Source organism: Rhineura floridana, chromosome 5 (assembly GCF_030035675.1).
Source record: "Rhineura floridana isolate rRhiFlo1 chromosome 5, rRhiFlo1.hap2, whole genome shotgun sequence".
NCBI classification, from domain to species: domain Eukaryota; kingdom Metazoa; phylum Chordata; class Lepidosauria; order Squamata; family Rhineuridae; genus Rhineura; species Rhineura floridana.
In genome coordinates, this window is record NC_084484.1 from 125492364 (window position 1) to 125780721 (window position 288358).

General features: G+C 41.2%; 2 protein-coding genes and 3 pseudogenes across 7 annotated transcripts; 3 read left to right on the forward strand and 2 right to left on the reverse strand.

The window, feature by feature from the left end:
* Positions 1 to 12933: 12933 nt before the first annotated feature.
* LOC133385924 (immunoglobulin superfamily member 2-like) lies at positions 12934 to 42258 on the reverse strand. 2 transcript variants are annotated; one of them, XM_061629508.1, is made up of 8 exons: positions 42171 to 42258; positions 39103 to 39480; positions 37744 to 38160; positions 29404 to 29784; positions 28011 to 28427; positions 20728 to 21141; positions 17561 to 17956; positions 12934 to 13447 (listed from the first exon to the last, which is right to left on the reverse strand). In XM_061629508.1, exons 1-8 carry the CDS (start codon positions 42214 to 42216, stop codon positions 13170 to 13172), a joined length of 2727 nt encoding a protein of 908 aa, XP_061485492.1. In that variant the 5' UTR covers positions 42217 to 42258; the 3' UTR covers positions 12934 to 13169. The 2 variants fall into 2 exon arrangements, with proteins under 2 accessions (XP_061485492.1, XP_061485494.1); XM_061629510.1 differs by lacking the exon at positions 39103 to 39480 and having other exon boundaries at positions 42171 to 42238.
* A 43118-nt stretch (positions 42259 to 85376) lies between these two features.
* PTGFRN (prostaglandin F2 receptor inhibitor) lies at positions 85377 to 219453 on the reverse strand. Of its 5 annotated transcripts, none has more exons than XR_009762847.1 (10): positions 219069 to 219452; positions 156419 to 156796; positions 155385 to 155804; positions 153694 to 154077; positions 146900 to 147325; positions 108109 to 108528; positions 93926 to 94033; positions 89167 to 89472; positions 87807 to 88399; positions 85377 to 85609 (listed from the first exon to the last, which is right to left on the reverse strand). XR_009762847.1 is itself a non-coding variant. In XM_061628008.1 (9 exons), exons 1-9 carry the CDS (start codon positions 219121 to 219123, stop codon positions 88233 to 88235), a joined length of 2664 nt encoding a protein of 887 aa, XP_061483992.1. In that variant the 5' UTR covers positions 219124 to 219452; the 3' UTR covers positions 85377 to 88232. The 5 variants fall into 5 exon arrangements, 3 of the variants coding, with proteins under 3 accessions (XP_061483992.1, XP_061483994.1, XP_061483993.1); XR_009762846.1 differs by having other exon boundaries at positions 87633 to 88399; XM_061628008.1 differs by having other exon boundaries at positions 85377 to 88399.
* A 5177-nt stretch (positions 219454 to 224630) lies between these two features.
* On the forward strand, positions 224631 to 225758 carry LOC133386095 (NADH-ubiquinone oxidoreductase chain 2-like; annotated as a pseudogene).
* Positions 225759 to 226043: 285 nt separating this feature from the next.
* On the forward strand, positions 226044 to 227665 carry LOC133386096 (cytochrome c oxidase subunit 1-like; annotated as a pseudogene).
* A 50-nt stretch (positions 227666 to 227715) lies between these two features.
* Positions 227716 to 228375, forward strand: LOC133386097 (cytochrome c oxidase subunit 2-like; annotated as a pseudogene).
* The last annotated feature ends 59983 nt before the right edge of the window (positions 228376 to 288358 follow it).

The following is a 288358-nucleotide window of genomic DNA, read 5'->3' on the forward strand; positions in this document are numbered from 1 at the left end:
ATGGTTAACGAGCAAAGTCAAGGAAGCTCTTAGAGGCAAAAAGTCTTCCTTCAGAAAATGGAAGTCTTGTCCGATTGAAGAAAATAAAAAAGAACACAAACTCTGGCAAAAGAAATGCAAGAAGACAATAAGGGATGCTAAAAAAGAATTTGAGGAGCACATTGCTAAGAACATAAAAACCAACAACAAAAAATTCTATAAATACATTCAAAGCAGGAGACCATCTAGGGAGACAATTGGACCCTTGGATGACAAGGGAGTCAAAGGTGTACTAAAGAACGATAAGGAGATTGCAGAGAAGCTAAATGAATTCTTTGCATCTGTCTTCACAGTGGAAGATATAGGGCAGATCCCTGAACCTGAACTAACATTTGCAGGAAGGGATTCTGAGGAACTAAGACAAATAGTGGTAACGAAAGAGGAAGTTCTAAGCTTAATGGACAATATAAAAACTGACAAATCACCGGGCCTGGATGGCATCCACCCGAGAGTTCTCAAAGAACTCAAAGGTGAAATTGCTGATCTGCTAACTAAAATATGTAACTTGTCCCTCGGGTCCTTCTCCGTGCCTGAGGACTGGAAAGTGGCAAATGTAACGCCAATCTTCAAAAAGGGATCCAGAGGGGATCCCGGAAATTACAGGCCAGTTAGCTTAACTTCTGTCCCTGGAAAAGTGGTAGAAAGTATTATTAAAGCTAGATTAACCAAGCACATAGAAGAACAAGCCTTGCTGAAGCAGAGCCAGCATGGCTTCTGCAAGGGAAAGTCCTGTCTCAGTAACCTATTAGAATTCTTTGAGAGTGTCAACAAGCATATAGATAGAGGTGATCCAGTGGACATAGTGTACTTAGACTTTCAAAAAGTGTTTGACAAGGTACCTCACCAAAGGCTTCTGAGGAAGCTTAGCAGTCATGGAATAAGAGGAGAGGTCCTCTTGTGGATAAGGAATTGGTTAAGAAGCAGAAAGCAGAGAGTAGGAATAAACGGACAGTTCTCCCAATGGAGGGCTGTAGAAAGTGGTCCCTCAAGGATCGGTATTGGGACCTGTACTTTTCAACTTGTTCATTAATGACCTAGAATTAGGAGTGAGCAGTGAAGTGGCCAAGTTTGCTGATGACACTAAATTGTTCAGGGTTGTTAAAACAAAAAGGGATTGCGAAGAGCTCCAAAAAGACCTCTCCAAACTGAGTGAATGGGCGGAAAAATGGCAAATGCAATTCAATATAAACAAGTGTAAAATTATGCATATTGGAGCAAAAAATCTGAATTTCACATATACGCTCATGGGGTCTGAACTGGCGGTGACCGACCAGGAGAGAGACCTCGGGGTTGTAGTGGACAGCACGATGAAAATGTCGACCCAGTGTGCGGCAGCTGTGAAAAAGGCAAATTCCATGCTAGCAATAATTAGGAAAGGTATTGAAAATAAAACAGCCGATATCATAATGCCATTGTATAAATCTATGGTGCGGCCGCATTTGGAATACTGTGTACAGTTCTGGTCGCCTCATCTCAAAAAGGATATTATAGAGTTGGAAAAGGTTCAGAAGAGGGCAACCAGAATGATCAAGGGGATGGAGCGACTCCCTTACGAGGAAAGGTTGCAGCATTTGGGGCTTTTTAGTTTAGAGAAAAGGCGGGTCAGAGGAGACATGATAGAAGTGTATAAAATTATGCATGGCATTGAGAAAGTGGATAGAGAAAAGTTCTTCTCCCTCTCTCATAATACTAGAACTCGTGGACATTCAAAGAAGCTGAATGTTGGAAGATTCAGGACAGACAAAAGGAAGTACTTCTTTACTCAGCGCATAGTTAAACTATGGAATTTGCTCCCACAAGATGCAGTAATGGCCACCAGCTTGGATGGCTTTAAAAGAAGATTAGACAAATTCATGGAGGACAGGGCTATCAATGGCTACTAGCCATGATGGCTGTGCTCTGCCACCCTAGTCAGAGGCAGCATGCTTCTGAAAACCAGTTGCCGGAAGCCTCAGGAGGGGAGAGTGTTCTTGCACTCGGGTCCTGCTTGCAGGCTTCCCCCAGGCACCTGGTTGGCCACTGTGAGAACAGGATGCTGGACTAGATGGGCCACTGGCCTGATCCAGCAGGCTCTTCTTATGTTCTTATGTTCTTAAGTGTGTATGTGTGTGTAAGAATGATGATGACTTAATACTCATGTAAAATGCTCATTTCACTTACTTATTAGATATCAGTGAGAAGAGTTCTAGCATTTCTTATTCCAAAAATGTTAGATTTGCACATGAAATGACTGAATCTTTTGGGAATTTCATTCACATAATTCTTCACCTGTGGTTAGGAACAGTTTTACTACCTTGTCTGCTATTGCATAAAATAGGCCTCATAGCCATGTGTGGATGCTAAAGTACAGTGGATTCTGGCACAGTAGGATGTCTCACTGCCCTCCACAGGAATCCACCACTTGGCCAATATTCAGCTGTATTCAACCAGCATGGCCCTCAAAGGCCCCACTAATATCTTCATCTGCCATGTAGATCAGCAGAGGAATGGCATGGGTTAAACTGAGGATGCCATTTATGGAATTTGTAAGGATATTAGATATGCTGTATGGGTGTACTTTGCCTCTCTCCATAACACTTTGTTTTTTTTTTTTTTCAATAATTTTTATTCAGATTTTCATAAAACATACAAGACAAAATCATAGAACATTCAAAGACAAAAAACAAAATCAAAAATAGTTAAACAAAAAGAAAAAAAGAAAAAAAAAAAACAAAAATAAAAAATAAAGAGTAAAATATTGACTTCCCATTTGTCAAAGATCAAATCAGTTATAAGTCTATAATATATAACAATCCTGTCTCTTAAGTCATATTATAAAATCACTTTCCTCCAGTAGTTATCTTACTTAATCATCAAATCTCATAAACATTACTTTATTCTTTCCACAAAAAGTCAAAGAGAGGTTTCAATTCTTTAAGAAATATATCTATCAATTTTTTTTTCCAGATAAGCATATCGATTAATCCATCTCATTACTAATTATGATAATCTTATTGTCATAACCATAGTCAAAATAAACATTTCAATTAATCCATCACATCAGAATCTGTTAGGTTCAGTAATTTCAGTAGCCATTGTTCTATTATCCCTATTAGTTCCATTTTCCATCTTCCATCTTCAGTAGTCTTGTTAAGTCCAGTAATTTCAGTATCCAATCTTCCATTATCAGTATTCCATAATAATCTTGCTGTCAAAGCCATAGTCATATAGTAAGAGTCTGATAGGAATTACCTCTATCCCAAATATTTTCTTGCCATCCATTCTGAATAGGTTGCTGAAATACTGCTGTAAAATCATATCTCTGTTCTTTTTTTCAAAATACACTGGGTCATCTCTTGAAAGTTTTTCCATTGTCACATGGCTGCAGTTAATTCCATAGATTTTCTCTATATTGGGCTCCATCACATCATTCCAGTCCAGAAGATTATCCATGCCATTGATAACTTTATCTCTAGAATCTTCATTAATTTCTTCAGAGATAACATTGAGTTCCAAACAATAGATTTTATTTCTAAAGTCCATAGACTCCAAATCTTGTTCCTGTTCCACGTTTGTTCCAATCTCCGGGATCTCCTCTCTCACAGGGACCCCTGTTCCAGTCTCCAGGGTCTCCTCTCTCACAGGGACCCCTGTTCCAGTCTCCAGGGTCTCCTCTCTCACAAGGACCCCTATGTCTTTAATCTCCTGTGTCTCCAAACAATAGATTTTGTTTCTAAAGTCCATAGACTCCAAATCTTTTTCCTGTTCCACGTTTGTTCCAATCTCCGGGGTCTCCTCTCTCACAGGGACCCCTTCCAGGGTCACCTCTCTCACAGGGACCCCTATATCTTTAATCTCCTGCTTCATTTTACTCAATTCAATTTTCAGCTCCTTACAACCCTGTCGCAGGTTTTGTTTCGTTATCTCAATCTCATCCATTATTTTCTGAAACATAGTTATTTCCAGCTTCTCAGCCACTTTCTTAATTGCCATTTTAAAAGAAAAATATAGGAAAACCACTTCTTATTTCAGCAACAATTGGGTTAATACTCCAAACTTGGTGACATCACAGTATAAACAGAGCAGACAGCCTTATCTCTCCATGCTTAAGTAAACAAAATGCAGTTCCCAGGATCGAAACAATTAATGGCGGTCGTCAGGAAACAGATTCGTCAAAATAAAATAGACCAAAAAGAGAGTAGTCTCAGACAATATAATATTCTTCAAAATAAAAATCTGGAATAGAAATCCCTCTTCTGTGTATATCTTTAGAATGCAAATCCAGGACAGCTTTTTGCAACAAAAACAGAGATAAGCTATTAATTAGTGAGTAGCAGAGAGAAGTTATGGCTCCCCAGTGAGATGTCAAAAACCGATCAATCTGGCAAATCTCTTTTAAACAGCAACAATTTAAGTCAAGTAAAAGAAAAATATAGAAAGAAGGGTGCTTGCCTGTTAGTGCGTTCTCTCTTAGAAGATAAGATGAACGTTCGCTTTATCAGATAGAGCTTGTTGTTGAAAATCCGTCCCACCTTCGTCGGCTGGACCTCGTCCCATAAATTAATGAGATCTGGTCGTCCCAACAAAAATAGGCTTTGAGGTTAATCTCTTCGTTTCTCCCTACCCGGGAGAAGTTTAATCAGTCAAAAAAAAAAAAAATCTGACTGATATATCTGAATAAGCTTCTTTTGAGGCAGGAGCCCGTCTCAAAAGCAGGCACAGGCTAAGTCACCCTTCCCGGAAGTCCTCTCCATAACACTTTGTGTAGATGCACCCAAGGTAACCCACTGCCTTTCCCTCAACTATATGATTCACTTATTTTGCTTCATAAGTGCAGCTGTTTCGGGCAACAAATTGGCTTGCCCCAGCCGTGATACAACAGCTAAAATAAGTAAACGTAAAGCTCTGGCTCAAATTTAATAACCTGTACAGATATTTCAGCTGAGTGTGAACAGTCCAACTGAGAATCATTTTTTAAAAAACACCAACATAAAACAGGCATAAACAGATCCAACAAAAGCAATTATTTACAGGCTCAGAGACACAGTAAAACCAATTAGGAGGACAGATATTAAAAACTGATTCCATCTTTAAAATGTTGGTGGGCCATAAAGAGATGAAGGCGCAAGGAAGCCTTTAGAAGCTAACCTTGTATCTTAAGCTATCAATTCTCCAGTTAATTATCTGATAATCACCACTGCATTCATCTGCAAAATAAATACCCCATGTAAATTTAAATCTGCATGTAAACAGAGTCAGAGTTAATTAACACAACAATATACCCAGCCATCTGAGTATTCCGGCAACTGCCCTGGTCATTAATGAGAAGAGTCTATTACCATTTGGTACTCTCTGATTGAAATATCCTAGTCTAATGCATTCATACCAAAGGAGAAATTATCACTGCCATGATCCAAGGAGCAAGTCGGTCAATGATCAAGTAACTCAAGCAAATGTAGGTCTTTCCTTAATGAGGTGTGAGTGTACCCTTAACCACCCAAGCACTTATACTCTTGGTTAATTTTAAACCTGTGCTTACGTCTACATTTACTTCAATGTGATTTAATGATATCCTTAAATATGTTGATATAATTCTCTGTGCTAAGGCAAAGGGGAGTTTCCCTGTGCCTTTGACACTCTTAGAATAAGACTAAGACGTTCTAATATAAGGATTAGTAACTAGGGCTCTCATGGCCAGATATGGCCCCCTGAAGAGCACCAGTTGGCCTCCCAATTGCCAACCCAAAGGCAAGAGAGATCAGTAGATAACGTAGAGGCAGCTGAGGCAGTGGGACTCCCTGGTAGTTTAGGGTCTGGTATTAGAAGTCTGGTCTGCTCTCTCCACCCCGCATCTCCTTTGGAAAGTGACTCTCCATAGAACTCATTGCTGACAAAAGGCTTTAAGGCTGGAGCAGCCAGTTGTGTGTCCCCCCCCCCAAGGATTTGCATCACAAAAAAGGCACCAATTTGCATATGGTAAGTTATATGTACAGATGCAAATTTGGAAACAATTACTATAATTTAAATAGAAATACATTACATTTCACTGTAGTGAAAGATCAGTTTTTTGTGTGCACGATAAGGAAAGTGATGGAAAAAACACAGTGTGGGCCAATACTTGCTTTAACTCAACGTCATCTAACCTGCTGGCAAAGAAATCAGAATCAATGCTCATCATCTGCGTAGCCAACGTCATCTAATCTCCCTGCAAACAAATGAGAATGAATGCTCAACAAACAGGTCATCTGGAACCTTGGGTGTTGGGGCAGCACCTTGCTAACATCAGTCCCTCTGAGAACTATCCTGTAAGGTCCTCAGCTTTGCCCAGGCATCGAACACACACCTTATTCCTGGATAATCCTGCCTCTGAATTCCTGCCTCTCAGAACTTTATCTGACTCATTAAGCCCCTAAACCAGTGGCTGAACGGTATCTGACTTGTATCCGTTTGCAATTTAAAATAGACACTTGCTTTAGATCAAAGCAGCAGCAGCAACAGCGGGAAGAGAAATTAGAATCTCACGGCATTTCCCTTCCATTTCATTGCCACTGTGCCTCTCACTCATTAGCAAGAGAATGAAATCAGCTACAGTTCAGGCTGTCGCTGCCTTTTATCCTGCGGCCTCCGCCTGACATATTATTGCCACATTTAACACCGATTGGTCATGGCTCTTCTCTTCCAAATTGGACAGTGCTCTACACACTGATCTTAAAGCCCCATCAGATGAACACAAAGCAGGGTTGCCATGGCCCCCACTCCCCTTGGGTGTCTTTCCCTCCTTCCCTTGTTATTACCAGTTCATTTTCACATGCTTCCTCCCCCCCCCCAAAGTAAAATAAGGGAACGCTTTCACCCTGACTGTGATGTTTTATGCTGGATTGACAGCCCCAGAGACTACAGCTCTGTTTTTTTCCTTTTTTCTCTTCATCTGCACAAATGCATAGCTTTTTTTTGCTGTTCTGCCTTGCCACTGACTTGCAGGAATCCCCATTGACTGCAAACAATTCTGGATCTCTCTCTCAGTGATCCATTTAGTCCAGGATCTTTCAGGTAATACAGTGCTGATAAAGAAGATCATCCAAGATCTTGGAATAATACTTCTGAAACAAACTGCTGTCCATCAGAAGCAGAATGCCCATACTGGATTCTGCTCTCATATAGTAGAATAAGTAAGGCCTGCAACAAAATGTTGCAGTGAATCATCACTTCCTAACAGCCAGCCTAAGCTGTTAGGAGCTCAAAGAGGACATTACTTATACACACACACTTTTTTCTTTTCCAACTGATAATCATAGTTTTATTTATATTTATTTTAGCGTAATATTTATAAAGCATCAACTCATGGTGATGTATAATACAAATATTTAAAACTTCATAAAATTATTAAGTTGCAAAATACACAACAAATGATCAACACTAAGTCAAATTAATTCTCCAGAAACTCTTGGCAAAACACACATTTTCAGCAGGGGATGAAATATCAGAATTGTAGGCACCTGCCTGATTTCAATAGGATCAATGTTCCAAAGTACTGACACCACTGTGCTAAAAGCCTTGATTCGCATAAAAACTAAGCCATAGGTACTGAGCATGCTTGTTCTCATCGGACTACTTGAGGATTCTTTTTTGCCCACGGTATTTACTGCTGCAAACCTCGGTACTGGAGCATGTTGATGCCTCCCCTCTTGTTCTCAGTGGCCCTATTTTGGCTTCCTTTCTGTCAGCAGCACTCACTACTGCCTGAGTTTGGTTTTAAGAGCAGGAGTGGGAAAGTATTGGCCCTCCAGATGATGCTGAACTACAACTCCCATCAGCCCTAAGCAAACATGGTGAATGGCCAGGACAGAGTTGTCATTTAGCAACATCTGGAGGATCAAAGGTTCCTCACACCTGTGTTAGAAAGAGTGATTCCTACTTGGAAGAAGAGTGCTGAATCCTATGGCAGATAGAGGAATTGTCATCTTAAAATGGCATTTAAAAAGACAGAGACCTATGACACAAACTCGCATAAAATTTGAATATCCTAATATATAGAGATGGGAATTTAGGTCGCTGATAGGGTTGCTGGGTCATAAGCATCCCAAACCCTGAGATTTCAGGGGTGGGCCCTACTGATGTCATGGGGGTGAGCCCTGATGATGTCATGGGGACAGCCCCAGTGATTTCATTAAGCATGATACATTAAGCATCACCACAGTTGCTTGGAGCATACCACTCAAAAAGAATTTCTCTGATTGGAAATTAAGATAGAAATCTTAACTAAACGTGTTCCAAGGTCCAGCTAAAGCAAACCCCAATGTATTCAATGGGGCGTACTCAAACAGGGAAGCGTGCACAGAACTGCAGCCTCAAGTGTTAAGGAACTTCATTGACCCAACCCAAAATTCAGAATCATGCTACTTTAAACTGTTTTGCAACTTTTAAATACTTGTTTAATGGCTATTGGATTTTAAATGGATTTATTTCTAGTTGTGAGCTGCCTTGGTTTCCAGTTGGCAACCCTACCTCACAGTGTTATTGGAAAGACACACACTGGAAATATAAAAATACATATACTCCATATAGTAGTTTATTGTTAAAACCAATTGGTCATTGCAGAACATTTTTAAAAAATCAGTATTAGTTTCCTACAAAATAAAAGCAGTGACACCTAGGTAAGCCCTGCCTAATTGCTTTAAAAATAGGATTGGAGAGGGAGAGAAAAATTTAGAACACAAACACAATCCTTTGCTATGTTCACTCAGAAGTCCCATTGATTTACAGCACAATCCTAACCATGCCTACTAAAAGTAAGTCCTATTGAATTCAGTGGGGTTTACCCCACTATGTGGGATTAGCATTGCAGCTTTACTGCCAGAAAAGTGAGCATAGGATTAAAGTTTCATATTGGGAAGATTTTCAAAACAGCCTATGAATTAGACAAATAAACTGCCCTCTTCAACAGCCCAAAAATTTAAACTTGTTTGACTCCTCATAATTATAAAAGTATAACACACTGTAATGGCGTCATAAGCTGCATGTACACTTTTTAAATGTCTGTTCAAAACTTATTTGAAAGATGAAATGTATAATATGATATTCTTGCAAGTAATTTAAAAAACCTTGCATGTACATTTTTATTATAATCATAACTGAAATTATTTACAGTAAACAATTGCCTGCCAAGATCCTGCTGTGATTTTTTGTTCCTACTGCACACACAGAGAAAGGGATTTTTGCTACTGATGAAAGCTATAAACTTTTTCAATTTATGAGATTTTCAGACAAGCAGGAAAAGACAATAGTTTTCTGAACTTGCAAGTGGTTCTAGCTATTGCGTGGAGGTCAACACATCCCTTGTCCATCACAACCCTGACTTACTTATTGGATACAAACCTGAAAGGGTCGGGTTAGAGTAGCCAGCTACGAGCTCATTTAACAGAAGTTGGGGGCCTGACTTTTGGTGGCAACCCTGGTCTCTGATGAAATTAAGATGATGGGTGGTCGGGGTCTCACCAGCTCTCTGCTTTGCAGATAATGAGCAGTCCTGTGAACAAAATAAAATAAATATTAACTTTTTTTTAAAAAAATGGGGAGAATGGGCTAGAAATCTGGGGGTCATTGAAAACCACCTAGGCCTTGGACCCTCAGGGCCTTCCCCTAACAATGCCCCTCCCTGCTACTATGCATGTTTTTTGTATTCTCTGACATTGATTTGTTGATTGTCCTTGGGACTAGTCTCAAGGTTGTGTTCCCTCCTGCAAAGTGGGCAAATGTCTTCTAAATGCTCCATTCTTTAGTAATATGTCTCGTGTGCATGAAAGAGATTAAGAAGGAGTATTTGTGTCTCTCTGCTAAGCCTTGTTTAAAAAGCCACAGTGAACCACCTTAAATCTGAACTTCATAGAATTGTGAAGGTTCAGCAGAGAATGGAATTAAAAATTGGAGAAAAAGGCAGCAGGAATGTAAATGCTAAATGTCTTTAAATTTAATGTTGAAATACACTAATCATATTATTGCTTTATTATGTATTTTTATGAAAGGTTAAAAGTGCCTCTTTGCATGGCTAAAACGTAGCTTTTGGAGTTCATTCCTCACCAGTGAAAATCCCATTAAAAGAATCACTGCGGCAAGAGATCGTTATGTAAGCTACCAGAGAGGGCAAGAGAGTTCACATCACACTATTTGTAAGCATGTTCTAGAATGTTGAATGAAGTCTCTTGCTGCTAATTTGCAAAATCCAAAAGTGTCCGAAGAAGAAAAAGCTGAAAACAAAAACAGCAAAGAGAACAGTGATAGCCTCCAGTACCAATATCCTCTACTCATTTTGATAATGGCTGGAAATTGGACTCAACTGCGAGTTTCTAGATTTAATATGTGCCCATCTGGAAGCAGAGAAATGGCCTGAAGAATAAAGGCTGCATAATTCCAGATCAGCATTGGGCAAAAAGGCTGATATCCACAGAGTCTGGAATGCTAGTGACAACGTACCTGCAAGAGAAAAAAGAAACCTGTTTGAAACAATGTTCAGAGCTTGGAAGATTACTTTTAAAAAGTAATAAATTACAGTTACAGTTACATGGCCAAACAAAGTAGTAATTACTGTTACAATTACAATTGTTCTGAAAGTAACTGAATACTTTACTTTTCCTCCGAAGTAATCACTACAATTACATTTCAGTTACTTTTGAAAAAAGCCTACAAGGTGCTGGCCTTGGCTGCTGCACATGTAAGTAGCCTAAAACAACATTAAAAATAAACATACACATACAGAGGTAGTAGAATAATTATTTTTATTCATAAGATAGCAATGGTGGTCTCTCTGCTGGTAAGAGTGGTGGGAAGGGAGGCTGAGGCCACTACTCAGATCTTTGCACGCCAAACCAAGTGCAACCCCCCCCACTCAGCCAGCCAGCATAATCTCTCTCACTTAACCACCTCCCAGACCCTGCCCTGTCACCAACTAAGGAACACTCACTCAAGCAAACATTTTCCCCTGAGATGCGAAAAAGTTAAAATACTGCAAATGCAGCACAGTAGCCAGAGAGGGTGGTGGAGGCCACTTTGTGTGCCAAGTGCAAACACAGTATTCTCTCTCTCTCTCTCTCTCTCTCTCTCTCTCTCTCTCTCTCACACACACACACACACACACACACACACACACACACACACACACACACACACACACACACACACACACACACACACACACACACTATCATCTTTCACCTCCACAGTTCTTTATCTCCATTCTGCTGCTGCCTCCTCCTCCTTTATCCATGTTCTTGACCTCCAGATCCTTTTTCCCTCCACTCCATTCTTCACCACCACTATCCATTTTGTAAAATAATTGTTTTCTCCACTCCACCCCGTCTCACTCTCCGCCGCCTCCTGCATCGCCTCCTACTCATCCACAGAGCATGAGGAAAGAGCAATACTGCACAGAAGCCCAATTTGAGACACATGATTTTCATCCACAAATCAGAGGGGCAGAAGACTTCCCCTGCCCCCCCTCAAGTAATGCCCAAAAGTAATTCTGGAAACGTTACAATTACTCCACAAAAGTAGTAAAATTACTCTTAGTTCTATTACAATCAAAATGTAAAGGAATTACCCACTCGTTACTCGAAAAAGTAATGAATTACAAGTAATTCGTTACTTCTAACTAGTTACTTCCAAGCTCTGACAATGTTTGACGTATGTTTCTATGCCCAGAAAAATGTCACTGTACAGCATAAAGCTTTTTATGAAATATGGCAAAAGACAACAGAATGACTCCATAATATGCTATGGCTAATAGCAAAAACATGGTATATGCCTTTACCATTGTGATATTCTTCATTATTTTATTTATTTATTTGTTAGATTTATATCCCGCCCTTCCTCCTAGTAGGAGCCCAGGGTGGCAAGATGATATGATGAAGGTTCCAATTCAAGAAAGATCCAGGAGAAATTTCACAACCATGCTGGCTAGGGTTGTAGTCCAAAACATCTGGAGAGTATCAGGTTGACAAAGGCTGCCCCAGAGAAACCCTAATGGCCAGAGCATATAAAATGGTCCTACCACAAAAGAAAATATTTCAGAACAAAACCCACCATGTGCCTGAGGTTAAAAAACAAGAGGCAAATCACAGACATATAGCAAAGCAGAATAGCAGAACACTACTCCTGTGGACAGGGCTGGCGCTAGAGGGTGGCCAGGTTGGGTACTGGCCAAGGGCCCTTGAAGGGCCCCTCCTTAGGGTGGGTGGGTACCGCTTCCTTCCGTGATTGGGTAGGTGGGGGGGCATGCGCCGGGGCCCAGCTGGTGCGCAAGGGCCTTGGCATGCCTGGTGCTGGCCCTGCCTATGGAAAGGATTTTTTAAAAATAAACCTGTAGAAGATGTGTTAAGAAGCATGGCAAAGTTGAGGGATGCTCAGCAATTTGAGAAAGAAATAATTTTGCACAAATATGCACTGCTGAGAGAAAATAACCTGAGAAAATTTCATAAAATGCAGGAAAAAGGGAAAATAAGCTAGGGAAAACTTGTGCCATCACTCACAAGGCTCTAAACGTCTGCACCGTCTTTTTTTTTTAAACAACTTCTGCCTGAGACATTCAACCAGTCAGGGACCATCTTGATGAAACTGCATCACCAGTCAAATTTGGCTTCATGATACTACAAAGCAAACCTGAGATGACTATGTTATGATGTCACAAAGTTAAACCAGAATGAGCCAGCACTTCATGTCCTGCCTTTGAATGAGTGGACATTTTGCAGTTATTCATCCAGGCAATTGCTATAGTGGGCAGTGTAAATTTTGCAGGGGACAATGTTTTTTATGAAAATGCCCCCCCTTTGTGTTGGCTCAGCTCTACATATTATTGACTAAATTACTGATTATTCATAATAAATCAGAGTGCAAAATCCAATAAAAAGCATTCTTTTTTATTCTTGTGAGTTAAGATTTAAATGCCTATTTTTGCAAAGAAATGGAATTCAAGAGTTATGTAGTTTGTTGGATTCACAGGGGTGGGATAAGACAGAAGTGACAATTTGGGAGGACCTCAAATGGATGCTACAGAGAACAGAAAAGCAATCCATAACCATGGCTACTTTAACTGCCTGAAGAAAAGAGTCATTTGCATTCCACGTGACATCAAATGGCTCTATCCACTCTTCAGGGAACAGTCAGTCCTCTTCATTAGCCTTGAGACGATGGATTACTTCCTCTGCAGCATTGCTACTACTTTTGTCACTGAATTTGAAGTGGGCTGGTGCCACCACCTCAAGCTCTTCACCAGATGTCTTGCTTTCTCCCAGATTCAGTTTTTTCTTCTGAACATGTTTCTTTTTAAAGTGCAAGAAGAGGAAAATAGCCATCAGGATAAGGAACAGAACCAGAGGGTAGAATAAAATGAAATGGAAAAGTGATGGAGAAGAACAGATCTGGGAAGAATTGGTTGATGCTGAAAAAAAAGAAAAAGAAAAAAACCATGACTGCTTATCTTTAATTTTCTACATCTGTTCAGGCTGCAAAAAGGTTGAATACATTTAAAAAATACACAGTCTTCATTAGCACCCATTCTAATAGATATTCAAGCAAGGCATCTGTGACTGAATATTTATATTCAGATCATGTGCATAATAGGTGGGACAGGTTGCCACCTTTTCATTCTTGGAATGTGTCTGCACTGCAGTTTTAACACCATTTTATAATTTGCCATTACAGTAGGCCCCCGCTTTTTGGCATTCCGCTTTTCGGTGTTCCGCTAATATGGCGGCTTTCAATTAGAGTAAGGCCCCACTCATATGGTGCTTGTTCCGCTTTTATGGCATTTTTTGGGCATTGGGCACCATTTTATTGACAGAGTTCTGCTTTTTAGTGGTTTTCGCTTTTCGACGGGGGTCTGGAACATAACCCGCCATATGAGTGGGGCCCTACTGTATCTGCCAACATGCCCTTATGCCATTTTTATAAGCCTGGTAAAAACCTATGCAAGATCATAAATGGACACATAAACCACTATCAGAGCATTTCAGCCTCCCAAGACACTACATACCAGATCTTAAAGTCACCATGTTACAATAAAAATCTGAACTGGAATTCATTAACAAATTTGATACCATGGTACTTGGACTCAGTAGAAACTGCAAGTAGCTAGAGAAAATAATTATCCCTCTTTACTTATACTATTCATTTTGATATGTCTATTCATCATCAGTGGATGTTAGCTGGCAGTGAGTGGTTCTTAACACTAATTGGATCATGCTGTCATAATTTGACACACCTATTGCTATATCTTGCATTGCTTGTTCTTATGGCCTCACTTTATAACAGCAGCAGAAAAAAAAATTCTAGCTCTGTTAGTGGCAGCTGGTGCCTATTGGGACTGGTGGGACGGAAGACAGGGCACCCCACAGTGGGTGGAGCCAGAGCCAATCATAGGCAGAGGCAGAGCCAATCACAGGCAGGCAGAGTAAATCAATTCTAGTTTTGCCCATATTGACCTTCTTGCTAAATTCTACAAGGATAGCAGTGCTAAAACAAAGGAAGAGGAAACTGGCAGTCAGTGCCATCCCCTAGACCAGTTGCAAGTAAGAAAGCAAGTGGGAGGGGGCTGGCAGAGGACAGACTAAGGTTAGTGGGGCAGCACCCTATTTGCCCTAATGGACCAGCCACCACTGCTTTCTGTACTTAGGATTTACACACCTATTGCCTACTCACTAAGATGACCACTTACAGGGGTTACTAATGTGGTGCCAGGAGGCACTAATGCACCCTCAGATGCCTTCTGTGGTGCCCAGAGGATCTCTTCCCCCCAAAAAACAAAATTAGGCTTAAAAGAAGCATTCAGTGGTGATCACTTGTGACCGATACCACATTCACACTACATATTTATTCCACTATTATTCCACTTTAAACAGCTCTGGTTTCCCCCAAAGAATCCTGGGAAGTGTAGTTTGTGAAGGAAGCTGAGAGCAATTAGGAGACTCCTGTTCTCCTGACAGAGCTCCAGCGGCCAGAGTGCTTTAACAGTCACACTTTCTTCCCACAGAATTCTGGGAATTGGAGCTCTCCTAACGGTCTCCTAACAACTCAACACCCTTCACAAACTACAATTCCCATGATTCTTTGAGGGAAGCCATGACTGTTTAAAGTGGAATAATAGTGGAATAAATGTATAGTGTGAATGTGGTCCAAGTAAGATTGTCTCCAAAATATTGGAAGACGCCTGTGTGTGAATTTGTTTTATGTGGGAAGATCAGTGCACAACGATCAATACACCATCTTGACAGAAAAAGCCTTTGATCGAATGGCATGGATACCACGATGATTGGAAGTCTTTTATCTGCTGCAGCCTTCATCCACCTTCACAGCCGTTGTAACATACACATTGTTATCCTCCACCTGGTCTGCCATTGAGGACATTCTTGGATCGTTCTTTGTCTGGTTCCTCTCCCTTGACCTTACCACCATGGGTAACCCTGCTGGGAGTACATGACTCCTGATGGCATTTCTTACAGGGTTTATTAGAAAACACAAGCCCACTCACCACTACAAGGTGATGATCCAGGTTGTGGTGTTTACATGTCTGTGATATGTTTGTGTGATACCTGCAACGGTTTCTCTGGTTTGCAAATGTTCCCATGGACCCCCTTGACTTAACATATGTTAGAAAGTGGGTTCTGGCAAACAAACATTATGCCACAATATATTTGTTGTTCTTTACCATGCCACAAGTCTGTTTGTTATTTGTGCTGCAACAGACTACCGTGCCTATTGCTTCCCCTACCACGCCTAAGATTTCTGTTTTAACTGTTTGATTGCCAGTGGAATAATTTGTTATGGATTTTTATTCTGTTTTGTAAATATGAGCTCACAGAAGCAATGAAATGTGGAAGCTATCACTGCATCTTCTCAGAGAAGATGCAGTGATAGCTTCCAGAATCAGGGATTTCCACATTCTTAGTGTATCCTGCTCACAGAAGCTGTACTGATGTCTCCCATGAGTACTCTTCTTTCACATATTATGCCTCTCATATTAGTAGATCATTCATGCGAGCTGTTATTTGAATGAACTGACATTGGTTATAATATTAATCAATTCATGTTTTTTCCAGAGAGGATGGTTGGAGTTAAACCAATGATTATGTTCTACCTACGCTGTCAGAGGCAGTATGCTTTTGAATACAAGTTACTGGAAACTGCAGGAGAGGAGAGTGGTATTGTACTCAGGTCTTGGTTGCGGGCTTCCCATAGACATCTGGTTGTCCACTGTAAGAACAAAATGCTGGACTGATAGGCCATTTGCCTGATCCAGCAGGCTCTTCTTATGTTCTAACCCAGTGGTTCCCAACCTGGGGGCCATGACCCCCAGGGGGGGCACGAAGTAATCAGAGGGGCCACGAATAGTAAAGAAATGAATTTATTTTTGTTTAGTCTTCACTCCCTGGACACTTTCTGCTTCCCACTGCGGCTGCAGATGACACCTCCCCCTTGCTCCAAACAAAAGGGGAGGATTTTTGCTGAAGTGCCAGAGTGTCTTTCAGGCACACCAAGGGCAGGCATCTGCCTATAGAACACATGGCAGATGCCAAAGGAGGCTGAGGGTGAAGCTACCAGGAAGAAGAGGGGAATACTATCACTGACTCCCATCTCCTTGCACTGCCACTGCTGACAACACCCTTGCTCAGAATGAGAGGAGAGGGCTTTTTTTGTGAAGCAAAAAGAAGGAAGGCTGCAAGGAAAGGCTGCTTTCCCCCTTCCTTCCTGGCAGCCAGCCTGCCTCCCTGAGGGGAGGGGGTCACAAAAAGTTTTAAGCTTATAAAGGGGGTCCTGTACTCATAAAGGTTGGGAACCACTGTTCTAACCTATAAGTACTAATCCTCTTCCTATTGATTTGCCTTGTCTTAACTCTGCAATCAAGCCCTGCTGTTCCTTCCTTCCCCTCTAGTGTTGTGTTTATTTGACGTTTGCCTAAGAATAAAATCTTTTTAGATGGTGAGTTGTTTTAACCTCTTTATCCCTGTCACAGTTCTTCTAATCACTAAGGTCACAACCCTTTCTAACCCCCCTGACTAGCTTTTGCTTCTGGGCCCCCTTTACTTCTGTATCTGTTACAGAAACTGCTGGGAACTGTAGTACTTCAGGAGTGTCTAGAAAGAGACTACATTACTCATCAGTAGAACTAAAAAGGAAAAGCCAAAGTAGCAAGGTAAAGCCAGAAAGAGAGAGTCCATCGGAAGCTCTTTCCCAGGAATCTGCTTCAGTTTACCTTGCTGTAAGGTCAGCTTTGGCCCAAAAGTGAATTCTCCAACTATCCCCCTTCGAACGGCAAACAAGTGAACCCTAAACTCAAACTGCTCAGTCTGGACCTTCACCAGTGCTCCCTTACTGCATTATACAGCTCAGTTGTTCTAATTTAAGAAGAGTCCTGCTGGATCAGACCAAAGGCCCATCTAGTCTGTTCCCTGTACTTACAAGTGGCCAACCAGATGCCTATGGGAAGCCTGCAGGTATAAGGCTGGAGAGTTCAGCATTGAAAGTGATGTACATACAGAAGTCGGATCATCATTACCTGAAGGGAGCACAACAAGCTGGCTGTATCCCGATTGACCCAATGCATGTTGGACTCGTGTAGCATTACAGTTGATTGCCTGCAGTTCTTCCACCTGGCAGTAGAACAGCCCAGCATCTGCCATTTCTGCATTCTGCAGGACCAGACGAAAATCACCAACAGACGGGCAGTGGGGCTGCAACCTCCTTGTCATCTTCCCATCGCCATACTCAAGGATACCATTATTTTTCATTTTCACTAGCGTTTCAGTACTGGAATATTCTGACACTTTAAACCAACTGATGGAGAAGTGGGATGTGGGCTGTATTGGGTTTTGCAGGGTACAATTCAAGATCACATCCTCATTTTCGGTGACAGTAATGCTGTAGTTTGTTCTTTCAATGAACGGTTTATTTTCTGGTGGTAAACAAGGGGGAAAAGCTTTATTGGGCATAACATTTCACACAGTAGTATAGCAGCAAATTTAGAAGTGCTGGGTCCCTTCATGAGTCATGTTGTGCCCTCTCACAGCCACACCCCCTCACAGCCTCTTCTCTCTCACACACACACTACTTGAGCAACCCTCCTTCCAACCCCCCTGTGGTCAGAATTAAGTGGATTTTTCACCCACCCCAGCTTGCAGCCTGTCTCTTGCCCTGTGGTGTGGTGCTTCCTGTTCCTGTACCTCTTCCTCCTCTGCAGTCTGGCCTTGCTAGGGAGGCTGATGCTGAAGCCTCTGCTCTATCATTGCACCCAAGGGGTCCACCTCTCCTGCCCTCTCCTCCGTGTTGGTGGAGGTTGAGGATTGGAGGGGACTGGGAGGGGGACTGCCTGCAAAAAACATAGGGACAGAGCCCCAAAGCGTCCTGACAGCACTACACACCTGATTTCACATCTCAAAGCACTCTAATAACTGTTTGTTGGCACTAGGTATTCCCTACCCTCAGGAAATGTTCCAGGACATACCAGAAACAGCTGGTCCAAGCCATGTTTTATGTAACTTGGTGGAGTCACTGATATTGAGTATTCTCATCTGGATTTTTTAAGAATCAGTGCCTTCTTAAAGAATTACTAACTTGTCTAGACAAACATTGTGAGGAAAATATGCCTGCAAGCTTCTGCTTCAGACAGTAGTCTGGAGTTTACTTATGAGTAAATCTGTTTATGTGTTCATGTTGGAGCTGCTGTTTATAAGAACAAATTATTAAACCTGGGAGATCTATAATTTCAAACAGCAGGCTGATGTGCTTATCTGAAAGGAGACCAACCTGGAAGCAGGCATCTCAGTCACGTAGAACAAAAAATAAATCATTCTCTTGTGTTGGATCTGAAAGTATCCTCCCCCCGCCTATTATGAACCAAAAATATGTGGTAGATGTGAAAGGTTATCATATTATGACAACAGTCACATGCACACTCATCACGATATCATACAGGGATACCAAGGCTACCAGATCTAAAAGTGTATGTATTCATTGAAAGCACTAACTTGGGGAATTAGCAATGCTCTTGGAATCTTTTCCGGATACAGTTATGCATGCACAGAAAGGATTGCATTGGCTATGAATATCTGTCTTACTTTTTTTGGGTGGTGGTGGTTAGAACTGACCAATAAGAAACCAATATTAGTATGCCTTCTCCTGAGAGCTAGTGATATCCACATTGGTGTTGTGATTGTAATATTAGTTAATAAAAGGATAAAGGTTGAATAACAGGCCAATATAAGATGATTTAGAAGCAACAAACATGGCTTTGTGGCTTGAAAAGCCAGTACAAGAAACATACAGAGTGGAAAGGATTCATAATGCATTACACAGGCTAATCTGGTCACACATTGCTTGGACCATATGCTTAGTTACTATTGTGGAGACAGAGGAGACAGGAGGTAGAACAACCTCTAATGTCTCCATTCACCATGGGTTAATATCTAGGGTACAATTTTTACTGAAAACTTACTTAATCTTGTAGTTTAGTACAGGGAATATCATTCCATTACATTCTAGGCATGGCCACAGCTATCCATGCTGTAGTAACATCCCACATGGATTTCTGTGATGTGTTGTACACGGGGCTGCCTTTGAAGACTATTTGGTACAAGTGCTGGTACTGACCTATAAAACCTTAAACAGCTTAAGACCTGGATCTCTGAGGGACCCCTTCTTCCCAAGTGCTTATGTATTGAGCTCTGTCCCAGATCCCACTGCCATCAAGATGAGGTAGATGTGTCCTTTTCTCAGGATCAGGCCTATCATGAACCACACTGAGCCAATGTGGCTCTGGTGGCAAACTGGGAAGGGTGGCAGATTGTGCAGCCCCCATCTATTGCCTGCAGGTCTACCCATTACTACCACTGCCAATGGTTGCTATGGCTATAACTGGCCACCTGGCCACTACTGCAAGCTCCCTACTAATGCCTGCTTGCTTACTTATGCCCACCAGCAAAGTGGCGATGGTGCAGTTACTCTGTGAAGTGCCTCCCCATACCTTGCTCCAAGGAAGAGCAGGGAAGTGACGTCACCCTAGAGAACGTCTGTGCTGTGCCACCAGCTACTTTTTAAAATCACTTTAAAAGTTTAAAGAATCTTTAAAATTTGCTATCATGACAGGCACTTTCCAATGTGACCTCACTCACAATGCCTCATTCTCTTTCTCAGAGTGTAGCATTGAGATCTCCAGCGCTACCACCAAAAGGGTAAGCTAGGGGGAGCAGAGTCAACAGCAGTGGTGCGTGGTCTAACTTCCTCATGCAGCACTATGTCTTGCACCAGCCCTCCCATTTCTGTAATGGTACCCCAGCCGAGCTGAATCAGGAGAATTGCAGATGCAGTCTGTTGTCATTTCAGGGTCAGATGATTTTTTCCCTTCTAACCCCAGGCATTTTTAATGTTTCAAATTTGATATTTATTTGGTTAGACGATTATAGTATTGTTATGGCTGATCTATTTTAATGTAGTTATTTAGATTTTATTTATTTTGATTCAAAGCTGCTCTGAGAACTTTTGTTGTGAAAGGGTATTAACTACCTAAAACAGGGGTACCCAACATGGTGCACTCCATTTGCTGTAGACAGCAACTCTCATCATCTCTGACCATTGGCTGTGGCTGATGGGAAATGTCCACAACATCTAGAGGGTACCACATTGGCTCCCTCTGGTCTAAAAGATCCAGAAATAAAAAAATGTGGTTACCTGAAAGCGTAAAATGCACTGTGGTTTTTCCAGACTCCATCTTTCCAAGTTTGTACCAGCCACCATCTGTTGACCAGATCCATTCATCTACTATGCAGTAATATTTACCATGGGCATCATAATCCCCTGACAGAATAAGCAGTTGGTACAGGTATTTGGAGACCTTTTCACTATGGAACCTGGATTTCTGATGTGGAGAACTGAATGCTTCCCCATATTCTAATACGTTACTATAATTAGTTTTTATAATCAGCAGTGGAACTGCATCCACAGGAGAAAATGGGACAAAATACCAGGTAACTCCTAACTGAGAATCCTCATTGGTCAATGACAGGATTCTGCAGTCAATTTCTATATCTTCCTTGCTAGAGATTTCCAGAAACTTCGCATCCATGTTGACTCTTAGCTTGATTTCTAGATTAAGAAGAAAAAAGAGAATAATTAGCTAATATTGACATCATTATTAAAACACCACTCAAAAATAATGTTCAGAGGGGTAGCTGTGTTGGTCTGTTGCAGCAAAAACAAAGCCTTGTGGCGCCTGAAAGACTCAGATTTGTTGCACCATAAACTTTCCTGGACTAGAGTGGGCTGCACCAGATGAAGTAGACTAGCCTACAAAAGTTTATATATCACAATAAAGTTGTTTGTCTTTAAGGTGCCACAAAACTACCTTGCTGTTTTACTCAAAATTATATATTCTAACAAGACAGAATTTGGGGGGGAGGGAAAGAGGAAGCTTTGAAGAATAAAAAGGCAGGCAAGAATGGAGAATATTAGCAAATACATTTCTCTGTTCAAGGATCATTTGAAGATTTCAGATCTGAACTGTTATTGTGCTAACTGAACATTCCGTATAAGAATTGTATTTTAATATCAATATACTATACCAAGTGCACCATCTGAGAATTATCTCCAGTTACCATGGGGTTACCATGTTTTGTTTTACTTGTGCTCTAATTTACGAGTTCCAAATAGTGCTAGAGACAAAACTGAATAACTGCTGGCTTCAATATTTTTAAAAGGAGAGCATCCATTGCTTCTTCGTCTTCTCTTCTGTCTATATTGTTGATGGTTGTAGCAAATATGATAAAATCCCCAACATATTTCCACCATTGACTTTTATTTGATTACATTTATTTTACCCCATTCTTAAGCTGAATAGTCTCCCACAGCACTGTATAAAGATTAGTAGTAAAACAGTTCCTGCCCTCAGACTTACAACCTAAAAGATGTGGCAAACAAAGAAAAGGGAAGGAGTAGGGAGGAGAGAAAAAGCAAGTTCAGGAACCAATTATTAAAACTACAGTTTTGTTTAGCATCAAGGAAGAGTCCCTTGAAATCTAGCTCACTACTTTCCGATTTTTAATTATCTGAATGAGACCAAAAAAAGGTCATCCCTTTGGGGTTGCTGCTTTGGTGTCCTCACAGTGTTGCTGCTGCCTTTTTTATTGGTTGTTCTTGGGGCATTAGTGTCCTTTAAGGGTATAATGGCACAGGGGCAGCACCCTATGGCATCACAAAGGGAGACTGTTTTTATCTGATTGACTGGGCTGCTTCCTATGAGATAGTGAAGATGAGATGGTGCGAGTCTGTTGGTGGGGAAGAACTTAATCTCCAATGGTCAGAAGAGGGTGTTTATATTGCTCCAGGTGAAAGATGAGGCAGAAAAAAGTAGGGGTTTTTCTGCTGCTATTGTTCTTATTCAGGGGACAATTTTTTGGTACTATGATTACTGGTTAGTTGAATGTTGAGAATTGGGTGGCTGGAGTGATGTGGTGGGTGAAGTGTGATAAGTGACTGGGTATGTGGGAGTCTGTGTTCAGATTAGTTTTGTGTAGTGTGATTGTGTATGTGAATGATTTTGGTAATTGTAATATGGGATTTTTTGATAATATTTATAAGATTTTCTATGATCTATACTGTATGTTGCATTTTTATGTTGTATCTGTGTATTTTGACATTTCATATATGATTTACTTTTGTCTTTCTTATTTGTTTTACTGACATACATTGTTTTGAGATACTGAGCTGTGTCCCATGCTAGAGTAGACCCATTGAAATAAATTGACGTGGCTAACTTAGATTCATTAATTTCAGGTAATCCACTCTTGAGTAGGACTAGGGTTGGATACCACCCATTGTTTAATTATGTTATATGTATACAGTAAGTTATATATATATTATACATTATTGCAAACTTCTGTTGAATGCAATCAAACTAGGCACAGTAATTCTACCTCCACTTTAGTTTTTGCTGTATTGAGATTTTAAAATATCAATGGCCCAACTGCAGAGTTCTGACTAGATTGAGACAGAGGTCTAGAGAGAGGTCTGGAAAATGACTGAACACTATCCATCTTATCCATCTCTCTCTCTCTGGGCCTATCCATTGTTGTTGTTATGTGCCTCCAAATTGATTACAATTTATGGCTACCCTATGAATCAGCAACCTCCAGTAGCATCTGTTGTGAACTACCCTGTTCAGATCTTGTAAGTTCAGCCCTGTGGCTTCCTTTATGGAATCAATCCATCTCTTGTTTGGTCGTCCTCTTTTTCTACTCCCTTCTGTTTTTCCCAGCTTTACTGTCTTTTCCGTGAATCATGTCTTCTCATGATGTGTCCAAAGTAACCTCAGTTTCATCATTTTAACTTCTAGTGATAGTTCTGGTTTAATTTGTTCTAACACACAATTATTTGTTGATCTGCAATGTAACCCCCTTGTGCATCCATTAATTTGCTGGCATCCATATGACGTTCCCCATCATTTCAGACTTTCTCTAGAGAAATCCACATTTCCTATACTTTGCTATAAACAAATGATTATTTTTGTCCCGATTATTAACTACTCTAACATCTGTAGTGAGGATTTCTTTCCCCATTTTTTTTTACTATGGGTGGATGACTGGGTTAGATCTCACCCTCTATCCACGTCTCCTCCTTTCTTACAGTTCATTCCTGCTTCTGGTACTGAACCAGGGACTTTATCCTCCTCGCTTCTGTAGCTGTATCTCATTGCTTATTTTTTTAGCTACTATTTTACAATCAAATGTAAAATCAAATGTTTAATAAATAATGTTTCCACTTAAATTTTGCAATATTATGCAAACAATTAATTGAAAACACGGAATGTCCCTCTGTATTAGTAAATTTTAAGTAGTATGAACCATGTTGTATGTAAAAACCCAGACAAAGGTATTTTATTAAAAAAAGTTTCAGTAATGTTTGTTAGTAATAATAATAAATAAAAATGCAGTTGAAGGAATTTCGATTTAAACATAAACCTGTGCATGTATATTAATTAAATATATATACCCATTTTTGCATGCTTCTGGAAGAGGACATGAAAAGCAAACTACCATTATGGACCAATCATTGTAATGGGGTGGACTAAGGGGTGCGACAAAATGCAAAAGCAAATTAGACAACAACAACAAAAAGCCCACACATACAGATGCTTGAAAATTGGGTTTTAACAAATAAATCTGACCGCAAACAGGACATGGTATGGATAGCTTGACCACCGTTGTCTATGCACTGGTAACATCCAGGCTGGATTACTGTAATGCACTCTATGTGGGGCTGCCCTTTGGATTGGTCTGGAAGCTGCAGCTGGTGCAAAATGCAGCAGCATCACTGGGGCAGGGTATCATCAACATGTCACCCTGCTGCTGAAACAATTGCACTGATGGCCCATTAGCTAAGTTCAAGGGCCAAGTTCAAAGTTCTGGTTTTGCTGTACAGAGCCCTATACCAGCCTTTCCCAACCAGTGTGCCTCCAGATGTTGTTGGACCACAATTCCCATCTTTCCTGACCATTGGCAATGCTGGCTGAGGCTGATGGGAGTTGTGGTCCAGCAACATCTGGTGGCCTACTAGTTGGGAAAGGCTGCCCTATACAGCTTGGGACCAGGATACCTGAAATATCATCTAACCCCTTATATACCCAGTCGATCATTGCGCTCTGCAGGTGAGGGGCTCCTGCAGATACCATCTTATCAGGAGGTCTGTTCCACACAGCATAGGAAACGGACCTTTAATGTGTAGTGGCACTTACCCTTTGGAATTTCCTCCCCTTAAATATTAGACAGGCATAATCTTTGTTATCTTTTTGGCACCTACTGAAGACCTTCCTCTTTCAACAAGCCTATTAATTAGAGTTCTTATCCCAGTCTGCATCTGTGCTGGAATTGCTTTTTAAAATGTTTCTAAAGGGTTTTTTAAAAAAGATTTTTAATATATTTTTAAAGATGTGCTATTTTAATATTTTAAAGTCTGTTTTTAAGATGTTTTAGAGGGATTTTAGTGTTGTTGTTTGTTGTGCTGGGCTCCTACTGGGAGGAAGGGCGGAATAGAAATTTAATAAATCATCATCATCATCTTGAGGTCACCAACCGAATATTGAAAATGTGGATTTTGAGGTTAGGTATGGATGGGCTCTCTCCGATGTTCTCGCATTCAGAGTACCTGCGTGGTCATCTCCCTACTTCTCCTCCCTCACCTGCCCTGCTTTTCATTTTAATTCTCACTTTCTCTACACCTTGCCCTTCACATTCCCATTAAAGGGTTTAGTGCACATTGCTGCCTAAGTGAAAATTATCAGAAAGTGTATGGTGGGTGCTTTGGCTAGTTAACCTTTCCAACATGTGGAAATGGCAACTTTCTGGTTGTCACATTTTGTCACTTCTGATGAGCCATGAAGAGGTTTTGGGATGGAGTATAAACCAAAACCGCAGGAATTGGGGAAAGGACTGAGGGGGCTTCTCTGATCAAGATGCTGCCTGAACCACTTCATTCCACTACTTATCAGGGTTTCTGCAAGAACACAGAAAAAGAGAAAGGACTGTAATTGAGGCATCTACTTGAGAAACTCTGCTCTTTCATTCTTTCATTATTCTCATTAGATCCCTGAGCAGTATATTCAATTTCCATCTGAAGATGTCCATTACAAAAGCTGCTACAGTATTTCCAAAGTTAACATCTCTAAGGAAACCCTAGCGATTGCTTTTAAGTTTCCTGTCAGCTACGGTGGCCTTGCTAAAGAGAGATGACATGAAAGGAGAAATCAGAACCCACTTCAGCTTAATTAACTGAGCACAATCTCCAGTTTTCCTCTGTTGCTTTAAACCCGGCTGCTGACAGTGCAGTCTTTTCTCTCTGCGGTGGCAACTGAAGTATGCAAAAGAACCCGGCAACTGCTTCACATTATATGCACAGACTGTCAATGTGCATCTCTGCAATAACCAATGTCTACCCAGAGTGGGTGCGGAAAGCCCCCAGTATGAGGCATTTCAGAAAAACCCAAAACATTTCCCCCTTTCCACAGCATTCATCCAATGTATTGCAAGTAGCTTTCAGTTTCTGCTGTCATGTTAAGTTGTTGCTTAATCTTGACAAGCGGAACATGGGATTTTTTTAAAATTAAGAGGGTTTTATTCTATTTTAATTTATTTTATTAAATTTATATCCTGCCCTTTCTCCTAAAGAGGTCCAGGGCAGTTAACACATCAGGGAAGCAATACAAATTAAAAATAAAACATTTTAAAAACAATTAAAACCATCTAAAACATTTTAAAATAATAACCATGGTAAAACATTACACAAATTGAAAAACAGATGTAACCAAATCATTCAGATGGGCATAATGGCTGCATACACACCATACATTTAAAGTACACCCCCCCACCACCAATGAATCCTGGGAACTGCAGTTTGTTAAGGGTGGTGGGAACTGTAGCTCTGTGAGGGATAAACTACAGTTCCCAAGATTCTTTGGGGTGGAGGTAATGTGCTTTAAAAGTATAGTGTGTATGCGGTCATCAATGCTTCTTTTGCCACTTATAATGTTGCAGGTTTTCTTAGGGATTATCTATATCTATCATAAAGAGTCTGACTTGTTTTTCTTCAGATTGTTATAACATTCCTTGTACATTTGCAGTGTTGTATCAGTTTGAGTGGAGTGCAAGGAGAAGTAGGTTGAAGGTTCAATAAAAAGCACACACATATTTCTAGGGTTTCTGCTGGTTAAAGCCAGATCATGTCCATAAACAAGTATACCTGAAGCTGGACCATTCAAATTTCAGGAGCAGTCTACAACCATCTCTCTGTAGGGGTGGGGTTTTTTTGGGTGGGGAGCAAAATTTAAATTTACATTACTTTAAATTTAAAATTTAATGTAATGATCGCAAATGGCATGAAACTAAGAGACCATCTTCTCCCCTATGTCTCATTATGACATCTAAGATGAACACTCTTTTGCATGTGCAAATCCCCGTCAGGAAGAATTCTGCATTTTCCAGTATTGTCTAGTGGATTTTCATAGTCACGGTTTTGTCAAATCTATGTTTTGATAACAGTCACACTGCACCTTGGACTTTGTAGTTGTTAAACAATCATTAAAGTGCAGAGGTTTTCACTGTACTGCATTGTTGTTTCATAGTTTACCACTAAGGGGAATATCTCAAGAATACTGATGGTCTGCTATAAGCACAAAGATATTGTGAGAATAAATAATGCTCATTCATGTAAGTGGTTCATCAAAATCAGAACACAGGTCAAAATTTTGAACTGGTAAAATAGGAATATTCATCTTGAATCCATTTTCCCACATTGTAGTGAAAAGGCTATTCTTGACTTTATGGTCGGGTTCAAACAATCAGGTTACACAGAATCATGTGCCATGCCTGTACCATAGCTGTAAAACTCACTTTACTTGGAGATTTCCCAAAGTTTTTCAGAAGCATTTAAAGATATTTTCTATCTTGGCTGGCTTTTTATCATCTAAACTAAGTAATTTAGGAGTTCTACCATGAGTTTTTTTGTGTGTGCTACATTTTTAATACACAATGTATATGGATATCTTGTATCTAGTTGGCTTCCCACCAAGGGAAGATGTTGCCCAATGGATTAATATTTTGACAGCAACTTTAAGGGACAAATTGGACTGAGAGATAGTGATTTGCCCAAAGCAAATTGGTAAGCTTCATGACTAAACAGATAGTTGAGGAAGAACTCTTGCAACCCTAACCCATTATTCCCTGCCACTTGAGAATAGGCTGGCTGGAAATTTAAATAAATTAAATGTCATAAGGCAGGGCAGGGGTGGATGTTTGGGCTGTCTGCCAACTCTATAGCACAACATAAAATATATAACATTCAACCAATTGGATGGTGCTTCCAGAATTATCCATCCAAACTTTTGAGATAAATTTCCCAGAGGACAGTGGCTAATACTGTGGCAAAAGCAAAAGGTTTGACGAAGGTAATGGTTGCAAAGCACCTACCTGGTTTTGTGACCTTTATCTCAACAGGATTAGAGAATACCATGGCAGCTGCTACCATAGACAAATTTCTGGCTTGCCATGCATTCCTCCAGATTTCTGCTTCACACCTATACAACCCTGCATCTTGCCATGTGGCACTGTGGATTATGAGCTGGGAGAAAGAAGAGAGTTTCGAAATTTTTGTTTTCTTCTGGAATTGCATAAAGCCCAATCCCCATTCGATGGCGCCTCCAGCAGTGACTTTGACCACTCGCTGATAGCCACCACCCAGCTTTATGCTAGGTTGAAACTGCCAGGTGATGGAGATTGGCACATTGTTGGTGACGTCATTAGTGGACACCTTGCAAAACAGTTCAAACTCTTCATGCAGCTTTACATTTGGAACTCTGCTGCTCAGTACAGCTTTCAAATTCAGTCCTGTTAACCCAAAGAAAATAATTGTCACTACATCAGCATCAGAGAAACCTTGGCAATAGCTCTCCCAAGTGTCACCCAACTTCCATTTGTGGGCAATCTTGCTCACCTTACTTTTTTGGACATTAACCCTGGCTACCATAGAGTAGTTGACGTTGGCATCCTTGTTACTCAGAGAGATGCTGTGTTTCCCCCGACAGACTTTTGCTGAGCCCTACAGTGAATTATCACTAGTCACTACTTATCTAAAACCTCAAGTCCCATAGCCGAAGTAAGGGCAGATGTCATAAAATATACTCTCCATCATATCACACCCATTCTCTTGAACAGATGTTTGCTGACTTGGATTGTTTCCAAATCATCTGAGTCAAAATCATGAAAACATTGCCTTGGGCTTGTCAAGAAATAAGCCAGCTCAGTTATTGACCATTCAAGAGTGCAGGAATGATGTTCCAGGAGTACTTTATATGCCTTTGCAAGACACTGTCTGTGTTGCAACTAGAGTTGGTTGGTCCCAGATCACCTTGAATGAAAAGGCAGCCATACATCCAGGGTGGGGGGGGGACCAAAGATGAAAAATATCACAGTATTTTTACAGTGTTAGGAAGTTGCTTTATACCAGACCAAACCAGACCATTGGTTCATACAATTATCTTATACCAGGCCAGACCATTGGTTAATGTAGCCCAGTGCTGTCTAGTCTGAATGGTAGTGGCTCTTCAGGGCCTCAGGCAGAGGTCTATGACATCACCTGCTCCTGCTCCTTTAAATGGAAATGCCAGGGATTGAACCTGGCACCATTTGGATACAAAGCATATACTCTACCAATGAGCTATGATCCCTTCCCAACTCTCTATCTGCATCTACGTCTCTTGAGGCAAGAACCACAACGTGCAAAGTTGTGTATAGCGTTAAACCTGGATAATTAGACAGGATAGCTAGAAGTATATGAAAAGGAAAGGCTACAAGATGAACTTACCCAGTGGTTCAACTTCTGTTGAGATTTCCTGTGTGTTTCTCCAGTTCCTGCCCTTGGACCATGCTGTCATTTCACAGCGATAAAGACCAGTATCCTTAGCAGCTAAAGTGTTGTAGATGGTCAAGATGAAAGCAGAATGGTCCATCTTCTCTAATTTGAGCTCACCATGAGCACTGCGCTCCAAATAGGATGTACCTATCTTTAGTCTGCCATCTTGATCCATGCTGGCTAAGAGCACTGGAGGATCTCTGGCCTTCTGGATATGCCACCAGTTCACAGATAGTGAATTTGCAGCTAAACTCACATTACAGTGGAAGACCAAAGTTTCTCCTTCCATGATTTTTTCTTTATTGACCCCCACAAACAATTGCAAGTGGCTTTCTGTGAACAAAAGGTAGAAAGTTACATAGATGGGTAAATATGGATCAAAGGGATAGAAGGCAGAAGATACAGAATAGACTTGCATTTTGGCACTTTGACACAGGAGATATTTCAGTTTTCTACTTGCATTCCCAGTGGTTCTTGGGAAGGCATCTCCGATTACTTCTTGACACTTGTCCTCTTTCCTACTTAGAGATCATGTACACAATCATGATATCTTATCCTTTACTGAGGTGACCTCTACATAGGACAAATGTCAGGTGTGAAAAGACTAGTCATCTTTCATTTGGGTGGCCTTTGGGTTCTTAACATGTAGTTTCCCATAATACTGAGATCATCAAATTCTTTGGTTTTAACAGATCACTGTGATTGAGAGGTCTACTGTCCCCTACAATCTACGCTTTTCACTTTGGCACTCATATGGCTACAAAGTGTTGCAAAACTGGTCTGCTCTCCATTTTGTGAAGGAGGTCTGAAACAGATATCCATTCAGACATGACTAAAAATGGATCCTAAACATCTTAAGCCCCAAATTCAATGCTATCACTCTGTCATGGTTTAGCCCTGCCCAGACCTCAAACCTAAGATTTGGACAGATAAGGACCAAGAGCAGATATTCACACTGCCAATTATCTTGAGGAGCCATTGGATTTGGACATCCGTACCCCAGGACTGGAAGTCTCCTTACTAGCTGCCTGGGTTTCTGGCTGGCTCTCAGACCACCACCACCACCCACCTCCCCCAGGACTAGAGGAACAGAGGAGATGACAAGCCATGCAGGAGCCTCAGAGCTGCTGCTGAAATGCCCTGGCTGCTAGCTACCTGTGAAGCTACTCAGGAGGAGGGAGAAGTGCATGGAAAAAAACCTGCTTGGATCAGGGCCTGACAGCCAGAAAGGGTCCTCATACAGGACAGCCAGTTCATGTATAAGTTTTAAGTCTTCATTGTAGTTTAGACTCATTGTAGACTCATTGCTTCCTTGTAGTTTAGACTCATGGACTCTTATCCCAGCTCCAGCCTTCTTGACCTTTGGAAATGGACTTACTGCCTCCTTCCTTAGATTTCATTGCAGATGTGCTATTGAGCTTATGTTCCTTTGTAACAGTTTGAAAAGGAGCATTGTTCAAGATAATGGTATACCAAATCATTGCATTTGGGGGCTTCCTAAGTTTAGAGATGGTTAATTTATTTGTTAGAGTCCTATCTCCCCCTCCTTTCTACTGAATGATGCTCACTCTGTTAGCCTCTTATTATGAGCAATTTAGGAAAAAAGAAAATATGGTGAATGAAAAATAAAAATAAAGAGTAAAGAAAGTTCTGTTATATGATATTATAATGGTGTGCTATTGTAACACTCACAATCTTGTTTTAGGTGGTTCACTCTTGTGGGTGGGGTGAAGTAAGAGCAAACGCTGCTCGTGGAAAAAAGAAGACGAAGAAAGAGCATGTGTGGAGCTGAAAGATGGTCTTGGGTGTGGTTGCTCAGGAAGCGACTATTTAGTTAACCCCCTTAAGGTGCATATATATATCTATATTGTATTGAAGTAGGGAAGAGCATGGGGAATATGTATATATTTGAAGGGTGGTGATTTGTATATGTATTCTTTAATCATAGAGCCTTGTTCAATTGATGGACTTTCTTGGCCTTGCTGAAACTGCAGTGATTCAGAGCAATAGGACAGAGTGCTATTCATCTCCTTAAGATGAATTCTGGGGGCACGGTGGAAATTGTATGGAATTGCATGGAAAGAAATTGTAGTGGGGATTTACAGGGAGTGCTTATTCCCTAGGAGGTTGATTTCTGGGACCCAGTTTCTTCCTTCTTGCTCACGCATACAACTCCTGATGGAGCTGGTGTTCAGCTGGGCCAGTGGCTCCCAAGCGGGAAGTGGATGCTGCGGAGCTTTCTGCTGACTCCTCCGCTGCTACCCCCCCTCCTCGGCTGGCTTTTCACCATGTGGATTGCTCTGTTATACATGTTAGATATATAGTAGAAATAGTGATGTTGTGATTAGAGCATTGGGTTAGTGGAGGGGAAATCAAGAGTTCAAATTCCCACCCAGTCATGAATGTCACTGAGTGACTTTGGAACAGTCACTCTCAGCCTAATTTAGTTTACAGGCCTGTTGCGAGTATAAAGAAGGGGGAAAGTGAATTGTGTATGCCATCTCCCTGAGATCATTGGAGAAAGGTGGGATAACAAATTAAATTATCGATCAAATAATACTATTAAAGGGAACAGTAGGCAGAATTTAAAGAGATAACAGAAAACTAGAACTCTCTTGGTATCCATATTCATCTGGCAAATGGAAATGTTAACTTGTCAAACTAAAAACGATTTAAAAAGTGTGTCTTATTACTGCACTGTAGAGATATGGAGATGTAAAGCTCTTCGTAATTGGGAGGATGACTTCATATTCAGTCCAGAAGGGTTAGCAAACCACAATGATAACATTCGTTACTAGTTCCCAGCTCCTTCTTTGCACAGAGGTTTACACCACAGCTCAATTAGAAAAGTTAAAAAGGAACTAAAGCATATATACCCCTGAACTCCAAAGTAAGCTTTGGTATGCCACATAACTCGCAGGCAGGGATATTCATGAGATTTAAGGGAGTGGGAACTTAGCTTCCCTTCATCCTTAATGAAACTTCCATCTATTCTTGGGCTACAGACATTCCTATATAGTTGCCTCATGCAAATTTTCAAGAGCAGTTTGCCAGAATTAAAAAAAAGAACAAAACTTGTAGTTGAGGAGCTTTGTAGAAAGGCCCACAAAAATAGGACAGGAAACAATGGAACAAAGAGATGCATACGGAGAAAAATAGGAAAATAGTGAAAGCATTGGAATGGAATCCTTAACTAATGAAGATGACCAATAAAGAAAAGCTAGAGAGAGAGAGCCTGAAGTGGTGATGATATCACCACATCAGACTATTCCTACTTTGCAAACCAAGGCTGGAGACAGACAAAAAAATTTTCCAGAGAGGCAAAATCAGTTTTGAAAGAGGGATCCTGGGGCACTTATTTATCCTGCTACTCCTGATTAATAGAAATTTGTATAATTTCAAAATGCTGCCAATGCAGGAAATGGGCTACACCACAGAGGAAGTGATGTCTCTTTCAAACCACTTCCACTTCTTATTATCTGGCTACAGCCCACAATGGAAAGATGGTACAGAGAAAAGGGCACACTTCTTGTTCCCCAATGCCCTGATACTTTCTTCACCATCTTAAACCTCATATTTGCAGAATGTACATCTCCCATAGAATTTTGGGGAGTGATGTTTGATTGCCTAATTGGGAGTCTCTGGTCAGTTCTGAATGAATACTTGTACTGTAGGACTATTGTATGCTGTAGAATGCTCCAATCTAGTTCTTATTGCCGCCCTGGGCTCCTGCTGGGAGGAAGCGCGGAATATATATCAAATAATAAATAAATAAATGCTATACAATTGAGTTTTGATTTAGTGTTTCCTTGCAAATGGCATCAGTGAACCCACAACCCAGGATTTTTTTCCTCCCTATATTATGTTTGGAGGAGAACTGCATCACTGACCTCTAAGCTTCACATCTATATTGATGCCCAATGAAGACTTTTGTTCTGTAATAGCAAATGAGCCAGTGGGAGCCTTCCCAATTTCAGAAACCTCAGAGCTGTATGTGTCATCCTTCAGTTCCATCTGTTTTATTCTGAGGATGTACTTATCATTGCTCTGCTTCTTCATTAGGAGGTTTCCCACATGATATCTTTCCTTGTTGTCAGTTTGAAAGGACAAGGCATCATAATGATCAATACTAGCTATTACCATACTGTGATGGTGCCAAACCACCCGGAACCATCTGTGTTGGGTATTCTGGGCTTGCACAGAGCAATTTATCTGCAAGACTTCACCTTCCAGAAGAGACCTCTTAGCAACAGAGATGTTCACATAAATATTTTTATTCACTAATAGGCAAAAAACCTTGCAGTTTACCTATAGCAAACAGATGTTTCTATCAAACCTTAAAAAGCAGGAAAATTGAGCAGCTATAGTGAATGCACCAGGGGAGCAGGTGACCTGACCTCCTCTCTGAGATATTGTACTGCCCTACAAATTTGTCAAAATGCCAACACAATTTGGGTTGGTCTTTCACAGTCCAACCCACTTGCTGTGTAGCTTGGAAGAATTTGGTAACATGTGCCTCTTGGAGATATTGTACTGCCCTACAAATTTGTCAAAATGCCAACACAATTTGGGTTGGTCTTTCACAGTCCAATCCACTTGCTGTGTAGCTTGGAAGAATTTGGTAACATGTGCCTCTTGGAGATTGGGTGGGTGGACACTGGGCAGAGGAGAAGCCCCTTTCCTTTCCAAAAGGTAAACATTGGGAACAGTATCATTCTTTGTCAGGGTTTTCCCCACCTTTTTATTCTACAGCAGGCACATGTAGCCTCCCACCCAAATTTAAACCAAAGGTGTCCCTGGTCACATCCACACCAAACTTTTATTTCACTTTAGGCAGTCATGGCTTCTTCCACAGAATCCTGGGAAGTGTAGTTAGTGAAGGGTGCTGAGAGTTGTTAGGAGATGCCTGTTCCTCTCACAAAGCTTCAATCAGAGTGGCTGACTGTTAAACCAGTCTGGCCACTAGAGCTCAGTCAGGGGAATAGGAGTCTCTTCTCAGCACCCTTCACGAACTACGCTTCCCAGGATTCTTTAGGGGAAGCCATGACAGGCTCACATGAAATCAAAGTCTGATGTGGGTGTGGCCCCCTGATTAGGTAAGCCCAGCAGCTGGGAGTCTGGCTTTTAGAACACTGACAGTTGGTTCTTACTGAGCATGCCTGACATCATTGAGTCCAAGCCAAAATTTCTTAAATTAATTAAAAATCAGCCAGGCATTTTTTTAACTTTTAAACTGCAGAAGATGAAGGTCAGAGTAAGGGGCAAGGTCAGTAATAAAATTTCAGGTACTCTGTGAACATGGCTGATTTTAATTAATTTCAACAGATTATGAGAACTCTTGACAGAAAAAAGTCCAAAAGGGATCTGGTGTTTTCTCTCTCTCTTTTTACACTTTGAACTCTCTATTCTCTCTGACTGTTTTGTGTGTCACCATGAAAATTTAGAGGGTTGTTAAGCGTTTCTGAGTTCAGGACTATACGTTTTGTAAGGTTTTGTTTTGAAATGAGCTTATGGGAAGGATCAGAATAGCATGGGGGTATTTTCAATTTAACATTGCGGAATGCGAAAAATCCATGCTGACTATAGAAATACACATAAGCAACAGTATTTAAAGACAGGTTCAGTTTTGCCTTTCAACTGGAAGCTTTCTTTTTCTTCACCAGGCCTATGGCAAATTTTCATGAGAAAAAAATCTTCATCATGAAAGCAGGAGTGGGGGGCTGCCGGAAGCTAACATATTCTATGAAACACTCTGCTTACTTTGTTAATACTTGTTTACAGCTACAAAATGAATGCAGCCTTGGCAACATTCCCACCCCACACACTGTCTTTGTCCTAGGACCACTGATATAATTATTCATCTGCCTTTGGCTATCAAGGATTTGGAGACACATATCCCAGACTGAGACCTGGTGGCTGCTTTTTCTTCAAAATAAAAATGCCCAGGTTAAGCACATCTGTTAAGTTTGGCCCTTGGTGTGGATGTGGTGATTGAGTGAAGCACCTGCATCCTCATTAAGTGAGATGGTTCTACAGATGAAAGAATGAACAGATTCTCTTAATAATTTGGATTAAAACAAGCAGGTGTGGAGAGGATGAATGAATAGGTCCTGCAGAAACTTCAACAACAGCTAATAGCTAGGTAGAAAATTGAAACTGTTTTTGTTGAAATTATTTTGTGTCTGTCAGCCATAACTGTTCCCACAACCAGAAAAAAAAGAGGAAGGAGGAATGTGGCCAAGGGTAGATTTCAGAAACATTTCCCCACTTCAAATGTGACTCTTTGGTATCTTGAAAAAAAGTAAGAGTGTTTGGGGAAAGGCCATAGTTCAGAGGTAGGAGATCTGCTTAGCCTGCAGAAGATCCCAGGTTGAATGCTGGATATCTCCAGTCAGGGTTGGGAAAGACTCCTGTTTAAAACCCTAGAGAGTCACTGCCAGTCAGAGTAGACAATATGGAGCTAGATGGACCAGTGATCTGACTCAGTACAAGGCAACTTTCTATGTTTCCTGTGTTCCTGTGCTGTGTGTTCCCTAATGTCCACAAAATTTCAGACCTCTCTTTCCATGCATCCAAAGACCAAGATGTTGCAGCTAATCATAGCTAAGGCTAGTTTAATTGCTTACTGCATATAAATTATCCAAGGCATTGAATGCTGGTTCATAAATAATTCAGAGCAGAAATCCTGAACAGATATTTGCCATTCACAAATATTTACTGAATATCTTATACCAACAATGTGGAGCTTTTAACCATGTAGTTTCAACCTAGAAGAGGATTAAAAAGCATCCTTCTTGTTAAGATAGATCAAGTCATATTTCTAAAGTGTACTATGTAATTTAGATTGCAGCTCCCTTGTGGGGAGGCACCACATTCCTTTCTCTGTGTTATTGCAGTGCCAATCCCACAGCAGAGCCCAACATATCATAATTTAACAAATGGAGGAGCACTGATGTGGGGAGGGAAGGAGGACAAACATTTAGATCTCTAATGCTATGTGGAACGATGCACTGATAGATTCATTAGAAAACTAGAATTTGGGCTCTAGGAGCCTAATGCACTGGTGTTATGGATCATCATACCAAGGCACAGGATTTGGTGTTGAGTCCTCTGATCAACACAAAGGGCGAGCATGCTTTTATGCCAGCTCTAGAACCTAGCCCTCTCTCTGTTACTTTGGTACTATCATCCCAGATCCCTACAATACACAGTTGTGCAGCAGAAGATTCCCTGATCTTCTTGGCAATGACTGGGTGTGGGAGGGAGCTGGGTCTCCTGCCACCCTTTGGCATAAAATGCTGAATGTTTTTCAAGATGCATAGAAGCTGTCAGTGTTGAAACAAAGCAGAACTAGCCATAACTGAGGGTAAAAGGAACAGGATAGAATTGGCTAGTTAACCCTCAGTTCCCAAGCACAGCATCACATTTCAACAGCAGCACAACTTTAGCAACTGAAGCAGTGGTTCCCCCCCCCTATTTTACACCATGCATTCTTTAGCCAATCTCATGGTTTATACTTGTATGATCGATGGTCCTTGAGCGCCTCTCCCCACCCCAAGGCCCTCTTAAGTTGAGCCTTTGTACACCTGCATCTGATAGGGAAGACAGTGTCATTTCTCCTTGCATGGAGAGATTGCTTTTCTCTTGCATCCTTCAATAACCTTTGTGAATCTGCTATGACAGAGCCACGAAGCAGCAGAATTTTAACTTATTTTTATTTTATAGTTTGCTGAATGGCTGATTATATAGAGAGGCATTGGTGAACTGGGGAATGAAAAAGCCAAACGTTTATACATAATGCTACTTGCCAGCACTATAGTTGGCTCCATAGAGGTCTTCAGCTTTAAATTTTCTCTTTCATTGCTCCCTTCCCAGCCTTCCTGGTCATGGATACACAATCTCAAATTACTGAATCACTTGCAAAGTTTGTATTCAAAATTATAAATATTCATAAGCAATGCTTACCATTATTATTTGTTATTATTTTATATCCTGCCCTTCCTCCCTTGTGCTCTAATCTTGTTTAAATTTCCACCAATGAAAGATGTAATGTTAGTGGGCTCTCTTGCATTTTTGAATCTCTTTCCCCCTCATTGTATGGAGTCAAATATTTGTTTTTTGGAATGTGAAGTTTGTCAGAGCTGTATAGAAAGCTCAGAGTAAAATAGTGAATCAAGTTGTTTGCATTTGCTAGGAGATATGTTTACAATAATTCTCTCATAGACTTTCAAGCAGCTCATAGCCTCTTTCATAATGGCAGTATATATGACTGGTGGAAAATACAGATCTTACCCAGGCTTCTGATGGTTAGTGATGTTTTTTCTGTCTGTTTCCGGGCAATATCTTTCCAAGTTTCATCAGGATCTTGAATCCATTCCACTGCTTCACAATATACTTCCCCCTGGTCCGAGGGTTGTATGTTGACAATGGACAATTTATATTGTTTGCCCCCAATTTTGTCTAGCCTAATATCTCCTGAGGAAAACCTTTGATTATAGGAGGATCCTGGAAGTAAGACAAAATCTCTGGACACAGAAAGAATTCTCTGGGCTTGTCCATCGCCTTGTTCTTGAAGAAGATACCAGGTAACAGAAAGATGGGTGTGTTGGGCTGTTGCTGTTGACGCTTCACAAATGAGTTCTAATGAATCCCCTTGATCACGGATGAGAGCCTGTGGCTTCATGGTGGCAGAGAGCATGTCTGGAATTACTAAAACAAAAGGAAGATAGAAATACAAGAAACCCTCTGAAAATTAAGGGCCTCACAGGGTTGTTGTGAGGGTAATAAGGGGGTTCATATATAACACCCTGGTTCCTTGAAGGAAAAGCATGTTAAAAATGTAAATAGAGGTAAATTATTAGATTTAGTGGAATAAGGAGGTCCATCATTTAAACTGGACTATCAAGGAGCCTCTGTGATACAGAAGTTAAACAAATAAGAGTCATTTATTATAAGGGAGCTAGACTCTGACAGCATCATATAGTTTTCCAGCTGTATGATACCATGCTGTCTGTCCAGATAAAGCAAACTAATAATGGAGGTCCAGAGCTTACAGGCAGAACAATTAGGCAAATTGTCCTGTCCTGCAACTCCCTTCTAGGGCACCTTATTTAGAAGCTGTCACAGGGTGAAACTGGTTCTCCATGTTCATTCAAAGGCTTCAATAGCTGCTGTACAATATAAGCCTGAACAACTTTTGACCTCCAATCTCAGCCCAGCCAAGCAGCCATGTATAGTGGTGTCCTATTAGCAGCTTGAGAGCCAGTGTGGTGTAGTGGTTAAGGTGTTGGACTATGACCTAGGAGACCAGGGTTTGAATCCCCACACAGCCATGAAGCTCATTGGGTGACCTTGGGCCAGTCATTGCCTCTCAGCCTCAGAGGAAGGCAATGGTAAACCCCCTCTGAATACTGATTACCATGAAAACCCTATTCATAGGGTCGCCATAAGTCAGAATCGATTTGAAGGCAGACCATTACCAGCTTCCGTTTTTGCTGTTTGCCTGGAATGGCAACAACTGGTGGGGTAGTCAAATTCTTGATAAGCTGTAATAAGTATCTGATGGGCTGTGCAATCAGCTTGATGGGCCAAAGATTGAATAGGTAACTACTAAATGACCTGAAAATAATTGGAATAGGCAACCTATCATACCAGAAAGATGCATTTTGGCACTGTAAGTCCCAAGATAAGTATCATCTGTGTTGGGTGTGTGACACTCATATTCACCAGCATCCTCGTCTTTGAGCTCAGAGATGTGCAGCAGAACAGAATCTCCTTGGATTCTTTCTAAGTAGATCTCCCTACTTCTGACACGTTGAGAGTAGATAGCATAAGGAAAGGAGTTGTCATCAGTGCTGATAATCTGCAGTTCTCTCTGTGGGGCAGATGGCAAATAAATGGACCAACGGAAATTCTGCTCCTGTGATCCCTGATAGCCACTGACATTACACCAGATGGTGATGTGGTAGCCTCTTGCTCGATAAAGAAGTCCCTTCTGAATGGACACCATCCTTTTTCCTGCACAGAGATCTGCACACAATTATAAAATGACAGGGGAGTTAGTTAACTGAATTATAATAAAGCAAATTCTTCCAGAACCTAGCTTTGAAAAAAACAAACAAGTTTTATTTTGAACAAAGTACACTTACAGTGTCTGAAAGACAAAACTGGCAAATTTTTAATGTTCATTAGTCTCATGCCACAATGCACAAACCCTACCAGCTTGATGCAATAATTATGTTTAAGACATAATGCTGTGTTTTGATTTCTTTAATTTCCTCCCTTTTTCTTTTTAAACATCTGGTCTTCATGATTCCCTATATTTGGGCTTCAAATTCTGGTGCTGCTTGCAGGCTTTCCATAGGCATCCAATCGGCCATTGTGAGAGCAGGATGCTGGACCAGACCATTGGTCTGATCCAGCAGGCTCTTCTTGGACAAAAAGCTGAGCTTATAAAATTTATTTATTTATTTATTTGTTTGTTTGTTTGTTTCATTTATAGACCGCCCATAGCGAGTGGCTCTCTGGGCGGTGTACAAAAAGGTTAAAATACAAAATATCAACAATAAAATCAGACAACAAACAATAAACACAAGCAGCAACTAAAGAAAAAAATAAAAAATTAAAAAATTAAATTATAACATAAACGCTTAAAATGCCTGGGAGCATAGCCAGGTCTTAACCTGGCGCCGAAAAGATAGAAGCGTAGGCGCCAGGTGTACTTCTTCGGGGAGGCTGTTCCACAGTTCGGGGGCCACTACAGAAAAGGCCCTAGATGTTTATCATTGCTGTCAAATGAACACACCATGCAATTTTCAGCTTTTTATTCTAAATGTCCAGGATGGGTCTAAATTTTGCTAACAGCACTGGACTAATAGTCTAACAGAATGGGGACATCCAATGTTAGTCATACTCAGTAGGACTAATGCTGGATATTACTCTGTGTTATTACATGCTTGTATCCATAGAAATAATTCCAAAAGCCAGGTCAATTGATGCAAAATCTGACATCAAAACTTATTCAAAGACAATATTATGTTAGCATGCTAGTTGCAGACAACCAGCTGTAGGAATTACTGAAGTATTAATAAATTTTAGCAGCAACTTAGTTAAAAAGGGACACTCTAGTCTTTGAGAATTATTATGAGAGCTAATAACTTTAGATCAGGGTAGCTAACTTTTTTCAACCTGAGGGCTACATTCTAGGTTAACCAGTCCTCCAAGGGCTGTGTGGCAGCATGCATGCACTCACTGCACACACAAACTCACAGATGCAGACCAAATGTCCACATGCATGCATGAACAGAGAAAGTACACTCACACCATACTCATCCCCAGTGCAGCACTGAGCTGAGAGGAGAGGTTCAATCATCTTCTGTTGGCTTAGTGCTGCAGTGGAGAAATCACCCCAGTGCTATAATGGGAGTACGTTGGGAGCTGGTGGGACACTAGAAACGTTTTTATCAGCCTGTTCTAGGTTATGAGTTCACCACACCTTCTCTAGATGTTTTCCCAGAACTAGCCCAATACATCTCCGGACTAACTGATTTTGTGAATGCAAATGGATTTTGACTCAGAACAACAGAACCTGTAAATTCAGGATTAAAGTTAAGTAGATCATTTTAAGATAGATGGTTCACTAGACAAGCAAAGTGGCAATTCCCCTCCCTAGCGTTAAATATAGTAACATCAAAGACTAGATTTATCTCCAAGGGTGCTGAAAAGCAATGGAAATTCTTGGGTGATATAGAAAAGAAAATCTTGCAGAACTTGAAATCCCAATACAAAAAACAATATGTTGCCCATGCTACTCTCTTCTCAAGTGGCCCTTTAATAGGATGCAAAAAGATGCTGTTATTTCCCCCCTTACACTTAACAGTAATAATAATAATGCTATTTCCAAGAACGAAAATATGTATGTAATCTATGGAACATTACGAAGAGGAGACACAAGAGCAACCAGCAGCATAGAGTAGGATTCACTAAAGATGAAAAGGATCACCAGATCCTGATGTTCATTATGAAACAAGCAAGCAACTGTAGATTGGGAATTCATTGCACACAGCCAATTGTGGTGCTGCCATTCATTCTGAAGCTGCTGAAGAGGTGAGTACAAGTGACAGGGTAAGAAGTGCTCCTCAGATGCAGCATGATTCACCACCAATCCAAACAGGAGAGAAATCTATGGAGAATAGGGGTGATATCTAATGCCAGTCCTACTTAGAATAGACTCGTTGAGGTTAATGGACATGACTAACTTAGGTTCAATAATTTAATTGGATCTACTCTGAGTAGGATCTAGTTGAACATAGCCCTAGGTCTTTCAGTGTCTGTTAGCTGTGCCAGATGAATTAAATCTTCACAGTGTGGGGAGGAGTACACTTGAATAACATATGCTAGAGGCAAATGACTGGGGAAAGCCATCACATTCATGCTCTAACTGTGAGCATCCAAAGTGTCAGTGGCCACCTGGATGCAAGACAGACTGTTGGAGTAGACTGACATAGCTCTAATATACCAAGACAGTTCTTGGATTCCAAGGGTAAGAAGTTTGTGACCCTCCAAATATTGATGGACTCCAACTCCCATCAGCCCCAGCCAGCATGGTCAATGGTCAGGGATGAAGGGAGTTGGAGCCCAACACACTTGGAGGGCCACAGGCTCCTCCATTCATCCCTGTTATATTCTTATGAAAACTAAAAATATTATATGAAACTCACCAAGGAGCAGGAGGAGCACAGCTGTCAAGCACTGAGTGGGTCCCATTAGTTAAAATAGACTTTCTTCCTCTGCAAGGAAGAAATGTCTCTTCTCTAGTTGAGCTCTAGCAACTAACATTACCTCAATAGCGGAGGGGAAGCTGTCTGTTGCCTCTTGCTGTGGTTTCCTCTCTTTCACAGAAGACAAACCGAAGATGCAACTTTTCTCAGAAACACACACATGAGTCCATGTACATTAACATACAGCAGGGATGGGGAACCTGTGGCCAGTGGTGTGCTGGTAAATATTTAACAACCGGCTCTCCGGGAAAAAAAATCCAAGCTGGATTTAGAAAGGGAAGAGGCACCAGAGATCATATTGCAAGCATACTCTGGATAATGGAATGGACCAAGGTATTTCAGAAGAAAATCACCCTGTGCTTTACAGATTACAGCAAAGTCTTTGATTGTGTAGATAACAAAAAACTATGGAACAGTTTTAAAAGAAATGGGGGTACCACAGTATCTGACTGTTCTGATGCACAACCTATATTCTGGACAAGAGGCTACTGTAAGGACAGAATATGGAGAAACCAATTGGTTCCCCATTGGAAAGGGTGTGAGACAGGGGTGTATTGTATCATCCTATTTGTTTAATCTATATGCAGAACACATCATATGGAAAGCGAGATTGGCCCAAGATGAGGAGGTGTGAAAATTGAGGGAGAAATGTCAGTAATTTAAGATATGTAGATGATACCATACTCTTACCAGAAACCAGTAATGATCTGAAATGAATGCTGATGAAAGTTAAAGACGAAAGCACAAAAGCAGGACTACAGCTGAACATCAAGAAGACTAAAGTAATGATAACAGAAGATTTATGTAACTTCAAAGTTGATAATGAGGACATTGAACTTGTCAAGGATTATCAATACCTCGGCACAGTCATTAACCAAAATGGAGACAATAGTCAAGAAATCAGAAGAAGGCTAGGACTGGGGTGGGCAGTTATGAGAGAACTAGAAAAGGTCCTCAAATGCAAAGATGTATCACTGAACACTAAAGTCAGGATCATTAAGACCATGTTATTCATGATCTCTATGTCTGGATGTGAAAGTTGAACAGTGAAAAAGGCGGATAAGAGAAAAATCAACTCATTTGAAATGTGGTGTTCAAGGAGTGCTTTGTGCATACCATGGACTGCAAAAAAGACAAATAATTGGGTGTTAGAACAAATTAAACCAGAACTGTCACTAGAAGCTAAAATGATGAAACTGAGGTTGTCATACTTTGGACACATAATGAGAAGACATGATTCACTAGAAAAGACAATGATGCTGGGAAAAACAGAAGGGAGTAGAAAAAAAGGAAGACCAAACAAGAGATGGATTGATTCCATAAAGGAAGCCACAGACCTGAACTTACAAGATCGGAACAGGGTGGTACATGGCACATGCTCTTGGAGGTCGCTGATTCATAGGGTTGCCATAAGTCATAGTCGACTTGGAGGCACATAACAACAACAACCTCTTCAAAGTACTGATAAGCCTCTTGTTTTAATTAAAATAATAATTATACATTCTTGCTCTTATCACTAATGGGAGTTAATTATCTTGCATATGCCCATAGTATATTTTCAGATACTTTCAGACCCTTAGCAATCTTCAAGTGGTCTATGTAGAAGAAAAGTTTGGGAACCCCTGGTACAGGACATCTGCTTATGTCCCTATGCTGCTCTCACCCCTCATTTAGGTGCCCGGGATGCATGCGCGTGGATATACCTCCTTACAATCATGGAAAGTGATTCTTAATAATAAGTCTCCAGACACAAAATTGCATAGGTATTTATCAGTTGTTTGGTAGAAAATTCAGAAGTGCAGAGTCCCTTCATGATAGTTGCAGCCACGTACACCCTTTTTTGCTCCTGGATTAAGAATGAGATCTTTGTTAATGCATTCTCTCACAACAACAAATATCTCTAGGAGCCAATCAGCATGTAAGTAGAGAGCGTTAGCAACTGAGAAGAGTCTTCTCAGTTGCTGACTCACCTCCTTTCACTCTGATTGGCTCCAATCAGCAGGAAAGGCAAGGAAGCATATTAGAAGACTCTTCTCAGTGACTAACACACTCCCTTTTCATGCTGATTGTAGGATGCTTGGAGACATAGGGACCCTGCTCCCAAAAAAGCAGAGGGACTAAGACCCCCTGGGCGACTACCCTCCTGGTGCTTATGGACATGACCGTAAAATATTTTGTGACGTGCAAGTTCGATATTAATTATTAAGTGTGTTTAGGATTACACTGATGGCATTCCCAAATATGTACTTTCACACAGACTTTGGTTTTCCATAACACAATGTTTGTCCAAGCCTCCACACTTGGGGGGGGCACTACTTGCACACCCCTTCCATAAGCATATCAAAGTGGGACGCACACCTGAACCAAGACCCAGACAAAAGGGCACTCAAAACAGAAAGGTAATTACAGTGGCTGAGTAGATCTTGTACAGTGGTTATACTGACTGGGCAGCCACTGTCCTTCATATTTTACAAAATACTTTTTCCTATACAAAGATTAAATTTCCGTGTATGAAAAAGTAATAAATGAAGTGGTCTCAATAGTGAGAAAAGTAAACCAGTGAATGGTGATCCAAATGTTTTTCATTCTCACGTTATGAAGCTAGCTGCCAGATGATGTATCACCTTCCCTACGCATGCAGCGTAGACTGAAAAAACAGCACCCAAGCCAACATTCAGTACGTGCACGTGTTCTTTCCAACATGAATCTACAGGGCTCAAAAAGTAATGTGTGACAAAGTCCTCAAACACCTTATAACATGCCTCAAACATGGTCTCTTGTTCTACCAGCATGCCTTCACACCATCACTTTGCCAAAACATAAGGATAGGTAAATTGCTTTTAGGGAGGTTCACAATTATGATTTCCTATTTATTTAATCTAAAAATATTTAAAATACATAAAAACAGCCAGGGGAAGATATTGGAGAAATATAAAATAAATACAAATAAAAAAGGGGGGGAGGTGAAGAGACCTTAAATGCGCTACTCACCATCTCTCAGCCTATCCTCCCCTCAAGATGAAAACAACGGAGAACCATGACCACCCCTAGGAAGAAGGGCACACTTAAAGTGTAGAGGAAAAAATCATCTACAACCATAGTGTGAAATCAAATACTTATTGGGAGTCTTGGGACACAGTATGAAGAAATATTTATATAAACATGACTATCAAATATGTTTATGAATTACACAATCTGTAAATATATTTATAGTGCAATCCGATGTTAGTTTACTCAGAAGCAAGTCCCAATGTATTCAATGGAGCTTACTCAAACTGGGAAGTGTGCAGAGAACTACAGCCTCAAGTGGTAAGGAACTTGTTTTTTCAACTTGTTCTTTTAAGTTGAGACCTTATCCCAGTCTGAGTCTGTGTTGGAATTGCTTTTTAATGTTTTTAAGCCTTTTCTTTTTTTAAAAAAAGATGTCTTTTTAAAGCTTTAAAAAAATATTTTCAAAGATGTTGTAATATATTTTAAAGTCTGTTTTTATGATGTTTTAAAGTGCTTTTAGTGCTTTTGTTTGCCGCCCTGGGCTCCTACTGGGAGGAAGGGCGGGATATAAATCAAATAATAAATAAATAAACTTCATTCACCCAACCCAAAATTCAGAATCATGCCTCTTTAGACTGTTTTCCAACTGTTTATTCTTGCTTTATGGTTATTGGATTTTAAAAGGATTTATTTCTTATTGTGAGTTGCCTTGGTTTCCCAACCCTACCTCACAGGGTTGTTGGAAAGACTCCATACACACACACACACTGCAGATGTATAAATACATACAGCCCGTATAATAGTTTATTGTCAAACCAGTTGGTCATTGCAGAAAAATCAGTATTAGTTTTAAAAAAAACAGTATTCGTTTCCTACAGAATAAAAACTGTAATACCTGCCTACTTGCTTTAAAATAGGACTGGAGAGACACAGAAAGAGTTAGAACACAAACACAATTCTTTTTTACATTCACTCCAAAGTCCCATTAATTTACAGCACATTCATAACCATGTCTACTCAAAAGTAAGTCCTATTGAATTCAATGGGATTTACTCTGGGCATATGGGATTAGCATGCTTTTACTCCCACAAAAGCAAGTATTAGGAAGGTTTTGAAAACACTGCCCAGGATCTGACTCCTGCACACAAGAGGAAAACAAACTGAAATGTATATACTTACCCAATTTATGAGATTTTCAGATAAACGGGGGGGGGGCACCATTTTCTGGCATTGCAATGAGGTTTTCTAGACACTGCCCAGGTCAGCCAAACTGGCTTCACACTGATTGGCTGCAATCCTGAATGGGCGGGGTTAGACTGAGCTACGAAGTGCTATACAGGACAGATTTGTTTTAAAAAAAGATTTAACAGTCAGGGGGTGGCAGCTGACATTTTTATGTATATCTCGAGAACCGGACCACCTAGAAACTTTTTTTTAAAATTAAAGCTGAGAATCCAGGCAACCTAAGGGGCTAAATGGGCACCAGGTGGCATGCAAAGAATCCAGGTAAAACCTGGCTAACCGGGCAATATGGCAACCCTAACTACAACTCCCATCAGCCCCAACCAGCATGGCCACTGGATTGGGCTGATGGGAGTTGCAGTTCAAACAAGTAACTTTTCTAAGCTCTGCCCAGAAGCCCATGCTTCTGGCACATGTCTTTCGTCCACCAATCAGAGGAGCAGAAGACTTCCCCTGCTCCCTCTGTTGACAAACGTCTCGCAAAATTCTCGAAACTTTAACAATTGGCTCTCGCGAGCCCATACAAGCCGGCTCCAGCACACCACTGCCTGTGGCCATGCAGGTGGCTACAGCTCTCACTATTCCTGACCATTGGCAAGCCTGGCTGGGGCTGATGGAACTGGAGTCCAACATCATCTGGAGGATCATGGTCCCCACCACTGCCTTAACAGAATGTAATGCTAAATATGTCTACTCAAAAGTAGGTAAGTGGGTAGAGGATTGCATTCCTAAACATCCAAACTCTTTCAATAGTTAGTGAGCCTTCTTCACTCTGTTTTGCTGTTACAGTCTCTCTCCCCACTCCCCATATCTATCTACTTACTGCATTTTTACCCTGCTTTTCAATTAAAAAAACAAACAGAATGCTTTACAGATCAATAAAAAAGAAGATAGTCCCTGCTTTCAGGCTGCCTATAGGACATGACACAAAAGGAAGAAGTTATGAGGAAGAAAGAGAAAAACAAGCAAAATAGGCACCAGTTCTTAAAATTACATATTTATATGCCAAGGTCTATACACCAGTGAGTTAAATTTACCCTTTTCTTAATTGGTCACCTTATGTTGCTGTTATGTGATGCCCTTCCTTTTTTATTCCTTGCAGTTTCAACTTCATTTGAAAATAACATTTCATCCGAGGTCCACCTAGTCCAGTGTTTTGATTCCAATAGTGGCTAGCTAAATTCCTTTGGAAGTCTCCAAGTATGGAATGAAAGTGATATCCATTCCTTATTGCTTGTCTCCAGCATTTGATCATCAGGGGTTCCAGTGAGACTTGCAACTAAAAGATTCAGTGTACCATCAGCCTCCAAGAAAAGTGCTCCTATTCAGGGCTGCAGCCAACCAACAGGAATGTCATGACCCCAGAGTCCAGGAGTGACCTGGACATCAAGTGAGAGGCTACAGTGTTCCATTGAAGGAGCCAGACTTTAAGGCAAGCTTCCCCCAATCATAATTCCTCCAGGATATTCACTATAAACTGTCAAGGGCTTGAGAAGCCAGTTTACTCTCCCCTCCCCCCACCCGATTGACTTCCCAACATTCCATATCTCAGCTGCTCTGAAGCATATACTGAAATTGTTTAGAGGGACTCACTCACCTGATATAAAATGTATTTATTCATTCATACAAAACTTTTATATCCTGCCCCTCCTCCAATTTGGAACCTGGGCCAGCCTAACAAGAAGAATAATTAAAACAGCCATACAGTAGGGCCCCGCTTTATGGCGTTCCACTGATACGGCGGCTTTCGTTTTCCATTTTAAAGGGTTTTTTCCCCTTTTGCGATGTTTTGCGCCATTTTCGTGTCATTTTCACGCGACGCAGCCCATTAAAGTCAATGGGGTTCCGCTTTATGGTGTTTTCCACTTTACGGCGGGGGTCCAGAACGGAACCCACCATATAAGCGGGGCCCTACTGTACAAGATTAAAGCAAAGCTAAACATTACAAACATCAAAATATAGTAAGAACAGCAGAGTTAACATCAATGAAACCACACACAGAATAATAATAATGATAACAATAATAGCATCTAACATTCCTCTTTCTATGACAAAGTAGTTCAGGGACTGCAATCCTTTTACTTTTGAGTCTGGACATGCTATCACTCCACAGCTGATCTGAACAAGACCAGCAGTTGTGAAGAATTCTCAAAGAGTTCCAGTTTAGGTGAAAGAGGCATGCTTGCAATGATAATTCGGTAACTAAGTTTTCCCAGTTCTACTCACATCAAAGTAGAAGCTGGTTGCCGTTTTGACAGATGCTTACAAAAATACATGCAGATCGCCTGGCCCTTGGTGTTTACACACTGGTTGAATGCAGTGCCACTTTCATGACATACTAAACCATCTGGTTTAGATCTTGGCACAGGCTGGTTTCTAGGGGCCTGTCAATGAGAGAATTCTTGGAGGCTGTCCATTTTGTTTCTCTTCCTCTTGTATACAAAACTACTGTTTCTCCCCATAGATTCCTTTAGCACAAGGAGTCTTAATGGAGGAAGTGAGAGCCTGCCCTGCAGTATCTATTACCTCATTAGAGTCCATGCTCCAGAAATAGAATTTTGATTCAATTAACTTTTACTGCCATGCCTTATAAAACTCCTCAACTGCCTTCTCCCTTGATAAGCCTTTGAGACTCCTTTGCTGAAGGAATAGTAGCACTGCAGTGTAGAACAAGAAAGCTTCCTGGCACTTTTGTAACAACCCACAAAAAATATTGTCAGACAGGCAAAATTCCTTTCCCCCCTCCTATGTTCACCAAAGGTTTGCAAGCAAGAAAGGTAGGTTGTTATGGGTATAATGACAACTGTTTTTTTAAAGCTGTGTTCACAGGGTAGGAATTACAATTATGGACAGTCATATTAAGATTCCCTGGGAGTCTAACACTGCTTTCTCATTAAGTTTAATAGATAGATACGGAATGTTTTTCTTTTTCTGTTGCAGTTTCCTGTCCCCCTTAATTGCTAATACTGGTCACACAGATTGGTTCATTCAGATAGCACTGAATGGCACAAGATAGAGTGTTTGGATTTATTTCTTTATTTGTTACATTTATACCCCACCTTTCTTTCACCATGGAACCCAAGGCTGCATACATGTGGTTCCCAGGTAGTCTCCCATCCAGGCACTGACCAGACCCAAACCTGCTTAGCTTCAGCAAGGTGGTGGCCTCATGTGGCTTCAGACCATAGCCTGGGACCAATACACTTTGGGAATTAATACACTTCCCTCTCCAACCTAACCCATGTTCTGGTTAAAGTGCACAAGATTGTTTGAATTGCATGGATTTGTGAGAGGAATATTGGGTTGGAGGAAGGTCATCACCATTATGAAGGGTTTGCTTTGCCTGGATAAGGGTTGCAAAACTACCTGCTGAAATAAGTAGTAATTTAAATAATGTTTTTGTGTTGGTGCCATTTCAGTAACTTGAAACTGGAGTGCAGATTGTAAACCAAGCCCTGTTTTCTGGATTTCATCAAAGGTCAGAAGAAAAGTGAGTCCCTTAAAGGACAGAGACAAATGCAAGTGACTTAAAAAATGTTGTGTACTTGAAAACTAAAATGCAGATTGGGTAGAAAAGACTACTGTGTGCATGTTTGTTGATTTATGACATTTATATCCCTCCCTTCTTTCATGGAGCTTAGGGTGGTGAACTTGGTCTTTTTCCATTTTATCCTCAAAACCACCCTTCGAGATGGATTAGTCTGAAAGACAGTGACTGATCCAAGATCAACAAGTGTTCCCTGTGTTTCAGAAGCCCAATTATCCTCAACTAGAAGTCTAGATTCGTTAGGCATCCTTGCTGCTAATTCTCAGGGATGTCTTGAAGGCCCTTTTTTATAAGTGGCCTACTGTATCCAGTTGTTCAAATGTTAAGATGAGCCAGTCATTTTAATAATTATTATGTATTGTTTGTATGGTATTTTATGTTTTATTGTACTTGGATATTTTGTTGTACACCACCTAGATATTTTATTTGAGGGGACAGTCTATAAACAATTGTTATAAACAAACAAACAAACAAATAAATAAAATGTGAGCTTCATGGTTCAATGGGGATTTGAACCCTAGTTTCCTCTCCCTGTTTGTCTGGCTCTTATTTGCATCAGGTCAGAAAAGGGGTTGGGAATTTTTTGGGGTAACCCTTTCCTTTCTATTCACTCTTGTATGATTTATGCTACTGTAATGTTATGTTACTATGTGCATTTTTGGTGCATTTTTGCTTATTAATAAAAAGTTATGGGATTTAGCTACTTTGAGTAATACATAGATTATTTGGGTTAGAAAGGGAAAATAAAGGGTTAATATATTTGAATCTGAATGGAACCTGTTTAAGACTTTTTGGAATGAAAACCAGAGGTTGACAGGATATAACCCTTCCCCCCATTTTATGAGGGTGGCATTTGCTATCTGCTGATTGGCTGACTTATCCAAGGCTATCATAGCCCTGGTTTGGATTCTGAACTTTTTTATAATAGAAATAATGGTGCCACAACATTGTTTTTGGGAAAATGTTTGATTAATATCCTATTTCTTTTAACATAAAAATGCAAGTTTATTCACAAGTAGGCTGAATGACCTCATGACTAACTTCCATATACATACAAACTGCATCTACAATATTCAGGTACTTGCAACCCCCTCCCCCGTGATTTTCTATTTTGAGTGCACTTAGACACTCCTTAACTACTCCATCACAAAAGCAGAGGCAGATTAGGATGCAGCTCTGTCCCACAGCTAACACACCTTTAGCACTGTCTTTAGCAATTAAATACCTATGCCCTAGTGATGGGTTTTTGACCTACTGTCTGTCAGATAGTGTTAATAATTGGTTGAACTTTGGGTCTTTAACTCTAGGAATACAGAATGGAATTCTGTATTGGCAATGGAAAAAACAAGAACTAATAATCTTGCGTGACAGAATCATATATTTGTATAGTGCTTTTGGGACAAGAGCAAATGACAGCTTTCTATGCTGATGATTGTACAAATCCAGCATCATACTAACAGCCCCTGCATTCCTGCAGTGCTATTATGAGCTGCATGATGTTTATAGTCATTTTTAAAGCTTCATTGTCAGGCACTCTAAATCTCTGTTATCAATTTATTTGCTATGCCCCTTCCTGCAGACTTCAATCCTTTGTTTTTCGGGTTGTGTATTATTATGTTTTCTTTGGTTCCCCCCCTCCCATTTCTTTAGGGATAGGACATTATAAACTGAGAAAAGAGAGACTGATTGTTAAAAAGGTTCAGTGAAACATTGATAATTGTATTGGAATGTATTATTTTACTATTTAATATTTTAAAAGCGAATTTGACCTTTATAACCTATAGGTGTTTTATAGTGGCTGAAGAGTGTATTATTAACTGAAACGTGAGATAGGAACCCTATTTCTTCTACACAAGGCAGATGCAATTTCTACCGTGGGATAATAAAACAGTTGAGGGCATTGTGATAGATGCTGTTTTGGGCCTTTCAGATTGTTATTAATTTTCAATCAGAAATGGGGCAGATTAAGTGTAGGAATGGAATTTTCTGAAAATCTCAGCGCCAAGTTTATCCACACATATTTCTTTCCTATTTCCCAACTCACTCCTTGATTCTTATGAGGTGAGAGTTTTTTTTAAAGCAGTTCTGCTAAAAATGGCTCAGAAGCCCATAGGGATGCTGTTCAGCCTTTCCCAACCAGTGTGCCTCCAGATGTTGTTGGACTACAACTCCCATCAGTCTCAGCCAGCATTGCCGACGGTCAGGAAAGATGGGAATTGTGGTCCAACAACATCTGGAGGCACACTGGTCGGGAAAGGCTGCTGTAGATAGATACTCCATCAGGAAATATTATTTACATGATTTTCCTATTATAAGAACATATGAAGAGCCTGCTAGATCAGGCCAATGGTCCATCTAGTCCAGCATCCTGTTATCACAGTGGCCAACCAGGTGCCCATGGGAAATGCACAAGCAGAACCTGAGCACAAGAACACTCTTACAGTCCTTTGGTTTCCAGCACCTGGCATTCAGAAGCGTACTGCCTCTGACTGTGGAGGCAGAGCATAGCCATCGTAGCTAGTAGCCTTTGATAGCCTTACCATAAATTTGTCTAATCCTCTTTAAAAGCTGTCCAGGTTGGTGACCATCACTGAACTATGCACTGTGTGAAGAAGTACTTTCTTTTACCTCTCCTGAATCTTCAGGTTCATTGAATGTCCATGAGTACTAGTGTTATGAGAGAAAAACTTTTCTCTATCCACTTTCTCCACACCATGGATAATTTTAGACACTTTATCATATCACCTCATACTTGCCTTTTCTCTAAACAAAAAGCCCCCAAAGTTGCATTCTTTCCTCATAGCAGAGTTGCTCCATCCCCTTGATAATTCTGGTTGCCATTTTCTGAACCTTTTCCAGCTCTACAATATCCATTTTGAAGTGAGGTGATCAGAACTGTACACAATATCCCAAATATGGTCACACCACAGATTTATATAACAACATTACGATATCGGCAATTGTATTTTCAAGTCCTTTCCTAATGGTTTCTAGCATGGAATTTGCCTTTTTCACAGCTGATGCACACTAGGTGGACATTTTCATTAAGCTATCACTACGCTCCCAAGGTCTTGTTCCTGATCACTCACTGCCTGTTCAGACCCCATGAGTGTATATTTGAAATTAAGATTTTTGCCCTGACATGCATCACTTTACACTAGCTTACATTAAATTGTATTTGTCTTTTTCCACCCATTTGCTCAGTTTGGAGAAGTCCTTTCAGAGGTCTTCACAATCTCTTTTTATTTTAACATCCCTGAACAATTTAGTATCACCAGCAAACTTGACCACCTCACTGCTCACCCCCTAATTCTAAATAGTTTACGAACAAGTTAAACAGCATAGGTCCCAGTAGGGATCCCTGGGGGATCCCACTTTCCACATACCTTTATTGGGAGAACTGTCCATTTATTCTTACTCTCTGCGTCCTCATACTTAACCAATTCCTGATCCACAAGAGAACATCTCTTATTCATTATAAAGATGAGAGTAAGCAGAAACTCTGGAAGTTCAGTTTTTGCCAATACACAAATCATCCTCATGATTTGTGGAAATATAAATCATGAACTGTACAATGCCTGTCTTTGACACCTTTCACAAAACCTCTCTTTTAAGAAGAAATGGAGGACCAAAATATTCAGCAGTGCTTGCAAGGCTAGCCAACTGAACAGAAGAGAAGTTTATGCTTTACAAAACTTGATAGTAGATCGACATTAGTATCCTAGAATTAATGGGACAGGAGAAAACTGGGAGATCTGATGATGAAAAGGGCAGGTCACCCATAGGAGAAATCCTGCAGAAGCTGCTTGTCTTGAAGGGGTAAGAAAAAGCTGCTGCATTTCTCCTGTCAAACAACTATTAAAGGGACAGGAGTCCTTTTCTTTTTTGCATCTGGACACACTAGCAGGAAATAAGAAAAAAAAATGAAGTGTTTAATAGAAAGTAAGCAGCCCTCCAAAAAGCATAAATTAAATAGGGTCTCAAGACTATTATTTGATGTGTCTACTAATATTGATTATTTGAGCTCTAGTTTTCTGTTTCTCTATTCAGCATAACTAGTGATAAATTACAAGTATTACTTTAGCGCCCTCTAGGGGTATAATAATTAAATATTTATTTCTCAGCGTCACCTCTCATTAGCATTACACTTAAAAGTTTGGAAGTTCTTAATAAGAAATTGATTGTTTAAAAAGCCCTTTATACCCTCTCAGTAACAACAACTGGCTAATCAGTGTGAAGATAAGAGGAATTGAATTAAAAGATTGCTGAGCTAGAGACTAGCAGAGGGCCCCTCTAGGATGCACACCTTAACGTGGTGAGGGGGTTTGAGAATGTTGAAGAAGCTGAGAGCAATGCTGTCAGGAGTCTAGACCAAGAGGCCAGACTCCTAGCAGGGGCTCTCAAGGTGGAATGGTCAAAGCTGAGACACCAGACTAAGATGCATCCAAACTCAGAGGAAGACAATGGTAAACTACCTCTGAATACCTCTTACCATGAAAACCCTAGGAACAGAGTCAGCTCAGGGTGGTTCATGACAGATGCTATTGGAGGTCACTGATTCATAGGGTCGCCATAAGTCGTAATTGACTTGCAGGCACATAACAACAACAAAACGGCAGAGGGCAGGGAGACCAAAAGTGGGTGGAGCCCAGTGGCGTCACTAGGGTTGATGTCACCTGGTGCGGTAACTCATGGTGTCACCCCCATGGACCTCCTCCCGTATCAGACCATACAGAATCCTTAGTAATATTTTTTGTACTAATGTTACTCGTAAATCGTAATTCCCATATATCACTGAATGTAATGGCAATAGTAGTGACATAAACAACTAGCAAAATTAAAATTACACCTTTAAATTACAATATCATACACACAGCCCAAATTCTTGCTCTTATCACTAATGGGAGTTAATTATCTTGCATATGCCCATAGTAAATTTTCAGATACTTTCAGACCCTCAGCGATTTTCAAGTGGTCTATGTAGAAGAAAAGTTTGGGAACCCCTGGAATAAGACACCTGCTTATGTCCCTATGCTGCTCTCTCCCCTCATTTAGGTTCCTGGGATGCATGCATGCAGACACACCTCCTTACAATTATGGAAAGTGATTCTTAATAATAAGTCTCCAGACACAAAGTTACATAGGTATTTATCAGTTGTTTAGTAGAAAATTCAGAGCTGCAGGGTCCCTTCATGATAGTTACAGCCACATACACCCTTTTTTGCTCCTGGGTTAAGAATGAGATCTTTGTTAATGCATTCTCTCACAACAACAAACATCTCTAGGAGCCAATCAGCATGAAAGTGGAGAGCGTTAGCAACTGAGAAGAGTCTTCTCAGTGGCTGACTCACCTCCTTTCACTCTGATTGGCTCCAATCTACAGAAAAGGCAAGGAAGCATATTAGAAGACTCTTCTCAGTGACTAACACACTCCCTTTTCATGCTGACTGTAGGATACTTGGAGACATAGGGACCCTGCTCCCAAAAAAGCAGAGGGACTAAGATCCCCTGGGTGACTACCCTCCTGGTGCCTTATCCAAGTCTGAGTCTGTGTTGGAATTGCTTTTTAATATGTTTTTAAGCCTTTTCTTCTTTTTTTCTTTTTTAAAGCTTTTAAAAAATATTTTCAAAGATGTTTTAATATATTTTAAACTCTGTTTTTATGATGTTTTAAAGTGCTTTTAGTGCTTTTGTTTGCCGCCCTGGGATCCTACTGGGAGGAAGGGCAGGATATAAATCAAATAATAAATAAATAAACTTCATTCACCTAACCCAAAATTCAGAATCATGCCTCTTTAGGCTGTTTTCCAACTGTTTATTCATGCTTTATGGTTATTGATTTTAAATGGCTTTATTTCTTGTTGTGAGCTGCCTTGTTTTCCAACCCTACCTCACAGGGTTGTTGGAAAGACTACACACACACACTGCAGATGTATAAATACATACAGCCCATATAATAGTTTATTGTCAAACCAGTTGGTCATTGCAGAAAAATCAGTATTAGTTTAAAAAAAAAAACCAGTATTCGTTTCCTACAGAATAAAAACTGTAATACCTAAGTAAGCCCTGCCTACTTGCTTTAAAATAGGACTGGAGGAGGGGGAGACAGAAAGAGAACACAAATACAATTCTTTTTTACATTCACTCCAAAGTCCCATTGATTTTCAGCACATTCATAACCATGTCTACTCAAAAGTAAATCCTATTGAATTCAATGGGATTTACTCTGGAGATATGGGATTAGCAATGCTTTTACCCCAAAAAAACAAGTATTGGGAAGGTTTTGAAAACACTGCCCAGGATCTGACTCCTACACACAAGAGGGGAAAAAACTGAAATATATATACTTACCCAATTTATGAGATTTTCAGATAAACGGGGGGGGGGAACCACCATTTTCTGGCCTTGCAATGAGGTTTACTAGACACTGCCACAGGTCAAACAAACACTTCACTGATTGGCTGCAATCCTGAACGGGCAGGGTTAAAGCTACGAAGTGCTATACTGTAGTTTAAAAAAAGATTTAATGGGGGCGGCTGACGTTTTTATGTATATCTCGAGAACCGGACCACCTAGAAATTTAATTTTTTAAAAAATTAAAGCTGAGAATCACCCCCCTCTGATGGTATCACCTGGTGTGGTCCACACCCCCTGCACCCCCCTAGTGATGCCACTGAGGGGCGGTTGATGTTTTTATGTATATCTTGAGAACCGGACCACCTAGAAACTTAATTTTTTTAAAAAATTAAAGCTGAGAGTCACCCCCCTCTGATGGTGTCACCTGGTGTGGTCTGCACCCCCCCACACCCCTAGTGACGCCACTGGTGGAGCCAGAACCAATTACAGGCAGAGCCAACTAATTTTCATTGTGTCCCAATCCTCCTCCCTGCTGAGTTCTTCACGGGCGACACTGAGACTGAGGAAGAGGAAGCTGGCAGGCAGTGACCTCCCAACTGGTTGTTAAGTGAGAAGACAGGCAAGTGAAAGCAAACTAAGGTCAATGGGGCAGTGCCTCATTCGCCCGAATGGACCAGCCTCCACTAGAGTTAGGTTCAAGAAAGAATATGGTGATGTTGCCATTTAAATTTTTTTATTTTATAAGATTTCCATCCTACCTTTCCAAGGCTTAGGCTGTGTACATGCCATACATTTGAGGCACATAACTTATCTATTTATTTTAAATATTTCTATCCTGCCCTTCTACCCTATAATAGGGCACTCAGGGTGGCTTACAATAACATCGACCATGTACATAATAAAAATTGTGCACAATAAAGATCACAAAAAAATTAAAATAAATTAAAATACATAAAATGCAATTAAAATACAATACTACACACACACACACATAAGGAATGGTACTGAAAGGACTACAGAGGTAAAAATTAACATAGAAGGCATAAAATCAGTGTCAGGCTGTGCCTTCAGTCCCTCCCAAAGGCTCTCTGGAACAAGATCATTTTCAGAAGTCTCCGGAAAACCAACAGGGAGGGAGCAGAGCGGGCTTCTTGGGGTAGAGTATTCCAAAGCTTGGGAGCCACAGCTGAAAAGGCTCCCTCCCGTGTGCCTGTCAGTCTAACAACTTTCATTCCAAGCATGCAGAGGAGACTAGAGGCTGATGATCTTAGATCCAGGGTAGGAACATATGGACGTAAACGGTCCCTTAAATACACTGGTCCAAGGCCGTTTAGGGCTTTAAAGATCAGAACCAGCACTTTGAATAGGGCCCGGAAACAAATTGGAAGCCAGTGGAATTGATAAAGCACAGGGGTGATATGCTCCCTGCGCCGTGCTCCAGACTTTCCCCAAAGAATTCTGGGAACTGTGGTTCACCCCTTACAGAGCTAAAATTCCCAGCACTTTAGCATGCTACATTTCCCAGGATTCTTTGGGGTGCTTTAAATGTATGATGTGTACAGAACCAGCACCAGGCATGATTGGGCCCATGGGCACCAGCCTGCCCCGGGCCCACAGCACCGTAACCCAACACATGTACTCTGATACAGGTGGTGCAGGGCTAATAAGCCCACCCATGTGCCCCACCTACCTCTTGTGCCGTGTGAATGATGTGAGTGCAAAGCATGCATGCCATCAACCAAGATGGTGACAGGGAAGCTCCTGCTGCCATCTTGGGTGATGGCAGGCATGTGTGCACAGCAGGCATGGCATTCACGCTGATGGGAGTGGTAGGTGGGGCATGTATGCAGGCTTACTGAAGCCTGTACTGTCTGTATAGGGGAGTGCCTGGGAGCTCCCTCTCTGCAATCCATGGCAGGGTCAGGCTGCAGGACCCAATGCTGTGGCAGATCACAGAATGGGAGCGCTATCCTCCCACCCTAAGGTCACAGGGGCTTTCAGGCCACAGCTCAACCTGGTTGCCCTCTGGTGTTGGCCCTAGGCGTGTACACAGCCTTAGACTGGTGGGGAGGCCTTTTTTTTTTTTTACTATGGTGGGCTGCACTAGCAGCAGTACAACTCTCTTCTGGAGACACAAGCATCTATAGAGCCACCCTTTGTACGTTGTGATATCATCATAAAAGCTGCTTTTTTGTGGGTTTCTCTGAAGTGCTGCTGTAGCACTGCATGGCTGAAGCAAATTGTGTTGTTTTTTCCTTGCAACCATCATTCTTCCTGCTATCATGGTGCCAATTCCCCAGGAAAGACTCATGCAATGGATCCACCCAAAGGATGATGGGACAAAAGTGAAGACCTTTGGATAACAAGCAACTAATCCAATAAACAGTCATCATTATCATCCCCTCATTTGGTGGCCTTAGGCAATCTCCTCTTTCTCAGCCACAACACTTCTCCACAGCAGTATGCCTTGCCTTACAGGGTTGTTGTAAGGATGACAATTAGACAATGCATGTGAAGTACTTTGAACACTTGAAAGCACTGTGTAAATGTAGGTATTATTATTAGATGGGTCAGAAATCACTGACATTCACCACAACATGGAAAGCTATAAACAACCCTGGCACACTACACACAGAATACTTTTTTTTATTCAGTGACACTTTTATGCTTGAATACATTTACATGTATAAGGTTAAATTCAACATTAGTCATACTCAGAGTAGACGTATTGGAATCAATGAATTTAAGTAACTTAAGTCTATTGCTTTCAATGAATCTTCAATGAATATCTCCCATAAAATCCAACATTTCCCAGTAACCTCATCTAAGGCCCCATCTGCACCACACATTTAAAGTACTATTATACCACTTTAAACCATCATGGTTCTCTGGGAAAGAGTATATATTGTTAAACCACTCTGGGAACTGTAGTTCTGTGAGAAGCATTTGGATCTCCTAACAACATGCAGCACCCTTAACAAACTACAGTTCCCAGGATTCTTTGGAGGAAGCCATGACTGTTTAAAGTGGTATAATACTGCATTAAATATTTAGTCCATAGGACCTATGCAAGATGGCAACATGGCAAGTACCAATAGCTGGACAACCTGGGTAATTAATTAGGTCCCCCAAGCTTGCAGGGGTCCAACATGAACCCCCCCTTCTCTGCCATTCAGATTATGTCTCTCCTCAAGTTGACAAGGATCCAGTTCACAGGAGCAGAAGGTTAGAGAACGGAACTAAATAGCAGCTGCTAGGCAACCAGACAAACTTATGGGTTCCCGTGATGCCCATTCTCCCTCATGTTCCATGTTCACCTATATCACAGTCCACAACTGGGAAAGCCCTGGGAAGTGTGCTGTTTAGAATGTGCTTTTTCCGAAATAGCTCTCATAATGAGACTTTTTTTAGGAGTGGGGGTAAATATGCTCCCTTCAGATTATGGCTTCTTGCCATGAGTGAGGGAGCCAATAATAGGCTCTGGACATGCAGTTTCAGGCCTTTGTGCATGTGACTAGCAATTTTCCAAGTGCACTGGCTTCTGGGCCCAATTCAAAGGACAGGTTAGTGCTTTTAAAGCCCTAAATAGCTTGGGCTTATGGCTTCTCCCCTATTACCTTAGATCACTGGGGAAAGCTCTGGGTCTGGTCTGCATCTCACCGCCGCTAGGAGGTGTGAACGGTGGCAGCACGGGAGAGAGAGCGACTTCTATGCTATGGAACTTCTTTACCACTAGGGGTACATACCATTGCTCAGAGGTAAAATATCAGCTTTGCAGAAGGTCTCAGGTCTGATTCCCAGAATCTCCAGGTAAGGCTAGGAGAAACTCCCTGCCTGAAACTGTAGATAGCTGCTGCCAGTCAGTGTAGACAATACTGAGCTAAGTGGACCAGTATAAGGCAGCTTCCTATGTTCCTGTGTTCCTGCCTGGGAAGATCCAACGGACTTCCTCCATTAAGGCATTTCAGCACCAGGCTAAAATGGTATATACCTGTTGGGCTGTTGACCCATAGGCATTACTGTCTCTAGTTGTTTTCCATAAAGCCTGCAAGTTTGGAGAAGTAACTGTTATCTCCTGGCCTGAGAGAGAGCAGACATCCAAGGCCAGCGGTTGTCATGGTAACGTGAGATAGCAACTGGGAAAGTTCTAACAGAGTCTGTAAGTTGTGTCTTCTGTATATTGCCTCTGAACTGAGAGGTTGTCTTCTGTGTTTACCTTTGGAGAGAGATGTACCAGAAGGGGGGGTGACTGAAGAAACTCTACGTGTATTTACTCTTAAGCCTGTTGGCCCTAATGTCTTAATAAAGACTCTTAACCTAATCTAATGCATCTGAGAAGTTACTTGCTCAACTTAACTCCAAAGTAACGTATGCTGTGTCACGCAAGAACCGCCACCATCAACAATACCATCTATTTTGGAATACCAATACAGTGATTCTCCCCCCACCTTTGATTTTTGCTGACAATTTAGACTGCTTATTATTGGTTAATATGGTGTTGTTTTTACATTGCATAGTGGTTTTAACATGATTATGGTAAGGCTGTTTTTAACTTACAAGTCTCTGCATTCACATTTTCTCTCTCCAACAAACTGTGGAGGGGGGGGTGCTACTGTGTTTGTGCCTTCCTAGTCCTAGCCTTGAAATGGTGCTGCTTACTCATGTCTTGTTTCTTTACATAGCCTGCAAATGGCTTGGCCGCTATTTGCCAAAGAGCTACCTTCTGATATATAATCTATTTCAGGTGCTCTGGAAAACCCTTCAAGGCCCTTAAAAAAATTATTTAACTATCTAACATGGGTCTATCCATAGGCTAAGCTAAGGAAACCTTTATTCATCTGGTGTTAACAATTGAAGCTATAAATCATTTCAGGACAGTTATTAAACAAAGCAATCAACAATTCTGTAGAACCCACCTTTGGCAGCTACTGACCTTCCTTCCATGAATTAAAGTGATCCTCAGCAGAAATAAAAAGCACAAGAAACCTTTTTTATTTAAGCAAAGTCTTGTTGTGGAATGACCCAATAAATTTTGTGGCCTTATGTGAAGGGGAAGATGGTTCTCCCCCCCGCCTCTTCCTTATACAGAAACCAACTGGACCATATCTTCAATCTTCCTTACTTAGGGAAGGGATGTAGCTCAGCGACAGAGCACCTGCTTTGTGTGAAGAAGGCCCTAGGTTCAATCCTCAGCATCCCCAGATGGGATTGGGACAAACCCCTATTTGAAATCCTGGAGAGCCACTGCCTGTCCAGGTAGACCGGGCTGGGGAACCTCAATGCCTGGGGACTGAATGTGGCCCTCCAGCAGCGGAGGCTGGAGACTCCATGTCAGTGGGGCAATGAAATCCATTCCACTTTTAGTCCAAACTTTCAAGGTTCTGTCCAAGGTGCTGAAACACCCCACTGACAGACCCAGCCATCGTCAGTGCCCTTCAGGCCTCATTATCTGGCCAACACCCTCCTCAGAACATCCTTCACTGCCTTCCTCCCAGTTCTCAGCATCCACAGCCTGAGGCAACTACTTCACTCTACCTAATGATAGGGCTGGTCCTGGGATAATCCCATGCCTTCATTCTTCCGGCTCCCATGCAGAATCACTATACAGGCCAGTGCCACGGGCTGTGCAGCAAAACTAGAATCTAAGAATGCACTCGTGCAAACGTGTCTGATACTTAAGACACCTTATGGTGAGAGAGGAGGCACTCTCACACTAAAAGAAAACTGACAGGAAAAAAATGGAAAGAAATCTGAAATGGTAATTTAAAAAAAATTAGTAAGGGAAAATTTCAACCTCCCAGGACACTTGCTAACTATAAAATGGCCATTCTTACAAATAAAAATGAAAATGTACTGCCTTCAAGTCAATTCCGACTTATAGCAACCCTATGAATAAGGTTTTCATGAGGCTGAGAGGCAGCGACTAGACCAAGGTCACCCAGTGAGCTTCATGGCTATGTGGGGATTCAAACCCTGATCTCCCAGGTCATAGTCCAACACCTTAACCACTACCCCATACTGGCTCTGGAACAAATGGGCTTCAAAAAGGGGATTGTAACATGAAGCACCACTTCATCAAGAGGTTCAGTTCTATCACCTGAAGCTTAAACATGGATAAAGGTTTTCTTTTTTAATCATACTACATGTGTTAATTAGTTTGCCAATGCCAGGATGTCTATGTTATCACCAACAACTGTTTAGGAATGTCCTATGTTAATAACATAACACTTGCTGTCCTTTCTACATTTAATTTCCCTTTGACCCCCCTGTTTACAATCTTTTCCAACCCCAACCATATCTGTAACTCAGGATTAGGCTCCTTAATGCATTTGATGAAGTGAATTGCAGTCCACAGAAGCATATGCCATAATACATTTGTCAGTCTTTAAGGTATCGTAAGACTTTTGTTTTTGCTGTAACATACTAACACAACTACAGCTCTGGAAACTGATATTCCTATCATCCTTGAATAGATCTTGTTGCTTGTAACTCAAATTGCCAGGATAAATATATTATAAAGATGAATGCATCAGCTACAGTGTGCGAGGCATTCTAAAACTGTTGGAATCAACAGTTTCAAGGGTAAGCACCATTATGAAAGTGTATGATACACAGCTACAATTATAATCTCTCATCTTTCTGAAAAGAGGGGAAAAGGTATTTCCCCTTCACTGTTGTTTTCTTTCTTGAGCAGCATCTTCAGCGATTCCAGAGAGGAAATCTGCAAGCAAATGGTTCACCAGAAACAGAAAGTGGTATCTTCACACAGTGCATAGTTAAACTATGGAATTCACTCCCACACAAAGCAGTGATGGCCACCAACTTCGATTGCTTTAAAAGAGGATTAGACAAATACACAGAGGCTAACTAGTATGACTACAAGCCATGATGGCTATGTTGTTCTACAATCTGAGCCAGTATACTTCCTAGTACCAGTTTTATTTTATTTTTTATTTATTAAATATATACCACACCTTATGGCCAAAAGGCGGCTTACAAAAACATGAATATAACAACACATCATAATACATCAATACAATAATGCAATTCTCAAAATTAAACAACAAATAACATTATTAAAAGAAAAGAAAAAACATTTAAATGTGTCATGATAAGTTGCCAGAAATGATGCAAGAGCAGAATGTCCATGTGCTTAGGTCCTGTTTGCTTCCCATAGGATGCTAGACTAGGACTGCTTTCACACTGCACTTTATTCCATTATTCGGACAATTTCTTACCTGGTAATTTGAACATTATATTTGATCTTTCACACGATGCACAAGCTAGCTCCAGAATTCTAGTGGAAAAGAGAAGACTGAGGGGAAATATGATAGCACTCTTCAAGTACATGAAAGGTTGTCACATAGAGGAGGGGCGAGATCTCTTCTCGATCGTCCCAGAGTGCAGGACATGGAATAATGGGCTCAAGTTGCAGAAGCCAGCTTTTGACTGAACATCAGGAAAAACTTCCTGTTAGAGCCATACGACAATGGAATCAATTACCTAGAAAGGTAGTGGGCTCTCCGACACTGGAGGCATTCAAGAGGCAGCTGGACAGCCATCTGTCGGCAATGCTTTGATTTGGATTCCTGCATTGCACAGGGGGTTGGACTTGATGGCCTTATAGGCCCCTTCCAACACTACTATTCTGTGATTCTATGGTTCTACGATTCTAAGCACCCTCCTTGTTGAACTTCAGGTGTAGGACTAAGACTTCAGCTGGCATTTTAAGGCAGTGCTTGGTGTATGATGATTTCACTGTTCTGTTGTTTATTTTATGTATGGCTTGTTTTTATGTATACCACTTAGAAATGCAAATAATTAAGTGGCATATAAATGTTTTAAATAAATAAAATAATAAGCTAAAGCAGAATAAATCCACCACTAACGCACTATTATTGTGTCAAGAACCTGTTGCAGAATACAACCACAATAAAACACCAGTCTGGCAGGGCTCTCACGGACACTATTTACTCTATGGTTGCAACTGCTGGATATTTAGCAAATATACATAAAGGTCTGAATAACTATGCTTTTCAAGCTCTTCATTGATTTCAGAGTTAGAGTACATTTTTCATTAATGTATTGATACATAACACTGTAAAGGACAACATCTCATTGCTATTTTAAAAGCATACTTAATGTCACAGAGTGATGTACAATATCAGCAGAGTGGCTTTTTTTAAAAAACAAACTTTGTTCCAGAAGGACTGCCCCTTTTTAATGGTAGCATTTCCCGAAAATAAAAAATAAAAAAAGTACCACCACACTTTTATCCACTGGCCTCACTAGGTGTTAGCAAGGCATTATAAAGGATTGTGTAACATGGTTAAATCTAATCTGTATTAAGGATTTGAAGCTGCATTACCATCTTATTAAGAATCATAATCTTTAAAAAGTTCAGCTTCCAGATGGTCAAAGATGAAGGGTAACTGCTCACCTTCTCTCCTATATTCTGACATATTATTATGGTTTACTTTGCTCTACCATGGAGGAAGGAGAAATAAGACTCCTAGTAGGATACTATTTAACAATAATTTCAGTTTTGCTATAAAAAGTATTAAAGGCTAGGGAAAGAAGCTGGCTTTTAATGTTAAGCTGCTTATTTAGGTCTCTAAGTTCTATTGATACTTGCATTTCAAAACTAATTAAATTGACAGAAGCTTGGATTCCATTACAGCATTTCTAGAAGTAGAAGATTTTAGGAAGCGGAAATTAAATGACTGTTAAAAAGGCAGAATGTAAAAGCATGCACAGCCATCAATTATTACACAGGTGAAAAACAACAACTTGATCAGGCAAATTTCAGGCAGTTATGACAGCCCAAAGCAAGCAGGGCAACAGACCAGATTTGCAGGTAGACGGTAATGTTTTCTAGATTTTGGAGGCAAAAAGGAGATGTTTCATTTACTCTGACCAACCAAGGGAATTATGCCACAAGCATGTCAACTTCTCTCATTCAAAGTTTCAAAGCATATCAATTTCTCTCATTCACGAGTTTCCAACAGAAACACTAGATAAACATTTCAAGCATATGGGGCATGCAGTGCTAATCTACACACAACTACTTAGTGCAGGGACAACCCCTTGTTCTTGAGTCTATATTGCACACTGCCTCTGGCAAACTGGGTATCTTCATGTGTCATAAATAGAAGATGCTCTTTGGCATCCCATTGATTAATGCGAGCGAATAACAGCTTGCAAATGCAAAGCTTTTCCCAAACTTATGAATAGTGTGGGAGATGTGCATTTCAAAAACATGAGCCTCTACAGAGAAGAGCCCTAGTTCAGTTTCTTACAGTGCACTAGTGGAATTGTTGTGGGCTCCAGCAGTTTAAAATATTTGTAACAAACTTTTTTTTTTTGCACACTTGAGAACATAAAGAGAAGCTGCTGTATCAAGCCAGTGGCCCATCTAGTCCAGCATCCTGCTCTCACAGTGGCCAACCAGATGCCTGGGGGAAGCCTGCAAGCTGGACCGGAGTGCAAGAGGACTCTCCTCTCCTGCAATTTCCAGCAACTGGTATTCAGAAGCATATTGCCTCTGATAATATAGAAAGAATATAGCAATCATGTTTAGTAGCCTCTATGAATATAGCAATCATGTTTAGTAGCCTCTAGACTTATCCTCTATGAATTTGTCTGAACCTCTTTTAAACTTGAACCATTTTAAATTCCATGTATCCATCAACAATTATGGGGCCAGTTCTCTTGTGGTGTTTCATTGCTGCCCCCCACCCTGCTATCAGAAGTCCAATTTACCCCTGTTGCAATGAATGAGAAAATGAAACTACCAAATGGCTAAGCTAACCAGACTCCATTTCATCCCCATCAACTTCTCAAAATAGGGTAGAGAAAACTGCAGCATTTTGCCTGCTTCATAAATTCTATTTTAATGTGGTTATACCACTTCAAGAGCACAAGAGAAATCTTCCCCTCTGTAAACGTTATGTAAAAAAAACGTTAAAAGCTATTTCAGAAGGAGTGCAGGGGTCTACTGGACCCCAGAAATAAATTTTGTCTTAGGGGATTAGTTCTGCTTCATGTTGGCTGATTCTTCACATAAGAATTAGCACTCTCATAGTGAGTGCTCCCAGGTGAGAGCTGGGGGGATCTGTCATTTTCTGTGAGAGCAGAAGCAAAGAATTAAGCACGACTTTTGTATACAGAATAGACTATGTACTTGTACATTGTTTTTGTGTTTTATGTACCCTGCTCCTGATTTATTCTTATTTCTTAGGTTGTTGCTGTTATATGTGTACTATGTTTCACAGCTGTATCTAAGATTTTGCACCTTATTGTATATTTCTTATCGCTTTAACTTGTTTATGGTACAGATATTATTTTAAGTATTGCCATATATTATTTGCTATTTTCTATGCTGTAAAACAGCCTGAGTTTTTTTTATGAAGGATGGTATATAAATGTAATAAATAAATAAATAGTGCAAACTCTGCAACAATGATTTGTCATTGTAACATTTTTGGGAGGGGGCCTATTGGACCCCTTCCATTCTTTACTATAAGCTTAGTATTTCACCTTGGCATTTTTTGGATTCTGTTTTATTTTCTCTTCTGTTATAAGCCCAGAATTTCATCTACTCACCTCTTCTGCCACCTCCTCCAGGGCTTCCTGAAAACCCAGTGAGGAATTTAAGTTACATTGGGGGATCCAACATACCCCAAAAGCTAATATTATACTTTTGGAAAGTGAAACCAATAAAATATTTGTTGTTAAACTGGAGTCATTTTGAAATCCATCACAATCTTTATTTTCAGTTAGGACTTGAGAGGCGTCTTGGACCCCAGGAGTATGATAGAGTTTGGTATTTGATAGAGTAAAAAAAATATATGGAGGGTCAAGCACAAAAATTAAAATTAAAAATTAAAAATTAAATAAGTACAAAAATTATACAACAATAACCTGTTCAAATGAGTGAACGTGATGTGCTTTAATGGATACAGGCCATCCTATAAGAACCTAGAGGGATATCATCATCTGAGAAGAGTGCTGGTAAATGTTAGGAAGATGCTGCAGTAACAACAGTGCTTGAATCTTACATGCCTGAAGACTGCCACTAAATGCGTGCGCTGAAACCTGGTTATAGCCTTGCAATTAAACCTTGGAAATCAACCCTACTAAAATGCGCAGTGGTTCAGTTGGAAGGCTAGGTATTGGAAGTGGATACTTTTGAAACAGAATGCCTTTGCAATATCCTTGCATAACCACAGGGAAATACATAAACAGAGACATAGCAGTCAAGGACTCTCATTCAACTGACGAGAGATGACTACAAAAAAATTGGAAAGGTAATAAATCATTTGAAAACTATTTGGAATTGAATCTCAAGGAAATTTATCTATGGAAGGTTGGAGAGGGAGCTCACTCTTTGTGGGTGTGAGGGTGAGAGGGCGGGCACATGTGTTTATATGTTGGTCTGTGAACTGTTGAATTGTGGCTGGGTAGAATGCTATGTTTGGGAACTTGAGAATGGGTAGGAAGCCGAGGATAGTTGGACTTTTGTAATGCTACTACTACTAAAATAATAATAATTGTCATAAAACACAGCAAAATCAGACTTAAAAAACAGTACAGATAGCCCAGTTTGAACCCACTTAGCTTAGTCGAACATATTGTGGCTAGATTCAGCCTTGGTCGCCCTGTATGATGACCTATATCGGGAGAGGGACAGGGGGAGTGTAACTCTGTTAATTCTCCTTGATCTCTCAGCTGCTTTTGATACCATCGACCATGGTATCCTTCTGGGGAGACTCACGGAGTTGGGAGTTGGAGGTACTGCTTGGCAGTGGCTCTGCTCCTACTTGGTGGACCGCCTCCAGAAGGTAGGGCTTGGGGAGCATTGTTCGATACCCTGGACTCTCCATTGTGGATTCCCGCAGGGATCGGTTCTGTCCCCTATGCTTTTTAACATCTACATGAAGCCGCTGGGTGCGGTCATCAGGAGTTTTGGAGTGCGTTGTCACCAGTATGCTGATGACACGCAACTCTATTTCTCCTTTTCATCTTCATCAGGTCAGGCTGTTAATGTGCTGAACCGTTGCCTGGCCGCGATAATGGACTGGATGAGAGCTAATAAACTGAAGCTCAATCCTGACAAGACTGAGATGCTGTTGGTGAGTGCCTTTTCCGCCCAGATGGTGGATGTTCAACCTGTTCTGGATGGGGTTACACTCCCCCTGAAGGAACAGGTTCGTAGCTTGGGGGTTCTTTTCGATTCATTCCTGTCTCTCGAGGCTCAGGTGGCCTCGGTGGCACGGAATGCGTTCTACCACCTTCGTTTGGTAGCCCAGCTATGCCCCTATCTGGAAAGCGATGACCTCACTTCAGTCGTGCGTGCTCTGGTAACCTCTAGATTGGATTACTGCAATGCACTCTACGTGGGGCTGCCTTTGAAGACAGTTTGGAAACTACAGTTAGTGCAAAACGCAGCTGCTAGACTGTTGACGAGGACCAGGCGGTCCGCACATATAACACTTGTCCTGGCTCGTTTGCACTGGCTACCTATTTGTTTCCGGGCTAAATTCAAAGTGCTAGTTTTGACTTATAAAGCCTTACACGGCGCGGGACCACAATACCTAGCGGAACGCCTCTCCCGATATGAACCTACCCACTCACTACATTCAACATCAAAGGCCCTCCTCCGAGTCCCGACCCACAGAGAGGCTCGGAGGGTTGTAACAAGATCCAGGGCCTTTTCAGTAGTGGCCCCCGAATTATGGAACAGTCTCCCCGATGAGGTACGCCTGGCGCCTACACTTTTATCTTTTCGGCACCAGGTTAAAACCTTTTTATTCTCCCAGGCATTTTAACTTAATTTATTTTTTAGCTTTCAATTTATACCAGGCTGTTTTACTGTTTAATATGTATGCTTTTTACTGACCTTTGTAATTTTATTGTATTTTACTCTATGTTGTGCACCGCCCTGAGAGCCTTTTGGCTGTGGGCGGTATAGAAATCGAAATAAATTAAAAAAATAAAAATTCATACATATATTCATATAATTTGACTTGATATACTTATTCAACACTTTAGAGTTCACAAATTCAGGTGGGAGTTTACTCCATAAAAACATTTTATTTGAGGTGATAGGAGGTAGCAGCACAGAAAGAACTGCCTAGATCTGCGATTGATCATTCACATACATTCAAGTTATCACTTCAAGTTGCAATAATCAAGTGATTAATATGCATGTGCAAATCAGCCCTATTGCTAACCTGAGTTTAGCAGTTTCTCTTCATTTTCATCAACATTACTTTTATAGAGTTCACCCATGAGTGATTCCTTTGTTAATAGAGTCCCACACTCAACAGAAACTGCCTTCTCTTCCTGCTGCTGCTGCTTTGAAAATGGAAATGCAACTTGCTTGGAAGGGACTACCCACAGACTGCTATTTCGATTTCACAAGGTCCATTAGATTCAGAGTAGCTTTGTGTGGAAGCCTGGAGTTCTTTCTTTTTGTAATCTCTCTGATCAAGTCTGTGCTTTTTATATTCCTTTATATGATATGTGGTTTCTGAAAGGAAAGTAGATAATTCAATAAATAGTAAAGGGGGAGGGAAGTTTTGAGGTACATAAACTGACCTGTAAATGTACAGTCTTAAAACAACTCCAAAATAAAGCAGGGCTTTGCAGCAGATTGTGCATCATAGCTCTGTGAATCTCAGTCACTTTACAGTAAGGCTAAACTTCATTCAGAAAGAATGATGCACCTCCTCCCTCTCCAAGCTACAAATCTCTTAAAGAGTCAAATGGTCATTAGAATAAAACTTCATTTGTTCTCCCTTCCCCTGAAAATATTTGGCATAGAATTACTTGGTCACATTTTCAAGGCCTTTCTCAACGTTTCATATTCCGTAGCTAAGGGGCTCTGAAGAACAACATGCTGAAAGTGTCTAATGACCTATGGTGGCATAGTGAAGAGGTACAAGGGTCACCCTTTTCAAATAACTGACATCTAACTTCGCTCAGTGTTCTTATGGACAATCAGCGGGAACAAGCACTAGTATGTCAGTCTGTAAGTTCTTAGGAGTATGTGGGAGGAATAGACCCAGTCAGGTTATTCGTCATGTGTAGGAACTTTAAAGTTTGGATTTCTTGTATAATACCTTCCATGGTGCAAAGCAACCTTCTTATACGCCATGTCTCTTATTTTTCAAATATACTCAGCTGTATCTTTGCTGAAGGAACGTATGAGAGTCAGCTCCATGTGGAAGAATAGCTTTGACTGATCTATTTACCCTATATTTTCATATCAGTTCAAATAGTTCACTCTTATACATGCTTGCTTTGAAGTAAGGTCCACTGTGAATCAGTGGGTAGTAGTGTAGTGGCAATTTCAGAAATATAGGATCCCTTCATGATAGTCACACCACATACCCCTTCTAAGATTAGACAATCTTCTAAGATTTTACAATAAAATGAGCTTTCAGTCTCTTACTGTGTTTGGAGTACTTTCCCTTAGTGATGCATTGTAATGATCAATGCAGATCTCCATGTGTTGCCTTTCAGCTAGATCTACTGTTTTCTGTGCACATACCTGAGCAAATGTACTAAGATGCTGCAAGGTAAGGAACTTCCTTTGCTGAGTTTCCCTTCTGGCTGTCAAACAAAGACTCAGAGTAACTGCATTTGGGCAGAGCTTATGAGTTTTAGGAAGAAATGTAAGCATGGAAATTCCTGATCCTAACCTCTGGTGTTGTCTGCACCACACACACACTCTTAGGCATGTTCATTTGCATTTCACCTTACCATGCACAATACACATAATACACAACATCATTAAAAGCTGAAACACTATCTCATACATGCACTTTCTTCCCCCCTCCCCCCTTTAAAGTATTTTTTCTTTTTCCCTTCTCACCTTACATGGCTTTGGGCTGGAACAAAACCATACATCTCCACACCTTTTTTTTTTTTTTTGCTCCTGGGTTAAATATAAGATCCTTCTTAACAAGCAAAAAAAACCTGGAGGCCGTGCAGCAGAGAAAGAGATTCCCCCTTTCAGCCCAAGTTCTCTCCCTCCTTTTCTTCTTTCCCTTGCTTGCTCTCTCTCTGTCGTTGTCTCCCTGCTCATCTGCCCTTCCCACGTGCAAATTCTGCCAAACACGGCCTGTCCAAGAAATTTCTGACTTGTGTTGGAGATAACTTTCTCCTATAGAAAGTGGAGGAAGCAACCAGAGGATCAGCTATCCTTGACTTGATTCTAACCAATAGAGATGATTTGGTGGATGAAGTGGCAGTTACGGGAACTCTGGGGGAAAGTGACCACACCATACTTGAATTCTTGCTTTTAGTAGATGGAAAAGCTGAGAGTAGCCATACACGCACCCTGGACTTCAGGAAAGCTGATTTTAATAAACTGAGAACAATTGTAAGTACAGTTCCATGGCAAGCGACCCTAATGAGAAAAGGAGTCCAAGACGGGTGGGAATTTCTAAAAAAGGAAATTCTAAAAGTGCAATGGCAAGCAATTCCAACAAGGAAAAAAGGGGGGAAACAGCACAAGAAGCCAATGTGGCTTCACAAAAAGCTTAGAGATGACCTGAAAACAAGAAAGGACACCTAGAGGAAGTGGAAAGAAGGCCAGGCCACAAAGGAAGAGTACAGGCAGGTATCAAGGAAATGGAGGAATGGCGTCAGGAAGGCTAAAGCTGAGAATGAGCTGAGGTTAGCGAGAGATGCTAAAAGCACCAAAAAAGCTTTTTTCAGGTACATCCATAGTAAAAGACAGAGAAAAGAAATGGTGGCACAGCTACTCAATGACGATGGTAAAATGACAACAGATGACAAAGAAAAGGCAGAAATGCTCAATTCCTACTTTAGCTCAGGCTTCTCCCAAAAAAGGGTCTATGACCGTCCCAGGAAACATGAAGTAGAAGGGGCAGGATTGGAGCTTGAGATTGATAGACAAACCGTCAAGGAATACCTAATCACTTTGAATGAGTTCAAATCGGCAGGGCCCGATATACTGCATCCTAGAGTACTGAAGGAACTGGCTGAAAAACTCTCAGAACCGCTTTCTATTATCTTTGCAAAATCATGGCAGGCTGGTGAAGTGCAGGATGACTGGAGAAGAGCTAATGTTGTCCCAATCTTCAAAAAGGGCAAAAAGGAGGAACTGGGGAACTACAGACCAGTCAGCCTAACATCAATCCCTGGAACAACTCTGGAGCAGATTAGAAAGCAGTCAGTCTGTAAGAATCTTGAAAACAATGCAGTGCTTACTAGGAGCCAACATGGATTTATGAAGAACAAATCCTGCCAAACTAATCTTATCTCATTTTTTGATTGGGTAACCTCCCTTGTAGACTGTGGAAATGCTGTGGACATAATATACCTCAACTTCAGCAAAGCTTTTGACAAAGTGCCCCATGATATTCTGATTAGCAAGCTAGCTAAACGTGGGCTGGATGGAACAACTATCAGGTGGATCCACAGCTGGCTCCAGAATTGTACTCAAAGAGTGCTTATCAATGGTTCTTTCTGAAACTGGGTGGAAGTAATGAGTGGGGTACCACAGGGCTCGGTCCTGGGCCCAGTGCTCTTCAACATTTTTATTAACGACTTGGATGAGGAGGTACAAAGCATGCTTATCAAATTTGCAGATGATACAAATTGGGAGGCATAGGTAATACCATGGAAGACAGAAACAAAATTCAAAGGGACCTTGATAGGCTGGAGCATTGGGCTGAAAACAAGAGAATGAAATTCAACAGAGATAAATATAAAGTTCTACACTTAGGAAAAAGAAACCAAATGCACAGTTATCAGATGGGGGATACTTGGCTCAGCCGTACGACATGTGACAAGGATCTTGGAATTGTCGTTGATCACAAGCTGAATATGAGCCAACAGTGTGATGTGGCTGCAAAAAAGGCAAATGCTCTTTTAGGCTGCATTAACAGAAGTATAGTTTTCAAACCGCGTGAAGTATTAGTTCCCCTCTATTCAGCACTGGTTAGGCCTCATCTTGAGTACTGCGTCCTCTTCTGGTCTCCGCACTTCAAGAAGAATGCAGACAAACTGGAAGAGGTTCAGAGGAGGGCAACAAGGATGATCAGGGGACTGGAAACAAAGCCCTATCAGGAGAGACTGAAAGAACTGGGCATGTTTAGACTGGAGAAGAGAAGACTGAGGGGAGATATGATAGCACTCTTCAAGTACATGAAAGATTGCCACACAAAGGAGGGCTGGGATCTCTTCTTGATCGTTCTGGAGTGCAGGACACGGAATAATGGGCTCAAGTTGCAGGAAGCCAGATTTCAACTGAACATCAGGAAAAACTTCCTAACTGTTAGAGCCATATGACAATGGAACCAATGACCTAGAGAGGTAGTGGGCTCTCCGACACTGGAGGCATTCAAGAGGCAGCTGGACAGCCATCTGTTGGGAATGCTTTGATTTGGATTCCTGCATTGAGCAGGGGGTTGGACCTGATGGCCTTATAGGCCCCTTCCAACTCTACTATTCTGTGATTCTGTGATTTCTCCTACCGACGTCAGAATCCAGATTTCACTATTGGGACCCCAAGATTATTTCCATGTTTCAAATTTATTTATTCATTCATTTATTTAAAATATTTCTATCCCACCCTTCTACCCTACAGTAGGGCACTCAGGGCAGCTACAATAAAATCACACACATATATAATAAAATACACAATAAAAACACAAACCATTACAGTAAATTAAAATGCATAAAATACTATTAAAATACATAAAATGCATTATGCGTACACATACAAACATACATACATGTATATACGTGCATACACATATAAGAAAGTGAGAATAAAAGAACTTAAAATACAAAAATAAAAGATAAAAAACTTAGAACAGTGTCAGGCTGACCCGTCAGTCCCAACCAAAGGCTCTCCGGAACAAAATAGTTTTTACAAATTTCCAGAAGACCATCAGCGAGGGAGCAAAGCGGGCTTCTTGGAGCAACGAATTCCACAACTGAGCCACAATTGAAAAGGCTCTCTCCCGCGTGCCTGTCAATCTAACTTCTTTTATTCTAGGCATGCAGAGGAGACCAGAGGTAGGTGATCTTAAATCCAGGCTAGGAACATATGGACGTAAGTGGTCCCTTAAGTACAGTGGTCCAAGGCCATTTAGGGGTTTAAAGGTCAAAACCAGCACTTTGAATTGGGCTTGGAAACAAATTGGGAGCCAGCGGAGTCAATAAAGCACAGGGGTGATATGCTCCCTGTGCTGTGCTCCAGTTAACATTCTGGCTGCTGCATTTTGGACCAACTGTAGTTTCCGAATCGTTTTCAAAGGCAACCCCACGTAGAGTGCGTTACAGTAATCAAGCCTCGAAGTCACCAATGCATGTCACTGTGGCCAAGTCAGCTGCTTCCAGGAACGGACGCAACTGGTAGACCATTTTGAGATGGCCAAAATCACCCCTGGCTACTGCAGCCACAATTTTCCAGCTGCAGGGCAGGATCCAGAAGAACTCCCCGACTGCAGACCTGCTCTTTCAAGGGGAGTGCAACCCCATCCAGAACAGGTTGCAATTCTATCCCTGGGGCAGTTTTTCCCTTGGCCAGCAACACTTCTGTCTTGTCTGGATTAAGTTTCAGTTTGTTCACCCACATCCGGTCCTTCACAGCCTCCAGGCACCGGTTTAGGACGAGCAGTCCACCTTGCCATCAGATAGAAGGAAGAGATAGAGTTGAGTGTCATCAGCATATTGATGACATTGCACTCCAAATCTCCGGATGACTTCTCCCAGTGGTTTCACATAAATGTTAAAGAGCATGGGAGACAGAATGGAACCCTGCGGTACCCCATAGGCTGACAGCCAGGGGGTCGAGCAGTAGTCTCCCAGCACCACTTTCTGGTTACTCCCATGCATTATACTATCCATCTTCAAATATCATTTATTTTCAGTCCATGTGGTGACCCGGCTTTAGAAATTAGGCTTATAAATCATTTTATTCATGCCAGCAGTAATTTTAAGGCTTGGGGACATGTCAGTTTTCTTTGGCCCAGTATTCTCCCCAGGCAGGGCTACAGAAATGCAATGGATGCATTTTAGGTTTTCCACCCATAGCTAACACTTTTGTACAGTAGTTAACAACAGCACAGCACTTCTGTCAACAGGACTAAACTGAGGGTGTGAATTGCCAATAGTGCCGGCACATCAGCCAATCACTACACAGGATAAACACTTCTATGTGGCAACCCCCTTCTTAATCCATCAGTATGCACTGTTATAAAACTACATCTATAAGGAGAAACTGAAAAAAATTCACATAATCCTTGGTTTTCTTAACCTGCCTGCGCAAGTGTGAATCCCAGGAAATATGGATCTCAAAAGTAATAGTCACCTTCTCCCTTGTCTGGAAATAATTAGTTTGAGGTGCTTGCCGAATGCAACTAATCATCCCTTGCCAAAATTTTCACTCTTCCCTTGTCTTACTGGTTTATCTGAACCTTTGAAATGACAAAACTGTAAGGAACCACAGCTAGAAAATATGTTTGGCATATTAGTGAAGTCTAGCTTCAAAGGAACTATCACCTGACCATGGGAAGTCTTAGTATTAACTAATCCTAAATTTCCGTCAGATCAATTCTGCTGCTTCAAAACCAGTTGCCTCCTCAGATGAGCATTTGGTGGTACACTCCTGCCACAAAATAAAGCCATTTGAAGCCAATGTGGTCCAGTGAGGATGACCATTGTGTAAACTAATGACATATTGCTTGTGTGGACTAGATGACCTCTAGTCATCCTTCCACCTCTAAAATTCTTTAACTCTATATGTAAAGCTTTAACAAGCTTTAGATACCAGAGAAAAAATACGAATAAATCAACATCATGACATTTCATCTTATAAGTGAATTGGTAGTTATTGGACAGAATTTCAAAAGGAGTATCATTAAGGGCTACAAACCTCATTATAAGCTATTTTAATATCACCTGGATGTGCATTTTAATGTGGAATGTGCGTGGAGCTGTTTTTTAATGTGTGCTTTCACATAACTAAGGTAATGTGCTAGAATGATGAACTGGCACATACCACACCTTGGATAATGTCAGCAGATCACCCATCGCCAACAGCCAAAGGACTTGTCATGAAAGCAGAATCCCATAATATGAACAGAAACTGGCTGCATGAAAGCATCCTTCATTATCTGCACTGCATTTTGTTTTAAAGAAAATAGTTTTAAAGAAATAGCGTAAGAATCAACTAGTAAAACTGGGAAACACTTTGAAATTCACAAGTATCAGCAGGAGTTTAGGCTCTGCTTGAGTCCCATCACACACCTTCCTTTGTGTGTATCTTTCTCCTGAGAGTACAGTTCTGAGAAAGCCAAGGCTTCCACAAAGCCGGGGTGGGTAAACTCCAGGCCCCACCTTCTCTTCTCCAGGCCTTTCTCCCTTCTAGCCTCTTTTTCCTGATGAGCTATTTCCTTCTGATCCACTAAGATCACGGGGAGAAGTTTAAATCTCCCCCCCCCAAAACCAACACACAGGTGGGAAACAGCTCAGCAGCACGGAAGAGGGGAATGGCTGGGTCCCTCTGCAGAGCTGCCCATGGAGGAAGAGAGCAATCTGAAATACACCCCACAAAAATGGGGGAAAATGGCTTTCTAGACACATTCCTAGATTGAACTTCAAAACTAGTTCAGAAAAGGGCAATCAAAATTATCAAGGGGTTGGAGCAACTCCCCTATGAGGAAAGGTCACAACATTTGGGCCTTTTTAATGTTAGAGAAAAGGTGAATTGGAGAGGGCATAATGGAGGTGTATAGTATTATGCATGGCATGGAGAAAATGAATAGAGAGAAGTTTTTCTCCCTCTCATAAATCACTAGAACTTGGGGACATACAATGAAGGTGAATGTCAGAAGATTCAGGACAGACAAAAGAAAGCTCTTTTACACAGCACATAGTTCTGCTATGAAATTCATTCCCACGAGAGATTGTGATGGCCACTAACTTGGATAGCTTTAAAAGAGAACTGGACAAATTCATAGAGGACAAGGCTATCAATGGCTACTGGCCTTGATGGCCATATTCTACCTCCACCATGGGAGACAGCATAATAATAATAATAATAATAATAATAATAATAATAATAATAATAATAATAATAATAATAATAATAATAATAATTTATTTGTGAGTCGCCTATCTGGCCGAATTAACGGCCACTCTAGGCGACGTACAATAACAGAGCATGCCTCTGAATATCAGCTACTGGGAATTGCAAGTGGGACAATCACTGTTGTACTTGGTTGTACTTGTGGGCTTCTCGTAGGCATCTTGTTGGCCACTGTGAGAACAGAAATGCTGAAGTAAATAGGCCATTGTTCTGATCCAGCAGGACTGTTACGTTCTAGTGTCATCTAGGCTGAGGTGAATGCAAGGAACTTTAAGAAGTTCCCCCTCTATAATGCCCCCTCTATAATGAGTTTTCGCCAGGCCGTGAAGACCTGGCTCTTCAGGCAGGCTTTTGGGGTGGGCTAGATTTTATTATCTTGTGTTCAAATTTTTAATGTTTATTGTATCTGTATGCTTATTTTGTACGTCGCTCAGAGTGGCTGGATAGCCAGCCAGATGGGCGACTAAGAAATTCAATAAATAAAAATAAATAAGAAATAAGAATGCCCTCTGAAGATCCCTTCACATCACTCTGTGAGCCAAAGTGGAGCAGACCCCCGCCCCCAAACCCACTTGTAGGAACTCCATAGTACAACACCTGGCAGATACAGTGGTGGCAGAAAAGTACTGCTTCTTCACTGCCATGGAGCAATGAGCTATGTGCGATCAGATTCACATCTAGCAACCTGCCACTTGTGGTCTAGCCATCTCCCTGTCTTTCATTTCCCCAGCTCTCAAGTAAACCAGGGAGCTGAGTGGGCACTACAAAACAGGAGTGCATACTTAGGAGTGATTGTGTCCACTCCCAAATCCACACCCCACAGAGCAGGGGTGGGGGCCAAATGTGGCTGGCCATGCTTCTATCTGGGCCTCAGGACTTTCCTCAGGCCACACCTCCTGCCCAGTTGCATCCTTTCCCCAAGCCATACCCCTCACCGGCCCTGCTTCACACCCTCCTTGAATGTTTTTGCCTAGCTGGAATGTGTCCTTGAATGCCTCTGGCTTGCCTGGATAGAGAATAGAGAAAAAGCGCACAAATGTTTGTAGAAACTCACCTGGGCTTAAAATGCTTTCCCACCTCCGCCATAGACCAACTGGACTTCAACAAGAGCACCAGCCATGCCAACTGCAAACTCCCTCAAGGCATTCAGGAATTCTTCAGATCACACAAGCCTCTGTGGGAGGACCATTCCAATGGGCTCACCACCCCTTAAGGAAAAAAAATAGCTGCAGCAAGTCTAAATCTCGAGAGGAAGTGATCTGACTCTGGCAAGGAATTCCATGAAAGACTTCCCACATCCAGACCGTCACAGTGAAAAAGAGATTTTGTCAGGTGCACTTTGCCATGCAGGGATGAGGGAAAAAAAGCTATATATGCTGAAATATCTTCTTCTACATAATCAATAGTACAGCAGCTCTGTCATCCTCTGCATCCAGCTATTCCTCTTAATTCATCCGCCAGAAAGAGGAGGAGAGAGAGTGGAAGAAAAAGAAAGTGAAGAACAAAAGCAAGTAAGTGGTACATAAATTAGGTCTTGAGAGGAGTTCTACAAGGGTTCTTGGTAGATTTTGATATGCAGCTTGAACTGTCAAGATATATAGATATGCTTTCGCTTGGCTTCATCTTTTTTGAAATTATTTTTATTGTTTTTAAAAGAAAAACATACAACATAACAATACTAAAAACAACTATGTACTACATAATCTGCGTTCACTGGAGCATACCATGAAGTGTAAATGCTTATAGAAAAACTATACTGGGGCAGATCAGAACAATTTATCTCAATTATGTCCGTAAACGTTTTGGCAACAAATCATACCAAAAAGACTTGTAAGCCTCTAGTGGTTTCTCTCCATGTTGATGTTCTACATAATTTGTAAGTGGATGACAAGTGGTAATAAAAGTCGCACTGGTTGATGATCTGAGAAGAGCCTTAGATAGAGGAGAATATACCTTCCTCGCTCTTCTCGATCTGTCAGCAGCCTTTGATACGGTCGATCACAACATTCTTCTAGATAGTTTAATGACCATGGGCATTCAAGGAGATGTCCTGCGTTGGTTCCGCTCTTATCTCAGCGGAAGAACCCAAAGAGTAGCATTGGGGGATGAGATCTCGGAACCGTGGCCGCTAGATTGTGGCGTGCCACAAGGCTCGATTCTTGCCCCAATGCTCTTTAACATTTACATCAAACCGTTGGGTGACTTTATTCATAGTATGGGTCTGCAATTTCATCAGTATGCAGATGATACCCAAATCTACTTGTCTTTTAAATCTTCCCCACAGGCTGCTGCAGCACAACTGACTAAAGGGCTGGAACTAATAGGGGAATGGATGTTTAAGAACAAACTGCGGCTAAATTCTGATAAAACTGAGATCCTCTTGGTAGGTGATCGGTCCAAACTTGGAATAACTCAAGTGATTTTCAACCAAGTTTCTGTTCCCTTGAGTGACCAAGTCCGTAGTCTGGGTGTCATCTTGGACTCCCAACTGACGATGGAGGCTCAGATAGCGGCAGTTTGTTGGACTGCACTCTACCATCTGTCCCTCATTTGCAAAATCTGCCCCTATCTCCCAAAGCATCTTTTACCAACTGTAGTCAGTGCCTTGGTTCTTTCCCGTCTGGACTATTGTAATGCTCTATATGCTGGTCTCCCTTTGGGAACTTTGCGTAAGCTTCAACTTGTCCAGAATGTGGCGGCACGACTTATTAAGGGCTGCCATAGGAGAGAACACATCACCCCAATCCTTCGGGAACTTCATTGGCTCCCGATAGTGTTGCGGGTGAAGTTTAAAATACTAGCTTTAACTTATAAGTCCTTTTTTGATGCTGGTCCAATCTATTTGAAGAATAAACTCTCTCTTCTTGGAGCAGATGGGCGTACGAGGTCCTCAGCCGCTAGACTTCTTGTGGTTCCATCTATCAGAGCGGCCAGATTAAGTGGTACTAGATCTAAAGCCTTCTCCATTGTAGCTCCCACGCTATGGAACACTTTACCAGTTGATACTCGCTTAGCCCCTTCACATTTGTGTTTTCGGAGGCAGTTGAAGACATGGCTTTTTTTACAGTCAGATGAATGAACATGCTACAGTTAGGTGGCTAAGGGGGTGGTCTGATTTTGGGGGTCTTATGTGAACAGTATTTTTATTATGTACCTGTTGATTTATATTTTGATATGTTGTTTTGTATTTTTATTCCTTTGTATGTCACCTAGAGTGACAGGTTGTCCTGCCAGATAGGCGTCGAATAAATTTTAGATAATAATAATAATAATAATAATAATAATAATAATCTTTACATTGGACTTTTTGATTTATTTTGCTGGTTTCAGTTAGCTTTAGCTGAACATTCCCCCCAAAAAACTTTAACCACCAACCTTGCACAGGAAGTACCCTGGGACCAAAGTTCAAAGACTTCAATAATTCTAGTAGAATTCCACTCTATTGATTGCCTTGTATATGTCTAATGAGAGCAAAGTGAGTGGACTACAATCTTTGGAGGTTTTATAGACTAAGTTTAGGACTCTCTGAATAGAATCCATGATTTATCTTTTTGATACAAATCCTTTTTGATTTGTGTGGATGCATTGTTCAAGAAAAAGATTCAGCCGAGCTGCTAATATCGCTTACAGGATCTTAGCATCCTGATTGATAAGAGCAATCGGATGGTAAGATCCTAGGAGGGTTGGGTCCTTACCTGGCTTTGCTATGACCACTAATCTTGCCTCAGACCATGATGCTGGCATCGCACCCCCTTGCATGATATCACTGAATAGCTTTACTAGTCTGGGCGTTAAGACCTCTTTAAATTCTTTATATTTTTCATATCCAAAACTGTCCAAACCTGGACCTTTTCCCCATTTAAGATTTTTTATAACTTCATCTACTTCCAGCGATGTTATCAGAGCTTCTAGCATCTCCATATACAACCAGGTTAGAAGTTTAGGATGTGCTTTTTGGAGCCATTGCTTAATGATCTCTGTTGATGGATTGTCTGTCTGATGAAGTTATAAGAAATCATGAAAGAGTCATTAATGGATGCTGTCATGTAAAGAGGACCATTTGCAATTTTATCAGCTGTTTTGACATTTCTTCTTTTTGAGTGCTCTTGACAAGAGTCGTGAGCATTTGTTTCTAATCTCGTAATATTTTCTATTTAGATGCAACATAGTAGAATTTTTGCAATCAGGGTCCAGAGCTTGGTGTTTAGTGAGCTTTTGTATCAGGGTTTTTAATGATGCTGTCTGCTTATGCTTTGTCTCAAGTTTTGAAATATCTTAGGTTATTAGGAGCTTCGCCTGTGACTTTTGTTTTTTCAGAAGGGATGCTTCCTTAATACACAATCCTCCAAGGACAGCTTTCAGAGTATCCCATAGGATAGCTTGACTAACCTCCTGAATGTCATTTGTTAGAAAATAGTCTGTGATGCCTTTTATGAGTGAGTCCCTTATTTCTTTTCTCAATAGAAGCACCACTGGAAATCTCCATGTAGTAGTTTGGCTTTTTCCTTTGCAAAGTAGATGTAACAAAACAGGTTTGTGGTCTGACACTGATATAATCCCAATCCTTGCATTTAGGGTTTGGTCTTTCAGTGAGGCAGAATCTCGAATAAGATCTAGTCATGCATAAGATTTATATCTAGTGGAACAATATGAATATTCTCTTACAGATGGATTTTCCTGTTTCCATACATCAAGTAGATCAAATTCCTTTATTAGCTTTTGAAGCTCTGAGGTATTCACATTGCTACTAATAGGGTAAGTGCTTCTATCTAGTGCCTCGTTCATGATCATATTAAGGTTGCCATCTAAAATCACATTTTCATTTTATAGTCATTTAACACATTGGGTGTATTTTGAAGGCAGGAAAGTTGAGCTGTTATTAAGACTGTAGACAGAGCCCAATGTTAACTGGACTCCCTCTACTGTCCCTTTAACAAATATATATCCTCCTCTTGAGTCGCTACAAACGTCCAAAATTATGAAAGGACACCTCCTTGCAAATAGGATTACTACTGCCCTATCTTTTGAAGAACCAAACATGCTATATTGTTCACCTATCCATGAATTTTTAATAAAGTTGACTCTGGCATTTTTCTGATGAGTTTCTTGAAAGAATATTATATCAGGATGCTCTGTTTTAAGATTAGCAATTCTAGTTCTTTTGGTAGGAGATCCTAGTCCCTTAACATTCAATGATACCAGTTTTAACTAGTCATGGGACACTGAAAAAGTAGAATGTAAAGTCTTGGACATTTTGTCCACCACTTCAATTCTCTTTGAGTTTGAAAGTCATGAAAATGCAGTACACAACTGGAAGTAAAAACAGAATAACCCCCAAATCCCACAAACTCCCACCACCATCCCCTTCCTTACATCAGGTGTAGAAATGCTCAGAATAGGAGGACTCCTAATGGGGCTTAAAGCCCTTCTAACCCAGGAGGGTATTTAGGAGGCTGACTGTATAGGTATGGATGGCATAATACCTCTCTCTTCCCACCAGACCAAGAGACAAGTCTATGGTAGGACAAACCAACAATTAGAAGCTGATGTGAAGATTTCAAAAACATTTGTGGAAATCGAGAAAACTGAAATTTAGAAAATATGGATATGTAATAGAGAGAATGGAGGGTCTATCACATTCTCAAAGACAATTTGGCAATTAAATGTACTGAAGAAAGCTGCAAATATTAGTCATTGTCGTCCCCTAGTGTTTCATCAGCCCATGCTGCAGGTCCTTCTAGCTCTTGTGGTTGATGATGTGAAACTGTAGGTTTCTTTCCTTCCCCCACTTTTTCCTTTTTCTGTTGCAACTGCCATTCTGTCTCCCATGGCCTCTGATCATCTTGCTCTTCACCATCAGAATGTTCTCCTGGGGGGGTCATTTGTAAATTGCTTAGAAGGGCTCTAGCTTGTCAGCATGGAAGGTACTGGTGTTTTGTCTCCTGCTCTAACAATTAGCTTAAAGGGGAATCCCCACCAATATTAGAGGTTCATTACGCACAGAGCTTCTGTTATTGGTTTAAACTGATGTCTTCTTTTCAGTGTGTCAGGACATATGTCCTGATGTATTTGAATTGTATTACCTTGAAACTTGAGCACTTAAAATTCCTGAAGGGCTTTATAAATTTCCTCTTTTGTAGTATACTTTTCAAAATGTAGTGTAAGGTCTCTTGGTTTCTCACCATTTTGGCTCCTTGGCCCTGGTGCCCTATAAATCCTTTCAAAATCAGCCCGCTGGAACTTGTGCTCAAGCCCCAAGTCCTTTAGCCATTGTATTATTTGTAATACTGGGTCTTCCCTGCTCCAAAATTCAGGTATCCCTCTTTATCTGAATATTGGTCCTGTGCTCATTATTTTGCTGTTCTTTGACCTTACTACATAGCTCACAAGTTGCCATTTTGAGCTTGCCAATTACAGACTTACATAATGCTTATGTCAAAAATGTTCGCTGTCTGTGCCACATCCTTCATTTGTGAGTTTATTTCAATCAGGGTGTTATTAATTGGAATTAGAGCTGCTGACAGACCATTCGCAAAAGCTTTTCGCATTTGGATAAACTGCATGATTATGTCTCTGTCCCGACAGTTCACTTGTCAATTTCATGGCTTGACCATTGTGGGTGCTGCTGTGTGCCATGTCAGTGTTGGCGTTGCTAGAAAAGTCAGGTTCCAGCGATCGCTTTGTGCTGTTGGAATGGAATAATGTTATCATTTTTCTCCTCTTACTGATGCTTGACTGCATTCCCAGCACAGGTCTTATTAGCAATGGTTTATTAGATATGTTGGTAGTTTAGTTTAAATTTAGTCCGTTGAGGGTAGAGAGCTCAGAGCTATATAGCCACCCTGAGCTAGTGCAAGCCACACCCCTACTTGTCTTCATCTTGAACAGAGAATGCATATGCATGCACAGGTTAAGAAGGGAAATGGGTCATGGCCTGAGTACCAGAACACATGACCAGTTAACTCTTGCTTGGCTAATTAGCTTTATTGTCAAACAGACATAGGTCTTACACAGTTTCTCTATTATCAGTTCATTCAACACATCAAGGTTTCTATATGTTGTAGAAAGATCCTGCTGAAGCCAATTGTTCCAGACTCTTTCAAAACATCTTGAGTATCATTCCCTGAATGAAGCTACTACCAAGATGGAAATGAACCTATCAAATCAAGCTACCTATCCTGCTGTTTCAAAAATATTAATGCAGTGTATTCAGCTTTGGACTATATAGAATATGTCTATAGTCAATATATAGGAATATTAGCAAAATCTCAGGCTAATTTGTTATTGTTGGGAAATTCTACAATGGGAACTTGCTATTGTACAATAATGCTAATATGCTAATAGTGTAAAGTGAGGGGCTGCAAAAAGAGCTGTCTCAATTTTAATTGGCAGAGAAGGCTAGATTTGACTCCACTAGCGCATTTTAAAACTAATGCAAACTATCATATCAGCAAACTACGACTGCAAAACTATCAGCAGCTACAAGTGCAAAAAATAAAAATGAAAATGAAAAGCTAGTTAAAGTAATGGTAGAGTCTATTTGCAGGATCAGTTCTACTGATTTTCCAAATGGTCAAAGAACCATCCTCCTGGCTATAAAACTTTTGAGAAAAAACATTACAGCGGATTTCAAATAAATGCAGCATAGATTACAGCAAGAGGGGCATAATTGGCACTCTGGAATAGGACAATGAACAAGAACCACAACTAGGACTACTTCTGACATTCACTCCATAGACCAGCACCACCACTTTTTCATTTTTCTTCACGTAAGAATGGAATGATACACCATTTCATCCATGGAAACCGTGAGTGAATACCATATCTACAAGGAAAGCCACCTGTAATTTAACACAATGACCACACAACACAATTTTATAAAAAAACAATTTATTTTCAATGTAAAAAACACATCACACAGCATCATTATAACTGTTCAATTCCTATCTTCCAAAGCCGTGCTGAACACATTTCTTTAAAAGCTTCCAGAGCTGTGCCTAAAACTTTTCTTCAAAACCAACAAAAATATTTCTTGTCCTTTAAAGAAGATGTTTTTGAAATGATACCCAATTCATGTTCCAAGTGTCCTGAATTCCCAGTTGTGATCTGGAAATATGGAAAGACAAATTAGGTTTGATAGAAGCCCTTAGAATACTTGACTGTGGATTCCATGACTGCAACTCTGACAAACACTGTTGAACACCTAACTGAATCCCACGCAACTCTTTCTCCACAGAGATACCAGAGAGTGTTAAAACAAAACAGAAGCAATGAATATTTTCTGGAGACAGAAGTTCAACTTTTATAAAAGACAGAAACAATATAAAATTGGCACAATTGGAAGGAGACTGCTGGAGTGGTACTTCAAGGTATAGTTAAGTACGAGAGAAAAACCTTAATTCAAATCAAAAGGAACAGTTGAACCAAGTGGCCAAATTTTGTTTAGAAGAAAAACAGCTCCCCTCCTGCCCCTGGGTCGAGGAACAGTGGGCAGCAACTTGAGAGACAGGAACCCTGCTATGAAAGGCAAGGAATCCCTGAACCAAAATAACCCTGAGTTTCTTTCCAAAGAGACACAAAATGCCAGTGTGCAATAAGTGCTTAAAGAATATTAAGCTTTCCTGGGCTCAGCCATTTTATTGTTATTGCATTTAAATATGTTTTTGTTTCTTCCTCAAGATTTGAGAACTGAGAGACAGAGAACATAAGATGCATGAAATTTGTGCTTTAGATAACTGCTTCTTCTCTCCATATATATCTATATTAAAAACCAGACCTTGTAGTGTGGAGAACTCAACTACATTAGCTCATAACATGAAAGATTAAGACATAAGATTTGTTTAGATGAGTGGTATATCAGATTAAATATAAGTCACCTAGGGTAATGCCCTAAATATCAGTTTGCCACAGAGAAGAGCGAAAAAGACTACAGCGGTCAGCCAACCAGAACTCTCATATTTACTAAGTCTTCTGGATACTCCAGCCATGTTGACTCTGTACAACTTAAATGTTGCAGATTTCCAGTGGGTTCCTACACTTCTCAAGGTCAGTATCTTTTCAGGGACTTCAGTTTGCAAGCTTTAATTCTGAGATATCCACACCTAGCTATGTGCATAGTCTGGAATCAATGCAAGTTGAAGAGGTATCCACAAACTTTGTGCACATTATCTATGCCTTCAGATGAATGTGCAAAATGGCATCACAAAACAGGGATTGCACCCACTGCTCTCTACATGCATAACATCCTACACACCTCCATGTGTATGTGCACAATCCATTCAACTTGCATTAACCAATTTATTTTGCAGGTTGACTGATGTCTGCTCTTCAACTAGAGTAGAAGGGTTATTTGCTCTTTACTTGAATGTTCAATCTTAGCTAGATTTGAGTCATGCATGTCTTATATATAATGTTTTCTGGAGAATGCCTATGCTCTGACTTCTTATTGCTTAGAAATGCTGGCTGTGCCGGAAGATGTAGATGCCTTAAGTCACAGAGGCAGCTCCTTGGATCTGGGATAAGGTTATCTGGAAGACAAGAACTAGGTCTCTCTACTATAGCACCAGAGATCCCTATTATGCTAGTGAGTGGGCAAAGGATATGCTGCAGGATGCAGCAATAGGCTTTATGGCATGCACAAAGGAACATCCAGAAAAGAAGTACTCTTTCCCACATAAATCCATTCTATTCCTCCCTCCCCCCTCACCCTTACCCTGAGTTACAATTGCAGACATTGACCAATGCCAAAGTCTATTTGGAGACTAATTGTGTAACTTCCCCAACAACAAGCTGTGGATCTAGTCACTTGTTCACTGATCTACAGGGGTCTCCGTCATGGTGCACCTTACTTTTTCATGGCACACTACTAGCTGTGACTAACCTTTTTCTTTTTTCCTCAATTGAGGAATGTTTGTACAAGGAGGATTCTGCCTCAATTTTAGACCTTCTGTTTCTTGAATTAAACAGACCTGCAATCTACATAATAACATCTAGTAGTCTCCATCCAGTTTCTAGAGTTGAAGTGTTCATTATGTAAAACTCCCCCAGCACAGTGAGCAGAAAATCTGGTGGCACTTTATGTTGAGACACTTAGTAATAAGCAGGGCACAGAAACTCAAACATCTCTTACCAGTATGATAATAGTGGGTACTGTATGAAGCACAGTGAGAGGCAGGACACTGTAAGCGAAGGTTTGTATTGCTGTCCACTTCCTTTGCAGGGCTGCTAAACCAGCACCATTTTTAAAATAATGACTTCAGAAACTACAATCCAAGGTTTAGCTTAGAATGAACCTCAATCTCACCAATAAGAGAGAGAAGAATTTCCTCATTAGAATGTTTTCTCCGTTCTCTACAGATGTTAACTGGGGATCAGATAGTTACAATGGAAGACATTATTGTCTCTGAGCTCTTCCAATTTCACCTTTCTATAAACAAAGGAAAATATTTTAAACAGAAGCCTTGATAGCGAGTCTTGTCTAAAGGTCTGTGGGAAGAACACTGTAGCTATCCCTCAAAAAAGTGCCATTGGAAGAAGAGCTCAATGGTGACAAATACTACATGTGCTCTAAATGTGAAACACTGAGAAAAGGAGACACTTTAGGTCCAGGACAAGATCAGACAATTGTTGGCAGGGCATTTTGGTTTGACACACTCAAGTCTGAGTAGCCTTAGGCCTTCCAAAATCCCCTTCCTCCCAAAAATGTGTGCATCCACCTCAACTTTTAAACTTAGTCCATTTCCATTGACATAAGTCGGTGTCTCTCTCGTCTGGTTTCTTGAACTTCCTTCTTGCAACACCAACGGGAACTGCAGTAGCCAATCAGACAAGATAAGAGTCCAATTATCGTGGCCAGACCAATGCCAATCAACAGTGGAAATCTGAAAGCGTTCAGCACTGAGGGTGAGGGGGGAAGAAGAAGAAGGAGAATGTTATGTACAATCCAGGGATTGGGAAATGTTTCTTGCATTAAAAAAGGGAGATATTTCAAATCTAGTTATCTCCAAGTTAGAAAAAAAAAAATTTTTCTTGCTGTCTGTTGAAAACATTATCTCCTTAGTCCCCACTTTTTTGTTACTATCTCTGTCCAGGTCAGGTTCAAGTAACAGGAATTCACAAAAGTGTCAATGGAGTTCCAGGATCGATCTGGAAAGATCCAAAGTGCTGAGTTAAAGAGTATTTAAAGCAATTTGTCAACTGTTGCTATCCATGACTGCCTGAAACTCGAACCTTTCATTCTAAATGTTAAGAAAAAAAATCAAACAAAGAGAGTTCCAATTTCACCAACCAGTTTCCATTTTAATCTATGTTTATGTTTTGTCTGGTGAACTGAGAATATGCTGCTCCAGACACCTCACATCCAGTAGGACAATAGTAGGCAAATTATGTGACTGAAATAGCATTAATTCCCAAGCTAGTGAAATAAAACAAATATAAAACAAAGCAACTAGTACTACAAGAATTCAAATTGCTTACTACCATGCAAGTGCATTCCAGCAGTTGTATCTGATTTTCACCAGAACATTCAGTCCTACAAGAATGGGAAAACCCTCATGGGCACTCATAAAACCAGTAGAAAGTATTATGTTGTTTCCCCAATAAGATAAAAGACTAAATGTGTGGATAACTGAGAATGCTACAAAAAAGATTGGCGGCACTCTTACCATCCATTTTCACAGTTACAAGGATTGGTTTGGATTTGACCTCCATCTCCTGTTGCCAGATACCTGCAGCTGACTGCACCCAGGGGGTTACTAAGCAGTAGTGGTTGCCAAAGTCATGGTCTTCACAGCCATGAACTCTAAGACGGAACTCCAGGGGGGTGATCCTCTCCAAGCTGACATCACTACTCCCATTTCTTCTGGCCTGGGTCACTATCCCTTTCCGATCTAATGAAGTTAGGAAAACAGGGTCTCTGTCTGTTGTGATAGAGCGCACGGCAAACCAAGAGACATCAAAGGACATATCATCTAAAATGAAAACAAACAAAACCAATATAAGAGTAGGTCTCACCAAGCACAACACTTAACGGAGTTCCTACTGTGATACACAGTGTCAGATAGGTACAGAGAGTCCTCTTGCCCTTCACAGAGCTACATTTGCTGAACCGGAAAAGCTTAATCACATTCAACAATGAATGGGCTCCTGTTTGTGGGATCTTTAAGCAATAACCTCAGTTCTAAGCTTGTCAGGTGCAGAAGGAAGGATTAAGATGATTAGTTTAAGGAGCTCCATCTGTAACAGTGTTTTTGAGCACTACTACCCAGTTATTCTGTTATAGAATGATGGGAAAGCAAGAACTCAGAAGGGTTGTATGAGACAGCCCTTCAGCCTTTGTTAAACTCCAGTTGTGGCACATTTAACTCCATTATATTCACTGCACTATCACATAAATATGACTTAAAACCAGTTCTGATGACATCACATGAATTCCCCTTTTTCTGAAGGGCTCCTTGTCCACCATCTTGGTAGACTGTATAGTTCCAAACCTAAACATGATATTCTCATTTAAAGCATGAAATGAAAAATGAAATGGACTGCCTTCAAGTTAATTCCGACTTATGGCAACCCTACGAATAGGTAAGCAGTATTCAGAGGTGGTTTACCATTGCCTTCCTCTGAGGCTGAGAGGCAGTGACTGGCCCAAGGTCACCCAGTGAGCTTCATGGCTGTGTGTTTGTGTGCGTGCGCTGATCTGTCCTCTGCTCCACTCTCATTCCCCAAGTGCATGTTAACCAAGTCATCAGTTCTGATGATCACCCCAAGGCGTAAAAGCACTAACCCCCCTCCTCAATCTATCCACCCTTTTGTCTTCACAGTCTAGCAGCCCTACCACTACCACATTGCTGCTTCTTGATTAGTATTAGTAAAAAGCTCAGCAGGTTGGCTGAGGCTGGGATCCACATACTGCAGCTGAAACATATTTCTTTGTGTGTTATGAGCCTTCAAGTTTATTATGACTTATGGTGAGCCTGTGAATCAGCAACCTCCAATAGCATCTGTTGTAAACCACCCTGTTCAGATCTTGTAAGTTCAGGTCTGTGGCTTCCTGTATGGAATCAATCCCTCTCTTGTTTGGTCTTCCTCTTTTTTTACTCCCTTCTGTTTTCCCCAGCATTCTTGTCATTTCTAGTGAATCATGTCTTCTCATTATATGTCCATAGTATAACCACCTCAGTTTCATCATTTTAGCTTCTAGTGATAGTTCTGGTTTAATTTGTTCTAACACTCAGTTGTCTTTTTCACGGTCCATGTATCTGCAAAACTCTCATCCAACACCACATTTCAAACAAGCTGAAATGTACATTTATTTATTTATTACTGCATTTATATCCACCTTTCCTCCAAGTTGCTCAAGGTGGTGCACATGGTTCCTCCCCTTTCCATTTTATCCTTCCACCAACCCTGTGAGATAGGTCAGGTTGGGAGACTGTGTGTGGCCCAAGCTCACCCAGTGGGCTTCATGGCTGGGTGGGGAATTGAACCTGGTTCTTAGTCCAAAACTGTAACCCACTGGTTTTGGGAGACAGGACCATACATCTTCAATTGTGTATGTGGGGGGGAGGGGGATAGCAATTTGATGAACCTTTGCATTAAGAAAACAGAGCAACATCTCCTTGTCTGCAGGGAGCTTTTTATAGAAAAGGATATTTGGAGATGTCATTTTGCCACACACCATTTTTTCAATTAACAGAGTCTAAAACTACAATCAGTGGGGGAGGGGTCACAAAAATTTTTGAGCTTACAAAGGGGGTCCTGTACTTCTAAAGGCTGGGAACCACTGTTGTATGCAGTTACTATTCTAAGACGTGCTGCAATATCTGTCAAACTCTGGAGAAGTTCTTGTGCCATTGTAGGGGAGGATGAGGTAATATGTGGAGCTGTGACAAATCAAGCCTTAAAACTCTATACATGGGTCAAACTATGATGCTAGGACACTTCCTTCCTCAGAGCAAATTGGAAGTGATCAACATGTAAAACACATATTTATGCACATTTTGATATGACATGCAAGCCTAAACTGCATGACCTTTAGTTACTTCCCTTGGTCAATCAGCCTCCAGTATTCTGAGTCCCATTCCCATCTGCTTGGCATCATGTGCGCCAACTTGACAGGATAGAGCTCTTTAAACATAGACTGCAACTTCCATCAACCCTGACCATTGACTATGCTGGCTGATGGGAGCTGGAGTTCAGACATGCTTTCAGATGGTACTTTTTGAGTAATGGCTTCTTTCTTGCCACCCTCCCATACAGGCCAGTGTTATATGCAGAGCTCTTGATATGGTTGACTGGTGCACCATTACTCCACTCCCAGCCACTGAACTCTGTAGCTCCTTCAAAGTGATTGTTGGCCTCTCTGTGGGTTCTGTCACAAGACTCCTTCTTGTTTGAGCACTGAGTTTTGAGAGATGGCCTTTTCTTGGCAGCGCCTGGGTGGTGTGATACAGCTTCCTCTTCTTGATTATTGATCCAACTGGAATATCCCAACACTTGGATATTATTTTGTACCCTTTTCCTAATCTATGCATTTGTATTACATTCTCTCTCACTTCTGTAGAATGCTCTTTGGTCGTCATTTTCCTTCAGATTAACAGCCTGACCAATGATCCTTCAACAGTGGGGGTTTTATCCTGATAATGTGACACCAACTTTAACGGTTCACGGGTGGAGGCCAATGGTAAAGTAACTGTGTCCTCGATAGGACAATTTATTTCATCTGTGTAAATTGGGAGCTTCCACAGCACAGGGGTTGGATACTTATGCAAGCAACATGTTTCAGTTTTTTATGTTTCTTACAAACATTTCCCAACATAAATCCAACGTCACCTTACAATAATTGATTTTGAGTTTCAGTGTTTCAAAATAAAGTATCATACAGAACGAAATTACCATTTGTGATTCAGTAATATGAGAGCATTGGTCAAGGGTTTGATTACTTTTGCAAGGCACCCATCCTTAGGGTGTGAGCAGGCAACCAAATTCTAAATGATTAATTGTGGGGGATAAAGCCGCCTATCAGATTGTAGGCTTCTTTCATTTTATTGACTGGACTATCAGTCAAATGGTGCACTTTCAAGTGCTACCATCCACTGGATGTTAGCTAACTTATGATGTACTGATCTAGATACTAATCTAGGTCCAATACTTACATGTTCTGAAAAATATATATATGAAGTCTTAAGGAAAGGAACAGGCTGATAGACAAAAGGGCATTTGGCTTCTTAGCACAGCAAGGTTTTTGAAATATTTACTGTAAGCACTCTGAACGCATCAACACAGATATTACGGATTAAGGAAGAATGAATAGTTTGCCCTAGATGTGTCCTCAACATACTGCATAAAAAAAGTATAAACACCCATCAGAATCACATTTTTATAGGTGAGCAGCAGAGCTTAACTGAAAATAGCTAAGCCCAGATTTGTGTGCTGAACACCCACAGTCACCAGGCTGCTCACTTAGATAAGCACCTTCTGAAATGTACTGGATGTTGTGTGTTCACAAGAGGTACACATCAATGATAAAAAATGTCCCTCTTCCATAGGAAAACACAGCAGGTTTTGAAATACAACATGTAAAATGCCGCCCTGGATTCCTGCTGGGAGGAAGAGCAGGATATAAATCAAGTAATAAATAAATAAAATGTTATATGAGCACATAGAATACTAGCATTCCTTATTATATGAACACTCAGATATACTGTTTTGCCAAGGTTAAATATTAAAGATCTGCAGTTCAAGACAGAGTTTCATTCACAATTGAGACATCAGAGACCTCATGTAGTGAACAAAAAATCTCAGCTCACTGCTAAACTAGCCAATATGACAGTGACTGTTAAATAATAGCCAACAATGTTCAAAATTACATGGGCAACTACTACAAAGTGGCCTGAAATCATCCAGAAATCCTGTGCCTTCTAGGAGCCATCTCCAATTGTGCATGGCAAAACTTTTGCCCACAGTTTTCATTCTGTTTTGACAGCTGAGTAAACAGCTGGTGTCTCTCAGTATGTAGAGAGGACATGCATAAACAGTGGATAACCAAGTGTAGAATTGTGGCAGGTGTTTTTAGAGACTAGACCTCTGTGGATCCCATTTGCTGACTTCCACAAGATCTAGGGCTCCATTGACTTCATCTGTGCTTTCATAGAAAAGTCAGATCCAAAGCTCCCCGGTATGCCTGTGAAACTGGCACTCCCCCAACCATGGCAGCACCTTGCATATGCAGCTGCTAATTATAATCCAACTCAGATTATAAGAAGTCAGATAAAGGGTGAAGCTAAACAGGGTTAGTCTTACAAGTTTTCCATGATTGGATCACTTGATTCCAGCTACTATTTGAAAGTACTGAACTGCCAGTATGTTCAAGTAATAAAAAGAAAAAAGGAAAAGCAATTATCACTCCAAAAATTCAAATCATACCTGGATCAAGTGCTGTTCCTTCAATGGTGATGATGCAAACTAAATTCACCAGCTCTCCTCGATAAACTGTTGGACTATCTGAATGCACTGAGACATTGAAAACAGGACCTATGAAGAAAAAAAGAAGCTATTTTATCCCATTTTCCCTGTAGGACTTTTTGTATGCCTACAGAACGTTGGGTATGAGGTGACTAACAAACAAAATAAATAACACATTACCTATGAACAGCCAGTCTGATCTAGTATGTGAAGATTTTCAGAACCCAACATGCATTCATCACTTACATCTGACCAAAGCTCATGGCTCTAAAAGGTACTTAGCAAAACCGGAGAAGGTGGGAGCATGAATTGTTCAGCACTGGTAACATTTTTTGTGCTCTGCACCAATGAAATTAGTCGTTATGGCATTACCAAATTCAACAATACTCCACACTTCCAGTGCTGACATTTATGAGAACATAAGGAGAGCTGTGTAGGCTAGCTATTATCTGTACCCCAACATCACTGCTTTGCTGTTCAGCTTGGCAACATTAAAACTAGGAATCAATGAAGTACTATGAATCAAATGATATTACAGGCACATTTTGATTATATTGGGGATATAATTTTTAATAAGTGTGCCAAGGCCATCCCAAGACATTTTGCTTCCTAAAGCAAAGGACAAGACAACGCCCCCCCTCCTTTCTACAAACTGGAGCCAATCAGACTGGTAATGGGATAGCATCCTCCACCACACTCAAGGGCTGGCTCCAGGCACACATGCAGTTCTGCCCTCTAAACCTTACCACAGCTCACTCATGGCTCTGTCTGGCACCTGCTCGTTCTCCATTGAAACAAATGCAGTGTTAATATCAGTGTGCATCATGTGAGCAAAAAAAATGCATGCACAGGTCTGATGCCTGCTGAAATGTATGGCCTGGGCTGGCTGCCACTCTGCTTACTCATCTAGTCAAAGGCCTTTCCCAGTGGCACCTCTTGTAATGAACCGGGAGAAGGTGACCACATGCCTGGTGAGACAACATGCCAGCCCAGAAACAACAACAGATGGTTGCTGGGGGCTATCTGAGGAGGGTGAGAATAGTTGAAGGAAGCCAGGGAAACCTCTAGAGGAGTCCAGAAGGAATGGCCATGGGGGCCACCACCCAGCATCCACCAACTAAGGCACCGCCATCTCACTCTGCCTAATGGTAAAGCTGGCTCTGGAGTATTTGCTTGAACTCCATCAGCAGAATACTAGTTGTTAAATTTAGCACCATCTACGTACACAGTGCTTTACAAAGAAAAGAGGAGAGGTCCCTGCCCTGTGAGACTTACAATCTATACATCAACACATAAAAGGAGATGGAAGTTGGAGTCCATGATAAATAGGGGGAGAATATTCATATATTGCAACAAAATGTACTTAGACCTAGATAGAAACTAGAGGTTTGAGCCACATTTGCAGAAAAAATGGGTTTTTGATTTGAAGGATGTAAGGGGGAGAGTACCACATATATATGGAGTTGCCTCCCAGAACAGCTAAGAGGCAACAGGCGGGTGCGGGGAAGGGAGCGCCATTTGAGAACGCTTGCAGACAAGACTTTCCGATGGTTGAGGGTAGTGGTGGAGAAGCAAAGGCCATGGGCAGGAGTATAACAGCAGTGAGAGAAGGGGCAAGCCACAAAGGACATGAAGGGCTTTGAGAAGCTAAGGGAGAGAAAATTGTGCTGGATCCCAGAGCAGAAAGGAAGTAGGTACAGGGGTTTAAGGAGGCCGTAATGTGGTCAGAATGACTAGTGAGGTGGATTTGGGCAACAGGATAGAAGTGACAAAAGGTAACACCGCTGAAGCTCAGAGAGGAGGAGACTGGAGTAATCAAATTTGCTGCCCTGGGCTCCTGCTGGGAGGAAGGGCGGGATATAAACCAAATAATAAATAAATAATGAAAGTGAGAGATGACCAAGGCATGCACCAAAGATTTGGTAAGGAGAAAAGGAAGGGATGTATGTTTGCCTGGATGTAATGGAAAAGCATGATTTGGTGACAGACTAATTTGACAGACTAATTTGGGGGGAAGGGAAACGAGGGAGAGGAGTCAGAGAAAGCCACAGTTTTGTGCCTATTCAAGAGGGTGGATGATGTTCTCAATGGATTCAGAGAGTTTATGAGGGGAAGATGACAATAAATGTGGTTAAGAGTGATATGAGAATATTTTATGGTTTAAAGTAACACTAGTTTAATTAGAGCAGTTTGAATTGAGAGAGATGCCAATGAAACTCCACGAAGACATGATGCTCTGTGTAAGGCTGTATCCAGATTGAATCCCATTTGCAAAACAGTGACAATTGCACATCAACAATTCAGGTTGCAAAAGTAAAATAGATTTGGTGCTGTTACACAACAAACCTACTCCCCCCTTAAAAACAATCAGACTTTTTACAATAACAAAGTGCATATACAAATGCACTGGAAAATGTGCTATAACAATTATTTCATGCAACACAGTATAACTACCCCACAAATCAGAATGTGTGGAAACAAATCAGAATGAATGGTCAGTGTACAGGTCACCTGGAAGTGATCCAAATGTTTAGGACTGGTGTGCTATACACCTGCAAACATCACCCTGCTCCATTCATTCTTCATTAAATGAATTTGTACTATCATTTTTGGTGTAAAAGGTTGCATTTTCTAGACCTGGGTCATTCTTATTAAGAAACCCTTTGTTTCAGTCATTGACATTTTTTTGTGGGGAACCAACATGAGATGAACCAGTACCTGTTAATCTGTATCTTTATCTTCATAGAGCAGAAAGCAAATAAGAGGCAGGGAGGGAGATTTTGAGCAAAAAAAGTGACTGGAAATTTTGGTTTATTTAAGGCTTTTTTACCCCACTCTTCAGCTAAAAAGACTCGCAGAGCAGCTTATAAAGATCAATACAAAGGTTAAGAAATCTCTCATCCCCAACCCATCCCCATGGTGCTGAAACTCACAGCCTCCAAGGAGAAAAGCTACATGCTCCTGCAACATGGTCTTAGTCTTTGTGAAGCTTTCTATTCTTTCCTGCGGAACTAGTACACCAATATGTACTGTTTCTCTTATAGTCAGGTCAGATCAATATTCTCAAGGGACACACTGAACAGCAAAGCAAATTTCTGTTAAGGATGTTAGGCAGCTTACAAACTATGTTAATTTTTTCTTGGTCTATGCTGAATCAGCCATAGAAATCAAACTTCTGTATTGCAAATATTTTTTTAAATTAAGATACTTTAAAAAAGGAAGGAAAACCTGATGTACATTTCTGCCTCATACAGACATTTTACTGTGGCCAAATTCAAGTCTGGTAGAAGTAATTACTACCTCAGTGAACCCTTCCTAGCCATATTCAAAATTAACAGTGTCCTTAATTTTCTCTCTTAAATTACATTTTTGCATGATAGAGTAGGAGATTAAATTTGTCTAAGTAACTAGGGCAAGAGATAAGGAGGATGCACAACAAAAGCCCAAGTATTTTTAAAACACCCTTTTACACAAGAGTCATACAATAACACAGTGGATGCAATGAATCTGGATAATCAAGACATTTATTCACATATATAAATATAAGAGTCACATTTTCTTCCTCTCTGCTGAATTTTTGTACTGATAAAGCAATTTCTATATTTGAAGAGTGTCATAAAAATCTGTTCTATATGGTTTCCAGTTCAGACAAAAATAGTTGCATTAAATTAATCCTGTATCAAGTTTAGAGGGAATTACAGCATTTTCTAGTGCCTTATCAGCCTATAAATGGAAAAGAGGAAAACCAACTTTATGTCCATAATGACAGTACTTCCCTAGAAGTTACAGTCAATACTTAAAGCAAAAATAATGGGAGGTGTTCCTTGTATTCATTCAGTGCCACTTAGAATGTTCTATGCATAAAACAGGTTTAATTTTGTGAATTTAGAGGGAGGAGAAAGTGGAAGAAACATGGACAGAGCAATCTGCCTTATCCAGAACCCTGCTGGCTTGCTACAGTAAGAACAGAGGGTGGAAAGTAACTTTTTCCAGTTCCAGGATTGGCATGTTTCAAGGCCTGTTTGTTGGGGGTGGGGTGTTGGGGGACCCTGAATGTCCCACTCCTGAGCGCAACACAGCTTTCCATAATCACACCAGGAAGGCACCTGACCATGGGTCTTCTTCACTGCACAGGTAGAGGGAGATCTGCAGGATCCAGTGGCTGCTCAATCACCCTTCCCAGGAACTTAGAAGTGCCCGCTGAATGTTAAATACTATAAACACAAACCTTCTGAAAAAGAGAGGCAAGCATAACCCAGCTACTACAGCCTGTTAGCTGCTGACCTTTGGGCCTCATCAAAGTTCCAAAAAGAGCACCTAGACAAGCTGGTAACTTACAAATCAGCTGGGCAATGAAGTGCAAACCCCACACATGACTTTTAGAGATATTGTACAAGTCTTATCTTAAGGAATACACCAATATGTATAACAGGAGATTATATTGATAAATTCCAGCCTCCAAAGAATGCATGTGTATCTTAAGAACACATCTAGTTTTTACTCAAGTTGTGATCACAGGGAAAGCTAGGGTGGCAAACAAAATGCAGCAATGAAGTGTTCTGGAGAACTATTTTGTGATATTTTAGCCGGTTCTAATAAAGGTAGTATTAGGACTTCAGCATTAAAAGGTTTCTTTGTGCTGATTTCCCAACAGGTGTTCATATTCAGGATAAAAGTGTGTTTGCAGATATAATAATCACTTTATAAATGTACTTTCATTCTCTATTGCTTGTTTATTTTTGTTATTTTATTAAGTATTCTGATGTAATAATAGTCTTTATAGCCTTTATAAATGGCACTAAATTTATGAAACAGGAAAAATATTTAAAGGAAAAATATGGTAATATGAGAATGGGAGCCATTTTTTGAGAAATAAAAAAACTTCTTATAGAAATATGGCTTGCCCCAAGGGAAGGGGGGAGAAAGGAGTTCTGCTGAAATAATTGTAAGACATAACTGTAGATTCGTAGGCCTACCATGATATATGAAGTATCAGTGGGGAAAAGTGATATAAGTCAGGTTTTACCTACTTATCAATTTACAATTGATTTAATTTTACATCAGTCCACACTGAAAAAAGGGGGGAAGTGAGAAGCAGTGCCGGATTTAGACTTGGTGAGGCCCTAAGCTATATAAAGCTTGGAGGCCTTTTGTTAAAAAATCACACCATATATATATATATATATATTCAGTACACATAAAATTTTAAAAGCACCCCCAAAAAATTCTGAAATTTTTTGAGGCCCCTGCGGATTGTGAGGCCCTAAGCTGTAGCTTGTTTAGCTTATGCCTAAATCCGGCACTGGTGAGAAGACAGGAAAATACACAATCTCTGTGCTGATCACATCCTCACACAACTAATTATACATTGAGGGGCCCAGCTTGAAACAACTGTGGCCTTCCCTGAAATGCAGTGCCAAAGAAACAAATTAGCTTAAAATATATCCTCCACTGGGACAAACAGAGACACACAAAACCAGGTCCAACAGTCAGTAGCAGCAAGTTCATAAGAATGCAACTTCCAATGCTGCATTGAACAGGGAATCTAACACTCTGCCCACAATATGAGCTATAGGAAAAACTGAGGTGATCTACAAGCCTTTCCTAATCCAAAATATTACTCATATCTACCCTGGCATCAGACTTTGCAATTTTAGAGTGAAGCTACTATTATCTTGTCATTTAACAGGCCTTTCCCTACCAGCCCGCCATAATTCCAGCCATAACCACCAGCTGTTTTTTTTGTATACATTCTTTTAACTAGCACTAATCACACAGCAACAGATATTACAAAAACAAAATGTTCTGTGTTTTAGCTGTGGCATTTATTTCAAGCCAGCAACTGAGAAGAAGCCACACCAGAATTATTAAAGCACTATCCTGGGCCTGGGTAGTGGAGACGGGGAAAGAGGCTGACAGACTTTTCTGCATTGCCTCAGAAAAGCAGGAAACAGCTAAATATGACTGTGTCATATGAACATAAGAAGAGCCCTGCTGGATAAGACCAAAAGCCCCATCTAGACTAACATCCTGAAATCCTCCCCACAGCAGCTAGTGCTCAAGGAGCATACTACCTTTGAACAAGGAGACTGCATACAGCCACCACAACTAGCAGCCACTCATAGCATTTTCCTTAATCCAGCCTTCCCTTTAAAGCTATCTAAGCTAGTGTCTATTTACATATCTTGCAGCAGCACATTTCAGAAGTTACCTAAGCACAGATGGCTTGAGATTCAGGACAGATAAAAGGAAGTACTAGTTTCTTTGGATGAAATTAGGTTTTTTTTGGATGAACCCAAGTTCTAGATGTACAAGAAAAATAATAAGACTTTCCTCTATCCACTTTCTCCACACCATTCATGATTTTGCAAACCTCCAGCATGTTCCCCCTTAGCGGCTTTATTATTATTAAACTAAAAAGTGCCCATTCTTCTTAAAGAAGGTGCAGTAGCCCCTTGATTGTTTTGGTTGCCTTTTCCTGTACCTTTCCCAGCTCCACGATATTCTTTCTGAGATTGCAACAGTAGATTCCTTGGTTAGTTCAGAAGGCATTTTGTTTAATTCACATTTTAAATATCAAGACTTCAGTCAATACCTTAACAAGCTTTGCTATATATTAGGCACTTTCAAACTGATAATCAAAACATTGCTCTGCAATGAGCACACAGATGTAACCCAGATCTGAAGGCCAACATCAAGAAAACTCATGAAACTCCATTTCAGATTCTTCCCCAACTTTCACCTTTTACTCCATTGCTTGGGGAAAGAACACAGCAAGACCTGTCACCCGATTGATCACTTCATTTGAAAAATGACTGTGCTTTGTGAGGACATGTTGGAACCAAATGAGGGACAGACTGTTTAACACTGCAGAAGATTGTTTGGGGGCCTCAACACATGCTGCTTTTCCCCACCCACAAATAGCCAATAAGGATTGCACAAGTATTACAAAACATGGCATTCAGTTTGTGCAAAACATTTAAGATAGGAGCACGAAGCATCTCGTCCATCATTCTATATGTGCAAGCTGCCTTTGCTTCCCCACCCATTCTTCTCTCCCACTGCAGCCCCATTCCACATTAAAAGACTTTCCTGAGTCCCCCAGCCCCAGGAAGAGTCTTTGGGGGGGGGAAGGGATGAAGGAGGCTGCAGTGGGGGAATGACAAATTCCCTTGCCCTAATGTTATATTGGATACATACCTTTGTTCTCATAATATATTTATCTTATTTATCTTTTAAAAACTTGTATACTGCTTTTCATTTATAAAATGTATGAATTTCAAAGCAGTTCACAGCATACATAAAACCATTAAAACAGGTAAGTAACAATAGTTAAAACAGCCAGATAGTCATAGATGTTCAACAACTGCAGCAGACAGAACCAAATCAATCAATCAGCAGTCAGGAACACCAGAGTAAACAGAAGTCTTCAACTGTCAGCAAAATCACCTCTTTGTCAGTGCTCACCTGATCTCTATATGGAGCTCATTCCACAAAATAGGTGCCAGAACAGAAAAGGCCCTCCTTTGTCCCAGCCAACCAATCTTCAGTAGGTAAAGGTACATTCTGGAGAGCCCCACCTATAGATTGCAATGACCTGACTCGACTATAAGGGAAAAGGTGGTCCCAAATTCATGACTGATTTATCACCGTTTCATTTAGCTAGGTGGGATGTACATACTTAAATGGAACTAGGCCCAATTTAGAAAGCTTAGCAGGGCTGCATAAGTGCAGCACAAGAGGGCCAATACAGGAGGCTAAATTGTTCACTGCTGGGGATCTGTGCAGGAACTGGAACAGGGATCCTGAGAAGAAGCAAGCTAAAAATAGTTTATGGTTACCATATGGAAAAGCATCATCATGCAAGGCAATTTGGTATTCAGTCCTGTACAACATTTCAGGACAGAACCTCTGTGTGCAGTTCTTGCAACACTAATATTGAACATGTTATTCTTCTCTTGTCAAAGAATGTAATAAAAGTTATAGTAAATGTTCATCTACTGTTTATTTCTACACACATCAATTTGTGGTATCATGTTACCTAGAGCCCTGAAATGGCACATACTACTTTGTTATTGAAAAGCAAAAACCTTTTATTAAAAAGTATAAAGAAAGTAAGACAAGATGTATCTGAGGCCTCGACCTCACATGTTTTCTATATGCCTCTGGTGCTATACTGTTGCAATCTGCAGAACAGCTTGTCTTCAGGGTACTCAACAGTTCATTAGACCAGGTTATGCAGCCATACCTGTGCCTATAATCTTTTTATTCTAAGATTTCCTTTCAAGTTTGAACCATACTGTACTCGTACCTCAGCCCAGAAGAATAGTGCCAATCCGCTGTTGCCAACTCTCAAATCTACTGAACTATCGAGGCCATATTCTTAGGGAGATGGAGAGTTCCTCAAAGAAAAAAAGCACTGTAGATTACCAGCAGCCTTGTTGGCAACCGCCTAAAGATACCCTGGAGTATTCTAACATCAGCATGAAATTCCAGATACAGCTATGATAAGTGATAGCAATGCTGCTATCAACTTGTAGATTATTCCTTACTTTAAGTGGACATATATGAAAATCTGCTTAGAAGCACAATATGTTGGGAGACAGGTAGCAGAATAGTACAAACGTGAACACAACCACACTGTCTCAAAACCATCTCAAACCATCATCAATATATTATTAATAGTCAAATTTGTTTTTTGTCCTTCCAAGCTTAGACATTTTTAGATGTGGTACCCATGCCAGTAAAAGATTTCATAAACCAAATGAGGTATCTCCATCACATAGGCCTTGAATAGATGTTAGCATCTCTTGCCTTCACCACAGTTTTCTAAATAAACCCAACATGCACATGTGTCCAGTGTATGTATGTGTATTATTTATTAGCTGAACAGAAAGAAGAGTAGAAGATTATAGCCTGGTTTGCCAAACTTTTGCTACAATTAGTTGTGCAATTAGTTGTGAGGAGAGAGCTTAACCATGAGCCCAGGTTTGGACTACAGATTAAGTCAAACTTTAGCTGAGCTCAGTGCAGTAGAAGAGTAAAATGGACCAAGGAGGAGCCAAGCTACAAGGGCATATGGTCTTGGTAAGTCATTGTTTGGGTTACTGTGTGGTGCAAACCAGGCCTATCAGTGTGAGGTGAGAAGCAAACTCAGAGTACCTAAAAGACTATTTCAAATGAGTGAATTAAAAACACCACATTTTGAGCTGGCTAAAATAAATGGTCATTTGCTAACAATTAGAACTTTAAACAGTGAAACAGTCTTAAACAAATTAGTGATAGTTCCCATTTTAAGACACTTAATACATTAAACTGAACAGTCATTTCATTCCACAACTGGGAACAACCTTTTACTGATACAAAGTGAAGCATATAGATTAGATTTTATGTGTTCTGATTTATGACCTCACGGTTAGAAGATGTCCTTGCTTCAGACTATATTTTAAAAGGAAGTGCATTCATTGCACCACAGCAAAACAACAATCAGGAGGAGGAGGAAAACTTTCCCTTGCCAGCTGGCAATTCTACTACCCCTGGAAAAACAAGGAAGCTTTGTAGCACCTAAAAGACTAACTTATTAGGGCATAAGCTTTCACGGACTAGACTTCGCTTCATCAGATGCAATTGATAATATTATAAATTTGTTTAGCTTTAAAATCCACAAGACTTTCTTGGTTTTGCTGCAACTTACATTGCTTCCCATTCAGAAAGAATCTGAGACACATTCTTCTATAAAAAATAATGGAAACATTTTTAAAGCACCTCTGCATGTCAGGGTTCCTAAAGTAAAAAAACAATCACTGGAGTAACAGTGCAGCCACCAATTTTCACAGGGGAAAAGAGAGATCTCCTGCAGCTCAGCTAAATTGCACATTCACACCATGAAGAGCTTTTCTTGAAACATGAAACCATTCAAAGTGATGTCTCTGGCAGGAAGCCAAACTAGTGGTAGGAAAGTTTTCCGATCCAAATAAGTCCTTCTAGCTTCACACAAAAATCAATAAGAACACAGACATCTACTGCAACAACCACTAAAAGCTTTTATGTGAAAATCTTTGAGATTTCCTATAACAATAGTTCCACAAAGTCCTTATTGGCTTCTAAGGCATCCGAGTTGGGCACAGCTCAAATTGAAGGCTGAAATTCTCCAGTAAAGTATCTAAGGTTTTATTTTAAATAAAACAGGGAAAAACAGATCCAGTGCTGTGAGATGATGTTCTAAGCCAGGGATAGGCAACATGTTAAAGCCACTTCACACAGTACACATAGCACTGAGACTATGACAGTATTTGCTGAACACAAACTGTATGAAAGGGAAATGAGCATCCTCAGACACTGGGGAGCTGTGGCTCCTTGGCTCATATCTCTTCTTCACACTTTCAATGTTCACTGCAGCAAATGTTGGTGCACCGTGATGCTGTGCACAGTGTTGAGTAATTCTTACTTGCTTCTCCACCCTGTATTCACTAGAGATGGGGGTGAATTTTGGCATTTTCAGATTTGTTACCGAATTCTGTCAGAATCCGTAAATCTTGTATGTCTTCGGATCGGGTTTGACTAATGCTTGCGATTGTCAGTGACACCGGCTTTTAAGAAAAAAATCTGCAGCTAATTTGACATCGTTATTAATGTAAACAGCTTTGCTGTGAAGTGCTGCTATGTGTAATCCTTTGAAGTTCTGTCTCAATGAGGTAAAAACAATCACCATTAATATCTTTGGTCAGCACTGCAGTAACCTGAGGCAAGAGGCAGAATTGACAGGCGATGATCTGCCTAATTTAAATTTAAATAGAAAACCCAAGAGACCGACAGTAGAAAGATGCCAACAGCATTAGCTATTTCGTTAGCTATTACAAGCGGATCAGTAATAGCAAAAAAAAAAAAAAATGGGGGGAAATGGGGGGGGGAATGTTGCGGATTGGCACCACAAGCCAGTTGTGAAAACCAAAACACGGACCAGAACCAAAGAGCAAACCCTATCTGTAGTGTTCACTCATGTGTGCACACACTTCTGAGGAGCTAGCACACCAGCTAGAGCAGTTGCCTCAGTGAAAGAGAGAATATGCATCTGGGGACTGGGATAGTAGGAGCAAAGGAAGGAAAAGGCTGTAGTATAACCTTTCGGCCATAGGTACATACAGCAGTGGCGCATGGGGCGGTAGCTTATGGGGTGGCATTCTCCTCCTCCTACAGCTGCTGCAAGGACACCACTCCTGCCCACTGCTATTAGTTAGTTATGATTGGCATTTTGCTTGTGTGTGGGAAACTGGAGTCTTTTTCCCTTCAAGGTGCTTGCATTGATGCGACCAGCAACATGTCATCTTGACCCTTGCCCTTCTTGGCTTATTAAAGTTTGCTGAAGGGGGTTGACCAAGTGGATCTAGGGTGTGGTCAACACATTATTGTGGGATGGAGTGGTTCCAGCCACCTTGAAAGAGGCGGTGATCCAACCACTCCAAAAAGTCCACCCTGGGCCCATTGGTTTGTGACAACTACTGACCCTTTTTAGGGAAGATGATTGAGAGGGTTGTGGCAAAGCAATTACAAGTATTCTTGGGTGAAACAGATTATCTTGACCCATTCCAGTCTGGGTTCAGCCTGGTTATGGGACTGAATTGGCCTTGGTCGCCCTGATGGATGACTTTTATGGGAGAAGGACAGGGGGAGCGCGACCCTGTTATTCTTACCTGATCTCTCAGCAGCTTTTGATGCCATTGACCATGGTATCCTTCTGGGCTGACTTGGTGAGATGGGTATGGGAGGCACTGTTTTACAGTGGTTCTGATCCTATCTCCAAGGTCGTTCTCAGATAATAGCACTGGGTGACTGTCTTTCGGCCCCCTGGTAGTTGTGCTGTGGGGTGCTGCAGGGTACCATCTTGTCCCCCATGCTGTTTAACATCTATATGAAGCCCTTGGGAGCAGTCATCAGGATCTTTGGGGCAAGGTGTCAGCAATATGCTGACGATACCCAGCTCTGTTTCTCCATTACATCCGAATCAGGAGAGGCCGTGCAAGCGCTTGACTGCTGCCGGGACTTGGTGGTGGGCTGGATGAGGGCCAATAAACTGAGTCTGAATCCTAGCAAGATGGAGGCACTGTGGGTTGGTGGTTCCCAAGTTCAGATAATTGGTCAGTTTCCTGCTTTGGATGGGGTCATACTCCCTTTGAAAGAGCAGGTTCGTAGTCTGGGGGTGCTCCTGGATCCATCTTTGTTGCTAGAGGCCAGGTGACCTCTGTGGCTAGGAGTGCCTTTTATCAGCTTCGGCTGGTAAGACAGCTGCGGCTGTTTCTGGACTGGGATAGCCTGACCAGTGTTGTCCACGTCCTAGTAACCTCCAGGCTGGATTACTGTAACGCACTCTATGTGGGGCTGCCCTTGAGGTTGGTCCAGAAGTTGCAGCTGGTGCAAAATGCAGCAGTGAGACTGCTCACTGGGGCAGGGTATCGCCAACATGTTACCCGGCTGCTGAAAGAATTGCACTGGCTGCCCATTTGCTACAGGGCCAAGTTCAAGGTTCTAGTTTTGGTGTACCAAGCCCTATACAGCTTGGGACCAGGATATCTGAAAGACCGTCTTATCCCTTATATACCCAGTTGATCACTGTGCTCTGCAGGTGAGGGCCTCCTGCAGATACCATCTTATCAGGAGGTCTGTTCTGCACAACATAGGAAATGGACCTTTAGTGTGGCGGCACCTGTGGAATTCCCTCCCCTTAAATATTGGACAGGCGCCATCTCTGTTGTCTTTTCGGAGTCTATTGAAGACCTTTCTCTTTCAACAAGCCTTTTAAGTTGAGACCTATCCCAGTCTGCCTCTGTGCTGGAATTGCTTTTTAATATATTTTAAAAACTTTTTTTAAAAAAACCCCAATGTTTTTAACCTTTTAAAAAAAAGTCTTGAAAGCTTTTAAAAAAAATGTTTTTAAGGATGTTTTGTTCTAATCTATTTTAAAGTCTGGTTTTATGATGTTTATGATGGGCTCCTGCTGGGAGGAAGGGCGGGATATAAATCAAATAATAATAAATAAATAAACATAAGAAGATCCTGTCAGATCAGGCCAGTGGCCAACCAGATGCCCATGGGAAGCCCAGGAGGACCTGAGTGCAAGAACACTCTCCCCTCCTGCAGCTTCCAGCAACAAATAATTTCACTTACAGAGCTTGATCACACCAATGTGCGTATAATGGGTCCCTGCCTCCAGAAAATAGCCAATATTATAACCTTTTCAAACACTGCCTCTCAGCTAGCATGTGAGGCACTACAAAGAAAAATGGTATGTATCCTGACAAGAGAGGCTGAGCATTGCTGAACTGGATAGGGTGCAATGCGTATGTGTACATGTGCCAGCTATTAGGTAATGGGACCAAAAACAGTTTTAAGTGAACAATCAATTCCCAAGTTTGAGAGAAAGCAAGTAAAGAACAGGACACGAGGAGATATATAATGGCAAGTAGTGGTGGTCCATGGCTACTTGCTCCTGAATGACGTTACAAGAATAGTTGCATGTGGAGCTATTTATGTTCCCTTATAGAAGCCTTCCTCCAACTGGTGCCCTCCAGATGCTGTTGGACTCCAGTAAGTCTAAGGTAGCAGAGTCAATGGTCAGAAATGTTGGGAGTTGAGGTCCAGAAAATCTGACGGTCACCAGGTAAGAAATGGCTGCCTTGCAGCTACTATGAATACCCCAAAGAGTATTGGACAAACAGAGAAAAAAAACACACTGCTCCATCAGGCACTTCCAGCAAAGGATGAATTAAGGCTGAGAGTGACTGTATCAATATGTACAATGGTTGACTGACAGAAGTTCAGCTCGATAAGGCTGCTCGAGGAACTTTATCAAATTGACATGGAAAGTGATAGAAGATAAGTTCCCAATCCCAATAACATTTCTCTCACAATTTCCTGAATTTTCTGAGTGATAAAATCTATGGAAATATTATTTCACAATACCATGACTAGAATTTTGATGTGGAACGGAACTTTTGAGAGTTTCTGACATGCATTTAACACATGAAGCATCAACAGCATAAAAAGGTGGAAATTCTTATCCATGTACCACAGCTTCTCTGAGTGAATCACTGTTACAGGCACTACCATCATGTTCTCTCAACTCTTAACATATTGAGCTTTGTACTGACCTGAGGTCTGGAAGTCTATCTGGATTGGATTGGATAAACCATTGACTGCCTCTCGCCACAAGCCTCCACCCCCTGGCGACCATGCAGTTACTACACAGCGATAGAGCCCAGCATCAGAAATCTGCGTCTGGTACATCCTGTAGCGGAACTCATTCTCCTGAACCTTTTCCAAGACCACACCATCCACCCGGTCCTGGTCTGTCCAATCTTCCCGTCTGACCACTGAGTCTTGATTGAGAGAAATTATGCGGGTGGTCCCATTAGGATTCGACTGATCATTCAGATGCTTCTCAGCTGTAATAAGTACTGAGTAACGAGGAGTCTTGATGTTCTGGGAAGACACCTTGCATGTCATTTCAAAGGTGTGCCCTGCCATGAAGAATGGCTTCAATTTCACAGCCTCTACAGTCAGCACATAATCTGAGAAGAGCAAAGAATGCACAGATATAAGCCACAAGCAAAGGATGGACCAACATACAGCAAGCAAGGGATTAATGCTGCACACTAATATTCTGCACTGCATTTCACGTCAAAAAATTGAGGAGTGTGCATTATAGTCTGTTAGACACAGACCTACAAAGAATCACAGGACAGTATGCATCCCCAACCAACGGCACAATTCCCACTGTGTTCAATGGTACACCCAGACACGTATGCACAAGACTGCAGCCCAAGTGACAGTTGTGATAATACATGAAGAACAGAAACATCAAGGAAAGGTAGGCATGCAGAATAATTACATAGTGAGAATATAATCTTCATGCTTGAGTGAAGTCCTAACTGAGCCTTAATAAATAGTCAGAGCTTCAATTCAATATTATTCGAATGGCTGCACAAATGGGCATGGGTACACTTCAAGTATGAAAAAAATTAACTTTACCAAACCAACAGTACCTCCTGATGTAATGAGTTAGGTGACATTTGAGCAAACCAGAGCTTAATTTAGAATAAGGCATTTATTCAGTTTCTGAATTAATCTCACAATAATTGACAGTATTTCAGATAATCTGGTCTCCTCTGCGTGCCTGGAGTGAAAGATGTTAGATTGTATTTTATGTATTTTAATTGTATTTTATTTTAATTTATTTTAATGTTTTTGTGATTTTACTGCTTACAATTTTATTATGCACATGTCTGATTTTATTTGTGTAAACTGCCCTGAATGCCCTATTATAGGGTAGAAGGGCAGGATAGAAATATTTTAAATAAATAAATAATCTGTAGACTTATCACTCTTGCTGTGCTTTTTTAAAAATTAACCCAAGTTTTCCATTTGATCTTGTATTTGCAACATTATCAGATCTGCATCCAGTTTCTGTAGTGCAGTGCTTATCATGCTTGCCTCACATATGAAAAGTTCCTAATTTGAAACTGGGCAGAAATATATTTTTATAGTGAGCCAGTGTAGTGGTTAGAGGGTTTAGTGTTTAGTGAATGATAGCTGTGAATGATTGGATGCTGAATCTCTGGCTATGTGTGATTAGAGTGTTAGACTAGGACCTGAGAAACTAGGATTCAAATCCCTACTCAGCCATGAAGCTCACTGGATGGCCTTGGGCCAGTCACTATCTCTCAGCCTAGCCTACCTCATAGGGTTCTTGTGATGGTGAAATGGAGAGAGGGAGAGCCATGTACACCACTTTAAGCGCCTTGGAGGAAAGGTGGTATATAAATGTAATAAAATAAAAATGAAATAAAATATAAGATAGGACATGTTTCATTACTTATCCTTATTTCAGCAGTTACCAACTTACAACCATTTGGCATAGTGTCAACTCTGTGCACGGTCTCCCTTCCGTTTGTAAGGTTATTGGACTTAAGGCAGAATGGTCAAGTCTTGTGTACACAGTGAGATGGTAGTGGCAGTTATTTATTTATTTTATTTATTTTATTAGATTTTTAAACCGCTCTATAGCTTTCTAGCTCTCAGGGCGGTGTACAAAAGGTAAAAACAGATTAAAATACAGTAAACATGATAACAATACACTGTAAAATATAGAAGCAAAATCAAGACAAAAACAAATTAAAACAAAATTAAATTAAAATGCCTGGGCAAAGAGGTAGGTCTTTACCTGGCGCCGAAAAGATAATAAAGAAGGCGCCAGGCGTATCTCATCAGGGAGGGCGTTCCATTACTCAGGGGCCACCACTGAGAAGGCCCTAGCTCTGGTTATTACTCTCCGGGCCTCCATATGCATTGGAACCCGGAGAAGGGCCTTCGATGTCAAACGTAGTGAACGGGCAGATATATAGCGGGAGAGGCGTTCCACCAGGTATTGCGGTCCAATGCCGTTAAGGGCTTTATAGGTAAGAACCAACACTTTGAATCTGGCCCGGAAACATATTGGTAGCCAGTGCAGCTGGGCCAGGACAGGGGTTATATGATCATATTTTTTAATCCCAGTAAGAACTCTGGCCGCAGCATTCTGCACCAGCTGAAGTTTCCGAACCGTCTTCAGAGGTAACCCTACGTAGAGTGCATTACAGTAGTCCAATCTAGAGGTTACCAGAGCATGGATAACTGTGGCAAGGTTCTCCCTGTCCAGATAGGGTCGTAGTTGGGCTACCAGCCGAAGCTGGTAGAACGCGTTCCATGCCACCGAGGCTACCTGAGCCTCCAGAGACAGGAGCGGATCTAATAAGACCCCCAGACTACGGACCTGCTCCTTTAGGGGGAGTGTAACCCCATCTAGGGCAGGTCGGACATCAGCCATCTGGGCAGAGAGCTCCCCCACCAACAGCATCTCAGTCTTGTCAGGATTGAGTCTCAGTTTATTAGCTCTCATCCAGTCCATTATCGCGGCCAGGCAGTGATTTAGTACATCAACAGCCTCACCTGAAGAAGATGAAAGGGAGATGAAAAGAAGATGAAAAGGAGAAGTAGAGCACCGTATCATCAGCATATTGCTGGAAACCCACTCCAAATCTCCTTATGACCTCACCCAGCGGCTTCATATAGATATTAAAAAGCATGGGGGACAGAACCGAACCCTGCGTGACCCTATATTGGAGTACCCAGGGATTCGAGTAATGCTCCCCAAGCACCAGCTTCTGGAGACGATTCTCGAGGTAGGAGCACAGCCACTGCCAGGCAGTGCCTCCAACTCAATCTCACAGGCCACTTTCTTGGATACAGGATTGCTGCCATTTACATCATATGTATAATGAACAAATAGATATGTCCCTTAATGGTTCTCTCTGTTTGGAAGGCTCAAGGATTATGTTCTGATTTTTGTTTTTTAAAAAAAGATAGAATCCATTGGGCATATAAGTAATAAGATGTATCATTTTGTCCTCAATATGTACTGTTATGTGCCTTCAAGTCGATTACGACTTAGGGCGACCCTATGAATCAGTGACCTCCAAGGGCAGAGAGTGGCCGTTCATTCGGCCAGATAGGCGGCCTAAAAATAAAATTTTATTATTATTATTATTATTTTGTCCTCAAGATGTATAAATTATTTCAAATAAGGCATGGTATTGTGGCACCAATAAAAAACATATGGATAGTAAGGATCCCAACAGCATTGGAGAAATTGCTCTATGCACCTGGGGAAAAAACTATTAATAGACAAAACATGTAAGATTCCTAATGAAATGCAAAATAAAGTTTCTATGAACTACCAAAAGAAATGGTAAAAAGGCCTGGGAATTAATATTTAAGAAGAAATTTGGGGTTAGGAAAAAACAAAGACAAAACATTAATTACAGCCAATCTGAAAGAAAACTTTAATAAGACCATGCATCAATGGTATTTGACACCATATCAACTAAAGATGATTTATACATCTATAAACTTCATGCAGACTACATACACATATTTTTGAGGTGCAATAAAATTAAAAGGTTTCGGCAGTTAGTGCTGTAATATAATTAATCACATGACACAATATCCCAAATAAGCCTGTTAAACTATTTGGAAGGATGCATCAATGCTGAGACGACAATTAATCTGTCAATGGCAATTGCCATGTACTGGAAAAAAAAAGTAATTCCATCTCTACTTAAATGGTTCTACAGGATTTGGGTTGTAGCATGAATGCATAAATTATTATATTCAGGTTCGTGAAAATCTTATGTATTTTCATCAATTTCTCAGGAAATGTTGAACATTTATTAATGATAAATTTGGTGATGTATGACCATATTTGCTGCTTACATTGATCTAATGAATTATCTCCTTTATAATGGCTGCTTTTCTTTTATGTTGCTGAATATATTACCAAATGTTTTACGTATAGCGATTATATATATATTTGTATGCATACACTGAAGATAATTTTCTTGCTGAACTTGCAAAAGTTTTAATCCAAATTTTGTTACAAAGCAAGACAGCTTAATTCAGGCAAAGGTGCTTTGCTCATACTGAGCATATGTAAAAGCAGACATTTAGGCTTTGTGATCAGTTCACAAGAATCATCAGTACTTCAGTTCACAGTGCCTTCATGAGGATGTCAAATCCACTGCCTTCATCACCGTCCTGCATTGGTGGACAGAAGCTGATGATTCACAAAATACAGTATTTTTATCATATTTTTGTGACTGGTCATCAATCTAAACATTTATAGCCTGTTGCTATGTGTAAAACGGCTTGGAATGAAACTAGCATATGCAATTTAATGGTGCTTGACCATTGGTTTTTTCCTCAACCTGTTCCCTCATGTAGTGTTTACAGGTTTCCACAGGTACATCACATACATTTTAGCTTTTCAGACCAAGGAGGCAGGTCACGTATCGTGAAAGCAGTTTTTATTTATAGACTTGAACTAGCTTGGCATTTAGACTGTTTGTACAGCAATCCATTTTCTTCCAATAAAAAAACTGGTTGAATATTAAACACAAGGTGAATCTTTTACAAGGCAACAGGGAAATAAGATATACCAAGCTCACAACACACTTCACAAAATTAAAACTACATACAATAATACTTTTGTCCTCCCCCAAGAGAGCCACAAGGTAGTTGTCATGATTATATTTTGCAGTGTTTTTGCTTTCAAGCAGCAGTGTTCACAATGAGTAAACACTGCCTAGAAGATGAGAAAACAGAGTATGACAATCAGCACTGTACAAAGGCAGTCACAGTGCACTGCTATTTAAAAACAGCAAAAGGAAGAGAAAAAACACATCGCGCTAACTGCAGCTTGGTTAAGAACCAAACCACCTCACCTCCTACATTAAAAATGTTTTAAAGTTGCAGAATTAATTCCTCAAGTGTCAAGACAATCATGTTGCTTGAATAGACAGTTCTCAACTCTTCCCCCCACCCCTAGAAACATGCAACAGTTTCTGCTATCCCTACATTAATTAGCACAGCTGCATAGTCAGTGTTATGCCTGGGAAAGGGGTGGTTTGCTTGGGCAGAGAATGTGGCTAATATTAGAGCATGCTTTTAAAGCATCTTTCCTGCCCTGCTGAGTGGTGGCATTGCCCTAAAGTTAAGCAGGGCGGAACAGCTGAAAAAGGGCAGAATACTAGAAAAGAACACTTTAGGCATTTAACAGGATGTGTGTGTCTGTGCACACATACATACTTTTTGCTCCATCTCTCTGTTTCTTTGCTCTCCAATACTAGTGAGAGTTGTGGTGTGCTACATATATGGAAGGAACAAGTTCCACAAGGAACGGTGCTAGTGCCATAATTTAAAGTTGTCAACCTACTCTCTCACACTTCCTCCCTCACCTCCATGCTTTATATACTAATATGAAGCTGCTCACTTCTGCAGGAAAAAATTAAGCTGCTGTATTCAGGGAGACAGTTCAGGGGTGTGCGTGTGAATGGTCCCTGAAATAGTATTATGCAAGTAAGGACTGATTTGGCCCCTACTTCAGTATCATCATGGACTGCAACCATTTACAAGAAAGTAAAAACAGGCACAACATTTCTATACCAAACCAAACCTGGGTCATCCATGCATCTGACCAAAGAAGCAATTTTGGGGGTGGGGGAATAGGAGAAGACTTTTGCTGGTCACTTGTTAACAAAGGAAAGAGAAGGCAACTGATTCCATCTCCTAAGGCCTCACAGGTAAGCGAGTATATGGTAATATGAGCCACTGAACTCTCCCTGCAGACGAAACTAGCTTTCAAGCATGAAAGCAAGCAATCGTATCCAAAGGTGACCATCAGTATACCATAAAAGCTGTATCTAGCCAATACTAATAGATGTCTTAGGGTGATTGGCACCCTAAGTTTGCCACCACAGACTCCTTCAACCTGTGAATTTCCAACTGTGGAGCTGGTTCAGTGGAGGTAAGATTCCCCATTCTATCCAGCCCCTTCCCCTACTGGCATCATTCCAGGTCTCCACTTGTTCAGTTAAGTAAGGAAGAACTACCTTCGGGCAATTCTTTCAAATGACACCTTACTGGTGTAAATCAGTTGAGCCGTTTAAGAACCTTTCTAGGAACAGTTCATCAGCCACAGGACGACAAATGCCGATTATATGTAAGATATTTTAAGCAAAACATTTTTCAATATGTATGCATGCAGAAAGTTCTTTTAGTTCAAAATATGGTCTTTGTTCACAGGATGATTAACCAGTGTCTATTATATAGATGGCCTTAAATGGTTAGTAGCAGAAATGTAGGCCATCAGTGACAAACTTAGTTACTATGGCATTCATTGCATTAAATAAAAGGGTTATATTTGTTATTGCAAGGGAAGGTATTGTATGTTTTTTTAACACAGGTCTTTATTTCAGAACAGTTAAAGTATGCAAGTCAGAACAAAGGTCAGTGTAGTATTAGTTGCACCACAGGATCTGGTACTTGAAAATATGCTCTTAGAACCAGGTCCTTCTAAATAATGAGAGAAATACTAAATTAAGATGCGGCCCAATCCCAGGCACAAAACGTATCATACATCTGACAGGTAAAGTTCTGATCAAAAGCCTGCCAGAGAGCTCTTAGTTCCCAATTTACCCAGAGTACATGATTATGCCAGGGTTGATAAAAAGCAAAGATTTTTTTAAAAATAAAAAATCAATTTTGATTTAATCTGATTTTTTGTTTTAAATCAGATTTCAAAATTTTCTGAAAACAAGAGAGCCTAGGTCAAATATATCATCATGAATACTAATTATACAACTTCTAATTATATTGTATGACTATGTTAACAGCCGTTTATGGAGATAGGAGATAACCTGATCAGTCCTATTCTGCAGGTGGTGTACATGAAATGCATGCACTCTCTCTCTCTGTTTCTCGGCCTTGCCTCTCCGTACAAAGACAGAGAAGGTCAATCAATAAAGAATTTGGGGAGATGGAGAAGATTTGAACAAGAAGGAGACTATTGAAGTGGTAATCCAGCTCTTAACAGCAATAGCCTCTTCTGAAGGTGTAGAAAGATTTTTTTCTTCCTTCGGACTAATTCATTCTTAACTGAGAAATAAGTTGGGAACTGAAAAAGCAGGAACACTTGTATTTCTTTTCCAGACAATGAACAAGGAAGACAAAGTTGATGAGGACAACTGAGTTAATTGTATCACCCAATATTTTAAATTTATCATGTTGACTTGGTTGATATTGCCTAAATTTTATTTTTTTAAAGAGCTTTTACATTTATATAAAAACTGAAATAGTTAAACCATTCAAATATCTATGTGTGTGTTTTGTTAATGCAGTTTGTTGAAGAAGAAAACTAACCAGATGAATAAATTATCTTTTTAGTACAATTTCAAAGCCTGTTTGGCGGTGGCGATTCTGGTACATCGTGACAAAAATATCATGATTAATTGAACAGTGGGGGCTGGTTCATCTCCTGAATGACTTCACAAGTTCATTCTGCTTTAGTACTAAAAAGGCCAAATTATCATCCCATTTTTTGAAAAAAATTAATCTGAAAACAATTCATAATTCTTAGGGTGCTTTCACACTGCACTTTATTCCGTTATTCTGATGATTTATTTCCTATTAATTTGCGCATAAAATTTGAGCTTTCACACGACATAACGGGTAGCTCTGGAATGCTGGTGGAATGTAGTGGAAATTTAGTGCTAAATTCTGCAATAAATGATACCTCAAAAATTCCAATAGCAAGGCCGGGGACACGGAAGATCATGGGAGTTTTGCGCTAGCAGCTGCTGCTCACATGACAGCCATCCCAGCATACAGTGTGTTCCTGCCCTTACCAACAGCCCTCCCAGCATGCAGTGCATTCCCGCCCTTACCAACGGCCCTTGTCATGCCTCCCAGCAGATCCCAGCTGCTCCTGAGAGAGGAGCCTCTGCTGCTGCGCCTCTCAGCTGATCACGTTCATGCCTCTTTCAACCCCCCCCCCCACGCACCGAAAGAACAGGCCTCAAACCAGCTCATCCGGTGTCATGTGAGGCCGAAGGGGGGAGGAGAAAAACTGTGCTCTGTGTGAACGACTGTTGCGCAAAATGCCGGTATAAGAGGAACTGCAGTGTGAAAGGGATTTTAAAATATGGAACAAAGTGCTACCTTTTTAACCCGGAAAACTAGCGCTATTAGCCCCATGTGTGAAAGCACCCTTAGTGTGTACCTACCTACCTTAGGTAATGAAACCTACATCTCTGAATATGTATTAAGGTTATATTAAACAATAATGTACTTCTACTAAAATGATGATTAAATAGAATCTTCCTCATTAGTGATTTAAACTGTGATTTAAATAATTAAAATTGAGTCCTTCAGAGATGCTATTTGTCAATTTGATTTAAATCAAATCAACCCTGGATTATGCCTCTGCTTGTTTCAATAAGAGTTGGCCACTGATTTCAAAAGAGGAGACCTCATAGGTGCCCTGAGACTGCTACTTAGCCCTTAATGTAGTAAAGTTGTTTCTTCTCTGAGCAACTGATTCAATCTCTTCACAGGACAGCTCAAGTAATCTTGCATGCTAGTTGATTAATGGCCTTATCTCTCCCTCAGAGACAGAGTCAATTCTCTCTAAATAAGTCTCTTATGACTCAAAACATGTTGGGACTGAACATAGTGTACTCCATGCCCTTCTGAGGCCTCTTGTCTCTTTTGTTCCTGTGCTGGTATCTTCCCATCTTTCCTTCTTTCCTGATTTCTAAAAATCTATAAATTAATTGCAGTGAGAATACCTGCATTCTTAGCCACAAACTTTCCCAGAAGGTTGTTATTACAAGTGCATATCTTGTCAGAATATTTTGACTAATCACAAGTTGAAATACATCCCCTTCCTTATTTGCTTTCCATAAGAACTGTCCATGACTATTTTCATGTTATAATAAAAAATGTCTTTTTTAAAACAAGAAAAACTGGAGGCAGTTCAAGTTATTAAACTCTCCATCAGCTCCAAGCTGTTTATGCAGCTTTTACTTGCTCAGTGTTGATTTTACATTTCCAATTACACCCAGGCAAGGCAAGAATCTGAAACATTCCATAAACCAACATTAAGATGTGTTAGTAGTTAAATGAAGAGTATTTTATTGTACTTAGCACTAATAGTTTGGATTTACAATGATGTATAATAATGAGAAAACTATTAAGAGTAGTTCCTGAAAATCATTACCATTATAATTAAATTCTGCAAGGAAGCAACAGTAGGCAAGTTGCTTGTGAAGGTTGTAAATGAATCTGCCTTCATTTCAAGATAAGACATATTAGGATATTAGGATAGAATAATGACCTCCCCAAGCTCCTCCTTCCTCTGGCTTCATTGAGATGAAAAGAGGGAAAGCAACAACCTCTCTACCACACCTTACAATGCTCTGCATGCTTTATAAGAAACATTAAGAAGATTCCTTTCCTATCTCTACTTTGAACTTCATTTTGTGGTACTTCAGGAGCCAATGTGACCCTTGGTTCTGAAGTGTTACTGCTCTGATTCCAGAGTATATGTAGGAGTAAACAAATATTGCATGGTCACTTTAAGGGATATTTGGGAAATATCCCATGTACCTGTTTACCATGATGTAACTTCCTAATGGGTGGGGTTTAGTTACCTGACTTCCTTCTCCTTTGTCCTGGGGGATTTTTGAATAATCTCCTTTGCTAATCTTCCTACCTTTGAGAGAGGCCGCATGGCAAGATGCTCTCTCTGAGAGCATCCATTACTAAAGACCAAGATGACTGAGACTATTTTTCTTTTTTCCAAGCTAAAGCCTATGTTCTTCTAAACATATGAGGTTGTGAGTAAACATTCTTTTCTTTTACCTAAAGGATTGTGTCTGTTGTTATTTATATAGAGAAAGGTGGGCTGGTTTACATTCTCATTCTGCTGCTTGTATTTTTTACAACTCTGCTAAGAAATAGGACCAACCAAATTAGTTCCTATTTCTGTGTGTATTCTTTATAATACTGAATAGTATATGGGTCCCAGGAAACAGGCTTTCATTATACCTAAACATCACACCTGCAAGGGTGGTGGGCCTGTTCATAGACTGATGGAAACTGACAGGTTCCTGAATGCTCTGGGGGATCTTTCAGTGGCGAAAACTCATGGTCCTGTCAAAGTCCTGCTCTCTCTATGGCTTAGTGAGATGTGACAGGCAGCTGACATGATTGCTCTCTAGCATCCTCCCTGGTGTTATGGAGCAGAAGTGGCTCTTTGGTATTCTGGGAAACTACAGGCTGTGAAGAAAGGCAAAAAAAGGCTATATGCAAGTGGCTCAAATCTTCCTCTGAAGCCAACGAAACACTGGTTATTGCACTTAATTCATGCCTACCATACGGCAATACATGCGGCATAGAAGGTGCATTCTGCAGCCTGCACTGCATCTTCTATTGGCCAGCAGAGCTCTTTCAGCTGATCCAGAGGTCATCACCTCCTCTTGTAGGGGAGGGACCTCTGCAGCATTTGTGAAGTCACTGTGACCAACCGGCTACAAATTTTATCTAGACCCATTCCAATCTGGGTTCAGTGCTGGCCATGGGACCAAGCCAGCCTTAGTCACCCTAAAGGATGACCTTCACCAAGAGCAAGACAAGGAGAGTGCAACCTTGTCCTTCTTAATCTTTCTGTGGCTTTTGATAAAGTTTACCAGGGTATCCTCCTGGACAGACTTTGGGAGCACTGTGCTACAGTAGTTCCAATCCTACCTACACGTATATGTCTACAGAATAGCACTGGGCAATTACCTGGCAGTTGTGCTATTGGGTTCTGCAGGGCACTATTTTATCCCCAGTACTATTAATGAAGCTGTTGGGAGTAGTCATAAGGAAAATTGGGGGCAAGGTGCTATCAGTATGCTGATGACACTCAGCTCTATTTCTCCATAACATGTTAATCAGGAGAGGTCAAGTGGAGGCTGTGCCTGGATGCAGTGAAGGGCTGAGAAAATAAGCTGAATCTGAGACCCAGCAAGATGGAGGTGCTGTGGGTGAGTGGCTCTGGTGCCTGAGAAATTGGCCAATTGCCTGTCCTAGATTGCAGGGTTGCAGTCCCCTGAAAGAGCAGTCTGGGATTGCTTCTGTATCCATCTTTGTCTCTGGAAGCCCAGATAGCCTCAGTGGCTAGGAAAGCCTTTTGCCAGTTTTAGCTGGTATGAAAGCTGTAACCATTCTTGGACCAGGACAGCTTGACCACAGTAGTCCAGGCAGCTGAGAGCAATGCTATCAGGAATCTAGCCCAAGAGGTTAGACTCCTAGCAGGGGCACCCAAGGCAGAATGGTCAAAGCTGAGACACCAGACGAAGATGCATCCAAAAACAGAGAAAGGAAATGGTAAACCGCCTCTGAATACCTCTTACCATGAAAACCTTATGAATAGACTATCCAAAATGAAACACGAGATAGTGCTGGAAGATGAGACCTCCAGGTCAGAAGGCACTCACTGAACTACTGGGGAAGAACAGACAAGTACAAGTAGTGCTGTGACTAATGACGCAGCTGGGTCAAAGGTGAATGGAAGCCCAGAGGCTGATGTACACAGATGCCAAAGGAGAGTCTGGAGTTGTACGATGTACACAATAGGAAATGGAATGTGAGAAGCATGAATCGGGGAAAGTTAGAAATTGTCAAGCAAGAAATGGAACGTATCAACATTACAATATTTGGTGTGTGTGAATTAAAATGGACGGGAATGGGACATATTAAAAATCAGGCAACTACAAAATATTTTATGCAGGAAATGAGAAATTAAGAAGAAACGGGGTTGCTTTAATAGTGAAAAGTGATGTAGGAAAAGCAATCAGGAGCAATAACGCAAGGTCTGAGCAAGTGATATCAATGACATTTAATGGGAAACCTATTAACATAACCATCATCCAAGTCCATGCTCCAACAGCACAAGCAGAAAAAGAGGAATTGGAAAGATTTTACACAGAAGTACAGGAAGAAATCGATCACACGCCAAAACAAGTTCTGCTGATAATCATGGAGGACTGGAATGCAAAAGTAGGGAACAGAGAAGAACTAGGAATTGTGGGGAAATGGGGCTTAGAAGATAGAAATGAAACAGGAGAAAGTCTTGTTGAATTCTGTGAAGCCAATAATTTGTTTCTTGCAAACACATTTTTCGAGCAACCGAAAAGACTACTGTATATGTGGACATCACCAAATTGATTACATAATTTGGGAGCAGAAGATGGAAAAGCTCCATACTTTCTGCAAAAACAAGACCAGGAGCAGACTGTGGTACAGATCATGATCTGGTCATATCAAAAATCAGAGTAGAGCTAATGAAGAACAACAAAGCAATCATAATGCCAAAATACAATTTAAATAACATCCCAGAAGAATAAAGAACAGATTTGAGGCTTTAAACTTAAAGTCAGAGACATTATTAGGAAAGAATGCAAAAAGACAGTACCTCTACTTAAAAAGATAGAAAAACCTCAATGTTTAACTGACGAAACTCTTAAAATGGTTAAAGAGTTGAATGGTTAAATGAGAGAAACACGGCTAGAACCCTAAATGCAATAATACAATGACTAGTATGTAGGGACAAAGAGAACTACTACAATAATTATTGTACAGAAATAGAAGAGGATAATAAAAAAGGTAGAACAAGAGCCCTATTCCAGAAGATTAGAGAAATGAAAGGGAAATTTAAAGCAAGAGTAGGGATGTTGAATAATCAACAGGGGAACACACTGACTGACTGAGATGAAATAAAAGGAAGATGGAAGCAATACACTGAAGGACTCTATGAAAGAGATGCAAGGATGACAGATTCATTCATGGAGGAACCGTATAATGAAGAACCAGAAATTTTAGAAAGTGAGGTGAAAGCTGCTCTTAAAACACTTGGAAGAAACAAATCACCAGGAATAGATGGCATACCAACAGAGTTGCTACAAGTTACTGAGACTGAACCTGTCCAAATTTTGACAAAAATATGTCAACAAATATGGAAAACTAAACAATGGCCCACAGACTGGAAGTATTCAATATACACCCCAATATCAAAGAAAGGGGATCCCAGGGAATGCAGTAATTATCAAACTATTGCCTTAATATCCCAGGCAAGTAAAGCAATGCTCAAGATTCTACAACAAAGGCTCTTACCATATATGGAGTGAGAAATGCCAGACGTCCAAGCTGGATTTAGAAAGGGAAGGGGTACCAGAGATCATATCACAAACATACATTGGATAATGGAATGGACCAAGGAATTTCAGAAGAAAATCACCCTGTGCTTTATAGATTACAGAAAAGTCTTTGATTGTGTAGATCAGGAAAAACTATGGAATACTTTAAAAGAAATGGGGGTGCCACAGCATATAATTGTCCTGATGCGCAACCTATATTCTAGACAAGAGGCTGCTGTAAGGACAGAATATGGAGAAACCGATTGGTTCCCCATCGGAAAGGGTGTGAGACAGGGGTGTGTTTTATCACCCTATTTGTTTAATCTGTAAGCAGAACATATCTTATGGAAAGCGGGATTGGACCAAGATGAAGGAGGTGTGAAAATTGGAGGAAGAAATATAAATAACTTAAGACATTTTTTTTATTTGTAATTTGATTTAATTGACTGTTTTGTATTTTGTGTTTTGACATGTATTTGTATTATATTTTTACTGTACGTCGCCTAGAGTGATAGTGCACCAGATAGGCGTCTAATAAATTTCAGATAATAATAATAATAATATGCAGACGATACCATACTACTAGCAGAAACCTGTAATGATTTGAAACGAATGCTGATGAAAGTTAAAGAGGGAAGCACAAAAGCAGGACTACAGCTGAACATCAAGAAGACTACACTAATGACGACAGATTTATGTAACTTTAAAGTTGACAATGAGGACATTGAACTTGTCAAGGATTATCAACACCTCAGCACAAGCACTAGAACCAAAATGGAGACAATAGTCAAGAAACGAGAAGAAGGCTAGGACTGGGGAGGGCAGCTATGAGAGAACTAGAAAAGGTCCTTAAATGCAAAGATGTATCGTGAACACTAAAGTCAGGATCATTCAGACCGTGGTATTCCCGATCTCTGTGTATGGATGTAAAAGTTGGACAGTGACAAAGGCGGATAAGAGAAAAATCAACTCATTTGAAATGTGGTGTTCGAGGAGTGCTTTGTTCATACCATGGACTGCAAAAAAGACAAATAATTGGGTGTTAGAACAAATTAAACCAGAACTGTCACTAGAAGCTAAAATGATGAAACTGAGGTTATCATACCTTGGACACTAATGAGAAGAAATGATTCACTAGAAAAGACAATAATGCTGGGAAAAACAGAAGGGAGAAAAAAGAGAGGAAGGTCAAACAAGAGATGGATTGATTCCATAAAGGAAGCCACAGACCTGAACTTACAAGATCTGAACAGGGTGGTTTACAACAGGTGCTATTGGAGGTTGCTGATTCATAGGCTTACCATAAGTCGTAATGGACTTGAAGGCTCATAACACACAAATATGTTTCAGCTGCAGTATGTGAACCCCAGCCTCAGCAAACCTGCTGAGATTTTTACTAATACTAATCAAGAGGCAGCAATGCGGTAGTGGTAGGGCTGCTAGATTGTGAAGACAAGAAGGTAGATAGACTGAGGAGGGGGGTTAGTGCTTTTTGGCCTTGGGATGATAATCAGAACTGATGACTTGGTTAGCATGCACTTGGGGAATGAGATTGGAGCTTGGGAAAACAGAAGGGAGTAGAAAAAGAGGAAGGCCAAACAAGAGATGGATTGATTCCATAAAGGAAGCCACAGTCCTGAACTTACAAGATCTGAACAGTGTGGTTTATAACAGATGCTACTGGAGGTTGCTGATCCATAGGGTCACCATAACGCGTAATTGACTTGAAGGCATATTAAGACTGAAACTGCAGTTAATAGTTATGCTGCAGCATTCTGCACTACTAACAGCGGTGAGGCTCTGTCTGAATATTACACCTCTGTTCAGAGATCTGCACTGTCTGCTGATTTGTTACTGGGCAAAACTCAAGGTGTTTCTGTGCTAATAGTAAGCCCTTAACAGCTTGGGACCCATTTACTTGAAGGATCACCTTACCCCATGCATGCCCATTTGACCACTTCAATCTGCGGAACTGGCACTTTTACAAGTGCACATAATGAACGTCCCACACTTGCATGGAATCAATCCTTCAAGAGTGGCAGCACCTACACTTTTGAACTCCCTGCCCACTGATATTAGGCAGGTGCTTTCCGTGTACTGTTTTCAGCATCTGCAAAAAATGTTTTTGTTTAAGCAAGCCAACTCAGACATGTAAATCTGACATATATCTTATTAATTTTCTTTTGTAATGCATATTTTTAAAACTGCTGATTTTATTTTGAAAATATTTTGGTTCTTGTTTTTAACACCTCATTGTATTGGTGTGTTTTTTAATGTGTATTTTCTATTTTATACTGCTTAGAAGCTGTGATGATCAAGTGGAGAATATATACTGTTAAATTAAATTTATATTAGTGCTTCATACCTTTGGTCTATCACTCAAAAATCTTATTTGGGGCAAAGATCTATAACTAGCATCCATTAATCTACTATTAAATGTTTGTGAACTTCTATAAGCCATGGTGTAGGATCTAGCTTCAGACAAATCTATGGAAAACATTTTAAAATTCTAAAATTAGGGCAATGACTTTACTAGGCCACACAAAACAGCATGTACGCTTTTAAGTTCTCCAGAACTTTCATCAGGCTAGTTGGTAAATACAGCAAAATGGGAAGAGGGGAGGAAAAAAGTTGGTTGAACTTGAAACGATGGAGGCTGCTAGCTCCCCCACCATACCATCATAACATTGCAACTAGACACAGGCATTCAAATGAAACGGTTTAGGTGATCTACAGGTATCAAATTGCACCAGGCCTACTGGAAACAAGCAGGATAATACTGGCCAATCCATCTCTGGAACCACAAAAGCTGTGGTTCTGTCTCCATCCTTGGTAGGGGGAAACTTGGTGGTCTTTATGTTAGCAAAAGCAGAAATTAATTTTATGTGATGTGCTGGTCAACTGAAGCCTAATGGGGCAGGTTTACCTATTAGATGGGAAAAAAATATTCCCCCAGAGAATATTAAGTCCCAATTTCAGCTGGTGTAAAATCCTCTTGCTCAAGTTTAGGATCTCATTACTGAATAGCAAAATTCAGTAGTTTTTCCAAGTCTCACAAAAAGGAAAAGGTAGCAGTACTGGCCTATAAGAAACATTTCAAAATCAGTACTGGGGCAATACCAACAAATCACAACATAGTATGCAAGCTTTCCAGTTCTCCTCAACTTTTCATCTGGCTAGATATAGTTAATAATAATACTAATTCAGCTTGCAAAATCACTGAGCACGAAGTGACAATGTCTGACTGCTTATATTCTCCTCTAAATAAGCTTCATATGCTTACCCAAGAGGGGAAAGGACTGGGAGGGGGGAAACCACCTTAAACAGAACCAGAAGATGATGAAATAAAAAAAGGATTTTCTGCTTAATTAGCGTAATGAACAAAAGGGCTTTCTACCTATTAAAAGAGATATGTAAACTTCCTGCCATGATAAAATGGGGTGGGGCAGAGAAGGAGAGAACAATGCATACCACCTTCTGTTACTTGAGGAAAGATTATAAATGTAGTAAATAAATATTCTCCTCTCAGTCCAAGCTGTTGTGCAGAGACAACTACCCAGATTTTTCAGTGACATCACCTGTAAGTTTTTTTCCTCTTTAAACAAGACTGGCCACTCACAAACAGCAAAAAGGTATGTGCATGCGGTCATGTAGACTTTTAGTGGACCTACGAGCACAGGACGAGGATGTAGTTTTTTCACTATGTAAAGCATAGGCCTGTTAAAATTGGTGCTATGTATGACTAACAATTAGGACATTGAACCTGTCAAGTCGTAATTGACTTGAAGTCACATAACAAATGACTAACAAAGCCTTTACCACATTTAACGTAGGACTAACTCACACTATATATTTAAAGCACATGGTTTCCCTCAAAGAATTCTGGTGACTGTAGTTTGTTAAGGGCGCTGAGAACTGTAGCTCTGAGAGGGATAAACTACCATTTGCAGGATTCTTTGGGGAAAGCCATGTGCATAAAATGTGTGTTAATGTATAGCGTGGACCCACCCTTGACTTTACACTATATTGTGAAGAGAAACTGTCTAACTACTAAGACTGTCTTCAGAGGTCCTGATCACAGTGCCCCCACCTTTTGAGGTGTGGTGGCAACAATGAGTAGAACCTTCTCAGCTCTGGCACCTTTTATCTGGAATTCCTCTCCCCTTATTCATTCATCAAACTCTGATGGTGTGCAGGTGACAGGTAAAAGATGTTTTATTCTCTTACTAGCTTTTAACAGTATTTTATTTTAATGCAGTTGCCGATGAGCTGTTTTTATCCATTTAGTGTTTACATTTTACTATGGATTTTATTAGGTTATTTTTCTATGTTTATTAACCATCTTGAGAATCTTTGACTAAAAGGTGGGATACAAATATTTTAACAAAGAATAACTAGGCAAACATTCTGTCAGCTTACTGTAATCCAGTCACTATAGAGCAAAGTAGAATTGTACTTCAAGACCAATTTTGTCTTTACAAAAAGCATTTCAAGTGTGATATTTCATATTTCATGCCCATACTATCAAGTTGAGGCTGGTGTTAAATGCTTTAATTGTGATCCTGAGACTAGGAAGCAGTTGCCCAAGATTAACTTTGGATTTCTTTTTGCCCACATTCTTGAATGATAATGTACACTGAAAGTAACTGGTATGTGTTGTCAGGTCTTATCACCTCAATTAAGCTATTGTGCAGAATAACTGCAGCACATTTTTGCTGGTGCACTTAGGCCACTGAATATTGACTCAAGGAAGAACTAATTGCAAGTATCCAATTACAGTGCTGTGGGTTTTGGACAAAGCTTCATAGCACACACACAGAAAACTCCACTTACTTCGCAAGAATCACTAATAGTACAAAGTTTAAGGGGTAGCAGCCTCTGTAGCATAATTGCTTTCTTTTAATATAAATAGCTTCCATGATCTCAAAAATAAGGGCACTCTTAGCATCTTTTCATCAAAGTTTTTTGTACCACATTTCAGAAAAACAAAGGCATGGGATCATTTAATTTCAAACCAAACACAAGATGGAACAAGTTGCATTTCCACCACTTTTATCACCACTTTCCTCTCATTTGGTTCTCAAAACCAGTGATTCCAAGAACATTTAGTATGTATACTTCTTCGCAAATGGTTTAATGGAAGAAGAATTCATAGGGTACCAGGATTTTTTTTAATGACTCAGGACTTTCTAAGAGAAACTGCATAATTATGGGACAGAAGACAGGACTCTCATAATGTAGATGCCAGTACATAGATCCTCAACATACCAGCATACCATATAGCATACCTGGGGCTATTTAAGTACATCTTAGGGCCTACTTGAAGGAAAATCTTGTAGTCTTATAATAAGATTTTCCTTCAAGTAGGCCCTAAGATGTACTTAGATAGCCCCAGGTATGCTATATGGTATGCTGGTATGTTGAGGATCTATGTACTGGCATCTACAATCTAAAACAGATTGAAAGACAGTCTCCATGTTCATACATTTGTCTACCAGATGCTTCTCTGCAGCCTCTGGCTGATCACCAATAGCAGACTAGAGATTAAGGTGCACAGTAAATGTATCAAAGACCAGATACAGTAGGGCCCCGCTTTCCGGCGTTCCGCTAATGCGGCGGCTTTCAATTAGGGGAAATTCACCGTTTTAAAGCCAGTTTTGCATTTTTGCACCATTTTGCAGCATTTTCGCTTCATTTTTGCGCTATGCACCCCATTATCCTCAATGGGTTCCGCTTTACAGCAAGTTCCACTTTACGGTGGCACTCCGGAACAGAACCTGCCATATAAGCGGGGCCCGCCTGTACAGTGATTTATATCCTCCTGTACATCAGAGGTACTGCTGTAGACATCCTTTTGTCTTAAGCTTGTCTGCATTCACCCAAATTTGTGGTCAGGTCTAACATAAATTTAAGTGCTCACATAATTAACATGAGAAATAAGTGCTGAATCACATGTGCCTGACACTTTGGTTGCTGCATGCATTTCAGAAAACTGACATGATCTGAATGGTATCAACAGTAGTACTGGCTCTGCATTATCCCACACACTATTATCAGTTTATCTTTTGGTGTTTCCACTTCTTCCCATGTTGTATCTGCCATTTTCAATGGTGTGCAGGAAGCCTGAACTGAACTCAAAGCCTGAAGATGCAACTACTATAGGCCAGGAGGTGGGGAACTGGATTTGGTTGGTGGGCCAGTTTGTTAATCCATCCTCTGCCCCTTGCGACAAAGTTTGACAGGTGGGCAGAGGCACCCACCTGTCACCTGACTTCACAATGGTGCTCATGCAACAACTAAAAGTGATATATATTTTTAAAAAAACTCCTAAAAATAACAGACAAATTCATTATTGTTTGTGTCAGTGCACCTCCGGACACTATTTTTTGGTTGGGATTAAATGGGTAATTGGTATCTGTCATATTTTTTAATACTGTAATTAAGGAAATCTTCTTACACCTCAGCTCTTAACTAACGCTGCCTGCTAGCAGTCAGCATCTAGTCACACTGCATTTGTCTAGAATACCTTAGATATCCATCTGTTAATCAGGGTAGCCAACATAGTGTCCTCTAGATGTTGTTGAATGACAACTCACACCATCCCTGATCATTAGCCATGCTGGCTAAATCTGATAGGAGGTAGGAGTCTAACTACAGTGAGGGCACTACACTGGCCAAGAACAAACCTTAGTATACCAGCTGTGGAGAGAAACCACAAGTGTGGTTTGGGCTGACATGACAAACCATTCTCTGGCTGGTTTTGTCTGCAGCACAGCGGCAGCAGGAGCAGGGGAGGAATATTGTGGGAACTTCTGTACAGGATGCAGTAGCCTGATGCTCATTCACACTAAATCATAGCTTGTTTAAAACTTTTGTTTAATGTTACATGTGAACCAGGCCATTGATTATGGAAAAAACCCACATGAATATTGTGTGAGATGTTTTTAGAAACATTCTGTTTTCTTTAATAAAATATTCCTCCTAATAACACAAAAATGTGTTTTTACATATAAAATACATAGAAATAGCATTCTGTAGATTTTGATTTACACACTAAGAAAGAAAAGGCACCTGCAGAGCATCCAATCACAACTCTATACAGCTAGTATTGTCACAACATTTCTAATTGTTACCAATTAACTTCCTCATGGAAGCAGCAGTGCTCAATTTCTCCACTTACGCTTCCCATTCTGGAAAGTGATGGGCAAACTCCCCACTGATTGATTTTGAATTGGCCTTGTATTTATGATCTCCCTCTCACTCTCTGAATATATATATCTCCACCAATACTGCCTATGAATTATCTTATTGGCCCCTGGAAAGTGTACTCTGTTTTCACGTGTCACACACCCATAATTTCACCAATCATGGAAATTCAACCACTAGCCTCAGCATGCACACACATTTCAGATCTATATGGGATATGTGGAAAACTCACCTTGTTGGAAACTCCAACAACCTATTTTCAAACACATGAGTTTGCTCACATATCCCCAGTGTAACTGAATCTAACACCTTTTCAAATCCTGCCCTTTATTTTCCCATGGGTTAATGTTAAGTACTTTAATAACAGCAGAGGAAGCTTGGCTTTCTGCCTTTCATTGCCCAGACAATGCCTGCTTTCCTGTAATCACAGGGCAACAATCCAACACCCTATTCACATTTCATCCTCTCTTCTAGGTAAACTGTTTTTGCTATAATAAGGTGTAAGTGTGTTCAGTTAATTTCATCTTCTTCCCATCCCCTTCTGCAGAACAGAGATCTCAACAGAGTATTCCCATGGGAGAGGTATACTCAAGACAGCCTATGTGGGAAGCAAGAAACACTGCCTCTACATCTCCTGGTATCTCGTTTGTTTTCAGAAAGACAAGGTGTATCAGCAACTACTTTTCCCTCTAAAAACAGTCTAGGATTTTGGATAGTGTTTGGTCACACCCACACCATACACTGAAAGCACATTTATACCACTTAGGGAGTCCTGTTATGACATTTATAACAGTCATGTCTTCCCTGAAAGAATCCTGATAATTGTAGTTTAACCCTCTCAGAGTTACAATCCCCAGCACCATTAATAAATGACAATTCCCAGGATTCTTTGGAGGAAGCCATGTGCTTTAAATGTATGGTATGGATGTGACTACAACTAGACAGGAAACACCAGGGAACTAGGTAAAATGTAAGTAAGAAATACTTTTCTTTTATTCAGTCTTTTCTCATTAATACATCTAATTTTACTTTTTATTCCCAGATGTGCGTTTCATGAGGGCTAATTTCACAATTCACTGAGAGCCAGTGTGGCGTAGTGGTTAAGGTGTTGGACTATGACCTGGGAGACCAGGGTTCAAATCCCCACACAGCCATGAAACTCACTGGGTGACCTTGGGCCAGTCACTGCCTCTCAGCCTTATGAAAACCCTATTCATAGGGTTGCCATAAGTCGGAATCGACTTGAAGGCAGTACATTTACATTTTTAATTTCACAATTTAGTACTACCAACAGCATGCTTGGACCAGACTAGAAAAGAGTCTGGAAACTTCCCTAGTTTTTAAGAGTCTGCAATTGCTCCACAAATATTGGGGCAAGTTGTATAAGGTTTCCTACCAGTCTAGCTGGTGGCAGTTAGTTAAGGTACCAGGAGATCTGGGGATGCTGGCCAAGGGGCTGTTCATTGCCTTTGAGAAAGTTTGTAACAAGCGAATCAAGAGCATCAATCAACTGAAATTGGAAAAGAAAAGGATACTCACAAAAACCAAAGCACTTCTGCTGAGCTTTGTATGTTGTTATACAACCATGAGAGTGGCTGTATGTATACAATAGCCAGCATGGATTTTTCATATTCCACTATGTTAAATTGAAAATACCCCCCATGCCATTTCAAAAACAAAATCTTACAAAACTGAACTCAGAAACGCTTGCTTAACAACCCTCTAAGTTTTCACGGCAATACACAAAACACTCAGAGACAATCCAGAGTTCAAAGTCTAAAACAAGAGTAAAAAAAGCCAGACTCCTGTTGGACTTCTTCTGTCATTGGTTTCACAATTTGTTGAAATTAAAAATCAGCCATGATCACAGAGTACCTGTAATCCTATTACTGAGCTTGCCCCACACTCTGACCTTCATCTTCTGCAGTTTAAAAGTTAAAAAATGCATGACTGATTTTAATTAATTTAAGAAAATTAATATTTGAGTCTATGATAGTGCAGGATGCTCAGTAAGAACCAACTTTCAGTGTCCTAAAAGCCAGACTAACAGCTGCCTGGCTTGGCTAATCAGGGGGCCATGACCATGGCAGTCATTTATCCCACTTTAAACAGTCATGGCTCTCCCTAAAGAATCCTGGGAAGTGTAGTTTGTGAAAGGTGCTGAAAGTTGTTAGGAGATCCCTATTCCCCTGACAGAGCTCCAGTGGCCAGAGTGGTTTAACAGTCAGTCCCTCTTCCCAGAGAATTCTGGGGACCATAGTTCTATGAGGGAAATTGGGCATCTAACAACTTTCAGCATCCTTCACAAACAACACTTCCCAGGATTCTTTGGGGGAAGCCATGACTGTTTAAAGTGGAAAAAATATCTGGTGTATGTGGCCAGGGACAGAGGTGGTTTAAATTTGGGTGGGATACATGTGTCTGCTGTAGAATAAAAAGGTGGGGAAAAATAATGATACTGTTAATAATGTTCTTCTTTTGGAAAGGAAAGGGGGTTTCCTTCTGCCCAGTGCCCACCCACCAAATCTCCTCCCCCCTCCCATCTCCCCTTCATCTTCCTCCCTCCCCCTCCCCCCTTCCTGCCCCAGGTCAGTTTCACCTATCCTATGCATGACTGCACAGGAGTAAATGCCACTGAACTCAATAAGCATACAAATGATCAAATCTGCCCTCCCCACTCCATCCCTCCCTGTCCCTTCTCATCCTTCCATGTGGCCAGTTTCACCTACCCTAAGCATGACTGCATGGGAGTAAATTCCATTGAAAATAAGCATGCAAACGATCAAATCTGCCCTCCTCTCCCCCACCCCCTCCTACCTGCTCTCCTCACTCCTCCTCTCCCTTGGCCAGTTTCACTATCCTGAGCATGACTGGAGGGGAGTAAATCCCATTGAATTCAATAAGCATCAAATGATCAATCCATCCTCAGCAAACTTGCACAGGATCTCATTTCTTACCTCCTGGATTAAAAAACAGAGAAATTCACTAATAGGCAAAAAAAACCCTTGTGTTTTAAGAACGTACCTTCAGTCAAAGCTTTACATCAAAGCTGCAGTTTCAGATTCAACTGTTAATGCACCCAAAACAGAAATAGAATATAACCTCCAGTTTGAAACACAAAAAGCTGTCTTCACCATCAAATGACATTGACCGATAAAAAGGCTTTGAAATTAATAAAAATAAATGTGACACAGATTTCTACGATGAATAATAAGAGAAATATATTTTTCTATGTTCCACAGAGATGTGGAAAAAGAAGTAACACAGGTAAGAAGCAAAGTTAAAAAAACACCAGCATGCAAAAAAGTAATTCTCCATCTTTAGAGATGCAGGTCTAATTGCAGGTGTTGCCAGCATTCACCATGTGCTCAGAGGCACATGTTACCAAATTCTTCCAAGCTACACAGGAAGTGCATTGGACTGTGAAACACCAACCCACACTGTGTTTGCATTTTTACAAATTTGTAGGGCAGTACAATATCTCAGAAGGAGGTCAGGTCTCCTGCTCCCCTAGTGCATTCCCTACAGCTGCCCAATTCCCCTGCTTTAAAAAAAGTTTGATAGAAATATACATTAGCTATAGGTACAATCTTAAACCGCAAGGGTTTTTTTGCTTATTAGTGAACTGAATGTAAGGGTGAGTTATGTTAGAATGTCTTTAAGCTTGCTCTTGATTAAGCGAATGTTGATGACTCTTCAGACCTTGCTTGATTCCAAAAATATACTCTCATTTTTTAAAAAAAAAATGTTGCTGATTAGGCGATGTAGATTTGGTACACATTATCTAGGATTGTGAAACTTGATTGATTTTGGATTAAGATCACTAGTATGAAGCAGGTTATCAGTGCTGAGGTGAACTGGACTGGAACTCTTTTTTTGGGGGGGGGGTATTTCTCCAGCAAAGATTTAAAGTTTAAAAAAGAAAAAGAAAAAAAGAATTATGAGTTCTTATGGCTGCGAATGTATTTTAAATCAAGGGCAGGGAACTGAATCTACCTGGTAGGCCAGATTATCATCTCCCCCAATTTCCACAGACATGTGGATGGGGCTGTCCACCTGTTAATCACCTGGCATCACAATGATAATAACATCATAGAAACGATGTCAATAAATGAGCCATTTTTGCATAGTGTTGTGCATAGAAGCTGCAACTCTCAGTTGATCAGTACTTGCAAAGCGCTGTGTACAAGGAACTGCACAGGGCTTTGGTGATGCCTGCAAAGCCCCTTTTGGCCCAGGGGTCCACATATTTAACTGTCCCACACCTGACATCACATACAATGTCAGGGGTAGGACAGATGGGCATGGCTTGGTCAAATGGCCTGGTGGGCCAAATGGGGATGTCTGATGGGCCAAATTATGCCTGCAGACTGGAGGTTCCTTAAATGAACTGTTAAGCAGAACTAGACTTATAGAAACTGATCAGCTTTAGTCAATGTTTTAGTAAAGCTTGAATCCTCTGTCTCTCTTAGTTAACATTGCCCATTTCCGATCACGTGATTTTGAAGGTTAAGCTGGCAGGCAATATATGCAGATTTTACTCATGGATTTTTAACAGAGTCAATGCTTCTGGAATTGAAGCACTTATAGTAAATTTTATTTTTAGGCACCAAAAATCTATACAGTTTTCTATTTTGCTTCATCTAAGCTAGTTTCCCTTCTCCATTATAGGATAAAATTTCAGCTTCAAAAAGAACATCGGATTAGGATCAAGGGAAGTAGTTTATAATAGTTTGGCTGCTTTACTGAACTTCTTCCGAACCCAGTCTTAATTTCTATTCCTCCTCCACTGCCTCTAAAAACTTGCCTTTGATGATCAAGAGATATTAAATATGAATAAGAGATAGGAGAAACTTGTCAGTAAAAAGGTACAGATTCTTGTCTCTGAAAGGCAGGCTTGTTCTTAAGTAGTACTCCTTGATTTGCCACTTAGCTCTGAGTTTCCATTTGTGATCGATCTCCATACAAGAACTAACTATCTATCTTACACTTGTCAGCTGAGCACAGTATTTTGCATTTAATGCAATCCACAGTGCTCTAGATAAGAATTAACCTTCAAGAATGCCAAGCCCCTACGCTCTGTCAAGTGCATAGTAGGGAACTGAAAAGAGGAAATCTTTAAAGGGTGAGAGACTTATTAGCTTTGTGGAATGCTGCAGAAGACTTATATTGGGTGGTTTGTTTTTTTAAAAACTACCGTAGGTCAGTCCCAAAGATAATGCTTACTTCAGGTCAGAGCTTGGAAAAGTTACTTTTTTGAACTACAACTCCCATCAGCCCCAGCAAGCATGGCCACTTGTAACTTTTCTGCTTCAGGTGGCCAAGTGCCGTACTTTACAGAGGATAGTCCTCTACTTGAAGGCATCCTCTATTTGAAGGGCTGACCAGTCCAAGGCCAGTTTTAAAATAAAGAACTCTAAGGAGGAGAAGCAAGGGCCTTGAAGCTGCTCATCAACAGCTAGCACCTGGATGGCAGACTGAACAGGCACACAGGTAATCTGGATCAGTATTTCCCTCTATGGTGAGAGGTGTATTCTATTTCTATTTACATTATAATTATTTCTAAATTTGAATCTATACATATAAATTAGTATGCAAAATTTGTATGCAAATCTGTGTCCTCTCTTTTGGCAATACTTAAGCTTACCCAGTATACTGTTCAATTTTTTGGAAAATGTGCAGCTTACAACAGCTAAAATACCACAAACTTGGGTTAAAACCATAAAAATCAGATAAAGTAGAGACAGGTTGAACATAAAAACAGTACAAGTACAACCATCATCTGTGCAGTAAGGCAAATGTTTTTTGGAACAGAAGTCTTCACCAAATGGTAGAGGGGAGAAGCTCAAACCTACCTCATGGGACAACAATGTTTTCACAATCTGGGCATGGCCACCAGGAAAGCTCCTTTTCTTGTTCCAGCCAGCTGTGCTTCCACCATGGTTGGGAGGCAAACAATATCCTCTCTACCAGATCTTGGGAAGCAGTCAGACAGATAGAAAGAGGCAGCAGTCCCCAAGGGATCCTGGGCCCCAAGCCATCAATTTTTCTTTTCACACTTAAGTTCTTATTAAGAGACAATAGCTATCTAAATATACAAGTACCTTTCTTTAATGTTTCCTAGGAATTCAAATCCCAAGCACACAACCAAGGTATCTCATCATCCCTGGATTTATATGGTGATGTGTTACATCTGAATGCAGTATATACAACTATTATTAAGTGCTATATGAAAGGGCCTCAGACTCATTCCCTCATTTCATTGTCCAGCATGACAAGGAAGAGACTGAAAGCATTTATTTCCTATTTTCAACTAACCTGTGGTTTTTGGCCACTGTTGGCCACATTCAGGCAATCAAATCTTGTCTTAATAGGTCAAGATATGAACAAGATTATGTGCAAACAAGACCAACTGTAATTAATGTTACAATTCTGGCTTGCCCAGATAAACCAGATCTATCGCTAACCACCATTTCCAGCTTGGACATCAGCGAAACTTAGATTAGCAGAAATAATTGATCCTGATAGTCTTCAGTCACACTGGAGGACTGGGTAAGGGGAAACAGGCTTATGCACATAACATGAGGACATACAAAACACAAGGGTTAGTATTATGTATGAACCAAGCCATTTCAGTTTTAGATTAAAAGGTTGCAGCTGTTCTGTGGTTTTGATTGTTGGCTTTGTTCAGGTATTTTATCTGCTTTCTCTGTTATTTGAAATTGACTGTGGCTGTTTTAAACTGACTTATATTGTAACCGCTCCTATGATTGTTTATGATGAAGAATGCATTCAGTCGTTGTAAAGAAATCAAGTATTTGCTTTGGTGACTGATCAGTTGGGAAGCCCATACCAACATGATACTTTTCACTTATGAAGATGAATCTCTGCACAAACTATAGTTTACAGCCTCTGCAGAGATGCAACATATATAGATGGACAACAAGGGCATCCAAAGCTGCTTTTATTAAGCAGAGGCAAGCTGGTTAACCTGGTCCCAAACTGGTTAGGGCTTTATAAGTAAAAACACCAGTAAAATCAGGACTGGAAATGTACTGGCAGCCAGTGCAATATATAAATTGGTGAAACATATTCTGACCATCTTGTCCCCATAATCAACATGGGTAGAGCATATTTTGCACCAGCTGGGGCTTTCATCTTTAAAGTTAGTTCCACAGAGCACACTGCAGTAGTTTTTACTGAGATCTCTGGAAAAAGTTAATTAATCCAGTAACCACTTTATATCCTTGAAGATCATCTGAATATTATGTTTTTCTTAGTTAATCTTATGATAGGAAGATTGCAGAAACTGTATCCAAATTCCTGTTGACAACAACGAAGATACAAGTAAAAATCCTATCCAAATAAATGTAGCCATTCCTATCTGTTAGAGATATTCCATGATCTTATTTTATATTAATATCCTCCCGACAGAGATGCATTTGGCACCTTCATTATGCAGCTTTCATGGTAATGCCTCTTTATCAGACCTTTGATGCCTGTTTTAATATTTTTTGGATCCACCCTATTCACTTGATTGTAAATTGTTTTAAACTGATTTTAATATTGTATTTTTAATTATTGTAACTTGCCCTGAGACCTGATGGGAAAGGGCTGGTAAGAAACTGAAACAGGACCAATAAATGCTTTATTGTGGGATCTGTTGACTGGATCAATAAACTGACCGATTACAATGCAATTGTCTAGTCTGGATGTCACCAAACTATGAATAGCACCTATGGCATATATGCTGCTGATGAAGGCGGAAGCTGAAACGTTTTGTTAATATAATAAAAACCTCTGTTTGGTTAATCACAATTACGTTTATATATATATATATTAGGTGATTAACGGAATCCTTCTAGGGATCCAGAGCAAGCTTGAGTGAAGTTCTGTTTGTTGCTTTCAAAACTGTCTTTTATATATATATATATATATATATATATATATATATGAGACTTATGTTCAACGCAGAGACTTATGTTCAACGCAGAACTTCAATACCATGAACTGCAATGGGGCACTTCCATCATTCTCTGGTTTGAACTTTAACAGAGTCCAGATAATCACAAATTCTGAAATACAATGCTGAAGATTAAACTAAGAGATACTATTATAGAGAAGGTAGCAGTAAACAGCAAGCAAGTTGCATAAACTGAACCTCAAATGCCACATGATCTAGGTGGGTCAACAGGAGGTCAGGACTATCACAAATCTGGACCTAAGCAACATACTCTAGCTGATTATGTGTCTAAATCTTCTGCCCGAGGCTAAGACCACCTACGTTCAATCCCTGCAGAGAGTTATTTCACTGAAGATCACAATCAACAATCCTAAGGTCAAGTGCCTTAAGGAGCAGCAAAACTGAGTGAAAACATATGTATAGACCTCTGTATTTTAGTCACAGTTTTGTTTTAATGCATGCTTGTTTACAAAGAACAAGTCAAAATTGAACTAACACTGAGGCAGCACATGCCATTCAAGCTCACCACTCGGTAAGACAAAAAAGTATTTGAAATGCAGAAAACAGCACTAAAAATAAAGATGACCTGTCAAAATACAGATTCCATTTCTTCTGTACATTTGGTGAGAAATGGAATTTGTTCAAGTTTCAAGGAAAACTGCAATTGCTAAAAAGGAAAGGGGAGAATGCCACACATGAAGCCACCACTTTCTCTTTCAGATCACCCAACTCAGAACCCAAAGCACAAAAACATTCACAGTATATTTAAAAAGGGTGAACCTGTCTTTCACAAACAAGGCTGCATTTTAAAGTCTGAGCAGCTATTACACTGTATATGCTACATTCCTCTCAAGAGACACAACAGCTAAAAAGCCTCATGTGAGTGACAAGCAATTTGGATACTGAGTTTTACAGACCAAAGAAAAAAATTCCATCTCAACACAGGAGGAAAACTTTCTTAGCCTAAGCATACCAGAGCAAATTTTAAAATGTCACATTTTACCAACCACTAGATAAACCGATCTGTGAACTTATCTCACATGGCTAGCTTCAAGTCACATCTCTAAACCATGTGCAGAAATGTGCTACAAGGCTTACATGTTCCTCCCCTCCCCCGAGCACCCATTCTATACTTAGCTTTAGCTGTAATCTGCAATGTCAGTTAACTCAAACCATGGTTAGCCCTAAGATTGCCCCAAAACCATGGTCTGCAATCTATAAAAACAATGCACATTTTGTAAAATAAAAAACAAATTGGATGGTTCTGTTTTTATAAACAGACTCGTGTGTTACTTATGGATGTGGTATTCACTGACACAATATCTTATTCTCCCACAGAATTTGATGTTTGAAACATTCTCAGAATCAACCACACGTGTGTGTTCGTGTGTGTGTACATGGACCACTCTTAAAAAGACTGTATAGGAAAACTCAAAGTGGAAAAGAGAACAATTACTAAAAAAAAGGACAATTAACAAAAAATTGACTTCTTCATATGCAACAATGTGATTAATGCTCCTTTTTTCTTTCTTTGTTGTGTGTTATGTATTTTATACTGTTCTAATATTTGTATGGCAAAGAAGAAATAACATGGTTTTTTTTGGGGGGGGGAAGAAAGCCACTGCAGTTATACATAAGCCAAAAAGTCACCTCCCATATGATCCTCTGATAGGCCACAGGCCCTGCACCACACTCTCCTGCCAACAAGAAAGCAGTTGCAAATGAAAGACACTCTGTTGTGGTGCCTAGAATAGCTCCTAAGAAAGACACACCTGGCCCCATTGTTGCTCAGCTTCCAGCAGGCAGTGAAAACTGCTCTGTTTCAGCAGGCTTTTTTTGGATGCTGCTTTAAATTCATTTATTTGTTTATTTAGTTAGTTAGTTTATATCCCACCCTTCCTCCCAGCAAGAGCCCAAGATCTTGTCTGCTGCTATTACACTTTCTGTTACTTTACGATTTCTTGATGCATGGATTGTTGTGTATTTTATTAACCATTGTAAACCCCTCTGATTACAGGGTACAAGTACAAATGCAGTACAAATGCTGGCAACAGACAATAAAACCCCTCACATTAGGCAGCCTCAGCCTGGATCATAAGTAGGACACAAGTGAAAATGAAGATGCATGATAGTACAACCATAATAAAAGAGGTGTAATAAAACAGGTGGGTGCAGGAGGAAGTGATCCAAAGTATCGGCAGCAGTTTGCTGTCTGAGTCATCCTAGGAAGGATCAGAATTTTTTAAAAGATCAGCCTATTTTGGAACAGCAGTGTATATGGTACATGTTATACTGTATCAAAGTGTATATATATATACACATATATATACCTGCATGAGAAAATACATTGCAGAAAACACACGACCAGGTAAGTGTTTTGTTTAGAAGGGAGTCTTGATTTTCATATAAATATTTTTAAAGTTCAACACAAATTAACAGCAGTGATCTCTCAGCTTTGTACTGCTGGCCTACACTGTTGCTCCTGCCTCCCTTCTGCTCCTCTTCCTCCAGTACTGAAGCAGCCATGCATCCTATGCTACATCCATCCCAACCTTAAAAATATTTGAAGATGAGAGAATATACCACAAATACATCTGCATCAGGACCGTCCATAGTGGTGCCATCAGACAAACCTTTGACTCTAGACTTAATGGTCTTATAGGGAAAGTGGGGTGCTTTAGATGGTAATGGGCTTTACTTCAAATGGTCTTATAGGGGTCTCTGTTTCAATGTATATAACTTTACTTACTTTGAAACATTGCATGCAGGGTCTGTTGCATCAAGGGAAGCCTCCTGGAGACCTGGACTTCTGCTTCCCAATCCTATCCTGACAGCAGCAACATTAACTGTCTGGTGTTAAACACCAAGCAGCACTATGAGAGCTGTAGGGATGACTGTCTTCTCCTGTTCAGCCACAAAGGGCTACTAGCATCTGAGGAGATTTGTGTGTATGCAATTGATGCAACAGGGGACTAACACAGCTCATATAGCTCTCTGGTAAGCAACAGCGAGTATGTCAAGTGCACAGAGTGAAGGTGTAGTTTGCCACTCAGCTGCTTGCCCATGGGCATCAGCAGCTCAGCCGAATGGAGCAAAAAATTGTAGAGATGCTTGACATTCACTAGGCAGCCAATAAGCTGTTTCAAAACTCAACCAAACTTAGTTCTAGGACCCAGAAAGATATTCCAAGAGAATGAGTTTTAGTGTTTGCAATGGAAGTCTGGGCAGCTAATTTAAGCATGCCTGTCTGACAAAGCTGGGCTGTGCAATGTATACATGAAGTCAATTCTTCAGCCTTTGAGAAGTTGTTGATGTGTTAGGTGCCCATGGCCAAGGCATATTCTTCTAGAACTAACAAGTGAAGTGCACAATTGCTCTCAAAAGGTTCTAATGTGGTATTGGCATCAGGCACTCCAGTTCTAAGCCTGGATGTTACAATAAGCACCTAATTACTAAAATAATAACTTCACGTCCACTAGCTTAGTGAGCCACAGATCTTTCCACTTGATCCACTAATTTATTCCTTTTATGCTGAACTAGAATTTACAGAAGATACATATCTACTTTTGAAAACAGTCCTGTATCTCCTTAAAATACCTTTAAGAAAGTAGTATTTACTTATTCTCTCACACACACACACACACACACACACACACACACACACACACACACACACACACACACACACACACCCTCCCTCCCTCCCTCCCTCCCTCCCTCCCTCCCAGTAGGAGCCCAGGGAGGACAACAAAAACACTAAAATTACTCTAAAAAACAATAAAAACAGCATTTAAAAGATATTAAAACAAACATCTTTAAAAAAAATTAAATAAGAGTATTAAAAACATCTTAAAAAGCAATTCCAACACAAACGCAGACATATGACATGACATATGACATGATGTCATCATGCTCTGAATTTCCACAGCCCCTGCCACTTGCGGGGGCCAGGAAACTTGGAGCATAATGACATCAACATCACATGTTTTGTATTAGTAAGTACTATATAGCAGAGAAGAGAAAGATGGGCTGCTGTTTTCTAGTTCTAGCCAATGTTCTATATCTCAAATCTGTATTCACTAATAGGCAAGAAAACTTTGCAGTTTAGGAAAGTACCTATAGCCAACAGATATTTCTATCAAACTTTAAAAAGCAGGGAAATTGGACAGCTATAGTGAATGCACCAGGGAAGCAGGAGATCTTACCTCCTCTCTGAGATAGTGTACTACCCTACAAATTTGTAAAAATGTAAACACAATTTCAGTGGAACTTTCACAGTCCAATTCACTTCCTGTGTAGTTTCGAAGAATTTGGCAACATGTCCCTCTGGAGCATATGGTGAGTGATGGCAACACCTGCAAGTAGCCCAAATAACAAAAACAAGACATGTGCTGTGCTGATCTTGTTTTAGCAGGCAGAAAGCAACAATATTAACACAGTTGATATAGTTCAGATAGTCACTTTAAATATGTTTTATTTACTTGGCAATTTTAGTGAAGTTTCCTATAATAAATTATTTTCTTTTGCTTCTTTTTCTGTGGATATGTGAAGTACAGCTTGATAGAAATATGTGTTGGCTATAGGTACGTTCTATAACAAAAAAGTTTTTTTTCCCTACTAATGAATTTCTCTGCTTTTTAAGCTGGGAGGTAAGAAGTGAGATCCTGTACAAGTTTGCTGAGAATGGATTTATTATTTGCATGCTTATTGAGTTCAATGGGATTTACTTTCCTGCAATCATGGTTAGGATAGGTGAAACTGACCACGGGGGAGGAGGGGAGCAGGCAGGAGGGGGAGGGGAGGGCAGGTTTGATCATTTGCATGCTTATGGAGTTCAATGGGATATACTCTGGTGCAATCATGCTTAGGATAGGTGAAACTGACCACGGGATGAGAAGAGGGGGGGATAAGGAGAAAAGGGAGGAAGGAGAGAGGGAGAGGGAGGGAGGGAGAGGGAGATGGCTGCAGTGAGCAGGGGAGGAGGAAGAAGGAAGGGGGAGGGGAAGAAGGTAGGAGGAGGGGAGAAGAGGAAAGGCAGGTCTGATCATTTGCATGCTTATTGAGTTCAATGGGATTTACTCCCGTGCAATTATCCTTAGGATAGGTAAAACTGACCATGGGGGAGGAGGAAAAGAGGGGAGGGAAAAAAGGAAGGAGAAGGGAGGGGAGGGAGATTGGAAGGTAAGGGAAGCAGCAAGAGGGGAGGGAATATGAGGAGGAGGGGAGGCCAGGTTTGATTATTTGTGTGTCTTTTAAGTTCAGTGGGATTTACTTCTGTACAATCATGCTTAGAATAGGTGAAACTGACCTCAGGGAGGAGTGGGAGAGAAGGGGAGGAAGGGTAGGGGTGGGAAGGAAGGGGGAAGGGAGGAGATGGGGTGGGTGGGCACTGGGCAAAGGGAAAGCCTCTTTCCATTCCAAAAGGAAAACATTGTGAACAGTATCATTACTTTCCAGGGTTTTCCCCACATTTTTATTCTACAGCAGGCTCGTGTAGTCTCCCACCCAAATTTAAACCAAAACTATCAGTGGCCACACCCACACTAGACCTTTGCTTCACTTAGTCATGGCTTGTCCCAAATAGATACCCTATTCCCCTCACAGAGCTACAATTCCCAGAAGAGGAGCTGACTGTTAAACCACTCTAACCACTGGAACTCTGTCAGGGGAATTGGAGTCTCCTAACAACTGTCAGCACCCTTCACAAACTATACTTCCCAAGATTCTTTGGGGGGAAGCCAATACTGACTAAAGTGAAATAAATGCCTGACATGGGTGTGGCCACCTGACTAGCCAAGCCAAGCAGCTGTTAGTCTGGCACTCACAGTTGGTTCTTACTGAGTGTGCTCGAGCTTATCATTGACTCCAATCTTAAATTTCTTCAACTAAAAATCAGCCACGCATTTTTTTAAACTTTTAAACTGCAGAAGAAGAAAATCAGAGTATGGGGCAAGGTCAGTAATAGGATCACAGGTACTCTGTGGACATAGCTGATTTTTAATTAATTTCAACAAATTATGAGACCATTGACAGAAAAATGTTCAACAGTCTCGATTTTTTCTCTCGTTTTACACTTTGAACTCTCGAGTCTCTCTGTTTTGTGTATTGCCGTGAAAACTTAGAGGGTTGTTAAGCAAGCGTTTCTGAGTTCAGGGCCAGGGCTGGTTCCAAGGGGCGGCCAGGTGGGGCACTGGCCCGAGGGCCCCTGAGGCTATAGGAGCCCCTGGGGGGGGTCCCTCTGCTCCCCTTCCGCGATTCATGGCAGGATTGCTGCTGCAGATCACAGGCCGAGAGCTTCGGAGCTCCACCATTCCCTTCCTGAATTTACCTTGTTCTGCTATTGCGCCCGCAGCGGAGCCCTTAAGAAAGATGGCGGCTGAGGTTTTCCTAAGGTGCTGAAGCCTCTGCCGCCATCTTGGCTGATGGCACACATGCATGCTGTGTGCTCGCATCCCTGCCATAAACCAAGATGGCGGCAGAGGCTTCTTCAGCTCCTTAGGGAAACCTCAGCCACCATCTTTCTTAAGGGCACCGCTGTGTGCGCAACAGCAGAACAAGGTGAATTAAGGAAGGGAATGGCGGAGTCCCGAAGCTCTTGCCGTGCGCGAGTCACAGAAGGGGAGCGCTGGGGCCTGGGGCAGGCTTTTGCCCAAGGGCTCCAGCATGTCTGGGGCTGGCCCTGGGCGCACGCACGCATGTATGTATGTGTGTGCACATGCGTGCCAGGGCCCAGGGCAAGCTGGTGCCCAAGGGCCCCGGCATGTCTGGGGCCGGCCCTGTTCAGTGCTATAAGTTTTGGAAGGTTTTGTTTGAAATGAGCTTATGGAAAGCATCAGAATTGCCTGGGGGGTATTTTCAATTTAGGAATGCGAAAAATCCATGCTGGCTATAGTATACAGCTACTCTCGTGGCTGTGTAATTGAGACGCCTTTTTTTACCTCAACCAGTCACAAGTTAAGATATGTTTATTTATTTTTGAACACACATGCACACAAACAGTGTCAGACCAGTAGTCCACTTAGTCAAGTATTGTGACTGACTAGTAGCAAGTCTCCAAGATCTTGAACAAGGATCTCACTTAAGCTCTGCTACTGAAAATGCCAGGACAGAACCAAGACATTACGTGTGCTTTGCCACTGAGTTATACCAATTCCTCCACACCTGCTCTTTGAAATTACTATTCCTGTATCAAATAGAAGGGAGGAAGGATTTCATGCTTTCTATTCATAATTTGATCCTTTCAGATACAAAGCTAGGATTTCCCAGCTCAATTTAGTCCCTTCTCTATCAGTCAATTTTTTTTACCAAATGAACTGGAGAGGGAAGGTAGCTACTGTATCTTGGAAAACATGCCTCAACTAATGAGCTACAGAGAAGAAACTGGTTCAGATGTTTTGGTGCTAGATGAAATCCCCCCCCCCGGCCTTTTAAGCTTGCTACAGCTTTTAAAGTCTGTTTTAGATTTTATGTTGTATTCTTCACTCTTTTAGCTCTGTATTTTGTTTTAATTTCTTGATTTCTGTCAAACTTTTATTGTAATGTATTGTTGTCTATTTTTAAAGTTTTTAATTTTTTTTATTCCTTAACTGCCAAGACATGTTATTATAGGTGACTTATACATACCATAAAACAATCATGGTTTGCAGTGGGGCTTCAGTGCTCTGCATACGCCTTTGCCCGTTACTGTTATCAAGAAACCAGTATCAAAATATGAAAAGTAATGAAATTTGCAGAATTCAACAAAGTAAGGGAAATTGTGCAAGCAAATGTGCTTTGTTTTCACAGTTTCAGAATACACAGATTTTTGCTTTTCTTGTAACGCAGAACTTTGACAACAAGCCTATCTGTTATGATCCTGGAGTCAGATTCCCATTCTTTAGGGGGATGAGGCAAGGAATTTGGAGCAGCAGAGGCCCAGCTTCAGATTTACACTTGCGTAAGAGAAGCCCATTGTATCAGTATCTTTCCAACCTGAGGACATCACACTGCCCTCCTCTGAGAACTGTAGCTCAGAAGTCCTAGTGGGACCACAGCCTTCCCGACTTTGTCAGAATCAACAAATGATAAAACAGGCTGGGCCCCTTAAAATGAAGAGGCTCCTCTCGCTAAAGGCAGAGCTAGCAACTGAGATAAACTGCAGCTCTAAGGCCCAATCTGAAGTTGACTGCTGCTGAAGCAAACTCTGAGCTCTGCTCATATGGAGTCTTCATCTTGGGCCTTGAACAAAAATTGTCTAGGGTACCATTGAAGCCTCACTTCTTTACTGCTGGGGCCATCACTCAAAACAGAACACTATCGTGAATTATTTCATCTGAACATTTGAAGGACATATTCAGAGAACTGATTAACCATCTTGGACCCTATGACCAGCAGGTGAGGCTTTGTTGGTGCCACCAATGGGGCAGCCAGGTTGGCAATGTCCGATTATAGGGCCTTTTCAGTGATGATTCCCATTCATGGAATGCCGTCTCTGGTGAGGAACTTCAGTCTCCCTCATTACTGACTTTCAGGAGGAATTATAGAACTTTCCTGTTTACATAGGCATTTGATGGCTTAAAGATACTGTTCCTGGGAACCCTGAAATCATTGGCTGAGATAATGTTTTTAACTGTTCTTAGATTTAAAAAAAAAATTGATGCATTTACTGCCCTGGGCTCCTTTGGGAGGAAGGGTGGCTTATAGAGTAAATAAAAATAATAATAATTGTACACCTAGTACAGCATCTTGCAAATTAGCTAGGCTCATGGCAAATTACTTCACAACTGGTTCAGCAAACACATATTCAAAACAAGCTGACAGTAAAGAATACATCTAGTCTGTCACTGCGTTTTCATTCTTACAACCACTGTGTGGCAGATCCCTACTTGTAAAAATGAAATCAGGTGAACTCTGGTTCAGAGCTGGGAACTTGTCCAAGGTGTATGCCCATAGCAGAAATGGGACTTTGAATTCCAGTCATTAATCATGTGAACTCTCTAGTCAAGCCATTGGCCATGTGTGCTGGGGCTGATGGGAGGTGTAGCAACATCTGGAGGGTCAAAGGTTCTCCACACCTGGTATAGGATGTGACAGTACTGCTGCTGGCAAATAATTACGTTCTAAAAAAAATCATAAAGGTGATTGATAGGTCTCAAGTATGTTGATTTGGAAATGCTTCTGTCCTGTTTTTTTCTCTCAGCCTTTATAGCCCAGATTCTGAGACTATTTCAGTCTATTCTTGAATTTGCCAGATCACAGAACTTTCATGAACTAAAGCAAGTCTCTGCTTCTGTATTCTGCAGGCAATGAACACAAGGTGTTCCAGTAAAAAGGCAACTTGCCTTTTTTAAAGCAAATTTCCCACACTCCAAGTTGTGTACAGAAGTGCCCAAATATGCTGCTGGTTGGTGTCTAGGCACAACTTTCCATAGGACAAAAACTCTAACCATAAACAGCTTTTCACAACACAGTCAAACTAAATTACATTTGATTTGGAGAGAGCTGGATTACCAAGGCCACTGTGATAACCAGCATCATGCCTTGCTTTCATACCCTCAACTCCTACAACCACTCCTAAAACCACAGTTTTGTCACTGCTCAGAGAGTTCCAATTAAGCAGCTTATACATTGTTCTAAAAAAAACCCCACATTAAAAAAACCTGTCTCTAGCCACCTTGGTGTGAAAAAAGGCTCCTGAACATGTAGGCTGTGTCTGATGAACTCTCAGAAGAATTCAGTATAAACTTTAGTGCCTTGACCAACTCCTTGCATTAGTTCCCCAAAGCTACTATTTCCTCAAGGCTCTGCAATTCTCTTTAGATACATTGCAAGCTGCTTCCTGGTATACTACCAGCAGGTGCTTAAAAAGGGACAAGAACTTGTGATTATAGTGTGTATTCTATAACCTTAATGCTCCCCTAAAATATTTCTGGCTTGGGGCTCTTAGCAACCTTAATCTAGCATTATTATTGGTTGTGCTGAACATTCCTAAATGGTAACCATGCTCTCTGATCCCATCATTAGCTACTTCCACTCTCTTCTTTCCAAAAGATGCTATGGCAGATGTATATACATCCATCAAGATCCTTTAGAATTTTTCCATCTCAGAGTCTATTAAGGTAAGCCACTGAGTCACCAGCAATTTGCATCAGAAGTTTAAGTCAAACTGCGCAAAATTCTTACCTTGTGTAGACCATAAAATGCTTACAGGCATGGAAGCCACATCCTTGATCTTTATCCAGCTGTTGTTTCGTTGCCAGCTCCATGAAGAAATGACACAATAATAATCTCCTCTGTCTGCTTCAGAGGTCCACTGGATTCGTAAGCGGAAGGTGTCCACAGTTGGTTTAGAGAAAATAATTTCACCATTCTGGGCCCGATGTTTGCTTCTGTCCCCAATTACCAGTGTCCAGTCTGCATCCATGGTGGCAAGAAGTTCATTTTTTACTACTTCATCACTGCGCACAGGCAATCTGTAGTACCACGCCACAGTGAAACGTATATTTGCTTCACTGTTCTGTGCCTCCATGATCCTACATTCCAGTTCTGTGGGATCTTCTGAAAACTTAGGTGTTTTAGCTGCTTTCAGAAACACTTGGTAATTTGGCTCTGTGGAGGATTTGGAAAAGCAGAAAGGAAGATAAGGAAACAAAGCATGAAAATGAAGACTAATCCAGTATACAGGCTATATTTGCACATATTTCAGAACTGAAACATTATTTTGGCATATTGCATGTCATGACATAGAATGTGGCATTTACTACTAGTTAGTGACAGTGGACCATGTAATTCCCAGAAATGGAATACTTTCATAGCATACAGCCCCATGCCAAACAAAAGGGAAATTCTACAGCCAGAATTAAGTCACACTATTTCATAGCAATCTCATAATACTCACAACATTCTAGTTACAGAACACTGCATTTCAGTTGCAAAGTCTGCCTTTCAAGGCAATGTACATTAAAATGAAACAAGTTCCCCGTTTTGGAAATGTATACTAAGAGTGTGTCAGGTTTCTGCATACTGCTTTATCATTCCTTTAACTCTCTACTTCAGTGACCTTAGCAGAGGAAAATTGGCAACAGAGTAAGCAAATATTGGACAGCAGCCCACATTAACTTGTTCATGATGTTCAACACCAGTGATAGCAACTGAATACATTTCAAGTTAACTTTACAGATTTAGATTTTTTAAAAAATTCTGACAATATCAAAATCACAGTCTGTTTGAAGAGACTCTGAAGGCCCCCCTCTCAGCAACCGTATTCAGGTGCTAGAGAACAAGAAAAGCTACAAGGTACTGCCAAGGAACTTATAAAAGTTATGGAGCTGAGATCAGTGGATGCACTACAAAGAGCTGGTCTAGACAGTAATATCTCACCTTAAGAAGTCAAGATCTGAACAAACCTTGAAGGCATGCACACAGCCCCTTTGCTCCTTCCTTTACAGTGGGATTGAGCAAACCAGGAACTCTTCAACTAACCATAGTTTCCCATTTTGTCAAAACCAGGAAACTATGGTTAACAGCTTCTGAACAAGCCATAGAATAGTAGAGTTGGAAGGAGCCTATAAGGCCATCAAGTCCAACCCTCTGCTCAATGCAGGAATCCAACTTAAAGCCAGAATACAGATACATTATTTGAAGTTAGATTAACAGCCTAACTTTCTCCAAAGCAATTTTCCCAGTTCAGAAGATACAGGAAATGCTAGTTAATGGAAGTCCCCCTGGTTTGTTTTCTAGTGTGAATGGAGAAGTGAAAGGACTATATATGTATGACCAAAAGGTTTTTCATAGCTCAACAACTGAGATATGTGGGTTGGTTAGATGATCATAATTCACTGAAACAGCTAGCTTCCAAGCAAAATCAACAACTGCTTTTCACTCTGATTAGAAATTTGAGGAAAGTTGAAGGGAAATGAGGTGTCAGCTAATCATATCAGTGTTTGGAAGATCTATAGGGATGGATTGCTAGGGAAAGTTTTGGCTTTGACAGTAGTGCTCCAGCTAGGTTCTTCACAGTGATTCTCAGACAGAGAATTTAGAAGGAAGGAATAAAAGGCTTGCTGGATAAGCCTCATTCCTGCAGTCTTGTCAGCTGTCAAAGAACAGCCTTGCTGACAGTTCAATGACTTAATACCCTGCGAAGCTCTCAAACTTCAATCAAGCAGGAGGGAGCTGGTGATGAATTTTGGATGCAGTTTATGTATCACAGATTATGAGAATTCCTCTTCTACTTTACCCATCCCCAGACAACATAAGATCATCTGAAAAACACTTTTATTCTCCCCCTTCACCTGTATCCAAATAATTAGTAATTGGGGATACAAATGCAAAGAAATACCCACTGGTCAATGAAATACTTTCAATGCAGAAAAGAGGCACCCTGTTCAAGCCAGCTTTTAAGCTAGGGATGCTATCATACACTATTGGTAGCAGAGTACAACTGTACAGGAAATTAGTGGCATCTCCCTTGAATATTAGGCAGGCACCATCTCTGCTATCTTTCTGACGTCTTTTGAAGACTTTCCTCTTTCAACAAGTGGACTTCCGGGAAGGGTGAGGACTTCCGGGAAGGGTGACTTAGCCTGTGCCTGCTTTTGAGACGGGCTCCTGCCTCAAAAGAAGCTTATTCAGATATATCAGTCAGTTTTTTCTTTTTTTTTTTGACTGATTAAACTTCTCCCGGGTAGGGAGAAACGAAGAGATTAACCTCAAAGCCTATTTTTGTTGGGACGACCAGATCTCATTAATTTATGGGACGAGGTCCAGCCGACGAAGGTGGGACGGATTTTCAACAGCAAGCTCTATCTGTTAAAGCGAACGTTCATCTTATCTTCTAAGAGAGAACGCACTAACAGGCAAGCACCCTTCTTTCTATATTTTTCTTTTACTTGACTTAAATTGTTGCTGTTTAAAAGAGATTTGCCAGATTGATCGGTTTTTGACATCTCACTGGGGAGCCGTAACTTCTCTCTGCTACGCACTAATTAATAGCTTATCTCTGTTTTTGTTGCAAAAAGCTGTCCTGGATTTGCATTCTAAAGATACACACAGAAGAGGGATTTCTATTCCAGATTTTTATTTTGAAAAATATTATACTGTTTTGAGACTACTCTCTTTTTGGTCTATTTTATTTTGACGAATCTGTTTCTTGACGATTGCCATTAATTGCTTCGATCCTGGGAACTGCATTTTGTTTACTTAACTATTGGAGAGATAAGGCTGTCTGCTCTGTTTATACTGTGATGTCACCAAGTTTGGAGTATTAACCCAATTGTTGCTGAAATAAGAAGTGGTTTTCCTATATTTTTCTTTTAAAATGGCAATTAAGAAAGTGGCTGAGAATCTGGAAATAACTATGTTTCAGAGAATAATGAATGAGATTGAGATAACGAAAATTGAATTGAGTAAAATGAAGCAGGAGATTAAAGATATAAGGGTCCCTGTGAGAGAGGTGACCCTGGAAGGGGTCCCTGTGAGAGAGGAGACCCCGGAGATTGGAATAGGGGTCCCTGTGAGAGAGGAGACCCTGGAGACTGGAATAGGGGTCCCTGTGAGAGAGGAGATCCCGGAGATTGGAACAAACGTGGAACAGGAACAAGATTTGGAGTCTATGGACTTTAGAAATAAAATCTATTGTTTGGAACTCAATGTTATCTCTGAAGAAATTAATGAAGATTCTAGAGATAAAGTTATCAATGGCATGGATTATCTTCTGGACTGGAATGATGTGATGGAGCCCAATATAGAGAAAATCTATGGAATTAACTGCAGCCATGTGACAATGGAAAAACTTTTAAGAGATGACCCAGTGTATTTTGAAAAAAAGAACAGAGATATGATTTTACAGCAGTATTTCAGCAACTTATTCAGAATGGATGGCAAGAAAATATTTGGGATAGAGGTAATTCCCATCAGACTCTTATTATATGACTATGGCTTTGACAGCAAGATTATTATGGAATACTGATAATGGAAGATTGGATATTGAAATTACTGGACTTAACAAGACTACTGAAGATGGAAGATGGAAAATGGAACTAATAGAGATAATAGAACAATGGCTACTGAAATTACTGAACCTAACAGATTCTGATGTGATGGATTAATTGAAATGTTTATTTTGACTATGGTTATGACAATAAGATTATCATAATTAGTAATGAGATGGATTAATCAATATGCTTATCTGGAAAAAAAAATTGATAGATATATTTCTTAAAGAATTGAAACCTCTCTTTGACTTTTTGTGGAAAGAATAAAGTAATGTTTATGAGATTTGATGATTAAGTAAGATAACTACTGGAGGAAAGTGATTTTATAATATGACTTAAGAGACAGGATTGCTATATATTATAGACTTATAACTGATTTGATCTTTGACAAATGGGAAGTCAATATTTTACTCTTTATTTTTTATTTTTGTTTTTTTTTTTTCTTCTTTTCTTTTTTTCTTTTTGTTTAACTATTTTTGATTTTGTTTTTTGTCTTTGAATGTTTTATGATTTTGTCTTGTATGTTTTATGAAAATCTGAATAAAAATTATTGAAAAAAAAAAAAAAAGGAATTGCTTGTTAATATGTGTTTTTTAAATATATTTTTAACCCTTTTAAAAAAGATTTCTAAAGCTTTTTAAAAAAATGTTTTTAACCTTGTTTTGTTTTAATGTATTTTGATGTCTGTTTTTATGATGTTTTAAAGTGTTTTTAGCGTTTCTGTTTGCCGCCCTGGGCTCCTGCTGGGAGGAAGGGTGGGATATAAATCAAATAATAAATAAATAAATAAAATCTCTCTATTCAGTTGCATTCAGTGATGATGAGCGTCTTCTGGATGTGCAGAATGACAGGTATACAGCAAACAGAATGGTAATTATTAGGCCAGTCTGGATCTCCCTTTCAGGTCTTAAAATTTAAAACTTAGATTATTTTCATTCCTCTACAGCTATGATTCTAAACCTATTAGAAAATAAGTCCTACTGAGCCCAATGGCCGTATTCACATGTAACACTCAATTCAAAATATTGTTTATTAAACTATACTGAGCCATGCTCATGCATGCAGCCCAAGTGCTGCTTCATTATTCCCTTCCTTGAGCAGGGAAACAAACCAAAAAGCAGCAGGCTTATTTTCATCCAAACCCAAGATTGTGATTTACTTTGCCCAAACAGACCATCATGACTAGTCAGACTTAATCCATGGTTTGTTATTGGCCTATTCTTTATGGCCTGGTGTTTAGCACAGCCAATCAAATTTACTTCTAGATAAACAGAATTGTATTGGACAAATGCTGCAGAAGTAGCTCTCGGCTATCTTGGCTCTCAAGTACAGAGATACTCTGGTTGTCAAGACTGGGTTACCATCAACCTGGTCTTGGATTGTGCTATGGCAGCACTCAGAAGTGTATATGCACCAGTGCTCGAATTTCAGCAGAGAGTAAGTAGAAATGGTTGCTTCCCCTGCTTGAAAAGCTGTCAAGAATCATCTGGCTCCTAATTGCAAAGTCAAAAGCCAGAAACGTGATTTTTAAATTATCCTGTAAAAGATGCTGACATGTCAAGGCAAACTCTACAAAACAAAATGGGTCTTCAGAAATTTGTGCTTGGGTTTCAGTTTTCCATATCTCTCCTGCCTGGATGCTCATTTCTAAGAATATTTGCATAGAAAGCAGGATCTCCGTAGCTTAAGAGTTCAGCAAGGGAAACAAAGTTACTGAAAACACAATTTACTATAAGGTCAACAGCAGATTGCGGTAAGGAAAACTGAAAAACAATTTTATCATAATTTTGTCTGATTCACCCACTAATCTTTCCATACTATATGATGCTGTTTTGTATCTCTGTCCAGTAAATATCAGAAAATAATCCCTAGAATTTGCCCAAGGAAATCTGGCAGATCTAACCTTGGGTGTGAAAGCACAATAATAGTGGTGACTATGAGATTTCCCCATCATCCAAGACACAGAACAGCAGCAGCAAGTCAGAATGCAAGAAGGTGTTTAGATGAGCCACTGGATTGTCTGAGACCAGATCCTACTAGGTAAGATTGCTACAAGATATTATTTTACTGCTATACTCTATAGGGGTGACCATCACAATGCACATTTGAATATTTTTTTAAATTTATTTTCTCTCTCCTCTTTCGAAGTGTATTGACAGCAAACACAACTTTTTTTTACACAGGACTTAAAACAGTGCGAACCGCTTTAAAAAAAAAGCTCTGAACAATTTTGAATTTTCTTTGTCTGTCCAATGGGGAAAAATCATATCGCTACAGAGGAGAGCATGACTGCCCATTTATCTTTAAATAGGCTATTAAAAGATGACTGGGACTTAAACAACACTGCATAAGTCTGTTTTAAGTCATGGCAGCCCTTGTCAACTCATACCAATACTAACTTCAGGCTTGTGGAAAGCGTTTGAGTGTCCTCTCTTGGCTCAAAGACAAAGAGCAGCAACATCTATTCAAGTCTATTCAATCTTCCTGATTTTGTAAGACAACTGAAAGAGGCACATTTATCACAACAAACTTTCAGTTTGAAAATCTTGTCTCAGAAGTGACACAGTAGACACTAAAAGGCACTCAGAATTAGTCATGAAAATGTCAAGGATGGCTGGAATAGTTAACAGTCCAAGTTGGGCACTATTGCTAGTGAGCAAGAACTGGTAACTCTTAAAAGTTGAGTGTTTTTAAGAGTTTCATGATTTTCTTCCAACATGGACCTTCATGAAAAAAAATAATTCCCATTCAGTAGCACTTTCTGTCCATTTCCAAATCATGGTATAAAATCAGGGAGAGGGAATCTGTGAACCTCCAGATGTTGCTGGATTACAACTGCCATTATATCACTGGCCTTTGGCTATACTGTTGAGGGCTGCTGGGACATCCAAACAAACAACTGGAGGACCACAGGTTCCCTGGTGTAAACACTACACAGGAAAAACAATTAATCAACGTATAGCATCACAACCAGCTACTCACCTAACGCCAGTATCTCTACAGTGACTGGCACAGACATTCTCTCTGCTACCTTGTGCCAGCTTCCATTGTGCTGTGGGACCCAAAGAGCTGCTTGGCAAAAGTAATAACCAGAGTCTTCAGTGCCAACATCTCGTACCAATAGGTGGTAAGAACTTCGGTCTACATGGCTGAGGCTGATGAGGGTAGAGTCACTAACTACAGAATCCCAGTCTGCACTCAGTAAAACCTGAGCTTCCGCCAATGAGCTGTCAGGTGATTCACTGAAGTACCATGTGATTTCCACTTGGAAAATGCCACTTCTGTCTGTCGTAAAGTTGCAGGTAAGGTCAAGGGAGTCTCTCTCTGTCACAGATACATTGCTTCTGGTGATGAACACACCTAAAGCTTGGGGCAGGAGGGAATCAACACCCAAAAGTGTTATTTTGAACTCTTTAACACATCAGGTATTATCATTGTCAGTTTCCACTGTCTGTTTTTTTAATTAGCAGTCTACATATTCATAGGCAAAGTTTATAGATATTTATTGCTGAACAACAGAAAAATAGATAGCCAACTCCCCCCCCCCAGTTCCAGCAGTTATCTTCTTCTAAGAACTGAAGCAAATCTACTGTATGCACCAGGATATGCAAGCCTCACAAAACACATTTTTTACTCAAATTCAGTGTCAGTCCAGCTTAACACATTTTAACTGAAGTATACATTTTGTAGACCTTTCCAACAGAAGATGCTCCAAAGCGTCGTACAATTTAGCTTCATACAATTTCTCCTCCCTGTAACAAAATTTCATATGCCTACCTACTCCATTATGTCTATAGTATACACACACTTCAACACAACAAGCATTATAAATCCCATCACAGGAAAGGTCACGGTTACATTGTGTGTCTTGGTGAACACACCTAAAGCTGAGACACACTCTTAAAGGAGTACAAATCAGATTTTACTAGCTAAACACCATCAAGACTTAAATCACATCTGAATTATCTATTGTACAGTGTTTTCAAATTCTCTGCATGTGATTATATAATTGCAAGCCCTGTCTGAACACACTTGCAAAAACAGGTCATAATTTCACTTTGCCCCCAAGAGGCCAACTTGCTTATTCTTCCTCCTGGCAAATGATAATAGTAGACCTTTTGCAGTCTGGCATGATTCACAGTACATGCATTGGACATCGGTATACCTAGCAAATGAAAATATTTTAGTCATCCAGAAACAACTGCCAGGCAACTAAGTTCTTGGGGTGGAGTTACTAACTTAAGAAAACTACAGATTTAAGTTTTCTTTGAGACCTAGATGATCCCTAAACCCATTTCACAAGACCTCTGCACAAATATCCTAGATAGCCTACTGGGGAAAAATATCTTCTGTAGTGAAAATGTTATAAAACCTAGCTTTTAAATATACTATCATTATGGTGTCCAAACACAACTATGCAATAGGTATTGAAATTATATACCAATATCTTCATTGCAGGACCTTTACATACCATATCTAACACGTATGTTCAAGACACTAGACACTGTCATTATGTTATACATTGTGCCGAGTTACTTAAGGGCACTGTTATCGTGGCTTTCCACAAGTGTTGATTTTTCTTGGCAACTGCACATTCTATCCCACAACCACCAATAAATTATAGCATGGATGCAACTATAAGCAATGTAATTTCATGAATATTGCATACTCACCTGTTGGCTGCACAACAACATTTGCTACATCTACAGTCTTCTCTTGGATCTTTTGCCATGAACCATCTACACCTTTAACCCACTCACTCACTCGACACATATAGGCACCTTCATCTGTTGGAAGAGCTTGGGACATAGACAAGCGATAAATGTCATTGGCCATGGCATCCAAGCGCACATCTCCACTGATGAAGCGATCGTTATACTCTGAGCTAGGCTGGAACTTGCCCTCATGCGTCAAGGAGAGGATTTTTTGCCAAGCAAGGCCATTTTTGAATTCCCAAGAAACATATAGATGGGTGTGCTCTGAAGAATTGGTGTACGCTGAGCAGCGCAACTGAAATGAATCTCCTTCAGATAAGTTCCAAGTGGATGTGGAGCGGGCTTTTGACCCACTAATGGTTAAGCCATCTGCAATCACTATTTAGAGAAAAAAAAGTTATCAAGCATGTGGATTATAATAAATGGTTTTACATAAAGCAACAATGAAACAGAGTCAGGCTGTGGTAGCTTGTCATGAAAAAGATGACTAACAACATAATGAATACGCCGAGTAAAACAAATCAGTCATGTCAGAAAGCATGAGCAAAGAAGCATTTTCACACACCACCCTTTTCCCTTCAACTCTGTCAGTTGTTCAGGTATCATAAACGGCCCCATTAGCTCTCCAAGACAAACTTCCAGTTCCAAAGTACTGTGTTTAAAAACACATCACTAAAAAGAAAAGAAGAAAAGGCTGGAATATAATAGGAGGTACTCTATCCATATTACTTTGCTTTACATTCAAATGCTCTATTGAACTCATAATTTTATTATTTTTGAGGTATAGTCACCTACCCTTTGCCTTAATTACACAAATGCAGGGCAGTGCTATGGGACCAGTCAGACATTGGGCACTGTCTACCTTCAGATAAGAAAGAGACAAGACAGTGCATATGACTAGATCATATCTAGCCAGATATTTCACATAATGCTTGTAAAATTATGCTAAGACCCGATACCAATTGTAAATACCCCTCACCCTGCAGAAGTACCTTTGACTTCGACTACAGCATTGTAATTTCCCTGAAAGACAGCATCCGTGCTAGGTGTAGTGCATCGGTACATCCCTTGGTCAGTAGGGCAGATGTTTCCAATCACAAGTTCCACAGAATTGTTGCTGTTTCGTCTCAGTGTGATCTCTTTACGGTTAACCCGTTCTTTGTATTCCTGAGATGTGAACCAAGGGTCCCAAGTACTCACTATATGCACAAATTTAGAATCCTGAGCAGGGTTTGTAGAGAACTCCCAGTCAAAGTTCTGTTCAATGGGTCCTTCATATTGACTAACATTGCATGGAATCACCACCTCTGTGCCCTCAACTCGTACCAAGGGGCCAGCAGGCACCTTCACAATACGGCCATGACAGGAAGCTGTGGGGAAAAGCAAATTATAAGTCAAAATTACAATTGTAAACATTTAAAACAGGGAGATGTGGGGCAGGGGAGAGAAAAGAAAAGAGAACACTATTGTTTGTTGTTGAAACACTATTGTTTGTTGTTGAAACGAATGCTGATGAAAGTTAAAGAGGAAAGCACAAAAGCAGGGCTACAGCTGGATGTCAAAAAGACTAAAGTAATGACAACAGAAGATTTATATAGCTTTAAAGTTGACAATGAGGACATTGAACTTGTCAAGGATTATCAATACCTTGGCACAGTCATTAACTACAATGGAGACAATAGTCAAGAAATCAGAAGAAGTCTGGGACTGGGGAGGGCCACTACGAGAGAACTAGGAAAGGTCCTCAAATGCAAAGATGTATTACTGAAGTCAGGATCATTCAGACCATGGTATTCCCAATCTCTCAGTATGGATGTGAAAGTTGGACAGTGAAAAAAGCAGATAAGAGAAAAATCAACTCATTTGAAATAAGGTGTTGGAGGAGAGCTTTGCATATATCATGGACTGCGAAAAAGACAAATAATTGGGTATTAGAACAAATTAAACCAGAACTGTCACTAGTAGCTAAAATGATGAAACTGAAGTTATCATACTTTGGACACATAATGAGAAGACATGATTCACTAGAGAAGACAATAATGCTGGGAAAAACAGAAGGGAGTAGAAAAAGAGGAAGGCCAAACAAGAGATGGATTGATTCCATAAAGGAAGCCACGGACCTGAACTCACAAGATCTGAGTAGGGTGGTTCCTGACAGATGCTCTTGGAGGTCACTGATTCATAGGGCGCCATAAGTCGTAATCAACTTGAAGGCACACAACAACAACAACAACAGATTGTTTGTTGTCTAATAGGTGATAAAGTTGTATAAGATATTTTAGGTTACAATGTCTGTCAGTGAATTAGGGGACAGAGTGTTGGGCTGAGATGGGGAAACCCAAGATCAAACCTTTTCTTAGTTATGAAATGCAATGGGTGGCTTTTGGGACATTGCTCCTCTTCACTTCATCCTTACTCAATTTCTCATTAGATGCCATCTGGAATTGTGAATACTGTCAGCAGTAATTTAATAATTCTTGTTTCCTGAACATAATTTCCTTGATTCTCCCTTTCATCTGCACTATGTACATCCCCAAGTTAGCAGAGTTAACAAAACTGAATCAACAATTAACAATTTTTGTAAGCTGCCTTGAGGGCCTTTGGCCAAAAGGCAGGGTATGAATGAATGAATGAATGAATGAATATTAATAATAATAATAGAGAGTCCAATTACCACCTCATCTAGCTTGCACTGGAAACTGAATATCTTGTTTCAGGAACAGGGATAATTAGAAATGAGCTGCCTGCCACAAACTGGCAAAAGAGTCACCAATTTTTGTGAGGTTTGGTGTTCAAATATTTTGAGGTTGTCAACCTTCATATAATTTAAAAATGCATGCAGCCAAGTGTTTGCTTCTTTACAGTATTTTTAAGTTTTAGGCATTTCTCATCAGTTAATGCTTGTTTTTGCTGTTGTGATAAATTGGTGATTTAAACAATTACTGAAAGTTAACAGAAGAAGTTCAAAGTTACATCTTTGAATTAAATCCTGAAACATTTATTGTTTTATTCTTCTATAAACAGCAGTCAAATGATTTCTCCTGCTTCTCTTGTAATTCACAATCAACACAACTTATTGGGGTCCTATCTATCAGATATCAGCAGCGCTTCAATTTTGAGAATTCCCCAAAATATTTTTTATGCAAGATCAGGTAAACCTGTATGAAAAACAAAAGCATGGAGTGGGACAGATCCTTGCCCCCTATAGCCCTTGAAAGTCAGGAGTTTCATCATAGGAATGACATCCCATGTTAACATCCTAGGGTTCCAACTACACCAAATGGAAGACATAAGAAATGCAACAGTTACTTCTCATCTCACTGCTTGCATCAGGCATCTCATGCTAGTTAGAGAGACAGAAAACAAGACCACATACCCAGCACTAAGTACACACTACACAAAACCCAGTCTACAGCCTTGCCCCATGATACAACTACATCTGTTCCGACTCGCGAAGACTCACAAATTAAAGATTTGGATCAGATAAACAAGACGTGACTGAGACTCAGAGACAATCTATTAGAGAACAAACCTAGAAGATAAAGTAACAGAGCCATCACTTGTTGTCATCTAAAACCACTCCAGTTTATCAATGAACTACAGCTCATACTGGACAATAATATTTCCTTCACAGAGGCCTTGGGTGGCTCTTACACAATTCTTACAGACAGTCCCCTACCCTGAAACAGCTGCTCACAAGCAACAGAGACAAATACAGGAACCAGATCTTGCAACAGATGCAAGTGTCAATTGTCCACCTATCTACTCATGCAACACTGTTACTAGACCTAATAACATCAGCCATAAAAGTGTTCATTCACCCACTTACATTCCAATATGATTATATGATCTCTTCTGCCAGCAATGTCTCCTTTCATTCTATATAGAAGGGATAGGCCAGTCTCTATGCAAAAGAATATTTGCATCCCCTGTGCATCTACTTATATCTCTATACCTTGGTTGCAATCTTATACCCACTTGCAGGACCAAAAGGGGGGGTACTATTCAGAAACCGCAGGAAAACATCTGAACCTCCCAATTCAATTCTATCACCTGTGGTCTGAATAGAGATAAAAACTGCTAATCCCACTACATGTATTAATTAGCTAGTCAATACCAGGTTTGTGTTACCAATGCTTTGTTAATGCTTACTACAATTTACACATACATTTAAGCTTTAGTGCAATTATCACAGTCTGTATTACTTCTATTTCATTTCTATTTGACCATACTGCTAACATTTTTTTTATCTCATCTGAAGACAACATTCCTTGTATATGAAGTAGACTCTAATCCATGAGGGCTTATGCCACAATAAATTTGTCTCAAAGATGCCACAAGACTTAGTTTGGTTTCACTCACAAGTGATATCTCCAATTCAATTCCACCACTATAAATCTGAACTGATTTGATGAACCAGGCCCCTTGGAGTGATTTCTAAAATTACATAGATGTATAGGACTGTAAATTAGAGCCCCATGTGTGATATCATGTGTGCTGCATGTTTTCTTCTTGTAATTTCTAAACCAACAGCCTCCCTCTTCTGTCAATTATCCCAGTTTTTTAAAAAATTACAAACAAATGGAGGGGGAGACTACTATTGCGGGAAACATTTGCAGAATGTCTTTCATGCATCAGTAGGTCTTAACACCTATGTATGTAGAATGGATTAAAATCTATTTTAAAAAATTAAATTAGTTAAATCAAGTTTTTAATTTAAATTGGAGTTTTTTTAAAAAATATATAGAGAATAATCTGAATATAAACATGTTAGCCCTTGGGTTAATCTCTAAACTAAATCTATGTCTCTACCAGGTTCATTGAGTTACAGGAGGCTTTTCTATGTAAGTGAACCAAATTTGGTAATTTCTCAAATATAAATATTTATTGTCTATGTATTAAACACTGGCCTTTCATTTTCAGCTACTGGAAATAAACTGCTCTAATAATCCCAGTAGCTGCCAGACGTTGCTTTGACCAATCAGACACTTCATATTTGTTTACTACTTTATTTTTGTGAGGGTGGGATTGGTCAAGGCAGAGTGAAGCAATGAGTAACCCTACAAAGAAGACAAGACAAAGTTGTACCCTGCTCACCCTCCTATATCTCCATACTTTAGTTGCAATCCTATACCCACCTGCATGGGAGTAAGTCCAACTCAGTGGGACTTATTTCTGAGTAGACATGATATAATTGTGCTGTAACTCTCACAAACACATAATGGATGCTGGTCATAAGAAAGACATATAGGAATGTTTTAAAGACATTACTGCAATTGGTAAAAAAAGAAAGCATGTAAGGTGCATACAGTGTGACAAAGAAATGCAAAGCCTGGTTGTAAGAATGAAGCAGTATAAATAATTCTCTAGTTGTAAGTTAACATGGTTTAGTTGTCAAGTTTGAGCCAGAGTTAAGGTCACATATGAATTAATATGAGTGGGAAACTCAATTTAAAACAAATGATTAGCCTGATTTCTTGCTGATTTAAATAGTCTTTGTTTAAATCAATCCACCCTGTATTCAGTGTGTAGAAGACCACAAAGCCTCATTAAATATTTTAGCTGCTTCACATGAGCACAAGGTGCTTCCATCATCCGTTCTGATCAAGAAAGCCAAAACCTCTTCTGCCCTGCAGCGGGCTTGTTTTGAACCCGGGTATTTTCAAGAGCTACAAATTGGCTTTGGTAGGCTCTCTCATTTCCTAGGAATGCTAAGCTCGCATTTCCTTTATTTACAGCTCAAGACTTTCCATAAACGAATAAACATTTCAGCTTCAGAGATTCTTCAGTTTCAGCCTCCAAATAAAATCACTTAACAGTGTTTAATCCCATTCCATCACATGTGCTTAGTTTCTTGCAGTACTGTAACAGCAGCAGCCCTAAATGCTGCAAGAATATCTTTCAAACCAGATTCTCAACACCGCACACAGTTTCCCTATATCACCAGTGCTGGGGAAAGCCATAGGATAAGGGCATGGCAGGCCACTATTACACCAGCTTTCTTCTACTGGCATTAGTTGACTAGTCAGATGTGACTTGATCTTAATCCATGCCTAAATTCATCCTCCTTTCACTTACACAGTCACACAATTGTGTCATCTATCAAGTCACATACATATTGCCAAACCATAGTTCTGTCCTCTATTGTAAAGAAAAGATTTGTTCCCTGCTCAGTTTTGCTGTTTTTGTGTGGTTTGCTTTGAAAGAGATCCTACTTACTACCACTACCACCACCTCACATACTTAGAGCAGTCTTATGAAACTGCCTTGTACAGTACTGTATCAGATCACTGGTCAATCTAGCAAGTGGCAGCAGTCTGTGTATGGCTACCCTGTGCAGTAAGCCATTGAACTAAGTGCTGAAGCACCTGCCTTGACAGCACAGTATCCTTGGGCTCTGGATTGACCTCACTCACTAAGTCTGGTCATTGGATCCTCCTGAACAGGAAGGACTGTATGTGTTTCCTGCCCCAGTTAAGCCAGGGATGGGGAACCTGGCGGCCTCCAGTTGTTTCTGGACTACAACTTCTATCATCCCTGACCATTGGCCATACAGTTTGGGGCTGATGGGAGTTGGAGCCCAACAATATTCAGAAGGCCATAAGCTCCCCATCCTGAGTTAAGCCTTCTTCAGTCAACAAGGTCTTTCTGAGCTCTTGCATGTTTCTGTATCCTTTCATTGTCCCCTTTAGTCTTGATCTGCTCTGTAGTCCCAACTACCATTTTCATCCCATAATTCTGGTTCTCGGCTCATCTCAGACTGCTGAGTATAACCCAGTCCTAAAACTCAGGCAGGGTTTTTTTCCTAACCCCTATTACCTAACAGCTTCAGTCAACTGAACCTGGAACCTTCTATATACAAAACATCCATACATGAAAGTAGAGAAAGTGGATAGGGAGAAGTTTTCTCCCTTTCTCATTACATTAGAACCCGGAGCCATCCAGTGAAACTGAATGATGGGAGATTCAGGATAGACAATACTTCAGAAATTATGTAATTTGCTAGCACAAAATGTAGCAGTGGTGATCAACTTGGATGGCTTTAAAAAGGAGATTAGGTAAATTCAAGGCAGGCAAGGCTACCATGGCTTCTAGTCATGATGGATATATAGTATATCACCTCCAGTATCAGAGGCAGTATGCTTCTGAATATCAGTTGGTGGGTACATAAGCAGGAGAGGGCTATTGTATTCATGACTAGATAGGCCTTTTGGCTGATCCAGCTGGGCTCCTCTCATGTTCTTATTAAAGCATATGCTTTACTGCTGAGCTATGACCCCTTGCTGCCAATAATTATTTGATAGTGACAATAATGATTTCTCTCCATCCAATGAAGCATATGTTGCATAATCCATTCTTGGTCAATAATGGCCTCAGTTTCTGCCATAAAGAAGAACTGATTATTCTGGGATTATCTCTGACAGCTATGATGGAAGTCACATATGATCAGGATCCTATTCTACCAGCCATCAGGAACATTAGCCAATATTAAAAACAGGCACATAGCCCATAAGAAGTTTCTGTAACAGTTCCGCCAACCAGTAAAACAGATCGTTACATCATCATTTTCATCCCATTTCTTGTAATGTGCTTTCCTGAGGGCATATCCAGCCAGACACAGGAATACATTTTGCAAGAACATTTATTTCTACTATACATCTGCATAATGCAGCAGGATTAATGCTGTGCGAACCAGAGACAACTTCATAGTTCATATGCCATAAGATTTTTAACCTTGGTGATGTAATAATTCAAGTATTTTGAATGTGCTTAAATGGAAATCTAATGATACAAACTGCTAAAAAGGGAACCTTTTAACTTTAAAAAAAGTGGAAGGGGGTACAAAGTACCGAAACAGCATAAGGAAGGGAGGTACAAGGTTTTGGAGGATTTGTCCAATACTACACACCTATCACCCAACTACCCAAGTTGAGCCACAAAAGCATCCCAGTGAAACAACAACTATAGGGAAGCTGGCCAGCAAGTCCAGCGTTTATCTGTCAGCCACCCTCCAGCCAATATTCAGGTGGGAGTCCTTATGAAACCTTCTCAGTCAAGTGCATTTTCACAAGAGGCTGGTAAAAAATCTAGATACTCTTTGCCAATTTCTACCAAGCCAGCATAGCTCAGGGAGAAACATCCCCTGAGCATACAAATATCCCCTTCCCCCCAAGATAAACTAGGCACAATCCCAATATTCTGTGGTTTACAATCATTAAAACAATCTAGTTCAGAAAAATATAAACCTTCATGCTTCTCACAGAAGATGTTCACAATATTTAAACAAACAGGAAGCCACATTTTTCTTTGGGCTGCAGGTTGTACTTGCTCATCCCTGGGAAAGCACCATTCCAAAATGGAGACATCAAAGGAATTATTTTTATCAAGGGCTGCATATTTATACAAAGATTAGCAGGTTCTGTTCAACCCATCATCCTTGCAAAGGTCAGTAAGGCTCTCATCTATGCCAACCAAAGCACTGAAACTGGAAATATTTGGTAGGGAGCAAAAAGTTATTCTGCTTCCATGAAGAACTGAAGGGGAAAACCCACACTACTTATGAGAATTTTCTGAAGGGATTTAAGAAAATTGAATCTGGCATAAGAAAAGGAATTAGCCGCTGCCTATACATGATTCAAACCTTCAGGGTTCTGTTCTGTCTGATTTAACTCAAATTTATCCACAATACTAACAAAACAACTACAGGTACACTACATAATAGAGTAACTTAGCAGAGAGTCAAACAAAAACCACATCTGGTTAAAAACTGAATCAGGTCTTTTCTCCCCTTCTCTTTCTTCCCTACCTTCTCCCCCGTCCCGACAAAGATGTAATAATAATGGAACAAACCCTGAACTATTATTTCAAAATGTGTTGAACCTGAACCCCTCCCCCCATATCTATCTATATCTCGTTGTTGCTGTTGTTCAAGTCGATTACGACTTATGGCAAGCCTATGAATCAGTGGCATCCAGGAGCATCTGTCATGAACCACCCTGTTCAGATCTTGTAAGTTCAGGTCTGTGGCTTCCTTTATGGAATCAATCCATCTTTTGTTTGGCCTTCCTCTTTTTCTACTCCCTTCTGTTCTTCCAAGCATTATTGTATTTTCTAGTGAATCCTGTCTTCTCATGATGTGTCCAAAGTATGATAACCTCAGTTTCATAAAAAGCTATTTGCTTTGAATAAGATTTCAATTAAAGTGATAGTGGTACACAGGCTGGCACTAAACCATATAGTCTGAAAAGCAGAATAAGGTATCATAACTATGTTAATCACTTTCTACACATGCAGTTCAATACTGGTGTGGATTGGCCCCTACAAACTGCTACTTAATGAGCTTGAGGACTGCATGCAGCCTGAGGGCTACACATATTGCCCTTCCCTGCTTTAGATCTTTTTATCCTTCCCAACTTTTTATATTTTTAAGCAGTCATCTCAGATACAAATGAACAGTCCCAGAAGCACATTCTAAGACTTGAATAAATATCTCCCTCACAGACCATGTGGGGTTTTTTGCTGCTGCTAAGTGAACTCTCCTCCCTCGCCTTTATTCCCAAAAGGATTACATATACTGCCTCCAGATTAAAAACTACCCTATTGTCCTCACCCGTTCTTGCTTCTGGTGGACTATCTGCTTTTGTGCCCCCCCCAACCCCAAACATCTTGCCTGTTATTTGCTCAAAATGTTTTTTCAGACTATTTTTTTACATTTAGAAAGTTCTGGGCCAACCTTCATACTACCATTTGTGGCTTGCAAAAAGGGGGGGGGGAGAAGACACTTCTGTTAGGTGGAAAGCAAAATCTATGGCTGGTGCCCAACGAAACAGTTCTGTTAGCACAAAGACTTTTAGTTGCAAAATGGAAGTCCCCTGCCCTCTCCTTTCCCCATATGACCCCTGCATGACCCCTAAATCTGGCAGGTTTGGGGGGGAACCCTGGAACAGAGCAGATTTACAGAGCACATGAAGGGGCAGGGAGAGAAGGCAGGGAACTTCCATTTCGCAGCTAAAAGTCTTTGCACTTCTTTGTTGGAACTGTTTAGTTAGATACCACTGAAAATGAGGATCGCTATCTAGTTCTGATATGCTTGTATTCCAATAGTCCGTTGTTCCATCCTGATCTGCCCTTTTTTTGTTCCTGCTTTCTTTGGCACTTGCCGATTTGATCTGCTGAGGTTTTTTGGTGTTGCAAAAAAAATTTTGTGTAATTTTTTAACGTAAATGCCTATGTAAATTATCACAGTGTTCCACGTGGTTTCCCCCCCCCCCATTTATCACACCTACAAACTGTTACAAATGCATCAACTTAGAGGAAATTACTAAGATAATTATGTAAAATCTGGAAAAAAATTCAAAAAAAATCCATGCTGATTACAGCCACAGCCTGCCACAAAAGATCTGAGCCAATTACATCCGCAGCCTGCCACAAGAAATCAGTGCTGATCCAAAAAGATAGCGGACTGCCAAATTCAGTTGGATTCCGGTAGTAAGTCCGATTTAGCAGATATTGCCCCCCCATCCCTAGATACCCCCTCATACATTTTTGTGGGGAGGGGTTTACCATAATGATACAAGGTACTACAGGATTTCCTCAAGTTCATTTTTATTTTACAAAAAAAAAGTTTGCCACTGCTTGAAGTAGCAGCAGAACTGCAATACGCAGCTGTATTCTATTCCCAAGAATGTCTGAATGGGAAGGATATAATGACATAGCAGTGCTCACAGAAGCATTGCTGCGGGGGAATCAATGGCCGTCCCCACAATGCCAGGATTCAGTTACCCCAAGAATTTGCTGAAAAGGTCTGGCCCAAATACTTCAGCCCAACACTTTAAGAACTGCACTGAGGCATTTTCATGACTGCTGCCAAGGGCCTGCTAATCAGTGCTTTGCAAATCCTGCTTCTGCTGAAAACAAGAACTGTTTGCAATCTAGGGGAGAAAGATGTACATATCGAGCAAAATGTGGTTCATGTACTTCCAAGGCAGGCTCGGTGCAAAAATTATGTACATCTGTATGCACCTTAAAATGTATGCACTCACCAGACCACCCAACTCCTTCAGAGACATAATGATGGTTTGTTGTTGTTATGTGCCTCCAAGTCTACTATGGCTTATGGCGACTCTATGAATCAGTGACTTCCAAGAGCATCTGTCATGAACCACCCTGTTCAGATCTTGTACGTTCAGGTCTGTAGATTCCTTTATGGAATCAATCCATCTCTTGTTTGGCCTTCCTCTTTTTCTACTCCCTTCTGTTTTCCCCAACATTATTGTCTTTTCTAATGAATCATGTCTTCTCATTATGTGTCCAAAGTATGATAAACTCAGTTTCACCATTTTAGCTTCTAATGATAGTTCTGGTTTAATTTGTTCTAACACCCAATTATTTGTCTTTTTTGCACTCCATGGTATGCGCAAAACTCTCCTCCAGCACCACATTTCAAATGAGTTGATTTTTCTCTTATCCGCCTTTTTCACTGTCCAACTTTCATATCCATACATAGAGATTGGGAATACCATGGTCTGAATGATCCTGACTTTGGTGTTCAGTGATACATCATTGCTTTTAAGGACCTTTTCTAGTTCTCTCACAGCTGCCCTCCCTAATCCTAGCCTTCTTCTGATTTCTTGACTATTGTCTCCATTTTGGTTAATGACTGTGCCGAGGTATTGATAATCCTTGACAAGTTCAATGTCCTCATTGTCAACTTTACATAAATCTTCTGTTGTCATTATTGTAGTCTTTTTGACGTTCAGCTGTAGTCCTGCTTTTGTGCTTTCCTCTTTAACTTTCATCAGCATTCGTTTCAAATCATTATTGGTTTCTGCTAAGAGTATGGTATCATCTGCATATCTTAAATTATTGATGTTTCTCCCTCCAATTTTCACACCTCCTTCATCTTGGTCCAATCCCGCTTTCAGTATGATATGTTCTGCATACAGATGGAACTAATAGGGTGATAAAATACATCCCTGTCTCACACCCTTTCCAATGGGGAACCAACTGGTTTCTCCATATTCTGTCCTTACAGTAGCCTGTTCTCCAGAGTATAGGTTGCGCATCAGGACAATTACATGCTATGGCACCCCCATTTCTTTTAAAGCATTCCATAGTTTTTCATGATCTACACAGTCAAAGGCTTTGCTGTAGTCTATAAAGCACAGGGTGATTTTCTTCTGAAATTCCTTGCTCCGTTCCATTATCCAATGTATGTTTGCGATATGATCTCTTTTTTTTTTTTTTTTTTCAATAATTTTTATTCAGATTTTCACAAAACATACAAGACAAAATCATAAAACATTCAAAGACAAAAAACAAAATCAAAAATAGTCAAACAAAAAGAAAAAAAGAAAAGAAGAAAAAAAAAAAAAAAAAAATAAAGAGTAAAATATTGACTTCCCATTTGTCAAAGATCAAATCAGTTATAAGTCTATAATATATAGCAATCCTGTCTCTTAAGTCATATTATAAAATCACTTTCCTCCAATAGTTATCTTACTTAATCATCAAATCTCATAAACATTACTTTATTCTTTCCACAAAAAGTCAAAGAGAGGTTTCAATTCTTTAAGAAATGTATCTATCAATTTTTTTTTTTTCCAGATAAGCATATCGATTAATCCATCTCATTACTAATTATGATAATCTTATTGTCATAACCATAGTCAAAATAAACATTTCAATTAATCCATCACATCAGAATCTGTTAGGTTCAGTAATTTCAGTAGCCATTGTTCTATTATCTCTATTAGTTCCATTTTCCATCTTCCATCTTCAGTAGTCTTGTTAAGTCCAGTAATTTCAATATCCAATCTTCCATTATCAGTATTCCATAATAATCTTGCTGTCAAAGCCATAGTCATATAATAAGAGTCTGATGGGAATTACCTCTATCCCAAATATTTTCTTGCCATCCATTCTGAATAAGTTGCTGAAATACTGCTGTAAAATCATATCTCTGTTCTTTTTTTCAAAATACACTGGGTCATCTCTTAAAAGTTTTTCCATTGTCACATGGCTGCAGTTAATTCCATAGATTTTCTCTATATTGGGCTCCATCACATCATTCCAGTCCAGAAGATAATCCATGCCATTGATAACTTTATCTCGAGAATCTTCATTAATTTCTTCAGAGATAACATTGAGTTCCAAACAATAGATTTTATTTCTAAAGTCCATAGACTCCAAATCTTGTTCCTGTTCCACGTTTGTTCCAATCTCCGGGATCTCCTCTCTCACAGGGACCCCTATTCCAGTCTCCAGGGTCTCCTCTCTCACAGGGACCCCTATTCCAATCTCCGGGGTCTCCTCTCTCACAGGGACCCCTTCCAGGGTCACCTCTCTCACAGGGACCCTTATATCTTTAATCTCCTGCTTCATTTTACTCAATTCAATTTTCGTTATCTCAATCTCATTCATTATTCTCTGAAACATAGTTATTTCCAGATTCTCAGCCACTTTCTTAATTGCCATTTTAAAAGAAAAATATAGGAAAACCACTTCTTATTTCAGCAACAATTGGGTTAATACTCCAAACTTGGTGACATCACAGTATAAACAGAGCAGACAACCTTATCTCTCCAATAGTTAAGTAAACAAAATGCAGTTCCCAGGATCGAAGCAATTAATGGCAATCGTCAAGAAACAGATTCGTCAAAATAAAATAGACCAAAAAGAGAGTAGTCTCAAAACAGTATAATATTTTTCAAAATAAAAATCTGGAATAGAAATCCCTCTTCTGTGTGTATCTTTAGAATGCAAATCCAGGACAGCTTTTTGCAACAAAAACAGAGATAAGCTATTAATTAGTGCGTAGCAGAGAGAAGTTACGGCTCCCCAGTGAGATGTCAAAAACCGATCAATCTGGCAAATCTCTTTTAAACAGCAACAATTTAAGTCAAGTAAAAGAAAAATATAGAAAGAAGGGTGCTTGCCTGTTAGTGCGTTCTCTCTTAGAAGATAAGATGAATGTTCGCTTTAACAGATAGAGCTTGCTGTTGAAAATCCGTCCCACCTTCGTCGGCTGGACCTCGTCCCATAAATTAATGAGATCTGGTCGTCCCAACAAAAATAGGCTTTGAGGTTAATCTCTTCGTTTCTCCCTACCCGGGAGAAGTTTAATCAGTCAAAAAAAAAAGAAAAAACTGACTGATATATCTGAATAAGCTTCTTTTGAGGCAGGAGCCCGTCTCAAAAGCAGGCACAGGCTAAGTCACCCTTCCCGGAAGTGTTTGCGATATGATCTCTTGTACCTCTTCTCTTTCCTTTCTAAATCCAGCTTGGACGTCTGGCATTTCTTGCTCCATATATGGTAAGAGCCTTTGTAGTAGAACCTTGAGCATTACTTTACTTGCATGGGATATTAAGGCAATAGTTCGATAATTACTGCATTCTCTGGGATCCCCTTTCTTTGGAATTGGGATATATATTGAATGCTTCCAGTCTGTGGGCGATTGTTTAGTTTTCCCTACTTCTTGACAAATTATTGTCAAAATTTGGACAGATTCAGTCTGAGAAGCTTGTAGGGAGTCTATTGGTATGCCATCTATTCCTGGCGATTTGTTTCTTCCAAGAATTTTAAGAGCAGCTTTCACCTCACATTCTAAAATTTCTGGTTCTTCATCATATGGTTCCTCCGTGAATGAATCTGTCATCCTTGCATCTCTTTTATAGAGTTCTTCAATATATTGCTTCCATCATCCTTTTACAGACAAACTGGAACGGGTTCAGAGGAGGGCAACAAAGATGATCAGGGGACTGGAAACAAAGCCCTATGAGGAGAGACTGAAAGAACTGGGCATGTTTAGCCTGGAGAAGAGGAGACTGAGGGGAGATATGATAGCACTCTTCAATTACATGAAAGTTTGTCACATAGAGGAAGGCCAGGATCTCTTCTCGATCATCCCAGAGTGCAGGACATGGAATAATGGGCTCAAATTGCAGGAAGCCAGATTTCAACTGGACATCAGGAAAAACTTCCTAACTGTTGCAGCCATACGACAATGGAACCAATTACCCAGAGAGGTACAGGAATACCCCACTATACGGACCTTCAATTTACAGACACTCGCAAGTACGGACATATTTACAGTAGCACCATTCCCCTGTTTACGTACGCTCACTTCGCAAGAATGGACACTTAACTGTTTTAATTTTACTAGTGTAGCATTATAGCTAAGTTTTATGAGTGATTGAGTGTGTGGGACTGAATCCATTATTCCCTTTTCCTCGTTCCCTCCCCTCTCTCACGGTTTTGTTTTGTCTGGGGCATTTGCTGGGGGATTTTTTACCTCTCCCCTCCTCAGCCCTGTTGAGGGCTCCGGCGGCTGCCATTCCCCCGAGACGAGCCTGGGCTGGGGGCGGTGGGTTTTTTTAACTTTTCTTCCCTCCTCCTTAGGAGGGCTCCGGTGGCTGCCGTTTCTCCGTTCAAACACGTTTGGCTTTGCAATTTAATGGCAGATTAAAAGAAAAGGTAGTGCTTCACTGTAAGTACATTTTCGATTTACGTACTCGCTCTGGTCCCATTGCGCACGTTAATGCAGGGTATTCCTGTAGTGGGCTCTCCGACACTGGAGACATTCAAGAGGCAGGTGGACAGCCATCTGTCAGGAATGCTTTGATTTGGATTCCTGCATTGAGCAGGGGGTTGGACTTGATGGCCTTCCAGGCCCCTTCCAGCTCTACTATTCTATGATTTCATCTTGGTCAGTCAGTGTGTTCCCCTGTTGATTATTCAACATCCCTACTCTTGGTTTAAATTTCCGTTTCATTTCTCTAATCTTTTGGAATAGGGCTCTTGTTCTTCCCATTTTGTTGTCCTTTTCTATTTCTATACAATAACTATTGTAATAGTTTTCTTTGTCCCTACGTACTAGTCATTATATAGTTGCATTTAGGTTTCTGAATGTGTTTCTATCTCCTTTTGCTTTTGCTTTCCTTCTCTTTAACCTGACTCTCTTCAGTCATCCATTGACATCTTTCTCTCTTTTTAACTAGAGGTATCATCTTTTTGCATTCTTCCCTGATAATGTCCCTGACTTCAGTCCGTAGTCCTTCTGGTTCTCTGTAAACTAAGTTTAAAGCCTCAAACCTGTTCCTTATTTGATCTTTATATTCTTCTGGGATGTTATTTAAATTGTATTTTGGCATTACGATTGCTTTGTTGTTCTTCATTGGCTCTACTCTGAATTTCAATATGACCAGTTCGTGATCTGTACCACAGTCTGCTCCTTGTCTTGTTTTTGCAGAAAGTATGGAGCTTTTCCATCTTCTGCTACCAAATTATATAATCAATTTGGTGATGTCCACGTATACAGTCACCTTTTCAGTTGCTCGAAAAATTTGTTTGCAAGAAACAAATTATTGTCTTCACAGAATTCAACAAGACTTTCTCCTGTTTCATTTCTATCTTCTAAGCCCCATTTCCCCACAATGCCTAGTTCTTCTCTGTTTCTGTCCCATCCAGAGTTGGACCCAAGAGGCTGAGACGTTGGTGCAAGTAAATCTTGTTTTATTAGAGTAATGGATACATCAAAAGCAGTGTGCTTCATAGAGTTCCTACAATAACTCACTATAATTCCCTAACAACACTTTAGACATGCTCTGTAACGTAAAAGAGAGTTGACGCAACACCCCCCTCCCAACTCAGCAGACTTATATAGGGGAAGTTTTGGAGCGCAATCTCTCACTCCTTCGTACCCCTGCCCTCTGACCAGTACGCTTTTCCCGCCGTCGAGAGCGAGGTGAAGGGGGGCAAACTTCCAAGGGCTTGTCTGACAAAACAGGGTCCTTATCAACAGACAGGGAAGTAGAAGGTGGGGAAGCCTCAGACATCTTTAAGTTACGGGTGGACAAAGGGGGAGTTACTGCTCTTTCACAGCTTGGCAAAGGAGGAGTTACTGCTCTTTCGCAATCCTCCCCTAACGGCTCCAAGAGGGCGTTTGGAGGCTGAGCACTCGCTCAGACCTTGCATTGTAGCTCCTAATTGCTTTTCCTACATCACTTCTCACTATTAAAGCAACCCCGTTTCTTCTTGATTCTCATTTCCTGCATAAAATATTTTGTAGTTGCCTGATTGAAAATGTCCCATTCCAGTCCATTTTAATTCACTCACGCCAAGTATTGTAATATTGATATGCTCCATTTCTTGCTTGACAATTTCTAACTTTCCCTGGTGCATGCTTCTCACATTCCATGTTCCTATTATGTGCGTCGTACAACTCCGGACTCTCCTTTTGCCTCTGTGCTCATCAGCCTCTAGGCTTCCTTTCGGCTTTGACCCAGCTGCATCATTAGTCACAGCACTACTCGTACTTGTCCTTTGTTCTTCCTCAGTAGCTGGGTGAGTGCCTTCTGACCTGGGGGTCTCATCTTCCAGCACTATCTCATGTTGCATTTTGGATACTCTGTTCATAGAGATCGGAAATACCATGGTCTGAATGATTTCGTGGTTTTTGTGGTAAGATATTCAGAGGTGGTTTACCATTCCCTTCCTCTGAGTTTGGATGCATCTTAGTCTGGTGTTTCAGCTTTGACCATTCCACCTTGGGTGCCCCTGCTAGGAGTCTAGCCTCTTGGTCTAGACTCCTGACGACATTGCTCTTAGCTTCTTCAACACTCTCAAACCCCCTCACCACGTTAAGGTGTGCATCTTAGAGGGGGTATAATGATGGTACTAACCAAGAAAAGAAAAACTATGCATTTTGTTCCCAAATTACAACCCTCCATTTCATTTTCTTACAGCATGTTTTTGCAATACGCTACTCTGGACCAATTATCTCGAATACATTGCTGTCTTGTGCTTATCATTTTTGTAGCCATACTATCTATCCTTTAGGACATTTACAAAGATATAAAAACCAATCTCATATGCTCTTAGATTATGATGAAAATACATGAAAAGCACTAAGGCTACAACTGGTTTCTTCAAGATCAAATTTTAAAATTGTTAGAAATACCTACGACATACTCCTACATTATCATCAACATCACAACCATTTATTACTCACCCTTCACCCAAAGGTCCCAGGGCCAGCTACAACAATTTTAAAATACAGCATTAAAAACAATTTTAAAACAACCTAAAATCACAAAATAGGGTGGGTCCTAAAAATATATGTCTCATGTATCAAAGGCCAGGGTAAAGAGGTGCATTTTCAGCATTTGTCTAAAACTGTACAGCAAGGTTGTCAGATGCACCCTTCCCTCTGGGGGGAAAGAATTCTACAACTTAGGTGCTGTCATAAAGAATGCTGTCTCACAGGCCACCAGCACCACCCCAAATATATGAGGGCAGTGGAACTACCAAAAGGGCCCCCTCTGCTTATCTCAACACCTGAGAAGGTCTGAAAGAAAGGAGGCGGTCTTTCAGATATTTGGGACCTATGTCATTTAGGGATTTAAACACTTATGTGAGGACCTTAAATTGGGCCCAGAACAAATTGGCAACTGCCTGAACCCTTAGATTCCAGCTTGATCACTGAGGTGATCTACAGGAGTGGCACCAGTTGTACTCTGAGTCTGCAAGGCTCATTTAACATCAACATCAAATTGAGCCTTCAGTGTCACTGGCCCAGTTCTCTGGAATGCTCTGCCAACAGAGATTCAGCAGGCATTTTCTGTTTAACCTGTAAATGCTGGTTGAAAACCTGTCTGTTCCACCAGGCTTATGCAAGCAGTTGAGAAGATGTCTCTTTTCAGTAGTTGACCTTGTTTTACTGTATTTTAAATGGTTTTTATTATACAGTTTTTATTTGTTGTAAACCACTTTGATTTTTTTAAATGAAATAGCGGTATACAAATATTTTAATAAATAAATAACACAGCTGTTTTTAAAAAGGGGTTATATGATATCTAAAGGGAACCCTAGCCAATAATCTGGCTGCTGCATTTTGGGACAGTTGAACTTTCTGAGTCATCCTCAAGGGCAGACCCACATAGAACACATTGCAATAATCCAATCTGGAAGTTTCCAGGGCATGGAATACTGTGGCCAAGTCATCTCTGCCCAACAGGGGCAGAAGGTGGTGAACCAGCTGGAGCTAGAAAAAGCCGCTGAGGCCACCTGAGCTTCCAGTGACAATATTGGATCCAGAAGCTGTGGACCTTCTCCTTACAGGGGAGTGCAACCACATCCAGAATAGGCCGTCTCTCCACCTCCTGGACATGAGAACTCTGGACACAAAACATCTTTCTTTTCAGAATTTAGCCACAATTGATTAGCCCAGCCCATCACCACCTCCAAACTCTGGTTGAGCTCCTCAACTGCTTCTCCCAATTCAGATGGAAGAGAGAAACAGAGTTAGTGTCATCAGTACATCAATGACACCTCACATCAAATCTGCTGATGACAGCTCCCAGCGGCTTCATAGAGATGTTAAATAACATGCAGGACAAGATGGAACACCACAGAACAACTCCTATGGTGCCGAACAGCAGCCTCCCATGACTACTTTTTGGAAGCAGCCTGGAGGTATGAACGGAACAACAATGAAGCACAGTGTCCCCAAACCCCAACTCCCAGAGAAGCTCCAAAGGGATACCATGGTCAACAGCAGGCCCGCCCTTAGCATGTGCAGTGCCCGGGGCAAAAGCATAGTTGCCCTCCCCCACAACCTATTAAATACAAATATGATTACCTTCACTTCAGGAAATAGGCCTCTAGTCAACCTGTTCCATATCCATTTCTTATTCGTTCTTGCCTTTGTTCGAGGCTATTATCTCAGCGCAAACTGTGAAGGTTTTAGTGTTTAACTTGTGAAAGTTGTGTGTACGAGTGTGTCGACAGGGGGGGTCATTTGGTTTTATGTCCAGTTCCCCCCCCCCTTCTTCCTTCACCCTGTATTTTCTGTTTTCCTTACAGTTTACTGTTTAACTTCTTTAAGCTGTGAGAGCATGTGTTGTGACTGGGGGGTTCGTCTGGTTTTGCTTCCAATTGTTTTCCCCTCCTTTTTTCCCTTTGAATTTTCTTTGGAGATAGTTTTGAGCTGGTTGGGGCAGTTGTTAAATCCCTCCCCTTGTTCCTGCTTTATTTTTGGGGATTGTGGAAATATTTGTGTGGCCTCTGCTCCCTATTCATTTTGCCCCGGGGGTACAGGGGCGGTGGCTTCCTCCTTTTCTGAGCCATTACTTTGCCCACCAACTGAGGCTTTGTTCTTCACACAGTTATCTCTCCTCGCGGCTAGCTACTGCGGCCGGCAGGAGCACACTGCAGCGAGCCGTTTCTTGGCTGCAGCAGAAGGAAGTCTGCTGCGGAGACGACTTTGATCTTCGTGGAGGCGGCTCTCTCCCCCCGCGGCTTGCTGTTGCGGCTGCCAGGAGCTCGCTGGGGTGGCTCTCTGCTGGCGGTGGCAGCGCGCTTGGATCGCCAAGCGAGGGGGCCTCCCAAAGTGCGGGACCTGGGGCAACTGCCCCGCTTCCCAGTGCCTAGGGGCAGCTCTGGTCAACAGTATCAAAAGCTGCTGACAGATCAAGGCAAACAAGCAGGGCTGCACTCCTATCTCAGATGTCATCAACCAGGGCAACCAAGGCAGTTTCAGTACTATGGCCAGACCTGAACTCAGGCTGGAATGGTTCCAAGTTTCCTGTAAGCATGCTTGAAATGCTGGACCCGCTCTTGAGCACATCGCCTAAAAAGGGGATATTTGTCACTGGGTGATAGTTGTTTAACACTTCTGGGTCCAGGGTAGATCCTCTTAAGGATGTCTACTCAGCAGAAAGCACATCATTTTCATTCAAACCTACTCCCACTTAAGTGTGCATAGGATAGCAGCCTTAAATTACCTTTCCCAGTTATTTCCAAGTTCACCCCATTTAATTTAGACACTCTCCAAAGATCTGAAGTTTGCCATGCCCTTCTGAGAAGCCAGAATACACTGTTTTCCATATGCTTATCTGTATGGTGCCTTAAATCCATACATAAAGGTGCATATTTGGACTACTTGTTTTGTTATCTGAAGAAAAAGCACAGGACTCTTCCTTCAGTAAGCTGTCATCAAAAATTGTGTGGCCAGGAATATCCAAAGCACACAATTTAGATGTGCATTTGTATGTATAGTACCAGCCTATTCACACAGAGGAAGCAGTGGACTCTGGTGTGTAAACAGCACATGCAAAGTAATGTGATAAACTCAAATGTAATTCATCAACTCTTCTGACCAGTGACACAGCAATCTAGTTTCTAAATTTGTTAAGAACTGGCATTCACATTTGTTTCCCATCTACCTTTTCCACAAAGGAAAGAAGCTTGTGAACATTACTGTTTAGAGTTATAAAACTGCTGAATATGATAGGTTTATCCCTATAGCAGGGCCCCGCTCATATGGCAGGTTCCGTTCTGGACCGCCGCCGCAATGTGAAATCCACCGTAAAGCGGAACTCATTGACTAACATTGTCTAAAATGGTGCCCGATGCCCGAAAAACACCATAAAAGTGGAACAAGTGCCGTAGGAGCAGGCCCTTTCTGCAATTGACAACCGCCGTATTGGTGGAATGCTGCAAAGTGGAGCGCCACAAAGCAGGGCCTTACTGTACAGTATCATTTATGAAGAGAATCTATCCAATTACAACCTTTATGACATACTGTGCTTGCAATAAGACAATGGCAAGTAGAAAATTTGGTGGTTGGCACAGAATTTCACAGTGCCAAATTCTGCTAGCCATCTCAAAAACAATTACACAAATCTAATTTAAATAAATATGTCTTGCCCTAACCACCACATTCCTTCCACTTCTTCAATTTAGACTTTTACTCCCTTCCTTTTGGCAAACCATCTCAGTGTGTGGCATGGTTTCTATCCTTAAAAATGGAAGATTCTTTCCAAGCAGTAGTATTTATATTGCCCTAGTGTGACACAGTGGTTAGAGTGTCAGACTACAACCTGGGTGACCAGGGTTCGAATCCCCACATAGCCATGAAGCTCACTGGGTGACCTTGGGCCAGTCACTGCCTCTCAGCCTCAGAGGAATACAGTGGTAAACCACCTCTGAATACTGCTTACCATGAAAGCCCTATTCATAGGGTCGCCATAAGTCGGAATCGACTTGAAGGCAGTCCATTTCCATTTCATTCAACACAGCAACCTGCTATCTTACTAGACACTGTGCAGGAAAAGTAGCACAAGCTTCATTAGAAGAGCCCAAATTGGAATCTTTATGGCTAAACTATAATCAGCCTAAGAGTAGTTAAGCGCCATGCTTCAAATATCACTTCCATACAATACAGTTTTGCCTCACAATTGTGATGCAGTCTTCAGACAGGTTTTTATGTCCCAGGAGATCTAAATAATTACTATTCCCTGATATTTGGAAAAGGTGAACAGGAGAAGTCATCTGAGATACCTGTACATTGTTTGCTTCTTGTTAACTTTTTTTAATGGATAATGCAAAACACTTATCAAAAGGAATTCACTTGGGTATAATTGCTTAAAACCTATTATCTCCACCAGGCTGAAATAAAGCACATTGCATCTTAAGCAAAGCCTCAGAAATGTGATCAGAGGCTAATAGTGCTAGAGCGTGCTAATCCAAGTACAACTTCAATTGAGGAAAAAGATGTCCCAATTCCACCCATCCTTAATCATGCTCCAACTCCAGGATATGTTTTGATTATTCAAATATGTTCAAAGCCATGGCTATTAGTGCCAGTTGCATTGCCCTAGGTATTCTTATCTCAGCTTCCACCATTGCAATATGGAGATACCAGGCTACTTTACAGGACTGTTGCATGGCTAATCTACTTACAGGTGATATCCAAATGTAGCACCCTACTTGCATAAAAAATGACTTCCCTTCCTTCACTCCCCCCTGCAGCTTCCCAGTGTACTCCCAAAACATACTATGGGGGGATAGGGGACAACAGCAGGAAGGGGAAGTTCTGTTGTGTCCTTTGACAGAACATTGCATCTTGTCCACTGAATGTGAAACATTCTGGCAACCTTCAGTGATAATTGTGGGGAACTGACATAAAACACATTGTCATGAGGAAATATGATTTAATTGGTCTATCTATTTAAAAAAAAAAAAAAAAAAAAACATGAACTGAATGAAATTCTGCCATAGCACCATACAGCATACTCTGGCTGACAATGCTGCAGTTGGTTTCTAGCTCCCAGTTCATTAATTGCACAAAGGTTTGAAACACACCTGGTTCAGGGACATACAAATCCTTTTTCTGATTGAGCTGCATTTTGAACTTTCATGGGAAAAAAGGAACTGTGAGCCACAAAGAAACTTCAGTATTGCCTGGCTGTTCAACCAAGATCCTCTGTCCTGTTTCTGTGTATATATACATGAACACACCAATTACAGTAGGGCCCCATTTCCCGGCGCTCCGCTTCCCGTTCCGCTAATGCGGCGGCTTTCCTCCCCTCTTTAAAAGCCGCTTTTGCCGCTTTTGCGGCATTTTGGCGCAACGCGTCCCATTAAAGTCAATGGGGTTCTGCCCTACGGTGATTTCTGCTTTACGGCGGGGGTCCGGAACGGAACCTGCCGTATAAGCGGGGCCCTACTGTATTGCAACTACATAATTTTAGCCAGGTTTGTGGAAATGCTAGGGCAGCCTTAAAATTATATTTATTTATTTATTTATTTTATTATACTTGTATACCGCCCCATAGCCAAAGGGCTCTTGGCAGTTTACAGTAACTAAAAACATTAAAACAAATACAATTTAAAACAGATCTTATAAAAACAATTTAAAACACAATTTAAAAAATTTAAACAGTATAAAACACATGCTAAAACGCCTGGGAGAAGAGGAAAGTCTTGACCTGATGCCGAAAAGATAACAGTGTTGGCACCAGGCACACCTCATCAGGGAGATCATTCCATAATTTGGGGGCCACCACTGAGAAGGCCCTCTCCCTTGTTGCCAGACTCCAAGCTTCCCTTGGAGTAGGCACCCGGAGGAGGGCCTTTGATCTTGAGCGTAGTGTACGGGTGGGTTTGTATCGGGAGAGGCGTTCCATCAGGTATTGTGGTCCCAAGCCGTGCAAGGCTTTATAGGTCAAAACCAGCACCTTGAATTGAGCTCAGAAACATACAGGCAGCCAATGCAAGCAGGCCAGAATCGGTTTTATATGTTTGGACCGTCTGGTCCCTGTTACCAAGCTGGCCGCTGCACTTTGCACAAGCTGCAGTTTCCAAACCGTCTTCAAAGGCAGCCCCACGTAGAGTGCATTGCAGTAATCTAATTTGGAGGTTACCAGAGCATGGACAACTGAAGCCAGGTTATCCCTGTCCAAATAGGGACATAGTTGGGCCACCAACCGAAGTTGGTAGAAGGCACTCCGTGCCACCGAGGCTACCTGAGCCTCAAGTGACAGAGATGATTCTAGGAGAACCCCCAAGCTACAAACCTGCTCTTTCAGGGGGAGTGCAACCCCATCCAGGACAGGTTGGACATCCACCAGTCTTATATGTCCTGTATGCTTGGTTATTTGCATCTCCTCTAGCCCACCTGAGGCATCAATAGGGTCCCAAGGATAGGGCTGTACAAACATTTTGCAAATGCCTCATCTCTGGCTGATATGTACATACATTTACCAGCATATCTAGAAAAGTGTGCTCTTTCAGTAACTATTTTAACTACATTTAGCTCCTTCTTTGGTTTGCAAAGCTGATTATGTAAAGCTAGTAAGAGAAAGAGCCCTTCTCTAATCATGGCACATGTATGATTATTTCTTGCCAAGAGTAGCAAGCTTGCACTCAACATCTAGAGATAAATATGCTTTAAAAGTGCCACTTGGTGTTGAAAGACCTGAAACAGACTACCTGTGACCTAAAAGTGAATTGGCTCATTACAAGACACTTCAACAAAAGCCAGCAAAAAAGTTCTTTATCACTATATTAACAAAGAGAAACCTGCTTGTGTTAGCACAGGTTCCTGCTGTGGTTGTGGGCAGACGAAACTGACTAACTGGAACAGAAGTGGCCAACATGGTGCCCTCCAGATGTTGTTGGACTACAGCTGCCATCATCCCTGACCATTAATCATGCTGGCTATGGATGATGGGATTTGAAGTCCAAGAACCTCTGGAAGGCCACTCATTTCTGATCTATAGTTTACTTTAAAACATACCAAAATGTGAAATATTGACTTCTGCTTTTTGTGCTAACTTTGCAAGAATTTGTTCTGTATCTGCTATACCTCCTTCTAAAGGCAACATTATTCTAGTTTGGGGTAGCCAACATGCTACTTGCTCTCCTGATGTTAAGAACATAAGGATCATTTTAGCACCTTCTCTAGTTGTGATTGTAATTTGTTCTGAATTGTTTTTAATATTGTATTTTATATTGTTGTGACCCATCTTTTGGTGAAGGCTGGGTAAATCTAATAATAAAATGAAATGAAAATGATTTATTTTCATTCCTACTCCCTGATTTCTGTTTCTTAACCAGTTACTGGTCCACAAGAGGACCTCTCTTCTCATTCCATAACTGCTAAGCTTACCCAGGAGTCTTTGGTGATGTCCTTTGTCAAAGCTTTTTGAAAGTCCACTGATCATCTTTCTGTATGCTTGTTGACTTTCAAAGAGCTCTAATAGGTTAGCAAGACAGGACTTATCTTTGAAGAAGCCATGCTAGCTCTGCTTCCTTAAGAGTTGCTCTTCTATATGCTTGGCAATTTTATCTTTCACAATGCTCCTCATCATTTTCCCCAGAACAGATATTAAGCTAGCCAGCCTATAATTTCCAATATTCCTTTTCAAAAATGGTGTTACATTGGCCACATGTTTCAGCTACAGATGCTGATCTTATGATCAAGTTACTTATTTTTGTTAGAAGATCATCAAATTAACATTTGAGCTTTAAGAACTCTCAGGTGGGTGCCATCTAGATCCAGCTATTTGTCAGTTTGTATTTTGTTAACAAGGCCAAGAACTTCATCTCTTGACACCACTATTTGCCTCAGTTCCTCATACTCCTTTCCTGCGAAAGTTAGTTTAGCCACAGAAATCTGCCCTATATCTTCCACTGTGAAGAGAGATGCAAAGGAATAATTCAGTTTCTCTGCAATATCTTTATCCTCCTTTAGCACATGTCTGACTCCCTTATCAAGCTAGTCTGTGGAATTCTGAAAGAAAGCATTAACAGAGGCAGATTTAACATTTAAGAGAGCAACTGAAATTGCTATATCTATGGAAACTGCTGCCAATGATGCAATAGAGTTGCAGTGAGCAGTGAAAGCAAATATGAACAAGCTTGCAATAATATGTAAACAGAGGATGGCAGGTTCAAATGAACTGTGCTATTGTTGTGGCAAGGGTTCACACACAGCAGCTCAATGCATATTTAGATGTGAAATGTGCAGAAAATGCAATAAAATGGGACATATTCAGTCATTTAGGTAAAAGGCAACCATTTGCTAATGACAGAGACAAAGATTAATTAATAGAGCCACCACTTTAAAAAAAGGTGCATACTGTAGAGAAAAAAACTGATAATGGAGGTGCAACAGGGCTAGCTAGCCTGGAAATCCATAAAATAAAGGGTGGAATAAGACAAGCAATATGTCTTACACCAGAAGTGAATGGCAAAACAATATCAATGCAACTGGACACTGGTTTAGCTGTATCAGTTATATTACAGCATGAATTTGAGCAGCATTTCAGACATGCTAAACTAAAGGCTTCAGAACTACAGTTGCAAACATATACTGGAGAAAAGATAATTCCCATTGTAACTGAGATATAATAACCAACAAAAGATATTGGACTTATATGTTCTGAAAACAGGTGGACCAGCACTCTGGGGTCATGATTGGCTGAGGAAGCTGCAGCTGGATTGGAGTGCCATCAACAGTCTGCACATCACACTCCTCATGTTGGAGTTGACTGAAATTAAGTTGAAAAAGGTGTTGAATGCTGCTGCACCTGTGTTCCAAGCTGGCATCAGCACACTAAGGCACATCAAAGGTAAAATAGTGTTACAGGAGGATGCCACACTCAAGTTTCACAAGGCCCATCCAGTTTCATATGCCATACACCAAAAGGTGGAAGCTGAGCTGGCTTCGCATGGAATCTGAGGGAATCCTTTCAAAAATTGCTTGGAGCCCATGGGCTACACCTGTGGTTCCCGTAGCAAAGAAGACTGGCGGTGTCAGAATCTGTGGTGATTTTAAAGTTACCATTAATCCAGTATTATGCACTGAGCAGTATCCATTGCCCAGAATTGAGAACATTTTTGCTAACCTAGCTGGGGGGAACATTTCAGCAAAATAGACCTAGCAGAGGCATATTTACAAATGGAAATGGAAGATGACTCTAAGATGTTTCTCACCATAAATAAACACAAAGGGCTATATCGTTGTAACAGACTTGATTTTGGAATAGCATCAGCACCAGCACTTTGGAAGAGAGCCATGGATCAGGTGCTACAAGGCTGTCCAGGCACTCAGTGCTATTTAGATGACATCATTGTCACTGAAGAGAATGATGAGATGCATCTACAAAACCTCAAGACAGCTCTACAGAGATTGGCAGACTACGGACTCAAAGCACGACATGACAAATGTGAGTTTTTTCCAACGTAGCATTACATGCTATGGTCACACTATTGATGCACAAGGCCTACACAAGCGTGCAGACAAAATCCGAGCAGTCATAAATGCTCCAAGGTCAAAAGATGTGTCCCAGCTTCGACCCTTCTTAGGATTCATTAATTATTATAACAGATTCCTGCCAAACTTAGCTTCAGTGCTACACCCCTTGAATACCTTGCTACAAGTGGGGAGAACATGGCAGTGGACAAAACAGTGTGAACAAGCTTTCAGGGAAGAGAAGAAAATGGTGACATCACATACTGTGCTCACACACTATAACCCACACCTAGCAGTGAAACTAGTTTATGATGCTTTGCCATATGGCATTGGTGCAGTTATATCACATGTCATGGAAGATGGCAACAAACATCTAATAGCTTTTTCATCACGTTCACTCACAGCTGCTGGGAGAAATTATGCATAGATAGACAAGGAAGCACTGAGTTTGGTTTGGGGGTGAAACGTTTCAATCAGTACCTATATGGGAGAGAGTGTACCCTCATCACTGACCACCAGCCATTATTGTCCATCTTCAATCCACAAAAAGGGATTCCTCTAACAGCAGCTGCCCAAATACAGTGATGGGCATTGTTTCTGGGAGGGCACTGATACAGAATAGAATTTAAGAGGACACACAGTCATTCAATTGCAAATGGATTGTCTCATTTACCTCTGGAACAGCCTTTCCCAACCAGTGTGCCTCCAGATGTTGTTGGACCACAACTCCCATCTTCCTGACCATTGGCAATGCTGACTGAGGCTGATGGGAGTTGCGCTCCAACAACATCTGGAGGCACACTGGTTGGGAAAGGCTGCTCTGGAGGATGAAAAATCTGAGGAATATGCATCGATGGAGAGTCTTTTGACATGTTTTCTCTCATGGAGATTGAGAGTCTTCCCATCACAGCAGAGATGATACAAAGAAAAACTAGGAGATACCTGACACTGTCACAAGTCTACACAGCAACCCAAAATGGCTGGAACAAACAGCAGAAATCTCATTTCATGGAGTTCTATCACTGCTGAGAGGAACTTACACTTGACAGTGGCTGTATTCTGTGGAGACTAAGGATCATCATTCCATTCAAGCTAAGAGCTCGAGTGTTGGAGGAGCTACATGTTGGACATATAGGAGTAGTAAAGATGAAGGCATTAGCCCGTAGTTTTGTTTGGTGGCCAGAAATAGACCAGCAAATTGAACAGCTTGCAATGAATTGTTCAGGTTGTCAGCATGTCCAAAATATGCCAAAAACAGCCCCACTTCACCCATGGGAATGACCTGCCTTGCCCTGGCAGAGAATTCACATAGACTTTGCAGGACCATTTCTGGGCACAACCTTTTTAGTTGTGGTGGATGCATGTTCCAAGTGGCCAGAAGTGTTTCCAATGACTTCAGCAATGGCCGTGCATAACATAGAGGTATTACAAGACCTCCATGTATAACATAGAGGTATTGTGAGACCTCTTGGCAAGAACAGGAGTCCTGAACATCCGGTGAATGACAACGGACCACAATTTGTAGCTGAACAGTTCCAGACATTCCTGAAAAAGAATGGAATTAGACACACAACATCAGCACCATATCATCCAGCTACAAACAGATTGGCTGAAAGGTGTGTTCAAAGCTTTAAAAATGCTTTGTGAGCAGTGTCAGAGGAAAACATCACACTGAACCAAGAGCTTGCAAATTTTCTATTTGCATATAGCAACACTGTACAGTAGGGCCCCGCTTACCGGTGCTTCGCATTCCGGCATTCCACTAATGCGGCGGCTTTCAATTAGGGGAAATTCCCCATTTTAAAGCCGTTTTTGTGCTTTTGCGGCATTTTTGCGTCATTTTCATGCAACGCGCCCCATTATACTCAATGGGTTCCGCTTTACGAAGATTTCTGCTTTACGGCGGCAGTCCGGAATGGAACCTGCCATATAAGCGGGTCCGCCTGTACATGCAACAACAAACCAAGCACCTGCAGTGTTGTTCTTGGGTCGTACTTTGCATTCAAGATTGGATCTTCTCAAGCCCAATTTGAGAAGAAGCGTTCAGGACAAACAACTGAAACAAGTTGAGCAATCTTCTCATGAAGAAGCACGGCACTTCTCAACAGGAAAACCTGTTCCAGCAAGGGACTACAGGGGAGAACAGAAGTGGGTATCTGGGACAATCAAAGAAAGGTCTGGACCACTCTCTTATACAGTACAGATTGCTCCCAACAACATTTGGAGCTGACACTTTGACCAGTTGAGGGAATCAGGGATGCAGAACGAAATGGTAGCCGACCAGACATGACTGGAGTTCCAACTGCAATTTCTGAGTCACCACCATCAACACCTGCCCTCAAAGAAGGCATTCCACCAGTGGTTGCTCCACAGTCACCAGAACCACCAGACACGTCAAGCATTTCTGCCTGTGATGACAGGCGCTATCCCACTTGAATAAGAAGATAGATAATATGAGTTTATATCCAGCAGGAAGGAGTGTAGGAAGACTTAAAAGATGGCTTCACATGTACATGTGTGGACACATCAGCAGATCCATTAGCTATATCCACTTACCTCTGAATAAGCCACATTCAACTCAGTGAGACCTACTTCTGAACAGACACTCGTAAGACTGTGCTACAAGCCATTTAAAGAAACCTGTCTATTCAAGTGTCCAACACAATGGAATAGAGGGGTGGGATCAAATTAAACTTGTTTTACTTAGAGACTCCACTAAGTAAACTAAACTAACACATGTCAAACCTAAATTACAGTTCTCAGAAAACTGCTATTTTTCAATTTATAACATTAATAATTTTTTGGAAAACTAATAAATAAGACCATTATCACAACACAAGCAAAGCACTATTTCAAACATTTTATGAAAAGGAACTCCTTCCTTCTCACTCAGTCCTCAAGTGCCTAATCTCTGAAACTTTATAGAAGTTCTATTTTCCGGTGGACAGATGGCCAGCACTTCTCAACAGCAGGGTCCATTTATGGCTTATCTCTCAAGTTGAGCCCACCATGCCACTTTTCTCTAAGAAAATCTTAGTACATTTACATGTCCAGGTGGAACAGAGCTCAAATCAAGAGATTAGCACTAAACTGCAAGCCTAATTCATTTTTCCATCTCTTCCAGGAGGTTGCTACAGTGCTCATTAAATCGTACCAAAAGTGAAAAAACATGAAAAAAGCATCAACTAAAAGAGCAAAACACAAACATTAAAATGCTAATAGAAATCAGCAGATTTATTTACATAGACGGTGCATATTTCCTCCACCTTGCCTCAATTTGGCAGTTTTTCAGTGAGAACACACATAGACATCTTGAGAGAAACAGTAATAGTTCTAAACTATGTGCAAATAGCATCAGCAGGGCTGATCCAGCACACAAAGGCCTCTACTTTCCCATGTAACCTGTGCTTCCATTTACAGTTACCAGATGTGCATCATTCCCAGTGCATTGCTGCAGGCTGCTTCGCAGTACTATTGTAAGGAAGGAACATCCTTTCAGGAAGAAGCTGTAACATTTTAAATGCAAATGTTATCCATGTGGGAAACAGAGATGAAGATTATGGATTAAGTACAAGTACAACAATAATCTCTGGTCCTTTTTCTTTCAATGTGAGTTCAGGTGCAAGAAGTGCCTTATTTTATTTCAGAAATATATTTCTGATTAGATTCTGCCAATAACAGCTACCTTAGTACTTCCTTTATCCATGACTTAGTTGCAAAAACACTCCACCCCAATTTCCTATCAAAAATGCAAAATCACCTGTTTCCAAGTGGTTTGGATAAGCTAAGTATATGTTATATGCAAAGATTTACAACAGAGCCCCAATACTTGATTTTCTTTCTTTTTTAAATAAAAGCAATGGGGAAGTTCAGCTTCCTGTTTTCTTTGGGACCAATAGGCTAGCTAAATGTTATGCACAAAGGTTTATAAAAAGGAAAGCCACTTTGAGCGCAGGGATTTTGAATGGCAGTGAAGGTATTTAACTCTTTTCCCTGTATGTGCTCAAAGTCCACCACCCATCAACACAGGTACATACATATGTACTTTTCAAAACTTGATTTTTTTCATTCCATGGGGTTAAAATGGCATGGAAGATATCAACTTGGAGCAGACCAACCATGGAAGGATGTGCACCTCTTCTCTATTCAAGATCCCCACACTCAAACCTGCTTACATATCAACTAAAAGAAAGGAAGAAAACATCACAAATCAAGAGACATCTAGGTATTCCTATCACTTCAACTCAAATGCATGAGAAAATGAACATTGATTTTCCACGCTATACAGCTTAAAATTAGTATCACACCTTTGTCAGCTGCAATTCCCAGGACAGCCCCCCAAACTCTGCACAAACTGATAAAAGCCACTCATTTCACAGTTCTGTCTACACTATCTAGGGAAGTGCTCCAGTTAATAATGGCAGATCAAATTCAAATTGTAAGACAAACCATGAACAGGAAATATTATGGTTTATCAGGAACTCCAGTTGAAAGCCATTTCAGACTGCTTTCTTTCTGACCCTTAAAAATGAATCCTTCTCTTGACACAAAAGGAATACAAACCGATAGGAAGCCACATGTAGTCAATTTTTTTGCTGACGACATTTACCCACCATCGCTATGCCATCCTTAATGACAATATGTGAAGATTATGGCAAGGTGGCAGGCTTTCAAATAAATTTTGTAAAAACAAATGTTATGCTTTAATTTGACTGCAACTTAACTCCTCAAAATGAATAAACTCACAACACTGAAAATAGTAAGTAATTTACATACTTAGGAGTTGAAATCCCCAAGAACTTGGTACATTTGGATAAACTGAACTTTAAAACTTTGATTAGACATGTGACTCAAAAACGTAAAAGAATGGGAACAACACTCCCTTTCTTGGCTCGGCAAAATTATTACCATTATTAGATTTATATCCCATCCTTCCTTCCAGTAGGAGCTCAGGGTGGCAGAATTGTGGCTATTAAACGGGTAATTTACCAAAATTTAATTTTTTTTCAAACCTTACCAATACTTATTCAAAAGGATAGATTAATAAAGTGGCAAAGAAATCTTAATGATTTTATACATTTTGGGAAAAACTCAATCACCAAAAATGATGTTATATACATCGACAAAACTAAGAGGCTTGTGTGTACCTAATTTGTCCTGCTATCATGATGCTGCACATCTTTAAAATGTTTTTTTCAGTTTTACAGGGTAATAACAGAACAAACCTGCATCAAAATGGAAAAATCAGGGAATACTCAATCATATTTAAGAGGTTTACCTTATTTTTTCAATGTTTTCTATGAATTAGATACTATAAGTAATCCTTTTTTAAAACAGGATTTGATTATTTAGAAGATATCGTCTAAGAAATTATTATCACTTATATCGCCATTAATCCCTATGCTACAACACCTTTTATTCTATGAAAATTTTAAATTTGTAGTTTTTAAAGAATGAGAAAAGGAGTAATATTATTTAAAATATTTTTATATAGGAGATAGACCAAAAACTAGTCATCAAATCAAAATACAGCTCATTGACACTAAACATAACTGGTTCCATACAACACTAATATTGCATCTGATCACAATGCCAGGAGTGATGAGCCAAACCACTAAACTATTGATGGATTTGGAAAATGTAGTATCAGTGATGGGTCATAATTGTAAAGGTCTTTTACCAAATATTTACAACATTTTAGCTGTTGAAATGTGTGGCACATATGATGGCTCAAAACTGCTTTAGGAACAAGATCCTGAAATCAAATTGATCCTGAAAAATGGAATCATTTGTGGCCAAAAAGTCTGTTTAATTCTGTTTCTACTAGAATAAAAGAAAATGCAGTTAAAATTGTTTGTCGCCTGTATCTTACCCCACTTAAACTACACAGGATAGATTCATCTTTATCACCATTCTGCTGGAGAAATTGTCAGGAAAGGGGTACTTTTTATCATATGTGGTGGGGCTGTAAAGAAACAGCTATATTTTGGACAACAATTTTTCAGGAAATCAGTAAGATTGGGTCAGTCATTTCAACCCAACCCACAACTTGCATTACTAATGTTTTTTGATGATTCATTGAATGTTCCTTTTAAAAATTTACTATTATGTTGTTGACAACAGCATATTTGGTATTTGGCAAACATCGGAAAACATCTCATCTTAATGTGATAGAATTTTGGAATGAAGAAGTCTGGAATATAGCATTAATGGAATTACTTATAGAGTTAAAGCATTAACAAAAGTAACTGAGGCAGACACTTTTCATGAGCTATGGTACACGTTTATTGAGTTTGCATCCTCTGAGAATGCTACGCATAAACCATCTTCCACACATGGAACTCTATGGAGAACTGTACTTGGTTAATGGAAAGTGAACTAACCCTGAAATGGACTTACTAGATTCCTTTTCAAAAGTAAAACTGCTTCATCACCCAATTCCAACAAAAGATCCCACATAACTGAACACCAGTTATGGTTCTCTATTCCCTCCAATTACCAACATGGCTCTTCAGTTCCTGGCCTAACAACAACCTTCCCCACCACCCAATGCCACATGGCAAACAGGTTTCAAAAGCAGCTTACAGGTGAAATGGAGGCCAGCTGTTCAAAGCCAAAAATGCCATTAGACTCGCCCAAACTCTTCACCTGAGCCAAAGCAGTTCTTTGGACACTGGCCATAGTTGTTACTGGCGGCGTGCCAATGATAACAACTGCTTTAAACTGACCTAAGTTAACAATCACAACATGACAACCTCAATTCAGGATGGTTAACATTAGAGGCGGGGAATCTGCCATTATGTGTTTCTCCTTCCCAGGAGCCCCCCAGTATAACCTCATACCTGAAGAGCACATAAAGAGCCTCATTTGAATATCTGCTACCTCCTCCCAAACTTGATTTTACCAGATGCAGACATGGATGGCTTGAACACCAGCCAATTTTTTTCCTTCTCTTCCCCTGGCATTTTTAACAATTTAGCTTTATGCAGAGTTCTGGAGCTTGCATGCTATTTTGTGACATTTTGGTTAGCTTAATAAAGGTATTGCCCTAACACAGACAGAGGAAGGTGGACTTTCCAGGAAGGCACACACACTGATCCATGGGTGTAGCATTTCCTGCCTTGCCTGATTTTTCATCCACTGCTCTAGAAAATAAAGCTTTGCTGAGGGGTGACCATTTTGTCCCCTTTTTTCCTCTTATACCCTCCCGTTCAAGTGGGGGGGGAACACAAATTGCTGTGTTTTCTCTCCCATTGTATCATGGAGGGATGGGCAGTTACAAATATCTCTTCCTTTCCCCACCCAGTGTCCTCTACAAATTTTCCCTGGCACCATTAGAATATTAAAGGAGCAAAGAGGGATGGGGGTTGCCACACACTCTTCTATCTCAATGCAGGTGGAAAGTGTAGTACAATTCCCTAGACACTAAGTAAATATCAATGTTTGTCAACTGAAGTGTTTTAAAACCATGTACCAAAAGTGCAATGTCCTTGACACATAATAGCAGTATCTCACTGATACTCTCAGAGAACAATCAGTAGCTGCTCTGCCAGATCACATAGCATTGAGCTTAACGGGCCTTATGCCAGCCAAATGCTTTAACATCTGCAGTGGATAATACTTTCCTGTACCCCCCAAAAAAGATGTCTGCACTTGCCCCATCCAGTCTCTGCCATTACAGAAGTCTGCCAAGCTATCATGAGCAAAACTGAAGCAAGAGCACACACTTGTCAACACTTGCTGCAATCTAATATTAAATCAGATTATTGGAATGCCAGCTTCCCTGTGTTACATGGATACAAAGTATATCACTTCCTTTAAAACCACGAGAAAAAAAGTTTAGGTACTGAATACGGAGTTAAGACTGTTGAAATTTGAATACATTCCTGATTTTGAAACTGAGACTGCAAAGTCAAAATAAAATTCCAGCACCTGAACACTATCTTCTTGTTGGCACTCTTGATTGTTTTCATGTTTAAAACAGCTCCTTTCTTCCTCACCCCTTTTTTCATGCACGCAGGCATAGGCTTACTAATTCTGTGTTTTACACTGTCTTGGAATTCAGTTCTTAAGGAATATTATTTGTCAACTGTCAAACATAAAATGTCATAAAGCAAAAGTTGTCTCAGAACAAAAATGTATTTGACAGCAGAGATGTAATAGTGCCAAAGGTGATTATCAGAGAATACTTACACATGTACATTTGGGGGAGAATTTATGGCTGTAACTTTTTTTACCTCTAGCTTACACAGCATAAACTGTGCAAAATGAAACTGGATCCTTGAATAGGGACAAAAAAGTTATAGCTCCCCTTTGAGAAAAAAAAAACTTGAACCTTGAACTCTCAAAAATTCTGGGCCGTATCTAACGAAGGCGTTCCATTAGTGTAAAACCTTCTGGTTGTGCAGTGGCACTTCCCTTCCTTCTCCCCATGCAAGCCCTAAATCTATTCTGGGGTTCCCCCAACACTCTGGAGCAGACTAGAGAGGATGTGGGGTGATGCACGGAAGAGCTGAGAGAGGGGAAAATCTGTTGCAAAAATGGAAGTCCTTGCATGAGAAGAAGTACTTTGTTGGATACTACCTTATAGGTTGATTTACTGTTTATTCAACATCTCCTCTGTCTTCAAGAGGCCCTCTCAAAACAAGTCCTAAAACTGTGGTACAATGGAAATCTAATGGAAGGAGGAAACTCCATGTCTCCAACCAAATCACATATCAAAACTGACTTTTTTACACATTTAATTGATTTGCATACTGTACTCTCAAACACAATGCCTTTTTTTTAAAAAAAAATCATACAGGAATTAGGATGCGATAAACACGCAGTGTCAGCCATTCACATAAGGCAGTGAAGGACAAAAGAATGGAGACTGGAGAGCAGTAAAGAGTGAGAAGTGACTGGCTCTTGATGATGATTAGCAGTACACCAAAGAAGTGGTTCAATATGGTGTTTCGTGTTACTCCTACCCACACAGGAGTATCAGAAATAGAGTCTCAAAGTACTTACACTAATGGCAGCTAGCTGGCGCCCCAACAGCGTGACATTTTGACACTTCAGTTATTTTCCATTATTGTTCTATGAATGTGCTACACAGTCCTAACGGAACTGAGCTAAAATGCAGATTCAGAAAAGTATCTTTTGGTTTCTGTATTATGAAAGAGCAAAAAAGTATCCTTAAACATTAACTAGATGTTTCTCATAAGCTGTCAAAACCACTTCTTAAAAAAAGAAATTGGCTACATTTAAGTGTGCAAATAAAAAAGGATAAATGGCACACACCATCCCAAAGCCCAGACTAGGAAAATATATATTTCCTCTTCATTACAGAAAAAAAATGGAAATGGACTGCCTTCAAGTCGATTCCGACTTATGGGCGACCCTATGAACAGGGTTTTCATGGTAAGTGGTATTCAGGGGTGGCTTACCATTGCCTTCCTCTGAGGCTGAGAGGCAGTGACTGGCCCAAGGTCACCCAGTGAGCTTCATGGCTGTGTGGGGATTCGAACCCTGGTCTCCTAGGTCGTAGTCCAACACCTTAACCACTACACTACACTGGCTCTAGAGCCCATTATTCCCTACAAGATACATATTGAAAGCATCTTACTCAAGTGCATTAGGACTTTTCAAAACAAGCAGAAAACCAGTATTGTAGCCAATACAATACAGGCAACTGATCACAATTCCATCTACGCAAGTGAGTCAGCTGCCAAAAGAGGCATGGGGCACTCAGCCCTTCCTCCAGCAGCCTACTAAGTTTCTATGTGGGACATGGAGAAAGGGCTCCTCTACACAGAGTAGAATCCAAGTGCGCTCCTGGAGGGAGATATGGAACACTTCAGCCTTCCTCTGGCTGCCCAATGACCTCCTGGATGCACAGAATGCAAAAGCATGTTTGTTCAGAAGTAAGCCCCATTTAGTTCAATGGAATTAACACCCTAATGTGTGTGTTTAGGATTGCAGCCTAACAGCACAATCCTAACCATACTTACTCAGAAGGAAACCCTACTGAATTCAATGGGACTTACTCACAGGTAAATGGGTTTATGATTCAGTCTCCTGGTGAAGAACCCAATTAACACTACAGACTGTACAACTACTCCTTGGATTTTATCTCTTTTTATTATTAGTTTGACTTCATTTTAAGCTCTGTACCCAAGCTATCACATATTTGTTGCATTCCAGCGCTCATGTCATCAAAAATCATGAAGGGCCTTCACACATACACTAATCCCAATGGATTCTATCAGTTTGTTGATTGAAACCATAGAATAAATACATGCTGGCATCATAACAAACATATCATGACAATGTTTCGGACTAGCTATCATGTCTCAAGCTTTTTTAAAGTTTAATTTATTTTTTAAAGCAATAGGATGACACTACATGTGTCAATATAGCTAAGTACAAATAAAATATACAACATTAATAGTTGCTGCAAACAAAATGTGAGAGCGTGAGGGGTAGGATTTTCAAGTTTTACAATTCCATCTCCCATTCTAGTCCTTCTCCCAGAGCCTGAGGAACGCCCCCATTATTCCTGTTGCATATACAGTATATTCTTGCTAGTATAAACTACAAACATGTCTCATATTGTAAGGAAGTCCAATGCTGGCAATGTTCCCTTTACTAATTGCAATTTGTAAGCCAGTTTTTCACAGCTACTGCAATATGCCAAAGGTGGTTGATCCAGTTTTCTATTGTTAAGTGACCAGCCTTGGATTTAAACATAAATGACCAGCCTTGGATTTAAACATGCCAATTTTGTTGCTTATTTGTAAAACTATTAAGTATAAGTGGAACAGGGGCAAAGGCATTTTACCATTCTTTGCCCTCCAGTGCCCATAATCTATTCATCCTTTCAGCTTTCATTCTCATACATACAAAGACAACATACACACCAGTCAGTTGCTTTTTAAGACTGACATAAACCAGTCAATATAGCTGCCTGTGCTCTAGCTGCTGTCAATAGACCCAACAATCTACATTCAAAATAGGTATTGGAAGATTTTACATTCAGAAATTCCTCCCTTCTCTTTCCAAACACACATAATGCATCTTTAATTGCTGAATAAAGTTCCTTCTATAAGCAATTTTATGGACTTGCTAACTGAAAATAGTTAAAGGACTCTCACTGGAGCACATGCTTCTGTCCAAGAGTACATAAGGATAACTATTCAAACCACCTTAAATTTCTCCTGTGCTAAAGTCCCATCTTTACATAACTGTTATCTAGATTGCAAATCCTGATCTAAGTGCATTAATGTGCGCCTGGAGAAGTGTATCTATTTTATTAAAGTTTATATCGCTTGATTGTTAAAAACCTCTAAGCGGTTTACAAAAGACATTAAAATTATCAACAGTTAAAAACCAGTAATTAAAAACATTTTAAAACACAAATTAAAAACAGCAACAGACAAAAAAAATAAAAACACATCAGCCTCTCTGAATCGGCATAGGCTTGCCTAAACAAATAAGTTTTAAGCAGGTACCGACAAGAATACAGCAAGAAACGTCTGCCTGATAGGAATGGACAGGGAGTTCCAAACAGTTTATTTATTTATTTATTTGATTAATATCCCTAGCTTTTTCCCAGTAGGAGCCCAGGGCAGTAAACAAAAGCACTAAAAACACTTTAAAACATCAGAAAAACAGACTTTTAAATGCAGTGCCTTGCAAAAGTAATCAGACCCCTGTAAAATGCTCTCATATCACTGAATTACAAATGGGACATTGTAATTTCATTCTGTATGATATTTTATTTTGAAACACTGAAATTCAAAACCGATTACTGTAAAGTGACATTGGTTTTATGTTGGGAAATGTTTGTAAGAAACAAAAAACTGAAAAATGTTGCTTGCATAAATATTCAACCCCTGCGCTGTGGAAGCTCCCAGTTTATAAAAATGAAAGAAATCGCCCTATCGAGGACACAATTACCTTACCATTGGCCTCAACCCGTGAACCATTAAAGTCGCTGTCATATTGTCAGGATAAAACCCCCATGATGTTGAAGGATCATTGGTCAGGCTTTGGATCTGAAGGAAAATGAAGACCAAAGAGCATTCTACAGAAGTGAGAGATAATGTAATACAAATGCATAGATTGGGAAAAGGGTACATAATAATATCCAAGTGTTTGGATATCCCAGTGAACACAGTTGGATCAATAATCAGGAAGAGGAAGCTGTATCACACCACCCAGACACTGCCAAGAAAAGGCCGTTCCTCAAAACCCAGTGCTCGAACAAGAATGAGATATGTGAGAGAAGCCACAGAGAGGCCAACAATCACTTTGAAGGAGCTATAGAGTCCAGTCAACCATACCAAGAGCTCTGCATAACACTAACCTGTATAGGAGGGTGGCAAGAAAGAAGCTGTTACTCAAAAAGTACCATCTGAAAGCATGTCTGGAGTTTGCCAGAAAGCATGAGAATACCCCAGCTGCAATGTGGGAAAAGGTTTTGTGGTCAGATGAGACCAAGATAGAGTTTTCAGCCAAAACTCAAAGCACGATGTGTGGCGCAAACTTATCACTGCCTATGCCTCAAGATGCACCATCCCTACAGTGAAGTATGGTGGTGACAGCATCATGCTGTGGGGATGCTTCTCATCAGCAGGGACTGGGCATCTTGTTAAAACTGAAGGAGAAACAGATGGACCAAAACACAGGGAAACATGGCAAGAGAACCTGCTTCAGTCCACCAAAGAAATGAAGCTCGGGAGGAAATTCACTTTTCAGCAGGACAATGTTCCCAAGTACAAGGCCAAAACAACACTGGAATGGCTCAAGAACAAAAAGGTGAATGTCCTACAGTGACCCAGTCAAAGTCCTGATCTCAATCCCATTGAGAATCCGTGGTGCTCTTTGAAAATTGCAGTCCACAAGTGACATCCAGCCAACCTGAACGACCTGGAGTGAATCTGCCAAGAAGAATGGGCCAAAATCCCTTTGACACTGTGTGCAAAGTTGGTACATACCTACCCCAAAAGACTTAAGCTGTTATTGCCTCAAAATATTAATGTGGTGGGGGTGGGTGGGTTGCAAGCAACATGTTTCAGTTTTTTATGTTTCTTACAAACATTTCCCAACATAAAACCAATGTCACCTTACAATAATTGATGTTGAGTTTCAGTGTTTCAAAATAAAATATCATACAGAACAAAATTACAATATATCATTTGTAATTCAGTAATATGAGAGCATTGGTCAGGGGTCTGATTACTTTTTGCAAGGCACTGTATATTAAAACACAACAAATATTAAAAACATTAGAACAAAACATATTTAAAAAGATTTTTAAAAAAGCTTTAAAAACATTTTTAAACGTTTAAAAATATATTAAAAAGCAATTCCAACACAGATGCAGACTAGGATAATGTCTCTACTTAAAAGGCTTGTTGAAAGAGGAAAGTGTTCAGTAGGTGCCGAAAAGATAACAGAGATGGTGCCTGTCTGATATTTAAGGGGGGGGGATTCCCAAGGGTTGGTGCCACACTATAAGAACAATTTCTTACAAGTGCGGAACAGATATTACAGGCGGGCCCTGCTTATATGGCGGGTTCCGTTCTGGACCCCCGCCATAAAGCTGAAATCGCCGTAAAGCGGAACCCCATTGAATATAATGGTGCCGTCGCGAGAAAATGGCGAGAAAATGTCGCAAATTGTGGCAAAACAGCAGAATCGGCTTTAAAAAGTGATATCAAAGCCGCCGCATTAGCAGAACGCCGGGAAGCGGGGCCCTACTGTATATGCTTTGAACTTGGCCCAGAAGGAAATGTGCAACCAGTGCATATTCCTGAGCATTATATGCTGACAGGGGCTCATTCCTGTCAGTAATCTGACTGCTGCATTCTGCACTAACTGCTGTTTCCAGGTCAAGTGGAAGGGAATCCCCACATAGAGTGCATTGCAGTAATCCAGTCTTGAAGAAATCAATGCTTGAACTACTGTGGTCAGGCTCTCCAGGTCCAGGTCACAGTTGTCTTACTAAGTGCAGCTGTTAAAAGGCACTTCTAGCTACTACCTGGGCCTCTTATGACAGAGGTGGATTCCCAAGCACCACCAGTCTACACACCTGCTCCTTCAGGGGGCAACCCCATCCAGGGCAGGCAATTGACCAACTTCTCCGACATGGGAACCACTCACCCACAATAACCTCCATCTTGCCAAGATTTCAGTCAGCTTATTTTCCTTTATCCATCCCACCAATGTGTCCAGGCTCTGGTCTGGGGCTCACATACCTCTCCTGATTTGGCTGGTATGGATAAGTACTGATGATACCTTGCCCTGAAACTCTTAATGATGCATCCCAGTGCCTTCACAAAGATATTAAATAGCATTGGGGATAAGATAGTACCCTGCAGCACCCCACAGTACAGCTGCAGAGTACTATCTTATCCCCAGTGGGCAGAAAGGTATCACCCAATGCTATTCTCTGGACTTGATCCAGTAGGTAGGACTAGAACCACCACAGCACAGTGCTCCCAATTTCCATTCCACAGATTTGGTCCAGGAAGATATTGTGGTCAATAGTATCAAAAGCCACACAGAGATCAAGAAGCAGAAGTAAGATTGCACTCCCCCAGTCCTGCTCTCTATAAAGGTCATCAGTCAGGGCAACCAAGGCCGACTCAAGCTTCTGTAACTCACTATAAGCCTTTCAGATAGAGGCAGTTACAAATGAAGCATCTGCCATCAAGAACAGGCACTACAATATGAGAAATAAATTCTCTAATCTTCCAGGATATATGCAGTCCACAGACCACTGGTGGGCCATGAGCTGCATTCAGGTGGTCCAGGGCACATCTGTGAAGAGCACTTACAATCTGAATTCTATGGAATTCAAATTGTAATTCAATATAATACAATATATAGGGCTGAATGAATGGGCTGAATGAATGAGTATTTATTACGGTGCATAGACCAGCAGAAAACACAAGATAAAAATCCATAAAGGAATATAAAATTTTGCGATTAAAACAATTAAACCAAGAAGACTGTTGCAGGTAAATTCATGATGGAGAGAGTACTGTATTAGTGCTCAGCAATCAGGTTCTTTCTGCAGCGTATGGCAGCCGCACAAAAGCTTGCCACCTTAGCAGTCACTTGGGGGGTGGAGTCCGTTAAAAGAAATTTCACATAAAAGGCCTTGTCCTGGCCAGGTATACTTTGGAGGATGGGGAAAATTAGAACAGAAAATAAATCGCGATAGAAAGTACAGTGGAGGAGGACATGGTCCACTGTCTCAATAGCCCCATCTCCACAGGGACAGAGCCGCTCCTTGACTGGAATTTTTTTAAACTTTCCGTCCAGATGGACAATATATAAGAAGTATTAAAATACAATTAAAAAATCATGCAGCATCCAGCACAGCACATTACAATTGCTGTAACAGACAGAAAAATAATTATATGGTCCACCAAAGCCCTCAGCAATTTTCAAGTGGTCCACTGGAAAAGAAGTTTGGAAACCACTTATTATATTAAGCCAGATGTGTCATTCTTTGGTTTTTGAAAGCCCTTGAATAAGACATTTAACCAATTTCTACTTTTGTGGCATACAGAAGAGGGAGAAGCTTGGCTTACCTGAAGCAAGGAGCATTATTTGGAAATCTCATAGTATGACTGTTTCAAATAGGAAAGTGAAATCTCTTGAAATGTTTAACAATGTTTCTCCATATCAAAACAAATGTTGGGTTGTTTTTAAGAAACTCTCATTCACGATATCCTTTTAACAATTCATTTCCCCCTTTTTTGGTGGGAAATGAGTTTCTGGAGAAATTTTAATATACGCAATAATTTACTTTGCTATCAAACCTAAACTCATTTAGTACCTTAACATAAAATGTCTCACTTATAACTTAATCAAAAATATTCATGTGGTTAGGCTGCAATTCTACATGCACTCCCTTGAGAGTCAGTCCCACTGACTTGGATGGGACTTACTTCTGAGTACAGCATTGTGCTGTCAGTTTTATAGCAGGGTGTCTGAAGGGAGAGATGAAGCAGACTTCTACAAAGGAGGAACCAAGTCAAAAGGACAGCAGATATTATACAGCCATGAGACTGGCTGTATACTATAGTCAGCATGGATTTTTCGCATTCCGCAATGTTAAATTGAAAATACCCCCATGCCATTCTGATGCTTCCCATAAGCTCATTTCAAAACAAAACCTTACAGCCTGAACTCAGAAATGCTTGCTTAACAACCTTCTAAATTTTCATGGTGATACACAAAACAGTCAGAGAGAATAGAGAGTTCAAAGTGGAAAAAGAGGGGGGGACAGAGTCCTGTTGGACTTTTTTCTGGCAGAGTTCTCATAATTTGTGAAAATTAATTAAAAATCAGCCATGTTCACAGAGTACCTGTAATCCTATTACTGACCTTGTCCCATATTCTGACCGTCATCTTCTGCAGTTGAAAAGTTGAAAAATGCCTGGCTGATTTTTAACTAATGTTTTAATTAAATTAATTAAATTGATTTGGAGTAAATTGATAATTGGAGTCAATGATAAGCCCAGGTATGCTCAGTAAGAACCAGCTGTCAGTGTTCTAAAAGCCAGACACACAGCTGCTTGGCTAGGCTAATTAGGGGGCCACACCCACGCCAGACCTTTATTTCACTTTAGACAGTCATGGCTTCACCCAAAGAATCTTGGGAAGTGTCATTTGTAAAGGGTGCTGATAGGAGACTCCTATTCCTTTCAAAGAGCTCCAGTGGTTTAACAGTCAGCCACTCTGAGTGAAGCTCTATGAGGGCAACAGGGCATCTCCCAGCACCCTTCGCTAACTACACTTCTCAGGATTCTTTGGGGGAAGCCACAACTGTCTAAAGTGAAATAAAGGTCTGGTGTGGATGTGGACAGGGACAGCTCTGGTTTACATATGGGTGGGAGACTACATGCATCTGCTGTAGAATAAAAAGGTGGGGGAAACGCTGAAAAACAATGATACTGTTCACATTTTCCTTTTATTATTATTTATTATTTATTGCATTTATATACTGACCCATATCCAAAGCTCTCTGGGTGGTTTATAACAATTAAAAACATTAAAAACAAATATACAAATTTTAAAAACACATTTTTTTAAAAAAAAAAATTTAAAAACACATGCTAAAATGCTAAAATACCTGGGAGAAGAGGAAAGTCTTGACCTGATGCCGAAAAAATAAAGAGTGTTGGAGCCAGGTGCACCTTGTCAGAAAGATCATTTCATCATTTGGGGGCCACCACAGAGAAGACCCTCTCCCCTGTTGCCAGCCTCCCAGCTTCCCGCAGAGTAGGCAACCGGAGGAGGGCCTTGGATGTTGAGCGTAGCGTATGGGTGGGTTCATGCTGGGAGAAGCGTTCCATGAGGTATTGTGGTCCTAAGCCATGTAAGGCTTTATAGGTCAAAACCAGCACCTTGAATCGAGCTCGGAAACATATAGACAGCCAATGCAAGCGAGCCAGAATGGGTTTTATATGTCCGAACCCTCTGGTCCCTGTTACCAATCTGGCCGCTGCATTTTGCACAAGCTGCAGCTTCCGAACCGTCTTCAAAGGCAGCCCCACATAGAGTGCATTCCAATAATCTAACTTGGAGATTACCAGAGCATGGACAACTGAAGCCAGGTTACCCCTGTCCAGATAGGGGCGTAGCTGGGCCACCAACCGAAGTTGGTAGAAGGCACTCTGTGCCACCGAGGCTACCTGAGCCTCAAGTGACAGAGATGATTCTAGGAGAACCCTCAAGCTATGAACCTGCTCCTTCAGGGGGAGTGCAACCCCATCTAGGACAGGTTGGACATCCACCATCTGGTCAGAAGAACCGCCCACTAACAGCATCTCAGTCTTGTCTAGATTGAGCTTCAGTTTATTAGCCCTCATCGAGTCCATTGTCTCAGCCAGGCACTGGTTCAGCACATTGACAGCCTCACCTGAAGAAGATGAAAAGGAGAAATAGAGCTGCTTGTCATCAGCATACTGATGGCAACACACTCCAAAACTCCGGATGACCGCACCCAATGGTTTCATGTAGGTGTTGAACAGCATGGGGGACAGAACTGACCCCTGCGGAACCCCATACTGGAGAATCCAGGGTGCCGAGCAATGTTCCCCAAGCACCACCTTCTGCAGCCGACCCACCAAGTAGGAGTGGAACTACCGCCATGCAGTCCCTCCCGATCCCAACTCAGCCAGTCTTCCCAGAAGGATACCATGGCTGATGGTATTGAAAGCAGCTGAGAGATCAAGGAGAATTAACAGAGTCACACTCCCCTGACTCTCTCCTGACAGAGGTCATCATACGGACTACCATTTCCGTGCCAAAAGCAGGCCTGAAACCCAACTGAAACGGATCCAGATAATCGGTCTCCTCCAAGAGTGTCTGGAGCTGGCCTGCAATCACTTGTTCCTTTTGGAAAGGAAAGAGGCTTCACCTCTGCCCAGTGCCCACCCACCCAATCTCTTCCCCACCCCCTCCAACCCTCCTCTGACCCTCACTGCCCCTTTCCCAGGTCAGTTTTACCTATCCTAACCATGATTGCATGGGAGTAAATCCCTCTGAACTCAATAAGCATGCAAATCATCAAACCTGACCTCCCTTCCTCCCCTCCCATCACTTCCCTTTTGCCCCTTTCCTTCCCCTTCCTTAGACCCTCCGTCCCCCTCCTCCCCTCTCCCCCTCCTCCCCTCTCCCCCTCCTCCTCCCCCATGGTCAGTTTTACCTATCCTAACCATGATTGTACAGGAGTAAATCCCAATGAACTCAATAAGCATGCAAACAATCAGACTTTCCTTTTCCTCCTTCCTCTCTCCTCTTCCTTCCTCCTCCCTTCTTCTTCCCCTCCTCTCTTCATTCTTCCTCCTCCCCTGCCCACTCCAGCCCTCCCTCCTCTTCTCTTTCTCCCCCCCAATTGTCATTTTTACCTATCCTAAGCATGATTGCACAGGTGTGAATCCCACTGGGCTCAATAAACATGCAAATTATCAAATCTGCCCTTCTCCTCCCCTCCTGCCTGCTCCCATTCCCTCCTCCCCACCCCCTGCACTTCTTCCTCCTCCTCCCCATCCCCTGTGGTCAGTTCCACCTATCCTAGGCAGGATTGCAGGGGAGTAAATTCCACTGAACTCGGTAAGCATGTAAATGATCAATTCATTCTCAGCAAACCTGCACAGGATCCCTTTTCTTACCTCCCAGATTAAAAACCTGAGAAATTCACTAATAGGCAAAAAAAACCCTTGTGGTTTAAGAATGTACCTATAGCCAACAGATATTGCTATCAAACCTTAAAAAGCAGGGAAGTTAGGCAGCTACAGTGAATGCATCGGGGCGCATGTTCAGAGGCACAGGTTACCAAATTGTTCCAAGCTACACAGGAAGTGGATTGGATTGTTAAAGACCAGCCCAAATTGTGGTTGTATTTTTACAAATTTGTAGGGCAGTACAAAATCTCAGAGAGGAGGTCAGGTCTCCAGTTCCTCTGGTACGTTCACTATAGCTGCCCAATTTCCCTGCTTTTTAAAGTTTGATAGATAAAGTTTGATATCTGTTGGCTATAGGTACGTTCTTAAAACGCAAAGGTTTTTTTTGCCTATTAGTCAATAGGATATTGTTTCTAATGTCTCCAAACTAGATCAAAGTCAACAGAAGGTGGCAAGCAGCAATTCATATGCATCAAAGGCCCTGCATGCTCCTCTCATAAAGATAACAGTACTCTCTAGATGCAAAAATGCGTCTTGGATTTGAATGTTGTTTATGTCTACAGTATACACAGGAATTATCATTCCCTAATGCTGTAGATTGTCTAACATAATAATCTTCATAGTATACTCTTGGAATGAGAAAAACCTTTTCTTTAAAAGCATTGCACTTATTCAAAGAGAAATATTTCATAGGAGCATTTTTAGTGTTCCCCAAAATGTCATTTTTTTGTTCAAAACTTTGCAAAAAATCCTCAAAAAAGAAAAGAGAACAAGGTCCCCCGCATCTGGTTTTTTTCAGGGCCCTCATCTCTCTAGGTTTAGGAATGATACACTCCCATGGAACACAGCCCTCAATAGAACAAGGTTTCCCACCTCTGCTATAAAGAAAGTACAGAGCCAAATTTTCAATATGCAACTTAGTGTCCTGTCTGATGATAATTCAGACAGAATGTTTGCTCTTTGGGGACCGGTTCACAAGACAGTTTTGCCCTACACAAGGAGTCTCACCAATCTGAACAAGTACTCATGTGAGGAGTGTTAAAATGGGTTTTCATGGATACAGTTAACAGCAATTCCACCTACTGAGATAACAGGAATTGATGCACCTGGATCTGTCAGCTCTCACATTATTTTTATGCTTACAAGGAGAGTCAAAAGTTGGGACTGCTGACAGTTGCTGGAGTGAAAAGCATGGTTTGCTATCTTTCAACACTACCCGACAATATAGTCCATTTACTTTGTCTCAGAAAAGTCTATCTGTATAGTATGTTGCACACATGAGAAAATGTTTCATCAGTATGCCAATACCACCCAACTCTATTTCTCTGTTAACATCTGAATCAGGAGATGCTGTGCAAGCGCCTGGACTCTGTGGTGGGCCAGTGCCTGGACTCTGTGGTGGGCTGGATGAGATCCAACAAAATGAGTCTGAATCCTAGCAAGATAGAGGTGCTGTGAGTGAGTTTCCAAGTCCAGATAATTAGTCAATTGACTGCTTTGGGCAGAATTATGCTCCCCCTGAACAAGCAGGCTTATAGTCTCAGGGTGCTTCTACACCCATCTCTGTCATTGGAAGCCCAGATAACCTCAGAGGCTAGGAGTGCCTTTTACAAGCTTTGGCTGGCAAGACAGGTATGGTTGTCTATGTGCTACTAACCTCCAGACCAGATTTACTATAATTGTTCTATGTGGGGCTGCCTCCAGGTTTGACTTAAAATCTGTAGCTAGTGCAAAATGTAGCCACTTGACTGCGCATTGGGGTAGATTATCACCTTCATGACATGCCACTCTTGAAAGAATTGCACTGGCTACCAATTAGCTAGCTCAAAGCGATGATACTGGTGTACAAAGCCTTATACAGCTTGGGATCAGAATAGCTAAAACAGAGTCTCACATCTTATACACCCAGCTGATCACTGAGGAAGGTGGCCTCCTGCAGATATCATTCCATTAGGAGGTTTGTTCCATACAATGCAGATATCAGGTCTTTAGTGTGGTGGCCCCTACCCTTTGAAACTCCCTCTTGTTACATATCAGACACTGTCTCTATTGCCTTTTGGAGACCAACTGAGGAACATCCTTTTCCAACAAGCCTTTTAAGTTGATCACTTTGGGATGTTTTATGGGAAGATATTCATAAATGAAATAAATAACTTACAAGATCTGAACAGGGAGGTTCATGACAGATGCTCTTGGAGGTCACTGATTCATAGGGTCGCCATAAGTCGTAGTCGACTTGGAGGCACATAACAACAACAAAAAGATTACTCTGGTAACTGGCAGTATTATGCCTTTGTGTTTATTTTTAAAATACAATAAATCACCACAAATAGTGATTTGGTTTGCCCTCAGTTTTTGGAAGCTCAGCACTGTTTTGCTTTAAAGGGTCCTACTATAACAGACTTGCACATCTCAGTATTAGGACCATCAGCCCATCCTGGTGATTGATTGCATTCAAGCACATGTAGCACTCCCTGTTCAGATAGGCAGCTCTCAATTATTTCCTCCTTCTCAGTTCTAAAGAATTACACAATCTTTTTAGATTCACTCACAATACCATTTTCATGTTATAAAAGAGTCTACATTGCAGTACACTGTAACTCAGACCTGAGCTGCAATGATTCACAGAACAAGCACTTCTTTTGTATCGGGCAATCTATCCCTTATCTGCTGCCAAAGCTTAAGAAAATCCACATTCATGCAGTTGAGCAATAACTTGTGCCAAGAAGTCCCTCCAAGATTTTGTGGCCTTCTACTTATGTCATCCCAGGAATATTCAAAGTTTGACTCTTGCCTTCCTATATAGTTTTCCTCATCCCCCCCCAAATTATAAAGATTCTTCCATGGAGAAACACATAATTACAAGCCCCTCACTTTACTGAAACAGTTCTGGGCACAACTTATGTTGCAGATTGTGCAACTGCACAACCAAAGAATCAAACACACAAATCAAGTGGGTAATATATCCTCACACTCTCATTTCCTCTTGCACCACAAGCCCACAATAAATATGCAAAGGCATTTGGAAGAGCAGAATTGAGGGTATATGGTTGGACTAGTTAAGTTCCCATATTCCAAGAATGATGGCAAAGTATAGTATAGCATTTCTCCCTAGACACAAAGGTGCTAAATTTCATGTAGTAAGGCAAGAATTAACAGTTAAATGTGATCCTCTTTAAAGCAGAGCCATTTTAAATCATACAAGAAAGATTCCGGTAGCATTCTCAGATGTAGGTACTGTAAGAGGATTGCAGACTAAATTCAACTTAGCACTGGATAAGCCAATAATGTAAATAAGTCCATTGATTATAATTAAACCTAATGCATTCTCCATCAAGTATCTACCCTGCCCCTATATACACACATTTTGCATCCCACATCTGCAACATATTTTGAATCAGTTCTTCACTTGTCTTGCTTAATGAAAGTTGTCCATTGTCTTTAACCATTCTAGATTTAATATTTCATAAATCTTTTGAAACCAAATAATATTTCATTACCTTATGTTGAGCCTCTGCTCACCCACGAGGGCTTGGGAGAGGGAAGACATGAGCTTCAGGCTCTCCAGCTGTCAGGAGGCACGGAAGATGCAGGAGTGGTGGAGTCTCAACAATACCTTGGCTGGGAGAGTGAGATTGGAGTCAGGCTATTTCCGATGGTGCAATATCCGGAGAAGAGAGTGCGCCACCCCCAGACAGATCAGAGGAGCAGTTGGAGGTTGCCTCTGAGCGTGCGTTAACTCCCTCGTTGCCGAGCGGCTCAAGGGAGCCTCCAAGTGCATCTCCGCCCCCCCGACTTAGAGCCTGTTGCTAAGGAGCCTGCTCTTTCGGATGAGCCACTGGAGGCACGCCCCCCCGTCACCCCACTCACGCCACCGCGAGAAGCGGACAGGACAGAGGTCAGATGTGCGCAGGAGTCAGAGACTGCAATCGAGGACTTTCCCTACTTAAAACCGGAAAGCTGCAGAGTCAACTTTCTTCACACGCTGCAGAGCATGTCTAGAGTGTAATTAGGGAATTCTAGTGAGCTAGCATAGAAATTCTTATGAAGCTCACTGCTTTTGATGTATCCATTACTTTAATAAAACAAGATTTAATTGCACCTGTGTCTCAGTCTCATGGATCCCGCTCTGAACGGGACACCTTAAGACATGTCTATTTTCCGCAAGACTTTCTTCCAATGTGTGGTTTAGAAAAGGTATGCTCTCTACAATCAAAGAAATCTGCATCAGTTACTTCTCATTCAGTATAGTTTTTCCAACTTCTTATTTAACAATCAGCCTCAGCCTCTTCCATTCTATTAATAAGAAACATTAAGGGCACTGTGTCCTTGGAGATATTAGCATGGAGTTATGCAGGCATTTTATTTTATTTAAATCAATAATCAACCAAGCCCACAAGGGCTCAGAGAAGATAATGGTTAAGACAACAAGAATATCAACAAGGATATATAAAAAGACAAAAATTATATACTGCTAAATAAGAATGCTGTTTTTCTGCACAGGTTGAAGCATTGAAGCTATTCTACTTGACAAGACCAAAGGTCCATCTACGTCCACCATTGTCTTCAATACTGGAGAGCCACATATCTCTGGAAACTCACAAGCAGGGAATGAAATGAAGGTAATGGTTTTGTCTTGCTTTCTCCAGCATCTGGTATTCAAGAGGTACGCAACCTCTTAGAATGGAGGCTCTGCTTAGATCTCATGACCAATACCTACCGAGAGACCAATCCTTCCTGAATGTGTTTAATTTTTTTAAGCTATATAACCTAGTGCTCATCACTACATTTCATGGTAGTAAATACATTTTGTTAAATACTTGTAGAAGTATATCTGGCAGCTGTTTCATACGTGAATTCAACTGGTGGTCCCAAGACCACAGAATAAAGTCTATCATCATGCCTTTATAATTTTATAAACTATCATGTCCTAAAAAACAGTCTCAAGCACTTTAGTATATCTACAAAATTGAAAGTGTTCTTTTCTAGAATGTTGCAGAACAGCACACAGTATCCCAAACATGGCACCAAAGATTGTAGTCACCAAGCATGCCTTTCTCTATGCTCCAAGTATTCAAGCTCATCTCATTAACTGTACATTGTAGAGTGCACTTGATGCTCAGAATGAGACAGGACTGGAGGAAGGAGACCCTTTTAAGTGTGCAGAGCCCAAGCTCAATTACTTAGAACTTTCTATCAGAACTTGGAAGATTATTTTTAAAAGGTAATAAATTACAATTACTGTTACATGGCCAGTTATTATTATCATTACAATTACTCTGAAAGGAACTGATTACTTTACCATTGCTCAAAGGTAATCACTACAATTACACTCAAGTTACTTTTTAAAAAATGGAGAGCCTACAAGGTGCTGGTCTTGGCTGCCGCACATCTAAGTAGCCTAAAACAACATTAAAAATAAACATATGTACACACACACCTTCACACTGTCCCCGCAGACTTCACATTTTGCACATGTCATCTTTCAAAATGTAGCAAAAAGTTACCTGCCTAATGTGCACCTTGAATGCCATCACACTCTCACTATATACATTCTCACCAAAAAGATTGGATTTGTATTTTCAAGGTTGGATGGAGTACTGCATGAGATTATATATCATTAGTAATATCTTTTCTATATAAGTTGAATGAGATGCATCTATGTAAAGCATTTTTCTCCTCCCTTTTCTTTATTATTTTAGTACTACTTTATAATTTTCTTTTTATTAATAAATATTTTTAAAACATTATTAATAATAATGGTAATTAATTCTGCACAAGCCTCTATGCACTATTACAAAATCACCTATACTGGAAGGGGGGGCATGGATGGATTGAAATGGGTGTGCTTTGAAACTTTGGAAGGAATGAACTATATGGAACAAACTTCCCTTGCCCAAGCAAACATTATTAGGGTTTGGGAGGCAGTAGTTAGCAGTGGTGGTCTCTCCGCTGGTAAGGGAGGGAAGGGGAGGGAGGCAGAAGTCACTATTCAGAACTTCACATGCCAAACCAAGTACAAAAAAACCCACACACATACTCTCTCACACTCAACCACCTCCTGGATCCTCCCTATCACCAGCTAAGGCACACTTGCCCAAGCAAACATTTTCCTCTGGGGTGCAAATAAGTTTAAATACTGCAAATGCAGCAAAGTATCCAGGGAGGGTGGCGGAGGCTGCTTCACACACCAAGTGCAAACACAGTATTAATTAACACACATACACATTGTCGTCGTATCTCACCTCCACAGTTCTTCATCTCCATACCGCTGGTGCCTCCTTCTTCTACGTCCTTGCCCTCCGGCTGCTTTCTCCCTCCACTCCATTCTTCTGCACCACCATCCATTTTTAAAACAATTGCTCTCTCCACTCCACCCCATCTCACTGTTCACCTCCTCCCTTGTTGCCGCCTAAACACCCACAGAGCACAAGGGAATAGCGATGCTGTGCAGAAGCCCAGTTTGAGGCACAAGACTTTCATCCATGAATCAGAGGAGCAGAAGACTTCCCCAGCTCCACCCCGTAATGCCCCAAAGTGGAAACATTACCACTACATTTCAAAAGTAATAAAATTACTCTTCGCTCTATTGCAATCAAAATAGAAATTACCCACTTGTTCCTCAGAAAAGTAATAAAGTACAAGTAATTCGTTTTTCCTAACAAATTGTTTCTAAGCTCTGCTGTCTATAACACAGTTTCTTTTTTGTGTAATTTTGTCTAATCAAAGGAAGCCCTCACCTATTTGTTTTTATTCTTGACAAGATATTTAGGCATGAAGTTTTTCCCCAGTTGATCATTGTCAGCATTTTGTAAAAGTTGTCAAACCATTACTGAACTAATATAATAATTTGCCTTTGTTCTCAATTATCAATTTTTTTTGCAAATATTCAAAGTTGAAAAGTTTCAAAACCTCGTGCTATTGACATAAACATATTTAAGTGGCACTATTTTAAGGCAGTTAGCTGGCTGGTTTCAATAGTATGACTTCAAACTGCATGCAAGAAAAGCATATTGTTTTACAGAGCAATCAAACTCAGGGGAAGCTGGCGTAAAGTTCCACTGTATACAACTGCTATTCAGGAACCTCTGGGTTGGCTGAACACTGGCTCAGCTGGGAGCTGCACACAGAGACCAGAAAGTAAAAACCTGCTTTCCCAAATACCCCTACCGGGGAAAAAGCCATCTCCATTGACTTCTATGGATTTTTTTTTTCTTAGACCAACCTTTTTCCTGGCCTAACTTTTGCCTGAATTGGGAGCTGCAAGAGTGCTCCTAACACAAGTTGGATGTGGCAAAAGTCCCTGCACCTTGGCCCCTCCAGTTACACCCCCAACATGTCCCCAGAATGTCGCTGTTTGGGGACTTACGCTGGCTTCACTTATGCTGGTCTTGGCTGAGCCCCAGCTAAGAGACATACACCAGTGCAGCTAGCTCAGCTAGAGATCCATCATATCCAACTCCTCTCAGTCCAGCATAAATTCGAGTTGGATTGTACCCTTGGACACCCAAAGTAGCTGCAGGACAATGACAACCTGAAGTGAAAGTTCACATTGGGTAGGCCATTTTCTTTATGAAGATCACCTACTCCAAGCAGCTCTTCACCATGTAGGAGAAATGCTTTTTTTAAAAAACCCTTGAGGAAAACACTCATGCTATTGAAAAACACATGTAGCTTGACCCTCAGACTACAACAAACCTTTAGTATGGAGTACACTGCAGTTGTGAAATCAAAGAGTGTACTTTTGTTCTCAAAAGCATGCAGCCTTGAACCCTTAGGACACTGCTTGTAACTTACGTATTTTTTCTGCAGCCTTCCTCCAATGAGCTAAAAGTTTTCACTATGACAAAGGTTGTTTCATTAACTGACAACCAGGATCCAGAGAGCTACAAAGGCCATGGGATTTTTCGTCTTTGAATATTAGACTCCCATGTCACATCACATTGTTTTTGAAAGTCACCCCGGTTTCAAAAACAGCTGACTGTGTGACATGGGATAAAGAATGTTACCATGAAAAATAGGAGCACTTGAGCATGCCTTGGGGGGTACAGAGTTAGCTGTTTGGCCCTTTGTATTCTGCCCAGGGACCAGAAGTTCCTAAGCTTGGCAAGTACAATTTTAAACACTATGGCAGCAACAGGGAACCTGTGGTCCTCCAGATGTTGTTGGACTACAATTCCTATCAGTCCCAGCCAACATGGTCAATGATCAGAACTAATGGGAGTATTTATTTATTATTTATTTAAAATATTTATACCCCACCCTTTTTCCAAAGAACCCAGGGTGGCTTACAAAAATAATCATGAAGAGTTAAAACAGTAAATATACAGAATTAAAATAGTTAAAATGAATTAAATCAAATACAAGGTAAGAGTAATTACCAATTCAATTAAAAGCCCGTCTGAATAGGATTGTCTTCACCTTAGCACGGAAGGAAAGAAGTGAGGAAGCTAATCGTACTTCACTGGGGAGGGAATTCCACAATCTGGGGGCAGCCAGCGAAAAAGCCATATTTTGTGTCTTTACAAGAGAAACTTGTGAAAAAGAAGGAGTAGAAAGTAAGGCCTCACCGGATGATCTCAGAGTCCGGGCAGGATCATAGGGGGAGATACGATCTAGCAGATAACCTGGACCTAAGCCGTATAAGGCTTTATAGGTCAAAACCAGCACTTTGAATTGTGCCCGGAAACATACTGGCAGCCAGTGGAGCTGGTACAACAAAGGGGTTGTGTGTTCCCTGAGCCCAGCTCCAGTTAACATTCTGGCTGCAGCTCTTTGTACCAATTTAAGTTTCCGAGCAGTCTTCAAAGGCAGCCCTACGTAGAGCGCGTTACAGTAGTCTAATCGGGATGTAACTAAGGCGTGTGTCACCGTAGTCAAGTCAGACAGGTCAAGGAACGGGCGCAGTTGGTGAACTAATCTTAATTGAGCAAAGGCACTCCCGGCAACAGCAGAAACCTGGGCCTCCAGGCTCAAAGCTGAGTCCAGGAGTACCCCCAAACTGCACACCTGCGATTTCAGGGGAAGTGTAACCCCATCCAGCACAAGTTGAATCCCTATCCCCTGATCCACCTTACGACTGACAAGGAGCACTTCTGTCTTGTCAGGATTTAATTTCAGCTTGTTCATCCCCATCCAGTCCACCACTGATACCAGGCATCGGTTTAGAACCTGGACAGCTTCCTTGGCATCATTAGGTGGAAAAGAGGAGTAGAGTTGGGTGTCATCCGCATATTGGTGACACCGAACCCCAAAACTCCGGATGACCTCTCCCAGCGGTTTCATGTAGATGTTAAATAACATGGGGGATAGAATTGAACTCTGAGGGACCCCATAGGTCAATGGCCAAGGGGTCGAATAGGCATCCCCCATAACCACCTTCTGGGTTCGTCCCTCTAGGAAGGACTGAAGCCATCGTAACACCGTGCCTCCAAGTCCCATCCCAGAGAGGCGGTCCAGGAGGATACCATGGTCGATGGTATCAAAAGCTGCTGAGAGATCCAGTAAAACTAACAGGGACACACTCCCCCTGTCCAGTTCCCTACGAAGGTCATCCACCAAGGCGACCAAAGCCGTCTCAGTTCCATAACCGGGCCTGAAACCAGATTGGAATGGATCTAGATGGTCTGTCTCATCCAAAAAACTCTGGAGCTGAGCGGCCACCACCCACTCTATTATCTTGCCCAAAAAAGGAATATTGGAGACTGGGTGGTAGTTGCCTAATATTGAGGAGTCCAGGGAGGATTTTTTCAATAAAGGTCTTATCACTGCCTCCTTTAAACTAAGGGGCATTCTGCCTTGTTGTAAGGAGGCATTAATCACTTCCCTGGTCCACTCAACCAGTCCCCCTCTGGCATTTTTTATAAGCCAGGAAGGGCAAGGATCTAACATGCAGGTGGTCGGACGTGCCTCTCCAAGAATTTTGTCCACATCTTTGGGTTGAACAAGCTGGAAAGAATCCATTTTAATTAGACAAGCAGGGGCCAAAGTTACATCCACAGAGACTGTATCAATTTTAGCGTCTAAGTCGGAGCGAATCTGAGCAACTTTATCTGCAAAATATCGCGCAAACTCAGAACAACGGGTTGCTGAGTGGTCAACATCAGATTCATGGGGGTCAGGGTGTAAGAGATCCCTGACCACTCGAAACAGTTCCATTGGGCGAGATCCCGCAGATGCAATGGAGGCGGAGAAGAAAGATTTCTTCTGGGCCCGCACTGCCACGGAATAGGTCTTTAGGTAGACTCTGGCCCGTGTTTGGTCAGATTCGCTCAGAGTTTTCTGCCAACGTCGCTCTAGTCTCCGTCTTTCGCGCTTCATTGCCAACAAATCCTCAGTAAACCAAGGGGAGGACTTGGCTCCAAAGCGCGAAAGGGACGCTTAGGAGCGATTGTGTCCACGGCCCTGGTCATTTCCTCATTCCAGAGGTCAACCAGGGCTTCGACAGAATCACCTGCCGAGGTGACAGGAAAATCCCCAAGAGTCATCAGAAAACCATCTGGATTCATCAGTCTCCTGGGGCGGACCATTCTAATTGGTCCCCCACCCCTGCAGAGGTTTTGAGCTCCAGTGAGTTTGAACCTAACCAGGAAGTGATCTGTCCATGACAAAGGAACTAATGCCAGCTCCTCCACACCAAGATCACCTACATCCCGTCCAATACAGAAAACAAGGTCCAAGGTATGACCAGCAGCATGCGTGGGGCTAGATATTATTTGAGACAGACCCATGGTTGTCATGGAGGCCATGAAATCCTGAGCTACTCCAGTAAGGGCAGTATCGGCATGGATATTGAAGTCACCCAGCACTACAAGTCTTGGGGACTCCAGTACCAGATCCGAGACTACCCTAGTAAGCTCAGGAAGGGAGACAGTTGGGCAGCGGGGTGGGCGGTACACCAACAGAATCCCTATTCTGTCTCGAGCACCCAGCTTCAAATAAATGCATTCGAACCCTGAAGACTGTGGGAGGGGATGCCTGGTTAGGTAGATGGTATTTTGAAAAATCACTGCGACTCCACCTCCCCGTCCCCCAGGTCTAGGCTGCTGATGAACAGAGAAACCAGGAGGACAAAGCTGGGAGAGATTAACCCTCCCAGTCTCATCCAACCAAGTCTCTGTGATGCACGCCAGGTCAGCATGCTCATCCAGTATCAGTTCCTGAATAGCACTGGATTTACCATTCACTGACCTGGCGTTCACAAGCAGTATTTTTAGCCAAGGGGAAATGTCACCAAGGCTTTCCAGGTTATCTGAATGGGGAGACAACTTGGGGGTAACCAAAAACCTAGTAGGTTTCTCCTGAGCTCGAATGAACAATTGTCTCCCAGGACCGTATCTTCCCCGCCCCTTCAAGACACTAATGGGCGCCCCCAGAACCCCCTCCCTTGATTCCTCATTTACCCATATAGAGGATTGATTCCTCTTATTTATAGGAACTATGCGCAGTCAAGGTTTGATCGATCGACCCACTGAGATGGGACGTGGAAGTGCTAAGTCTGGTAAAGGAGGAGTATTATTAATCTCAAAGGATTCATCTGGGATGAGTTCAATTTGTTCTAGAACAGGGTCCAAGCAGCATACATTTGATAGGTATACTTGTTTAAGGTTTGAAGAAAAACCTCCAGAGGTATAAGCCTTTTGAGGAGAAGCATCTTCACCATTATCCAAGAGCCCTACATCAGTCCAATGAGATAGTAAATTAGACGATGCTGTCATAGTAGGGGACATAGCTGGACAAACACTCTCACCAGGACCCTGAGGTACATTAGAAAAATTGGACTTAACATCTGCTGTAGGTATAGCGGCAGTGCCGTTACTGGTTACAGGTGGTGCCAGAATTAGTAAACGAAGATCCTCCCCCCATTTATCATTCTTCGGAGTCAGTGACTGAGATGGAGGATCTAATGGGTAAAGAGCGTCAACTACGGGATCCAATTCAATTAAGTCCCCAATAACAGCCGGTTGTAATGTTATTAATGGTCGTCGAATTATCTTACAGATACCATTAATAAGGGGTTGTGCAGGGGCTACATTTTCAAAAAATCTCATGGTTTCTATACCAAGTGATACCAAGAACCGTTTATGTTGGAATAACCATCCAGCTTTTTCATATGAGTTAAAAGACACTACAATACGAGCTGTAATCTGATTATAGTGGAGATATTCCACATAATCTATGTCCTCCAAGGAAAAGAAACCAGGCAAAACACTTTCAAGAATTCTCAAAAGGTGAATTTTTCGATCTTTTTGGGCAATATATCCCCAAGGTTTAGGGTAATTTAATAGCACCAGTTTCCGGCGATTAAGAATTAACCGCCATGATGGAGCAGTAGTGTGCATCTGTTCAGATGTGGCATTGGTCAAAACAGAGGACCCAGGTATTTGCCGCTCAAGAATATGATGTTGCAATAAGGTGGCAGTTGAAGGAGAAAAAGGTAAAACAGATGGTTTACAGGCCAAAACAACTTTATCATCCTCTCTAGTATCAGCAATCATAACGTCCTCTCTAGGGAGGGGTTGTAAGACAGAGTGTGTCGTCTCAATCTTCTTTGGAGAGGAGAGAGCTTCTAACGCTTTAAATAATTTAGTAAAATTCATTTTTCTGTACCGCTGAAACTTCGAGTGTTTAACATTCTTGCTCAGTTTAATAGTATTGGTTTTATTTCTCCGTATAGGAATCCTCGACCGTCTAGTTCTTCTACTGTTTAACTTTCCTGAAGGCTTAGTTATCATTGGGTATTTATATGTTTGAGTACCCTGTGAAATAAGGCCAAATGAAGGAGAGTTTTTTCTACCAATTTCCACCAATGTAGTTAAACAGTTGTTAGTTGAAGTCAGAAAGTTCTTGATATGATCAATATCCTGTATCCTGAGTAGTAGTCCTGAGTAGTAGTCCAACAGCATCTGGGGGGCACAGATATGTTGAATGTATACTACCTACACCTACATTATACAAGGCAGATAGGCACCATCTTTTACGCCATCTGAACACTACATGTTAATGCAGTAGCGACTATCAACTGGCCCCAGTTCTCCACCAGACAGATATAGCTGCTTCACATATATCAAGAGATTCTATACTGCAACCCTGAAAGATATTTTTAATACCCAAAGAGCAATCCCATGTATATTGTGCTCAGAAAGTGGTTACAAGTAGCAAGACAGTTCTACAACAATTTACCTGAAGTATGAATTTCACCACCTGTGGCAGTTGCCAATAATGTGGGGGAAAATAGTGGGGAGAATGTCTGTACCATCTGCCGAGATGCAGTCACTTTGTAGAGCCTTGAAATATTTCTGAAAGTGAGGAACTAAGCAGGAGAATAGACATAGCAAGGAGAAAGTGGTCAATCTCAAAGAAGAAGGACCACACTGGCATTCTCCCTTTCCCGTACCAAGTTGGACAAAGCTCACTCTTAAGAGTGCCAGATTTCAGAGATTTGTTTTTATTATTTATCACAGAGGAATGAGGAACGAGGAACATGTAATATCAGATTGCTAGCAGTTAGGAAAGGACAGGGAACTCAGCACATATTAATTTCACTCTTTAATCCATTCAGGAATCAGGACTTTCCCATATTTGTGTTCTGCACACTCATTTCTCTTATTGATTAGCCAAATAGCATATCTAATGGACAAAGTACTTTGCACTCTCTCTCGCTTTCACTTTTTACCATAATTGCGTTGTAAAGAACACTGTTTCATGAGGTTCATGATTACAAGCAGACAAGCAACTAATTACTGGAAGTCTTTAACTGCAGGGTTTTGAATTAAACCTTGATTCAAATTACTAACCGTTGTAGCATCAAAGAAATCAAACAGATCAAACAGCTGGAAATGCAAGCCATTGCAAACAATGGACATGAAATGAAGCTCTCTGAAAGATCCCTAATGCTAGCCAGAAACTGAAGATTAGGCAGAAAAAGCAATGCAAAGGCCTCTGAAGCATGGAAGACAAATATTGATTACCTGGGGATTTTGCAAGTTGATTAGGAATGTTCTTACTAAGGTATAACATGAGTCACCTGCTTCCCCTCAAGCCCTTTCCCACCAAAAGAAAGAAGTTTTTTAATTAAATTGAACTACTTATCTTAATTAGGACTAGAAAGCCTGACATTTGCTCAGGTTACAGATTATATATACACAACTTTAACAACACTAAGAATCTGCAAGGTAGCTTTCCATGTGGATTGGCAAGATTTGCCCTATTGTGGGTACTGGGTTTTTTTAGTTGTTCCCATGATGTTGAAAGCTAGTGTTAAAAGAAGACTGAAGCACTCATGCAATGATCCACAGAATTTAATACCACATGTCCATCAACAGGTTGAGCCATCTATTCTGGACATGTACCTCAGCTGTTTCCACATGAAACCATCGTTAGAAAGCATGCTCTTCTGAAGCCAGGAACAGTTATGTATTTCTTTGCACACTTACTTGATTTGGTAAATATATTACTAAGGAATTATCCCTGATGTAGCAGGCAAGACCTTTGATCACATACCTCATTACATGCTACACCACACCTCTGCAAATGATATAAATCAGCAAAATATTTGTTTAACCATCACCTTTTTTATTCACCTTAAAGACACAATCCCTCTCTAAATATGCTGAACATTTTCTGATACTTTTATTGTAAATCTAAACACCCATATGAGGGACAGAGTATCAAATTCTCAATGGACTTGCTTCTCATTATTTTATTTATTTATTTATTGTATTTGTATATGCCCCATAGCCAAAGCTCTCTGGGCGGTTTACAACAATTAAAAACATTAAAAATATACAACATTAAAAACAAATATATTAGGACTCATTAGGATGCAGGGGAACTGAACCCTCTCAAGATTGCTGCTTACCTCCCTATAGTCTCCTCTCCCCCCTACTGCCCCTGAAATTCTCACATAGTCCCACTCTGTTGGAAACCAGGAAGAGTGACATTAGGATATGAACTGCAGGGAAGTAAATTTAGCATTCCTACACACACACATAGACACACACACGTGACCCTGTTCTGCTAAAAATTGGAGGGGTGCCACCACATAATTTTTATTTTATTTGGACAGACCTGGGTAAACAAACAAGTCTGCCATCAAATTAGTACATGTCATGTGAGCCTCCGGCCATGTTCTCCAAAGGACGGATCTGTCCTTTTTACGTGCTAAATGTACATTAAAACCAGCTCCACTAAATAATACAAATTAATTAATTATTTAAATCACTCATTGCATCTTAGCATGAAACATGGTCTATCCAGATAATAAATCCAATATCTTGCATATGAAAATACCTAGAAGTTCAGATTTGATGAAGATCAAAGTACTGCAGGAATTATTTTAGATAAACTGTAATAATCCTTAGGAGAAATAGTTCTGCTATACACACACCATGGTGTACATCCCCATTACCCTTTGCTTAAGCCAATAACATTTTTCTAAATCCTGTGATGTTAAAATCTAAGCTCTCCTATAAATTTTACTACATTTTATAAATAGGTTAATTACAGAACTTCTGAAATATTGTTTCCTTATGCTGTGAAGCACTAGTTGTCTCATTTAAAAATCCCTCCACTTTTTACATTTTCTAGGTTTATTCACTCTCCCACACATGCTTCTTAATTTAAAATGTGTTGTCCTGGAGCGCTCCAAGCACTGGAGGCCTAAACCAAAGTATGGAACACATCTCTTCTAGTCTAGCACAGGAAAGCACACCAGGGCAGCTGTTCCACGGAGTCTACAAACTTTTAACAATTATAGATGTGTCATGCATTAATTAGTATGGTATATTCAGAACTCAAATTAACAGAGCTAAAATTAGTGCCAGAGCACCTCTGAACACCAGTACACCCTCAATATACATGGAAAGCTAAATTCAGCCCAGCTTTATGCCAGCTCTTTAATGCTACAAAGCTATCTTGGTAGATTGCAGAAGCTTACTTCCATTAATCTAGATGTCATAGGAAGAACTATGAAGTGAAAACAAGTGCTGGAGACACCGGCAGAGTAGATTCCAAAAGTAAAGAATTAAATAAAACACACTAGCAGAAACTGTAGAAGATTTAATCAAAGCACTGTGTATGAACAATGAAAAAAGATGCTTTTTCCTCCAAAAGCATACAAGTATCAGAACTTTAGAGTGGAAAGTTCACAATAATTTAACACAACTCGCACCTTAAAGGGCAGCTACTAAAGCCAACCTACATACCCAAAGGAGAACATTCCTTATTCAGAAAAGGCTGGAGAGAAAGCCAGACCTTCAAGCTATACGAGGGAAGGTATTAAACACGTTTTTTAGTTACTTCTTACTACGGCAGAGAGATAAAAAAGAATACAGGTCACGTCAGTTTCCAGTCTTTTAACACGTATTTATAAAGTGGAGCTCTAAAACTGCATTAGTGGTTTTGAGAACATGAGGACTATGGCACTGCCACCTTAACGCACGGCTAAAAGGTCTCATTTTCGTTTATGGTGCAGGGCTGCGTTCTCCATTTAGCGAAATCACTTGGGACTTAAAAGTGTGCCCGGGTGCTCCCCTGAAAGCCTAGATCCCCTGCCAATAATAAGAAGAAAAAGATGTCCAAGCATGGGCAGAGTGGCTTCCCCTACTGACAACTTATGCCGACATATTTAGGATTAACGAGCAAGGCTTCTAAGGGAAACAACATGGCTCTCAAGCAAACTTGACACCCTCTATCTCCCCCTTTAAGAAAAAGAAAAAGAAAAGAAGCATTGGCCATATCCCACAACAGCTGCATACGCTTCATGAACGCAGCATGCCCTAAGGTTAATCCATAGGTCAGGATGCCCATCACCTGAGTCGCACCAACATCATCTCACACCGTCTCATGTCTCTTCCTCCCCCTCCCGCGCGCTCTCCCCCACACACCCCACCCCTCTTCCAAGGACTCACCACATAGCGATAGGAGGAGCAGCAGAAGGGGCGCGTTCTCCCCTCGGTGCCCCATGCCGCTGTGACCAGAATTGGGGGCGGGGGATAAGCGCGCCGAGAGCCACCCAGAGACCCCAGGTCTGTCGGTGGGTCACTCAGCCAACCAGCCAGCCGCGTCAACTCAAGGGGAGCCGCTGAAACGGGAGTTGGGCAAAAATGCCAACCCGACCTCGAGGAAGACCAGCGAACAGCGCTCGCTCGTTTGCTCCCCGCTGGCTGGCTTGCCCTGGGAGCCGGCAGGAGGGAGGGACAGAGGGAGCCGCCCGCCTCTCAGTCGCCGCCGCTACTACCGCCGTCCCCCTCCTCAGCCCGGCCGCGCAGCCAACCACAGAGACAAACTTTCCGTGCTCCCGCCCCGCTCTCCCTCCCACAGGTGCCGAGGGAAGGCCAGCCTGGCCCCCACCCCTTAAAGGGGAGGAGGAGGAGGAAGAGGTGAAGCAGCGAAGCAGCGAAGCAGTTCTCGGCAGTTCTCGGCAGTAGCTGCTTGTCCTCCGACAGCCCGGCTAAGGGATTCCCCACGCCGCCTTACCCTGGCTGAGGGAAGCCATCAACTAGTTATTGTATTCCAACGACGAAATCTCCTACCTAGCGAGTCACGCCCCATAGCCCGATCTTGGTGTGCGGCGCGAGCCAGCAATCCTGCGCTCGATCTCAGCGCGGCGATCCCAAAAGGGAGCCAAGTGCTTCTAACTAGATAGAGAAACCCTAAAACATCTTCAGTGGAAAAAAAATGAACAAGGAAAGCCCCATTCTCTCCGCCCAGACCCAGGAGGGAATGCACAAAGGCGGGGAGGAAGGAGGTCGGTTCAGGCGGGAAAGAAATTCTGGTAGCTCCACACACACTCAAAGAGGGAGGCGAAGGATCACCTCGCCGTCAACAGAAATAAGGAGTCGTCGGGCATGTATAAGAGGCTTCTAGGGTACACAGCGCAATCCTAAAACATGCTTACTCAGGAGTAAGTCCCATTGTGTTCACTGGGGTTTGCTCTTAGTAAAGCTTGGGTAAGGTCTTAGCCCCAGCACTTCCCAAGGTCTTAGGCTACAAAATCATACACGCACGCTCCCTTGGAAGTAAATCCAGTTGAAATCAAGGGGTTTCCTTCTCAGTCGATATGGCAGGCGGGAGTGCCTTTGAGGGTTTTGAGTGTCCTCTTTTTCCCACTTTAGTAACCGTGCCTGCATTAGGGATTACGGGACACGCTGTGGATTGCTGATCAGAGAGGCTGCCTCAAAGGGAGGCATTTCCCACATTATTAATTAGGGGTTCTCACCACTATCCTTCTCTGCATCTCCCAGCTAAGAGCGTGAGCGGGAAAAGACCCTCGCACTTTCATTCTCTGTAAACAGCCTGGACATTGAAAGAGAAGGTGGATCCCTAATCACGACAAATGAGAAATAGTTCTCTTGCTGGTAGAGGAAAATGGAAAGCCATCAGACTGGTATCTTCCCAAAGCACAACCCTATCAGGGACAAGGGATGAAAGCCCTGATCTCATACATTATATAAAGCAACATCTTTGATTTTAAGGGAGATCCCTCTTTCCTATCATAAACATGTCCCACGATATTTCAGACTGTGGGAGATGGGAAAGGGGTATTTAAAAAATAAAGACAAAAATGGTATCTAAAGAAAACTACACTGGCTACCAGCTTTCAGGGGAAAGGATCTGACTGACAAAAAAAAAGACGCAAGACTCAAAACTGAGCTTGATGGGCTCCAGGCAGAGAGAGATTTGATAAAAGTTGTCCACTTGAACTTTCAGCTGTGTACTACAGACATACCATTTTTAGATCAAGGAGTGTCGTTTATCAGTGCAATTGTCAGTCATACAAATTTTGTTGTTCTCAGAGATATTCTTTAGGCAAATCAGTTTGTCAGGTTTTCAGCATGCCTCAAGCTGTAACTCAGAAAAGCCCATTTCTTCTCTCAGGAAAGTTTTTTTTTTTTGTAAAGGTTGACTGGACAGATGGAGGTTGGGCACTTGCAAGCACCTACAGGCTAGTACCGGGGACATCACTGGGAAACAAATGTGCCCTTCACTCCCTGTATGAGACCCCAGTTCTCAATTGTGTAAGGTGCCACCAGATATTCAGGGATATTCAGGGATCCTCTATGCAGAAGTTCATCTTTTATGAACTCTTATGGGGGGGGGGTTTCCACTTCATTGGCTATGCAGGCATGTTCATACTTAAGTATATTCCATTAACATGGAATGTATATTGTAGATAATGAGTTGTATTATATACAAGAGTTGTATTATCTTGCCATTGTCCAAGCATAATAGACTTCTAATTGCACAATGAGCTTTTCCCTTCCTTTCCTCCCCCCTGCAGCCCTGTGTGCACTCTCATAATCTACTCAGAGGGTTGGAGGATCTCTCAGAGCAAATTGTGGGGGGACACAGAAGGGGCTTTAGGGCCAAGCAGAGGAAGTCCTGTTCCGTGAGTAGAGTTCTGATTATATAGCATTAGATACAACCCAGTGGCTGGAATCCAGAACAGAGCTAAGGCAATTGCTCCATCAGTGCAAGGATTTCAGCTTGCACAATGGAATGTTCTCCCCCTCTCCTCTCCCCATGCACCTTCTAAATCTGCTCTAGAATCATAGAATCATAGAGTTGGAAGCGTCCTATAAAGCCATCAAGTCAACCCCCCTGCTCTATCCAGGAATCCAAATTAAAGCACACCTGACAGATGCCTGTCCAGCTGCCTCTTGAATGCCTCCAGGGTTGGAAAGTCCACCACCTCCATAGGTAATTGGTCCCATTGTCATACCGCTCCAACAGTTAGGAAGTTTTTTCCTAATGTTCAGTCAAAATCTAGCTTCCTACAACTTGAGCTCATTATTCTGTATCCTGGGCTCTGGGACAATCGAGAAGAGATCCTGGCCCTCCTCTGTGTGGCAACCTTTCAAGCACTTGAACAGTGCTATCATATCTCCCCTCAGTCTTCTCTTAAGGCTAAACATGCCAAGTTCTTTCAGTCTCTCCTCATAGGGTTTTGTTTCCAGTCTCTGTTGCCCTGCTCTGAACCTGTTCCAATTTGTCTGCATCCTTCTTAAAGTGTGGTGTCCAGAACTGGACGCAGTGGTTAAGATGAGGCCTAACCAGTGCCAAATAGAGGGGAACCAATGTTTCATGTGATTTGGAAACTATTCTACTGTTAATGCAACCTAAAATAGCATTTGCCTTTTTTGCAGATACATCATATTGTTAGCTCATATTCAGCTTGTGATCAACAACAATCCCAAGATCCTTCTCACATGTAGTGTTGCTGAGCCAAGTATTTCCCATCTTATAACTACATTTGGTTTCTTTCTCCTAGGTGTAGAACCTTGCACTTACCCCTGTTAAATTTCATTCTGTTGTTTTTAGCCCAGTGCTCCAGCCTATTAAGATCCCTTTGAATTTTGTTTCTGTCATCGAGGGTATTAGCTACCCCTCCCAATTTTGTATCATCTGCAAATGTGATAAGCATTGCCTGCACTTCCTCATCCAAATCATTAATAAAAATGTTGAAGAGCACTGGATCCGGGACCAAGCCCTGTGGTACCCTGCTCATTACCTCCCCCCCCCCCGGTTTGAGAAAGAACCATTGATAAACACTCTTTGAGTATGATTCTGTAGCCAGCTGTGAATGCACCTGATAGCTGTTCCATCCAACCCACATTTAGCTAGCTTGCTAATCAGAATATCATGGGACACTTTGTCAAAAGCTTTGCTGAAGTCAAGATATATTATGTCCACAGCATTCCCACAGTCTATGAGGGAGTTTACCTGATCAAAAAACGAAATAAGATTAGGCTGGCAGGATTTGTTCTTGATAAATCCATGCTGGCTTATCACTGCATTGTTTTCAAGGTGCTTACAGACTGGCTGCATTATAATCTGCTTCAGAATTTTTCCAGGGATTGATGTCAGGCTGACTGGTCTGTAGTTCCCAGGTTCCTCCTTTCCCCCCTTTTTGAAGATAAGGATAACATTAGTCCTCTTCCAGTCATCTGGCACTTCACCCATCCTCCACAATTTCGCAAAGATATTAGACAGTGGTTCTGAGTGTTTTTCAGCCAGTTCCTTCAATACTCTAGGATGCAGTTCATTGGGCCCTGCCAATTTGAACTCGTTCAAAGTGACTAGGTATTCCTTGTCTAGTTGTCTATCGATTTCAAGCTGCAATCCTTCCCCTTCAACACGCGCTAGTTTTCTAGCTGACACATATAAAGCTACACCAAACACACCAATCAAACTGAAGACCACAGACCAATCTGTTGAGGTGGCAGAGCAGCTATGCAAAAGACCTAAGCTCTTTTAACAGGGGTTCAACTCCCCTCCTCTACCGTGCCACACCTGCCATCCCTTCTCACTAACTTAGCCTTCTATATTCTACCAATTCTCATCGCCATTGCATTTCTAACCCTACTAGAACGAAAAGTACTAGGTTACATACAACTACGAAAGGGCCCCAATATCGTTGGCCCCGCAGGCCTCCTTCAACCAATTGCAGACGGGGTAAAACTATTCATCAAAGAGCCAATCCAACCAACAGCCTCATCACTCGCCCCATTTATTTTAGCCCCAATAATAGCCCTGCTATTAGCCCTAATACTCTGAACCCCATTGCCACTGCCATTCATAATTATAGACATGAACCTAGGGCTACTATTTATCCTTGCACTATCCAGTATAGCAGTCTACTCAATCCTTTGATCCGGCTGAGCATCAAACTCAAAATATGCCTTTATTGGGGCTCTCCACGCAATTGCACAAACAATCTCATATGAAGTAACACTAGCTATTGTCCTGCTGTTTACTGTAATCCTCTCAGGGGGTTTCACCATACAAACACTTAACATTACACAAGAACACACATGACTAGTCTTCTGCTCCTGACCACTAATAATAATATGATATATCTCAACCCTTGCCGAAACAAATCGAGCCCCATTTGACCTCGCAGAAGGAGAATCAGAACTAGTCTCGGGGTTCAACGTCGAATATGCAGCAGGCCCATTCGCACTATTTTTCCTAGCAGAATATGGAAACATCCTATTAATAAATGTCTTAACTTCTATTTTATTTTTAAACCCAGGATCACACACACAACCAGAAATATTCTCACTAAACCTAATAACCAAAGCAACCATTCTTACCATAGGCTTCCTATGAATTCGTGCCTCTTACCCTCGCTTCCGATACGATCAACTAATGCACCTCCTCTGAAAACAATTCCTACCAATAACACTAGCACTGTGCATATGACACACCTCCCTACCAATCTTCATATCCGGCCTACCACCACAATAATTTTACCCAATGGACGTGTGCCTGAATAAATGACTACTTTGATAGAGTAGAACATAGGGGCTCAACCCCCCTCACTTCTAAACTAGACAGATGGGACTCGAACCCACACAAAAGAACTCAAAATTCTATGTACTCCCACTATACTACTCCCTAGTAAGGTCAGCTAAACAAGCTCTTGGGCCCATACCCCAAAAATGTTGGTTACAAACCCTCCCTTACTAATGAACCCACTCGCCGCATCCCTAATCATCTCAAGTATTGCCACTGGAACAGTACTCACAATATCCGCCCATCACTGATTAATAGCCTGAGTAGGCCTTGAAATCAACACACTAGCCATTCTCCCAATTATTGCCCACGAACACCACCCACGAGCCGTAGAAGCCACAACAAAATATTTCCTCATCCAAGCGGCAGCATCAGCCACAATCATATTTTCAAGCACCATAAATGCCTGAGAAACAGGACAATGAGACATTACACAACTAACCTGCCCACCAGCCACAGCCATATTAACTATTGCATTAGCCATAAAATTAGGACTCGCACCACTACACCACTGACTGCCAGAAGTCAAACAAGGAACCAAATTAAAAACAGCCTTAATCATCACAACATGACAAAAACTGGCACCAATATCCCTGCTCTATCTTACCTTCAACCACCTATCCACAAAAATCCTACTACCACTAGCCCTTGCCTCAACATTAATCGCCGGTTGAAGCGCACTAAACCAAACACAACTACGAAAAATTATGGCATTTTCCTCAATCGCACATATCGGCTGAATAGTTGCCGTCTTACCACTATCTCCAGAAACTTCACTAATTGCCCTAACCGTATACATTTTTATAACACTAACCATGTTCTCATCACTACTAACTAGTACATCAAAAACAATTAAAGATCTTGGATCGATATGAACAATCTCACCAATATTGTGCACAACCTCAATACTAACCCTCATATCCCTCGCTGGCCTCCCACCATTATCAGGCTTCTTACCAAAATGATTAATTTTACTAGAACTTATCTCACAAAACCTACCAACAACAGCTACACTCATAGCCATATCATCCCTACTAAGCCTAGCATTCTACACACGCCTCGCATACACCACCACACTCACCATCCCACCAAACCAAACAAACACAAAACACAACTGACGATTCAAGACAACACAAACAATCATTACACCAATCATACTACCCCTCACCACCCTCCTATTACCACTAATACTAATGATCTCCACCAGAAAGAAACTTAGGATAACCCTTAAACCGAGAGCCTTCAAAGCCCTAAATAAGAGCACCACCCTCTTAGTTTCTGTAAAACTTGTGCAACTCTAATACACATCCTCTGAGTGCAACCCAGACACTTTAATTAAGCTAAAGCCTCACTAGACAGGCAGGCCTCGATCCTACAAACCTTTAATTAACAGCTAAACACCCAATCCAGCGGGCTTCTGTCCGCTTCTCCCGCCTAAAAAAATGGGAGAAGCCCCGGCACCTTTCCGGGTGCTTCTCCAAACTTGCATTTTGGTGTGTAACACTGTGGGGCCGATTTGTTAGCGAGAGGACTACACCTCTGTCTGCGGGTCTACAGCCCGCCGCCTAAACTCAGCCACCCTAACTATGTACCTAACTCGTTGATTATTCTCAACAAACCACAAAGATATCGGAACACTATACTTAATCTTCGGCGCCTGGGCCGGAATAGTCGGCACTGCTCTAAGCCTGCTCATCCGCGCCGAACTCGGACAGCCAGGAACACTACTTGGAGACGACCAAATTTACAACGTTATCGTAACCGCCCACGCATTTGTAATAATCTTTATAGTTATACCAGTCATAATCGGCGGATTCGGAAATTGACTGGTGCCCCTGATAATTGGCGCCCCAGACATAGCATTCCCACGAATAAACAACATAGGCTTCTGACTTCTACCCCCTGCGCTACTCCTACTTCTATCCGGTGCTGGTATTGAAGCCAGTGCCGGCACTGGCTGAACAGTCTACCCACCACTAGCTAGCAACCTAGCACATGCCGGCCCATCAGTTGACCTCACTATTTTCTCGCTCCACCTAGCAGGGGTGTCATCTATTCTTGGCGCCATTAACTTTATCACAACCTGCATTAATATAACCCCCCCCGCAATAACCCAATATAAAACCCCACTATTTGTATGGTCCGTGTTAATTACTGCAGTACTCTTACTGCTCTCGCTTCCAGTACTAGCAGCAGGCATCACCATACTGCTCACTGATCGAAATCTAAATACCTCCTTTTTTGACCCCGCTGGAGGAGGAGACCCAATCCTCTATCAACACCTATTTTGATTCTTCGGCCACCCAGAAGTGTATATTCTTATTCTTCCAGGGTTTGGAATTATCTCCCACATCGTTACCTACTACACGGGAAAAAAAGAGCCTTTCGGCTATATGGGTATGGTGTGAGCAATAATATCGATTGGCTTTCTAGGCTTCATTGTTTGAGCCCATCACATATTCACCATAGGCATATATACACACAAGCATATTTCACCTCCGCCACAATAATCATTGCAATTCCAACAGGTGTTAAAGTATTCAGCTGGCTCGCAACCCTTCACAGAGGCAATATCAAATGAGATACCCCAATACTTTGGGCCCTAGACTTTATCTTCCTATTCACTGTCGGCGGCCTAACCGGTATTATTCTAGCAAACTCTTCCCTCGACATCATCCTGCACGACACCTACTACGTAGTAGCCCATTTCCACTATGTACTATCAATAGGAGCAGTATTTGCTATCAAAGCTGGATTTGTCCATTGATTCCCACTATTCACTGGGTTTTCAATGCACACAGGAATAACAAAAATTCAATTTGGCCTAATATTCCTAGGAGTAAATCTAACCTTCTTCCCACAACACTTCCTAGGCCTTGCAGGAATACCCCGACGATACTCAGACTACCCAGATGCGTACACAATCTGAAATACCATTTCATCAGTCGGCTCTATTATCTCCCTAACTGCAGTTTTAATAATAACGTTCATTATCTGAGAAGCATTTACAGCTAAACGCATAGTCATTACCCCAAAACACGCACACAAGGACCTAGAATGACTCCACGGAACTCCCCCTCCTTACCACACATATGAAGAAGCCATACACACCCAAGCCCAAGAAAGGGGGGATTCGAACCCCCTTCAACTGGTTTCAAGCCAGCTACATCCCATAATGCTTATTTCTTCAGCGGCCCTAGTAAATTAATTACATAGCCCTGTCAGTGCTAAATTACAGATTAAGCCCTGTGGACCACAATGGCTCACCCCCTCCAAATAGGCCTACAAGACGCAACATCCCCAGTGATAGAAGAATTAATATACTTCCACGACCATGCCTTAATAGTCGTACTCCTTATTAGCGCACTCGTATTTTATATTATCTGAACAATTCTACCCGCTATTGTCCTTGTAACAGTTGCTCTACCGTCCCTACGCATCCTCTATCTAATTGATGAAGTTGACAACGCCCACCTAACAATCAAAGCCATCGGACATCAATGATACTGGAGCTACGAATACACAGACTACCAAGATCTTACATTTGACTCATACATAACCCCACCATCCAACCTACTTCCAGGCCACCTACGCCTACTAGAAGTTGATCACCGAATAGCAGTACCAATAGAATCTCCAATTCGTATGCTAATCTCAGCCGAAGATGTACTGCACTCATGGGCCATCCCAACACTTGCCATCAAAACAGACGCTGTCCCAGGCCGACTAAACCAAACAACTTTCCTAACCACCCACCCAGGGCTATTCTACGGACAATGTTCAGAAATTTGCGGGTCAAATCACATCTTTATACCAGTTGTAGTAGAAGCCATCCCATTAAAACATTTTGAATGTTGATCGACCATAATACTTTCACAATCATTAAGAAGCTTATATAGCACTAGCCTTTTAAGCTAGAGATGGAATCACCACTTCCCTTAGTGATGTGCCTCAACTTAACCCCGCCCCTTGACTACTTATTTTCCTAATAGCCTGAGCAACCCTGATCACTATTTTTTTACAAAAACCTTTACCCTTGCCCAAAGCACTAATCCATCAACAACCTACATCAAAATAGACATCAAACAACCATGAGCCTGACCATGACTCTAAGCTTCTTCAACCAATTCTCAATCCCCAACATCTTAGGCTTCCCACTCATTATCCTAGCCCTCCTATTACCCCCAATAATAATCTTTAAAACAAATCGCCTACTCCACAGTCGACTAACAATCCTACAATCCTGATCATCAATAGCCTTCACAAAACAACTACTTACCCCACTAAATACACAAGCTCAGAAATGGGCAAACACACTTCTAGCACTAATGCTCATACTAACCATATTAAACACACTAGGCCTACTACCATACACATTCACCCCAACAACACAACTATCAATAAATTTAGGACTTGCAGTACCAGTATGACTCATAACAGTATTAATCGGCCTACGAAACCAACCAACCAACTCCCTAGGCCACCTTCTACCAGAGGGCACTCCCACACTGCTAATTCCAATCTTAGTTGTTCTCAGGAGGGTCATAGACCCTCTTCTGGGAGAAGATTGAGCCGAAGTAGGAATTGAGCAGTTCTGCCTTTTCCTTGTCATCATTTTGCCATCCTTATTGAGTAGCTGTACCACCATTTATTTTCTCTGCCTTTTACTGGTCTCCCAGGTTGTAGTCCAACACCTTAACCACTACACCATACTGGCTCTATACTGTGGATAGTATAACAATACAATTTAGTTATTAGATGGCAGTGGACTTAGTTATACCCATGTGGAATCATGAGTTTCCTATTGTGGGTCTGTTTTTGCTGGGCAGAGACAATAAAATTCTTATCTCGTTTCTTGACTGGTGTGTCTTCTAAGGCTTCTGTGACACCTTCAATGTTTTGTTTTTTATGGGACTAAAGCGTTAATCTTACAAGTACAATCAAATTTGTACTTTGTCACTCCATTGAAGAAATGTCAATCCAATTGCCATTCTGCTTTCACAGAACAGGACATTCACAGCACCTCCAGTATCATAAACAATACCCATGGGAATTATAATTTGCAATATATTTTAAATCTAATAGAGTAATCGTTAACATAAGAACATAAGAAGAGCCTGCTGGATCAGGCCAGTGGCCCATCTAGTCCAGCATCCTGTTCACACAGTGGTCAACCAGATGCCTCTTCCTTCTATTTGAATGAGAAGGTAGGGTACAAACCTTCCTGAGTAATTTATGAAAGCAGGCTCAGAGCTAATATATGTTAAGAGTATGCCTTCTATTGTGTGATAATTTCTTGTTCCCCATATGTCCTCTGTTATAAAATATATTGGCATAATAACTGCCCTTAGGCAAGGCTCTTCAGCTGTTTAGATGTTGATGTCTTCCTCTTGCCACACAATAAATGAGTGTTGTAGATTTTGGCCGAGTGCCTCAAACATTGTAGGTGAGGCTATTTGCTTTGCAGATCAGGCACCTAATGGTATTGATTTAATTCCTGGGCGTGTGTGTTTGAGCTTCATTTTTAATCTTCAGGTTTGGTGAAGGAAGATATGTTAAACACTGTCTGGGGTCATCAGAAAAAGAGTTCCCATTGCTTCCCTGTTACTTTGTTTTCCTGAACTGTTGTATAGATACAGATCACAATGCACCAAAGAGTTAAATGGGTTATTTGCATTGATCTCTGTTGTACTGTCCAAGGCATTTATGTGGCAAAACCTATTTGCCATTGCCTGTGTATAAAATGAACTAGCTTTTGGAAGATAAAAATGGAGCCACAACATGCAGAAGATGGATTTGGATGCATAATGCAGGGGGGCAGGGGGAGGTCTTTGTATCTCTGTGTGGCAAGCTTTAGTGTGCCATTTCTAACTGAATTATACCCTTTATGTCAGTCTTTGACAACTGGATGCCTTCCAGATGTTTTGGACTACAGCTCCCATCAGATCAGCAGTAGCTCAGTGATGGAGCACCTGCCTTGCATGTAGAAGGACCCAGGTTCAGTCAGGTTGGGCTGTGAGAGACCCCTGTCTGAAATCCTGGAGAGCTGCAGTACTGAGCTAGAAGGGCCATTGGTTTGATGCAGTATAAGGCAGCTTTCAGCCAGCAGGGCCATTGGCAAAGGTCATTCTATCTGGTTGTTTCATGGGTGAGAGTCAGGGTGATGGTGGCATTCTAATATGTTTTAAATTACATATACCTATAACTGACTTAACTTTCTTAGGAAATGAGGCTGAGGAACTGAGACAAATAGCGGTGACAAGAAATGAAGTTCTAGACCTTACTTTTGACAAAATGAAAACAGACAAATCACTGGGTCCAGATGGCATTCATAAGACCTTAAGGAACTCAAAAGAGAAATTGATGACCTTCTAACAAAAATATGTAACAGGTCTGTAAGAACAGCCTCCATGCCTGAGGACTGGAAAGTGGCCAATGTAACCAGAAAATTGCAGACTGGCTAAGCTTAACATCTGTGCTGGCTGTGGCTGATGGGAGATGTAGTCCAAAACATATGGACAGCACCAAGTTGGCGAGGACTTCTCTGTGTAGTTGTTTCATGGATAAGAGTCTATGGGGGTGGCAAAGAATTCTAATATGTACTGGTACTGTACTGGTATCTTGATATTAAATATATAGTGGCAAAATATATGGGATTTACTTCCTGATAGAAATGTGGAAAGCCCCTCTGAGAAATGTTACTCCTATTTAAATTGTTTTTCTGCCTCACTCAAATATTATGCCTGAGGAGTAATCTCCAAATTCACTTCAAATGTTGCTTTAGGGAAATCCAGTTACAACCTAGAGCATTCAGAACCACTATCTCACATGCAGCAACTCCAGAAGTGTCTTGTGAATGGGAGGGGGCTCAAGACAAATGTAAAATTAAATTCAAAAGGGATCCCAACTGTACTGAAAATACACAGTTTGTGAACATAATAGAAGTATTAGAAACTCGGGTGGGTATTCAATGCTAGTTCTACTCAGAAAAGACCCACTGAAGTTAATAGACATGACTAACTTAGGTTCATTAATTTCAATGGGTCTTCTCTGAGTAAGATTGTAATCCAATACATGTCTGCTCAGAAGTAAGCTCCATTGGGTTCAATGGGACTTACTTCCAGGTAAGTGTGTATTGGACTGCAGCCTAAGACTAAGTTGAATACAACCCTTACACTCAGTGTCAACTCCTCTCTCTCTCTCTCTCTCTCTCTCTCTCTCTCCTCCTGGATAGCCAACATGGTGCCCCCAGATTGTCCAACAATGGGCACCACATTGGCTATCCTTGCTCTACATATTAGCACTCAACTCATCTCCTCTACGCAAAGTTTTGCTCCCAAATTGTTTGTGCAACCGTGCTGGCAGTTATTTTCCATCCAATCATAGTACCTTGGATCCAGCCCAGAATCAAGATACCAGTGTGCCCAGTCCTATTCTTTTTCATCAACAGGGATGAAGAACCTGTGGTCTACCAGATGTTGCTGGACTACAACTCCCACCATCTCAGAATGGTAATCATGTCGGCAGGGACTGATGGTAACTGGAGTCCAACAACATCTGTAGGGCAGGGCCACAGCTTCCCCTTTGCTGGATTAGAATAAAATGGAAAGGAACTAGCGAATATATGCTTCTTCTGCAGCACAGCTATTCTCTGCTTGCAGCAGGGCTTTCTTCCTACCTATTTCACAGAGAACAAAGTATTGCTACATTGCTGCATCTTGACTGGCACTACAATAATGTGAATATTAACATTGTTTTATTGGTATTATTAGTATTGATTTTATTTATTCATCACTTTCCACACAAAAAAGTCTTAAAGCAATTTAATTTTCCATAAAAATACACAAAGCCTTTCATCATCTAAAAGAGGTGCCCAAAAGGCAGTCCTAAGTGCTATTATTAGATATATTCAAAGTTCATAGATTTGCAGCTGTACAACAGAGGTACTTCATTGCTTCATCCCAATGGCACTGCACTCCGTTTACAGGAAAGTTTGTGATTTTTCCAGGTACCAAACAGTGAAAAATCAAGCCTACTGTTTTTATCTTTATTTAAAGGATACTCAAATCACAAACTGTTTCACAGATCATGCAGATATATCTAGTGAAGAGACTGATATTTCTTTGCAGTTCTGCTCCTTTTTGCATGCTTCACATCCTCCATTTGCATGTTGCTTATTCTTGACTTATTTTTGATGGACTGATACACCGATTGATTTAGGCCGTTTCCCCCACAATTTCCATTTTGTAGCAATATAAGCTTTCATCCGAGGTGTCAGATTTAAGTCTTTTTAAAAGACAATAAAACAGTCAAGTACCTTATCCCTTTAAAAAAAACATATTTATTTATGAAGTGCACAGTAAATATGTGATCAGTGGTTTGTCTCAATGGGAAGAATCCAATCTGACTTTCATGTATGATAGATACTGTTTTATTATTTTGTTGCTGCTGCAGCCGATTTATTTAGTTACATTACCTCTAACACGAGTGCCTCTGTAATTGCTGACCCAAAGAAATCTCTCATTTTCTGCACTGGGATAATTAGTTCCTTCATGCGTATCTCAGGACTGAGTATCCAGAATAAAGAATTAGCTGAAAGGATGTGTATATGTGCTTACAGTTTATGACCCTGAAGTACTAGATTAAATATAAGCAAACAAGATGCCCAAACATATACAGAGAGAAACATGATACCCAAATCCATGTTTTCTTTGGATGCAAGCCAGTGGCAGTGGTCAGCCAGATAAGGCACTTGTTAAAGACCCCAGGGGTTTGAAGAGGCTGGACCATTGTCCACCATCCTCCCTCTTGGGCCCCTGGATGCTTTTCAGTGAAGGGCAGTGGTGCCACTTAAGAATGAGAGCCAAGCTCAGCTCCCATCTCCAGTGGTCTCCCAACATTCTGAGTGCCCCAAAATGAAATGCCCCAACCCATAGATGTAAGAAATTTATTGATTTATCCATTTTGTCAATTATAGTCCAGGTAGAGGGGCCCCTCTGGATCACATCAAAGATCTACCAAGTCCAGCATTATGTTGTCACAGAACAGATGCCTATTGGGAGCCCACAAGCAGGAAATGAGCATAGTAGCATTCTCCCTACTCATGTTGCCCACAGCTGGTATTCAGAGGCATAACACATTCACTACTGGAGGTAGTACACAGCAATCATGACTAGTAATAGCCACTGATAGCCTTATCCTCCATCAGTTTCTCTAATTCTTTTTTAAAAACATTCAAGTTAGCAGCTTTTTCTATATCTTGTGGCAGCCAGTTCCATATAATTATGCCCTGTATGACGTACTTCCTTTTGTCTGTCCTGAATCTTCCAATATTCAGCTTCATTGGATGACACAGGTTCCAAGTACTGTGAGAGAGGAAGAAAACCCTCTCTCTCCACTTCCTCCACACCATGCACAGTTTTATACACCTATATCATGTTTCGCCCCTTACTCATCTTTTTCTAAAATAAAAAACGCAAATGTTGTAACCTTTCATCACAGAGGAGCTGCTCCAGCCCCTTGATCATTTTGGTTGCCCTCTTCTGAACATTTCTCAGCTCTACAATATGCTTAATGAGATACAGCAATGAGAACTGTACACCATATTCCAACTGATTGCTGTGTATAGATTTATATAAAGGCATTATAATACTGAGACTTTTATTTTCAGCCCCTATCCTAATGAGCCCTAATTTCTACAGCTGCCACACACTGGGCACAGAACTTTTCATTAAGTAATCCACCATGACCAAAATCCTTTTCCTCATCATTCACTGCCAGTTCAGACCCTATTAGCATATATATGCAATTATTTTAGAGTTAAACCAAGGAAAATTCTTGATCATTTCCAACTGGCTAAACTCCCTAAGGAGGAGAGGCTGCTAGCTATATTTAAATCACAGTCAAACACTATTACCTCCCTGGAAATTAATCCAATGCATGCAACATAGCCCTGTAGCCAGCTTTCCATGTTTGGTGGAGCAGCCACATTTCTAGGTGGGGCATTTGGGGAGAGGAGGCACATAGCACCAGCCAATTCACACCCCACTCACTGGTAGAGAGGATGGGAGGGCCAGTCCAGGGGAGAGGAAAGGTAGTTTCCTTGCCTCTCACTCCTCCACACAGAGAGTATGTTAACTTACACAATAGGCTAAACATAAAGTTAACAGAAAATTCAGGAATTAAATGACTGGCATATTTTTTGTTTCATAGGATAAAAAGGATGCTAAGGATACAGTGAACAAGAGAATACAAAAAAGTGTTAACTCCTCCTTGAGGGTCTCTCCTAGTCTTGTTCCTGACCTTTACATTTTCCTTCCTGTTGGACAATCAAGAGAAACCTTTTAACTGATTGTTATATAAAGGACTAATTAAGCAAGTGAAAACCAACTGTGGAAAGCAATTTTTTTTTTTTAATGATTGGTGGGTTGATTTTTCTGCCTCATACGGAAATGCACATATTGGAAAAATCCGAAATTAGGCATGAGTTACAACCTAAGTGGCCAGCTAGTCAGATAACTGTAGTGTGCTCAGAAGTGTTTCTACTGCTCTAGGGCTGTTTCATCATTTTACCATCAAGTACTCAAGAAAAAGAAAAAATAGCCACTATGATTGTGAGTACAGTGAGTGCTTTAAAAGAGCAAAGGGTAACTTAGGGTGTATATTTTTTCAGATCACTTTAAATTATCATTTTATTTCACCCTTTAGCAATAAGCACCCAATCTTGCTCTTCTCAGAACTGCACCATAAGTAAACCCTTACTTCTTACAGCAGACAAACAAACATGCTTCTTTATTGCTGTCTGGGTAGAGAACACAAATAAAACTGAAACTGAACAGAAGTGCAAAGGAAAGTCTAAGGGGTGGAGTCTAACTCTAATCCATAATGCCAAGTTCTAATATTTAATTCTTCAAGAACCATGTTACTATACGGACTGTTTTTTCAGGATCACTTGAGTAATTATAGGGTGATTGTGATCATAAAAAATCAACACCAGTTACAGAAATTCTTGAGTGAGCAGAATTTTGGGAGCTCTTCCAAATGAGGCTGTGCACTCACCCTGCCTTGTTCACCGGATTTTTCAGAGGGTCCTATTCTTAAATTGCTCCTATTCTTAAAACTAGCTGTCATTCCTTAAATGGAGGCTGTCATCGTTTGTCATGTTACAAATTAAAAAGATAATTTTCCAAAAAAATCCTGTGGGGCAGAGCACAGTTCTGGGGGGAACAGTGCATCCATTTGGCCCACCCTAGGCCAAGGCTGATGCAACAGCTTCCCAGTCTGTGTACTTGCAATGGGAAAAACACTTTTATTACACATTATATATTTTATTTATTTATTCACTAATAGGCAAAAAAATCTTGCAGTTTAAGAACGTACCTATAGCCAACAGATATTTCAATCAAACTGTAAAAAGCAGGGAAATTGGGCAGCTATAGAAAATGCACCAGGGGAGCAGGAAACCTGACCACCTCTCTGAGATACTGTACTGTCCTACAAATTTGCCAAAATGCAAACACAATTTGGGTTGGTCTTTCACAGTCCAATCCACTTCCTGTGTAGCTTGGAAGAATTTGGTAACATGTGCCTCAGAGTATATGGTGAGTGGTGGCAACACCTGCCATCTCCAATGATGGGGAATTCCATTTTTGTATGTTTGTTAGTGGTCTTACTTCGCTTCTTTTCTATGTTACTATTGTTTCTACAGAGAATCTAATCTAGAAAAAATATACTTCATTATTCATCCTAGAAACCTATGTCAAATTCATTTTTATTAATTTCAAAGTCTTTTTATTGGTCAATGTCATATGATGGTGAAGACAGCCTTTTTTGTTTCAAATTGGAGGTTATGTTCTATTTCAGTGTGATGTAGTGGTTAAGGTGCTGGACTGGGAGACCAGGGTTCAAATCCTCACACAGCCATGAAGCTCACTGGGTGACCTTGGGCCAGTCACTGCCTCTCAGCCTCAGAGAAAGGCAATGGTAAACCACCTCTGAATACTGCTTACCATGAAAACCCTATTCATAGGGTCGCCATCAGTCGGGATTGACTTGAAGGCAGTCCATTTCCATTTCAACAGCTGCATCTGCAACTGCAGTTTCATGTAAAATCAGACTGATTACAATATGTTTCTATTTAAGCAATGACTCTAGCTGCTGGAAAAAACTTGGCCCGCCCAAAACACATGTTTTCAGCCTGCTATGTTTAAACCACTTCATTTAAGGAAAGGTGGGCACAGTCAATTAAAAACATAGAGCACACCAAGAATTTTGCTAGAATATATTTCACCTCCCACTGTTTTATCTTGTGCAAACTGAGACAATCCTGATGTTCACTGGAGAATTCTGCAGAATAGTCAGTGCCATTATTCCACAATTATTTTTGGAGTTTTTTTAGTGTAAAGTTTGCAAAGTATTGCTGTACTTCACATATTCACAGAAACAGAAGCAAAAGAAAATGAGTACTATAGGAAACTTCACTAAAATTGCAAAGTAAATCAAACATATTTAAAGTGACTATCTGAACTATATCACGTGTTAATAATATTGCTTCCTCCCTGCTAAAACAAGATCAGCACAACATATGTCTTGTTTCTGTTATTTAGGCTGATTGCAGGTGTTGCCACTACTCACCATATGCTCAGAGGCACGTTACCAAATTCTTCCAAGCTACATAGGAAGTGGATTGGACTGTAAAAGACAAAGCCAAATTGTGTTTGCATTCTGACAAATTTGTAGGGCAGTACAATATCTCAGAGAGGAGGTCAAGTCTCAAGCTCCCTTGGTGTATTCACGATAGCTGCCCAATTTCCCTGCTTTTTAACATCCCTACCCTTGGTTTAAATTTCCCTTGAATTTCTCTAATCTTTTGGAATAGGGCTCTTGTTCTACCCTTTTTGTTGTCTTCTACTATTTCTATATACTAACTATCGTAATAATTCTCTTTGTCTCTGTATTGTTGCATTTAGGGTTCTAACCATGTTTCTATCTCCTCTTACTTTTGCTTTCCTTCTCTCTTTAACCATTTTAAAAGTTTCTTCAGTCATCTATTGAGGTCTTTCTCTCTTTTTAACTAGAGGTATTACCAGGGAATTCTTCCCTGATAATGTCTCTGACTTCATTCCATAGTTCTTCTGGTTCTCTGTCAACTAAGGTTAAAGCCTCAAATCTGTTCCTTATGTGATCTTTATATTCTGCTGGGATGTTATTTAAATTGTATTTTGGCATCATGATTGTCTTGCTGTTCTTCTTTAGCTTTACTTTGATTTTTGATATGGCCAGTTCATGATCTGTACCACAGTCTGCTCCTGGTCTTGTTTTCGCAGAAAGTATGGAACTTCTCCATCTTCTGCTACCAATTATATAATCAATTTGATTCCTATATTGTCCATTTGGTGATGTCCATGTATACAGTCGTCTTTTTGGTTGCTCAAAAAATGTGTTTGCAAGAAACAAATGATTGGCTTCACAGAATTCAATAAGTCTTTCTCCTGTTTCATTTCTATGTCCTAAACCCCATTTCCCCACAATTCCTAGTTCTTCTCTGTTCCCTACTTTTGCATTCCAGTCCCTCATGATTATCAGCCTATCTTGTTTTGGTGTGTGATCAATTTCTTCCTGTACTTCTGCGTAAAATCTCTCCAATTCCTCTTCTTCTGCATTTGCCATTGGAGCGTAGACTTGGATGATGGTTATGTTAATAGGTTTCCTGTTAAATCTCATTGATATAACTCACTTAGACCTTGAGTTATAGCTCTTAATTATTTTTGCTACATCACTTCTCACTATTAATGCAACCCTGTTTCTCAATTTCTCTTTCCTGCATAAAATATTTTGTAGTTGCCTAACTGAAAATGTCCCATTCCTGTCCATTTTAATTCACTCACGTCAAGTATTGTAATGTTGATACATTCCATTTCTTTCTTGATGATTTCTAACTTTCCCTGGTTTATGCTTCTCATATTCCATGTTCCTATTGTGTGCGTCATAAAACTCCGGACTCTCCTTTCACATCTATGCGGATCAGCCTGTGGGCCTCCTTTTGGCTTTGACCCAGCTGCGTCATTAGTCACAGTGCTACTCGTATTTGTCCTTTGTTCTTCCTCAGTAGCTCGGTGAGTGCCTTCTGACCTGGGGGTCTCATCTTCCAGCACTATCTCGTGTTGCATTTTGGTTACTCTGTTCATAGGTTTTTCATGGTAAGAGGTTTCACAGGATCCAAGTACCTAAAAGGGCACCTCTGCCACTATCAACTGTCTCAGGCCCTGCAATTGGCAGGGGAGACCCTGTTGGTGCTGCCAGTGCTGGTGCTCCCCATTTGGTACTGACCCACAACTGGGCTTTCTTAGTGGTGGTTCCCCATTTGTGGAATGTTGTTCATGGTGAAATACATCTGTCTCCCTTATTGTTAACATTCAGGGGCAATTTCAAAACATTCCTGTTCACACAGGCATTTGATGGTTGAAAGATACTCTGCCTGGCAACCTTGAAATTATTAGCAGTGGGGGTACATGAGTGTTTTTTTTTTAAAAAAAATCTTACTGTTCTTAAATGATTTAACTATGTTCTTATTTTATTTTTAATTGTATTGTTTTGCTACTTTGTTGTTTGCCACTCTGAGCCCCTTTGGGCTAAATGGCAGGACAGAAATGTAAAAATAACGATAATATAACACATTGCCACAATGTCTTACCTGCAGACTGATTTTCAAGTAGGGAATTATTATTATTAAGAACCTGCCACCATATATCACAAGAACTGCACTCCTAAGTTGCAAAGTGCCCGAAGCAACACAAAGGCTAAGTCTGGATGATTATTATGCTACCATCACAAAACTTTTCCTTTATACTCAGGTAGCTCTGAAGACCTGGGGGAAAGGAGTGGGCAAAGTTTATTAGAATCTGTGAACAGCCCACTGACTTGTCAAAGCCAACCTAAAGCTCCTTTGAAGCATAAAGAGAAAAGGCAGCCTCTTAAGAGGATGAATGTTTTAAGTTGGAACAACGGGATATTTATTTAAAGATTCAGCCTCACTGTAGAAAATGAAGAATATATAAATACTGAACACTGTACACATTGTTGCTAGCCTTGCAGATAGTTTCAGCTAGGTCTTCACCACTTTAGAGTCCAAATAGTTACATTCTCATAGTAGAAAGTCATTTTTTTCCTCCAGAGAGAGAATGCCAGGTACAACTCAATTTGGCCAACAATTTCGCTTTTCCACCTGAGATGGATTGAAAGAGTAAATCAGATTTACTTCTACACTCCTGTTGCTGTTTTGCATTTTATAATTGATGTTTGCTCAGACGTTTCCATAAGTTAATGACCCTAGTTTTGTGACATCCAAGTCCTCCTGTAGATAACCATCCTAGCATAAGCTGGGGAGCTGGAAAGAATTGGTTTTCATGCCTGTGACCTTTATTCCCAAATATTGGAAAGCTTCCAAATATTGGCTCTGGAGAAAAATAAATCAAATTTGCATTTATAAATCAGATATCAGTGGGATATCTGGGAGAAGCAGGGCTAGCTGTGCCATTAGGTAGAGTGAATCAGTTGCAGATGCCACAGGGTGGGGAATAACATCCAGGTGTTAGAAGAGAGAGAGCTGTAGGTACCATGTGACCTGCCGTGTCCTGTAATCTAGTCCACTGCCTTCAGCTGTGATAGAGGATGCTGTCCCATTGCCATTGTTGAAGTACAATTCCATTGCCAATCCAGTCATCTTCTGAACATGAAACTTGTGGTGGGGAGGAATCTTGCCCTTCATCTCAGGTAACAAAATGTCTTGGGCCAGCCCTGAGGATATGATTTCCACAAACATGCCAGAGACTAAATATTTGCATTTGGAAGCACAATGCCAGGCCTGAATTCCATTTGCCCCCAGCCCCCAAGATCTCAAGAAGTTTATTAAAAAATCTACACCGTTTCATATATTTGTCAAACAAAGCATATTACACTTGGACAGCTTATAGATTTGTCACATTAATGTGTGAAGCTGCTCTCAGTGACAGAGGCCAGGAGAGTTGCCAAGTTAAACAACTTAAGACAGTTCCCTCTCTCCAGACATGTCTCCAAAAAGTGGAGAGCAACTACTTATCTGACAGATACTGCCAGCAATTCTCCTCATAAAGATTCAGCACAGACCCTATCTTGGGAAGCTCATGCACATATGTGGTCTAAAGGCAACCTCAGCAGAAGTTGCCACACTCCATCTCAAAAATCCAAGGTCAGATCAAAGTTTCTCTCCAACCATAACATAATGCAATGTAGAGCAATTTGCCCTAGAACCACACTTGAAATCTGGCAACCCATTATAACTTTCCTAATATATTATAGAGCTATTTGGCTTCTTGCTTTCAGGCTTATCACATTTGGGAGAAGAAACTGCACCTGCACTATTTTGATCATTTGATCTATTTAACATGTGGGGCTGGTTTAAGTTGGCAAACAATCATTCCCAAACAGCCTCCATTATAGCGATCACATGGAAAAATGTATAGGATGAACTAGTGGCCCAAAGATACATGGGTACACTCATGCTGTTATTGCCATGATCGCAGGGGGAACTGCTGCTGCAATCACAGAACTTACAGGGGATCAGATATTAATGACAGAATTGAGAAGTTGCATGGAAGTCTATATTAGGAATGCAGAACCTTTGGCCCTCCAGATCTTGTTGGACTCCAACTCCCATTAGACCCAGCCAGCATGGCCAGTGGTCAGAGATGATGGGAGTGGTAGGACCACATCTAGAGGACAACAGGTTTCCCTTTCCTTGACTAAATAAACTACACTTTTATCTTGCTAGTACCTGGCAGTTTTGGAGAAGGAGTTTCACACACACAAGTTCTGACTAGATAGCCTGGGGCCTTACAGTCCTGTTGGGAAATAATAAGCTTCCCTCTCCTTATGTGTGCATATATGAATGAGGTACTATTGGCTTCGAGGATCATGCTCTTGTTAATCTTGCTCTTCTTTACAGATACATTTTCATTATGCCTTTGTTTTTATTTGCCTTTGGCATTAGTATGTCCTGCTCAACTGGATGTAGCCCAGTGGTAAAGCACATGCTATGCACGCAGAAGGTCCCAGCTTCAATCTCTGGGATCTCTAGGTAGGGCTAGGAAAGACTGCTGCTTGAAACCCTGGAGAGCCACTGCCAGTCAGTGTCGACAATACTGACCTAGATGGACCAATGGTCTGACTCTGTATAAGGCAGCTCCCTATGTCCTTGTCGCCCACCTTGGTCATCTAAACAAGCGGATCATGCTCTGGAGGCAGCAGACAGTCCTGAAAGGGACCAGAACACAGTCTGGCTGAGCCTGTGCAGAGGCACAAAGCTGGCCCAGTAAAGAACTTAAGGATTCAGCAACCCATTCATAGTTCTCAGTAACAGGCCAAAGTCTGAGTTACAAGGACCAGAGCTGGGCTGGGGAAGGGAAGGGCCCCAGGAAGCTATTCTAAAACAGAAGTTATATAATTGCCTAGTTATGTGCAACTGAAGCCTTAAGTACTAGAGCTGTGCACTGGCTCCCGCTGAATTCTGGATCCCAAACTACCTAATTCTGGTCTACCTGGCATTCAGCTGGAGTGGGTTGAGGCAGCCCCAAATCAGATCTGATCACCTGGAGTGATCTGGAGCTATCAAACGAGGGGGGGTGTCAATCTGATTTGGTTCAGGGTCCAAGTCAGATTGGTGCTGGATTGTTCCGGATCAGATCAGGGCTGCTCTGAAGTGTCAGATCAGGGTCTGAATCAGATGGGGTGTGCAAGTGCACAACCCTATTAAGTACCTCCTTCTTCCACATAAAGCCCAAAAATCCAGTTACGAGAAACAGGGTATACTATGTAGTGGCATCTACTGAGCTACAACCCTTCTCCAAATCTATTCATAAGCTTTAGCAACTATGCAGATACCAGTGTCAGAACACTGGAAAGGTGATGTGGTAGTGGTAGGATAGGAGAGAGTCTCTACCAATGGCAGAGCCCCCTACCCTTGCAGAAAAATAGTAGGGATCCAGATGACACCTTTACTGACTCCCCACTCTTTCCCTAAATGTGCTTTGCTTTTTACAAGAAAATTTCCTACTCTGCATGCTCCGACAGCGGCAGCCCCCTTAACAGTCACCAGGGGATTGGTTGTTTCAGGAAGTGTGCTTCCTGCTGCACTTCCTCTAAGTTTAAACTTTCCCTTCTGAGAAAATTGTTGAGATGAAGATCCTTCCCCTTTGAAACAACTGTGGGAGGTCTGAGCCCATCCCCCACCTCCATCATACTTGAGCCTGAGGGAAGGAAGCAACCACCCTGGAGCTGGTCAGGCAGGTGCCCTCCGTGTCTAGGGATGGTTTGGTTCAGTTTCATTTCAATGTGAAATTACTTAATTGGCACTTCCCAAATCAATATGAGAACTGAAACACAGCGACCCTTTGAAATGTGCACTTCTTCACATTTTAAGATGCAGATCTTCAACCAAACCATGTAACATGTGCATGAGAGGAAAGTGTGTATAAAAATGCATATATTAGTGAAAATAAACTACAAAAATTGCATACAAAATGCATGTTAGGTAAAATTGCATGCAAAAGTGTGTATATCAGTAGAAATGCACACTAAAATGCTGATGAATTCTCAAGAGGACTTTTAAACAAATCTACAAGCTGATGCAGAAATGTGGAGAACTTGAACCTGACTGGAGAAATGAGATGACCTGAAATGGGCAGATTTATCAACCAGAAACCCAGCCTCACATTCTTCAAAAGCCTGGTGATTGAGAGGAAAAAGCAAAGAACCCTTGGAGAAAGTGAAGTGTGTGTGGGGGGGGCAAGTCAAGTGGATGGGAGCAGGAGAGAAGGGGGGAAAGCGGGTGGGAGAGAAGAACTGTGAAAATTTGATTCAGTTTGCATTTAACAGTGAGCTTATTGTGCTTTCAGAAAAAAATACACAAACTGAAACACAGCCATCCTTCAAAACTTACACTTCTCCAAATTTTCCAATGCAGTTTTCCAGCCAAGTAATGGGTACAAAAACGCATTACATTAGGGAGAATTCCTTTGCAAAAATGTGTATATTAGGCAAAATTGCATACAAAAAGTATATAAGGAAAAATTAACACTAAAATGCAGATAAATTTTCATGAACTGATATGGAAATGTGAACTTAAGATTGTAAAAATAAGAAAATGAGAGAAACCAAAATCAACATATTCACCCATTCCTAAACAGAAGGCAGGCACAAGAGGAATGAGGTGAGAAAGGGGCAGGAGGGATGGGAAAATAGAGACAAGAGGGTGGGACAATGAACTAGGCACATTTAGCCTGGAGAAGTGAAATGGGACATGATAGCACTCTTCAAATACCTTCCAAAGTTTGCATTAAAGCCCAGAGAGGATTCACTGCCCCACTGACCAGAGCTTGGAAAAGTTACTTTTTTGAACTACAACTCCCATCAGCCCAATCCAGTGGCCAAGCTGGCTGGGGCTGATGGGAGCTGTAGTTTAAAAAAGTAACTTTTCCAAGCTCTGCCACTGACACTGGGGCCACCAGTTTCCACTGCCTGAAAGGCTGGCACCAGAGCTTGGAAAAGTTACTTTTTTGAAGAACAACTCCCATCAGCCCCAGCCAGCATGGCCACTGGATTGGGCTGATGGGAGTTGTAGTTCAAAAAAGTAATTTTTCCAAGCTCTGGTTGGCACATAGAAGATGGCAAATACTTGTTCGCTGCTGCTCAGTAGGGCAGCAGGGGCGTCACCAGCCGGGTGACACCATGGAGGGGATGACACCAGAGCCACCCGGCTCCGCCCCTAGGCTGCGGACGGCACCAGGTCCAGGAAGAAGTGGGACAGGCAGACACCGCTGAGGGCCGGCGGAGAGCTGAGCTGCCTGCCCAGCCTGTGCGGCATGGCACGTGCGCTTAGACGTCATTGGAGGCACCGTGTGAGGGAAGGGCGCCAGCAGCCTGGATGATCTCCCATGGGGCGGGGCCTCAGGGTCCAGACTCCAGGATTTAATCACTGGGAGAGATCGTAAGGTTGGAGCGCATGCGTGCTCAGCGTGCGCACAAGACACCAACCACCCCTGTCGACGCCCCTGGGAGGGCGTGTGCCGGAGGTCCGCACCCCCCTGCACTCCCGCTAGTGAAGCCGCTGTAGGGCAGCATTAGATCTAAAGGGTTTAAGTTGCAAGAGAATAGATTTTAGACATTAGGAGAATCTTCCTGATGGTAACTGAACCAATTACCGGTGGGTGGGTGTGTCTCTCTCACTGGAGGATGGACAGCCATCTGCTGGGGGGTGCCAGGTTTCCTGTAGTGAATAGAGGATTGGATCAAATGGCCTATAAAGTATTTCGTTATTCATTTAGGTAAGAGGCCTTCCTTCCTTTGCAACTCTGGCCCAAACAATAGGACAAAAACAGGCACAGCAAAAACTGCGCAAGGAACTGTTTGTCATCATAGCTCAGCTTGTCATCATTAAGTGCATTGAATATTCCAACATATCCCTGCTGAGCTGAGGCTATTTTGGCATTTAATGAAAAAAGACTTCTTGTGACTTATCTTGCCTAGAATTTGGCCAGAACGAAAAAAATGCATTCAGATGGACTCAAATAACGATGTGCAGTTTACTATTGAGACAGTTCCTCAGAGGTAACCAGATGATGGAATAAAAATATTTTATGTAAAAATGCCTATTGAAAATTGCCAAATTACTTTATTTATTTATTTAATTATTATATTTATATCCCACCTTACTGTAAGGAGCTCAAGGTGGTGTACATGGTTCTCCTCCCTCTCCATTTTATCCTCGCAGCAATGCTGTGAGGTAGATTAGGCTGAGAGACTGTGACTGGCCCATGGTTACCCAGCAAGCTTCATGGCTGAGTGGGGATTTGAACCCTGGTCTCCCAGGCCCTAGTCTAACACTCTGACCACTACATAGCCAGAGATTCAGAGTCACAGCTATCATCCACTAAACCACATTTATGTTCACAGTGAGGGCATGTGTATACATATACATGCATGTGAGACTGGAGGATACATTTTTTTTGTTTATTTTATAAGCCACTTTGTGAAGAATGCCTCTTAATAAGTGGGTTATAAATTATTATTATTATTATTAAATTTATTTATACCCCGCCTTTTGGCCAATGGCCCTCAAGGCGGCTTACAAAGAAATCTGTTAAATACCTGAATAAGGAGGGAGAAAACCCCCCTCACATATTCAGGAAAATTAGTAAAGAACTAAAGGGCTGTATCGGAGTAGAACAGCATGGTGCCAAGTTTCCAAGCAAAATTTGAGATACATTCTAGAACTGGAACATATGTACTAACTGGGTTTTTTTGTGTTTCTCCCACCAGATTGTATTGGTTCAAAAGTTCTTAAGGTTTTTTTTAAAATCTCTCTCTCTCTCTCTCTCTCTCTCTCTCTCTCTCTCTCAAATGGCAGCTGTTTAATAAAAACAGACATCCAGATCAGACAGGATATCATTCCCCAACAAATAGGTATGCCTTTGGTGCAAGAATATTGTACCATTTTGAATTATCTAAGCAGATTTAATAGATACTACAGCAGTCTGAATTGCCCAAAGAAATACTTTTTTTCAGGCTCATGGAACAAATGGAACCCCTTTTATCCATCTATCTCTATTCACTAATAGGCAAAAAACCTTGTGGTTTAAGAATGTAGCTATAGCCCACAGACCTTTCTATCAAACATTAAAAAGCAGGGAAATTGGGCAGCCATAGTGAATGCTCCAGAGGAGCAGGAGACCTGAGATATTGGACTGCCCTACAAATTTGTCAAAAGGCAAACACAAATTGGGTTGGTCTTTCACAGTCCAAACCACTTGCTGTGTAGGGAGGACTGGGATGGGAGCAGGCAGGAGGGGGAGGGGAGGAGAAGGGCAGGTTTGATCATTTGCATGTTTATTGAGTTCAGTGCGATTTACTCCCATGCAATCATGCTTAGGACAGGTAAAACTGACCAGGGGGGAGGGAAGGAGGGCTGGAGTGGGCAGGGGAGGAGGAAGAAGTTAGAAAGGGGAGGACGAAGGGAGAGGAGAGGGGAAGGAGGGAAAAAGCAGGTATGCTTATTGAGTTCAATGGGATTTACTCCTATGCAATCATGGTTAGGATAGGAAAAACTGACCATGGGGGGGAGGGGGAAGGAGCGTATTGGAGGGGGGCAAAGGAAGGGGGAGGGGAGGGCAGGTTTGATCATTTGCATGCTTATAGAGTTCAATGGTATTTACTTCTGTGCAATCATGCTTAAGATAGGTAAAACTGACCATGGGGAGGAGGAAGGGGGGGAGGAGGAGGAAGGGGAAGGAGGGGATTGGAAGGGGATGAGGAGGGAGGGGCAAAGGAAGGGGGAGGGAAGGGCGAAGAGAGAGGGGATAGGAGGAAGAAGGGAGGGTGGGTCTAGGGTTGCCAGGCTCAGGGCTTGGGAATGATTCTGTATCTTTAAGAGAAGAGAAAATTCAGCCAAGTACAGGTTTTCTTGCAACACTGTAATGGGAAAAACCACAAGGAAGGGGAGGAGATTGGATGGGTGGGCACCGTGAACAGTATCATTGCTTTTCAGTGTTTTCCTCACCTTTTTATTCTTCAGCAGGCACATGTAGCCTCCCACCCAAATTGAAACCAAAGCTGTCCCTGCCCACATCCACACCAGGCCTTTATTTCACTTTGGACTGTCATGGCTTCTCTCAAAGAATCCTGGGAAGTGTAGTTAGTGAAGGGTGCTGAGGAGATGACCTGTTCCCCTCATAGACCTTCAATCAGAGTGGCTGACTGTTAAACCAGTCTGGCCACTGGAGCTCTGTCAGTGGAATAGGAGTCTCCTCTCAGCACCCTTCACAAACCACACTTCCCAGGATTCTCTGAGGGAAGCCATGACTGTCTCATGTGAAATCAAAGTCTGGTGTGGGTGTGGCCCCCTGATTAGGCAAGCCCAGCAGCTGTGAGGCTTTTAGAACACTGACAGTTGGTTCTTACTGAGCATGCCCCGTGTTATCATAGGGTTCCAGCCAAACTTTCTTAAACTAATTAAAAATCAGCCAGGCATTTTTTTTAACTTTTAAACTGCAGAAGATGAAGGTCAGAGTATGGGGCAAGGTCAATATTAGGATTACAGGTACTCTGTGAACATGGCTGATTTTTATTGAATTTCAACAGATCTTGAGAACTCTGACAGAAACAAGTCTAAAAGGGCTCTGGGGTTTTTTTTCTCTCTTTTTAGATTTTGAACTCTCTATTCTCTCTGACTGTTTTGTGTAAATGTAAATGTACTGCCTTCAAGTCGATTCCGACTTATGGCAACCCTATGAATAGGGTTTTCCTGAGGCTGAGAGGCAGTGACTGGCCCAAGGTCACCCAATGAGCTTCATGGCTGTGTGGGGATTTGAACCCTGGGCTCCAAGGTCGTAGTCCAACATCTTATGAAAATTGAGAGGGTTGTTAAGCAAGCGTTTCAGAGTTCAGGACTATAAGTTTTATAAGGGTTTGTTTTGAAATGAGCTTATGGGAAGCATCAGAATGGCATGGGGGGTATTTTCAATTTAACATTGCAGAATGTGAAAAATCCACGCTGGCTATAGTGTACAGCCACTCTCGTGGCTGTATAATGAAGCATAATCTGTTGACTTCTAGACCAGTGGTGGCTGGTTCCCATTGGGACTGATAGGCTGGAAGGGAGGAAGACCGACAATAGGTGGAACCAGAGCCAACAATGGGCAGAACCAACTAATTCTAGTTTTCTCACCATCCTCTTCCCTGCTGAGTTGTACAACAATAACACTGAGACTGAGGGGAAAAAACCTGTCAGGCAGTGCCACTCCCTGGACTTCTTGTAAGCAAGTAGGTGGGCAGGTGAAGGCTGTCTGAGGGTAGAATGAAGTTGGTAGGGCAGTGCCCCACTTGCACTAATGGACCAGATTTCTACACATAATAAGAACTTGGGTTCGCAATGGTTCTGAACTTCACAATGGGGGGGAGGAAGTTCAGTGCATTTCTGCAGCTAGACCCTGTGATCATTTTGAATCCAATCCAGACCCTGCAGAAGTCTGAGGAACGGAATCACACAACCAAACCTTCTCAGGTGAGAACCTGTTATTCTTGTCAACACATGTTTTCCATCTGTTGCCTATGTGAATAGATACCAGCAGTGTAGTGGCAAATTCAGAAGTGCAGGATCCCTTCATGTTAGTCGCATACATGCCCCCCTTTTTTGCTGCGGAGTTGAGAATGAGATCCTTGTTAGTGCCTTTTCCCACAACAACAGACATGCTTAGGAGCCAATCAACCTGAAAGGGGAGGCTGTGTGTTAACTACTAAGAAGAGTCTTCTCAGTGGCTGATTCACCCCCTTTCACTTTGATTGGCTCAAATCAGCAGGAAAGGACAAGGAAGCATGTTAGAACACTCTTCTCAGTGGCTAACACCTTCCCCTTTCATGCTCATTGGCTGATGGGATACTGGAGACACAGAGATCCTGCTGGGACCCTGCTCTCAAAAAAGTTAGGGGTCTAAGCCCCCTTGAGACCCTGGAAGACTACTCCCCTGATGGACATAATACATGACATAGCTATTTTAGAGCATGTGATCTGCGTGATCAAGAGTACATTACATATATATTTGGTCCTCATGATCAGTTCTTTATGTTTTGGTTAATAATAGCCCTTACATAAGTAAACTTACTCTTGCATAGGAGAACCATATTTTACCTCCTTGCCTACTATCATCTAAAGAAGCAGATGGATGCACTCTGAATCCAAGAAAAGTGCCCACAAATAATGTGATATACCTGAATGTAATGTTTCCAACATCCTTTCAGAGAATTTGGTGCACACACACTCACACACTAAAAATATGTATATACCACCAACTCATACAACATATCAAGGTGCTGTATATACAGACATCAAGGTGCTATATATCCAAATACAATAAAACATAAAATACAGAAAAACAATACAAAATAGTCATATAAATGACTGGCTCACCTTGAAAAAATGTGAACTGAATAGTCCTGTCAGCATAAAGATGTCTTCCAGAGACATCTGAAAGTTAACAGCAAGAATGCCTGCCAAATCTCTGCTGAAATATATTTATAAGTATAAATATAAAACAACACAAAAACCTGTCTACATTGTAAGAGAAAGCAGGAGAAGGTACCATGTAACATCCTGAAGCAAATGTCAACAGGAGTTCCCCATAGACAGCAGCGTGATCCAGTCAGGGATAGCGTCAAGCTGTCACTTGTCTCCCTTACTGAGGAACCAGCTTCAAGCTGTCTCACCATACAATTTTCTGGGGTGATTGTGACATTGATATGCAATTATCCCAAGAGAGGGGCTCTGTTTGAAAGCACCCTAATAGAGCTTGTCCCCCCTCCCCAGCGCCATTCCCTTAAGTACGATGAAGGAATCTCAGCCAAGAAGTATGTCCTGCGTGTTGTTATTTATTTTCTCTCTGTTTTGTCTCCATGCTGGATGACAGGTTATCCACCCAGCAGAAAAATGGGCCAGATTGTCTCCATGCACATTACCAAAGGGTGTGCAATAACAAGCCATTGCAGACTATCTTGCCAATCTACTGGTTGGCCCATAACCTCTGGGTATCTTTATAAAGACTCACTCCAGAGTCTAGCTACTATTCTTGCAACTGGTGTCCATGACGCTTCATTATAGCAACACTTCCCAAGACCTTTTACTGATTTTCAGGAAGACAGTATGTGAGACAATTTTTCACTAACACCATCACTTACACATAGGCCTAGATTTTAGCTCAAGGATTCTTCTAACCTATCTGATTCTGCCTGGTACATCCGTGCCTTTGTAAATCATTAATTCTTGGCAATTATCACTTCAACAAGAGGTTTCTTTAATGACCTTCAAAGAAGCCAGCTGGCAGATCCTGTACACCGTACTTGATGACCAGTCTCAGTTTCATAGAGTTTGGAGGACCATTTTTCTCCCCCAGTTGTAATGGCGAATGCAGCAGAAGTGCACTCTTTCTCTCACTTTCTTTCTTGCACACATACACTCACATATGCAAACATCTGGAGACTACATACTGTACATGGAAGCACTAGCTTAAAAGAAAAGCAGCAACTATGCAGGAAAAGGCAAAATCTTTAAGTGTGCCATGATGTTAACAATTTTGAGAAAGGCATGTGTTGTATATATGTTATATTTAAAGTCCTTGATTTTTTTTAGAAAGGTAAAAACAATTTGCATGTCATAAAACAAGCTCATATTTTGAAGATCTTAGATACTGGTAAATGTAGAGGTGTGTGAACTGTTGCATGGATTATTCAAACTGTTTCCAAGTTAGTGTAGACACTAACTATATACTAATTATATATTAGAACCTAATACATAATTAGATGTACACATACATGGGTATTGCTATATTGATTTTACTGGTCAATTCAGGTTTGTAATTTCTCTTGAAATAATTTTACTTAGAACACTTCAGGAATTTTAAAAAGTGTTTTTCTCTATATAGCAGTTGTTTTGTTTTCCTCCATATTTTTCCAGACATTTTGACACCTCTTGTTATTTCCAATTGCTAGCTTAGCAAATTATGGCATGATTTATGCAAATGTATTCATTTTGCAGAGATCTTCCATTTATGGGCACTGGAATGTATATAATGTCAATGCACCTTCTGGGTTGAGATGTAAACTACAACAAAAGAGAAACTACCAACATTAGAAGAGCTGAAATAACATTTTGCATAAATTCAAAATTAGCAAGAAGTTAAAACCTTGACTAGAATGCCAAACATTGAAGTTTGAATTGGAGGGTTCTTTTTTTAAAAAAAATGTAGAGATTATTAATTTTTAATCAATTATGTTAATTACTGCTAAATTCAATATTTTAGATTTTGCCCTTGTGATGTGCATGAGGTGGAGACGGTCATGCACGTCCTTTTTAAATGTAAATTTTACGAGGATGTCAGAAGAGATCTTTTAAATCCTATTTTTTTTAATTAGCGTGGTCATTCTGCCAGTACACTTTTAAAGATTCTTATTCAGGGTTCTGACGAACTAGTCACTTTAAGTGTGGCCAAATACTTAAATCAAGCAATGGTGATTAGAAAGGACCTGATGCGACTGAAGGTCTAACTGTACGCTATGCATCGGACGATTTACAGCTTATAGCTAGTTTTTACGCAAGTACTACAAGCTAAAGTAATGTAAGCGGTTCTGGCAGCCAGTGTATAACAATCTGTTAATTGTATGTGCTGTGTATTTGTACTTGTTTGTTTGTTCTTCCTACGATCTATTGACTATGCAATAAAGGATGATGATGATGATGAAAAAAACAAAACAATATTTTAATGCTGTACTCTTCCATTGTTAATAACAAGGAAATCTTTGCTAGAGATGTTGCACTCTGAATTCAGTTAGCATGTTCACAAGGAAAGCTGGGAGCTGTCGTTTCTGAAAGCTGTACCTCATGAGATTGTAACTCTTGGCTCCTCAACTAAGGGAGAGTCATCAGCATTTAATATTTGTAAAAGTGCCTATAGAATAATGCTACAGATACTTTAAATCAGCCTTCCCCAGATGTTTTGGACTATGATTCATATCAGCACCAGCCAGCACTGCTAAGGGTGAAGGATGATGGTTATAGTCCAGAGCATTGGAGGTAGAGTTGCCAGGTTCAGGGCCTGAGACTGATCCTGTATCTTTAGGAGAAGAGAAAGTCAGCCAAGACTGTAATGGGAAAAACCACAAGGTGGAATTCTTCATTCTGTTCCCCCTGCACAACTTTTAAAGATACGGAAGACCTGTTGGAGGCTGGGCCTGGCAACCAAGAGGTCTTCTGTATCTTTAAAAGTTGTGCAGGGGGAAGGGAGAATTCCACCTTGTGGTTTTTCCCATTACAGTCTTGCAAGAACACCTGCACTTGGCTGACTTTCTCTTCTCCTAAAGATACAGGATCAATCTCAGGCCCTGAACCTGGCAACCCTAATTGGAGGTCACCAGTTTCGAAAGGCTGCTTTAAGGAGATCTCTGCTCTAAGGCAATCAGTCTAAATTATGTCATAATGGGACATATGGGTTGTCTCTTTAACAAAAAGGCCCCATGGTAATTTTGTTGGGGAAGGAAGCATCTAGCTTACATAGGGAGATGGAAGACCCATGATGAAGACATGAATGGGAGTCTCTAGAATGACATGAAAGTGAAATAGGAAGGTGGTGATAGATATGGAAAAGCTGTGGTAAATTATGTGCAGTAAGCACATTTTCCAAACCTACATTTAGCAAAACAAGAGTTGTAATGAAGCACAATGGGGCAAGTGTCACTGTACTCGTTGATAGTGCAGTCAATTTTAATGGAAAAACAATGCATCTAAACATTAGTATATTTGCAAAGCAAAACTACTGAAAAAGGAGATTAAACTGATGTGAAGAAAAATGACTCTTGTTTGTACACATGTGAAACTTTTCTTAACTACATATTTTGAGTTTCTGGACAATTAAATAAGTTCTAAGAACTCAAATCCTCAGAGGTTGAGAACAAATGAACCATAATGAACAAATGAACCCTGCCCTGTGCCTATTGTTTCCTCATTTTTCTACTCCCTTTGCTCTTCAATGCACAAAGAAAAATGTACTTTTGCACAGAGTCTTATTCTGTGAGAGTCTTTGAATTGTGGTTAGCAGAGATAGGAGAAGTGACCTCCCTTGTTCTGTTCCATCTCTCTCTTTTCTAGGTCTTGAAAGTAAACCACTGAAACATCCCTTTTTTTGCAAGTGCTCTCCCTTGCCTTTTCCCACTAAACACTAACTCAGCCTTTCCCAACCTTTGGGTCCCGAGATGTTGATGAACTACAACCCCCTTCATTCCTGACCATCGGCCATGCTGGCTGGGGCTGATGAGAGTTGTAGTCCAGCAACATCTGGGGACCCAAAGGCTGGGAAAGGTTGCACTAAGTTCTAGTGAAAAAGAAAATCAGTACATTCAACAAAGCTGTCAAATATTCCACATGGTCAGAATATGGACTGATTGGCATGAGAAACCAACCATTTTAAATATCACACCTGCATGCAAAAGCTGAGCAGAAGAGTTCTTACTTTTCTTTGCTGTATGGAAGGAAGCCAACCAAGCTGCAATGTGCAAACAATGAGCTGGTTGTATGTAATTAAACCATTATTTAAAGCAGGGGTTGCCAACCATGGCACCTATGAAGGCTCTCAGTGGCATCCCCAACATGTAGCCCAGAGCATTATTTTTAAAAACAAGTCTCTAGCCCTTCTAGAAAGAAGGTTATGGAACAAGATGTTCTAAGCGATTCAAGACCATAAGAAGAGCCTGCTGGATCAGGTCAGTGGCCCATCTAGTCCAGCATCCTGTTCTCACAGTGGCCAACCAGATGCCCATAGGAAGCAGGACCTGAGTGCAACAGCAGTCCCCCTCCCCTGTGGTTTCTAGCAACTGGTATTCAGAAGCATACTTCCTTCAACTGTGGGGTCATAGCATAGCTATCGTGGCTAATAGCCTTTGATACCGTTATTCTCCATGAATGTGTCTAAGACTCTTTTAAAGCTGTCCAAATTGGTGGCTGTCACTGCCTCCTCTAGAAGCAAGTTCCATAGCTTAAGTATGCACTGTGTGAAGAAGTACTTTCTTTTATCTGTCCTGAATCTTTCAGCATTCAGCTTCATTGGATGTCCAATGAAAGAGGGAGAAAAATCTCTCTATCCACTCTCTCCATGCAATGCATAATTTCATACACTTCTATCATGTCATCTCATTCTTGGCTTTTCTCTTAACTAAAAAGCTCCAAATGCTGCACCCTTTTCTCATATGGGAGTCCCTCCATCCCTTTAATCATCTTGGTTGCCCTTTTTTGAACATTTTCCAACTTTACAATATCTTTTTTGAGGTGAGGCGACAAGAACGGTACACAGTTTTCCAAATCCAGTTGCACCATAGATTTATATAATGGCATGATAATATCAGCAGTTTTATTTTCAAAACCTTTTCTAATGATCCCTAGCATGGAATTTGCCTTTTTCACAGCTGCCACATATTGGGCCAACATCTTCACCAAGCTATCCACTACAACCCTAATGTCCTGTTCCTGGTCAGTCACTGACATTCAGCCCCTAGGAGTGTTTATGTGAAATTAAGATTTTTTTGCCTCAACATGCATTTCTATGAAATGAGCCAGCTTGGCTGCTTCACAATGAGTGAAGTCAGAACTGTGATGGATAAGTGAGTTGTTTGGACCCCAGGCAATAGGAATCACCAGAGCCTAAAGAGCTGCTGTTTCCCCCTCACTTTTAGTGCACGATTTCTATTTCTTTTTTATTTCCTAGTCCTTAGAATCTCCCTAGTTTGCCCTTCATTTTTCCCTAGCAGCCAAGACACACATTTCCTGTGCTGGGTTTACCTGAGATCAGGTAGTGCCTAAACATTATTTTCTGCAAATACAAATACACAGTAAGTGTGGGTGAATGTTAAAGTATCCCCCTCACCCTGAAAGGCAAATGTGAAAACTTTGCAAAGTGGATTAGGCATGTTTTCTGCTTTGCAGGAGCTGAACACCAGGGACTCATTAAGAATTCACAGTATAGTTAACTTAAAGCACAATGGTATACGTTCTAAGAAGTAAGTCTCTTTTTGTTTAATGGGGCTTACTTCCAAGTAACTGGGTGCAGGATGGCAGCCTAGGGTTTGTTTTAGGGTTGGCATTGGGGGAAAACAGGGCTTTTGTGCCTTTAACAACTATGACAGACAGGGCCGGCTCCAGGCATGCGGGGGCCCTTGGGCATCAGCTTGCCCTGGACCCTCGGTTGGTGGGTGGGTGTGCACGTGTGCGTGTATGTGCGTGGGCCCCCCTGTGTGCACCCCCACGGCCCCCCTACCTGTCTAGTCTTTACCATTGCCCTTAATGAAGATGGTGGCCGCAGTTTCCCTAAGGGGAATGAAGCCTCCACCGCCATCTTAGTTGATGGCACATGTGCGTGCTATGCACGCACATCTCTGCCATCAACTAAGATGGCGGCAGCGGCTTCAGTACCTTAGGGAAGCTGCGGCCGCCATCTTCATTAAGGGCAATGCTAAAAAGCCGGCTGACAGGTAAGTGGGGGGCGTGGGGGGGCACGGATCACGGAAGGGGAGCGGAGGGCCCCTCAGGGGCTCCTGTAGCTCCGGGGCCCTTGGGCCAGTGCCCAACCTGGCCGCCCTTTAGAACCAGCCCTGATGACAGACAGAAATTCAATGGGTCAAGCCTTTTCTTGTATAGAAATACAATTATGGGGAAAGCTACACTATAACAACTCTCTCATTTTGTGTTCTGCCACACCATCCATGGCAACCATTTTGTGACTGGTGCCTCAAAATTTGAAGTGTGTCTATGGTCCAAAAAAGGTTGGTGCTCCCTAGTTTAGAGCTTCAGGGGTGAACTAGAATTTGCTACATGCACATACCCTGCTCTCCTCCTCCCACAGAGCCAGGAGAAGAACTGCTATGTTTACTTTCAGTTTCCATAGATCTTGGTTTGTTGTAAAATATGAATCAGAGATCATGGTTTAAACAAACTCTTATAAGTTTCAGAACAAGTTAACTTCATACCATGGGTTATGAAGCTGGTTTCGTTAAGTAAACAGAGTTTGTTTTAAACTGCTATCTCCTGCTCCTTCAAAACGCAAAGCCAGGATTCATGGAAATGGAAAATAAACATGACAAAAGTCTTTCTCTTAAGCCAGTTGGAAGGAGGAGAGGGGAAGGAGGAAATGCACAAGCCTGAGACTTCACTCAAGCTTATTCTAGCTCACACATTTAACACTAAACCATGGCTTAGTATTACATGTGAACCAATGCTGAAGTGAGGAATTCAGACAGTTTCCTTAGTCCTGGGATGTGTGTGTGTGTAAGAATGATTGATTGCCCATTATTTCTTTTGAGGCCATGGGACCTTTTGTGCTGGTCTACCTGGCCTGGATGAAGCTAGTCTTCAACAACAAAAAGAATTCCTTTATCCAATAGGGTTGGAAAGGTCATTTTGTCATAAACAGAGTATGGATATTGCTAGGATATAATTCTGTGGGCAAGGGATTGTGGTCTTATTCAACAAAACATTGGAAGGCGCTGAAATGTGAAAATGTGTCAGAGAGCTTGTCAGAGAGCATCAGTCTTACTAAGCCAAGGAGGGAGCCAGAAGGGAAGATCAGGAATTCATACAGAGGCATTGGCATTTGCAATACAGTAATAAAACCCTCAGGATATTGGCAGCTCCTGCTTTGCTTTAAAGGATACTATTCTTTATAAGAAAGCTCTTACAGCCAAGTTACTACAAGGTTAATACAGCTACCTCTCTGGAAGTAGAGAGGTGACAGCTTTCATTATATGGGGAGGAGGCTGAAATGACCAGTTTTATGAGGAGACTTTCCATTGGAAGGTTAGCTGTAAGGCGTGTTCATCTAATGAGCCACTTGATGCTGCCAAGCTGACAACAAAGAGGAGGGAGCATTTGCAATTACATATATAAATGTGTAAGTAAGGAAACGGAGATTATGTCCGTTTCCATGGTAATCATTCTCTCAAAACAGCTGGATTGGCAGTTAGAGGAATGGCTCCTAAAATTGAACAGAAAGGTCTTATAATTGCATCAACTGATAAATAAGAACATTATAGAACTACAATGTTGGAACGAACCTTGGCAGAGACCCTGGAACTGTTTTCAAGGTGGAGGCGGGGAGCTCAAGACTGGTAGGCAGGGCATGTCATGATGACATACTTGCAGGTGCATTTTTATATCTGCTTATTTAATGGGTAAAATAAATAATAAATCCGTCATATTCTAGCACTGTCACAATCATAAATACACTTGAATAAAAAAAAAATATGTAGTCATTGCTCAAAGTAAAAATTACAGAAGGCTTATAGATAATGGAATACCCCTTCTAAGTTCCAGCTAACCTGTTTATGCTTCAGAGGTGGAAAAGAAGAAAGCAAGGTCTTTTGTAGAACATTAGACACTTTCCATTTATTACTGGAACTTCATGTAACATCTTTAAATTAAGATGTATAAAGATCTTAAAATAAATTAATTAAAAGTACAATAAATAAAAATAAAAAGATCATAGAATACATTTTAAATTAAAGAACAATAAAATAAATAAAAAGATCTTAAAATATGTAATAAATAAATAAAATAAAGATTTTAAAATAAATAGTATAGTTGTGTTTCTTGTATTCTATTATTTATAACATGGATATCATAACAGGCATGTATTATACTTAATAACAACAAACTTTAAAGATAGGTTCAGAAGAGGTAGCCATGTTAGTCTGAGATATGAAAACACAAACAAGGGGGCTGTGGCATCTTAAATAAATTTGTGAGTCTTTAAGGAGCCATAGACTCCTTGTTTGTGTATTAATAAACCATAAACATTACTGTGGCACACTAAGCCAAAGGTGGCTTGACATTCAGCAGTTCTGGTGATGAATTCATTCATAATGTTTTCCAAAGGAATTTGGCCAGTTTTTTGCTTGTGCACGTGAAGAAGGAGTGGATGTGTAAGGCACTTCTGTGTCATGCAATTATGCAGGTATGTCTTTATTCTTCTCAGAGCACTGAAAGAATGTTCTCCTGATGCGGCTGATGGAAGTATGGAGTGGCTGAGGCTGTCGTCTCAATGATTGTGAGATATCTTCAATAGTCTTTACTTCAGCAGTTGGAATGACTGTTGGGAGGAGTGACAACTGTGCCAGAAGCCTGTTCAAATCAAAGTCACAGCTGTGAACTCCAAGGGTCTCTCTGAGCTCTTCTGTGCTGCTGAAATGCCTTCTACATGAAGCAGTTACTAAAACATTTTCCAGTGTCGCTAGTTGGTCCATTCCAGGCTGGTTGAACTGACTTTTGATTTCAGATGTTATGTGATCAATTACATCAATGAAATCCTTCTGGAGAGTTTTCTTTGCCCCCAGGACCACTGGTAGTGTTGGTGTCTTTGTATGCTCAAAATGTACTGGTGGCTTTCTACCTCTTGAAATTTGAGGCATCTTCAAGCCCAGTTTCCAAGCAGCAATTTGTGTGTCTTTCCAAATTGTTTCAAATGCACTCTCTGATGTTGGGTTTGACAGGGTACAAATAAGCATTTCTGCTGCTTGTTTTGCCCTGGCTGCACTGTATTTGGTGCCCTGTAGGGTTCTTGCAAGCTCCTTGCATGGACCAAACACTGCTATGGATGTATTTAGCCCAAATGCTGTTTCAAATTTACCAAGGATTTTGTAGTAGTCTTTCGTTGTTGCCCTTCTGTCATCTTGGAAGGACCCTGGATGTTCCAGGATTTCATGGGAGTCTTGCTTGAATTCTTTCACAGTTCTCAAGGCACCTCTGTATGAACTTCACTCTGACAGCCCAACGTGTTGGACACAAAGGAAGGAGACTGTTTGGTTTACATATTGCTTCAGCATTTTCTATGGCTTCAGGAAGAACAATGTTGGAATATATGCTCTTTCGTTTTATTGAGATAAAGATCATGTTTGTTACATCCTGAACAGTACTTAGTGCATCACCAACCATGTCACAGCTGTAGGCAACCTCTTGCAGAGCCAAATCTAGTGAGTGGTTGCTGCAGTGTATGTAAACTGACTTGGGTTGAATATCAGTGATCTTTTTTTGAACACCAGAGAAAAGCCTAGACATATTAGCTGCACCATCAAAGCAGTGTCCATGCAAAGCATGGAAATCAAGTCCCAGTTAAATGATCCTGTCTTTCACAGCAGTAGAATCAGGAGGGTTATAAACACCAAGGTATTCTTCTCGTACGTTCAATAATTCACTCTCTACCCAATGCAGACACAATGTAAACTGCTCGTCTCCAGTCCCATCTGTTGTCCCATCAGCAATTATTCCCAAAAAATGATTGATTTCACCTCTTTGAAGATCTCATGTTTCACTCTTTGAGCCATAATTTCAAGTAGCTCATTTTGGATATCACCACTCAGCCATTTGTCTCTTCGTGTCAGCCATCTTTTAAGAGCAAGTACATCTTCTGAGAGTTCCTCCAAAAGGTCAATCAAGTTACCATCTTTTTGGTGCGCCCCTGTAATGCTTGACCTGTGCGGCAGAGATAGTGCACAGAACTAACAATATGGCACATAGTGCTTCTCAAGTCTCTTGCTGCTGCTTACTTGAATGCTTTGTAAGGAGCATAACAATATTCGTACCTTTCTCTTTTGTGGTAAATGCTCTTTTCATGAGACTGGAATTGTTCAACAGTATGTTTCCAATTTGAGAAACCTTTTAGAATAAAGCTCACTTCTACATTTGAAGAATCCTTCTTCTCTATAAATCCTCTGCAGCAATCATGACAAAGAACCACATCACAATCTACACCATAATGAACCAGGTGAACTTCTCAAACCATTTCAGCTGACAAGTCCTATTACCCTTACATTTTGGAAATTTATAGGATTTTGTTGGCACAAATCTGGTGGACAAATCTGGTGGTCCATCTCTTTCGAGGATCAACCTCAAGGTGTTGATCATCTTCATTCAGCTTCCTGAATTGATATGGGCATTAGGCAATTCTTCTGAGGCAGAAGTTGTTTTCTTTGATGGCAGGAGCTAGGCATCAAGCAATGGCCTTTTTCTGGACATTGTCCTTCAAGTAATCAGAAAAAGCAACCATTTTTTTCTTTCTATTTGTGTGTGTATTGAAAAATCAGTGAATGCTGCAAAGAAGCCCGGCTTTCACTGTGGCTCTAGAACAAAAAATGAATTTTTAATTTTTTAACAGACTTCCTGAATGTATCGGGGAAGCTTCTCCCCAATAGGAACTCCATGTTGGGAATTGTGGCTTAAACAGCTGCTTCCTATGTACATTTACCTTGGAGTAAATCTCATAACTCGACGGACTTCTGTGTAAACACACATACAAATTGGGCTGCATAGCTTATTTTTGCATCCCTTATTTATTCATGCCACAACTATAACCTAAAATCTATTTTGATGCTAAACAGGATTTGTTTTATTACTATTTCAGCTGTATGAGCAGTATTTAGCTCAAATTGATATTTATAAAGCATTATACCCCCTCAAGAACGATTCTGAGTCACTGTGTTGAAGGCCTTTGTTCTTAATCTTCAGTAGGGCTCCAACATACAGATTAAAACTGGCTACTGCAAAGCTCTCCTCCCTGAGTTCTCTCAGCGCCAAGAAGCAGCCCCTCTGTTAGCTCAATGGAAGTACTTTGAAAGAGAAAGTATTCCTTTCTAAGGGATGTGAGGCCCTTTTATGAACACAATACACCCAAAATAATGGGACAGAAATCTGGGGGGAAGAAATGCAAATACCCCAGCACAAATCTCTAGGCAACTGGGGGAAGGTGTAGTATTCTGAGTAGTTTAAGTGTGTTGCCATCTAGTGGTCAAAGGGCAGATGTATTGCTATAGCCAAGGGAGACTGAGCATGCTCCAGTTTGCTGGCTGGAACTGTTCCTAAGATGGCTGCCAGGCAAAGGCCTTGATGAAAACAGAACAAAATAAACACAGTAATCTGTTAGCATTCCTGGTGTGGTCTACATAGATTACAGAAGGGATGCTCATGCTCTGGAAACCTCTTTGTAGTGGCAGTGTGGGAAACCATTTTTTGCCAGAACTTAAGAACACTGCAGTATCACTATCAATATTGCCTGGTAATTTCTTAGGAGGGTCTTGAGCCCTCCCTGCCCCCCCTGGACCTTGGAGGTCATCTTGTCCAGTCCACTGCTCAGTGAAAAATCCACAATACAGGGTGCAACTATGACAGGTAACCATCCATCTGCTGGAATGATCACCTGCCCCTGAAATGGAATGATATGAGCAGAGAATAACACAACTTGTGAACAGCTTGTGAAATAAGAACATAAGCAAAGCCTGTTAGATCAGGCTAATTGCTCATCTAGTCCAGCATCCTGTTCTCACAGTGGCCAGCCAGATACCTATGGGAAGCCCACAAGAAGAACCTGACCACAAGAGCACTCTCCCCTCCTGTGGTTTCCAGCAACTGGTATTCAGATGCATGCTGCCTCCGACCATGGTGGCAGAGCAAAGCCATCATAGCTAGCAGCCACTGATAGCTTTATCCTCCATGAATTTATGTACTAAAACTGTCATGTTACAAATGCCACGAGCTGGTTCATTCCTACATTCCCTTTGCTGATCATTCTGTGATGGAAGATGCAGGTGTACATGCTCCTCACCACTGTGCAGCATGTATAAATCATGTAATCCAGTCTTTCCATGCATAGGCATATACATGGAGGCCTAGATCCCATGATTCATCCCCTCATCAAAGTGTGTGTGTGGGGGGGAGAGAAATTACATGAATCAAGCATATGTGCACCTGGTAGGTCCAGCCCAAGATTTATTGCTGCCTTAAACAATCAGACTAGGTGCACCTAACTCTGCATAGATTAAAGCTGTCACTGTAGATGACCCAGGCATCCAGCTGGAAGAAGTCCCAGTTATATTTTAGTATATTTGTTAGAATCCAATGTTATCTATTGGGGAAGACAGATGTTCTTCACAAAGAGTAACCTTGTTTTGCCACATGACATTAAACAAGCATTCAACATCCAGCTAAATATATAGGCAGCCTGAGAGAACATGAGGAGATAGGGTTCACTGTTAATGGTAGCAACTACAACATCTGCAAGAGATGATGACTTGCCAACTTGTTCATTTCCACCAGCATCAAGGACAACTAAGTAATGTGAAGTAGCAGGTTCAGCAAACTTCCTTGGGTAGCACAAGCACTTAAGAGATTCTACAACTCTTACTGGTTATAAAAGCTTTATTTTTATGTAGACAACAGATCTCACAGTCTCATTCTTTCCACCAGCAGTTCATAGCCATTTTCACATGGACTCACCTGAATCTTTCTCTTGACATTGGAAGCTCCCAGCAGTTATAAAGGCTATAATCATTTATCATCTTGAAACTCTTTGGTATAAGCTATGAGAAGAAACCTCTTTATCACTTTCTCAGCTCATCTGACCCTCTTCAAGAGTTCAGATAGGTGCAAACTCGTTCCTGTTGTGTTCAGAATCACTATAAGACTCCAAGGTGAAAAAATAATTGCAACAGAATTGGCCAATGAAACATCATAATCAGAACAATACTCAAGATGAAGCATTGAAAAAATCAATAGTTTAAAACCACATATTTTGTATCTACAACATATGGATCACTGCCACATCATGTGGCTAGATTTCCTTGGGATTAACAAGATCCCTCTTCATACATACATAACAGAGAAAGATAAAACATAGCTCTTAGTGTATAGCGCAAGATTATGTTCATGGCCCTACAACATCCCATACCAAATTACACTGGCTGCCCAATAGCTGCCAGGCCAAGTTCAAGGTGCTGGTTTTGGTGTACAAAGCCCTATATAGCTTGGTACCAGAAAGAGCATCTTACCCCTTATATTCCCAGTCGGTCACTGTGCTCTGCAGGCAAGGACCTCCTGCAGATACCATCTTATCAGGAAGTCTGTTCTGCACAACATAGGAAGCAGACCTTTAGCGTCGTGGCATCTACACTTTGGAATTCCCTCCCCTTAAGTATTAGACAAGTGTCATCTCTGTTATCTTTTTGGTGCCTACTGAAGACCTTCTTCTTTTAACAAGCCTTTTAAGTAGAGACTTATCCCAGTTTGCGTATGTTTTAGAATTGCTTTTTAAGATGTTTGCAGCCCAGTGGAGAGGCACCATGCCCTAGGCCTTCCCTTTAAGCTGGTTCTTAAAGAGCCAGCATCTGCTGGCTCTTACAGCATGGTAACAGTGAAGAATGTTTTGGGCAGTTAAAGAGTCTGAGGAGTCCTCTAGCCTGTAAGATCCTGGAACAGGGAATGGCAGGTCCTCTGGCAATGCCTCACCCCCTCCAAGTTTTCCTCTGAGATGGGGCTGGGTGGGATTGAGGACAGATAATGTGATCTTTCCTGGCTCTAGGATTAACCCACCCCTGTGCATTTTCCTTTACATTTATTTTCTGTATATGAATATACCTTCACCATACATTTTTTATTCCTGCATCACCAGGTATATGAAACTCTATGCAGAATTACTTAGATTACAAAGAGCCCAACAGTCTATTTTATTTTCACACTGCCCTTCATTTCCCTTTCGCAATGACGTCTATCCTCCTTTCACATTCAGGTTCTCAGAGAGGAAGCCATTCTCCATCTTATCAATGTACAACTGATAACTGATCTAATATCTAACATCATGCAAATCTTTTACAGACATCTTTCTCAGACAAAGGCAAAGTGCACCCTAAAAACATCATTTGTTTTGAATAACTACTCTCCTGTATCCAGAAAATAAGAGCCTGCTGAATCAGGCCTATGGTCAATCTAGTCCAGCATCCTATTCTCAAAGAGGCCAACAGGACCCCTATGGGAATCCCACAAGCAGGACCTGAGCACAGGAGCACTCTCCCCTCCTGTGGTTTTCAGCAACTGATATTCAGAAGCATAATGCCTCTAATAATGAAAGAAGAGCATAGTCATAATGGAGGGAAAGCACAGCCAGACTCTACACCAACATGATCAGACCTTGAATTGGACATCCTATCTGTCACCCCATGGCTCCTGTTTCCTGTGCTAATAGCTGGGAAACTACCAAGTATTCCATTCTGGGCCTATGTAGCTTGTAGAGATCAAACTGGATCCATTTCAATCCGGCTTTCGGCCGGGGTTTGGTACAGAAACAGCCTTGGTCGCCCTGTATGATGACCTCTGTCGGGAGAAAGACAGAGGGAGTGTAACTCTGTTGATTCTCCTTGATCTCTCGGCGGGTTTTGATACCATCGACCATGGTATCCTTCTGGGGCGACTCGCGGATTTAGGAGTTGGAGGCACTGCTTGGCGGTGGCTGTGCTCCTATCTTGGGAATCGTCTCCAGAAGGTGATGCTTGGGGAACATTACTCGATTCCCTGGGTGCTCCAGTATGGGGTCCCGCAGGGCTCAGTTCTGTCCCCCATGCTTTTTAATATCTATATGAAGCCGCTGGGTGAGGTCATCAGGAGTTATGGAGTGCGTTTCCAGCAATATGCTGATGATACGCAGCTCTATTTCTCCTTTTCATCTTCTTCAGGTGAGGCTGTTGCTGTACTGAACCGCTGCCTGGCCGCGATAATGGACTGGATGAGAGCGAACAAACTAAAACTCAATCCTGACAAGACTGAGATGCTGTTAGTTGGAGGGCCCTCTGCTCAGATGGTTGATGTCAGACCTGCCCTAGATGGGGTTACACTCCCCCTAAAGGAACAGGTCCGTAGTTTGGGGATCTTATTAGATCCGCTTCTGTCACTTGAGGCTCAGGTAGCCTCGGTGGCACGAAATGCGTTTTACCAGCTTCGGCTGGTAGCCCAACTACGACCCTATCTGGACAGGGAGAACCTAGCCTCAGTTATTCATGCTCTGGTAACCTCTAGATTGGATTACTGTAATGCTCTCTACGTAGGGTTACCTTTGAAAACGATTCGGAAACTTCAGCTAGTGCAGAATGCTGCGGCCAGAGTTCTTACTGGGACGAAGAAATTCGACCACATAACACCTATTCTGGCCCAACTGCACTGGCTTCCAATATGTTTCCGGGCCAGATTCAAAGTGTTGGTCCTTACCTATAAAGCCCTTAACGGCACTGGACCTCAATATCTGATGGAACGCCTCTCTCGCTATGTTCCTACCCGTTCACTCCGCTCGACGTCTAAGGCCCTTCTCCGGGTCCCAACCCATACAGAGGCCCAGAGAACAGTAACAAGATCTAGGGCCTTTTCGGTGGTGGCCCCCGAATTATGGAATGCCCTCCCAGATGAGATACGCCTGGCGCCTTCCCTGTCATCTTTCCGGCGCCAGGTAAAAAACCCACCTCTTCACCCAGGCATTTTAATGTATTTTATGCTTTTAATCTTACTTATTTTATTTCTAGTTTTCTTTTACTTTGTTTATATAATGTTTTATATTGTTTGCGCAATACACACTTGCTGTATTTTAAATATTGTGGTTTTATCATGTTGTACACCGCCCTGAGAGCTGCTAGCTATAGGGCGGTTTAGAAATGCAACTAAATAAATAAAAATTAAATAAATAAATAAATAAAAACTGGGTGAATGAGCTCCTGTGATGTCCTCCCCAATGCCCACTTGAAATAATGCCTATAGTGTGGATTCTCCTTTGAACTATCATATTATTAAGGGTTTTCCCAGATTTAAACAAAACCATGCATTTTTAGTGCTGTGGAAAAGACAAAGTGTAGTTTTTCATTGAGATTTGGTCCTCAGTTTCTGTAACGGAAGGAGGCATGTTTTTATGTATTTGCTCAAGGTGGCAAAATGATTGGGGCAGCCATATAATTTCTTGAGCTCCTGAACTATCAGTGTTGCAACAGAGAGGATACCAGCACCACTCTGAGAAAAGCCATCTCAAGATCACACCTAAGGAAACATTGTCTCATTTATTTATTTATTTGTCATTAAATTTATATCCTGCCCTTCCCCCTAGAAGGAGCCCAGGGTGGCAAACAAAAACACTAAAAGCACTCTAAAACATCTTGAAAACAAAAGATTTAAAAACCTATTAAACAAAGCATTTTTAAAAAGATCTTTTTGGAAAAAAGCTTTAAAAACATCTAAAAAAGGAATTCCTACACAGACGCAAACTGGGATAAGTCTCTACTTAAAAGGCTTGTTGAGAGAGGAAGGTCTTCAATAGGTGCTGAAAAGATAACAGAGACGGCACCTGTCTAATATTTATGGGGAGGGAATTCCAAAGTGTCGGTGCCACAACACTAAAGGTCTGCTTCCTATGTTATATGGAACGGCCCTCCTGATAAGACGGTATCTGCAGGAGACCCTTACTGCAAAGCGCAGTGACTGACTGGGAATATAAGGGGTAAGACAATCTGCATAGGGCTGGCTTTGTACCAAAATCAGAACCTTCAATGGGCAGCCAATGCAATTCTTTCAGCAGCAGCATTATCATTTCATGTGTTTACATATCTGGTTTAACGCTAAGTCAATCTCTAAGGAGTTTACAAAATAATAAAATTTGGAACCACAATGTAATACAATACAATGAAATATAAAACAATACAATCCCCTCCCCCCCCAAAAAAATATAGCAGCACATTTTGAAAACATTTTAAGAGCCAGGGATCTTTTATGCGTGCTCTTTCCACCATGCAGTGCAGAGCAAAACAGGGATGGGATGGCTCTCAGTCAGTCAGATGAGACACCTGCCTTTAAAGAAACACCATAAACATGATTCATCTTTTTTATATTTATACTTCTAGATCAGATATTGCACAACAAAAGGTTGAATCTGTGATTTTGCTTACACGTTTGAAAATGTTACCTGTCTGTTTCATGATTCAGAGAAATTGTTTTGTGAAATCTCTTTGCCGCAGAAACATCTTTAAGATTAATTTTTTACCAGTTCTGATGCTTGCAAAGTGATGCTGTTTTTATCTTCAGTCTCCCTTAGCTCTTTTCCCTCTACACTCATATCCTGCAGATGCCTCATTAGTGTGACTGGACAGGTTAAGGTTTTAAAAAGAAAAAAAATAGTCCCTGTCAGTTGGAAAACACAACACACGGACAAGGAGAAAAAAGGATCCCCCTTCCCACTCTGCTCTCAAGAACAGCAGCTAAATGCCTACATCAACCATAAAGATATCACATATACATTTTTATTTATTAAATTTGTATCTTGCCCTTTCTCCCAAAGGAGCCCAGCAAATGCAATTCTCAGACTTCCCCCATAGTGTGTAGTCTGTCAATTTGTGTTTCTCTCTGTTTCTCATTTTTCCAGTCCTAAGTTAAATTTTTCACATTTCCATACCAGTTTGTGATTTTTTAAAGTGCTCATAAAAATTCATCAGCATTTTAGTGCACATTTCTTCTAATATACACATTTTTGTATGCACTCTTGCCTAAGATACACACTTTTGCAAGCAGTGTTCTCTCATATAATGCATTTTTGTATAGTAGTTTCACTAATATATGCATTTTTATGCAAACTTAATCACAACATATGCATCTTTACACATCACTTGGCTGGAGAACTGCACTGCAAAATTTGGAGAAGTACAAATTCATAGGATGGCTGGGTTTCAGTTTGTGTATGTTTCTGGAAGTGCACATTAGGTAGGTTCAGCTTTAAAAGTGAATTGAACCAAAGTTCTCCCCCATCCCTGTGAGAATCAGAATGTCACCTTAACCCTAACCCAAACGTATCCTGATTTAAGGCCATGGTAGTGTAATGGTGGTGGGGAAACAAATAATTAGAAACAAATAATTAGAGAGAGAGAGAGTTTGTGCAAAATGGAGAGTCCTAGTTGCATGTTCTTGGTGGAGGCTGATCTATTAGGGCTAGTGGGGCACTGTCCCACCAACCTCAGCCTGCTCTCAGCCAACCCTCCCCTGCCTTTCTTTTTACTTACGTCAAGCCCAGGGGGTGCTCCCTTCTCTTTACTCTCAGTTTTGCCCTTGTAGAACTCACCAGGGAGGAGGGCAGGGACAAAACTAGAATGAATTGGTTCTGGTTTTATTGGCTCTAACTCCACCTACTGGTGGGAACCGTGCCTTCTCTCCTACCACTCCCCAATGGGCACCAGCCACCACAGAATATTCTACTGCCCCTCTCAACAGCAGTGTCTGTAGCAATGAAGGGTGGGAAAGTGAGTTCCTTTATCCTCTTCCCCCTCCACCAGTCTAGTGATTGCAACCTGTTTCACTTCTCAGCAATGCTACTAGCGAAGGTGAATGGAGTCAAAAAGGCTGAGTTTTTGTTTGTTTGTTTTGGCAACAGAGCTGATTTGGAAGGGACATAAAGGTTGGAAGACGAGACCAGGAAAGACTAGAGCCAAGGACTTCCTGTTTTCTTCCACAAAGGAACCGGTGATGATCACTCCTGCTTGTTCAGGGAGAGGCAAACACAGAGAGGGTTTACCTTGTAACTATCCCTGCCTATTTCTGACCTGGGGTTCCTAAGTCCCAGACAAACAGCATCTGTGGTTGTGATTATCTACAATGGCAGACTTTGGCCTTTTGCTATGAATTGAGCCTCAATCTTTCAGTGTTGTCCCTAGTTTTGGGTCTGCTTAAACATAATTTGTTTCAATCAGGTCCTTTTGGGGAGGGGGCAATGGGAGCAATTGCTACCCTACCAGCTTGAAGGTGCCTCCTATGTGTAGTGTGTAGTCAGATGTGTACCTATGTGGTGCTGCATCTCTTCAATCCTCCCTCAAATTTAGGGATGGGTGAATCTGATCATTTCAGTTTCTCATTTTTCCAGTCTTAAGTCCTGTTCACCTTTCAACATCAGTCCGATTTTTTTTTAAAAAAAGCCCTCATGAAAATTCATCAGCAATTTGCCTAATTTGCTTTTTCGCAAGGCAATTTCACTGAAAATAATACATTTTTGTATGTTATTTTCACTAATGTGCATTCATATGCACACTGTACTGTAGTACATGCATTTTTGTAAACATTACGTGGCTGGACAATTGCATTGCAAAATTCAGATGAATTTTGAAGGATGGAGGTGTTTTGTCTGTTGTTTCACAAAGTGTGAATAAGGTAGGTTTGCCTTTCAGAGCTAACGTTCAGTGTTTTGTCCATCCCTAGGCAAAACCCATATTTTATTTATTTATTTATTTATTATTTAATTTATATCCTGCCCTTCCTCCCAGTAGGAGCCCAGGGCAGCATCCAAGGCTTCATCTTTTCCATGAAGCCTTTAGCTCAGCCCCCTCCTTCCCATGCCCTACTGCAGAGACAGGGAACCTGTATTCCCCCAGATTTGTTGGACTTCAGCTCCCATTATCCCTGACCATTGGTCATGGTGGCTGGGGCTGATAGGAGTTGGGAGTCCCACAACATCTGAAGGGCCACAGGCTCCACATCCCTGCCCTCTTGCAAGTATACCTGTAATCAAGCCTAAGGATGCGTTACTAAAACATGTTTACCTTTGCCTCCCCTCTTCTACTATGTGCAATCTTAGACCGCAAGCTTCTTAAGGCAGGGACTTGCCCTCTTGTACTCTGAAAAGCACAATATACTTGGATGGCACTAAAGAAAGAAAGACCCTACGTAGGGATGGGAGTGAAATTCCATTCAGTTCTTATTTAAAGCCACATCTATCACATTGGCACTTGAAAACCGAAACACAGCCATCCTTTGACATTTGCACTTATCCAAATTTTGTGATGCAGTGCTCCAACCACACTGTTTACAAAAAAGCAAAAATTAGGGGAATGTGTACATAAACATGAATATATCAGTGAAAATAACATACAAAAATGCATTATATTTAGAAGAATGCTTGCAAAAACATGTACATTACTCAAAACTGCATACAAAATGTGTCTATTTGGAGAAATTCACCCTAAAATGCTGAATAATTTTCATGAGGATTAAAAAAAAAGGAAATTGTCGCAGAACTGAATTGAAGATTGGAAAAATGAGAAACTGAGAGAATCAAAATTGACAGATCTTTCCATCCATAACCCTCGGATTTACACACAAACCCTGAGAATTGGTATATTTTGGGCTCCTTCTGGGGGAAGGGAGGGATAAGCACCACCCCACCCCTCTCAGAGTCTTAAAAAGGAGCTGGTTTCAGTGGAAAACATGATGTGTTGGGACTACAACAACACACGGTTTTAAGATTGCTGGGAACAGATAGCTGATGCGGGGTACTCTCTTATCCCAGAAAATTGCAGTCCCTCCTTCCCAGATGAAAACAGAGAAGTGGGCATGGAGAGGAATGAGTCTGGTCATTCATTAGTTAGGGCTCCCTCTGTTCATGACAAGCTCTCACTAGAGATAAAATGACTCCAGATCATGGAATTGCAGGCAGCACTCAGAGCTGCCCTCTTTTACTCAAAAGAATGAAAAACAGGCACCGTTTAATATATATATATTTCCTCTTTTTTAGTTTTTAAAAGTAGCTGATACATTTTCACCCCACACTGCCAACAGTCATTTATATTTGGTGCTGGATGAAAGGTCATTTAAATGTAAACACTTTAAAATGTGTCTAGAATACTTCAGGGTGAAAAAGAGCATAGACTTTTTTTGTGGCTGCCAAGATTCAGAGGCATTAGAAATAATACCTCAGAATTTATGAGAGGTCCTTAAATAAGTGTTGCTCAAATGCTCAGATTAGCATTTAAGCATGCTTGCTTGTTAGAGATCTCAACATCCATGCACACACAAATCCATACTCTTGCTCACACACATACTTAACTTTTCATGACTACTAACTATTAACATTAATTGGCTTATATTTGTAGCCATCAGTGTTTATCAAATGCTTGCAGCCTTCTTAAACTGGCTGTGTGTTCAGGAGAGTCAAATTTTCCATGGAGTCATATACTCAAGAGATTCAAAACAATAAAAGAGAGAAAGAAAAGAAAATAACAATGGTCTGGTCTGGTCTGAACTGGATACATTTAAGGAGAGCAGCACAGAGATGGTCATAAATTTTGCCTAGTCAAAACAGTTCTATCATGAAATTCCATCCCTGGGCATAGGGCTCATATTACAGTTTTAAGTGCTATTGCCATTCCCAATCCACATTTAAACTGCTGTACCACTAGGCTATAGGCCTGTGCAGACATCTGAACCAAGAAAGCATGGAGTGTGAGAGGATCAGGATTGCCTCTGCTGGCCCACCCCACCCTCTAAGCACTTGAGGGCCTATTTGCAAGTGGTCTATATATGTATGTTCTAGGGGAGGACTGTGCTATATGGAACCTGCCTGGTGCTTTCGATAGTGGGTCACCTCCATTTGGAGCTTTGGACTGACATAATGATTTGGTTTGCATCTGAATCAGAACTTCATTTTCCAAAACCTTAGATAACTTTTTCATTGTCTACGATGAGGCAATCAACAAATGTCTATAACTTTTTCCCTTTTGAAGGAAATCTGCAGCCTTAATAGCCCTTGTGAGGGGATGAAGCCTGTCAAATATCCAACAAATGGCTGCATTTTTTTTGTGCTAGGTGGTGTTTTTTTTAAAAGCAACAAAAACCAATAACTTTTTTTATTGGTAGATACTTTGCACTCTCCGATTGCACTCTCTTCTTTCCTGCAAATGTGGAGAGCAAGATCACACTTGGAAAGTTAACACACACACTCTCCTATGCAGAGGTGACCTCAAATCTGTGGGGGTTTGATGGGTGGATGCCAACAGATACAATCAGCTCTCCTTTCCATGCATGCATGTATCCATTCATCCATACTTTGAACGGCACTCTGTTCAGGACATTCATGCACAAGCAAATTCAGAAATGCTATGTTTGTTCAAATAAATATTATAACATGAGTTGTAAGAGGACATAAAAATGGTAGTGCTCTGTTTTCTGTACTCTTAAACTGTCGGCCAGTGTATAAACCAAGGCTGGGGAACCTTTGGTCTTCCAGATGTTGCTGCACTCCAGTTTTCATCAGCTCCAGCCAGCATGACCAATGGTCAGGTCCCCCACCCCTGGTATAAACAAACAGGTAAAGCCCAGGGATGAGCAGTTTCATGTCCCGGTAAAGGGACATTTAGGAAGGGCGGCCCGTTTGTGATTATTCCTCAGGACTGAGGAGTGCTGATGTTTCTTGGTTCTGCACGCTGAATTACTACAATCATAATATTGTATTGAATTTGCATGCCAAAGGCTCACATCCTTTTGCATAAAGAAGAAAAAGGAGAGACAGATTCACGCTGGTGCCATTGCTTAGTTATTGTGAAGTATAATTACAGCAAATGCTCAATACCCACTGCTTATTTGCAATGTAATTGTAAGTATACTGAAGAATGGATCTTTAAGCCTTGCTGACAGCCTTTTCTCCCACTGTCCACACAGAAATCTAAAGCAGTACTTTCTGTATGGAGGTCAGTTGGAAAAAAGAGAATACTGTTTCAAAGATTATCCCCAAAAAGTTGGTTGGTTTTTACTTATTTCCCCAAATGGCATTTTAGGCCACAATCCTATGCCTCTTTATCTGGCGGCAAGCCCCATTCAACTCAATGGGATTTACTGCTGAGCTGACGTATGGATTTGCACTTTGTCGTCCAATAACAGTGACAGTTCCAGGTTTAGGGAGGGAGACCATTGGACAAGATGTTCTCAGTGAAGACGTCCCTTCTCTGAATGCACCCACCTATTCCACCTCGCCACTGTTGTTGCAGGTCCATTTGCTTGCCTTGCCTTCTGGGCCTAATCCACACTACTTCTTGGAGGTAGAAGGCAGAGCAGTGGTAGAGCATCTGCTTTGTCTTCAGAAGGTCCCAGGTTCAATCTCCAGCATCTCCAGGTAGGGCTGGGAGAGGCATCTGTCTGCAATCCTGGAGAGTTGCTGCCAGTCATTGTAGACAGTACTGAGCTAGATGGACCAACAGTTTGACTGTTAAGGTAGCCTCTTATCTTCCTATGTGCTCACTTTTTAGAGATAGCAGGGAGCAGACAGCAACAGTTACGTGCAGGAACAGCAGAGCCTGAAGGTTCCAAAGGTTGCCAATGGGCCTCCTACTGGGTCATAGGCCTTTGGCAGGTGTCCAGCAGTGCTGATCCCTGGTGCCAGCCCTGCCTAGTGACCCTTTGGGGTAGGCTGAGAGCAAGTGACTTGACTAATGCCAACCCACCTCCTGGTGACTGTTAAAGTGCCTACAAGGAGAACAGGAAGTTGCAATCATCAGAAAGTGCCCACCATTAACTTTGACCCATCACACCAGGTCCAGTGCCTATCCATCTCTGTACTCTAGCTTTCATTTATGACACTTGTGCTTGTCAACATTTGCTTCATTTCTAGAATAAAAGGTGCTGGGCATAAAGTAGACCTGTAACCCACTGCCATCTTTTTTCTTAACCCAGATATGTGGAACCTGGTTCTTCTGGTTACTCAATACTGAGAAGGAAGGCCTCTTCACATGCTCAGGGGAAAACTTCCAGTATTTCTTCACATCTCCTAGGAGGACTGAGCCCTTACTTTGAAAATAGGTTGTGGCTCAGGTTGAAAAAATAATTCACATGCATGGACATTAAACTCAGTTACATATATAATAATAATAATAATAATAATAATAATAATAATAATAATAATAATAATAAATTTAATTTCTTCGTCGCCTATCTGGCCAATGGCCACTCTAGGCGACTTACAAAATTGTTAAAATACAATTGATAAAATACAGTAATACAATATAAAAACAACACATCTGCAGCAACAATATTAAAACTGGGCAGGAGGCATTTCAGTTATAACAATTAACCCTCCCCAGATACCCCGAAGGCCTGCTGAAAGAGCCAGGTCTTTAAGGCTTTCCGAAACACATTTAAAGAAGAGGCGTGCCGGAGATCTTGCGGGAGGGAGTTCCAAAGAGTGGGGGCCGCCACTGAGAATGCCCTCTCTCTTGTACCCGCCAATCTGGCTGTTTTTGTTGGCGGGATTGAGAGAAGGCCCTGTGTGGCCGATCTTGTCGGGCGGCATAATTGGTGGCGTTGAAGGCGCTCCGTGAGATAAACTGGGGCGGAACCATGTAGGGATTTAAAGGTCAATACCAACACCTTGAATTGGGCTCGGAAAACAACTGGTAGCCAGTGTAGGTCGAACAACACTGGTGTGATGTGATCTCGGCGGCGACTATTCGTAAGTAGTCGAGCCGCCGCATTTTGTATCAGTTGTAATTTCCGGACAGTTTTCAAGGGTATCCCCACGTAAAGCGCATTACAGTAGTCCAAACGAGAGGTGACCAGGGCGTGTACCACTAGTGGGAGCTGGTGAACAGGAAGGTAGGGTTGCAGCCTTCGTATGAGGTGTAGTTGGTACCAGGCTGCCCGGCTCACTGCCGAAATCTGAGCCTCCATGGACAGCCTGGAATCAAGCACAACCCCAAGGCTGCGGACCTGGTCCTTTAGGGGTAGACTCACCCCGTTGAACTTCAGGTCAATGTCGCCCAACCTTCTCTTGTCCCCCACAAGTAGTACCTCGGTCTTATCAGGGTTCAACTTCAGCTTGTTCCTTCCCATCCATCCACTCACGGATTCCAGGCACTTGGACAAGGTCTCCACAGCCAACTCTGGTGAAGATTTAAACGAGAGATAGAGCTGAGTGTCATCCGCATATTGATGACACTGCAGCCCAAATCTCCTGATGATTGCCCCCAGCGGCTTCATATAGATGTTAAATAGCATGGGAGAGAGGATAGAGCCCTGTGGCACACCACAATTGAGAGGCCAAGGGTCTGATACCTCCTCCCCCAACGCTACCTGTTGGTACCTATCGGAGAGAAAGGAATGGAACCACTGTAATACAGTGCCTCCTATTCCCAATCCCTCCAGGCGAAGCAGAAGGATACTGTGGTCGACAGTATCAAAAGCCGCTGAGAGATCGAGGAGGACAAGAAAGGTGGATTCTCCCCTATCTAATGCCCTCCTCAAATCATCTACCAGAGCGACCAAGGCTGTTTCAGTTCCGTGACCAGTCCTGAAACCCGATTGGTATGGATCCAAATAATCTGTTTCATCCAAGTGTGCTGACAACTGGTTGGCCACCACTCGCTCAATGACCTTGCCCAGAAATGGCAGATTCAAAATTGGGCGGAAGTTATCGAATACTTGGGGATCCAAGGAGGGCTTCTTTAAGATGGGCTTTACAATTGCCTCCTTGAAGGCTGATGGCATCACACCCTCTTTCAAGGATGCGTTTACCACCGCTTTGATCCCCTCGCCCAATTTCTCTCTGCAGCTCACAAGGAGCCACGAAGGGCAAGGATCAGTAAGGTAAGTGGTTGGCTTCACAGATGAAAGCACCTTGTCCACTTCCTCAGAAGGGAGAAGCCGAAACCGATCCCAATTTACCGGCATGCAACTGGCCAACTCTGGTTCATCCACTGTGTCCACGGCGCACGGGATCGAGCTCCGTAAGTGTTCGATTTTATCGGCGAAGTGTTTTGCTAATAAGTCACAGGAGGCCTTTGACTGTTCCAAGGGTTCCTGAGCAACTGGACCGACCAGGCTTCGGACCACCTGGAACAGCCTCCTGGGACAGCACTCCGCAGATGCAATAGAGGCAGCAAAGAAAGCCTTCTTTCCTACCTTTATTGCCACTTGGTAGGCAGCTACTGCTGCTCTAATCTGTGTCCGGACATCTTCGGAGCGGGATTTCCGCCACCGGCGCTCTAGTCATCTCACCTCCTGTCTCAGACTACGCAACCGTGGTGTATACCATGGTGCTAGCTGAGTTCTATTCAGGGGGAGAGGACGTTTTGGAGCCACCCGGTCTAATGCCCTGGTGATCCCCACGTTCCACTCCTTCACCAGGGTTTCGACCGGGCGACCTTCAGCAGGTTCCAATTCCCCAAGCGCAGTCAGGAATCCATCCGGATCCATCAGGCATCTGGGGTGGACCATTTTAATAGGTCCTTCACCCCTGTGGAGGGGGCATGGCAACGAGAAGTCCATATTTACCAGGTAGTGGTCTGACCATGACACAGGAGTGGCAAGAATCACTCCCAACTTCAGACCACTTCTCTCCTCTCCCAGGACAAATACTAAGTCGAGAGCATGACCGGCTACATGGGTGGGCCCAGTATTACTTAGGTACAGTTCCCAGGAAGCCATGGTTTCCAGGAAATCCCGAGGGGCTCCTATGAGAGCGGCCTCGGCATGCACGTTAAAGTCACCCAGAACCAACAGCTCTGGGGACAATGCCCGTACAGCCGAGACCACCTCCAGCACCTCGGCCAGGGAATCTGCCGTGCAGCGGGGTGGGCGGTACACCAGCAAGATCCCTAAACTGCCCTTCGGGCCCAACCTCCAGTACATACAATCAACAAATTGAGTCCTATGGAGGGGAGGTCTGGCAAAAACCAAGGACTCTCGATAGATGACTGCCACACCCCCTCCCCGCCTTCCCACCCTCGGCTGCTGTGCGTAACGGAAACCTGGCGGACACATGGCCTCAAGAATTGGAGCAGAGGCTTCGTCCAGCCAAGTTTCCGTAATACATGCCAGGTCTGTGTGCCCATCCAAGATCATATCATGGATGAGCGAGGTTTTCTGAGCCACAGACCTGGCATTACATAACAGCAATAGAAGGTCGGTAGGAACCTTGCGTCCCCCAGTTTTCGTCTGGTTCTGAGCAGACCCGGAACATGGGATGGATATAATGCATCTGTCCCGTGTTCCCCTATTCCGGCGTGGTCTGCTAGCAGCACCCTTCCGGCGCCTGCCGCCCAAACTTCCTATAACTTGGCCCCCCACCTCCCTCTCCGGCTTGCACATGCCTCTATCTTTATCTGCTTATCAGCAGGCCACCCACCCTAATAAAATTCATCTGGAGACCCACCTCCGTACCCTATAGCAGCAGTATTTACCAATTTAAAACAAATTAATTAAACCAATTAATTAATTAATTAAACCAATTAAATTACATCAAATTAAGTTAATTAATCAATTAAACCAATCAATTTACATCAAATTAAGTTAATTAACTAAATCAATACAATTCAACTAAATCAATACATTTCAATCCAATTCACATTCATACACACACACACATTCATACAACTATACATCCATACATACACCAATATAAAACAAGAACTGGGTTGTGATAGCCGGCCAGAATGGTAGTCGCAGCCGGCTGCAATGATAAATCAGAGCAGAAGCATTGAAGCTGTATTAACTGTGGAATACTTGGTCCGAGTCACGGCGATAAGGTCCTAGCCAACCTGGGCGGGCAAGTAATGGCAACGACGACAGCACGATGGCGATATAAACAGCGTCCCACCAACAGCGCACCCCGGGATCAGGACGGCCCACAGCTGCAACGATGGCGTCAGGCAACAGGCAAACGGCAAGACTTCATAACCCTCCCTGAGACCTGTGTAATCACCTGGGATGACTTATCACTCTAAGTGAATTGATCAATGGAATCAGGTCTCAGGGTTGTCCATTGAAGTTCCTGGTACCTATCTGTGGATACTGCATCCCTGGAGGATCGCTGCCTCTGCTTATCAGACGAGAAGGAGAGTTGTGGCTATCCGAATGGTCCCAGCTTTGTACTCAGCAGAATCTGGTGCACAGCCCTGGAATTGATTTTAGCGGATTCTCTCCATTTTTATTCTGCTACTCTTAGTCTTGTTGTTATCCTTGTTGTTATTCTTGAATTATGCTACTGTTTTAATCCTTACTGTTTGTCATTCATCTTGGATTATGAAACACTCATGCTTTCTTCATTAGGCATCACAATTAAGAAGTACAAGAGTGCGCAACGTGTCAGGACTTGGCAGCGTGCAAGCTGTGAGAAGTGGTTGTGTGTGGTCCCTCTAATTGATACTCGAGAATCAAAATGAATCCTGGGTAGGAGCTTGATTGACATATCCCTACTAAAAATCACAAAGAATGCAGTCCCTTGTCATATCCCTGTTATTCTGTGGATTCTGAATGCTGAACTCACTGTGTGTGTATATCCATCCTTCTTAGTCTGAGCGATTGTGAAGTCTTACTGGATGGGAATCAACAATAATATATAATGAATGCATACGCTCTGAGTTGTTTTTATTACTTTCTCTCTGTGCCTCTGTGCAAATGGTTTTCATTCTACATGACAATTTTGTCTCCATGCTGCAGTTTTCTTAACCAGACACTGCTTTTGCAATTTTTCTCTCTGGTTGTCCTAAGGGAGTTGTCTCAAAAACCTCAGTAAAGGCAGCTCATCTTGGTGCCCAGGAGCTTTACATAAGCAATGCCCATTAGTGTTAATGGAAGATGCTTGCATAAGTCTCTCAGGCAAAGATGGGAGAATAGACCCTAGGGTGTAGATGCATGCATCAGTGCCGGAGATCTTATCCGATAAATGAAGGAGGATGCATTTGCACCTGCTTGTATTCTGCTTCTTGGGCCTCCCCTAAGAAGCTTCTTGCACATGGAAATTCAATAAGCAGCAAAATCCACTGTAGTGCATCTGGTTAAGTCAATTCTACAACTGCAGAATCCAGGGCAATATTTAAGAACATTCAGCACTGTGAAGACATAAGGCAGCTGCTGCTTGTGTTTTTCATGCAGAAGCTGGAAGTCTCCCTATTTCTTGCTATGATCTTTGTGTTCCTTTCTATCCAGAAGAGTAACTTTATTTGAATTTCTTTTACTATGCAAGGTAGGTCTGGGTGACTGGAGTCCCATTCGCACCCAAGTACTCCACTACCTCAACCCACAACTTCTTTTGGATATGTGCCCAATATTTGCCTGAATAGAAATGATGCTGGTCACAGGAGGCAATCATTGCTTTTGCTGTGAACCTGTTTCCCTTATATGCAGAATTCCAACACAGTTGGCCCATTAATTAAGTCTGGCTAGTTGGTATCATATGTCAGAATACAGTATCTATGGTCTTCATCTCCATATTGACCATGATCAGCAATGAAAATGGGTTGAATGTTTGTCTATTGTTATGGGATTGGGGGTTGAGATGGATGATTTCTATGAATCCCCTTTACAATCTCTGATTTGAGATCTGCAAAGGAAAAAACCTGCTCCACTAGTCAGACTAGTTTCCTTTGTTAAGCTAACTAATGGGTTTGTCAAGTGGCCACCATTAGCATATGTAAGAATACAGCATGAGAGAATATAGCTATTGGAACTCGCTTTGGAGAGGGGCCCATCCCGCCCCTTCCTATCCAGGAGCCAAAGAGAAGATGGGGTTTTTAGTCTAGGCTGGGAGAAGCTGGGAACTAGAAATACACACAGAGAGGCCTGCTGTCTGTACCATGGCTTTGGGGTACCTCCCTACAAGCCTGATGGAAAAGCAAAATCTATTGGACTGTTAATGCTAAGAAACCCTCCATCTTATGCTCACGCTGTGAGTATGTGTAAATAAACCATATATGCTATAAGACACCATAGACTCTGCTGACCTTCTTGCCAAGGGAACCAAACCCTGGGTAAGTGCAGGAACCCCTGGAAGTCTCATAGCGCTCAGAGAATGGGGTGACACACAACACTATTATTGTTTGTTTGTTTGTTATTGCTATATCTCTGATTGTGTTATATCAACATTAAACACTGATAAATGTTGGTGAATTCATTTCTAGAGCTGTCTCTATGATGGAACTCTCATAACTTACAGATTTTGCCAAAATAACAAAGGCATTAAAATGAACTGGTTATTATTTAATACATTCTGTAATATACTATGCTAGTATGTTTTATATGTTCAGCAAAGAAAAGAGGACCCCATAGATGTAGTTAGCTCTCTTTCTTTCTTTTTAAAACTTATGTTATATTGTGCAGGAATAATTTAAATTAAAACAAAAACAAAAACAAAGAAAGAGCCAACTACGTCTATGGGGTCCTCTCTTCTTTGTTGAACATATAAAACATACTGGCACAGTATATTACAAAGGATGAATCACTGCTTAATAACCAGAAGAGCCCCCCCCCCGTTTGCAGACCACATATTTAAATATTTAACTACCAGATCAAGCAATTTCTTGCAAAGCTTAATATAGGGGACATTTCAACACATAACATACTAGATCAATTTCATCTAATTCACATGCACTTCGAAAAGAATTTCTGTCCCAAAATTACAACAGTTTTTCATCTTGCTAAAATATAAGCAAGTAATGTTTCCCACAGATTAAAATCTAAAACAGTTGTTAACTAATATACCAGTGCAATTGGATAGTTAAATCATTACAGAAAGGCAGTACTATGAGGCAAATTTACTGCTTGCATACCAGGCTTGCTGCTTCTTTTTTTACTGCCTGTTCCTGTCCACATTCATCATCATGAATGGATAGTGACAAGAGCAACTAGGGTCACCTGCCAGAAGCTTTGTACTCTGGATACACAATAGGCATAAATTCAGCAGGTGATGCTTTTCTTTGGCAGAGATATGTCTTAAGAGCAAAGGCTACACCAGCTGAACTTATGCCTGTGAAGCTGCTGTTAACAGCATATAGCCCCTGGCAGGAAATAAAATTGCATTCCTAAGTGCAGCTGTGGATCATGCTAAGCAGCTGAGTGATGCAAACATTGCTGTTTATCACCATTTGTGATCCTGACTTAAAGTCTCCCATCCTCTATCAACATATATAGAAAAGAAAACAGACAATGAAACAGATCTGTACATATGGAACTTATATGGCAGTTTACCGCTTAATACCGTTTGCTGGGGGCAACAGGAGGAGAGGACTGCCTTGCTTGTCAGCTTTCCAGAAATATCTGGTTGGCCAGTGTAGGAAACAGATGCTGAACTTCATGGGCGTTTGCTCTGACACAGCAAGGCTCTTCTCATATTCCTTGACTGTATTTTTTCCTGCTATACTCCTGTGAAATAAGGCAGATGGTGTAAAGACATTTCAAAAGCAAGGGCTAGAGCCACACCCTTCTATTCCACCCAGAAAGAGGAAAATGGCAGCTGTTGCAAAGAAAGCGGAACTGCTCAATATATATTTTGCTCTAATGTCTACAAAGAGAATACTTTAAGCACTGGAACAAATTGAATCCAATGGGGCCCGGTGACATTTGTGACATTCTGACAGAAATCATCTATGCAAATCTCAGTATCCAACAAAGTAGTTTTGTTAGTGCAGGGATTTCTGTTTGCGCGTCAGAACTTTCTCCTCCCTCTCCTCTTCCTGCACACCCTCCAAACCCTCCCTAAATCTGCTCCAGAGTGTTGCAGTGAAACCCAGACCAGATTTAAGGGATGAACCAGGGGGGTTGTGTGTCTGAGGAGAGGAAAGAAAGAAGTTCCATTGTGCAACCAGAACAATGCTAATAGAACTATTTCACTGGGTACTGCCCTTAATGTTTATAATGGAGAACTGCTGGGATCCTGATAGACTGGAGAAGGAAGATAAAAGGGTAGGAAGGCCAAATCCGCACAGAATGATCAACATGTGTTAGACTCCAGTGCAGGTCTGGCTCCAGATTTTGAGGGTCCCATAGGTGGTGCTCCCACCCAGATTAGTAGTTAACAAGTGGAGCCCAGCACTTGCCCAAGTATGCTGTGTCATGGTCCTGAACCTTCTTAGAAAGCGAGTGGTAAATTTGTCAGCTAGAACAGGGCAATTTCTAAGAATGAGCACAGAGATGGTAAGATAGACCTAATGTGAAATAGGCCTAATTTCCTTCTTTGATAACTAAGTAATATGAAGGCATGCATTTGACATCATACACCTAAGCTTTAGCAAAGCTTTCTAATCTATCCCTCTTTATAAAAACTCAGGAAATGTGGACTAGAATGAAAGTGGAGGCACATTAGGTTGAAGCATGCACAAAGTGACATCAGATCCAAAAGGGGTATCCAAGGCCCCACATTGTTCAGCATCTTCATTAAAAGCTTGGAAGTAGGTTTAGCAACCGTGCTGAAACTGTGAAGGGACTGCAAAAATAAAAGCGGGTGGACTACAGTTCAAAATGAGTTCCATAAACAAAAGAACTTGGATAATTATGACAAAATAAAACTTGACAAAGATAAACATAAAGTATTATAAATGCTTCTCTCTATGATGTAAAATACCCAGCTAAGCAGTAGTACTGTCTAAAGTGATTTAAGTGCTATGGTGGATAACTAAATATGACACAACACTATGACACTCTGGTTCTTTCAGTACCCGTATATGGGTAGAATTCTCAGTCAAATGTTAATTACTGCACCATCCTGTTTAACGTACTATCTGTGGCAAATGAGTCTGTCTATGAAATGTGTGAAACGGCTAGGTCTGAAAAGAAATTGCTTAGAAAAAAATCTCCATTGTATATTTGCATGTCAATATTCTGTAGTTATTGTCTGAATCATTAACACCTGCCAAGGAATCTTTGTGTCTGTTACACAGAAACATGTTGCAGATGATTTGGTGACATGTTTTAAGGGGACACAGTTCAAACCAGGCAATGCTCAGCTTCACTTTCATCCACCGTGCACCAAGTGTGTAACCTAGGACATACCCAACATTCTCCATGGGTGTGCAATGCAGAGGAATATCAACAGTGGTGGGCAAGCTGCCTTTAGGAACACTTCTCATTGAGGAATTCTTAAGAAGCTTCCAGGGACCCTAGGATTCCCAGGAAAATAGTTTGCAAACTACTGGTAGATTATATTTGATATCTGAAATTGTATTTTCTTTCTTTCTTACAGTATTTGATATCATGCAGTGACATATATTAGTATCTGACAGCATTTTATAGACAATATGGAATAGTAATTTAATTTGACAGCTGACCAGCTTATGAGATTTGTATTGGAAGCAAGTCAAAATTGACACAACTGACATGCCAATAAGTAAAAGCATTCAAATTTTGAGTTAAAGTTCATATTCAAAATGTGAATTTTGGGTTGTAATCACCTGTCCTACTCAGAGTAGGCCCATGGAAATTAATGAAACTAATTAATGTCTATTAACTATAATAGATTATTCTGAGTAGGATGAGCATTGAATACCACCCTTTGTTCCAAAATTTCTCAAACATTTGAATGACAAAATTGGAAAATGTGATGAATTATTAATATTTGTGAACTGTTGTTTAGAAATTGCCCTTAAACTTTGACCTTTTTTAGAATTCTCATTGGTTATGAGATAGTACCCACAAGTTACTATAGCAAAAAGCATGCCAGATGGACAAGGCCTTTGCAAATCCATGTTCAACAAATGCATGGAAATATCTGTGAATCCTCCCAACATGACTTTTGACATGAGTGACATGAGTCCCTTTTCTCAACCAAAAGCTGTATCAGGAATTACCATATTCAGAAGACCCATGAAGGAACTTACTTGAAGGCTAGCACCTTACCTGCGTGTCACCATGCATATCAGTCTGAAGAGAACAATATGTATGTATTTATTTATTATTTATTACATTTCTATCCCACCCTTTCTCTCAGCAGGAGCCCAGGGCAGCAAACAAAAACACTATAAAACATCATAAAAGCAGACACATAGAGCTCTCTCCAAAGGCATGGGAACCCCTTCAGAGTGATGTCATATCCAGGAAAGCTGGGGCCATGGCCAGAATATACCACAGCAGAGATACCTTCATGCATTTGGTATCCATCCTAAATGCTTGAATAAGGCTAGGAAAAAGGCTTGATCCAAGCTTCCAAAATTAAGAACTAGGAGTACACCTTGGATTCAGGTGAATCCTAAATCTTGCACCAAAGCAGGCTGATGAAAAAAAAGAAAGAAAGATAGAATTGCTGGTTAGGATCTAACTAGGGGCGTGCACAAACCACAAGATTCAGGGCTTGTCCAAACTGTAATGGGATCTTCATGAAGTGCCTTGAAACAAAATAAGGACCTCAAAGTAATTCTGGGTAATTCTTAGGATGTTTAAAAACCTGTGCAGACAAGGGAAAAAAGTTATACTTATTTTTTTAATTTCCTCATATTAGTGAACGGGGGGTGAGGCACAGCTTTGTTTTGCTGAATCAGGATTCAGATTTGGACCTGAACTTAATCAGGCATCATGCAAAGTACTTCAGACCGAATCAGACTATTGTTCAAAATGCCAAATTGGTGTCTGAACTGCATCTTGTGATCTGTGTGCATTCCCTTGTTAGAATCCTAAACAGCAATTTCATCTTTCTTTCATCAACTCCTGCCCCCACAAGAAAAGGCTTGCATTTTTCATTAAAGGAGGGGCAGGGAGAGAACGAATACAGCAATCTCTTTAGGAATGAAATTTTCAGGGTTAGTGTGAATGAAACAACACTAAGGATGGAAACATGCTCACTGTTCTGCCAGTCCCAGTGCATCTCCACCTATCTTCTGAAAATGGGGGCTAGTCAAACCCTGCCCCTTTTTACTGTAAAATGAGGTGGGAGTTGCTTCAGTGTGTGTGTTTTAATTCAGTTTCAAAGAGATTTTGCAACTGATAGGCAGATCAACCTGTTCCCCCTCCAGGCGTAGGGAGTGGAAATGCTTTGCTCTGGCAACTAGTGGGTTCCCAGCTAATGATGACACATAAGTGGAAGTAAAGCCATCCCAACCTTTACAGTTTGAAGCCAAGAGCTATCATCACTGTATGCTGAATTCACAGTTCTCCAAAGTACAGAAGTGAAGGACTGTTTAGCTTCAACCAGGATCAAGTTAGTTTGCCACTGTTGGTGATGGATAAAGAAACCCTTTTCCATTCACGGACATTTCCCAAGCTCTTGCAGCAGCTCCAAAATTCATTTCACCCTTTAATTTGATTTCATGGAGCAGAGTAAAGAGAGGTAGGCAGAGGGAGAGGACCAGGGGAATAAGGGAGAGGTCATCTGTCATTCTCCCTTCGAAGGCAGCGATGCTCTTGATCAGTGAGGGGTGGGATAAGTGGTTTCCATGGCGATATATTCCCAAATACACACAGTTGGCAAGGAAGGAATCCAGTGCCCTATATTGAGTGTCAAATTTCAGCAAAAGCACAAGTCACTTCCATTTCATCATCTTCCCCCCAAACAAAACAAAGCAAAACAAAACAAACCCCCACAATCCTCTGGCTTTAACTAGGTCACATTCTTTTACCAGAGCAGAAGCTACTGTAGTCTTGCTCAGAATGGCTTAACCACCCGAGAAGAATTTCACTAAGACATGCCTTATATGCCAGAATTGGTGATAAAATTCCCTTCCTCTGCTCCGGAGAAATAAAGAAGCCCAGTGTACCGTGTGTGTGTGTCTGCACGCACAAAGCATTTGGGACAGTTCCGTCATTCATCTGCGACATTAGAACAGCAGTTTCAAACAATGGCATATCCTCCCAAGGCAGATCACAGCTGTGCATTTGGGGGAGGGGGAGGGAGGGAGAGAGACAAGGAGAAAGAGAGATCTGCAGAAAACTATTCCATTTCTCATTTTCCAGGAGAAGGCTTTGTAACATATAATGCTGTTAATTCGGTGTGAGAGGAAGGTAAGCAGCATGTTTAGTATGCGAAACAAAATACTGGGCCCAGTCCAGGCAAAGTAAAGCCTGCTTCTTCATCCCATCAGTTTTAACAGCAAAGGGTCATGGACTAGAATCATTGGCTCCTACTGGGAGGAAGGGTGGGATATAAATTTAATAATAACTAAATAAAAATAAATCAATATGTCTAATATATATTTTACTTATGATTGATTTTTGCCCATTTTTTATAACTCTGTTGATTCAGGAATCTGATGACTCTCATTAAAAAATGTGTACAGTGCAATCCTATCCTTGATTTACAATGGCTAGTTGAGAGTAAATGGAAATGGACTGCCTTCAAGTTGATCCCGACTTACGGTGACCCTATGAATAGGGTTTTCATGGTAATCAGTATTCAGAGGTGGTTTACCATTGCCTTCCTCTGAGGCTGAGAGGCAGTGACTGGCCCAAGGTCACCCAGTGAGCTTCATGGCTGTGTGGGGATTCGAACCCTGGTCTCCTAGGTCATAGTAGGCTGTGACTAAATGTCTTATACTGGCTAAACATCTGGACTCTTCACACAACTTGCCACTACACACATGTACTGAGCATGTGGAGAAGGATGTGGGATTGTACCCACTGGCCCCACCTTCAACCCCCACACATGCCTTGGAAAGGATGAAAGTCACTGTTGTGTATATACAGCTGCATGTGGATGGAATCTTCAGTGTGCCCGGAAACCCTGTGCAGTCAGGTTTGTCATTGTGTAGCCACAGGCAGGCAGTTACAGAACAGTGCCTGGAATCCAGCCTCTTTCCTACAAATAAATACAGGCTGAATGGTTAGGATGTCTGTGACAGAGGTGGGCCTCCAGATGTCACTGGATTCCAACTCTTACCACCCCATAGCTAGCATGGTCAATAGTCAGAGTGTCCAACAACATCTGGAGGGCTGCAGGTTATGGAGCCAACCCTTGTCTATGGCATTTGCTTGTCTCTGTTGGTATGGCCAATGGAGTAGCTTATCTATGTTTCCGTTGAGAAGCTTAAAGGATACAGTAGTATAGTGTTGCTCTGTCAGTTTCCAAGCTATAGTGTACAGAAATCAGGACCAGCTCAAGGTAATTTGCTGCCTCAGGAGCAAAGGACATGATGGACTTCTCCTCTCATTTCATGTAGGGAGTGACTGAATCTTACTTCAACACTGGCAGTGGGTCGGTGCTGTGCACTGCAGGATAGCTTAGGTTGCAGAGCAGGCCCCTTGGCACATGTAGCTCCGTCCTCCAACATCTTGCTGCTGCTCCCCACCACCACCACTTCCCACCAGAGGCCATCATCTCACTCTGCCTAGTGATCGGGCCAATCCTGCCCAGTATCCTGGAGGTAGGCAAATACTTTAATCCAGCCTGCAGGAAGCCAGTTGCACAGCCTGATCCCTCTCAGATTAGTAGACCCATCAGGGGTTACTCAGCATTTGCCTTGCATGCGGAAGGGCCCATGTTCAGTAGAGCTGGAGATGTCCCCTGTCTGAAACCCTGGAGAGCCACTGCCAGGCAGTGCAGACAATACTGAGCTAGATGGGCAAGTGGTCTGACACAGGATAAGGCAGCTTTCTCTGCTCCTACTGCAGAATGAAGCACCTCAGTTTTGGAGTGAGGCCAGGCTGTGATGAAGCACAGAACAGGTCTGCACTACAGGGAGCAGAAGTGCTGAAACAGAGTTTTGGATACACACAATTAGAGCCAGGAAGAAATGCTCTTGGGGAGGCTCCCTCTGATCAAGTTTGAGAACTCCTCACTGCATGCAAGGGGAACGGCTCTGCACATCCAAGTGTTCAGTCTTCTGTTCAACTTAACAGAGCTCTTTTGGCCTTAGCTATCTTAGGGCAATGCGTTTCACACATTAATAATGCATAGGGGCCAGTTTTAAATAATTGCCTTTTACAGGCATTAAGATCCTCTTGTGCCTCTATTATTAGAATGGGAAACAGGGTGTAGATCACTTACTTTCATTCATTATTTTTAATGTGTCTGCCATGGCCCTTTTTCTTAGGCTCTGTAAATTAGACATCCAGTATTTTCATTCTGGCTTCATCTTGGGGGCTTTCCACATTATAACACATGGCTTATTCCCTGCCTCTGGGCACCTTCAAATTCAGCTGTTTGAGATCGGCTGAACCTGGTGCCCTTCAAATGTTTTATACTACAACTTCCATTATCCCTGACTATTAGACATGCTGAATGGTGTTCATGGGAGTTGTAGTACAAAATATCTGGAGGACACCAGGTTGGGGAAGACTAGCTGAACAGTAGTTCTCCTATTATTCCTGGTGGAGAATCCTCCAGGATGTATATCTGGAGACAGGCTGTAGGTCAGTGATAGAGCATCTGTGTTGCTTGCAGAAGGTCCCAAGTTCAGTCACCGGCATCTCTAGGTAGGGCTGGGCAAGAACCCTGCCTGACACCCTGGAGAAGCCACTCCCACTCAGTGCAGACAATACTAAGCTAGATGGACCAATGGCCTGACTCGGTATAAGGCAGCTTCCTATGTCTTATATAAAGTAATTATAACATTTGAGTATTATTTTATAGTAAGATAATGTATGTATTTACTTTTATCTGGAAGCCGCCTTGAGTTCCAGTTAGGAAAAAAGGCGGGGTATAAATAAAGATAATAATAAGAAGAAGAAGAATGCAAATTTTAATTACTAGATTAAGTCTACTAATGTGTTAGGGTGCAATCCTAACCTCCTCCTCCTCCATCACCACCACCACGGGACTGTGCAGAGCAGTGGGGCCATCAGTGAAACTACAGCCCTGCTGGTCATGGCAAAAAATGGCAGAAAATAGCAAGGCTGGGTGACCAGGCCTGATGCAGACTGGAGCAGCAATTAAGCCCAAATCAAACCCAAAGCCATCATATAACAGAAGTGAGACCTGCTTGGGATCCAGTGAATTCTGGGCTGGCTCAGTTCCATTCCCCCTCCACCCTCAGATTCCCCAGTTTCAGGACTTTCTGC

What these genes read in the sequence shown, in the direction of transcription:
- LOC133385924 (XM_061629508.1), bottom strand. Translation starts at nt 42,216, where the DNA reads ATGGGACCCACTCAGTGCTTGACAGCTGTGCTCCTCCTGCTCCTTG. An exon ending in TGCCAAAATGCATCTTTCTG is followed by an intron (nt 38,161 to 39,102) that starts GTATGATAGGTT and finishes CTTTTGTTTTAG; the next exon opens with TAATTCCAGACATGCTCTCT. An exon ending in GCTTGTTGTGCTCCCTTCAG is followed by an intron (nt 13,448 to 17,560) that starts GTAATGATGATC and finishes CTTTTTTTTCAG; the next exon opens with CATCAACCAATTCTTCCCAG.
- PTGFRN (XM_061628008.1), bottom strand. Translation starts at nt 219,123, where the DNA reads ATGGGGCACCGAGGGGAGAACGCGCCCCTTCTGCTGCTCCTCCTATCG. An exon ending in GATAGACTTCCAGACCTCAG is followed by an intron (nt 94,034 to 108,108) that starts GTCAGTACAAAG and finishes TTTTCTTCATAG; the next exon opens with GTCCTGTTTTCAATGTCTCA. An exon ending in AGGAACAGCACTTGATCCAG is followed by an intron (nt 89,473 to 93,925) that starts GTATGATTTGAA and finishes TTTTCATTTTAG; the next exon opens with ATGATATGTCCTTTGATGTC.